We start from the raw sequence: 288,358 nt of genomic DNA, 5'->3' as shown, positions 1-288,358 counted from the left end.
GTAATCCAGTGTTCACTGGCCATCTAGAAAGGGCACTTCTCTGCCCTTGTTTCCTCCTGTCGCCTTGGTTTCCAATCTGAAAATTAGCAGCATTGAACACCTCTCTACTATTCATCCTCAGAGAGGAGGGATAACAAACTCCTTTGCAGGTGAAGAAAAAGGTGCGTGCAATGCAAACTGCAAAGCCTAGGCCCTTAATGTCCTTATTTCTAACAGTTAACTGACCCCTTGGTCAATAGGAGATGATAAAACGCATAGTTCTTATATTGGCCACCTTTGAATTTCTTCTAGTTTAGTGTCCTCATTTGCTAGATAAACAACATTAATGGGTGAGGAGTCTTAGCTAGTGATTTACTAGATAGAAAATCCCAGGTTCTGTAATCCCAGTAATAAACACTTCAAAGCCTTGTGAGTTTGTATGCTCTTGGGGAGTCTATCCTTAGACTACTATGCAGGTATTCTGATTGGTACTCAAACACCCAAACCCGGCTCTTTCAGTTTATCCTAAAGATTAATTACATATCATCTGCAAGTAATAACAAAAATAACCTCAAAAAAACTTGAAAAGGAATTTGTTGTCTTCCCAGTCTGAAAAATTCAGTTAAAGTGGGCTTCAGGTAGGATTTGCTCAAGTCCTAGCTGCATTTCCTCCATCACCATGGTCATTCTGATCTTCATGATCATCATCATCATAGCACATACTTAAATTGTGCTTGTAAGTGCCAATGACTATTCTAAGCACATTCCCATAAAATAAGCACTACTGCTAACCCCATTTTCATACATGACAAAATGGAGGCACTGATAATTAAAATTACTGGTCAGAGATTGTAGAGTCAGGATACAAACTGACTCTGCTGATATCAGAGCCCTTCTTTTAACCTCTGGACACTGATTCTGGTTGAACTGGTTTAGGGCCAATGATTTTAAAACAATTTCCCAGGTAGGTTGAGATGTGTATTCAGGGTTAAAAGCTATGTCACTGTTACCCAGTGAGCTAAAGATGGAATTGAAGGGAAGAATGGGTGTTGAGGATACAGTCTCAGGTTCCACTGGAAGGAATATCATGTTAGAACTTAGACCCAAACTCTGTTCTGCAATGGTTATTTCCCAGTGGCTATTTCCCAATGCATAAGAAGCATATCTGCTAGCTACTGATGGAAGACACTTGCAGATGGAACTTCTGAGTACTGCTGAACACAAAAGACTGGCCCTGCAGGGCCCCTTTGCCAGAAGAACCCATATATTAGAGACACGGTACGTCTGTGGGGTGTCCGTTACCTGAGTATTATAATTGTTGTGTGATGGCAGAGACTGATTGTAATCAGGAGAGAGAGACAAAATTCCTGGGGACACAGTGCTTCACTATAGATCCCCTGCCTTTAACTTTCAGTACAAAAATCTTTGCAAGAATACTTTCATGGATCTCAATGACAACAATTAAGCTTGAAGAGCATGAGAAGACATTTTAATCAGAAGCTAATTAAGAACAATGGGGCACATGTATCATTGATTGTGCCTCAAGTACTATGACTGATCTGGAAGATTATTCCATTAATATATGGATGTAAACAGATACCAACATTTTCTCAGGATGAAGCAACTTCATTTTGAAGGTTCCACCTCCAAATCTGGTTTATATTTATTAGATGACAAATAAAAATGAGCAACATTTACCCGTTTAGGAAAGACATAAGGTGCACACTTCTTATTTTGGAGTTAGACAACATTCAGTGTAAGAAATAAAGCAATGGGATCCAAGAAGTCAAAGCGTTATTCGTATTTAACTATTAATACTTGTTCCATTATAAAATAAGAATGAAAATGTCTGGCACATTTTAAAACCAAAGGGATAGATGATGTATTCTTGATATCTGAGAGAATATCTTGAGCTCTTCCGAATAAACAAACAAAACAAAAACCAATGTACTGAGCACAAAAATATGTATGTTTTCCACAAAATTGGGCATATTGCAAAAACAATGTGGTGTTTTAGGGGCAGAGAAAATTCTGTCTTCTTCACCTAGCCTGCATTTATATCCAGCATTCAGCCCTTTGCTTCCCCTCTTACCAACTAAACTATTTTCTTTCCCTAATTTTGCTTATAATGATTTCAGCCCTTACTCCTTAGTGAACCATGCTTACTGATCAGTAGCAGTTGCTTTGTGGCTTCGGTATCCCTAGCCATACCACTCAAAGAGCACCCATGGGGAATTTCATTCTGAACTTAGCCTGTTGATCAGAATAAAAGATATCCTCATTACTTAGGGAGTGAACTTTCCATATGGAGAACTCTGTGATGTCAGAATGACTCTCCAGCAATTTTTTCCATTCTCTTCCCAAGTGAACACTAAAGTGTGTGTCAGGCAATCTGGGTTGTAATCTCAGCTATGCTAGTATTTACTGCTATGAGCTATTTAAACTCTTCTGAGCTTCAGTTCTCTCTCTCTTCACAAGATGAAATATAGATGAGATGATCTCTTAGCATTTTCCAAAATCAAAGTTGTTTGGATACTATTTATCTTTCCTTCTGGCTTGTCTGTCTCCTCTTTAGTCCGTGACTGTCATACTCATTTGGTTTCCATGTGTTTGCTAGCTTTTTGCTTAGATTTTAACTTCTTATCTCATGTGCAATAGCTTATTAATATTCTGTCTTTAAAATTATCCTCAAATCTCAATTCCTTCAAAGATCTCTCCGTGTGTGTGTGAGTGTGTGTGTGTAAGCGGAGGGTGTGCTTGTTGGGCCATATATCAGGAATATAAAGATGAATGAGAGACTTGGTTGTATGCTTCATGGAGGTTTTAGACTAGTTAAATAACAATAGCTAATATTTTTTGATGTGATAGTATCTTTGCTTTTCAAGTGAGGCAACTGAGATTCAGAGAAGTTAAATAAATTGCTCAACATCATGGAGCTAGCAGGCAACAGAATCCAAGTCTATGATGCTGCAGTCACTTCTCTCAACTGTCATGTCACATAGACAGCACATCATGGGAAAGATGTGGCCATGTGCTGACACTTCTGATTCCTGTCACACGACCAAAGTTGGTCCCTAAGCTGTTTCCTTCTGAGTCAGACAAACTCACATAATTACCGGCAACACAGTTTTCAGGCGTCTACTTCCAGTTGATAGGAAGTGGCACTTGAGATGAAACTTTTAGTATTTGCTATCTTAGCTGGTGTCTTCCAGAACATCAAGAATCATTGATTGAATAATTCATTGGGATTTAATCAGACATTTCATTTCATTTTTATTTAACTATTTCTTTTAGAAGACACAACTTCTTTCGACTCTCTTCCACATGGAAAAGGACTCTTACTTCATTTAAAAGCTCGATTTTTTTTTCAGCATTGTTGACACAAGATGCGAGGGCTCCATGAGCTGTGTGCGGGAGGGCTTGGTAAAGAGGGATAACTGAATGACCCAGTGAGTGAATGCCCTCATGCATCTTTCACAGTGGCAGTAATGCTTAAGTTTTTCTGTATGTTACCCACACAGAGTTGGGAAAATCATGTTTTTTTTTTCAACTTCTCTGAACATTATAAAAATGTGGGAGAATATTTTTGCAGAATTTATTAAGAGAAAGAAAAACTTTGTCTTCTAACTAGTCAGGTGTCAAATGATAAAGCTGATGCCTATTATTAAATAAGTGTGGGGAAGTCTACAATGATATAAGGAGAGAAGTCTTTTGGATATCATCTACTCTCCTACCTCAGACGTGGGTTAGTTCCCTTTATGGATATTTCTATAATCTCCAGTGAATATTGAGCATCCACATTGCTTTATTTATATTTGCACCTCCAACATCCACCAGTAACTGAAAAATGAAACATTTTGATATTTTTTGAATTAATGAGTGTATGTTGCTACAACTTCAGGGGCTTTGGTTGTGAGTAGTAGGTTTCCCATCATCTGATTATTAATACTGTAATATATATAATATATATATAATATAATAATAAAAAGGTGCTTTTCTTTCTACAGTGAGGGATTACAAACTAAAACGAATTTTTCTGGCAGGGGCAATATACTGTGAGCACACAATTAACCAAACATATAGATTAATTGAACTCTTGCTAGAAATAGGACTATACAAAAGAGAAAGAACATAAGAACACTTGAAATGTAGAATGGGGTATTCATTATACCTCATTGGGAATATGTACTGAATTAGAATGGAGGAAACCTTGAAGATATTTTGAATAGCTAATACGTACTCAGCTTCTACTGTGTGTCAGTATTATTCTAACTGAAATTCCATGGATTAACTCTCTATAGTTTAGGAATTACATAATTATATAATCCTTGTTTCATAGATGATAAGCTTGAACCCTAGTATATTGGATAATGTATCCCAAGTCACAAAGCAGGGAAGTCTGTAAATAGGATTGCAAGTCTATGTATCTTGCTTCCAGCCCATGCCCTTGACCACTACGCTTTCTTTCATTAGAAGATGAGCTTTGTCTGCATCAGTGTTCTATAGAGCTAGCGCTGAAATGATTCAATCCAATAAACCTGAGGTCTTTTTTTCTCCTCATATAATATGAAGGCATGTTGTACTTTACAATTGTTCTTTCTTGGTTGTTCCTAATGATTCTGTTTGCATTTACTTGTAATGCCTCAGGGATTCACTAAAGGTATTCCAATACATGCACATGGTTCTGAAGAAATCAATAGATGGAATGAAAATGAAGTGAGATGCAAGCAGGCTTTCTGTATTGAAATCATAATGTTCACTGGAGACTTAGTGCCATTCTACTACTCTGAGTAAACAAGTAGCCTTGTGCTTCTCAGTGTTAAGAAAGCAGAAGTCTTGGTCTAGGGAGCTGTTCTAATCAACTAGTAGCTGCAAGCTATATTACTGAACTTGGTGTTATAAGCGATGGTGGGTACAATGCTGACACACCATACTTTTCATCTGATGATCCCAATCTGCTTAAAAGATAATAGTTTCTCTCAACCTTTACCATTTTAAGCGCTACTAGGAGATTGAGTCATCACAGAGAGGGCAAATGTAATGCATGCAATGGGTTGTATAATGGGATGGTTGTTTTTGTTATATAATGTAACAATCATTCCAAATAAAAAATGCTTGGTGTCGCTCTAAGCATATTTATGCTGGAAAACCCATATGGGCTAAGGTCACTGCAGGATAAGCAAAATAGGCAACTGTCAATGAGATTTTTCTACGGGATATTATTTCAGGACATCTTCCCCTTCCCCAAGAACGCAACTCCCTACATTTATGCATTTATTCTGTGAACAAGTATTCATTGAGAGGAGCTGGTAGGCTCCATACACAAAGAAAAGATAAGAAAATGTAAACACTGGTTTGATCAGTTTATGCTAGCTAGATGTGTTGAAATATGACACTGTACCCCATAAAAATGTACAAATATTACATGCCAAAACTTTCTTTAAAAATAAAATAATTTTAAATGAAAAACAAGCATTCACTGAGTTCCTATTAGGAGCCAGGCATTTGTACTAGATATACAAAGTATACATGAGCTAGTTACATAATCATAATCTTATTATGATGAGAGCTGTAATAGGAGATGGAGTCAGTCTTAGAAGCCCAGTGTGGCACAAAAGGCCTTTACCTTCTTGGTACAATAACCCTTGTTGTCTTCTGCTTCTCCCAATTCAACCTACTTCTAACGACATTGGAATTCTGCAGGTGCTGTTAAAAGGCCAGAGTTTTTACATTACCATGATTCCTCTAAGATATTTCTTCTGCTATAAATGACAGTCCTCATCTTCTCTGCCTGGTGAACTCTTACTTATCGTACAAGATTGAGTTCAAAAGAAGCCTACTTTGGGGCCAGTGCTGTGGTATAGCAGGTAAAGCTGCCACCTGCAATGCTGACATCGCATATGGGTGCTGATTCTGGTCCCACTTGCTTCACTTCCAATCCAGCTCTCTGCTATGGCCCAGGAAAGCAGTGGAAGATGGCCCAAGTCCTTGGACTCTTGTACTCGTGTGGGAAGAAGTTCCAGGCTCCTGGTTTAAGATCTTCCCAGCTCCAACCATTGCAGCTATTTGGAGAGTAAACCAGAGAATGGAAGACCTCTCTCTTTGTCTCTGCCTCTCTGTAACTCTGCCTTTCAAATAAATAAAAATTAAAAAAAGCTATTTTTGGAAAAGTTCCCTTATTTATCCACTTTTAACTACTTTAGCCATCCCTTAATCAGTTTACCTTTCTTTCAAGTTCAGAGCATTGTGCTTTTTTAAAAAAATATTTATTTATTTGAAAGAGCAACAGAGAGAGCCTGGGGAGGGAGAAAAAGATATCTTCCATCTGCTGGTTCACTACCCAGATGGCTACAAAAGCCAGGGTTGGTTAAGGCCAAAGCCAGAAGCCAGGAACTCCATCCTGGTCTCCCATATGGGTGGCACTTGAGCCACCTACCTTTCTAGGCACATTAGCAGGAATTTGAATTGGAAGTGGAGCAGCTGGGACTCAAACTGGCATTCTAATATGGAATGCTGGTGTCACGATTAGCAGCTTACTTTACCTTGTCAATTATTATTATAAACCACATTACAATATACCAACCCAGAGATAATTTTTTAAACTTTTTTTTGACACTGAGCCTTTGTTTGATGGCCCTTATGTGTGTGTGTGTGTTTTTTTTTTAACGATTTATTTTATTTATTTGAAATAGTTAGAGAGGTAGAGCCAGAGAGAGAGGTCTTCCATCTGCTGATTCACTCCCCAAACGACCACAACATCCCAAGCTGAGCTAATCCAAGGCCAGGAGCTTCTTCCAGGTCTCCCATGTGTGTGCAGGGCCCAAGGACTTAGGCCATCTTCTATGGCTTTCCCAGGCCATAGCAGAGAGCTGAATCGGAAGTGGAGCAGCAGGGACTCAAACCGGCACCCATATGGGATGCCAGTGCTGCAGGCCACAGCTTTATCCCGCTGCGCCATTGCGCTGGCCCCTAATTTTTTAATCTTAATGTTTGTAAATTCTTAAGAGTAGAAATCATAGTTTGTCTTCCTCTGTAACACTGACTATAGGAAATTGCATATGGTTCAATATATGCTTTCTGATTAACATAATGAATTAATGAGAAAATAAATGCCATTCTCTTAGAAGCCATTGTGAAATTTACATTTTACACCATTTAATTTGTAGAAAGCTGAAAGATAAATATTATCTTCACCATCCTACCAATGAGGAAACTAGAACTTTGCTGACTCAAATGAGTTGCGAAAGCCATGCAACTTGAACTAGGCAAACTCATGTGGGTTTAGTGTTATTTTCTGTTTTCTATTTCTGCAAAGAGTAAGTAAAAATGGTTGTGTAGTTGCATGAAGTCTTCCTCCATTTATGTCCTTGCATTCAAATTGTGATTGACAGATGAGAAGCATTGCCATATCAAGGAAAATGTAAAATCTCATACCTTACCCTGCATCTATGGGATGAGAATTTTCATTTTAATATGATTCATACATCATTCTTATAGAAATAAATATGAAGAAGCACTTATTCATTTGACAATGTTTCTTAGATTTGTCAAGATATCTAGCCGTTTCAAAACTTGCTTGTCTATACAGCTCTTATGAGAACACACAGAAAAATTGGTGGTCATTATTATATTCAAGCATAAAGCAGAAGTAAACCCATGGATGCCAGTTTGGACAAATCCTAGAAGAACAGTGAGAACTTCTCTTACTTTCTAGCATACTTCCTCTCTCATTCCTGCATTTTCCTTCATCATCGTTTAGGAAAGAGTTGCCTAGTGCAAAAAGTCTTACAACTGTGAAAAGTGCTTCTGATGAGGATTGCTTGATTTCTCTAGCATGCTAGAGAAAAGGGAAGCTTGAGAATACCTATGGAGGGGATAACATTGTGGCACAACATGTTAAGCCACTACCTGTGATGCTGGTATTCCATATCAGACCTCTGGCTGAAGTCCTGGCTGTGCAGCCTCTGAAGCAGCTCCCTGCCAATGTGACTGGGAAGAGAGAGCAGATGGCTCAAATACTTGGGTCTTTACCACCCACACAAGAGACCCAAATAGAGTTCTTTCTCATTTCCTTTCTAAAAGCTCAGAGCCTGATTGGCTAATCTCTTGTACTCAAGGAGGCTGCATAGATCTTAGGTCACTGAGGAGTGTATTAGTATATGGAAAAACTTCCTTTATCAAATGGTGGCCCCAGTTACATATTCATGGCTTGAGTATAGAATCATTTTCTTTATTAGTAGCCCATCAGCTTCTGCAGAGACTTGAGAAGGCCAGTTTCTTTCAGAAAGGGTTTGGGTAAATGTTTCTGCAAAACATGTCGAGGGCAAAGAGGAAAGAAATATTTTCCCCAACTCAGTGTTGAAGACCTAGCTAGCTTACTATACACTTGGTAGATATAACTAATTGCTAATATTATACATTTGTTTCCTGCAAAGTATGGTATTATGTTAAAACATATAGTCCATTATCCCACTGGCTTAATTTTTTAGCAGATACTTATGAAGAACCTACTGCTAGTCATATGTTCTACAATCTGGGATTATGGAGGTAAATGGAACACTCCTCTGATGGCTGCAGAGGAGCTTTGATTTATTGGTCACAACCATGCCAGGAAATGCTTCCAAAATTCAGGTCAATTAAAACTATGTGCTTAACCTATGGGCCAAATAGGTGACTTTTGTTTAATTATGTGCTTTGTTCCTTTTGCTCAATTTCTTTCAGAATTTATTTGTGGAGACTTTAACATGAAATTACTGCTAAGATAAATTACCTTTACTTATTCAAGCAATGTAGAAAGAAACAATAATGAATATATTTAGCTTGTGGGTGATTGCCTTTTCCAAAAATTATTGAAAGACATAATTGCTTGTTCATTATTGTAGGGCCTATCATAAGTGCTGGATCTAGGGCTTTTCCTGATCCTTGGAAGAAGGGTGAATAATATACAAATTACCACACTCTGCTTTATCAAATCTCTTGAAGTGCCCCTTTTAAGCACTTTTTGAAAGTTTGACCTTACTTGCAATGAATATGAGGCCATTTTATTCTGATAGACAAAGTCAGAAGACAGTGTTATCACTCAGCTTGTTGAGGAAGACAAAATAGGGGATCATTGATATGCACCATGGAGCAAAATTTTTACCTTACCCCAAAAGCGAGGTTTCAAGGATGACCACACTCTCATGGTTGTTCCCTAATTCCACGTAGAGTGACATAGAAGGAACTGTTCTCCTTATTCAAAAGCTACTTTCTAGCATGAATATAAGTTGGTGAAGTTTGAGTCATCATGAGTACTAATGATTATGATTATACCATTTTATCAGCTTATTATACCACCTTAAATCTTTTCAGGGAAGGCATTCAGAGCACTTCATGAAAAGAACAAGTAAGCAGAACTGTCACAGGTGAAAATAAAGGTCTTGGAAGACCCTATTTAAGGATCTCCTAGTTGTCCTCTACCTTTGAAGGGAATTGGGCATATATACATATAGCAAGGATTTTTTTTTTTAATTTTTGCTTTCTCTCTTGTCCAGTTGTTTAGGGACAATTACCAACACAGAAAAGCTCTAGAGAGGGGCTGGCACCGTGGCTCAGTTGGTTAATCCTCCGCCGGCATCCCATATAGGCGCCGGGTTCTATTCCCAGTTGCTCCTTTTCTGGTCTGGCTCTCTGCTGTGGCCTAGGAAAAGCAATGGAGGATGGCTCAGGTGCTTGGGCCCCTGCACCTGCATGGAAGACTGGGAAGAAGTACCTGGCTCCTGGTTTTGGATTGGTGCAGCCGCCAGCTGTGGCGCCATTTGGGGAGTGAGTGAACCAATGGAAGGAAGAACTTTCTGTCTGTCTGTAACTCTGTCAAATAAGTTAAAAAAAAAAAAAAAGCTCTAGAGAGTACATAAGGAGTAAAAAACAAGTAAAAGCAGCTCTTGACTATGTTTTCTGAACACTGGAATTGCCATTTATTTTTCTTCTCTCTGGTGGATGGCTTTGTATGGAAGAATTTTGGGGCATCATAGCTCTTCAGCAGTGCTGAGAAATTCATGTACTCAGCTGCTGGTTTTAGTTTGTTCTTTCAATGAAAACTTAAGCAATATTTCTGCTCCTATATCAACAGTAGCTGGCATATTCATGGCAAATTTGCCCAACATGTTTATACTTTCTGATGGGCTCAGACAATGAAAGTTTCTTTAGGAATTAGACTTAATAGAACTCATTTAGATCTCATGGAGAAACTGGAACAAAAGCCACTACTATAAAATAAATGTTTGGCGTGTTTTGTTTTCATTAGACAGGTTAATTTAAATAAACATTCTGTATTAAACCTACCTGGTTTTGTGTTACTCTACATGTTACACATCACAGTGTAGACACAATTAACAAACAACAAACTTCTAAACTGGTCACATACTAGCAGTGAATTTTTTCAGAAGTGCCAAGGGTTAAGGGTAGAGGACTTTTGCAACTCTTTTTACCCTCCTTCAGGCCATCTGTTTTTATCCCTATATAGATACACATTCACACTCCAGTTAAAAACAGAGTCCTCTCAACTCCTCACCTATCTCTCCCAATCAAATTTCTATCCATAGCCCCCTCAAGAATGGAAATTTTGAAAGTGCCACTGTTGATATTTATTCAGCAACATTAGCTTGGAATCTATAAGTATCACATTAACTGTGTTCCCAGTATCCTGCTATCTTCTCAGGACAAAAGAAAAAGATTTCTGACAAGTCCCTATAATTCAGTGATTTGATCAAAGATGTTTCTCTCTTCTTCCCTCCTCTGTTATAGCTCTTTCCAAACATGAGGAAAACAATCATTAGTAGCCAGAAGAGTCTCTAGACTCTATCTTGTTATAATCGGGTCAGTAGAGCCTGCTTTCGGTTCATTCCACATCACAAAACTGTCATAAGACCAATGCTTTCTTTGGAGTAGGTACATTCCAGTGCCACCAGGTTATGAGCCTCGGGCTACAAAAGGCAAGCTAGTGTCAGTGAGTACATCGTGTTGCAAAGGCATCATAATAACTATACACAGCGAAGTGTTGCATTTCACTACCATGTACCATCAAATACATAAAGAAAATGCAAACAAGCTATTGTCACCTACCAGAATTTGGAACCTGAACTGTTCATTTCAAGCTTAAATGAGCCCATTAGACTTACATTAGACTTAAGAGACAAGAGAAAATTGTGCCACTGAACTGTCAGGGATGCAAAATTTCCTAATGCAAGAGAAAGATTGCCACAATCCTAAAGCTGAGTCTATTGTATTATCTATCTTATTTGCAATTTGAAAGAATAATAAGGCCAACTTGAGGATTGGTTTTATAAACTTGTTAAAAGAGATGATAGAAGAAATATCTGAACAACATCATTTCCATACTTGTCCATTTCTTTCCTTGCTAGGAGTACTGTTGAGACAAAATGGGATTTGGAAGAAAATTATTTGTTTCTGGTTTATCTGGTGCTGATCAAAAAGAATCAAACAGAAGTGAAATCCGTGGTAAAATTTTGAGACCTGATTTTCATCAGAAGTTTATTTTGAGTTTATTATGTTTGATGCCAGTAAAGGATAAGACAGACATGAAAGGTTTTGAGTATAGATTTTAGAACTGAGTGATGAGCAAAACTGACAATTCATATTCTTATCAAATCCCTTTGAGTCTTACAAAATAGAAGTTTCCTTGGATTTTCTGACATCTTCACATCTTGTCTTGTCCCAAACTTGGAGACTCTGACAAACAGAAAAGTTGAAAAATACAATCAGAAAAAATGTTCAGTTGTTTAAAAAATCCACAAAAACATCACCACAAGCAACCAACCAAACAAAACAGCCAATCTCATTTAGGCAAGATGAAGGTCTCCTTTAATATGTGGTAGCTGGCTCCACAAGGGTATTTGACCTAAAATCTCACTATAATAAGTAAGAAACTGAAGCAGGCAGTAAATTACAATGCTGAGACTGAATTTTTCTTTGCTAGTTTCAGGTCAAAATGCAAATTTAAATCAGGAGGAAGTGTTTGTGTTGCCTGGGAATTGGTTGTACTTTTATATGTCTAAGTAATCCCAGAAAATCTTCTAAATGATTACTCTCAGTTTATTAAAACATTATAAAATAAAAGAACATCTAAATAATTGTATGTATTCTGCACTTGACCTAATAGCAATACTATAACTGCCTTTGATTTGCTTCAGCAAAATGAAGCATTCTCCATTCACAGATGTTTTCTTGTTTATCATGGTCATCCTGTGGCCATCATTACCTGTATTATGACCACCACAGTTTTATTAAAATTTAATAATTGTACCTTAATGATTGGCATTAGGCAGGAGAAGCATGAAAAACCTCCACTTCATTAGCCAGGATAAATTATCAGACTTAATCAATAACTGATGGCTGTGGTTTTTTTCCCGTTCCTATCACAATAACAACATGGAAATCACAAGACTCAGGAAGATGGCTCTCTAGTGAAAGAAACCTCCAAGGACAGCATTACTTCTTGGTGCAAGGCAGGCGCTGTGGCTTCATGGAACTGTATGTTCCTTCTATGAAGCATTCCATCTGCTCCAGAAGCAATATTGTTAGGTAGAAAGTCAGAAATGAGCTTCTGTGTGTGTCACAAAGGCCTAAGGAGTTGATATCTAGGTCCAGCATCTGCATCTCAAAGTCATCCTGATAACCTTCCAGGCGCAGCCCAGTATCTGCACTTCAAATGCCCTGCCCTGCCCCTTCTGCTGGATAACCATCCTTCCTCTAAGGCTCCTCTAAGGCGGGCGATGCCAGCCAGGCTTCCCCCTGTCTGATAACTTCAGGGGGAAAACTCAGGAATTTATTGTATTTACATCCAAAAAGTCCTTTATCCAGGAGGAGCAGAGGTGGGGAGGCAAGACTGATCCCTTTAAAAATTCCCGGCCTCAACTGGACTGCGCACTCAGCCCTCTGCCTCTCTGCTGAGCTACCCACCTGGCCTGCCCAGGAGTATTCTCTCCACTCAACCATGTAACCTTACTCTCCCCCAGTCTGAGCGACTGAGCACTCTCTCTCAGGTTGTTTGGAGAGGTGCCTTTCGGTTCTTACAGATGTCCCTACCCTAATAAACCTTGCTAGTTTGCTCTCCACACTCTGTCTCACATCTGAATTCTTTCTTGTGTGGAGACAAGAACCCTTGCCTTCTCCAGTAACAATATCAGAAAAGAGCTAAACAGTTCATGAGTCGGACTCATGAGGCAATAGTGGAGGGGAATACATGCAAGTAACCAAAAAGATTTCTCTCTCATACTGTACTGTCTGGCATGGGAATGTAACCTTAGCTATATTCTCAATGCTAGTAACAGTGTTAACACCACTGATGATGTGTTTCTCACCAGCCTTTTTATGCATTGTACTATTTAGATCATTATTTGGACCACCACAAGAAAAATATTAAGAGGAAAGCAGTCTGAAGGAATACTGGTTTTAATTTTAATTTCTTGTGAATTAGCATCCTAAAATCCCAAGTGTACAGATGAGTCTGTGAAGTGGGGACAGTTATGAAAGTGCTGCAGTCACCATTGTGTATGGCCTCACTACTTGCTAGAAGCAGGGCTAGGTGATGGCGCAGAGTGGTGAGAACATTTTGTCCTGCATTAAGCCTGTGTGTCAGACGACTGGTATCCTGGTATTTCAGGCGGGTGAGCCAATTAGCACATTCCCTAGTCTGGAACTGTAGCTGCTGTGTATGTGATCTGCATACTGATTTAGCTGAGATTTGACCTTCTGGGTGCAGAAAAACAAGAATCCCAGGTGAGAACATTGGCCTAGATTTTTCTACCTCTTCTCCTCTGTTTTTTATTTCCAGGCATAACAGCCTAGCTACTTTTTCTAACTCTGAAACTGGAAAACAACTCTTTTTCACTTGAAAATTCAAATCAAGGTGTAGAATAAAAGCAATGAGAATCAGGCTTTTACCTTCCTCTGCTAATGTCAAAAATGCAATGCAGGTAGCTCCTTGCACTAGTGACGCCCTTGGCCCACATGGGGGCAGTACTAGGTAGTCAAAAAGCTCCAGAAGCTTTCAGGACTTGGGAAGAGCCTGAGGGGCAACAAACATTGAATAAAGTAGAAACAAGAGAGTTTGCATAAAGCAAAAGCAGGATAGTCTTCCAGAAGCACACGTTTCCCTAACACTAATCATTATTGTGTTCTCAGTGTTCTTGCTGTTCTCAGGAAATAGGGAAGAAGGATATTTACCATATTTCCAGCTGCTGGTGCTATCACTTGCCAGGAGATGCAAAGGAAATTTTTTGATTGATTACTCCAGCAATCCTTATTGCTTTTAACATATGCAACATGAAATCAACCAAGCAACTTCTTTGCAAAAATTGTAAAATTATTATCTAAGGGTTTTTTTTGGAATAATGGCTATATATCTTAGGTAGAGATTTTCTGTTTCTCATTTTATGATAAGAGCTCTTTTTAAAAATATTAGAGGCAAGGAGACATGGGGGGAGGGAGAGAAAGAAAGAGAAAGAAACTCGCGTGCTAGTTGACGGAGAGCTCCCATCCATTCATTGACTTCTCAGATGCCTTTAACAGCTGTGGCTAGGCTAGGCTGAAGCCAGGAGCCAGGAACGTCACCCAGGTCTCCCATGTGTGAGGAAGGAACTCAATTACTTAGCCATCATTGCTGCCTTCTCGGAGTCTGCGATAGCTGGAAGCTGGAGTCAGGACTGGAAATGCAGATGAAGCCTAGGCATTCTGATGTGGAACACAGGCATCTTAACTAGCGTCCCAACAGCCAGTCTAAACACTGGCACTTGTAAATTTGCAAATAAAGAATTTGCAGGGAAGCTGTGAAAATCAGAGAGCATTCATAGGCAATGGAAGTCTGCAGTATATTGAGTGCCTGGAAGTTATTGGTGGCTTGATAATATTGAATAATCTTCCTCCTCCAGCTAGATCCCTTTTAAGTTATGAGCTACATAAGCAAACAGTGGTGTAATTTATGTACTCATTTGATCTGAAGTGGCTTAACTTGCTACATCATAATGCCCGCCCCTAAGCAAATTTTAGAAACCCAAGGGAAAAGCTATAATGGTATGTTGAGCTACATTGCCACAACCTGTAGTACTGAAAGATAGAAATCACAAAGCCTTTCTTTCCTGAGATGAGACTGCCTCAAGTATACCTTTTATTATTTTTTATTTTTTGACATCAAGTATGTCATTTGATGGCATTGTTCCATTCTAACCCAAGAAAGCAGCTTTGAAATTAGCTGATGAGTTCCTTATCATGTGATATGGTGTGAAAGCAGTGGACAATCACTCTTTAGGGCATTCTGGGCCTAGTGTTATGATACAGGCTAAGCAAGTTCTCATGGAGGAGTCCACAGGCCTTTGTGCTAACAGTTTGCACGAGCCAGGAAGAAGACTGCCCCGACATCATCAGCATGGGCTCTTGGCGTTCCCTCTCCCTGCATTTGCTCTTTCTCTGCTGTTGTCTTTTATGTTTAAAATACGATTAGACACCAAATTCTCTCCATTTTTTTCCTTAACTTCAGCCTCCTTTCTGCTGATACACATGCCAAAACATCCCATTGCACCATGGAAACCGTTCATCCTAAAGGGGATCACTTGGGACTCGAATGCCTATGGATCCTATGCCAGAGCAGCAAGACTATTAGAGGAAATTCAGTGTTCGCTTTTATATTCATTGTTTTTATTTAAAAAAAACAGCATTTATACAAAGGTTATTTCTTCCATTTAATGACTTCTTAGAATAAGGCATATAAAAGGCACATCTTTTTGCTTTCTTTAAATTGGTAGCTGGGACTGGCATGATGGAAACTGTCTTCTGTGTCATGAGTGTGTTAAATATGGAAGAAAGCATCTGCTTTGCCTCCGTCTGGGGTTTGGTAAATGGAATTTCTCGGACTGATTTTTCTATTCTGGCTTAGAACATGATTAAAATGGTTATGGATTTGAACCTTGCCATAATGTCACCTTAGAGTCATCTGGCAAGTTGTGATAAGCAAGTGTTATGCAAAAATTGCTGTGTCCACCCCCAATCCTTCTGGAAGTCAGTACGTAAGCCCCATGGAACACTTGAAGAAAATTATACAATGGCTTTGTCTGTACGGCCATACTATTTTAATGAGCATACAGGAAAGAGAATTGCCGAGATGGTGCAGTGATAAACAACAGATTAATCTTTTTAATAACTTGTAACTTTCACTCGCTGAATTTTAATTTTCCCCTCTAAAATTCTAAGGAGAATCTGTGACATAGTGGTTTCCTCTTGCTTTTAGTGTTGAAGACTCTGGAATTAAGTTTAACCTATCCCTTTCATTTATCAGGTCCCTTAAGGCACCCACATAAAAGCACATTCTTCCTTATACTTTCTGACCTGACAGTGGGAGAGACTCCCACCTCTCCAACTCTTCTTACTTCTTCTTCCTGTTTCCAACTTGATCATTAGCAAGAGAGAGGAATGAATGAGAAAGACAAAAAGTAATTAATTCACTGAAGTACAGCTGCAAATGAATTTTTGAAATAAATTATTAATTTCCTCTTTAATATTTCGGCATTGATACTGGTCTGTATCTGGGGATTGAATGTGAGAGCTGCTTTGCTTCACAGCAGTAACACCCTGGGTAAAGGCAGCAGTACCTCATTGTAACTAGAATATGTTGTGCTAACAGGATGTTTTTCTAGTTCATCAGCAACATGCATTTAGCCAGCAGCATTTTAAATATGCATGGGTTTTACAATTTACATAGGTAGAGTTGGCATGCAGGGTAGAGGTAGTTGCAATGAAAGTAATTGAATACCTTATTTTCTGTATCTTCTGGTGTCAATTTCCTACCATACTGAAACTATGACAAAAGCTAAACGTGCATGACGATTCTTGAGAAAAAAAATGGCATCATAAATCCCAAATTTTTTTGCTTGTGTAGGAGTGAGAAAAAAAGTGCTGAATTGTATAGGGGATGCTAAAACTGGGTAGATTGGATTTCAACAGCATAGAAAAGAAGTATAAATCTTTGTACATTGTGACCAACTCTGGTCAGAGATCAGGGTATGCCATAGGGTGCAGGGCAGGCTACTCGATTACCTCCACTGGACTCCACATCTTCAGTTAGCTCTAAACCCAGATTATGGAATGCACCTTTCATCACTCCCTTTGCTCAAATCAAATGTTATCAGAAAATCTGCTTTTTTTGACCTCTGTGGCATGTGGTTGGAAGGTAAACCTTAGCAGTATATGGAAAACTATTTTTAGCAACAGAAAGCAACGGTATTGCTTCTGTGTTCAAAGATGCGGGCTTCAAATGGCAGAGGAATGATTGTTTCTACTTAAAGTGATTGATATGTCTACACACTCTTGAGAGATAGAATTTCATTATCTATTTGTTCTGCAATACAGGTTCAAAGGAAATAGGGAGCACATTTGTGTAACAGACTACCATTCTCTTTCATGAAATGGAGAATAAAAAATGCCAGGGTATGTGGGGAGAAATCACGGTTGTTAAATAAGTGAAAAAAGGTTTGGAAAGAGTACAGAAACAACTACCGCAGAAAAATGTCCATACATGCAATAATTAAGTGTTTAGTTTTCCATTAATGGAAGTGCAGTATTTCTATTGGTTCACTTGCAGAAATATTTATTTTTAAATTACCTGTAATGATTAAGCACAGGAAAGAAATCAGAATTGTAAAAGTCTGCCTAAAACAATTCAATTCATTCAATAATAATACTTAAGCATGAATGCTTTCAATCAGTATGGCATTTAAAAACTTGGAGACTTATTACCAATAGCTTGCAGATGATTTTAGATGAGAAAATTAAGAAATCCAAACTGTAATATGAGGTCAAACATAAGGGAAAACAGCTTAATGAGCTCTTAAAAATGTAATGTTCTTTTTGTAAAATAAGAAATACTTCTGCAACCTAAAAATCTGTTTTCTGTCAAATGTTTTCCTCTTATGCTGTTTGGTTACCTCCTGAAGCCATTATTTCCTGCAGAGTAACAGAAATCCTCAGCTGTGTGGGCGGTCCCAGTAAATTTAGCAGCTAAGCCACATTTTGACATGTTAAGAATAGGCGTCCATAAATCTTCCCCAGCTTCTCTTGAGAAGATTAAATCTTTCTTTTCAAGAATTTGCTAAATTTCAGGAAATGCCATAATATAACAAATGACTTGAAGACAAGGCTGAAGAACGAGTAGAAGATAATGGAATCTCTTTTTTTCAAGAACCTAAACAGGGACTGAAGAAAACTTCTGGATCTTCTACATTAGCTACTAGAAAAGAGAGGCCTGTGGCCATGAAATCAACCTGTCGGCAGTAATGCTTGGACACATGAGCAGGGAAGTGTCCAAGTCTCCAAAGAATCTCCTATGCTAAAACGGTTTTTAATTTTTGCAACCAGTCTCTTTGGAACAAAGGAGTCACAAACTATGCTTTCAATGAAAATAACCCTCTAAATAGTCAATTCATTTTACTTTTCTTTATTAAACCTGGTTCTGGGAAGGAGTTTCAGGAACTTTCACATTGTCTCCCAAGTCTACTTTTGACTTCAAAATGCATTCTACAGTTTTACTCTAAATAGGAAGGAGTCATTATATTGAGAGGTATATGGACAAGGCTTTAGTTATTTATACCAAAACACTTCACATGTTCATGGAAAGTGGAATTGAAAGATAACTTTCTTTTGATGCAAATTTCTTTAAATCTATAAGTAATTTGTTCATAATTCATACTTTAAATGAACTTTGAAAGATCCCTTGTGTGAATATTTGAAGTTTAGACTGTCTAGAATAAACAGATGAGGAATTTAATAAATATTACCAAGGCAGGAAAGAGAATTGAAGGTAGGATTAAATAGGCTATAGGAAGGTGAGATCCAAAGTCACTCAAAGTTAGCCGAGTGAAGGAGCGTTCTCGTCAGGCTCTGCAGAGGGATTCACTATGCAACAACTGTTTTCCATGCATATGTCACTCTTGTCCTTCTAAGTGCAAAAGAAAGATAACCTAATTGGTTTAACATGTATCATAGGCTTTCCCACTTGCTGATTATAAAGCTGGGAACAGTTATCAAGATTATATGGAATGGTGGGCTAGTGATCCTGAGCATTTTTTCATGTGTAAGCCATTTGCATTTATCCTTTGAAAAATGCCTGTGCATGCATTTTTCCCATTTCTTCACTGGATTATTTGCTGTGCTATTATTGAGTTTCTTGAGGTCCTTATATATTCTAGATGTTAATCTTTTGTCAGATGATAGCTTGCATATACTTTTTACTATTATGGCCATTGCCTCTTAACTTTGCTGAGTGTTCTTTTGCTGTTCAGAAGCTTCTTACTTAATGTAATACCATTTTTATATTCTGCTTTTGTTGCCTGTGCTTCTGGGGTCTTTTCCAAGACGTTTTGGCCTGTGCCAAATGTCTTCCAATGTTTCTGCTGTTTTCCTCTGGAAATTCAATGGTTTGGTGAGAATGTAAACTAGTATAACATTATGGAAGACAGTATAGAGATTCCTCAGAAATCTGAAAATTTAACTATCATATGACCCAGCCATCCCATTCCTGGGAATTTATCTAAAAGAAATAAAATCAGAATATGAGAAAGTTACCAAGTCATCATTTCTCATAGTGTTCATTTCACTTTAACAGGTTTCCTTTTTGGTGCTCAGTTAGTTGTTACCAATCAGGGAGAACATATGGTATTTGTCCCTTTGGGACTGGCTTATTTCACTCAGCATAATGCTTTCCAGATTCCTAACGGGGATCACTTTTCAGTTAAAATTTAAACACCTAAGAATAATTGTGTGTTAATTACAGAGTTCAACCAACAGTACTAGAACAAAAAAAATACTAAAATGGATAAAGTATTACATTGTACATCAACAGTCAGGGCAAGAGCTGATCAGTTCACTGTTTCTCATTGATCAGCCCTTTCCCTGACTGTTGATGAACAACTTAATACATTATCCCTCTTAGTATTTTTTTTTGTTTATTTGTTCTACTTAATATTTTGGTTGAATACTCTAAACAATACACAGTTATTCTTAAGTGTTGAAACTTAACTGAAAAGTGATCGTTGTTAAATATAAGAGTGGGAATGAGAGAGGGAAGAGATGTGCAATTCGGGACATGCTCAAGCTGACTTACCTCAAATGGTAGAGTTAGAAACATACCAGGGGATTCCAATTCAATCCCATCAAGGTGGCATGTACCAATGCCATCTCACTAGTCCAAGTGATCAATTTCTGTTCACAATTGATCATAATGATAGGACTAAGAGCCAAAGGGATCACATAAACAAGACTAGTGTCTGCAAATACTAGCTGATTGTATAAAAAAGGGAGAGAATGATCCAACATGGGAAGTGAGATACACAGCAGACCCATAGAAAGGCAGATGTCCTAAACAGCACTCTGGCCTCAGAATCAGCCCTTAAGGCACATGGATCTGGCTGAAAAGCGCATGAGAGTATTACAGGCATGGAAAGCCAAAACACTCTGGCAAAAATAAATAAATAAATAAAATAAAATAAAATAAACACCCCTAAATGAAAGATCTCCACGAGTGAGATCCCAGTGAAAAGAACAGGTCATCAAAGAAGGAGGTACCTTTCTCTGAAGGGAGAAGAGAACTTCCACTTTGACTACGACCTTGTCTAAATATGATCAGAGTTGGTGAACTCAAAAATGCTTCCATAGCCTTGGCGACTCATGACAAGAGCCTAGGGTGATTACTGAGGCCATAAACAAGAGTGTCAATTTGTTAAGTCAACAACAGGAGTCACTGTGCACTTACTCCTCATGTAGGATCTCTGTCCTTAATGTGCTGTACATTGTGATTTAATGCTATAACTAGTACTCAAACAGTAATTTTCACTTTGTGTTTCTATGTGGGTGCAAACTGTTGAAATCTTTACTTAATATATGCTAAACTGATCTTCTGTATATAAAGAGAATTGAAAATGAATCTTAATGTGAATGGAAGAGGGGAGGGCAAAGGAAAGGGGAGGGTTGTGCATGGGAGGGAAGTTATGGTGGGGGGGAAGCCATTGTAATCCATAAACTGTACTTGGAAATTTATATGCATTAAATAAAAGTTAAAAAAAAAGAAAGTTACCTGTACCCCCATGTTTATATACACTATTTAAGACATGGAATCAACTCAGATGTGTATCAAGTGATGATGTGTTACATATGCACTATGGATTATTACTCAACCATAAAAAATAATGAGATCCCACCTTTTGCAACAAAATGGATGCAACTGGAGACCATTATGCTTAGTGAAACAAGTCAGTTCCAAAAAGATATACATCATATATTTTCCTTGAATTTGTAGCTAATATACAGCATAAAAATATAATGTATATAAAATTGGCATTTTGAAATTTAAATATTTTATAGCCCTTGTCTATACTCCTGTGGAACTGTGGTCTTTCTACTTGTTGAGTTATTTACTTAGTGAAGGACTAAGCCTATTACTATAAAGTAAGTTGAAAATTTGGTATAGTAAAAATTAAAAGGAAGGAATGAAAGGAAGGATGAAGGAAATGAGGGTAGGAAGTATCATTATGGACATAAAATTGTATATATGAAATACATGAAATATCTTCTCTTTATACAAACAAAAGAAAAAATAAACGTCTGTTATCAAAATAAAGAAGGACTCTTCAAAATTTTATTTATTTGAAAAGTATGGGCCGGCACTGCGGCTCAATAGGCTAATCCTCTGCCTGTGGTGCCGGCATACGGGGTTCTAGTACCGGTCTGGGCACCGGATTCTGTCCCAGTTGCCCCTCTTCCAGGCCAGCTCTCTGCTATGGCCAGGGAGAGCAGTGGAGAATGGCCCAAGTCCTTGGGCCCTGTACCCCATGGGAGACCAGGATAAGTACCTGGCTCCTGCCTTCGGATCAGCGCAGTGCGCCGGCTGCAGCGCGCCGGCCGCGGTGGCCATTGGAGGTTGAACCAACGGCAAAGGAAGACCTTTCTCTCTGTCTCTCTCTCTCTTTCTGTCCACTCTACCTGTCAAAAGATTAAAAAAAATAAAAAAAAAAGAAAAAAGAAAAGTAGACACATACACACACACATACACACACACAGATGGAGGGTGGAATTCCATCTGCTGGTTCACTCCTGAATGCCTGATACAGCCAAGGCTAATGCCAAGTTGAGTCTCCCATGTGGTTGCAGAAATTTAATTACTTCATCCAACATCTTCTGCCTCTTAAGATGTTTATCAGAAGGAAGCTAGATGGAAAGCAAAACAGGGACTTGTACCCAGAGACTGTGATATAGGATGTGAAGTGTCCCAAGAAGAATCTTAACTAGTGTGCCAGCACCTGCCTCAGAAAGGGCACATGGAAAAGAAGTGTAGGGGAGGAGGAGGAGGGAAGAGAGGAGAGGAGAAAAAACAGAGTATTCTAAGTTGAAAAGCTGATCTTTTATTTCTTTCACCAGCACTTGCTCATCTCCCCTTACCTTTCCTAAAGCAATTAAAGTTGTTCTTGCAACTCACAGGAGCATAACTTTCTACTTGAATGGGATAGGTAGAGAAGAGTGGGAAACAGTGACAGTAATGTAGTAAATATATCTTAGTCATCTGAAGTAGTCTCTATTAGATTAACCCTCACACAATAAATCTGTATACTTACAAATTCATACTATTTCATATCCACTGAAAGATACCCAGAAACATATGCTTGCCTCTCTCGGATTTTCAGTTACTTATCTCCTAATCTACCTCTAAAAGGGAGAGTCTTGCTACTATAGATCACTCTTTTACCAAGATGTCTCTTTAGCTATGAACCATTGGCACAAATCCTTGCTAAAATCCCCCAAAGTGTGGTTATGTGACCCTCAGCATCTAAAGTTTCAAAATTACTTTCTCAGGATAGCACTTTGGACAATAAATGTTTTTGCTCCTCCATAGTGACCTCCAGATCCATATGCCAAGCCTGGCTCATAAAAAGAAGACCAGCAATGTGAAGAATTAGCTCTTAGGAAAATACATGTTCACCTAATGATATATTTCTTTTTCTTTTTTTTGCCAGGCAGAGTTAGACAGTGAGAGAGTTATAAACACTGAGAGTGAGAGAGAGACAGAAAGAAGGGTCTTCCTTCCGTTGGTTCACTCCCTTAGGCTAATGGCCGCTCCTATGAGCCAGGAGCCGGGTACTTCCTCTCAGTCTCCCATGCAGGTGCAGGGGCCCAAGCACTTGGGCCATCCTCCACTGCCTTCCTGGGCCACAGCAGAGAGCTGGACTGGAAGAGGAACAACCGGGACTAGTACTCAGTGCCCCGAATGGGACTAGAACCCAGGGTGCCAGAGCCACAGGCAGAGGATTAAGCAAGTGAGCCATGGCGCTGGCCCCTAATGATGTATTTCTAAGTTCCACTAGGTACTGAGCTCCTGCAAAAGAGCAGGAAGTCAAAGTGAGATGTTGAGTTTAAGTCCAGTACTGTAGAGGTTATAACACCTCTTAGTTTTGGCAGTGGTCGGAGTAGCTGCTTCTTTCATGTGGAAGAAGACAACCTTTCACTATCCTCCTTTTTCCCCATAATCATCATTTTCAGTGACAAACTGAGGATACCTGTCCCAGGAGAACATTTCCAGAGTCCCTGTGTATTTGTTGACAAGGTCGGGCAAGCTGTGGAACTCCAGAACCATTTTTTAGGGGTGAGGTGGGGTTGATACCACTTTTAGCTTTTACTGTCTCCTTTTCTCAGACCTGCCCCAACTCAGACAAATGTTCTGTTCTCCATGCCTTAGTTGTGAGAATGAATGCATGTTGACCACAGAATGCCACCAACATCAGCCTCTGAAATGTGCTGGATTTCCCATATATTAGGTGCCTACCCCCTGCCCCCAATTAAAATATCTCTTTTGACCCTGTCACATTTAATCTGTTAAAGACTTCAGTTTCAATTATTAAAGTGATGAGTCACAATTACCTATTTTAGGATAGGACCTTATTCATCCTTATATGTTCTAATAGACTTCTCCAATTGGATGTCTTACAGATGTCTCAAATTCAATCTACTCAAAACTTTTAATATCGTGCCCCCAAGTCAGAAATCTGGGCTCCATATGGATTCCTCTCTTCTATAGCATCAACTACATCCAGTTGGTCACTGTATCATTGATTCTATCTCTGAAACACTTACATTTTTCCTGCCCTGCCTTGATCACCTGCAGTTTGCTTCAATATAATGTCCTACTGGTTGCATCCATGGGTCTTGTCTCACCCTCCTTTAGTCACAATCCAAGCCAAAATAAAAGTAATTTTGTCTGTTACAAGTCTGATACAGTCAGTCTCTGGCCCCCACAGCAGTCAGTCATGTCTTTTGGGAAGGCACTTAGGACTTTCCATGCTTTTCTATCCAGTCATTATCTTCCTTCACACCTGCACTCAGAACCCTCCCTGACTCACCCTCCGGCACCATCGTGTGCTACCCCCTCTGGAATAAACTGCATCACATTCCATTTCTGAGGATCCACAATGCTGTTTCATTTCTGACTTTTTATATTACTTCACATTGTTTGGAAAGGCTCCTACACTTTGTCTGGCTTTGTCTTCACTTAACTGTCACTTTGTTAGTCCTGATTCCTCCAGATGTTTTTCTGCTATACATTGCATATTACTTGATTATTTTGCCAGTTATCGTGTATTTTCATTCTTGCTACTGATATTATTCATCTCTTTTTTCCCAATGATGAGTAGAGTGTCTGAGACCTACTAGTGGTTGAATAATAACTTAGGTAATAATGGGTTATTTCAGATTAACTTATTACCTCCCAAAAAATTGGATTGATCTACAAGAAATTCCTGAATAGTGCTCTATAGTTGGAAAATAAGAAGGTGAAACATTTGAAGACTTGAAATATTTTAGGTGCTGTGAAAGCTTTTTAATGCCAGAGATTGTCAAAGAAATCCAGTTTCCCTACTATCTCTTAGCTAGTAACCCTATATCAGAGGCCAAAACTAAATATTTAACACAAGCATTTTGACAACCATGGCTTAAGTACTTGCAGTGTTTCTGCTGCTCTGCCTTGAAGCTGATTGCTTTGAACCCTTTGCCTTGTGCTAGGGCAACAGACCTACTCATTAGCTCTATTCTGTACATTAACTGCAAGGTTCATCACTTGAGATGAACTAGAATCATTTATAGGACAAATAGAGCAAATAGAGTAGCACCTAGGGCTGGGGAAGCTAAAGTGGAGTAAGGCAAACCAGTCTTATCCCCCAAAATTTGTGTGAACAGATTTGGCTGGAGGTATTGATTTCAATAGGCAGGCTTTCTCATCTGACTTCTATTCACAGTGTGGGTGTGAATGATTAAGACAAAGGCTATTCTGAGGCCTGCGCTGCGGCTCAACAGGCTAATCCTCCGCCTTGCAGAGCTGGCACACCAGGTTCTAGTCCCGGTCGGGGTGCCGGATTCTGTCCCGGTTGCCCCTCTTCCAGGCCAGTTCTCTGCTGTGGCCAGGAAGGCAGTGGAGGATGGCCCAAGTGCTTGGGCCCTGCACTCCATGGGAGACCAGGAGAAGCACCTGGCTCCTAACTTCGGATCAGCGCGGTGTGGTGGCCATTGGAGGTGGACCAACGGCAAAGGAAGACCTTTCTCTCTGGCTCTCTCTTTCACTGTCCACTCTGCCTGTAAAAAAAAAAAAAAAAGGCAAAGGCTATTCTGAAAAGAGATTGAGTGCAAAATAACCTTAGCTATGAAAATTTACTCTTACCAGTTACTGACCTTTCTTCCAACTAACTCAAAATAGATTAGATGGATGGTTTTGTTTGTTTGTTTGTTTCTCTTTGAATGAATTTATTATGGACAATGTGGAGGACAATTTTGATCAAATACCTTAAGGAAGGAAAAAAAATGTTTGTTTTCTCTGACCTTTTTTTTCGGGGGGGGGGGGGGGATTGGTGTTATTCATGCTTTATTGGTTTGAGACCACCAGAGTATTCCTAACATCAACAGGCAACATAAGGCTTAATCATCTGAAATGTTACCTAGAAGGATCATTTAAATTCCTAAAGCAACTATTTTGTCTTTACCAAACACTAGGATGATAGAAATCATATCTATTAAACTATTTTATTTGCAGTAATCATAAGGTGATAGGCAAATGGAACATTAAAAATTCATTTTGGAGATTATATCTTGTTTTCTTTAGGAGTAAAAGAGCAAAAAAAATCTCATTTTGAAATACTTAGGTTATCACTGGCTTTATATTTATTAGCTCTAAATAAGAAAAATTACATTTTCATATATCATCAATGAACCTGTAATGTCTTCAGAAAGCAAAGCCATTTGATCTTACCTGCCAATGTAGAGAAAATGATATGGTTAAAAACCTCAAGTGTTAATAATCTTGGGGTTGCCTGGATATTCTTATTCTTATATTCACCTTAGAAAATTAGGGTCTGATAAAAAACAAAGTTTTCTCAAAGAATTTCTATCTAGTCTGCAATTTAGAAAATATTTTCAAGGCAATTTTCAGTACAACATTTTGATACAAAAAACAATTCCAAACCTATTCTGGGCCCATGCAGAGAAAGTATGTCACAGACATTTAAGCCTGAACTGGAGGTATCCGTCTAAATCTAATCCATTCTTTGTCATTGAAATAGTTGTATAAAGTTCTTTTTTTCTTTCTCCTCATCTGCTAAATGAGATCATCTTCACCCACTTAAGACATTTTGAGGAAGTGTTATGGCTTTTAGGGAACCTTAAATATAGAAAATATATTTTTAAGAATGCTTTGAGTATGATTTTGTGTTTTTACCTAAAGATATAAAATGATATTTAGATTTATGTTTCTTCCAAAAAGTACTCATTTCCTAAAATAATATTGGCTGGATAGGGTGGTGAGGTTATGGGCAATTTAGTGAGTTTACATTCTAAACTCTATCATTTTTATATGATTAAAATGAATCTTTAAAATGAAAAGCAGCAAAGTATGTGGTGTGTATTATCTTTTCTAAATCAAGCTCTGTATTAAATAATAAAAATATAGCAAATGACATGAGAAAGAGAGAAGAGATGAATATATAACAAGGTAAGTAAAACAAGAATTAAATGGACAGAAAGATAAACTATCATGGAGGAATGAAAAGGTTTAATGATATTGCAAATTTGTGATGAAGTTTTGTTACTTTGTTCAGGGTTTGCTGCAATTCTACCTTCAACAGCATTATGACTCAAAAGAATTAATTGCTCTCATGAAGGGAAATACCTTGTCCATGGGAGAATCTACCTGATCTCTCATATGGACATAATTCCTAGAGTAAATCTCAAGGAAACATTCTCAATGACGGACATTCCTTCCCCAAATAAACACAGCTGTTCAGTCTATAGTCTTTCAATTTATGCTCATCTTTCCCTAACCCTCTTATATAAAAGGCTCTGTAGCACTGTCACCAGAATATGACTTTCAGCTGTATCTGTGTTCTCATCTACTGTTCTGTTACCAACCTTCAAAGAGAGGTCTAATTTAAGACCTACGGTGTGTTCAAACCTGTAGTTCCAGATAAGGATTCTCCCTCTTATATAATGCATTTTAAAATGAGAGCAAAAAGCCTGCATCAGTGTTGGATTTCCACTGTTTAGCTTTGAGTTCTCTTGAACCTCTAAAGAAAGAGTACAGGGTTTTGAGCTACAGTAATTAGTGCTGGTGGCAGTAAGGCTTGTAGCAGTGTTGATGAAAAGAAACTATTATTTATGTTAAACTCCTCAGGGTCTCCTTTCCGAAAGGAAGACTTGGCTGTGTTTCTTTTTAAAGCTTGGATCAGGTAACTTAAACAGACACTGTGACAATAGCAGAAAGAAAACTATGGTATGACTCACTTACCCACCAAAATGACACTCCATACACCTACTTGTTCCTTGCCTTTAATTTCTGAGTCCTCTGAGTCAGAACATTTGAAAAGCAGTCTGCATGTCAAATTCCCATGTAATTTACTTGCAGGTATCTTTTCTGTTATCCTCGTCCCCTTTACCTTTTCCAGCAAATGTGGAGTAATGAATAATATAGTGATTACTCATTAATAAGGACTACATGAACAGAAAACTCATTTTTGTTTCCAAAGTAATGTAGGTAAGGTGAATAGCTTTGCTGTGCTTCACTGCAGCATTCCCTAAGGGCTGAGAGAACATCTCTTCACCCTCAGAATTTTGTTAATCCTCCAGTTCATCCCAACTCTCTTCCCTGAGGGAATCTATCATTAAAGAGAGAGACTTGAGGCTAGCATCGTGGTGCAGTAGCTTAAGGCCATGACCTGCAGTGCCGACTTCCCATATGGGCACCAGGTGCTGGCTGCTCCAATTCCCATCCAGCTCCCTGCTGGTATGCCTGGGAAAGTAGTAGAGGATGGCCCAGGTCCTTGGGACCCTGTACCCATGTGGGAGACCTGGAAGACCTGGAAGAAGCTCCTGGCTCCTGGCTTTGGATCATCTGAGCTCCAGCAGATGTGGCCACTTGGAGAGTGAACCAGCAGATGCAAGACATCTCTCTCTCTCTGTCTCTACTTCTCCCTGCAATTCTGTCTTCAAAAAAAATTAAATAAATCTTTAAAAAAATAAAGAGAAACTTGCAAACCAAGGTCAGCAAACTGTCCTTGGCTGCTTTTAAAGAGTTAAATTTGGTGCTCCTATCATAACCAAATACAGCTACAAATTAAGTATACTGCCTGCCACATAGTAGGCTTATTGAATTAATGCCCAAATTGTAGAGCTAATGTCTAGGATTTTCTGGTTATACATTCTTTTATTCAAAAAATATTTTTTTCTTGAACATCAATGTGGAAGGCAGAGACACACCTTGCTTCATGATGTGACCTTGAGTCCATCATTTTGCCTCATGACTGAAGAATGGTTTAGGTCATTTTAGGTAGATGGAAATTAATATTACAGACATACCTCATCTTGCAAAATAGATCTGATTCTAAAAAGTATCCAAAAAATGCCCTTTTACTTTTTAATTCTTGATGGATATAATCACAGAAAAACCGACTACTGAATTTTCTTAGAAATAAGCTAATATGTCTATTTGAGGATAAAGAAACTGAGACCCAAAGTAACTTATCTAAGGTGATAAGGTACTTACAGACAAACTGAAGATATAAACTCTTATTCTCTGCCCTCTGTATTAGACTTTCCTGTGAATTCTTTTCTTCTTATTAATAATTTTTGTTTATCATGTGCTATTTTATAAAGTTACCATTGTAGGTCTTCATTGGTTCTGTTGACCCCAGATGCGATATCTATTTTTCATAAATCTCTGTGCATGTTCCCTAGAAAAATATTCTCAATTTTAGGCATTAATGGGAAATTTTTCATTATGTGTTACTTCATGCTGAACACATTTCACTGTGTCTTTCAGCAGAGGTGAAAACGAATAGGAAACCATAATTTATTGAATGAAAACAGTTCATTTATTTGAGGACAATTAACTAACTCCCTTTTAGTATTCTATTTTTTCCAGTTAATTTATCTCAATTACCTTGCTTCTATACAAGATAACTTGTTGATATATTTTTGACCCAGTGTGAATATTTATTAAAATAAGATTAATACATTAGCATTATTTCTCTTTACCAAATATTTTTTAGATATTTTATTCATGAATATCAGCAAGGAACGAGAGAACTAGTATATTCACTGAATGTCTTTTATGTATCAGCCACATTTTAGCTATTCAGCCATATTTAATCCTCATTATATTGTTGGAAAATTGCTTCTAGAATCTTTTGGTTTCAAAGAAAAGAACACCAAGGCCGAGTAAGATTGAAAAACTTTCCCAATGTTACAGAATTAAAGAGAGGTGGGGATGAGTTACAAATCCAAGGCTGCCGATTGCAAACCCTATCTTTCCAGTGTGATGCCCAGACTTACAGACAAATGTGCAAAATAGACCCCTCTAGGGATGAGATTTGGAGTCAGAAAAGGTCACATAATATATTTCAAATGGCCACTTGGAAGCCCTCGGGAGCCAAGTCCCATTTCTGAGTTCTGGTCTACAGATCTGCCTGGAATGTGTCCTTAAAGCCCAACTTTTACCCATCTGTGCATAGAAGCTGGAACACTCAGGAGAGGTTCCAGGCTGACATCTGGCAATTTGAAGTTCCCCTGGAGTTATATAGGATGAAAATCTGGCTTCTCTTTTCTTTTCCCTACATAGCAGCTCATAATGACTCGTCTGTCACTGGCTGTTAAAGTGGTTGGCAGCTCTGGAGCATACAACAAGCCCCGGGTAACTGAGCCAGGAAGTCTCAGTTGGTTAAGGACAAGAGAAGAGGCGCAAGCACAGCCTCTGCTTACAGCTCTTGGTTTGGGCAGTCAGTGAATGTATCTTTGAGAGAAATACCACAGGACCTCTCAGAGAAGTTGCAAGGGAGAACCCATCAATCAGTATTAGCATTTGGGATACAAAATGGGGACTGGAAAAGTTGAAAACCATTTCAGTGTGTTATCATTTGGTACAAATGTGATTAGAATCATTACTATTTGGCAAACTTTCAATATAGCACTGGCTGTTTTATGTGGCCAGTCTTTTAGAGACTGATACAGAAATGACTTCCCTGGAGAAATTTTATAAGAAAATAATATAGCTATGCCAAACAAAAAAATGTGTCATATACTCCTTTCCTCAGCTTGTCAGTGGACTTCTAGGGATTCTATTTCTTCTTCATGTTTCAAATGCCTCATGATACCTACCTCAAAGAGTTGTGTCAAAGGGACCAGCATTTGAGGACCATTAATCATTAGGTTCAAGACCAAGGAAAGCTATAATGAAGGGTCCCTTGGACTTTAATTCTTACAATGGCAAATGGCTTTGATTAGCTTAGTGTTACTTGGATACCTTCTAAGCACCAAATTGTTGTGAGATTTCATATTTTGTTTCTATTTTCTCTGGATTCTCTAAATATGTAGTTACACAGGTGTATGACTTGGGCATACACCCAACAAAGCTTTACTTCACCCTCAAACTCATAGGAAAATAGCCACCCACACTTGTTCATGCCTGAGTGGAGTCCAGTTTTATACCTTTATTTCTCTTATCCATATGAGGATTAAGACTCATTGTTGACAAGATGTGTTTTATACGTATGACTGCCATTGGGACCATCTATTTTTTAAGTAGTTATAGATGTGAAGGAAAAGAGAAAATGAATTCTGTTTGAGAAGCCAATCCAAGGCCCACAAAATATCAGTGGATTATCTTACTACTGTGAGAACAAGGCTGGTGGTGGGAGGTGGGGGGATGGGAGGAGCTCGATTTGGTACCATCTAGAAGCTACAGACGGTCTCATCCACAACTTTAAAAATCAAAATTTTTTTCCAATAAAATCTCCACGTAATAAATGTACACATTGGATAAGAATCACTATTCTAGATTATGTGGCTTTAGGATACTTGGAAAGGTAAATATCACAGTAAAAAGCCAAATGCTCTTAGAGTTAGCAGTGTTATTTAGTACTATCATTAGCATTGGGGCCTGGTCTCATTTGGACAAATTGTCTACTCTCAGTTCAAGAAATTGTAGAATTTTAAAAAAAAAACTAATAAGGCATAAAGACTTATTTTTTCTTCTATTCAGTTATGAAGCATGTAAGTTCCTGTCTCTGCTTTGACTCTTGAGGGTTTCTCCATTTATACTTGATGCCACGTCTCCCCTCCTTCTTAGGTAAATAAGAGGCCAGAGTGTCTCCTTGGCCATCAGTACACCTTTCTGCCTCACTTGCATCAAACTGACAACTCTCTGAAGATCTCAGACTAGTTTTCTTTACAAATAACCTCAGGTTCTTTAGCCTTGTCATAAGAAGAGGGAGAAAGAAAGAGTACAACTCCCTAACTAGCTTACTTTGGCTCCTGGATGCCAAGGCAGATGTTACAAATGACACGGCAACTCTGCTCAGGGCCTCAGTGAGGAAATTACTCAGCACAGCAGACAGGGGCCTTTTCTGTTTTACTGCCAGTTATGAGCTTGTGAACAGCACACAACACTGCCCTGATTAGTGGCTGTTTTCACTCCCTCCTAATACTCACAAGGACTGGAGTGGAATGATAAGAAAGGCTTCCATGATAGAGTTGGTGGTTGGGGCGGCTCTCTCTGCTCCTTTGTTGTGCTTCCCTTAGTACAGACAACCCTTTACAGTGTGACGTTTTTTGTTTCGACCAACTCACCTGAGCCATCAGCAGCTCCACATTTCCAGTATAGTTCCCTTATCACTGTCCTGAGTGAGGCCTGAAAGCACCCGTGGGAGAGCTTCAGTGTTAGTGCACAGCTGTTGGGTTGTACAATTCCCTGCTGCCTACCAGGAAATGTTGATTCTCCTATTGTACTGCAATGAATAATCACCTTAATTTTTATTAGAGGTTTATCTTCAGACCTTGCCTTACTTTTCTGAAATGCCCAAGTGAATTTGGCAGTTGATTAAGAGTCCAGTTAGTATTGCAAAGGGGTTTCTTCCGGGGAACTCATCCAAGACAACAGCTCTGTCCTTTTCTTTTTTTGAGTATGCAGGCAAGGGCTGATGAGTGAGCAAGAGAGGATGTCTGGACTGGAGCTCATAGTCCTCAGGTGTGCATGACTCATTTTCTTTGGATCCCAGTGGTACAGAGCTCTGGCTGTCACCTTTCTTTGACTTGCTGAAGGGCATAGAAGAAACACAAGTGGCGAGTTGCTGCATTCAGGTTCTGGTAAGAGGACACAGATGCTGATTAGTAATGGAAAATTTACCCAATCTGTGCTACTCTTTATTGAGTTACCTTTTAAATCCTGCCAGATTACTTCCTTTATGATAATAAACATCTATGTATTAGTAAACATATATAGAACACAGATGTAAGATTTTGATATGTAAGTCTCTTAAAAGCAAAAATAGTTCTTGAGTTATTGACACAGATGAAGAGTTACTTTAAACCAGAGAAGAAAATTACGTTCATCTTGAATAATTAACTATGATCAATTAATAGTGGCTGTTTATAGTCCTGTGTTGAGAATATTGGAGCACCATCAGGGCTCAATGGAAGAGAAAACTGCTAAATTGCATAGAAGATAGTGGTAGAATTTGTACTTTGTGTTTTATCAGTACTATTCATACATCTTTTAACCAAAATTCATTACTGCTTGGAAGGAAAAGAAGTCTCCAATTGCTGAGAGAGGAGTAGCTCTGATAAAGTTATTAGTGCTTTCTTATTTCAAGATACAGTGTTTACTGAATAAACTGCTTGCCTGGATAAATGCTATCAGTACCTTAAGCCTTCTATATACTCGATACATGTCAGGAACCAACACATGGCCTGAATTCTGTGAAAGGCTTGGCATGGCCTGAATTCTGCTGAAGGCATGGCTTGGCCAGATCGCAAAGGAATTGGTCGAGTTATGTCAATGGCAAAGGATATTTGACATGATGCTGAAGCAGCTAAGGAAATGCCGTGGGCTCTGGTAAACAGCAAGTGGGACATTAGTCCCAGTTAATAATTAGTCCCCTTCAAGACCCTTCCACATTGTGATTGTTCACTTAATCCCAGCTTCTAAGCAAACAAGTCCTCCCTGTAAACACTGAAACTCCTCCATTATTCCCTGTTTCACTATGTTTAAACTTCTTCATCATGAAATCCTGTTTTCATAAAACTGCACATTTTTTGATTAATTGAGCATATCATTGTTGATAATACATACTTCGAGTAAATAGACATCTGGGCCTCTGCTTTTGCCTCCACGTTGGCAATAGACAGAGTGTCCCCTGGTTTTTCCACGTTAAAATCTTTAATCTGAGTCTGCTTCCTTAATCTGTGCAACACCATTCCTCTTTTGGGTTAACTTGACACCCTGCCATGCTGGACACAGCACATTACAGTTGAGGGGCATTCCTAACATTCAGAATACTATGCACTTTTCAGTTCTGTTTTCACATTTTTCTGGAATTTAAATCACAGTAATTGGGCTAACTGGCTGAAATGTGATTTAAAAATCTACATGACCTTGGTCCAGTCTCTCAACTTTTCTGAGCTTTGATTTCTGCTTAAAGTTAATAGAAGGAGCTTATAAAATAAAGAATGTCAATATAGATGCAACAGCAGTTGCTGGACTTGCAAAATAGAAATGGGGGAAAACAAGATGGAGTTAGCATGAATGTAACATAGATTCTTAATCAATGTTATTTAATTCTTAATAGTCTCCCTGTAAAACTGAAACCCTTAAACACAGAAATATATGAATAAGTCAACAATTTTGGGTGTTAGATATTTGAAAAGAATATGGGCATTTTTTTAAGTGTGGTCCAGGCCCTTCCAGTGAAGGCAACGGAAGCTCCTAAGCTGTTTGCTCTGTAGAGTGCTTGGAGTCACATAGAGATTCTGATGTGATATATCTTTTCTTACAGTTCAGAGTGACAAAACCTCTTCTCCAGTTTATATGGAATAGACACATAAATGTGTCTGTCTCTTGCATGGCTGATTGAGTTGGCAGTAACTACTGGCACAATTCATTGTGAAAGGTCGTATGCAAAGCAGACAACTAGGGCTAAAGCCATGGATTTGGTTATGTTTACTTGACCAAACTAAGATAAGATGAAATGAAAATGATGGAAGTACAGAAATTGATGTTTCTAAATCAAACATGAAAAGCATTAAGATAATTAAAATCTATGTATGCTTGGGACATGCCTGTAGTGTTTATTTAGGCAGAAATAACCTCAATAACTTTCCACACGCTACTCCTGCTGGTTGATCCCTTTAGCTGTTCTGGGCTTCAGTTGCTAGATGATGCCTCTTTCCAATGCATGCTTCCCTTACTTCCTGGAGAAGGTCTGAAGGACAGTTATGGCTTTATCATTTACCAACCTTGTAAATTTAAACAAGAATTTTACTCTCTCTGTACTCCGTATCCCCCATTTGTAAGATGATGATGGTAGTAATAGTATGTAACTCATAGAGTTCTGGTGCAGATTCAGTTAAATACATGTAAAATCAAAAACCTCCATGTGGCATGATAATGTTAGCTGCTGTCTCAACTATTAACATTGACATTAACTTCAACCTCATCACCTTCATAGAAGAACACTGGACTGGTGGGGAATATCAGAGGTTCTCAGAATATGGTCTGCAGAACCCTTGAATACTTCAAAGGTTTTTCATGTCTGTGAGATCAAGACTCTGTTCATAGCATTGCTAAGCTGCTATTTGCCTTTTTTCCATTGTTGATCTTGTGCAGGTGATGCAAAAGCAGTGATGGGAAGGACTGGGTCACCTCAATTAGCACAATGCCACCAAAATTCACTAGTAGTTATGTTGTTCACCACCATATGCTCTTGAGTTAAATAGTAAAAAGGATGAATTTTATTAAATCCCAAGACACGCATGCTCATCTGTTAAATATCTGTCTTGAAATGGATAATACTCACAATGTACATTTAGTGCATACTAAAGCATGTATATGTGTGTTTGAGTACGAACAGAACTAGCCACCTTGTTTTATGGGAGCACTTTAAAAAATATGAATATGGTTACCAGACTTAGATATTTGGAAGTCATTTTCTAAAATGAATTGAGTTTCTTACTTCAAGGAAAACAACTTACAGTATTTGTTGTAAGCTATGGAATTCAAGCTTTATGTTATAATTGTGGTAAAATTTTATTGCCATTAAAATCTTGGCAAAATCTCAATGTGTGAAGACTTTCCTAATTATATCAGTGATGAACTTAATATATGTGATACAACTTCTGGATGTTATACAAAAAGAAATCAACATTTGAAAATCTGTAAATCTGTATAACTTTAGAAAATGAGATTTTACAAATATTAAATGCCTGCCATTGGAAAAAAAAAAAACCATGAATGAGTAAAAGATCCTTTTCAAATACCTAACACCCCAAATTGCTTGCCTATTCATATATTTTGGTGTTTAAAGTTTTCAGTTTCACAAGAAGAGTATTAAAAGATCAACACAAAGTGGAGGATAGACCAACACATTTTAAGATAACAGAGAACGAAAAGCTTTATTTATTTATATGATTTCAGATTCCACATCACAACTAACATTTAAGAAACTTCCACTTGTTGAGCTTTGGTGTCTCATCAGAAAGCAGTATCTACAAATACATGAAAATGTTATTGAAATACTCTTCCACTATTCCTTTACATATTTGTTTGAAGCCAGCTTTTCTTCATAAGCTTAAGCAAAAATAACACATTTCATTAAATGGAATGTAGATGCATATGTGAGAATTCAGAGGTCTTCTACAAAGCCAGACACTCTGCAAAATGCACAATAAAAAGTCAGTCTTACTAGTTGTTATGGTTCTGGAAAATATTTTTCAATTTTTTTCAAAAATTGATTTTTTACTAATATGCCTTATAATTTTACATTCTCAGGATTTGATTCTGATGTAGTAGTGACAGATATAATATACATAATGAGAATTCATTGATATCCTCCATGAATTTAAGAATACAAAGGGATTCTGAGACAAAGAAATTTGAGACTATTGAGATATATTTTGGGTGTTTATCCAAATATATTCTTCAGTGATCTTCATCATAAACAGCTGGGTTTCTTTTAAAATATTTAATTTCCCTAATCCAAGATCTACTGGATCAGAACTCCTAGGTGGGGGCAGTAAATCTGAATTTCAAATAAACTCTGCTGGTTGAATCTCATGCATAATAAAACATCACAACTATACCATAAACAAGACAACCTCCATACTTTTCAAGATATATACATTAACAGTAATTACAGCTTGTTTTCAGTACTCTTCCTTCCATATCTCTGGTCTGTAACTTCATTTCTTTCCTATAGCTAAATGATCATTTTCATCCTATTATTTCTTCTTTTAAAAATATTTTATTTATTTGAAAAAGTTACAAGGAGAAGTAGAGACAGAGATAGAGGTGTCTTCCATCCACTGGTTCATTCCCCAAATGGCCACAATGGCCAGAGCTGAGCCAATCTGAACCAGAAGCTAGAAGCGTCTTCAGGGTCTCCCACATGGGTCCAGGGGACAAAGGACTTGGGCCTTCCTATGCTCCTTATTCAGGCACATTAGCAGAGAACTGTATTGTAAGTGGAGCAGTGGGGACTGGCGCTCCTATGACATCCTGGCACTGCAGGTTGGGGCTTTAACCCTCTATGCTACAGCGCCAGCCCCCCTATTATTTCTGAGATCTAAGAAATTACATTTAAGAGCTAGAGTCCAATCCTGTCTTCTTCAGTCAACTACCCACATCTACTATCAATGAACCCTGCATGCACATCCCTGTGACTGTAAATACTCTAAGGAGATAGAGTCTGAGAGAGAACAGAGGAAAGCAAGGAATGTCTGGTTATAAAGCTTTTATGGTGATGATTTTACCTTGGTTATGCTGGCCAAGTTATTGACATTGGTGTAATAGATGAATTCAATCACTCAAAGTAAGTCTGGGAAATGTGCCACTTCAACCATTTTCAACTGTACAGTTCTGTGCATGAAATATATGCATATTATGTACAACCATTATTATCATCTCTATCCAGAAATTTTTAACCTTCCATAGTTGAACCCCTATAGCCATTAAACACTAACTCCTTTTTTTCTCTTTCCCCAAGCTTGTGGAAACCATTTCTGTTTTGCTTTTGTCTACCGTTCAACCTATAGGAAGGTTGTAGCAGGTATTAGCTTGGATAATTGTGCTAAGCCACCTGCATCCAAGGGTATAAGCAGGATGGCTTCCTTTGCATGGTAACTGCAAAGTTACGCCTTATTTAGAAATGAAGAAGAGTTTTATGAAATCTCTTGTCACACACACTGGGCAGATAAACTTAAAGTCCTATATTTTTGGTTCTCCAGATACATTATGAATTATAAATTTTAGTATGTTAACAACTATATATTTTGTTACTTTTTTCCAGGGAGAAAGTTCTAGAACCACAGTTACAAACTCAAGTTTAGAAGGGACCTGAAAAGCTGGATAATTTAATTACCTATCTGATACTTGGATCCAGCAATGTAAAACTCATTAATCACACAAAAAAAGAACATGTACATGGATACTTCAAAAAGTTCCTGCAAAAGTAGAACAAAAACATAAGTTTATTTTGATACAAAACTTTTTGAAATCTGTGTATATTTTTTCATGATATATTCTTTTTATGGACTTTTTGAATATTCTGTCATATTTGGATTCCCTAGATTGTTAAAATAGTATATTGCATTAAAATGTGGTCAATATAACTTTAAACATCAGTCCTAACTTCATATATTAGAAAAGAGTATAGACTAATCATGTTCTCCCTTGGTTATCTTTCTCTAGACTAAATATCACTAACCTCACCAGATGTGCATTATGGATAGGATTAATTCCTCCAGTATTCTGCTTGCTTTTCTTGAAAAAACTCAAGGTTTCAGAGTCTCTTTCTCAGTAGGTGCAGGAGATTTTTAAAATCAAATAGGTGAGCCTTTTAGAGAATGTCTGACCAGCTAGATTACAGCCAAACTAGCAACTTCTTTATTCAACATTCCCTACTGATGAGTGTAGGATATCAGCTAAAGCCTTGCTTGTTATTTTGTCAAATACAACACATAGCACATGCATATTGATACTGCTGTTTTAAAACTCTATAATAGTAATATTCACATCTTTTCCAAGCTATTTCTTCGTGGCCATTTCTAATTCTTTTTTTTCTTAATTAACTTAAAATCAAGTACTTGAGTTCCTATTAAACTTAACTTTGTTAGTTTTCCATTGTTCAAAGATGCTAATACTTTTTGGAACTTGATTCTACTGTACAACATATGTTTTACCTTTTATAGAATATGCCATCCACAAAAAAATTGATAATCTTGATTTTATAGTGTCAAAGGGCCATAGAGAACAGAATAAATTATCAACTTGTAGAAATCTGCTTCAAAACTAATGGGGATTTAAGAATATGTACATCTAACATTTAGTTAGATAGACTTTGTTTCTTCATTTTATCTGTAAGGCATCCTAGACACTGTCAAATGCCTTGAAGGAGCCATTTGATATCTCTGAGTTTTATGTACCTCTAGAAATTTAATAGAAATATGCTTATCACCTTTCAGGAACATGGTAACCAGTGTGAATAAAAGTAAATTAGATACTTTGAGTTCCTTGGGAGAAAAGGGACTATCTTCCTATGATTATTAGAGGAAAACAAAATAGTTCAGTTGGAAGAATCCTAACTCCTTAGTAACCGTTATCAGTGGGTAAATTACTAAATATATTAAGAGGGCTAACCTAATACTGCTGTGAAACTCATGCTGTGGCTAGTAGATTTTAAACTTGAGGATTTTTTCCCTTAACATCTTTGTTATTTTCTCATCTGTCATTTGCTATCCTTTATGCATACATAGATCAATTACTAGTATTTTTTAACAGTTTTATTTATTGAAAGGCAGAGTGACATAGAGAAGGTAGAGGGAAGAGGAGAGAATAGGAAAAGGGAGAAGGAGAGGAGAAGGGATAGAAAGTGATCTACCTGCTGGTTTGCTCCCCAAATGCCTACTAAAATGGAAGGGGGACCAGGCTGAACTCGGAGACAAGGAACTCCATTTGGGTCCTCCATATGGGTGGTAGGGACCCAAGTACTGCTCCACTGATGCAACCCAGTTGTGTTAGCAGGAAGTTGGATCAGAAAGCGGAGGTGGGATTTGATCTCAGTCACAGTGATATCTGTTGCGGGTGTTCCAAGTGGCATCTTAACCTGCTGTATCACAACACTTGACATGTTGTATCTTTATGGATGGTAAAAAAACAAACACTTTTTGCTGAGTGTCTTATTTCCAGGCTCAAATGAATTTCTAATTATATATAAAGACCAGGAAAGGTGGCCTTAAAGCAGAGAGTCTGGAAGACCTTTTAACTACTGGAGTGCACTCTAGATTTAAAGGTTGACATTCTTATGTATTTGCCCACTCCACTTAACTACGTAAACCAACTTGTTAAAAATGGCAGTCATTTTCTTGAAAATATTAGGAAGTGTTGGAAAGCAGCTGAGAATAGTAGGAAGGCAAGCACTTAATGGGATGGACTATCTTGGCTTTTGTTTGGGGTGTGGGGAAGTGGCTTTGCTGAACAGAATCTCAATCAATTACAAACAAACTCCATCCTTCCAGATTCAAGAGCCCAGAAGCCCCTTCACACCAGACTAAGGATGCCAAGAAAAATCAATAAACTATTGAATTGGGTCCTCTGGGAGAGAACACAGTGTATTTTGTAATTTCAAAATAGCTCTTGTATTAGAGAGCTGAAGAGGATATAGCAGACATTACATTTCTATGAAACATAAGTCAGGCAACATTCAGATCTGTTTTAAAATTAATAGAGTTTCAATCTTCTTTATTTTGGCAATAGATTGAGTTGTGATGCCTGCTAACTCTGTCTTCATTCTGATTTAGTAAGCATTTATTAAGAACAGTTTTATATTTCTGTAACTGCATCACTAAAGCCTCTCTCTGTCCCATGGACACTAAATTAAGTATAAAATGAATTGCAGCAAAGCTAAATAAATAGATTCTTAATTTTCCCAAGCAACACACATACATATAAAAAATAAACGTGGCATTGGGAGTAGAGGAAAGATGGTTCGTGTGTAGGTTTAGTTATCAAAATCCACAGCATATAGGCTGACAGCTTTTGAAATACATAAACTGTTTCTCTCTTTCCTGTTTCCATAGCAACAGAGTGCACAAAGCCTTAGTTTTTGCACATAGAGAAAAAAATTGGGAATGGAGTCTGGAATTGTCTGGAACAAAAGAAGAGTGCAGAAAATGGAAAATTAAGCATCTATCATCTTCAAGAGTTTCATACTTAGTCACAGCCCCTTTCTGTTATTATTCAAAATGTGTATTTGAAGGCATGTTGGAGCAGAATTCATGAATTTTGGTCTGGGACTGAGAGGTTAGAGTATCCTTTCCCGTCTTCCTTGAGCTAGAAGTGTCGGCACAAATAATGCATCACCACCTTTTTTCTTCTGAAGTTTCATTATGCCTCTCTCCTTCCAGGCATTCTTGCCGCACTTTCATGATCAGCTATTGTCTCTTCACCACACTTCAAGTTGATTGTTAAGATCTATGCATTTTCTTCTCTGTACCTTGGTTCACTCACTTTGAAGGGCCAATGACAATGCTCTAAATCCAACAAATAATAGGAGGATGTGATATGCTCTTTAAGGAAGATTGTCACAGAGTGAGGCTTAGAGACCAACTAAGTCATCCAACCACAAGAAATCTCTCACCTGTGATTTCTCTGTGAGGGAAGGGTTTAATGAGCTGCAGAACCCTGAGTCCATGTCAGTTCTTGCCGCACAATCTACCTGTACTGTTGAGATATTTCTATGTCTTTCATATGGGTTCATAATCAGTTTGCCTTGAATTTCACCTCCTACTTGGCTAGATGCCTATTGGGAAAAATTTAGCCAATGCAATAAATACCAAACTGTTCTTCCTTCAGATATAAGGAAAAAAAGTACAATTCAGTGAGGAATATAAGCTGTCTTTAAAGCAAAACATGTTTTTAAAAAGAATTGTTTATTTTCTTTTTATTTGTAAGCCAGAGGCACAGGGAGAGAGAGACAGAAGGAGAGAGATCTTTTAATATTTTACCTTAAGATAAAGTAAAATTTAACATACCTCTCATAGGAAGCCAAGTAAACATTACAAAGAAGTGAGCACTGTCAACTCTTAATGTTCTCTCTCCAGCCTTGGGGCTCTGAATGTGGTATACTTTTTCTGTTCTCTATTAATAAGGTGAGAGTTGTTTTAGAAAAGACAAATGTACATCCATATTTTCCCACACCACCCCCTTCATGACAAGGGATGTCTATTTTACCTGCCCAACTGGGGATAAGTTTTGCATGAACAGCAAAGTCATCCAGACCAGGTATTTGAATTGGTCTTGCTTGAGTATTCCTGGAGCAAGAAGTTAATTGCTGGTCTTCCCTAGGGGGAAAATGCATATAATACTGCAATCAGGAAGTTTAACAAATGCTATGGTGGATCTTGGCATCTTGTACAGAATTCTCAGAGGGCATTTTCTAAATGCAGGACATCCCCTAAATATATAAAGACATGATGAACAGGATTAATTCAGATCAAGCCATTACTATAGACCTTTTAAAGAAGTGTATGATTGAAAATATATTTAACCAATAGAACTACAGTGGCTCCTAAGGGGCTTTTTAGTTGGATTGGGAGAATAAATAAAATATGTTTTCTACAATTTCCAAAACATATTGACCTCAAGGAAAATAACAGGGTTAAGAAGAGACCAGGAGAAGCACCTGGCTCCCTGCTTCGGATCAGCGCAGTGCGCCGGCCGCAGTGCGCCAGCCGCAGCGGCCATTGGAGGGTGAACCAACGGTAAAGGAAGACCTTTCTCTCTGTCTCTCTCTCACTGTCCACTCTGCCTGTCAAAAAAAAAAAAAAAAGCTAAAAGTAGAAGGTAACAATGTAAAGTAATACAAATCTTTCTTAAGCAGAAGTTCTTGGGAAAAGGGCATTAGAAGTTTTCACCTCTTATAATACCAAAGATGTGATATCTTTGGCTTCCCATGTGGATTTTTGCTGGGAGTTACCTACAGAGGTCTGTCCTCAGTAGTAGATGTCCTTTTGTGTCCTTTTTTGCTGTTTCTGTCATGATGGTATAAGCTGAGAGATAGCTCATCTTTTTTACTAACTTCTTACTTTTCAATTCTCAAAATTGCATTTTATCTGCACTACACAAATCATAACCAAAGGACTCCATTATGTGAATTGACATTGACCTGAAAGACTAGCTATGCACCTGGCTCTCCTTCTTCAAGACACTTAGAAGAGGTAGAACTCTGAGGCCAGCAGTCGTCGTTTTGTGGGAGTTTCACAGACCAGTAGTGGCCCCAGGACAGTCTCTATTAACCCTATGGCTGGCTGTCATGGATATGTCCCTCTGAGGGGAGAAATCTAAACATCCTCTGACTTCCCTTGTCATGGCTGACTCTGTTGACGCCTTTCTCATTTCTGGCTGTGTGAATATCATCTCTTCCCTTCTACTGAACTGTAATATTTAAGAATCCTCTCCCCTTTTGGCTCTCAGAAAACATCCTCAAAACCTTCTCTTACTTTTCATTGTATTGTTTTTTTAGTGATTCCTGGAAAACTATATTATTCTTTCCTTATCATCATATGCTCCTCAGTTCTTCTCTTTTCCCACATTCTTTGTTATCTATCTCACAATCTCAGGGAAGTGGCTAGAAATTACTTGTGTTGAGAATCCATATGGTGTTACTGCACTGAGTTCCTTTGCTTGCAGGTCAATTAGGAAACTGAAAACTATGTTAATGTTTCTGCCTAATTTCTACCATTGAGTATATTATTCTCTTATAGTCTTTCTTAGTATTTATTTTTCATTTCTGTATTTCAGTAACTTCTCTCAATGCATTTCTAAAACCTCCTGAAGAAGTTGTAACTGCTTTTAAAAATCCCTTGCCCTTCCTTCCTAGAAGGGATAGCAGAATTTATTAATGTAGTCCATTTTCATCCATATCTGTTTCAGGTTTAATTCTTTTATGTAGGTCTCTGTATATTATGACCCTTGCAACACTTTTCCACCCTCTATCCATGATCCCCTAGAAATACCAACTTCTTTTCCAGAAAAAAAAAATCACAGATACCAAGTATTGTTTCCTACACTGTTGAATGTAGGATGGGGGCTGGAATCACACCTACTTGGTTTCTCCACATTCACCATCAGAACTACCACTTGAGCCTGGGTTTTCCAGAATTGTGTTTGAAACGTATTGATGTGAATCATAAAGTAACCATGAATCAGTCCAGTATATTATTAATTAAAATATAAAAAGACACAAAATTGATTCTGTTACCAGTTCCTTCCTAATTCAGGCCTGTTATCAGGCTGCTCTTTGCAACTCTGGTCTTGGCACTGCCACCATCCCGTGAAGAGTGATGTGAATGGACTTATACTATCTGCCTCCAAGTGTTTATACAGGTACAATGGTACAATTCTCTCACTTGCCTTCTGTGGCTCACCAGCCATGCTGTTTTTATATTTTCATTCAACACATGGGTCAAACATTCCACAAATGATGTTTTAGTGACTTGAATACTGAATGTAGCTTTCAAATTGCCACTAGAAATATTTTGTTTTGGGAAAATATGTCTTCTCCAATTTTAAGATAACCATAATTTTACTTCCTTATTTTAGTGCTAGGGATGTCCCTCTTTTGTAAAGTAGAGTGGTAGATCAGGGAGAGAAATACAGTATTGAGATGAAAAATGTACAGTAGAACCAAGGTTATCTATTATTAGATCTACTTTATGGCATCAGATTCTTATCAGTTATTTCTTTTCTTTTTTAATTTTATTTTCTAATCATCTCAGTGAAGTTGACTTTTTGATGTCCAGTCTGTATGAATTCTAGCAGATGTTCAGAGATGTATAACCACCACCACAGTCAGGACACAGAAAAATTCCACCATTCCAGAATACTACTTCATGTATGTGTTTATCTTAAATTCATTCCTCATGAAGATAGGATACTTGTTGATAGTTCTCTGTCAACAATTTCATTTGCCACTTCCTTCTCATGAGAAATCCTTTGTCATTGGACCACTTGATTCTTTACAGACAATCCATCATTCAAGAGTGTTTTCTTTGTTTTCAACAGTTTGATTGTGATATGTTTAGGCATAGATTTCTTTGGCTTTATCCTGATTTGAATTTTATGAACTTTCCAAAGGTATAGATTTGTGTGTTTAACCTACTGTGAAGTATTCAACCATTATTGTTCAAATTTTTTTTAAATACTGTTATCTTCCTTCCCTCTTTATAGACTCTGCAGAAAAAATATTAGACCTTTCACATTGTCCCATAGGCCCTAAGTCTCAGCTCATTTCTTTAAATCTCTTTCATCTCTTTTCTCCGTTTTATTCAGAATGGAGAGTTCCCATTACCTGTTTGTGTTCACTCAAATTGAGTTTCAAGTTCATCTCCAATCTGTTGTTGAGCCCATCCGATGAGAAACTTGTCTCTGATTCATTTTCCATTCTGTAATTTCCACTTGTTTTCTTTTAAAATGTCCTAATTCTTGAATTTTTTTCTATCACTTCAAGAGTGCTTATGATTTCTTTATAAAATCACTGTGTCAAAGTATTTGTCAGATAATCCCAACATGTGCCTCTTCTTGGCATTGGTAGCTACTGTTTGTATTTCCCATGAGGACTGAGGCTTTCCTTTTTTCATTTTTCGTATTCTGAGTAACATTATATGGTGTCCTGGAAATTTTGTATATTGTGAGACTGTGGGCTTCATTTAAATTTTGATAAATATGACTGTTTTATCTTTAGTGAGCAACTTACATGGTTAGGTTCAGTCTATATGTCCCAGCCAGCTTCAGTGGGATGTTGGTTCCTATTTCAGTTCAGTTTTCAAAGCCTTTGTAGTGTGATTCAGATTCAGTCTACCTGTGTAACATGGTGAGCAGTGATCTCTCTATTAGTTTTTAAAGTCTTCAGTATGCTGATCAGATCTGTTCATGCACAGCCTGAGTGAACCCAGGTATTCACAACCAACTTTGTGTGGTTCTCTCTCCCTGCCATCTAGCTTTGATTCTCCAGTTCCTGGGGTTTCCATTTCTAGTCCTCAACCACAAAGCTGTGTCTTCTGTTGCCTCATTCTGCCATGTATTTCTGTTACTGCACTGGGAGTCAAAAATTGGAAGGACACAGATAGCAACAACACCAACAAAGTCTGCCTGCCTTTCAGAATCACAGCCTCACCAATTAGAGAAGAAAGACTCTCTCCTTTTGGTTTCTGTGGCCTCTCCTTGTATTGGGGCCTGTTCTGTTGCCATCACATGATTACTTTGGGGATGGGAAATAGGGGGTAAAAAGAGAAGAAAAAAGGGGATTCTGCACTCTCTAAAGCATTAGGTGTTCTTTTTCTGATTGCTTGTTCCACAACTAGTAAGCATTGCCAGGAGTTCTCTGTTCCTGTTGATGCCCACTTCAAGGTTTGGGACTGTACTGCATTTAATCTAAGATATGCTGGAGGAAGGAAGTGTTATTTCAACACCTGTTTGGTGGTACTTTGAATTTTTGTCTTTTTCCTTAGTAATATTCCTGCTACCAATTTCTTTTCAGAGTTCTCAAAAAGCCGTTGCTTGCCTTCTGCTCAAATTTTATACTTGCGTGTGGTGGGAGAAATGAAGTTGAGTGTGAAATTCTTCCATCTCTGCAGAAACAGGACTCCATAATTTCTGAAACCTGGGAAGTCCTCAAGAAGGTTATCAGGTATGATTATACAGTGGTGCATTGCTTCAACTATGCTGTGAACATAATCCCCGGGATTTAAGTTGTAGGTAATTTATGACAACTATATAAGGGGAATCCTCTTAGTTCAATTCATGTTTTCTTCTTTCTCTTTATATATCTTCCCTCAGGTGCATAACAATTTTATAGCCTTATTACGCATCTGAATCTCAGATCTGTTGGGTTTATCTCAATCCTTACATTGAGTTGTAACCTCATATTTTTGATCACCCAATGATTACTTCTATATGTATACTTCATGGTACCTTCATATACTACACAGAAGAAAAATATTGTCATAGTTCCATAATTTATTTCTGGCCTCACCATTTCTGTCTGAAACAAACATTCTTTTGTTGACCAAAGTGATTATCAGCTTTAGTATAATTTTTCTGCTTTACAAATATAACCAGTCCTCAAGTATCATTCAGTTTTGTTGTTGAATTTTGTATTTATTTTCTCATTTCTATTCTCTTAAGTATTAATCTAAACCCTTAATGCACCAAGCAAAATAATAGTTTATATTACTTACTACTAAAACTGCTACCAACAATACTGTTCACTCTCATTATTGCCACTATCACCATCACTCACTGCACGTGTATTACAATTATCTTCTGTATACACTGGATGAGTGAGTCCTAACCACAGTCCTGGAAAGATCTGATATTCTCAATTCACAAATAAGTGAAACATGATTCTGTTTGTGGTTTTCAAGTGCATGTACTTCATAAATCGGCCAGGCTAAATAGGGAGTGAAGGGTAAAACCACAGCTGGGTTTATGCTCACAATGTCCCACACCCACAATATGTTGCAACATTTACTCAGAATCTGGAGGGAGCTTTTTCTTGGCATACATCTGCTACAGTATACTGTGCTTATAGGTGCTGTCAGCCCAAGGGAGTGATCCACACAAAGGTATGCTTCTGTTGGTGGTAGACTAAAGCTAAGAAAGACAGGAGGAATCTATTCAGGACAAAGTGAATGGTGACATTGTTGACAGTGGTGGGAATTCGGGTCTGTTTCTCCTCTGCAATCTCCATAGATCCAGGTGAGCATAGAACCTTTTGGCACATTCAGATCAGAATAATTTTCTTAAAGTATCACTTAGATCATGTTATTTTTTCACTCAAAGACCTTCAATGACTTTCCATTCCCTATAAGATGAAAGATACTTTGACCCAAAACTTATCATACCTGGCGATTTGATCTCTGCAAAACTTTTTGCACACTTTTCCTAAACTGCCCAAATTTCAATCCAAATAAAAGAATCTAGTATTCCTGGATGTGGCATGACTTTGTTAATTGACATATTTGTTGACTTTGCTCTTGGCATTTTCTGTATCTGGAAATCTTCCCTTTCCATTCTCTGCGCGGCTCGGCTTCGCGCGCACACTCCGCGGTCTCCACGCCCTTCGTGCCTGCACCACGGCCTCGCGCCAGCCCCGCGTTCCCTATCTATTCACGCCCCATGCTCTCTCTGCACGCGGCAGCTTCCGCGAATCACACAGCACAGCTCACGTTTCCGCTACCGGTATTCAGTCCAAGTTCCCCGGGCTAACCTGGCGAATTCAACCCAGCTCACGTCTACGCCCTTCGGCTTGGCTTCCCGTCCTTTACTCCCCTGGCTAATCTGACGGATTCCAACCTGGCGGCCCACATCTCTGCCTCTGGTTCCAGATTTTCGCCTTTTGCTCCCCGGGCTGACTTGAAGAATTCCAAGCTGGCTTACGTCTCCGCTTCAGCCTGCACTTGCAGCTTCATCTTCCCTAACATTTTTCTCTACCCAGTATGTTTCCCTAAGTTTTCTTCCAACAATATTCCTCCCTCATTTCTCCTGGCCTCTCCCCACAGTCCGTATCCAAGTCTAAGTTTCTTATAGGTTTCACTTTCACTTTCAACCTGCAGTCCATATCTGAGTCTAAGTTTCTTCTTGCTTTCACTTTAAATCCTAACTTCTTTCCCACAGTCCGTATCCGAGTCTATGCCTAGGCTTTCGATAGCTTCTTCCAGCACCTTTTCTGTCCGGCTTTTCCCTAGGCTCTTTGCTAGTCTCTCTCTCCGGTATTTTCCACTTCTTCCTGTTTCTTCCCTCCTAAGTTTCCTATCCGAGTCACGGCACCATTATGTCGCTCCCCCTCTTCATGGAGGAACGACACTAAACCCTGCCTAGGCTTCATATCCGAGTCACGGCACCATTATGTCACTCCCTGTCTTCGTGGAGGAGCGACACAGGACCCTGCGCTGTTCTTTTGTCTGCTCGGCCCTCCCCGGGTTTGCTGCTGGTTCTTCCTGGGTTGGCTGCCGTCCCTTCCACCTCCGTGGAAGGGCGGTTCCCCTGGCCACTTTACCCACTTCCACAGGGGAGCGGCACACCGCCGGCCGGCTCTCTCGGGGGCTGCACAGGTGTTCCCTCAGATGTTCCCCTTAGATGTTCCTGGTGCATGTTGTCTCTCTCCTCCTTTATAGTCCTCTTCTGCCAATCCCAACTCGGCTGCCCACACGCCAAGTATGCTGCTCTCCTCCAATCAGGAGCAGGATCAGCTCCTGGAGGTCATCACTCAAGTTGGCAAGAGGCAGCTGCGTAGAAGCTGTTTTCTCCTCTCCCAGCGCCATATTGTGGGAGAGCAGATGCATAGAATAAGTCTTAATTCCAGTAACTCAGTCTAGTCCGGGTTGCTCCCCACACCTGACCTTCTCATTCTGCAAGCTCCCCTCCACTAGCACAGTTCTCTGACTGACAATCTCTAGTCTTCCAAAGGATTCTTTGTTTTTCTATTCTAGTTTATTTCATTGCAGTCATGTTATACTATCTCTGAATAAATTATATTTCCTCCTTCCCAGGAAATCCAACTTAAGTTTCTATTGAATATATTTGATTCCTATTATACCCAGTATAGTGCTAGATATATATAAGAGTTGCCAATAAATATCTTCCAAATAAGGGACTCCACTTCAGAAAGTGGAGGGAGGGGCAGTGAAAACAGCATTTCAAAATATTCCCTTGTGCCCTTCAACCGTGATGGTTCAGACACTTTTCCCCTCAGGTTGCTTTAGACTTAATAGAACCTCAGAACCAGGTATAATTTTATGAAAGCATCTACTTCAGTGGTAATATTGGAAATAGACTCACATGTCCATAATTGAGTGGAAGTAAATTTATAAATACAAAAGAAAATTATCTAAACCTTAGTTTCCATTTCCTCTGCTGGCGATTTTTATAGGTGTGTAGTCTATAGGAATTCTGAAATTGTTTCTTTGATATCAGAACAGTTAGTGAAAGGATGAAAATGCAAACTATCCAAACTATTATTATGTTTACATAATACTAACAGCTTCCTCACTGTTCTTGTTCCCTAAAAGCCTACATGCAGTGTGAATTGACTGCTGAAGTTCATTTAATAAAAATAGTGTATACTAAAAATAAAAAATATATATGGAAGTTATATATGTTCATTATCTCATAGCTCAAAAATTATTTTTAATATGTGGGACACTTTATTCTAACAAGACATATTCAGATTCTATACCTAGATTTGTTTTTTTTTTCCTCTCTGTAAATATTTTGATCAGTTAACCATACAACTAAACATGTACAATATTGTATTAATGTTAGCATTGTATTCTATACTACTTCCTGTAGGTCTGTGCTGCCTTTGCTAACCTTTCAGCATAAATGGCCATTTAGTTGGTTTCTATATTTTTAGTGATAAAATATTTTGGTAAGCATATTTAAACATAAATCTTCTTGAAATTGCCAGTTAAGAGAGATTCCTAGAAGTGCTTCCACCCGAATCTTCTTTTCATGTATAGAAATCACTGGTGGAGGTTTTCCAAAATGTAAAGGCAAGTTTCTTAGGCTTTTATTTTAGGGGCTGCCAATCCCAAACACGTACATGGAATTTGTGAACCTGATGCTATTGGAATTTTCACCACGAGTAATAGACTTCAGTCTATTTAAAAAATAGTCAGAGGATGAGAACATAGCACGTCTTATACATCAAGAAAGGAGGATTTCTATTTAAGAACTTGATTGTCTTTCTTCATTAAAACAAGATTATGAAGACTAAGGGCATCTCCAAGTTTAATATTCTATTATTTTTTTCTTATAAAGAAAGTGAATAACCTAGATGACCAGGCCTAGGGGTGGTGGGCGGGTGGGGAAAAAAAGTAGCCAGAAGAGAAAGGGAACAGAAATGCTAAGGGTGGAGGAAACAAAAGATGAATTTTGTATGAGTTACATTTTTTCCTGGAATCAGATCTCAATTGGGGGCAGTAGATTAGAATTTGTGATCACTCTGGCCTCTATATTTAATCGTGAAGCTTGTCATTTTTATATATGGTCATTTTAAGATTCCTGCTTTAATGCCCACTTGATGTTCCTGCAAATATAGAAATAGGATTCTGTCATTTCATACAGAAATTCTATATTTTCTCCCCTTGAAGGACATTATCTACTTCAATGTGTTCTCTTTAGCATTCAGACAGAAGTGCTTGCTAGTCCTGTGTCTTGTGCATTCGAATCATTTTTAACTATCATGTTAATTTCTTGTCAGCAAAATTGCTCCTGATATGATACCAGTAGATTTATAGCTGTGAAGTCCTGTGGTCAAATTTGGCTTATTATTCTGAATCCATTTTTGTGATAATGATGCTAGTAATGCTGTAATATATTATTTTAATAGGATAATACACTGAACTCTAGTTTCTAGGATATAAATAGATAATTCAGCCCCAGTATCAACCATTGTATTGTACTCAAACAAAGGAAGAAAAAAGTAAAAGATGTCTCATTAAAAATATGTTTAGTTGTCAATTATGTTATTATATATTTTAGTGTTTATATTTAGAAGCTGTCTACTTTGAACTTCTGATTTTTATAGTATTATAGTCACTAGCTTAGGAGTTGACACTTCAGGCAAGCTGAAATAGGAAAGAACAGTAGCAAGTAACATGCAAGATATAAACTTTCTGTGCTGGAAAAAGTGTTTTACAGATAATATGTGCTAAGAATTATTTAGTCATGAGATACACCAATTGTTCTAGCGTCTCCTCTCTAATTTTTTTTCTATTAATCTTGCCTGACATTCCAAACAATCAAATGTGTGTCTTTAACCTGAAACATAGGTCTTAGACTTCATCCATAATATATTATTAGCCTGCAAAGCTAGAATGTAAGGAGTTTGTGTATGTGTGTATGTGAGTTGAGTGTATTTTAATTATGTGAATAGCAAATGTTCTTCTTTCATGCAACTTATCTCCATCAAAAATTACATTTTACCTATTAAAATCCATGAGTACAAAGTTCTGTATTGACATTGTTTTGAAACTTTTAGAAACTGAAATTTCAAAGAACACAAATCCTCTTCTTTACTATTGCCCTCAATCTTTGTATAATTTAGATCTTGAATAACCATAAAAACAAGCTAACATGAAATTAAAATTTATAGAGGGAAATCAGAGTAGCCCCCATTTGCATGTTTCTTAAGACAGGGAAGTTGTAAATTGGTTGTTTACTCTATATAGGCATTTTGCCAGGTACTAGGAAATATACATTTTGTAGGAAGTTATAAAGTTTTTTTTTTTTTTTTTTGACATGCAGAGTTAGACAGTGAGAGAGAGACGGAGAGAAAGGTCTTCCTTCCGTTGGTTCATCCCCCAAATGGCCGCTACAGCCGGCACGCTGTGCCAATCCGAAGGCAGGAGCCAGGTGCTTCTCCTGGTCTCCCATGTGGGTGCAGGGCTTAAGCACTTGGGCCATCCTCCACTGCCCTCCCGGGCCACAGCAGAGAGCTGTACTGGAAGAGGAGCAAATGGGGACAGAACCCGGTGCCCCAACTGGGACACCAGCACCGCAGGCGAAGGATTAACCAAGTGAGCAGCAGCGCCAGCCTAAAGTGTCTTATATTTGTAATTCTTTGAGGAAAAAAAAATTCATCCAAAAAAAAAAAAAAAAGAAAATTATGGTCAACTATTGACAGCTGCATAAATATAAAGGCTTAGATTTCTAACCCTAGCTATACTTCAGAATGGTCTCTCGATCTTCTCTCTTTGCTCTTGCTTCCTTGCCCACTCATTACTCCCATTAGCAATTGCTATGGGCAGTTATTATCTATCAAATATATTTAGAAACTTGGCCACAGACTTCATCAACTCCAGTATTCCAAGGATATTGAGTTTACTGGCAAGAAGTATGGCCTTTGTATAAACAAGCTAGGTCTGCTCCTAAGTACTACATTTTCAGTTTCAACCAACAGCCTTCTTTTTTTTTCTAAGAGTTGGCACCTGATTAGAGCTGTTCTTTTTGCTAATTCAGCTCTCTGGGTAATAAATATTTTATCTTATCAATAAACATGAATTTCTGTGATCCAAAGATATTTAGATTCTTAATTAGATAGTACATCTAAATTGGTTAATCAGAGTGTTTTCTGGCAGTTTCTGAGTCAAAGTTACACTTCATCTCTGGTTAGCCTTTGTAATATTCAAGCTGAACAACTTAAAATTCTTAGTTCAAACTACTTACAATCTGTGTTAATCAAAATGCTGTAATTAAATTGGGCATGGACTTATTCTGTAACCTTATCCACTTTGCATTTAAGTTGTCTCTACATGAATGTTTGACACTAGTACAGTCTTTAAATATTAATGTGTCAGGGAAAAAAAAGATGAAAGGAACAGTTGGAGCCAAGGGAAAGTGAAAGATAGCAAGAAGCAATTGTAATAAAAAATACTTCAAGAAAGTTAGGCTAGTATGCAAAGAAAAATAATCTTGTCAAGGTAGTTAGTTACCAGCACATAGTGAGACAGTTTACCCACATTCTGAAGTTCTAACAAATGAGTAGCCATAACAAACTTTTGTGTGATAAAATTGACAATTATTTTGTCTCGATGACTTGTGTTTTTTTTCTCCTCTGTTTCTGCATTTTACTTTTAAATGGCCACAAAGTTACAAAACAGGTTAAAAATGAAAAAAAAAAAAACAGAACAAATAGGAAAATACGCAATTTTTCCTTTCAAGTAAAAAGAAAACAACACACATTCTGAAAGTCATATTTTGCACCTACATCAATCAGGTTACCTGTGATTTTGGTATGAAATAATGGAGGACCAAAGAGCATCAAAAAATAATGCGCTTGTGCTCGGTGTACAATGGAAGACTTCCTAGCACAATCTGTAAAAGTTTCAAGTGGATATGTTGCCAAATAGCTTAGCTTTCACTATAAAGAAGGAAGAAAAGTGTATGAAACTAAATGTATAGCTAGTGTCTCTCTGCACCAGATAGAGAAATTATATTTGTTGAGACACTGCACTGTTGAGATTCGAGGAGAGAGTATGCCCTCAATTTCACTGCACTATACTAGTGTGCATTCAAGTGATGAAGTTCTCAACTCAAAGGGCAGCATCCACTTTGTTCTAAGTTCCTGCTGGAATGGAAAAGCTGACAAGGGAAACTTACACAAAGGATATTGTGCTGTTAAAGTTTGTTCAAAGCCACACTTGTCAGATCTCTTTGAAATGAAATTGAAAAGGAAAAACCAATTTTCTTTGAGGACAAAGTTCATCTCATTTGGTGTGCTGCACCTGTCTAATTTTCTTCTCTGAGAAAGAAATCTTGACTAGGAAATTTTGAAAAAATAGTTTATACTAGTACAGGTATGTATCACAATGTTTAATTCAGACTAGTGTAACATTCTGAGAAAATAAATATAAGTGAATTACTGTCTGTTTGAAGCCATGCTAACTACCTAAGTTGGCTGAATTTATTAGATACCATTATTCTGTCTCCAAATATTTCTGAAGAGCAATAGGCAGAATTATCCTGAAATGAGAGCTCTCTGATGCTTCCTTTGTCAGTGATGTGTAGATGCACAGTGTGATTCTGAGAACATTGTCAAATTTAAAACTAAGACAAGTTCCCTAAAGGTGTTCCAGGTAAATATCTTGCATGTTTCCAAATTTGTTTTGCAGGAACATCTATTTTTAGGTTAGCATGTTTATGGACATTAAAAATCATAGTTGGATTTTTAAAATAACCATTAACGCTTGTGGATAAGTTGTTTCAACAGCGAACTGAAGAGCGTTGCACATTTGATATTAAGATTTCCTACAAATACAAATGTTGCAAGACTGGAGGTCAGCCCAAAATAAAGTGTTTTTTTTTTTTTTTTTAAAGTGGATATGTGATTTAACCTGCAGAAAAAATATAGTTGTGACCCCAGTTATGGTCTATGTTTCCTAAGATAGGAAAAAAGATGTCATTTTAATCAACAGAATAAAAAGAAAGAAAAACACAGCCAAGGGTAATTCTCTCACTTAATGTATCCTTTTAAAAAACATATTTTAAGGATTTATTTATTTGAAAGGCAGAGTGACAGAGAGAAAGGGTGAGAGAGAAATCTTTGATCCACTGATTTACTCTCCAAATGCCTGCAGCACACAGGTCTGGGCCTGGCCAAAGCCAGGAGATAAGAACTCAATTCTGGTCCCCTCAAATGGATAGTGGGGGCCCAAGGACTTGCACCATTATCTGTTGCCCTCCCAGGAACCTTAACAGGAAAGTGGATTGGAGGAAGGCCAACTTCGACTTGAACTTATGCAGGCATCACACCTTAACCTTCTTTACCACAATGCTAGCACCACATTTAAGGCACTTTGTCTTTCACTTCTCTGTCTCTTTCAGTCTTGCTGTGTTTCTATCCTAACCTTCTTTATTTAATCTTATCTATTTGGTTGCATGTTTATATATCAATCTCATATATTGACAATAAACATATAATTAAAAATTGGAAAGTATTTTGAAAGTGTGAAAGAAAAACAAAATTTATCTGTTAAACTGTGGGAAGGAGATGGTCCTGGCTTGTGCCAGAATCTCCCCCCAAATTTATATTTTCTGGCTTCCTTCATTGTGGATGTTTTCCACATGGAACATTGCCAATCCCTTTTTCTTTGCATTGTGTTCAAATGTGAATCCAGCTTAATTCTTCTGATTTTGTTTTTTGTTGCATTTGTAGCTCTATAGATTGTTACACATATCCATATCCTTTATGTGAACTATAATTCCTTTTAAGTACAGTGTTCACCATGACTTTGAAAACAAAAACTCACTATTGAAACAAACAAGACTAGTGTCTGCGAATATTAACTGATAGAATAAAAAAGGGAGAGAACAATCCAACATGGGAAGTGGGATACACAGCAGACTCGTAGAATGGCAGATGTCCTAAACAGCACTCTGACCTCAGAATCAGCCCTTAAGGCACTCAGATCTGGCTGAAGAGCCCATGAGAGTATTTTAGGCATGGAAAGCCAAGACACTCTGGCCAAAAAAAAAAAAAAAATGACCTAAATGAAAGGTCTCTGCGAGTGAGATCCCAGTAGAAAGAACAGGCCATCAAAGAAGGAGGTACCTTTCTCTGAAGGGAGGAGAGAACTTCCACTTTGACTATGTCCTTGTCTAACTAAGATCGAAGTCAGAGAACTCAAGAGGATTCCATAGCCTTGGAAACTCATGACTGGATCCTAGGGAGATTTCTGATGCCATAAACAAGAGTGTCAAATTGTTAAGTCAACAACAGGAGTCACTGTATATTTACTCCTCATGTGGGAACTCTGTCCTTAATGTGTTGTCCAATGTGAATTAATGCTATAACTAGTACTCAAACAGTATTTTTCACTTTGTGTTTCTGTGTGGGTGCAAACTGATGAAATCTTTACTTAATATATACTAACTCGATCTTCTGTATAAAAAATAATTGAAAATGAATCGTGATGTGAATGGAATAGGAGAGGGAGTGGGAGATGTGAGGGGTGTGGGTGGGAGGGAAGTTATGGGGGGGGGAATCCATTGTAATCCATAAACTGTACTTTGGAAAATTATATTTACTAAATAAAAGGTTTTAAAAAAAGAAACTGGATTCAGGCATGGAAAGCCAAGACACTCAGGCAAAAGATCTCTGCGAGTGAGATCCCAGTGGAAAGAACAGGTCATCAAAGAAGGAGGTACCTTTCTCTGAAGGGAGAAGAGAACTTCCACTTTGACTAGGACCTTGTCTAAACAAGATAAGAGTCGGAGAACTCAGAGGGCTTCCATAGCCTTGGAAACTCATGACTGGAGCATGGGGAGATTGCTGATGCCATAGACAGGAGTGTCAATTGGTAAAGTCAACAACAGGAGTCACTGTGCACTTACTCCTCATGTGGGATCTCTGTCCTTAATGTGCTGTGCATTGAGATTTAATGCTATAACGAGTACTCAAACAATATATTTCACTTTGTGTTTCTATGGGGGTGCAAACTGTTGAAATCCTTACTTAATGCATACTAAACTGATCCTCTGTAAAAAAAAAAAAAAAAAAAAAAAAAGAAATTATCAATTCCCAACTTGACTCTCACTGGGATTAAACATGACAATAGGTCTGATCTGATTTCATCATCATTTAAAAAAAATCATCTATTATTTTTCACTTTATGTTTCTGTGTGGGAGCAAACTGTTGAAATCCATACTTAATGTATACTAAGCTGATCTTCTGTATATTAAGATAATCGAAAATGAATCTTGATGTGAATGGAAGGGGAGAGAGGGAGTGGGAGAGGGGAGGGTTGTGGGTGGGAGGGACGGTATGGGGGGGAAGCCATTGTAATCCATAAGTCGTACTTTGGAAATTTATATTCATTAAATAAAAGTTTAAAAAAAAAAGAAACTGGATATAAATACCTTCCTTTTAGAATCGAAACTCAAAACAGTTAATGTGCTAATAAAGAAGAATCTTGCTGAGGAAGAAATTACTCAACTAAATTAAAAGCCAGTTTGCTGATTTTCATCCTACTTTTGTTTAAATTTTATTTATTTTGTGCTCCATGTGTTATAGAATCAGTGTGTTTCAATTTTTGAAAATATCCTCAGAAATTAGCCATTACTCTGACATCTTAAAAATTGCATTCTATGGCAATCAGTGTTGCATAGTAGATTAGACATCCCACATTTCAGTGCCCAGGGAACAAGACCTGAGCCTGCTTCCAATCCAGCTTTCTGCATATGTGCTTGAGAGACAACAAATGTGCTTTTATTTCTGCATTTATATGGGAGATCTGGATGGAGTTCTGGGATCCTTGCTAATATCTGGCTCATCCTGCTATTGTGAGCACTTGAGAAGTGAAGCATGAACCAATGGAAGGAAGATCTCTTTCTCTCTGTCATTCCCTCTCTGTCATGCTACCTTTAAATAAATAAATAAATAAGTAAATAAATACATTTTTAAGTAGCATGCTATTTGTGTTCTACATATGTAAGGAACTTATTATGTGCTTGTGTGTAAATCAATCTGTCATCAGCTTTCCTTCAAAGTCCATTTGTCTTAGGCAATGTGTTCAGTAGAACAGCATCTTTAACTCACATGGATTGTACATTTCCCTTAGTGACTATTTACATGCTCAATAGATATTTGCTGAATGGTTTATGTGGTTTTCTCTCTTTCTCTTTGTGTGTATTTCTTTTTTCCTCTTTACAATGCCTGGGACACTGAAGTCACATCACAGGAAAGAGTTTTGTTTCCTTCTTCATACTCTGCACACTAATTAGACTCTCCTCTTTCCATCTCATGTTACCCCAAGGGTAGTAAACAAAAGATTTACTCTGTGGATCCAACCCTCTCCTGATTCTGAGATATTATCTATAACCTACATGCTCACTTCACCAATCAAATTTTTGTCTTTACAGTTTTTGCATCTTTATAGTAGTTCTTGAAGATTGCCTAGCAGAATATTAACCAGTAGTATTTGTATTTTATTTCATGTTTCTATAATGTAGTTGATCAAACTATACCTGCTTCCTGTTATCATCTTGCAATAAAACTTATAGGATGCAACAAAAGCAGTGTTAAGAAGGAAGTTTATAGTGATATTAGTGCTTACATCAAGAAATTGGAAAAGCATAAAATAAATGAACTATTGATGCATATTAAAGATAGAAAGATAACAACAAACAAACCCAAAACTAGTAGGAAGAAAGAAATAATTAAAATTAGAGAAGAAATAAATAGAAACAAAGAAATACAAAAGATCAGTGAAATGAAGAGCTAGTTTTCTGAAAAACAAAATTGGTATACCATTGGCCCAACTAACCAGAAAAAAAAAAAGAGGGAGAAGACCCAAATCAATAAAATCATAGATGGAAAATGAAATGTAACAATGGATACCACAGGAATAAAAAAATCATCAGGAATTACTATAAATATATGCCATCAAATTGGAAAATCTGTAAGAAATGGATAGATTCCTGGACACAGACAAACTACCAAAATTGAGGCCCAAATACATTGAAAGACCAAACAGACCAAAAACCAATATGAAGATTGAAACAATAAAGACCCTCCCCTACAAAGAAAAATCCAGGACTGGATGGCTTGACTACTGAATTCTACCATACTTTCAAAGGTGAACCAACTCCAATTCTTTTCAAACTATTAAAAACAGTTAAAAGGGAGAAAATCCGTTCAAATTCCTTCTATGAGACTAGCATCACCTTAATTACAAATCAGAAAAAGATCAAACAAAGAAAACTATAGACCATTATCCCTGATGAACACAGATGTGAAAATCCTTAACAAAATACTAGCTATTCAAATCCAACAGCAATTCATAAAGATCATTTACTTTGACCAGTGGGATTTATCCCAGATATACTGGGGTAGTTCAACATTCACAAATCAGTAACTGTGATATGTCACATTAACAAACTGAAAACAACAACCACACGACTATAGATGCAGAGAAAACATTTGATAAAATACAACATCCTTTCATGATAAAAACCTTAAGCAAATTGGGTATAGAGGAACATTCCTCAACGTAATCAAAGCAATATACAACAAACCCATGACTAGCATCATACTGAGTGGGGGAAAAGTTGGAAGCATTTCTACAAAGACACAAAACCAGAGAAAGATATCCACTTTCACCATTCCTATTCAATATAGTCTTGAAAATTTTAACCAGAGCCATTAGTCAATAAAAAGAAATAAAAGGAATACAAATTGGAAAAGAGGAAATCAAATCATCCGTGTTTGCAGATAACATGTATATATGTATATATTTATATACATAAATATTTATATACATATCATATATAATATGTAAATATATTACATATATAAATATTAAATACAGAAATTAAATACATTAATATTTACATATTTATATATATGCATAGCAGAGCCAAAAGACTCCACTAAGAGACTGTTAGAACTCAGAGTTTGGTAAAATTGCACGATGAAAAATTAACACACAAAAATCAAGACCTTTGTATGCACAGAAAATGCCATGGCTAAAAAAGAACTTAGAAGATCAGACATATTTACAATAGCTACGAAAATTTTAAATGCCTTGAAATAAATTTAACCAAGGAGGTAAAAGATCTCTATGATAAAAATTACAAAATATTAAAGAAAGAAATGGAAGAAGACCCAAAAAGTGGAAAAATCTTCCATGTTCATTGGTTGGAAGAATTAATATCATCAAAATGTCCTTAATACTGAAAGCAATTTACAGATGTAATGCAGTCCCAAAGTACCAATGACATTCTTCTCAGATCTAGAAAAAAAATGATACTAAAATTCATATACAAACACAAGAAACCCCAAATAGCTAAAACAATCTTAAACAACAAAAACGAAGCTGCAGGCATCATAATAGGGCTTATAAGGTGAAATCAATATATGTGTCCACATTTGCTCCATGGAGCCTGGTGTGAAAGCATTGGTACAAGGCCCATTCTTTTATTTTACAGAAATATAGGAAGAAGCAATTAGCTTTAAACCTTGACCTGGTCAAAATTTGGGCAAATGATTTAATTTCTCCAAGTATCCATTTCCTTATCTAGAAAACCATTGTTTGTGTGTGTTTGTGAGAAGATTATATGGTTATAACTACTATATAACTATGCCAATTTCTAGCATATATTAAAACTCAACGAATGGCAACTAGGTTCTCTTTTACAACACAGTTGTGTCTGTATATGTTATATGAAAATTCACATATTGTTTGCTTTCTGTGACGGTTATAACCATGATTGCTATTTTTATTTTTATCTTCATACCCATATGCATACTGATATTTAAAAACTTGATTGACACACCTAGTTCATCATAACAAATTTATGAGAGCAAATTTATTCCATAAGAGTGCAGTGGCAAATCCCCTGGAACCCTTGGTGGCACTCATATGTAATAAGCTAGCTTTTCAGTTCCAGAATAAGAACATCAGCTGGCTTCATTTCTGAATCTTCTCATTATAGTCTTAGAATTTGGTCAGTAGGAATGCTAAGAAAAAAAATAAATTGTGATTAATATACCTCAGGAAGTCAACTATTTAGATAGTTTTGAAGCCCATAAAAATGGAATTGGACTAGAAGATTGTGTACTGTATTTCTCCAGGGCATTACTATCTTGCCTTTATGTCAGTGTAGGCTATGCCAACCAAGGAGAACATGAAGTGGTAAACCAAAAAGGTTGTAAAGTTGACTGCACCCAAAGTAAATTGAACAAGTTCTATCAAAAATATGCCCTTGCTGGAGTGAAAAGAAATGGAATGTCATGAGGACTTATGGAGGAAATTAGATAATGTCATCATAACCCTCTTCTTAAAGGAACTATGGGGACATCTTTAGTAATAATTTTATATCTATAAATTGTATACCTGTACAGCTATTAAAGAATAATGTCATTGTAGATTTCTTCTCAGCTTTAAAACTGATATATGTAACTGAAAAACAAATAATTGGTCTTTTGAAATAAAGTATTTGAGAAAAGAGAACAGACAGTATCTGTCACTGTATTATAAGTAAGGATAAATGTCTTATTTTCTATAATGGGATGAAAATAGGGCATTTAGTCAGACTTATGCCTCTAGAATGTTTTAAAAAACAGCCATTTGGGGAAGAGATTCTGACATTTAAATCCTCTAAAATATTTACAACTTTTCACTCATTCTTTCATCCTTAACTACTTAGGGATACTTGCGGTTGTGGTAAGGATGGATTGGAGGTGTGAATCTAGGGGAAGAAATATTTGTTGGGAACTATTAAGGTGACTCATGTTAAAGATAATGAGGGGCAAAGTTCGAGCAGAGCAGTGACGGGAAAGTATGGTAACTGGGCCTCACAGCTGCACCTCAAGCTCAGTGGATTTTTGAATTTTGGTGGCTGCTTTACTTTAGCCTTCCTTTTCGTCCAGGAGTTCAACATCTCATAAAAATGTGAAACTAATATGGATTTATTTTAGTGACCTTTTTATATTGGAGAAATATGACAGTGATAGGATATATCAAATGGTAAGTTTACTCAAATCCTCTGCGTTGTTTTCCAGGACTTACTGATACTCATAGAAGTCTGAAATTAGAGATAGAAAGAAGCAGAAACTTACAGTATATTCAGGAAAAAAGTCAAAAGGAATTGACACTTGGTTGGAAATGCGCTAGGGAGAGATGAAGGGAAGTCTTAATTTGTTTGCATTTGGAAATTAAAATGAAGAATGATATTGTTTGTTGAAATGAGATTAGAACAGATTTGGAAGCTGATAAAGATTTAAAACTCACTTTTTGGCATATTAAGGTTGAAATAGGACAGTAAAAACATATATCCTGAAGGTAGTTAGACTTGTTTGAGAAGATTTTGCTGGATTAGGAGTCATCAGCATGCAAATGTTGAATGAGATTCCCCATGGGAAAACTATAAAACTCAAGAAGGAGACAGAACCTTCAATAAAATAAACATTTGATCTCTAGGTAGAGGAAATGATGCCTGTAAAAAGAAAAACCAGAAAAGTTGAGAACTAAGTGTTACTGAAGTCAAGAGAAGAAAGTATTTCCAAAAGGAGAGGTCATCATTGATGTTGAATGTCCCTGAGATTTCAACCAAGCGACATTGTATGAGGTTTCCATTTGTTTTGCCATTAGTTAAATCAGATAGTCTTGTTAAATGCGCTCTTTTATGATTAAGAATTTGGCCTGTGGAGGGGAAGATAAAGGACTTGAATCAGAAAGAAGTTGTCAATGTTTTTTTTCCCTCTGTTTCCAATATATTCTATATTATTTTATTTACTGGTTCACTAATACAGGGATTTGCACTGGCAAATGAGAACTTTACATTGTGTGTAGTTCTAATTCTGGAATTTCATGTTAGCTTTACAATGATAAAGAGCAAAATTATTTTGTACATTAACTCTGTGTTGACTTTTTAGGATTAAAAAACAAAACATTTATTTTTCTATTCCTATACTAGTCTTTGCAAATCTAGTCATTACAATTTACTCCCACAAACCTTTAAGCCATAAAGGGATTCTTTAACAGATTTTGTGACTAGTGGTCAAAGATACTTCATGGCCTTCAGACAATAAAAATGTTAACAACAAAAATGGTAGTGATTTAAATTATTATTTTCTCAGTTTTAAGAAATGTATTAAAAAAATGTGTGCCATGTCTCAGCTTCATATAAATTTCATGATATTTGATATGGAGCTGTAAGAAAAATGCTGCTTAATTGAATAGAAATATATTTTTCTTCAGCAATAAAATGGATTCATTTAATCAATCTAAATAAAAACATAAAATTACCAATTCTCATGGTCTATAAGCTACAACAAGTTACATGGAATACTCCAGAAACTTATTGCTCCAAATATTTGGCTTCTCACCTCATTGTGTTAATGCTGAATGAAAAACTACTTTGAGGTGTCAATTATCACAATAATAATATTTAATATTATATAGGGCTTTACAGCTTATGAAGAATTTACATGTCTGATACTTTATGTAAGCCTCAGAATGATCCTGTGAATTAAGGCAAGCATAATTATGGTTTTTGACAGAAAAGGAAATGAAAATTCAATGTTATTGTGTAGCTTGTTCAACTTCACTGAGTTTAGTGAATAATAGACATGGAAGTGTTTAAAATAGTATGACACCAGCATGCCACATGGGCTGGGTTCTTGTCTCAGCTACTCTACTTCCAGTCCAGCTCCCTGGGAAAGCGGCAACAGCAACTCGGGCTCCTGCACCCATGTGGGAGACCTGGAAGAAGCTCCTGGCTTCAGCCTGGCCATTGCAGCCATTTGGGGAGTGAACCAGTGAATCCGATCTCTCTCTCTCTCTCTCTCCCCCTCTTTCTCTCTCTCTCTCTCTCCCCCCCCCTTTCTCCTCCCCCCCCCGCCTCTAACTCTGCCTATCAAATACATAAATAAATCATTTAAAAATGAAAAAATAAACTAAACATACCCTAGAAGGAGTATTGTGGGGTTTAGCTGCCACTTGCTGTGCTGCATTCCATTTGGAATGCTAGTTCAACTCCCGCCTCCTCCACTTCTGATTCAGCTTCCTGCTAATGCACACCTCAGGAAGTAACAGATAATGGTCTAAGTGCGTAAGTCCTACCCACATCAGAGACCATGATGGAGTTCGTGACTCCTGGTTCCAGCCTGGTAGAGCCCTAGCTGTTGTGGACATTTGGGGAGTGAATCAGTAGATGGAAGAGACATGTATCTATAAAATAAATAAATCTTTAAAAAAAAAAAAATCCAGGGTCTGGCTCTGGCGCAGTGGGTTAACGCCCTGGCCTGAAGCACTGGCATCCCATATGGGTGCTGGTTCTAGTCCAGGCTGCTCTACTTCCTTTCCAGCTCTCTGCTATGGCCTGGGATAGCAGTAGAAGATGGCCCAAGCTTTTGGGCCCCTGGACCCATGTGGGAGACCCAGAAGAAGCTCCTGGCTCCTGCCTTTGGGTCAGCACAGCTCCAGCTGTTGCTGCCATCTGAGGAGTGAACCAGTGGATGGAAGACCTCTCTCTCTCTCTACCTCTCTTTGTCTTTCAAAATAAATAAAATAAGTCTTTAAAAAAATCCAGATTAAGGTTTTTATAACTGGTTTGGGAACAAATGCAGTCAAGTGCTAGGTATGCTTTGTCTTTTAAAAATCTAACAGTGAATATCACATTGTGTCAGGTTTCTTCCTCCATCATAATGGAATCAATGTCTTCCAGTGCCTTCCACTAATAGGCATTTCTTTAAAAAAATAAAGATGCAGCCATCATAATCAGGTTATTTGAATCTCATTGTGTCTGAGAACATGTAACATATGCAAGAACAGAAAAATACGAGTCTATGATACTGAATAGTTAATTGAAACAGTACTAATATGTGTATGTGTTTCCAAATCCATAGTGTTGGAAAGCCTTAAAAAATTAAAACTACAACAGTAACCTTGCCAGTTGTCTTATTTTTAATCTACTAATCTACCACATCCAAGGTGCTTCTTCATCCAACCTAGAAGTCTTACCATGTTAAAACACATCCATTGATGGTTTAATCCAAACACTATTAAGAATGAAATGTCTACAGGATAATATCTGAAGTGTAATCGTGCTAGCAATGTTTTATGAAGGTTTATCTCTCTTAATTAACTAGGAGATTATGGATTATGGTGGTAGGTGATTTGCTGTGCCCAGGCAGTAGATTTTGAAATATGGATTAGCAGACAAATCAGTCACAAATAGTAGTAACACCAGTAACAAAACAAAACATGTGACAGTAAAAATCAGCAACATAAGATGTTTGTTTTAAGCTCCCTCTGCCTTTTTGTTCTGAAGGTTTAATTAAATTAATGAAGGGCTGCCATGTGGATTTCTCTCTGTTAAGTATGATACTGCCAGGCTTAGATTCATTGGAAATTATCTGGGGACGTGCTACCTCTGCTCTGTGAGACAAATCCAGTTTTGCTGCCACATACTTTTTTTTTTAGAAACTTTTATAAATAGGTATCCTTATCCTCATCCAGGTTATATATTTTGGCTTCTGTATTCCCCAAACTGTCTTTTGCTTTAGAGAAGGTCTCTTCAGATCACAAAGAGCAGAAACTATTGAGGCAGAGAAATAGAATCACATGGGGTTGGTGAGAATAGAGTTTCTTTCTCTTTGTTTTTTATAATGTCACTTGGACTGACAACTTTACAACAGATAAAAACAGGGTGCCTGAGTAGGAATCAGCAATGAGAAAATTTGAGAAAATAACAATGGTAAAGGCAAATGGAGTTGAAGAGAACAGAGTATAAATATATATAGCAATATATTCAAGAAAAAGCCATTTAATATATGTTCACCATCAGGTGGATAATGGGCTTATGATGACAATGACAAAGGAAATATTTTTTGACTTATTTCTTTTTCTAAAAATTTTTACTTATTTGAAAGGCAAAGGGACAGTGAAGAGGAGGAGGAGAAGAAGATAATGAGCTTCCAACCCTTCTTTCACACCATAATCTGGTTCGCTCTCCAAATGCCTGCAACAGCCAGGACTGGGCCAGGCCAAAGTCAGAAGCCTAGAACTCAATCCAGTTTTCCCACCTGGGTGGCAGGGACTCAAACACTTGGACCATCATCTGTTGCTCTCAAGGTGTGCATTAGCAGGAAGTTGGATCAGAAGTAGAGTGGGACTCTATCCTAGGTGCTCCAACACAGAATGCAGGTATTCCAGTGTTGGTTCAGTCCACTGTGCCACAATGCCTGCCTAATCTTTGGTTTTGTTTTTAAAGATTTTATTTATTTATTTGAGAGGTTAGAGTTACAACAGAGAGAGGGAGAGATAGAGAGAAATGTCTTCCATCCGCTGGTTCACTCCCCAAATGGCTGTAATGACCAGAGCCGGGCTGATCTGAATCCAGGAGCCAAGAGCTTCTTCCAGGTCTCCTAGGTGGGTCTAGGAATCCAAGCACTTGGGCCATCTTTCTTTGCTTTCCCAGGATATAGCAGACAGCTGCATCAGGAGAGGAGCAGCAGGGACATGAACCAGTGCCCATATGGGATGCCGGTGTCACAGGCAGAGGCTTAGCATATTATGCCACAGTGCTGGCCCTGGCTTACATCTAATTAAATATATATTTCAAACAGTATCATTTTACAAAATAAGAGGGTCATAATGATATATCCATGAACTGAACTGTATGCTTTTAAAATTCTTCAAAGACCCTGCTCATGACTTCATCAATGAACAAAGCTGCTCTTTGCCCTATATGCCTAAACATGGAAACAAATGAAAAAAAAATTTTAACCACATATTGTGTGATGTGCTAAGTATTTTAAGGGTTTTTGAGGAAAGTAAGATGAGAGAAGTATATATCATTGTTTCTGTGATCAAGGGAATATAAGATATTCAAGGTTGGCAACTGTAACTGGAGCCTAGAAAAGGAACAAAAAAAATGCAGATTGGCCACTGTGTAATGAAGTGACTAGAAAAGTTTTTGAAGCAAATAGAATGTTACTTGCTCTTAAAAGGTGAGTAGGATTTTCTTAAACACAGGTGAAGAGGGAAAACAAAGGGGTTACATAGAAATAAATGAATTATAAAGTGTGGGATATAGATACTGTGTAGAAGGTCAGCTAATAGAACTTTTAAAAAAAGATTTATTTATTTATTTGAAAGGCAGAGATGCAGAAAGAGGGAGAGAGAAAGGAATGTAGGAGAGAGAGATCAACCATGCACTGGTTCACTCCCCAAATGGCTGCAACCATTGCGGCAGGGCCAGGCTGAAGCCAAAGGTGCTTCTTCCAGGTCTCTCACATGGGTACAGAGGCCCAAATACCTAGGCCATCTTTTGCTGCTTTCCCAGGTGCATTAGCAGGGAGATGGATTAGAAATGGAGCGGCCAGGACTTGAACTGGCACCTACATGGGATGCCAACACTGCAGGCAAAGGCTTAACCTTCTATGCCATGTGCAGAACACATTTTTTTTTTAATTTGAAAATCATAATTACAGAAAAAAGGAGAGATAGAGAGAGGGAGATGGAGAGATAGAGATCTCGAATATGCTAGTTCATTCCCCAGATGGCTGTAATTGCCAGGGCTAGGCCAGGCCAAAGCCAGGAGGCAGGAGTTTCTTCTAGGTATCCCACGTGGGCAGCAGGGCCCCAAATCCTTGGGCTATCTTCCACTGTTCAGACCATTAGTAGGGAGCTGGACTGGAAGTTGAGAAGCTGAGACATAAACCGGCACCCATATAGGATCTCAAGTTACAGGCAGCGGCTTTACCTACTACGCCAGGACCTGGCCCCCAGAACATTTGTAGTATACAAACTCAGTAATGCATATTTAATAGCTATGATTACATTTGCGCACCAATGCCATAACAAAGACTTTCAATACATCTTTGTAGACCTTCACAAAAACTCAGCAGATAGGGATTATTGTCAGTGTTTTGCTTGTATGTTTTTTTTTTCTGTTAAGTATGTAGGTACCCAGTAAGTGATATAATAAGGATTTGAGTACATGCATAGCTGATTCTGCAGCTTAGTTCACTTTTTCTTACTATATCATGCTACCTCCATTTTATACAAAAAAGAGTTTCCTAGGCTATTACAGAGTTTCAGTGATTCTAGCTCCTAAAATTTAGAACTACTAACATAATAATGCAAAAAATAGAATAAAGCTCAATATAAATTCTTTCGTTGCTTTTGTTAAGTGGGACTTTAGAGGAAGGAATAAGTCAAATAATGTAGTTTCTTTTTATAGGTCAACATAAGTGTAATTCCAACAGTACTCTCTGCCACAAGAAAGTGAATTTAGAAAAGTTAAGAATACCCTAATAGTATCACATTGCAAACCTGAATCACCTTACAAACTGCACAGGGCCCTTGATATGGTCACACATTTAAATGTCAAGAGATCAGTCGCCCTAAACCTCATTAACCTTCACAATTTCCTATTTTTACATACTGAAGATGTCTACATTAGTCTTCATTTTTCAAGTTTTCTGTTTCCAGACTTCATAAAAGAAGAATTTGCAAATAAGTTTTTATCATCATTAACAATACTATCGCTAAAGGGCATATGTGAAGTTTTATGATGGTTTAGCACATTAATATTTTACAATCAGGCTTTAACATGCTTTTATCTTTTTTACACAAGATTAATATCCTGCCTGAATTAGTTTTATTACATGCATTTTCAATTTTCACTAAGCTGATTTTCCTGCACTAGAATTTAAGTTTTTTCTTACAACTATTTTCTTGCTCATTTGTAGAACTTAATACATTTTATCCATCTTAATTTTTTTCACAGTAATGCAAGGATTTTCCTGTCACACTGCCATTTGCAATGTCATTTCATTAGTTAATCACACCATTTGGTGTTAAATCTTTCATTCTTTATAGTATTTACAGTTTTGTTCTCTCTGATGCCTACACAATTGCTGCCATGCCCATTGAGACTGAGAAACAATGTGGATTTAGCAAATAGCTGACTAATTTGATAAATTCAGGTGACCACATCAGGTAATTCAGGGCCGTATTTTACTTTAAGGCAGATTAGTCTTTCACCCAACAAGTGCCAATAGTCACATAAAAATTGTATTTAGAATAACCCTATAATATTAAGCTTTTTAAAGATGTCAAAAGTAAATTGAGTCTTGAAATGAGTGCTTTTCATTCTAATAAGTTGTGTTTGGTCAATCTGACATCTCTGCAACATTTATTTTAAAGTGCAGATATAACCTAACATTCTGGTCTATACTTTGCATACAAGAATGTGGAAGAAAAAAATCTACAGTCTCAAATGGGCCCAAAAATCTATTCTTGACTTAAGGTACTCTTAGCCTGGGCAGAAACTAAGGCTAATAGACAAACTAAGAGGGTTTATATATCAAATAACAGTGACACAGAATGACGTGTAGGTAGTAAAGGGGGGGGTATGAATGCAAATCTGATCAAGAAAAAGAAAGCAACAGTTTGCTTATGTCTATCTTCTCCCTAAAAGTTGTTACAACTTTCTCTCACACTGCCCTCTGAAGCACTGTTTCCTAAAATATATGCCTCCACCCACACCCTCTAGTATTACTAGGCTACCTGCTGAATGGCTGAAGAGATAATTAATATTCATAGCTAACATTTTAATGATTGAAAATTATATTCTCTACCATCAAATAATAACTATTGTATGAATGGAATTCTCAGTGCCTTGATCCAAAGACCCAAGTTGTCATTAAAGCTGCCAATGATGAAATTATTTTGACAATGAGGGAGGGTAATTTCAGATGACAATTAAATTATGCCCACATAGACAAAGGGGTAAGTGAGGCTACAGGTCAGTTCCATAGACAGTGTTTTTCTACAATCATCTCTCTTTGCCCTTTTTCCCAAGCAATTAATTTACTAATTGGCTTTAGGTTAAGCCTAATTAATAACTCGCTCCATTTTATTTTTGCCAGAGCTATTCAATGAAAACAGGAATAGAGTGCTGGGCAATAAAATCCATTCTGATTAATCTTAATATAAAAACTAGTCCCTATAACCAATACTGTAACAATCATTGATTATTATTAGACTGCCCCATTCAAATGGAAAGCATGATAATCAGAGACAGAATAATTTGACTGGAAAATCAAAATCAATAATGTTATCTTCTCTATGAAATGAAACAAAGAAGTATTTCTGAAACCATGCTGAAAACCCTAGTAAGAAAAAGTTTATGTCAAAAATCCACTTTCATGTAGGATATCAGCAAGTACTCTGCATGACAGGCAAAAGGTGAGAACTGAAGATACACACAAGAAAAGAAAACTTACTTGTGGAAAGCCAAATACTTTTGGAGATGGAGTTGACAAGAATCAAGCCCCAAGATTTTCTTCTAAATAATAAGGCAGGGCCATCTATCTGAGTTGTATCAAACAGAAGTCTTTGTTCTTTTCGTGGAACAGGAAGAAAAAATCCCCATGGCAGTTGGTATGTGTGTGTTTTTTGCTGCTTGTGCGCTAAAAAAGCAGATGCCATTTTTGTGAGAAATGTAGTAGCTACTTAGCTGAACCTCATTAGGATAGCTGGATGCATCTCCATGCATACCAACGCCTTTGCTCCCCAACAAGATGGTGGAAGAAAAGCATAATTAATGTGATGTGGACTCAGAGAAAACACTGTGGGGAGGTTTGAATTGTGGCACGGCAGATAAGGTAACTCCGGAGTGCCAATTCAATTACTATTAGAATTCATCTGCCACTATCCACTCCACTTCATATTTAATTATTTCAATAAAGAAATGGGAGTGATTTTTATCATCTCCACTCAATTCCCCAGTGCACTTTGTTTCTTCCCTGGACACATTCATTTTACTGTATTCTCAGCTGTCTTACTGCATAGATTTGGAAAATGAACTCTGAAGTAAAGAAAGCTGATAGGTTGAATCAGACATCTCTTCCCTATCGGTTTAAGAAAACAAACAAACAAAAAGTTTTGCTTCTTTTCTCAAAGTGTTACCATTTAACTGAGCAAAGCAGCCCAGGCTTTTGTTTCACAGCTTTGTTTGGAGCCCCTGTATTTGCATTTAGAAAATCAGCCTTTGCTTATCAGTGGTTTCTCCAAACTTCTGTTTTAAACACCATGTATTAGTTCTGGGCACCCCATATATTATTTTTTTGGAAGAGAAAAACAAGACATCAAACACTCAGCAGTGCATTTCCACTAAAAGTCTAAATACCTCTTTGCATAGATTATCTTCTTATTCTCAAACTTCCCATGAAATGACAGAAGCTATTAATTTCATGTTGATAAATCAGGTATCAACAGGAAGAGTCTATAAGGGGCCCCTCATCTAAATCCACTGGTGCCTGGAATGTACAATATAGTCTTATTTCATGTTTTTCCACTACTCTATAATCATCATTGAGTTTTTGATTTTCAAAAATAGCTTCTTTTCTGAATTCTTGATCTATAAAATTTGCTGTTAAATAGTCTGATCCTTGTAGTCCATTTTACAGAGCATCAAGAAAACAGATCCTTTTCTTTCTGCTAGACTCTAGAATCAATAGTAATACAACAAATTTTGCTTCCCTCTTAAATATCAAATGATAAGTCAAATTCAGAACCTTGAGGGATAGGGACCCCACAACACCCCTCTTCTGGAGCTCAAACTACTGCCAATGTGTTATCTATCAGGAATCCTGCTCTGACTCATTCTTTGCCAGAAAGAGAAGAGATGAAAAGTATATTGCTTTCCAGATATATGAATCTGGGAAGAGAGACCACCTAGGTTCAAATATTGGCTCTTTCATTCCTGAGGATGTCAGTGTGAATCAAATGAGCTAGAGAGGAATGCTATTATAATCAAAAACACATAGAAATGTAATTGTCATATACATGTTAAAATAAACATTGACTGCTATTGTTCACAAAAGCTGCCTGTTACTGACTTCTTTTTCCATTTTAGGTTGTTTTGTGTTCCCATTTCATCCTATGAAATCCATAGACACTTAGGGAGTAGTAAACACCATGGATATGTTTTCTGCTTCCACCTAGTCCTCATTCTTGGTTCTGCTTGGGAAATACATACATATGAAATATAGCTATATGTATCTATACCTATCTTCTATATATAAATATGTCCAAGATTTCTACAAAAGAAACACTTTGGGATGATTTTTAAGGGAATAAAGGTAGGTAGAAGAGATGTATTGAAACTTTGCATACAGATAATGTTTTTATCTAGATAGTATGTTTATTTGGGGTGACTGAGGACACAGATGGAAAGGAGATGCAGCTAAAAATTCCTTGAAACCAATCGCCCACCGATGTTGCTGATAGTAGGGAAGAAGATAAATACAAAGAGAGAGTGGAAGAGACATAAAGCAGTGCTTTTATGAATAAATACGGCTACTTCCGTTGAGAGATAGTAAAATACGATGAAATCATCCTGAATCTCTAACTTAATGAATTCTCTTCTGGGTTTGCTTATATTTCTGTATGTATCTTCTTTCATCTCTCCTCTGCCTGGTAGGCCTCATTAGGAATGGAAACCCTGCCATGACAACATTCAACCTTCCCAAGCGAGACATGATCTGCAAAAGGTACCACAGGATCCAGAGTCGTGTTCCTACTGATCAGGATCGTTCACTTAGTCCCAGTATGCACACATAATCATAAAGAGTTCTTTAAGTTGGCCCGTATAAAGGTGACAGAAAGGACTAAACTATCAAAGCGTATAGACCTCAACATACTTATAGAAAACAATTTTAAAAGAAAGATATCATGTCCTTAAGTAAAACTCCAAATTCATTACAGTAAGGAAATGATGATAACCTTTAACCAGCATGACTGGCAAAGTAACAGTACAACCTGAATCCTCTTATCTGTAATATATACATTTTCCCTACATGATCTTGTCTACAATTGCCACTTCATGGTTTAGGATCATCAATATCAAACCATGATCATTACTAAGACATTTACTGATAGTGTTAAGGTGTGAATTATTAGATTTTTATCAGTGTTTTTCTTCCACTCCTTAAACTCAAAAACATTGCATTTAATTTGAATGTTCTAAGATGCAAGCACATTTTTATTTTTCTCTACAACTAAACTATGAAGATCTTAAGAGTGAGGATCATGCATTGTCTTTTCTCTCTCGGTCTCTGACACATAGTGCTAACAATTTGCTAGATGAATGAATCAATGAATGCATAAAAGGACTTGCAGGCTTCCAATCTTTGAATGTATTTTTCCTGGTAGCCTGCTGCAGGGGAATATAGCAGATTCTTCTCCAATTGCAATCTCAGACTTCATTCTCAGGAGGCTTTTTATACTAATTTGGCTTAAGATTTCCCAGCTACTATTAGTTTCTCTCTGTTACCTATCAAAAGCCACTTGACAATATTCCAAAGAAGAAAACACTACATCCTCATTCTGGAAGAGAGAAACTTGATCAAAATCAAAAGATCCATTTCTCTCCAGAGAGGCTATACAATACTGGCAGAGTGATCAAATGGGGGAAGATTTCCTAAAATACTTTCCAGTAACAAGCCACTAAAACTGTCTTGAATGACTGATAAAGGAATGAAAGTTTTAAAATCCTTACCCATGCATCAATCCTGCATTTTAGAGTGTCCCATTTTATTGTACTGATTAATCATATGCTCAGAGGAAGTTGGCAAAAGCTATCAGGAGCCAACCGCTCTAACTTGAATGCCAACTTCACAAAATATTCAGGGTCTGGTGGGATGTGTCATAAAATTTGCCAAGATGGGTCATTCTAATGCACTCTTGAAAGAAATATACATATTCATTCTCCTCGTTTAGCACCTGAATGACAACAAGCAGGTGAAAGCATCAGAACCAATGCATCAAGCCAGACAGTTGCCATTATGAACAAAACATAAAAAGAGAGTGACGGTGCTGAAAAATGGTAAGAGCCTTCTACTCAGACCTTGCAAGCCCTGCTCTCTTTTGATAGGGAAATGAAGCTTGCTGGGAGAGAGAGTGCAACTATGTCTTATTGTCATTGTTGCTTACAGTTGGGTGCAAATTTACATGAAATATACATTTATGACAAGAATTCCCCATAACTTTTTAGTTTGTTTGTTTGAAAGACATTTTGAGAATAGAAAACCATCAATCTAAACTAAATGCTTTCCTTAAATATCTAAGATCATCTCTGAGCAATGGAGGGCTCTATTAATCACTAATGAACTCTTAAATGCTACTTGCAGCTGAAATAATGATAGGTAAAATTATACTGTGACACATTGAGTGACAAAAACACCCTCCCTTACCTAGTTTCATAGTGTGTTATTGGATTGCAAGGCACTGTTTTAAAGGAATAAAACAAATAGCTAATGTGTTTTTAGTTGAATCTGTTCTATTTCACTATATGGGAATGTATTTATATGTGTGTATATTATATGTATGTTTTTAAAAGATTTTGATAAACAGTTTTCTACAACTGAAGTCACGCGAATGCCTGGCTCCAAGCCTGTCATATATCAATGAAGAGAACTCTCTTTACTGTAATTAAGACAAATTCATTTCTAACTGGAACTAGGTAAATCACAGATAGGCAAACCAAAAGTGGTTACTCAAATTGTAGAAACCATTAATGTTTTCAGAAATTTCTAATTATTCTCTTAATTGCTATATGAGCTTTTGGGCATTGAACTTGGACTATCCACCATGATTTTTCTACTATAAAATATACAATGGAAGAACTGGTTGTTTCCTTGAGCATAATTTGCAGAGGTCTTGTAGACCTTCAAAAAGAATGTTAGATGTTCGTGTTGCTGAATTATGGAAATTGTTCTAGTATACTCTTTTGTGGCCTGAGCTTCTGACTGTGGTCAGTCATTGCTTTAGATACGCATTCATCCCAGCCTGCCCAGGAGAATGAGTCTCACGTATGTGATTTCTGTGATTCTGGGGTCTCTTGTAGGATTGACTTCCAGGCCAGTCTCCAGCTTATCTCTTTCCACTGGACTTGGATCTGTTATTCAGCCATGTGCTTTTATTTTCTCTGTTTTAACCTAGCTAGAGTCCAGAATAGATGACCTGCACTGCCTCACAAGGCAACACTAACACTGATTAGAAAATCAAAGCAAGAGAACTATGCAGCAGGCTTCATTGATGAGCCCAACTAAGGATGATCAGTGCGCTTCAACAAAGAAATTTTCAAGGAAAAAATCTTGTGTGTTGCAGAGATTAAGAAAAGCTCTTTGTGGATATTCAGCTTCAGCCTTTTATAATTTCAGCTTTCAGCATTTTTTGGTCTGGCTTCTCTGTAACTAAAGCTAATCCCTTTCTTTCCCTCTTATTGTTGTTAATTTGCAGGTATTTAAAGGAGCTATAACAGAAGGCTCTGAAGTTATAACCACTGCCCATGCTACTTAGTCTCTCCCTGTACTTCTCACCTTTTTATCTGACTTATATTCCAATTATTATGGATCCTTTTAATATAATCTACTTTTGAAAGCACAAATATTACAGAACTGCATTGCTTGCTGTCTGAGGTGAAACCCCTTATCTCTTTGGCAGGGAAAGTGCTTCAAGCAAAACCTCCACCTATGGACCACTGTAAAGCTGTGGAGTATCCAAAGACAGGATTTTCTGCAACCCCTTCCCAAGAGGGGAATTTCAGATAAGAGCTTAATCTGAATGAGGAAAGTTTGATGATGGCACTTACTGGTTCTATTGGTCCCTTTTTGCAGTTTGATCCCCTTTAGTAATTTGATCTTTCTGCTGGACAGTCCATAATTGTGTGACAGGTATATAACTACAGGTGGCCTTCAAACGTTTCTTGCTGAATCCAGCTGGAACTCTCATTATACTGAGAGAACAAGAGGATAGTATAGGAAGAGACACATAAAGTGAAGGCTTGGTCTATGATTCAGTGGCTCCTTCCAACTTTCAGTTTTGCTGCCCTTCTTCCAATAAATGTTTCTGTTATAATTTTTAAAAATTGGCCGGCGCCGCAGCTCAATAGGCTAATCTTCTGCCTAGTGGCGCCGGCACACTGGATTCTAGTCCCAGTCGGGGCGCCGGATTCTGTCCCGGTTGCCCCTCTTCCAGGCCAGCTCTCTGCTGTGGCCCAAGAGTGCAGTGGAGGGTGGCCCAAGTCCTTGGGTCCTGCAGCTGCATGGGAGACCAGGATAAGCACCTGGCTCCTGCCTTAGGATCAGCGCGCTGCACTGGCCACAGCGCGCCGGCCTCGGTGGCCATTGGAAGGTGAACCAACGGCAAAGGAAGACCTTTCTCTCTGTCTCTCTCTCTCTCTCACTGTCCACTCTGCCTGTAAAATAAATAAATAAATAAATTTTTAAAATATTTTATTTTTTTGAGACGTAGGGTTGCAGACGAGAGAGAGAGAGACAGACAGACAGAAAGACAGAGGTGTTCCATTTGTTGGTTCACTCCCTCCAACAACTGTAATGGCTGGTGCTGAGCTGATTTGAAACCAGGAGCCAGGAGCTTCTTCCAGGTCCGCCATGTAGGTGCAGGGGCCCAAGCACTTGGGTCATCGTCCACTGCTTTCCTAGGCCATAAGCAGAGAGCTGGATCAGAAGAGGAGCATCTGGGGCACAAACTGGTGCCCATATAGGATGCCAGCGCTGCAGGTGGAGGCTTAACCTACTATGCCACAGTGCCGGCCTCCAACAAGTGTTTGTACTCCTTGTCTTTTTCTTCCCCCTGCTTACAATTCTTGGCATTAAAAACATATGCCACTTAACTTGCCACTTGGCAATTTGTCATTAATTCATTTATTTTTTTTTAACTTTTATTTAATGAATATAAATTTCCAAAGTACGGCTTATGGATTACAATGGCTTCCCCCCCATATCGTCTCTCCCACCCGCATCCCTCCCCTTTCCCACTCCCTCTCACCTTCCATTCACATCAAGATTCATTTTCGATTCTCTTTATATACAGATCAGTTTAGCATATATTAAGTAAAGATTTCAACAGTTTGCTCCCACACAAACATAAAGTGAAAAATAATAGATGATTTTTTAAATGATGATGAAATCAGATCAGACCTATTGTCATGTTTAATCCCAGTGAGAGTCAAGTTGGGAATTGATAATTTCTTTTCTTTTTTTTTTTTTTTTACAGAAGATCAGTTTAGTGTACATTAAGTAAAGATTTCAACAGTTTGCACCCCCATAGAAACACAAAGCGAAATATACTGTTTGAGTACTCATTATAGCATTAAGTCTCAATGTACAGCACATTAAGGACAGAGATCCTACATGAGGAGTAAGTGCACAGTGACTCCTGTTGTTGACTTTACAAATTGACACTCCTGTTTATGGCATCAGTAATCTCCCTATGCACCAGTCATGAGTTTCCAAGGCTATGGAAGCCTTTTGAGTTCTCCGACCCTTATCTTGTTTAGACAAGGTCATATTCAAAGTGGAGGTTCTCTCCTCCCTTCAGAGAAAGGTACCTCCTTCTTTGAAGACCTGTTCTTTCCACTGGGATCTCACTCACAGAGATCTTTCATTTAGGGTTTTTGTTTGTTTGTTTGTTAGTTTTTTTATTTTTTATTTTGCCAGAGTGTCTTGGCTTTCCATGCCTGAAATACTCTCATGGACTTTTCAGCCAGATCCGAATGCCTTTAGGGCTGATTCTGAGGCCAGAGTGCTGTTTAGGACATCCACCATTCTATGAGTCTGCTGAGTATCTCGCTTCCCATGTTGGATCACTCTCCCCTTTATTTATTCTATCAGTTAGTATTAGCAGGTACTAGACTTGTTTATGTGCTTCCTTTGACTCTTAGTCCTTTCATTATGATCAATTGTGAACTGAAATTGATCACTTGGACTGGTGAGATGGCATTGGTACAAGCCACCTTGATGGGATTGAATTGGAGTCCCCTGGTATGTTTCTAACTCTACCATTTGGGGCAAGGAGAGTGAAGAGACAACCGACAGAATGGGAAAAATATTTGCAAACTATGCAACAGATAAAGGGTTAATAACCAGAATCTACAAAGAGATCAAGAAACTCCACAAAAACAAAACCAACAACCCAATTAAGAGATGGGCCAAGGACCTCAATAGACATTTTTCAAAAGAGGAAATCCAAATGGCCAACAGGCACATGAAAAAATGTTCAAGGTCACTAGCAATCAGGGAAATGCAAATCAAAACCACAATGAGGTTTCACCTCACCCCGGTTAGAATGGCTCACATGCAGAAATCTACCAACAACAGATGCTGGCAAGGATGTGGGGAAAAAGGGACACTAACCCACTGTTGGTGGGAATGCAAACTGGTCAAGCCACTATGGAAGTCAGTCTGGAGATTCCTCAGAAACCTGAAGATAACCCTACCGTTCGACCCAGCCATCCCACTCCTTGGAATTTACCCAAAGGAATTTAAACTGGCAAACAAAAAAGCGGTCTGCACCCTAATGTTTATTGCAGCTCAATTCACAATAGCTAAGACCTGGAACCGACCTAAATGCCCATCAACGGTAGACTGGATAAAGAAATTATGGGATATGTACTCTTTAGAATACTATACTGCAGTAAGAAACAACGAAATCCAGTCATTTGCAACAAAATGGAGGAATCTGGAACACATCATGCTGAGTGAAATAAGCCAGTCCCAAAGGGACAAATACCATATGTTCTCCCTGATCGGTGACAACTGACTGAACACCAAAAAGGAAACCTGTTGAAGTGAAATGGACACTATGGGAAACGGTGACTTGATCAGCATAGCCCTGACTGTTAATGAACAACTTAATACATTATCCCTCTTAGTAGTTTTTTTGTCTGTTCTACTTAATATGACTGGTTTAATTCTGTAATTAATACACAGTTATTCTTAAGTGTTGAAATTTAACTGAAATGTGATCCCTGTGAATCATAAGAGTAGGAATAAGAGAGGGAAGAGATGTACAATTTGGGACATGCTCAAGCTGACTTGCCCCAAATGGTAGAGTTAGAAACATTAATTCATTTATTTAACAATTATTAGTTGAATACCAGCTATTTACCATATACCAGTTTAGATGTTAGAGGAATAACAGAAAAATAGACAAATTCCCTGTTCTGACATAACCTATTCTAATGATTGAAGAGAGAAAAATAAGCAAAGACAGATTTTATGGCCTTTTATATCTGGATTATATCCATTTGTTGAGTTTTTAATTCTATTGAACCATTTTAATTTTAATTATAATTTTAAATATATTCCCCATATTTATCATGATTATTTAAGTTTACATTTAGTAACTGTCAAATATGGATCTCCTATTTACTTTTTTAAACTACTTTTTACTATTTCTTAAATTCATACACTTTTTTATCATTTGGCAATGTCCCTTGGTATATATGATAACTTTTGACTAAATGATAATCATCTTGTGTCAAATGTATAGAGGTATTTTGAGAATCTGAAGCATTTTATTCTCTATCAAGGACTTTGTTTTTGTTTTCTGCCCATGTTTAGGCTAGAAATAAAACAGATTAAGTCAATCTATAATGGAGCTGATTAAAGTTAAGTTTCAGTTTTGTTAAGGTTGATGAATCTCTGACTTGGCCTTGCTCATTAAGTCGTCCCCTGGCTCTTTCTAGTTTACTCTCATAACAGGAACTTTTAGAAACCCTACCTACATGCTCAGGGCATCCCACTTGACAGTCCCAATTCCAAATTTTTTCTCTCAACCTTCACTGTTTTTTAAAGTTTAACTTATTTATTGTCATTTGTGTTTTAAAGACGGAGAAACAGTGAAGGCAATACAAAAATAGATGCAGGGAAATCGTCCATCCATTCTTTCAGTCCTACAACAGCTAGGGCTGAGCCAAGCCAAAAGCAAGAGTGCAGAACTCAATCCAGGTCTCCCACAGGGGCGAAAAGGTGCCATGGATTGAGCATCACCTGCTACCTCCCAGGAGCACATTAGCAGGAAGCTGAAGTTGGAAGACATATGGGACTTGAATAGAAGAGTGTCAATACAGGATGCAGATGTCTCAACTGGTATCTTGTGCTGCATCAAATGTCCTTCCATTAGTCTCAAGCTTTAGGGACCTGAAACACAATGCTACTTAGCTTTTCAACTCTTCAACCACTGTTTACAAAGGGAAAGAGCAGAACTGAATGTTATTCCTTTCTTTTTAGGATTTCTTCAAGTTCCTAGACTCTAGCTCTTGATAACTTCGTATTTTTCCCCAGTGTATTCAAATGGATCCCTTTTTGTTTTGTGTAGTCTCTCTGATTCTTCTGGGAGGAAAGGCTGGTTTTCACAAACTAATCCATCATAGCCAAAAATATAAGTCCCTTACTGTAAGAATGTAATCTTTTAATGCAGCTCAGCCTCATTTTATCATCATAAGGCCTGGTAGCTTTATCCTATTCTCTGGCCAATGACTATAGCTCTCTCTTCACAAACACTCATAAATAAGGGCTATCACCCTAGGGGACAATTAGTGTGATGATGTCGATGGATCATCTATCTTCACCACTAAAATAAAAATGCAGAGTGCTGGCACTATCGAATAGGCATTGAAAACAACTTTATGTAAGGACAACAGTTTATTTTAGCTTCTAGCTTCCTACAAATATTTCCAGACTACCCAAATGGAACATTTTGTTTTCCATACTTCAAATGATTTTATAGCTTTTGAAAAATGACTATAGATAAACAATTCGGTCACTAGAGGGATTCAAAATGCTGAAATATGCTCTTTGTCTTACCTGACAGTAATGCACAAAGGCGGCTGAGGCTGCTTAGTAGACCTTTCATAGTGCTCAGGTATCTGCGTTACTTCACTGGGTTCACCTTGAGACAGAAGTTCACTTATTCTCTCTGACATGATTTATCATTTGAAACACATGCACACACATTTTTTTCTGTTTTTGTTTCCAAATTTCAAATAGTCATTAAATATAGGATCATTTTTAATCTCCTTTAAATATCTGATGGAAAATAGTTTGAGAGACAGAGGATGGTAGGAGTACATTTCTAGAAAAACTCCATTAAATACAAAATTATTATTTTACAACCTAGAATACTCCATTTTGTGTCATTTACTTTTCAGAGGTGAATAATAATCATCAGAGCTCTTCACAGTACCTGGGCATAGGAATTTGATTTGCCTGGCTATAGCAGATACTGTTGAGGGTGTCATGACATGAAACAATTTGATTTGCCAGCCCCTTGAATAAAATAAAATGTAATATGGAAAGGGAAATATTACAGCATTCCTGAGGGGTTGTGTTTCACAATATTTGAGCATGGAAAATAAACTTACTTCATGTACTGAAGAAAAGGCCCAACCTCAAGCTGAAGACCCAGTAATATCTGGTGGATCAAGCTGTAACCTTACAATTTCACTAAGTACCAGGATAGAGTGGTTAGTAAAGTACCAGGTAAGGTGTTGGGTTGGGTGCAAGAAAGAAGAATGAGAACCTGTTATGCTGCGATATGACCATACCAGATAAACTTAAAATAAAAATTTAAGAGTTCAGTATAACCATCTGAATGATCTTGAAAACTGCAGCTCAAGAATGTATTTTTAAAATAGTAAATTTTAAAAGTCACAAAATCATCTGAAAGGAACATATTTTAATTTTTATTTATAGCCCTTGCTTATTTTCCTGCTGAACTATGATTCTTGTACATTTTATTTGTTGAACTCTGTATTTAGTGGAGCATTAAGCTTTTGACTATAATATATATTAAAATATGTTATCTCAAAAATAATAAAATATTAAGTTGAAAAAAGTAGTACTTCAGGAATTGGAAGAGGGATGTATGAAATGAAAATAAATCTCTAAAAAGGGCAGGAAATGCTTCACTAGCAAAGAAGAACTTTATTTAATGTGAAATGTAGAAAGAGATTTGGATATTATTTTAAATTTCTTTATTTGAAAGAGGGAGAGATAGATCTTCCACCTGCTGCCTCATTCCTCAAATGGCCACAACAACTAGAACTGGGCCACACCACGCCAAAGCCAGGAGCCTGGAACTCAGTCCAGGTCTCCTACATGGGTGGCAGGGACCCAAATACTTGAACCATCCTCTTCTGCCTCTCAGACTGTGTATTAGCAGAAAGCTGGATCAGAAGCAGAGCCGGGACTTGAACCAGGCACTCCAATATGTGATGTAGGTGCCCCAAGTAGCTTCTTAACTGCTGTGCCAAAAGTTTGCCCCAAGAAATTATTTTTTTAAAATGGTTCTCAAATGCTGTTTTCTCTTAGGGAGTTCTTAAGAGTTATCTTTCTATCTATCCATCCATCCATCTAGATATAAATGTACTGGTGGCAATACGCCTTGGAATATATCTAGAAACATACTATGTAATATAAATAATATCCTTGTTACATTTTTTAATTTACATTTTATTTGAAAGAGAAATAGAGAGCAAGAGAGATCTTCCATCCATTGATTCACTACAATAGCCAAGACTGGACTAGGCTGAAGCCAGGAGCTTGGAACTCTATCCAGGTCTCTCACATGAGAGCCAGGAACCCAACTACTCGCACCATCATCTGCAGCTTCCCAGGGTGCACATTAACAGAAAGCTGGATCTGAAGCAGAGACAGAATTGAACCAGGCACTATGATAAAGGATGTGGATGTCCCAAGCCAAGTCCTAACTGCTTTACCAATCACCCAGCCCTCCTCCTCTGTGTTGCTGAAGAACGGAAATTTCCGAGCTGAAGCACCTTTCCAAGTTTGTTTAGTTAAAATCCCAATCTAAACCTCTAGTCTCCCTGCAGTCACAGTGAGTAACGTCCACTCCGTCCTAATATAATGTCAGGTCCCTTTACCAGGTTACCCTCTGATGCTCCAAACTCAAAACTCTCTTGTGCCTCCATTCTTTTTGTGAACATTTCCCTGTCTTCTGCTTTAAGAACAAATCTTAAGTCTTCTTTAAGAATAATCCTATCGTATACATATATCTTGATTTCCTGCTTTCTTAGGGCTACATAGAACACTATTGATGATGGGTTCATCGTGTTATGCTGGCCTTATTCCAAGCCCTTTCAATCAGAAAGTGCCTGAGCATCTCTTCTGCTGAATTCATGAAACTTTTCCAGATCCCATATCAGGGGATCGTATTTGAGCATTGTTCCTGATTTCTTGCTGGGTCACTTCATAATAAACTTTCTCTCAGCTGAAAATGTGACTCTAATTTTTGGCTTTCTTATGCACAAAGGTGACTGGACCTATCTTGGCTCAGTAACATATATACCTAGTAAAAAAAAAAAAGGAGAGAGAAAGAAAGGTAGTGAAATCTCTTCTCTGATGTCTACTCCCAGCTTTCATGACTGCATTCTTGTAGTACCCACTACTTCAATGTTTTTACCATTCCCAGAATCATATTAAGAAGGTGTGTATGTTTGTCTGAGACTCAGTATATGAGTATATGGGTACTTCAAAGTTACTGAATTGATACCTGTAATGCAAATATCTACCTTGATGAAATAGTGGCAATTTTCAAGTGATTGAAATATTGAAGCTTATGAGAATAGTAGTTATTCTGGATAGGATTTATAAACATTTTAATAAACCAACTATTTAATATAATTTAAATGCCGAATTGTAAATATATTAAATTTATAATATATATTCAAATAAGCATTCTGCTATAAATTATTTTCCTGTAAAATAATTTACATACTAACCAAACTACAACCTAAATACTGTATAACATGAAGAAATTTAAGTAGTCATTAAAATTGAAAGTAAAATACTGCTTGAGTTTTTTTCAAGTGTGAAATTTAAACCAAACTGGGTCAAGCATGCTGTTCAATCACAAGAATATGTTTGTGCAAATGTTTCTAGTTCCACATAAATCTATTTCTGACTATATTTTCAGCTTTGCAGAGCATACTACTTAATTATGTTATTGTGATTCAAAGGAAAGTCATAGGCAATAAATGGTTGTCACTGTTTCAATAAAACTTTATTTACAGTATGCCCTATGAGCGAGGTTTGTCCCGACCATAATTCCCAACTCCTATTCTCATTCCAAATATTTTCTTTGATGTCATCTTTAATAGTTCTCTCTTGTTTTATGACCCGGATGAGATGTTTTGAAAAGTTTTTTAAACTCATAGCAAACCACATTCACATTTTGTAAAAAAAAAAAAAAAAATCTTCATTTTCCTTAATTTAAACTGAGGTAAGTAGAAATTCTGCAGAATCTCCAATATCAATTTTCACATTTGTTTTGAAAGCCTTCAAATGCTAGAAAATTATACTTCTGGTAGAATTTTTTGTAATACAACTCTTTCAGAACAAATATATCTGAAGTTGTAATCTATGTAAAGATATGTCCTTTCACATAACTCCAGTGAGTCATTAATCTTGATTTTTAGATAAATAATGAAGTTTTTGAATTTCACTTAAACACATCTAAATAGACTTTGATGGCAGAAATAGCCAGCTGAAAACCAATGCTCTATGATCCAAATTTATGGTGTAGAATTATTACTGGATAGTAGCTATCTAGATGGGAACTATATGTCCCAGCTCCCTTGAAATTACATAGGTTTATATGACAAGTTCTCACTGCTTTGTGCCAATTCCAGCTGAGAACATTTGAGAATCAAATGTCTTTTCTTCATGTTCTCTCCTCTAATCAGCAGGCTGAATATCAATATCTAGTTTGGCCTTAGAACATATCCTTATTGTCAAATGGGTTCTACCTGATTAAGAAATAAACTACAGAGTTCAGTCATTAAGACTCAGGTTTTGATAGTTGGAGCAGTTAGCTTTGTGAAAGCAATAAGATTTTTAAGTGCAAACAAATAATGGATATTTTTGGTGGTATTTTCTGATTTTCTAGTATTTGGAAATAGCATAATATATATGCAAAATATTAAAATCCTAGAAATGAACATTATAATCACTGGACTTTACAATGAATGTTGTTTTCTCATATAATTCACCTCATACCAATGATTGATGTAGAATAATGAATAGATTTTTTATAACTAGAAAAATAGGGAAGAAGTTTTACATGAATGAACAAATCATAGACAGGGAAAACTAAGCATGTGTTTCAACTTGCTTAATATTATAAATATGCTTAATATTATAGCTGAACATAATATAATATATAATAGTCATTGCTTATGGATGTGGGATGGTTTAGAATTGGCAGCTTACTGTATATTGAAGAGCTACATAAAGTATGAGTACTTCAGAATAGATAACTCCTCTATAGCAAGAGAATTGAGTAGTTTCTACATGCAGTGAGATTCCCTTTCTTACACAGATTAGCAAGTTACATACTGATCAATGGACTCCTGTGAATCCCTTTCCCAGGGCTGACTACAGGGATAATCAGAAAGGCCTGGTTTGAGTGTTTAATCCATAGACTTAAGCCCATTCAGAAGCTTGACATCTGTGTTCTGAGTGCCTGGAACAGCACATTAACCATGCATTTACTTTAAAATTGGTATTTGTGAAAAGAAAATGCCCTGGCTACATGGCAGAAAACACTGAGGAGATTGTTCAATAAAAAAGCAGGAATATATTTTCCTCAGAATTATAGGTTTTCTCTACATCTGTGATGTCAATTGATGCTGCAAAGGATATTAGTAATCCTGGAATTTTCCCTTGACTACAGCATAAAAAAGTAGCTGGCTTTACCACCTCTCCTTTATTTAAGTTTCTAGGAATTATTTTGCAATATTGCCAAAAACATAAAACTGAAATAAAGAAACTGTTAGGAGTTACTTTTGATTTAGGATGCAAGGCAGCATAAACTAAGTAAGCTTCAATGAACTTGGAAAAAATTTAAATACTCAGAGCTGACATAATGGAGACTTTTTATATACAATGAATGGTCCTGTTGCCTACACTTTATGTACTCTTTGGTCTTGTTAGCATCACTTGGTAACACCACTTATTAAGCCTTTGTAACACCACCACACAAATAGGTCTGTGCCACAATCTCCTTCTATTGCTATGTAAAATGTTTTTTCAACAGTAAAATTCTTCAGATATCCCCATTGGTTAAAACCCACAGAGTTTCTCATAAAATTTTGAAGTCTTGTTTACCAGAGTGTTAAGGAATATTTCTGGTTCTAGAATGGCATAAAATTATGACTATACAAAGAGGGGAGCATCATTGATGGTTTTATAGGACAGGGATGTGCTTAAAATAGTATTTTGGGGAAATCACCGCAGGTCTATTTTGAGTAGGAAAGAATGAAGAAGGGAAAAGTGATTAAGATGGAATGCAGGTATAAAGCAGTGACGATAGAAATGAAAAGGAGATAGTGAATATAAAAAACCATTTCAAAGCAAAGAAATGGCTTAAAACATGATAGGACCATGTGAAAATAGGATACCTGGCTGAAGATTTTCAATAGACAAGTGAAAATGCAGGATCTAATTTTGTCAAAGACATTAGGTCTGAAGACACTAATTTTGAAGACAACCTGGTAAAAGGATCCAAGACAGTTTAATGTTCCCCTGAGCTTGACTAAACTTTAGACAGGTTTCTTCTGGTCTAAATATCCATATGTCCCTTTGGTTTTTTTAAGAGTATATACTTTAGATAGATTTGCAATTGTGAAATCTCTCTCTCTCTCTCTCTCTCTCTCTTTCTCTCTCTCTCTCTCTCTCTCTGTCTCACCAACTCAAATCTTATTTAGACAAGGCCATAGTCAAAGTGGAAGTTCTCTCCTCTCTTTAGAGAAAGGTACCTCCTTCTTTGATGGCCCGTTCTATCCACTGGGATCTCACTTGCAAAGATCTTTCATTTAGGTCATTTTTTTTTTTCCAGAATGTCTTGGCTTTCCATACCTAAAATACTCTCATGGGCTTTTTAGCCAGATCCAAATGTCTTAGGGGCTGATTCTGAGGCCAGAGTGTTGTTTATAGGACATCTGCTATTCTATGAGTCTCCTGTGTATCCTGCTTCCAATGTTGGATTGTCCTCTCATTTTTAATTCTATCAGTTAGTATTAGCAGACACTAGTCTTGTTTATGTGATCCCTTTGACTCTTAATCCTACCTTTATGATCAATTATGAAATGAAATTGATCAGTTTGACTAGTGAGATGACATTGGTACATACCACCTTGATGGGATTGAATTGGAATCCCCTGGCACATTTGTCACTCTACCATTAGGAGTAAGTCCAATTGAGCATGTGCTGAACTGTACATCTCCTCCCTCTCTTGTTCCCACTCTTATATTTAACAGAGATCACTTTTCAGTTAAATTTAAACACCTAAGAATAATTGTGTGTTAATTACAAAGTTCAACCAATGGTATTAAGTAGAACAAAAAAATACTAAAAAGAATAAAGTAGTAAGTTGTACTTTGACAGTCAGGACAGGGGCTGAATAAGTAATTGTTTTCATAGTGTCCATTTCACTTCAACAGATTTCCTTTTAGGTGCACAGTCAGTTGTCACTGATCAGAGAGAACCTATGATATTTGTCCCTTTGGGACTGGCTTATTTCACTCAGCATGATGTTTTCCAGACTCCTCCGTTTTGTTGCAAATGACCAGATTTCAATTTTTTTTACTGCTGTATAGTATTCTATAGAGTACATATCCCATAATTTCTTTATCCAGTCTTCTGTTGATGGGCATTTAGGTTGATTCCAGGTCTTAGCTCTTGTGAATTGAGCTGCAATAAACATTGAGGTGCAGACAGCTTTTTTTGTTTGCCAAATAAATTTCCTTTGGGTAAATTCCAAGGAGTGGATGGCTGGGTTGTATGGTAGGGTTATATTCAGGTTTCTGAGGAATCTCCAAACTGGCTTCCATAGTGGCTTTACCAGTTTGCATTCCCACCAACAGTGAATTAGTGTCCCTTTTTTACCACATCTATTAAGTGGATTGTTTGTTTTATTGTTGTGGAGTTTCTTGATCTCTTTGTAGATTCTGATTATCAACCCTTTATCTGCTGCATAGTTTTCAAATATTGTTTCCCATTCTGTTGGTTGCCCTTCATTTTCCTGAATGTTTCTTTTGTAGTACAGAAACTTCTCAATTTGATGCAATCCCAAATGTTAATTTTGGCTTTGACTGCCTGTGCCTCTGGGTCTTTTCCAAGAAGTCCTTGCCTGTGCCTATAACTTGCAGGGTTTCTTCAATGTTCTCTAATAATTTGATGGTGTTGGGTCGTAGATTTAGATCCATGTTGAGTGGATTTTTGTGTAAGGTTCAAGGTAGCTTTTTTTTTTTGACAGGCAGAGTGGACAGTGAGAGAGAGAGAGACAGAGAGAAAGGTCTTCCTTTTTTTGCCGTTGGTTCACCCTCCAATGGCCGCCGCAGCCGGCACGCTGCGGCTGGCGCACCGCGCTGATCCGATGGCAGGAGCCAGATGCTTATCCTGGTCTCCCATGGGGTGCAGGGCCCAAGCACCTGGGCCATCCTCCACTGCACCCCCTGGCCACAGCAGAGAGCTGGCCTGGAAGAGGGGCAACCGGGACAGAATCCGGCACCCCGACCGGGACTAGAACCCGGTGTGCCGGCGCTGCAAGGTGGAGGATTAGCCTAGTGATCCACAGCGCTGGCCATAAGGTAGGGGTCTTGCTTCATGCTTCTGCACGTGGAAATCCAGTTTTCCCAGCACTATTTTTTGAATAGACTGTCCTTACTCCAGGAATTGGTTTTAGATCCTTGATCAAATATAAGCCGGCTGTAGATGTTTAGATTGTTTCTGGTGTTTCTATTCTGTTCCATTGATCTATCCATCTGTTTCTGTACCAGTAGTGAAGTAGCACCTTGACAGTAGGAACTCCATTTTGGAGCACTTGAGATTGCATTCTGGGAAAGCAACACCCCCCCCCCCCACCATGAGACTCTGGTCTGAAACTATGATCTCAAATGGTCGGACAATAGCAGTGCACTACATCACCCTTGGCAACGCACAAAAACCCCCTAGCATGATTGCTCAAGCTTAAAAGTAGAAAGGTTGCACCTGGGTTACCTGGGCTAATAATGAAGATGTAATTTGTCTATGTCTTAAAATCATAATTGCTGATTGTAAGATTTTAGCAACTGCTTAGCAACCGTGTATTCTCTCCCCCCTCCCGATTTTGCGGTTTTTGCCTTTATAAACCCTATGCTGTAGTTTCTCAGTGCTCCTCTGTCCTTGTATGTTCAGAGGGCCCGAGCATGTTGGATCAATAAATTTAACCCTTTGCTGGTTGCATGAGAGAAAAGTCTCTTGGAGTCGTTCCTTGGGCGGTGGGCTTTTTTGGACCCTAACAGTACCATGCTGTTTTAATTATAACTGCCCTTTAGTATTTCCTGAAGTCTGGTAATGTGATGCCTCCAGCTTTGTTTTTGTTGTACAAGATTGCTTTAGCTATTCGAGGTCTCCTGTGCCTCCATATCAATTTCAGCATCATTTTTTCCAGATCTGAGAAGAAAGTCTTCAGTATTTTGATTGGTATCTCATTGAATCTATAAATTGCTTTTGGGAGAATGGACATTTTGATAATATTGATTCTTCCATTCCATGAGCATGGAAGATTTTTCCATTTCTTGGTATCCTCTTCTATTTCTTTCTTTAAGATTTTGTAAGTCTCATTGTAGAGATCTTTAACATCCTTGGTTAAGTTTATTCCAAGTATTTGATTGTTTTTGTAGCTATTTTGAATGGGATTGATCTTAGCAGTTCTTTCTCAGCTGTGGAATTGCCTGTGTACACAAAGGCTGTTGATTTTTGTGCATTGATTTTATATCCTGCTACTTTGCCAAAATCTTCTATGAGTTCCAATAGTCTCTTAGTAGAGTTCTTTGGATCCCCTAAATAAAGAATCATATCATCTGCAAAGAGGGATAGTTTGACTCCTTCCTTCCCAATTTCTATCCCTTTAATTTCTTTTTCTTGCCTAATGGCTCTGTCTAAAACTTTCAAGTCTATATTCAATAGTGATGGTTAGAGTGTGCATCCCTGTCTGGTACCAGATGTCAGTGAAATGCTTCCAACTTTTCCCTAGTCAATAGGATGCTGGCCATGTGTTTTTCATAAATTGTTTTGATTGTATTGAGGAATGTTCCTTCTATACCCAATTTGCTTAGAGTTTTCATCATGAAAGGATGTGGAATTTTATCAAATTCTTTCTCTGCTTCTATTGAGATAATCATATGGTTTTTCTTCTGCAGTCTGTTAATGTGGTGCATCACATTGATTGTTTTGTGAACATTGAACCATCCCGGCATGCCAGCGATAAATCACACTTGGTCTGTGTGGATGATCTTTCTGATGTGTTGTTGCATTCTATTGGCTGGAATTTTATTGAGGATTTTGCGTCTATGTTCATCAGGGAAATTGGTCTTTAATTCAATGGAACAAATAAAAAAAAAAAAATTTGAGAGCCTTAAAAACAAAATCAGTGTGGCAGAAGAAAGAATATCAGACTTAGAAGACAGAGCACAGGAGAGTATACAATTAAATCAAAGAAAAGAAGTGGAAATTAGAAATGTTAAATATATTGTTGGGAATCTACAGGATACTATTAAAAAAGCCAACACTGGGGTTCTAGGAATTCCTGAAGGCATGGAGAGTGAGAAAGGATTAGAAGGCCTTTTGAGTGAGATACTAACAGAAAACTTCCCAGGTTTGGAGAAGGAAAGAGATATCCAAGTACGGGAAGCACATAGAACCCCCAATAAACATGACCAAAAGAGATCTTCACCATGACACATTGTATTCAAACTCACCACAGTGAAACATAAAGAAAAGATTCTAAAATGTGCAAGAGCGAAGCATCAGATTACTCTCAGAGGATCTCCAATCAGACTTACAGCAGACTTCTCATCAGAGACCCTATAGGCTAGAAGGGAATGGTGAGACATAGCTCAGGTACTAAGAGAGAAAAACTGCCAGCTCAGAATATTATATCCTGCATAGCTCTCATTTGCAAATGAAGGTGAAATAAAGACCTTTCATAGGAAACAGAAATTGAAAGAATTTGTCACCACTCATCCAGCGCTGCAAAAGATGCTTAAAGATGTGTTACACACAGAAACACAAAAATACGGCCAACAATACGAAAGAAAATAAAGGAAGAAAATCTCCCAGTAAAAGATCACAGGAAGTTCAAAGCATATATTAGAAATATCTTTGGGAAAATGGCAGAGCAAAGTCACTACTTATTAATAGGCACATTAAATGTAAATGGCTTCAACTCTCCAATTAAAAGACAGAGACTGGATGAATGGATTAATGAACCCATCTATTTTCTGCTTACAAGAAACACATCTTTCCATCAAAGATGCATGCAGACTGAAAGTGAAAGGTTGGAAAAAGATATTCCATGCCAACAGAAACCAAAAAAGAGCTGGCATAACCATCTTAATATCAGACAAAATGAACTTTAACACAAGAACTGTTAAGAGAGACAAAGAAGGTCACCATATAGTGATTAAGGGGTCAAATCAACAGGAAGATCTAACTATTATAAATGTATATGCACCTAATTACAGGGCACCAGTTTATTTAAAATTATGTTAAGGAACTTAAATGGAGACTTAGACTCCAATACAATAGTACTGGGAGACTTCAATACTCCACTTTCAGCAATAGACAGATCAACCAGACAGAAGATCAACAAGGAAATAGCAGATTTAATCGACACTATAGCCCAAATGGATCTAACAGATATCTACAGAACTTTTCATCCAACACTTGAAGAAAACACATTCTTCTCATCAGTACATGGAACCTTCTCTAGGATTGACCACATACTAGGCTATAAAGCAAGTCTCAGCAAATTCAAAAGAATTAGAATCATACCATGCAGCTTCTCAGACCACAGTGGAATGAAGCTGGAAATTACAAACTCTGGAATCCCTAGGGCATATGCAAGCACATGGAGACTGAACCACATGCCCCTGAATGAACACTGGGTCATAGAAGAAATCAAAAGAGAAATCAAAAAGTTTCTGGAAGTAAATGAGGAGAACAACACAACATATCAAAACATGGGATACAGCAAAAGCAGTGTTAAGAGGAAAGTTTAAGTAGAACAGACAAAAAAACTACTAAGAGGGATAATGTATTAAGTTGTTCATTAACAGTCAGGGTTATGCTGATCAAGTCACCGTTTCCCATAGTGTCCATTTCACTTCAACAGGTTTCCTTTTTGGTGTTCAGTCAGTTGTCACCGATCAGGGAGAACATATGGTATTTGTCCCTTTGGGACTGGCTTATTTCACTCAGCATGATGTGTTCCAGATTCCTCCATTTTGTTGCAAATGACTGGATTTCGTTGTTTCTTACTGCGGTATAGTATTCTAAAGAGTACATATCCCATAATTTCTTTATCCAGTCTACCGTTGATGGGCATTTAGGTCGGTTCCAGGTCTTAGCTATTGTGAATTGAGCTGCAATAAACATTAGGGTGCAGACCTCTTTTTTGTTTGCCAATTTAAATTCCTTTGGGTAAATTCCAAGGAGTGGGATGGCTGGGTCGAACGGTAGGGTTATCTTCAGGTTTCTGAGGAATCTCCAGACTGACTTCCATAGGGCTTGACCAGTTTGCATTCCCACCAACAGTGGGTTAGTGTCCCTTTTTCCCCACATCCTCGCCAGCATCTGTTGTTGGTAGATTTCTGCATGTGAGCCATTCTAACCGGGGTGAGGTGAAACCTCATTGTGCTTTTGATTTGCATTTCCCTGATTGCTAATGACCTTGAATATTTTTTCATGTGCCTGTTGGCCATTTGGATTTCCTCTTTTGAAAAATGTCTATTGTGGTCCTTGGCCCATCTCTTAAGTGGGTTGTTGGTTTTGTTTTTGTGGAGTTTCTTGATCTCTTTGTAGATTCTGGTTATTAACCCTTTATCTGTTGCATAGTTTGCAAATATTTTTTCCCATTCTGTCGGTTGTCTCTTGACTCTCCTGACTGTTTCTTTTGCAGTACAGAAACTTCTCAATTTGATGCAATCCCAATAGTTGATTTTGGCTTTGACTTCCTGTGCCTCCCGGGTCTTTTCCAGAAATTCTTTGCCTGTGCCAATATCTTGCAGGGTTTCTCCAGTGTTCTCCAGTAACTTGATGGTGTCAGGTCGTAGATTTAGGTCTTTAATCCATGTTGAGTGGATTTTTGTGTAAGGTGAAAGGTAGGGGTCTTGCTTCATGATTCTGCACATGGAAATCCAATTTTCCCAGCACCATTTATTGAATAGACTGTCCTTGCTCCAGGAATTAGTTTTAGATCCTTGATCAAATATAAGTTGGCTGTAGATGTTTGGATTGATTTCTGGTGTTTCAATTCTGTTCCATTGGTCTATCCATCTGTTTCTGTACCAGTACCATGCTGTTTTGATTACAACTGCCCTGTAGTATGTCCTGAAATCTGGTATTGTGATGCCTCCGGCTTTGTTTTTGTTGTACAAGATTGCTTTAGCTATTCGAGGTCTCTTGTGCCTCCATATGAATTTCAGCACCATTTTTTCCAGATCTGCGAAGAAGGTCTTCGGTATCTTGATTGGGATTGCATTGAATCTATAAATTGCTTTTGGGAGAATGGACATTTTGATGATATTGATTCTTCCAATCCATGAGCATGGAAGATTTTTCCATTTCTTGGTATCCTCTTCTATTTCTTTCTTTAAGGTTTTGTAATTTTCATCGTAGAGATCTTTAACGTCCTTGGTTAAGTTTATTCCAATGTATTTGATTGTTTTTGTAGCTATTGTGAATGGGATTGATCTTAGAAGTTCTTCCTCGGCCATGGCATTGCTTGTGTATACAAATATGACTGGTTTAATTCTGTAATTAATACACAGTTATTCTTAAGTGTTGAAAATTAACTGAAATGTGATCCCTGTTAAACATAAGAGTGGGAATAAGAGAGGGAAGAAATGTATAATTTGGGACATGCTCAAGCTGACTTGCCCCAAATGGTAGAGTTAGAAACATACCAGGGGATTCCAATTCAATCCCATCAAGGTGGCATGTACCAATGCCATCTCACTAGTCCAAGTGATCAATTTCAGTTCACAATTGATCATAATGAAAGGACTAAGAGTCAAAGGGAGCACACAAACAAGTCTAGTACCTACTAACACTAACCGATAGAATAAATAAAGGGGAGAGTGATCCAACATGGGAAGTGAGATACTCAGCAGACTCATAGAATGGCAGATGTCCTAAATAGCACTCTGGCCTCAGAATCAGCCCTAAAGGCATTCAGATCTGGCTGAAAAGCCCATGAGAGTATTTCAGGCATGGAAAGCCAAGACACTCTGGCAAAAGATCTCTGTGAGTGAGATCCCAGTGGAAAGAACAGGCCATCAAAGAAGGAGGTACCTTTCTCTGAAGGGAGGAGAGAACCTCCACTTTGACTATGACCTTGTCTAAACAAGATAAGAGTCGGAGAACTCAGAGGGCTTCCATAGCCTTGGAAACTCATGACTGGAGCATAGGGAGATTACTGATGCCATAGACAAGAGTGTCAATTGGTAAAGTCAACAACAGGAGTCACTGTGCACTTACTCCTCATGTAGGATCTCTGTCCTTAATGTGCTGTGCATTGAGATTTAATGCTATAACGAGTACTCAAACAATATATTTCACTTTGTGTTTCTATGGGGGTGCAAACTGTTGAAATCTTTACTTAATGCATACTAAACTGATCTTCTGTAAAAAAAAAAAAAAAAGAAATTATCAATTCCCAACTTGACTCTCACTGGGATTAAACATGACAATAGGTCTGCTCTGATTTCATCATCATTTAAAAAAAATCATCTATTATTTTTCACTTTATGTTTCTGTGTGGGAGAGCAAACTGTTGAAATCCTTACTTAATGTATGCTAAGCTGATCTTCTGTATATTAAGATAATCGAAAATGAATCTTGATGTGAATGGAAGGGGAGAGGGAGTGGGAAAGGGGAGGGCTGTGGGTGGGAGGGACGGTATGGGGGGGAAGCCATTGTAATCCATAAGTCGTACTTTGGAAATTTATATTCATTAAATAAAAGTTAAAAAAAAAAAAGAGGAAAGTTTATAGCAATAGGTGCCTGCATCAAGAAATTGGAAAGGCACCAAACAAATGAGCTATCAATGCATCTTAGGGATCTAGAAAAACTGCAGCAAACCAGACCCAAAACTATTAGGATAAGATAAATAATTCATATTAGAGAAGAAATCAACAGAATTGAATCAAAAAAATTACAAAAGATCAGCCAAACGAAGAGCTTTTTTTTTTTTTTTTGAAAAACAAAAAACAAAATTGACACCCCATTGGCCCAGCTAACTAAAAAAAGAAGAGAAAATACTGAAATAAATAAAATCAGGTATGAAAAAGGGAATATAACAACAGACACCACATAAATAAAAAGTTTGGCCATCGCCATTTCTCAATAGGCTAATCCTCCGCCTTGCGGCGCTGGCACACCAGGTTCTAGTCCCGGTCGGGGCGCAGGATTCTGTCCTGGTTGCCCCTCTTCCAGTCCAGCTCTCTGATGTGGACAGGGAGTGCAGTGGAGGATGGCCCAAGTGCTTGGGCCCTGCACCCCATGGGAGACCAGGAGAAACACCTGGCTCCTGCCTTCGGATCAGTGCAGTGCGCCGGCCACTGCAGCCATTGGAGGGTGAACAAATGGCAAAAAGGAAGACCTTTCGCTCTGTCTCTCTCTCTCTCACTGTCTACTCTGCCTGTCAAAAAAATAAATAAATAAATGAATAAATAAAAAGAGCCATCTGAAATTACTACAAAGAGTTGTATGTCAGCAAACAGGGAAAGCAAACACATGCAACCTACCAAAATTGAACCACGATGACATAGAAAACCTAAACAGACCCATAACCGAGTCAGAAATTGAATCAGTAATAAAGTCCCTCCCAACAAAGAAAAGCCCAGGACTGGATGGATTCACTGCTGAATTCTACCAGACCTTTAAAGAACTAACTCCAATTCATCTTAACTATTCAGAACAATCTAAAAAGAGGGAATCCTCCCAAATCCTTCTATGAAGCCAGCATCACCTTAATTCCTAAAGCTGAAAAAGATGCAGCAGAGAAAGAGAATTACAGACCAATTTCCCTGATGAACATAGATGGAAAACTCCTCAATAAAATTCTGGCCAATAGAATGTAGCAACATATCAGAAAGATCATCTACCCAGACCAAGTGGGATTTATCCCTGGTATACAGGAATGGTTCAACGTTCACAAATCAATCAATGCGATGCCCCACATTAACAAACTGCAGAAGAAAAAACATGTAATTATCTCAATAGATGCAGAGAAAACATTTGATGAAATACAACACCCTTTCATGATGAAAACTCTAGTACTTTTGCACTAGCTTACCCTAAGGCTTAAACCTCTCCAGTGTTTTAAATGGAATTGAGTCCAGTCTTTGTGCTCTATTGCAATAGTTTTGAGATCTTTCTTCCCTGTTTAACTTTTCCATTAAAATTTTTCTAAAACATACATTTGAATCCATGAAGGTATTTGAAATATCTAAGATAGGCAGTCAGAAAGATATGAACAATGAACTAACCTGGGGAGCTTAATCTTTTAATTAGAGAACCAGAGAAATGGGGAAGTAGGATGAAAACTCAGTGTATATAATGTAGAATTTAAAGGCCAAGATCATTTCAAGAAGGGAGCATCTCGTCAAAAGCATCAGGTCAGCACAAGGGAAAGCAAAAATGTTTAGAAATAGTAAGAAAATGTATTTGTATACAATGAGTAGGACATAAGTGCTAATTTTTATTCTAACATCTTTATTATATGTTTGCCATATATCATTATTGTATTATTATGTGATTTTCAAAGATTAGGTATCAGAGGTGAGACAACCAAGCAAGGTCTCATCTCTCATGCAACTTCCTTGGAGTTGAAGGAGACCAAAAATAATATACAAATAATAATACTAGTAAACAAAAGGGGTGCTAGAAATGCTAGATGCTATCAAAGAATTCAGAGATTGTTCAAATAAAAAGTGAGTGATTAGGGGCCAGAGTTTTGGCACAACAGGTTACACTTTGCCTGCAATGCCAGCATCTGATATCCTCAAGCCTGTTTGAGTCCAAGTTGTTCTGCTTCTGATCCAGCTCCCTGCATGGGATACCCTGAGGGAGTTTCTGGCCCTTTGCTTAAGTCTGGCCCAGCCCTGGCCATTGTAACCTTTTGGAGAATGAGCCCAACCTGGGGAATGGAGGATCTCTTTCTCTGTTGTTCCCCCTTTCTCTGTCACACTACCTTTCAAATAAATAAAATCTTTTCAAAAAAGGAAGTGGCTGAATGGATATTATAGATTTGAATTAAGCAGAAGAGGCAAGGAAGGCCTCTTTGAGAAATGAACAACTTGGCTGTGACCTGCATAACCAGAAAGAGCCAAAAACAAATGTAGATAAGCCATGGCAAAGGTCCTGCACATTGCGGGAACAAGCTAATGTAGTTCAGAGATACCACGTCTGCTTATAGTGCAGTAAGCAAGGCTGAGAATTATATGAGGTGAGGTTGGCAGAGTCCACGAGATTGGAGGCCAGCATGAGGTGTTTGGATTTTATTTTCAGTGTGACATGAAGCCATTGGAGGAGTTTAAACCCAAGAGTGAACACATCAGCCTTATGTTTCAGAAGCATAGCTGACAGCTTTACAGACAATGAATTTTAGTGCTTCTTGAAGGAGAGGAGTGACCCTGCAACACTCAAGGTGAAAGACTGTAGCGGCTTGCATCTGGGTTCATTAAAAAAGGAGGTTCAACAAAAAAGATGGGCTGGAAGCAAGATCTGCATGGGAAGCAGTGGAAATGGGTGGTGGGGCAACAGAAACCCTGTTTGCTTACATTCTGTGAATGTGAAACCTGGAGGCTGGAAATGAGCATTGAAACTTTAATTACTGGAAAGGAACAATGAGATTTTCAGAAAAGAAGAATGGATATAATGGAGACAGTGAATTCATTGCAGGGAGAAGGGTTTAAAGTTTGAAGAGAAAAAAAGCAAGAATAAAGAACCCAGTGGCATGAATGTAGATAGTACTTGGACTGTAAACCTTTTCATAGTTTACTACATGAACAAATAACTCCTTCTTTTCTTCTTTGGGAAAAGAGCAGACAAGATGATTAAAATAAATAACAATGGAATATAAGGACTAGCAAATGTTAATGTGGGCCACTGGGGCCTGGGTCATTATTTTCAAGCTTACAGATCTATGCCACTGTTTCTTTCACCAGTTGCTACCAGGACTTCTCTGACTCTCAGAAGAGATGAGTAGGAACGTCAGAATGTAAAAAGATTGAAACAAACCCAAAGCAGAGAAAAACTCATAATAATTGTAATAATACACATTTTTTTTCTAAAAACTTCCATTCTGAATAGAGCTAGTTTGTGGTAATAGGACTAAGAATGCTGTACAGGACCAGGGCTATGGTGTAACCACTAAAGCCGCTGCCTGCAGTGCCAGCATCCCATGTGGCCATTAGTTCATGTCCCAGCGGCTCCATTTCCCATTCAGCTCTCTGCTATGTCCTGAGAAAGCAGTAGAAGATGGCCCCAAAGCAGGCCACACAGCAGACTCATAGAATGACAAAAACCCTAAATAGCACTCTAGGCATTCGGATCTGGCTCAAAAGCACAGGAGAGCATTTTAGGCATGGAAAGCCAAGACACTGTGGCAAAAAAAAATGACCTACATGAAAGATCTCTGTGAGTGAGATCTTAGTGGAAATACGGACCATCAAAGAAGGGGAGGTATCTTTCTCTGAAGGGAGGAAAGAACTTCCTCTTTGATTATGGCCCTGTCTAAATAATGTTAGAGTTTGTGGACTCTAAAGGCTTCCATAGCCTTGGAAGCCCATGACAAGAGCCTCAGGTGATCACTGATGCCATAAATTAGAGTGTCAATTGTTAAATCAACAAGAGGAGTCACTGTGCACTTGGTCCCCATGTAGGACTTCTGTCCTTAATGACTTGTACTATGAGAATTAACAGAAAAACTCGTCTTCAAACAGTACTTTATACTTTGTGTGTCTCTGTGGGTGCAAACTGTTGAAATCTGTACTTAGTATAGTGTTGATCTTCTGTATATATACAGATAATGAAAAATGAACCTTAATGAAGAATGAGATGGAAGAGAGAGTAGGGTGTGGGATGGGAGTGGAGGTGTGGTGGGGAGAACCACTATATTCCAAAAAGCTGTACCTATGAAATTTATATTTATTAAATAAAAGATTTAAAAAAAAGAAAAGATGGCCCAAGTCCTTGGGCCCTTGTACCCATGTGGGAGACCCAGAAGAAACTCCTGGCTCCTGGCTTTGGATCAGCTCAGCTGTGGTCATTGAGGCCATTTGGGGAGTGAACTAGTGGCTGGAAGACCTGTCTCTCTCTCTCTCTCTCTCTCTCTCTCTCTCTGTCTCTCTCTCTCTCTCTCTCTCTCTCTTTCTCTCTGCCTTGGCCTCTCTGTAGCTCTGCCTTTCAAATAAATCTTTTTTTTTAAAAAAAATACTGTACACTGGGCAGGAAAGTTGTGAAACTCTGAAGACACTTAAGGAGGTGAGGTTTGTGCTGACGGGTGATATAGAGCACGTTGACACTCAGCTTCTCTAACATCTTTCCAGCTCTTTAACTATGCTGATGTGAATTTAAGATCATGAATGCAGCGATTAGAGGATAAAGGTTCTTTTCATCATCTATTAAAAAAGTTTCCCAAAGCAGAAGGGAGTCTTGCAGCAGCACCACAGGATGCACACAATTTTTGTCTTGGCATCTACAAAAGAAAGTGGTGACTTGATATAATGTGTTTTTCCTAGATACTCTCCCCTCACGTAGAACTCAGTCTTGCATGGCTGTTTCTTACCACCCTAATGGTTACTTTCTGGAAGCTAAACTATGAAGTGAAATATAAATTAATCGGTGCACCAGTTACATCACTATATGAGCATATTATCATTCACCTGTAAAAATGTGTAATGATGATGATTCCTTATTAGATACTCCTTTTTGTTTCAAAATCACCAAGATCTGCCAAATTCCCAGTGGTAGGAATCATTAGTACATTACTGCTAAGAAATGGAGAGACGGTTATAGTGGCTGGGAAGCTGGACCAGAATATCAACAATATTCCTTATGTTTCTAAGATGATATGAGGTCTCCATTTCCCACTAGAAGCAGGGGACACTGTGAACTTCTCATCTTGACTCCTGAGTTAGACCCGCAAGGCTGGACCCTGTGGAAGACAGTGCACCAGGAAGAGAGAGGAATATTGAAATACCTAAAGCACAGGCTGCTGCTTGTGTTTTGAAGCTCCCGAGACTTCTAGATGATTATTTCTCCCCATAATACACATATGAGAGGTGAATTTTTATGGCCAGGGGATTGGTGTGAATTGCATTTATGGTCTGCTTTGCTGCACTACCTTTAAGAGGTGGAAGTGTATATGTCATCTCTAATTGGAACTCCCTGACAGAAATGATACCATCAGGGAACTTGAAATATGTGGCCATAGGAATCACCCTGTAGACCAACCATATTGCTATAATGCAAATAATTTACATTTAAATAACTTATCTGCATCCACCTAATTTAAAAGTAATCTTTATTCTTTCCCAACTAATCCCCAAACTTATGGATGAGTTTGATCATATTTGTGCAATAAAACTGAAATTTTTAGATATGGTAGGTAATCAATTTTAGTCACCTCATCTGCGTTTCCAATCTCATTACAGATTGCAATTTTCAGTGCAGATTACATGATGACCCATCAGTGGCTTTGTTGTTTCTGAATTACCGATTCCTTGCCTACTGCCAGATAAGAACAAAGCCTATGCATCAGCCTGACAGCTTGCAAACAGAAAATGGGCTTGGAGGATTGGATTTAAATCCCAGGTGGAGGGGATAATTACCACATCACTCATGCAGTAACTGAAAAATGGTATTTCAACAAGAAAAATTACATTCCTTTTATAGTGCCAACAGAAATCATTATTTGAGGCTTCACACTGATTCACTGTATCATTACATGTGCACTGTACTCATTAAATGTAATGTTTGTTGCAACATAAAAAAAGTTATTGTTTTAGATACTTTGGTGGAAGAGGTGGCTTAAATTTAAGGTTTGTGGAACCTTGATGGTAGAGAGGTCATTTGGACTCTAATATATACCGTGCAAGAGAAATGACAACCCAGGCATAGAGCTTCCCACCCGGCTCCTATTACAGGAGGCGTGGATGGATAGTATAAAGAAAGTGGAATATAAATCTTTTGTTTCACAAAGCCCAGCCATTTAACCCTACAGTCTGTCCAAAGGAAGAGGACATGTAATGATTTAAATCTCAGCAGAGTGGTGCTACATAGTGCATATTTTACCATCAGCTTTGAAATCATCGAAGCCCAGCGTATACAATCTACTGAACAGAAGGACAGAGACCATCATCGTTTGAAAAATCATTAAAGAAAACAGCAGCAAGCACACTGGAAATACACTCCTCACCCCTGGCATTTGGTCCACAAGGCTGCAGTTGTTTCCCAATCATTGTGGGAACAGCACAATAATGAAAGAGAGATCCTGCAGTCCTATGTAGGTACAGAAGGCTACATGTCAACTGCTGAGAGCAACAACCCACGCTGGATGAATCGGAGCACCAGTTACGTTTATGACCAATTGGCTTTTCCATTAAGCTGATCAGGTAGTGTAAAAGAAAAGGGTGTTCCTAGATTTGTTGTATTCTTGCATGGACTCCAAAAGGAGGCTCTGAATTTTTGATTGCTTGTCTGACAGAATTTTAAAATGTGTTAACTCACAGTGTCTTTGCCTGGAATCCATAAATTAATATATTATTAGGATTTATTTTATTTATTTGAAAGACAGTGTTACAGAGTGGGGGGAAGAGACGAGACAGAGAGATCTTCCATTCATTGGTTCACTCCTCACTGGTACTCCATGTGGGTCTCCCACATGGGTGGCAGGGGTGCAAGTACACAGCAGCTTCCAGGGCTTTCCCAGGTACATCAGCAGGGAGCCGGATTCAAAGTGAAGCAGCCTGGACTCGAAACATCACTCATCGGGGATGCTGGCATCACAGGCAGTGGCTTAATCTGCTGTGCCACCACACCACCCCACACCTACCCCCTTTTAAAGATTTATTTATTGGAAGGGCAGAGTTGAGAGAGAGAGAAATGTTTTTTGAGCTGACTTCTCTTTCCATATTCTGAGAATGTGACCTTTTACGAAGAGATTTAAAGTACATTTGCTAAGAACTGGAATCTGTGCTTCTAATCATCTACCCTTTCTACCTCTGTAGTGTTTTGTCTTAACCATGTCTTAGGGTGGCTGAGGCCTTAGCAGTACTGAAAATAGGACTGAGTGTGTAAAAGGCATGCAAGCTTCCCTAATTTTTCTGTGAGTTCAGAAAGTGCTTGTAGCTACAGGTTCATTTTTATAAACATTAGTTTTAATTCTCTCTCTCTTTTTTTTTTTTTTTTTTTTTTTTGACAGGCAGAGTGGATAGTGAGAGAGAGAGACAGAGAGAAAGGTCTTCCTTTTTTTGCCGTTGGTTCACCCTCCAATGGCCGCCGCGGCTGGCGCGCTGCAGCTGGGGCACAGTGCTGATCTGATGGCAGGAGCCAGGTGCTTATCCTGGTCTCCCATGGGGGGCAGGGCCCAAGCACTTGGGCCATCAACCACTGCCTTCCCGGGCCACAGCAGAGAGCTGGCCTGGAAGAGGGGCAACCTGGACAGAATCCGGCGCTCCGACTAAGACTAGAACCCGGTGTGCCGGCGCCGCTAGCTGGAGGATTAGCCTATTGAGCCACGGCCCCGGCCTTAATTCTCTTTTATGCTTTTTATGAAAAAATTTACCCAATAAACTTTAGACTGGGGTATGTAAATATGCTGTCTGCTCTCAAAGAGCTTATACTCTAGTTGGAAAAGAAGGACACAAAAATAAAAAATAGACAGTGATACACGATGACAAGCATTGGGGTATATCAAAGTAACAGGGTCATAGATCCACAGAGGCAATAATCCTTGGTTAAACAAAGCTGCACGTGGAAGGAGAGGCAATAAAAGTAACATAACCCTTAAACTGACCAACAGGAAGACCATCAGAACTCCAACAGTAAAATCTTTTTTAATGATAAGATCAAAAATAACATGCTGTTTTCCTAGATGGGAGGTTTACAATGGTGGGGCTAGCATGTTGCTAATAGTTGTCAGGTATGCAATCCTATTAATCTGAATCTTAATCATTTAATAAAAGCATTTTATACACTTTTAAGATAAGACACAAAGTAAAGCAATTAATATGACTTGCCTCATTTAATTCTCACACCAATCATATTTGAGGCTATCATCTCCCCCATTTCAAATAGGTAGAAATTGAGGCATGAAAGGGCAAATAAGTCACCCAAGAGATAGAGCCTGGATTTGAACCACAAATGTCTTTCTACAGAGCCTGTGCCCTTAATCCATATACTATTTAATTACAAGATTTTCACAGTAAATAAGAAATCTAAAAAACAAAACATCATTCTTTCTATTCTTATATACAAAGCTAACACTCGTTAACTCTAATCATTTGTCAAGTAAAAGCCATCTCTACCTTGATGGCTATTTTAATACAATGATTTGTGGATCTAATTAATAATCATAACAAGACACATCTCAGGTGTGGGTCAAATCTTCCATTTTCTTTGAAGAGCACACTCTGAGTTCCAGCTATGTCACTGTTTAAATTTTGTGCAGTTACTGGCATTTTATTCTCTTACTTGAAATGCAAAGCAAAACCTATTCCACCCACACAAAAATAAGTCCTTTTGCAAAAATGCCTTATAGGAACCCCCCACCCCCCACACACCACCCCCAGGCTTATCAGGGAGAACAATAAGAGTTTGGTCCTGGATCAGGTGGTCATATTAGAAAACACATTAAAATGCATACTGACAAACAAGATCCAATGCAAAATTACCATTCTGTTCCGCTCCTGACAGCACTGTGGAGAATATGATTTCTCTGTTTTTGCACCATCGAGCCCTTACATGGCATGGTTTAATTGGGGGGTCAACATGTGGATGGACTGGAGATTGTAAGCTGTGTTCCAAAATTAAAGCTGACCGGACATGAGTGTCATTTCTCACCTGCATAATCCATTTGGTCCACAGGTCAGATTTTCCACATGATAATCCTTGTGCCTGCCCAGCAGAGTCTCTGGTCACACTTCCTCTGCAGCTCCTAATTTAGTTAAGACACTGAGCAGCTCCATTCATCTAAGAATCCTTGTGCAGGGAGGCTGATCAAATGTCTCCCCTATGTGAATAAATTGGCTGTGCCCAGAGAAAGAAAATCTGCTATGTATTCTTAAAAGGAATACGATCAGAGCATGTGTGATTTACAAACTCTCCAGTATTTTCATTGAGACATGAAAATAAATGGATTTGGTCCCCACTGCAGCTCAGCTCTTTCTCCTGGGGCTGAAGGGGCTGCTCATTTGGCCCTGTGGCATGCCCTTGTGAGAGCTCTGAGAAAGCAGCTGCTTACATTACCTGGGAGAACTCGCTTTAAAAGCCTCTCTTGCTCTAAAGAGCTTTGCTGCTTAATTTTGTTTTTTTCCTGAACATGTTAGATGTTGCTTGTTGGTGCTGCCTCCTGCTGCCTCATTGTTCGCTGACTTCTCCTTGGTTGGGGAAAGTGCTATACAAATCGCACAGAGGATATCTCGTTGTGTGGGAATCTGGGCTAGGCTGAGAAGATCTCAGAGCATTAGCAACCAGCATGCCTCCAGCCTGGGAGGTGGATGTGGGAGGCTGGGGGGTGGGACATTCCATATGCTGGGCTCAAATCAGTGAAATGACTGGTGTGAAATCACTCAGGAAAGGCGGGGCATGCACAGGGAGAACTGCACAGAGCTAAGCAGACACCTATGTTTGTCTTCCTCATTGTACCACTGTACCTTTTCTTCCTCTGTTAACAGCAAAATGATTTTATGTTCTTGAGTGGAAGAAAGTTTCCTTTCCTATTTCTGACTTTAAGGCTAACAAATGTTTTCACCAAGTTTTAAAATTTGTCCCGTAAGAAACAGTATTGTGGGAAACGAGAAAATGAAGCTTGTCTTCTCTGATCAAGACCAAGTATGGCAATGGAGAAAGATGCATTAACTGTCCTGGGTTTGCAAGGGGCAGACATTGCCATGTGGCATCAAAAACAAGCTTTGAATGTTTTGGTTGTCTGGATGTGAGTGAATTATTTAATTTGGTTAAAGGAAACACAAATCCTGTTGCAGTTTTAAGAATTCTGGGGTAGCTAACAAAGCCATATTGCAAATGTTCATTGCCTAACCCAAGATATGAAATTAAAATTTTTGCTACCTATGAAATACATGGAATCTGTTCTTCTTACATTACTAAAAATTTTTAAAGGCTAAAATAAAACACTTTAAGTTGAATATTTCATAAGACCTGAAACTGGAGATGAGCTATGGCCAGTGGATTATTTCTGAGTTCTACCTGAATGTTATTATACCCAGATGTTCTTAGAATTATTCTAGGGATGGTTCATTCACTTAATTAATGTGTATTAATCACATACCAGCAATAAAACTATGCTGAGTGCTTGGGGAAAGGTGAACAGATTCTGCTTTCAATCATCTTATAACCTAGCAGAGGTTAAAGCCTACCACATGGGATGCAATATCAAAAAGCAAGAATCTGAATTATAGACCCTGGAAGACAGAGGTCATTTTTAGTGAGAATGACTACAGAAATTCCTATAGGAGATACTTTGAGTCAGGTCTTAATAAAAGGGTAGAATTCTGAAGAACAGAGATGAGGAAAAGAATTATAGGTGAATAGAAAAGAAAAGTTATGTGGTGAGGCAAAAACATAGGCTGTTGTTAGGAGGAGTGGGAGAGCTTTGCCGGAGGCCAGCTTGGATTTCATTTGAAAGGCATTGGTGCTGTCTCAGGAGAGTGTCCTCAGCAAAGCAATGTTTCAGGAAGACAGGGGCACCTGTTAGGAGGTGCTGCTGATCGTCTAGGTGAAAATAATTAGTGGCCCAAATAAGAGTGGGAACATTGGAACAGCAAAAAGAAAACAGCAAGGTGAGGGTGGTGGCAAGTTTGCCAGCTCCTGCCAGACTCCAGAAACAGAAGACGGAGTTTTGGGACTGAGTGGATGACCATAATTAACACAAAGCAGGGGCATGAAGCACAGAGGGCGCCAGGAAGGACAGAAGATAGAATTTAAATCCACACTGAGTATTTAACAGGACCAAAGAGAAGAGATTTTTCAAATAGGAGCCGGAGGTCAATAGCATCAAATACTGTAAGGTCAATGATAAGAATGATAAATAGCCCTTGGGATTCAAAATTGGGAAGTCATTGTTCACTGCCAAGAGGAGAGTTTCAGATTACCAATATTCGAGGTTAAGAAATAGTAGGAAAGTAGACTCCTAGCTTTTTCAAGAGATTTTTTTCATATAGTTTGATAAGGATGTGAGGCAAATAAATAACTAACACATAGATGATGGCAATGTAAACAGGCGCACTCTTTACGGGAGGGAGATCATCTTGTGATAAGAACTTGAAAGACTTACCCATTTGGCCATTTAGTTACTTACGTTTCAAGTTCACTTGAAACGAATATTTATTGTTGATTTTTAAAAGATTACAATGGGGTGGGCATTTGTCCTGCCCATTGCAATAATGATGTCCCACCTCAGAGTGCCTGGATTGGATTCCTGACTATGGCTCCTGACTCCAGCTTCCTGCCAATGATGACCCTGAGAGGCAGTGATAATGGCTCAAGAAATTGAGTTCTTGCTGCCCACATGGGAGACCTGGATTAAGCTCTTGGCTTTTGACATTAGCCCAGTCCAGCTCTGGCCATTTTGTGCATTTAAGGAGCAAATCAGCATAAGGGAGTGTGTTCTCTCTCTCTCTCTCTTTTTTCTGTCTCTATGTATGTCTCTAATAAAAATAATTTATAAAAATGTTTATTACAGTGAAAAATTTGAGATAAACTAACTGAATGATTATATATTCACTCTAGAACATAGAGCTATTGAACCCTATAAAATTTATTGTGTTAACAATAACAAAACCTCATGACATAGAAAGAGATTATACTCTGTTATCTGTTTTTACATGAATTAAACAGGTTATAAAACTGTAAGCAAGGTGGGCATTTATTTTAATTACAACTACTGTACATATGTCATACATATACATATGAGCATATACAAATATATAAACACATATACATGTGAACATATATAGACATATATACTACATATGCATGCAAGAATGTGATACATTCAGCTAGATTTTTTTTTGTCTGCCTGTTCAGAACCATTTTACGCACTTCTCTACTTTGCTCCCTGCTACTGCTTTCTGACAAAATTAGACCACTTCCATAGACTCACTTCTGTAGTAGAGTTAGGGCAATAGAGAACTAAGGAGGGAGACTGAAAAAAGAAAGGCAGTGAGGGCCTCTATATGCATAACCTAACTTCATCCCTGTTTGGTTGCCTTGATTTCTTTGTATTTTTCAAAGTACATAGTCACTCTCCAGAGAAGGTTTTTCCCACTGAGTTCTCTTCTTCCTGGTTCAGCTAATGGGTGTCTCTGCTCACTCTTCTAGGCCCAGGGATGCCAATAAGTAACAGATATGAAATCATATACCTTATGAGTCTCCCCACACTTCAAACCTTGTCCACACTTGAAATTTGTCCTTTTATTGAACTTGCCTCCATTGATTCCAATTTGTGTTTGCCCAATTTGAGTAGGACTCTCAGTGATATGTCGCATCTGTCTTTGTACAGCCTGTTTCCTCTTCTTCACAAATTCCATGTGTGCCTGGAAATTTTTAATTCATGTTGTCTGGTTTGTGTTGCCTGAACCTTGTACAATTTTAGAGGACCTTCTTAAGAAAAATAATATAAATTCATAGATAAATTTAGATATAAAAATAATATGTACTTAAAATGCAAAAATAAATTACCTAGTAGTGCATTTTAAGAGCTAGTAAATATAGTTTTACAAATCAGAAAGAAAAACAGCATGATATTGGTATTAATCAGCCTTCATACATAGCCCCATAATATGATTATTTCGCATTTTTTGCCCACATCATCTTTGTTTCTTTAACTGACAACAATTTTGAAATCTTACTTGCAACAGAGAGACTATGAAGATTAAGTTTGTCTTTCCTTTAGTACAAATGAAAAATATTTCAGTTGATTGTTTAGAAAAGTTCATTTAAGGTTTGCATTTCATTACTTATGTTTGTTTTTAGAAATGTGAAGTTTGAGAAAACCTTTCTCTTTTATCATTTATATATATATATATAATTCCTAAAATCTTAAGGCGTGATTCTTGGCAGGAGAATTTTGATCACTCATCAGTAAGTCAAATCTTCCTTTGTTTACAAATTTTATACACCAGATGCATCAAATTACTAGAAAACTTTCTGTAGATGAACTTAGGGTTCTGCATGTTTTTTAGAGATATACTTGTTTAGTCAAAAGGAAGAGAAAGAGGGAGGGAGAGAGAGAGATAGTTTTCATCCACTGATGTATTCTTCAAATGCCTGCAACAGCCAGGGCTGGGTCAATGTATTCTCTGACTACATGTTTTTGTACTATTTACAGAAGTAAGGTATTTAACCACAGCTATTTAAAGACAATTTTCTCTTTTTTTTAAAAAAATATTTTTATTTATTTTTATTTGAAAGGCAGAGTTATAGAGATAGCAGAAAAGACAGAGATTTGCTATCTACTGGTTCATTCCCCAAATAGCCACAACAGCCAGTGTTGGGCCAGACTGAAGCCAGGAGCCAGGAGCCAGTTCCTGTCTCCTAGCCTAGGAGATTCCTAGGCTAGGAGAGAGGAACTCCATCCGTATCTTCCAAGTGTGTGGCAGAAACCCAAGTACTTGGGCCATCACCCTCTGCTTTCCTAGGAGCACTAATAGGAAGCTGAATCAGAAGTGGAATAGCCAGGTCTCAAACCTGCACCCTGATATGGGATGCTTGCATTGCAAACAGCTTAACCCACTGTACCACAACACTGGTTCTATGGTTCTGTGTGTTTTTAATCAGTTTCTTCTTCCTATCCCACCCCACATTTCTGTTTTGTTAAGCACTGCAAGAAACATTCATATAAAGGTGCAACCTCTAGGCCTGTCACTTTGTGTCCCAAGTCCCAATCCTAGGCTCGTTGTCATAGTTGGATGGAATATTCCTGGAACTTACATCTACAGTGCAATATCTAGCTGTAACTTAATTGTTCATGCATGTAACTGCAAGCAACAGATATGTATCCCACTTACCCAAGTGTCTCTAGATCGACTTCCTCTCACAATATTTAAAAAAAAAATCCTGTGATATTCACCCACACACCTGACCCAGGGACAAGGGTATTTTAGGGGAACGTTGGAGTTCCATGAGAAAATTACCAGGGCAGGCACTGTGGTGTAGCAAGCTTAACAGCTATCTGCAATGCCAGCATCCCAGATGGCCACCGGTTTGATTCCTGGCTGCTCCACTTCCAATCCAGCTCTGTGAAATGCACCTGAGAAAGCAGTGGAGACTGGCCCAAGTACTTGGGTTCCTACACCCACATGTGAGATCTGGAAGAAGTCCTGGCTCCTGGCTTCAGTCTGGCCCAGCCCTGGCTGTTGTGGCTATTTGGGGATGAACCAGTAGATAGCAGATCTCTGTCTTTTCTGCTATCTCTATAACTCTACCTTTCAAATAAAAATAAATAAAAATCTTTTTTTTTTAAAAAGAGAAAATTGTCTTTAAATAGCTGTGGTTAAATACCTTGCTTCTGTAAATAGTACAAAAACATGTAGCCAGAGAATACATTGTAAGGGGCCAATGAGAGTGAAGATCCCTAAATTAAAGTTTGAACTGTAAATCTTCTTCCGGGCTTACTCAAAACACCTCATCTAAAATGCTCCCCCGGAGTCTCTTAGTCCCCAGATCCAGCTCCTTGCATCCCACACACTACAGGTGGAATTAATTCTACTTGTCTGCCATATTCTCATATTCCTTGAAGATTCTTTTCTTGTGAGTACTTTCTCATTACAGTATAATGAATGGTTTTAAAACATCTTGTCTATTATCAATAAGATCTTGATTTTTGTCTTAGTCATAAAAATATAGCAGTTGATTAAACTTACACCCACAGGTAGTTCAATGTTTTCTTGTAAATTAATTACTTCATTAATGACTTAATTAACACACGTTAAGGTAAACAGTAGACAAAAAGAAATCAAAGCTGATAGGAAAATGCTCAGCACAGATGTAGAATGAAAGAACGCAGTTAAAAGAGAGTAAAACAAATATTAAAGACATAGAGTAATGATGTTATGAGGTAAACAAGGAAAGCTGAGTAAACTCACAAAATATGCCATCATTTTCCTTAGTCTTAGTAAAAGAAGGAGCATGGTCATCAGTTGGTATGAGGGGATACAATTGACATATAAAGTGCAAGAGATCAACCAGTTAGAGAAAGCCCTGATAGAAGTGTGATATGAAATATAACAAGAAGAAACAATAGATGGTGACAAAGAACCCAAGGTTGTGTTGTAACTAGCTCAAAATCTGTAATATTATTTTATAATTCTGCCTCTTGTAAAAATCCACTTTGACAATCCAGCCACTATTGTTAAAGAGAGATTATCAGAATGTTTCCATGGAGAATTCAATCTTCTGAGCTATTACCAATAGAACCAAAGCTCTCCATCAAAATTTTGACAGCATTATGTGAACGAAACAAAATGTATCTGCAGACTCAATCCTGCCCACAGGCAACCAGTATACAACCTTTACTTCAGAGCCATTCAACACCTATAAAAATTATGAAGAGGACTCTGTTTCTTCCCCATTACCTCTGCAATGAACATCGTTATAAATCTATCGGTGGAGTCAGAGATAGTTAGGGAATTGTACTATTGTTAGAGGTTTATTAAATATGTTAATTTGTTTATATCTGAGTGATATATTCATTATTCTAAAACTAATGTGATTAGCCTTCAGTAATAGTGACACGTGTCAATAGAAGGAAGGGATGCCAAATTAAGAATTGATGAGTTTTAAAAAAGGCAATTAAGGTACAGTCAATTGATTTGATCAATGAAGATGGAAAACCATGGGTATGAATGATAAAGTAGACTCCCTTTGCACAGTTCTTAGCCTAACACAAATACTATAGAGCTCTACCTCATTGCATATAGGGCCCTCTCTTTTATTAAGCATACCTTGACTAACAGGAACTACATTTCTGCTAGAGAACTGACTCATGCCCTAGCCTGTGGAGAAAAGAGATTTGATTTCATTGTTACAGTTAATAGAGAACTAACTTCATTTAACAGTGTTATCAATAGAAACTGAAGTGCTGAGTATATACAGATGACTCCACTAAGCTTTATAAAAGTCAGACTAATAGCTTCAAACAAATGTTTAACCCTGGATTCATAAGAGTTCTGAGGTTCATCGTTGGTGATAGCATTTGTTTTTCAGCCTTGTTCTCTGGAGTCACAAGTCAATGTTTAAGGAGAAGAGAGGGAAGGTTTTATACAGGAAGAACCATGATATGCTTATTTTATATGAGTGCTAAATCTTACACCCAGGAAGTATGGACATCCTCTCTCAACTCTTCCTTAAGGTGGAAGAAAGAAAACTGGATTTCCTACTGTGAGATGGTGACCCTGGCTGAGCTATAGGACAACTATACAAAAAAATCTTACAATGAAAATATTCTTACATTCTCAAGAGAAACTGTTTCTATGTTTAAGTGACCTTTCCTCAACATATTTCTCCTAGTGTTTAACCTGAACCTTCTATTGTTTCAGTTTAGTCCCATTTATACTGGTTCACTCCCTAGTGAGCACACTGACTAAAGGTAATGCCACCTTTGGGAATGAAATTGCATTTCTCGATGGCCGGGTTTATCAATGCTACTAGTACAGGGAAGGAGATAAAAGGAAATGCCTAAGAAGCTCACAAATGGTTTAAATCCAATACAAGTGAAATTACACATTCAGTATTTATGAGAAATGATCTAAATAAATAAAAACACTGAATGTTTCAGTTGGAATAAATAGGGAAATGAAAAAAATGGAAGAAGCTATAGTGGAACATATTAAAATACTACACAATGATTTCTGAACATTTGCTAGAAGTTATTTTCTAAAAGATTTATTTATTTGAAAGAGTAAATATTTATTTATTTGAAAGAGTAACTATTTGAAAGAGTTACAGGGAGGGAAGGAGGGAGGGTTGGAGGGAGAGAGAGAAAGAGAATGATGATGGAAATCTCCCATCCGCTTATCAGATGGCTGCCACACGGGACTAGGCCAGGCTAAAGCCAGGAGCCAGGTCTTCATCCAAGTCTCCCACATGGATGTCAGGGGCCCTAGTAGATGAGACATTTTCCACTGCTTTTCCCAGGTCATTAGCGAGGAGCTGGATTGGAAGTGGAGCATCCGAGATGCAAACCAGTGCCCAAAGGGTTGCTGGCATTGCAGGCAATGGCTTTACCCATTATGCCACAGTTTGGGCCCTAGAATTTATTCTTAAATTGAGAGTTTTTAAAATCCAGACCAGAGTTGATTCACTGAGAATACCTCAAGTGCCATGAACTCATTTCCTATTTCACAAGGTTTTTAGATTGATGGACTAGAGCAATCAAGGTTTATTCCTAGTTGTCTTGGCTTATTTCTGCTTGGAATAATGATAGGATTATGATGAAATATGGCATAGAGGTCAGAAAGAAAAAGAATAAACTAAATTTGGGCACCATGAGATATCTAGGTACAGATATTAGGTAGATAGTAAGACACAAAAAACTGGAAATCAGAAGAAAATTTGAAGTTGAAGAAATACATTTGGAAAAATATGGTGTAAGTGTAAGATAAAAAAGTAAATAGGCTTATGGTTGGGATAATTAGTTTAGGTGATTAATGCCCCTCCCCATATGCTACTCACACCAAAGGCCTGTGTGTGGTGGCACTGTTGAGAACTGGAAACTTTAGAAGGTGTTCCCTAGTGAAAGAGCCTTAGGTCACTGTATACATTCTCTTGGAAACCAGGTCTTCCCAGTGGATTTTTATAAAAGCCTAAATTTGAGCCCACCTATCTCTTTCTGCTTCCTGGCTTACAACATAATCCTTCCTCTGCACACACTCTGCCATTGTTACCCACCGCTTTCACCAGACCCCAAACCAAACCAGTGGGGCCACCCATTACTGGACTCAGTCTTCAGAACTATGAGCTAATTAAATCTCTATCCTTTGTAAGCGACTTGTCTCAGGTATTTTGTTGTGGTAATGAAAAACTAAATAATGTATTAGGGGAAAACTTGGATCATGGGTATCACAGGAATCAGAAGATAAATGTTTCCAGATTAAGTCAGTAAGCGAGTTGCATGCTGCTGAGAAGATGAATAATAATAAGAAGAAAGGCTTTACTAGGTTTGTAAGCTTGGTCTTCCTCTAACAATATGCTGTGAAAAGATGTCTTCAATATAATTTTTCTTTTTTGTGTGTGTAACTTGTTGCCTGCAATAAGTGCAAGTGTAGTTCTGTTAAAACCAATACTCAGCTGTTTTGTTGAACCTTATCACCTACTTGCTCAAGGAAAACCTTATTTACTTGTGGAATCTCCTAAGTTACAGACATTATCTATAAATCAGTATTGGCTAATCCTTGCTATTAGTGGTGGTAGTACAGGAATGGAAATCCACCACAGCTGATGCCAATAAAATATAATTGTGGTGCCCAACCATGGAGACCTGATATCTCTTTAGTGCTTCTGTGAAAGAAAGATAGGTTGATCTCTCTGTTGTATTCAGCTGGGGATATATCACAGTACACTGAAGTACAGAGGACGCTTATACCAAATTACACAGAATGTAATGATGCAACTCTACCCTTTCGCATGCACTAACCTCAAGAAGCACACCTGTCTTCAGGATGGATGGATTAACATGAGCTCTGATGTCCTTTTCATTGCCTAATTGGCAAATTTGGTATCTATCTGCATCGCTACCTAGACTCCTCTTTTCCTTTTGGGAAATTACAGCTCAAGGCTTCAATTTATCCTTCTAGCAACCTGATTACCTTTTCTGTCCTGTCACTCTATAAGATATATTTGAATGTGGCAGAAGCTCAAAAGAGGACAACCCCACTTCCAGCTCCAAAGCTCCTCAATTCCTTTGGACATTGTTATGAATGACTGGGGAGACAGCATGTGATTTCACTAGTCTATGTACTCTGTCCTTTCCCTGTGTGAGATACCTTGCTACATATGTTCTCACCACTTTTTCATAAAGTTGGAGCGATACTAACAGAAGCAATTTAAAATAAAGATAAGAGATCAAATGTTGTATCTGAAAGCATACAGTGCATCAATGGATTAGATGAGACTTAAATTTAGACCTAATTTACTTCAAGCCCATATTCTTTTTTTAGCAGCTTTACTGAGATGATCTTGAGATAAAATACACTGCACATGTATGTATGTATGCATGTATATATATATATGAATGTATATAATGTATAAATTTTTATGAATTTTGATGTATTATACACCCACAAATCTATCACCATGACAAAGACTATGATCATGGGGCAGTGTGCTGAGCCTCTGCCTGCAGTGCTGGCATTCCATACGGACACTTTTTCTTGTCCTGGCTGCTCTTCTTCTGATCCAGCTCTCTGTTGGTGGCCTGGGAAGGCAGCAGAAGATGACTCAAGTGCTTGGGCCCCTGTACTCACGTGGGAGACCTGGAGGAAACTCCTGGCTCCTGGGTTTGGAACTGCCCAGCTCTGGCCATTGTGGCCATTTAGGGAGTGAGCTAGCAGATGGAAGATCTTTCTCTCTGTTTGTGGTTATGCCTCTCAAATAAAAATATAAAATATTTTATTTAAAAAAGAATATAATCATATATATCACCAACAGAAATTTCTCATGTCTTCCCTGTTGCTCTTCTTTATCATTATCATCCCCATTGCAGACAAAAACTCATCTGTTTTCTGTCACTATTAGCTAGTTTTGTATTTTCTAGATTTCCATAAGAATAAATTGCTTATATTATATATCCTTTTTCTCTATTTTTTCACTCAGCACAATTATTTTGAGATTCATGCATGCTGTTTTGTGTACTAATATATCATTGCTATTTGTTGTATTGGAATATCACATTGTATGTGTATGACACTAGTTATGTATTCCTTTAGTAATTGATGGATATTTTGGTTTTTCCATTTGGGGATCACTGCAAATATAGCCATATAAATATTTATGTACAAAATTAGGTCTCTGTATGAACATATGCTTTTATTTTTCTTGGATAAACCAAAAAAAAAAAAAAAAACAAAAAACTGGTTTTCACAGTAGATCTACAAGTTCACATTCACACCAACAATGTTGAGAATTCCAATCCTGTATCTGCATTGGCATTTGTTATGATCAGTCTTTTGTTGTTGTTGTTGTTGTTGTTTTTTAAGATTTATTTTATTTATTTGAAAGACAAAGTTACAGAGAGAGGTAGAGACAGAGAGAAAGGTCTTCCACCCACTGGTTCACTCCCCAGATGGCTGCAATGGCTGGAGCTGTGCCGATCCAAAGCCAGGAGCCAGGAGCTTCTTCCTGGTCTCCTACATGGGTGCAGGGGCCCAAGGACTTGGGCCATCTTATTCTGCTTTCCCAGGCCATAGCAGAGAGCTGGGTTCGGAAGAGGAGTGGCTTGTAGTATAACCCGCACCCACCCATATGGAATGTTGATGCTTCAGGCCAGGGCGTTAACCCCCTGCGCCACAGTGCTGGCCCGGATCTGTCTTTTTAATTTTAACTATTTGATTAGGCTTTTTGAGGTATCTCATTCTGGTTTTTAGTTTGTGTTTCTCCAAAGACAATGACATTGAGCATATTTTTCTGTGTGCTCATTGTATTGGTGTGTCTTCTTGGTGTAGTATCTGATCTTATCTTTGGTCTATCTTATTGTTTGTTTTGTGTCATTGGATTTTAAGACTTCTTGGTGTAATATGAAAATAATTCCTTTATGATATTTGTAAATACTTGCTACCATTCTGTGTCTTACCGTCTCATTGTCTTAATGGTATCTATTGAAGTGTGTAAATTGTTAATTTTTAAAAATCCAACTTACCAATATTTTATTTCATGGATCATGCTTTTGGTGTCAGACCAATGAAATCACCCTAATCTGAGGTCAAAAAGAATTTTTCCTCCAGATATTCTAAAAGTTTTTAAGTTTAGGTTTTATAGTTAGATTATCTGTATAGAACAGTTTTTGCTTACAGGACAGTTTCAAATACATAATTAATTAAAATGACTATCCCTGGGATGGACATTTGGTGTTATGGTTAAGAAAACACTTCAGAAGCCTGTATACCTTTTCAGAGTGCCTGGGTTTGAGCCCTGGTCTGTTGTCAGTGTGCTAATGTGTACCCTGGAGGCAGAACATGATGGTTCAAGTGTTTAGGTCCCCATCATCCAAATGAGAGACCAGGAATATTATATAGGCTCCTTGTTTTGCCCCAGCCCTGGCTCTTGCTAGTATTTTCCCTCCCTCCCTCCTTATCAAACAGCAATAAAAAATTAAAACCCACTATATCTACTCCATTGCATTTTCCTTGTTGTTATCTTTATACACATAAGCCTGTACCTAAATTTCCATAGTGTTCCTTTGATCTACTTGTCTGTATTTAAGCCAATTCCTTACTGTTATTATAACTAGATTTCTAGTCCTTTTTATATAAATATTAAATTGAGGTATTGCTACTCTACCAACTTTTAAAATTTTTCAATCTGTTTGAAATGCTCTAGCTCTTTTACATTTCCATAGGGCTATAAATCAATTTAAAAGCTTCTTAAGTTTTTGATTATGACAGCTTGAATCTGCAGATCAATTTAAGGAAAATTGACAACTTAGTAATATTGAGACTTGCAACCCTTAAACATGGTTATCTTTTTGTTAAGGCTTCCTTTAATTTCTCAAGGCAGTGTTTCATAATATGTAGCTTATAAGTTTTATAAAACTTTTGTCAAATGTATTCCTAAGTTTCTTATATTTTTGAAATGTTATTAGAAACTATACTTAAAAATTCAATTATCTGTTGTTTGCTGCCAGAATATAGGAATACAATGGGTTGTGTATAGTTGATCTTGGATCTTGTGACCTCAATAAGCACATTTATTAGTTCCAGTGTCTTTTGATATACATGTATGTTCAACATGGAAGCTAATATCGGTGATAAAGAGAGTCTTACTTCTTCCTTTGTAGCTGGATATCTTGCTGTCTTTTTCTTGCTTTATTGCAGTGGCTAAATCCTTAATTTTTTCATTTAACAACTAGTTTTGACTGCCTATTACTTGTAAGTCATGAATCACAGTGATATGAGTAAAAGGTGAGTGAAACAAGCAGGGTGCATTCTGCCATGAAGTTAATCAGTTATTTTATTGCTTGAGAAAGTAAATGTATTTGAAGATGACTGCTACTATCTGTTGGGAAAAGCTAGCGAAAATAGAGATATTTACCCAATGAATAACAAACAAAAAATAAAATAATTCTGTCTTCTAATATTTAAGGGGTGTTTTGCAAGAAAGGATTAATTTTTTGTTCTGTATCATTCCAGAGTTAACTAGGTAGGATTAGTGGTAGAGAGTTGAGAAGGGGAGAATTTTAAGAATTTGCTGCCACAACAAAACTACTTGGTATTAAAACAATCTGCTTCTTAAGAATCTTCAATGAAAACTTTGTTAAGAGGCTAGATGATCCTTTTTAGGTATGTCACCAAGAGGCATCATTGTCAGGAAGAAGACATAGCTCAAGGATGACCAGAGTGGTTTTATTATTTAGATAATTTGAGGTTCTGAGGAAACAAAGCTCAGTGGAACCAAGTCCCTGCTCATTGTGTTTATGTAATTGGCTAGAAAAAGAGCTATAGTTCAGATGAAAAATGCAATGAAAATATTGTTCAAGACATCAAATGAAGGTATTTAAAAATAGGGCAAGATTAATGGATATGCAATTGGTATAAACCGTATATTCAACAATGTTTTTCCAGACTTTTCCTATCAAATCAAATGCACTTGTGCAAATATAGTCTCATTGCTTTAGCACCCACTGATTCCTCCCACCTTCCCACTTTCTTTGTCTGGATTTACCTTTTTTCTATTTTATATGAGTTCTTTTTTTTTTTTTTTTTTTTTTTTTTTTGACAGGCAGAGTGGACAGTGAGAGAGAGAGAGACAGAGAGAAAGGTCTTCCTTTGCCGTTGGTTCACCCTCCAATGGCCGCTGCGGCCGGTGCGCTGCGGCCAGGGCACCACGCTGATCCGATGGCAGGAGCCAGGTGCTTCTCCTGGTCTCCCATGGGGTGCAGGGCCCAAGCACTTGGGCCATCCTCCACTGCCTTCCTGGGCCATAGCAGAGAGCTGGCCTGGAAGAGGGGCAACCGGGACAGAATCCGGTGCCCCGACAGGGACTAGAACCCGGTGTGCCGGCGCCACAAGGCAGAGGATTAGCCTAGTGAGCTGCGGTGCCGGCCCTATTTTATATGATTTCTAATGATAAATTTCTCTTTCAATGTTGATTTTAATGCTCAGTGCATCTTTCATGAGGATTTCCTCAAAGCTCCTACGGTCATTAATTTAGCGTTGATTGTTGACAGTTCAGTTCAATGATCAAGAGAGAAAATCTGTCGTACATCTCCAAGTGTATCTGATCCCTAAAGCAATGTTGACAATAGATACTCAATAGACTATATTCATATTAACAATACAATCATGCTGCCAAATATAGAATAAGGAGAAAGACTGTCATAAGTTTTAGCAACATAGTCACAGGTGTTTTATTTACTTGAAAGGCAGGGACATAGAGAAAGAAGGAGAAAGAGATTGAGAGATCTTCCATCTGCTGGTTCACTCCCCAAATGGCTGCAATGGTTGAAGCCAGGAGCCATGAGCTTCCTCCAGTCTCTAACATGGATGGTAGAGGCTTAAGAACTTGGGCCACCTTCTAACTGCTTTCCCAGGTCCATTATCATGGAGCTAGATTGGAAGTGGAGTAGCCGGGACTCAAACCAGCACCCATATGGGATGCAGGCACTGGCTTAACCTTTTATGCCATAGCCCCTATCCCGAGGGGGTTAGATGTTTATTTCCTGCTTTTCTCCTGATTTGCTTATACATTTATTCAGTTAGTAAATAATTTCTGATGACTCAAAAGTCTTATCTTGCCAGAATGAGGACACAAGGAAGCATAATGCACACATGGCCCCTCTGCTCTGATCTTAAATTTTCTTAATAAAAATCAGAAAACAGACAAGTACATAGATAAATAATGGAATCACAAATTACAAAGGAAATAAAATAGGGGCTGACTTTGTATAGAATGGTCAGCAAAAGCCTTTTTGAAGAAGTGACAGGTGGTCTGAAACCTAACAAACAGACATGCTAAGAGTGTTGAGAACAAGTAAATAGGGGATAGATTTTAGGCAGAGGAAAGTAGTGCAAATCTTGCATGAGAGAATGACCCTCATTTGTGGGAAGCAGAATACCATATGGTCAGAGTCTGATGAGCTGGAGGAGGAGCCAGACAAGGTGAGGTTGGAGAGGTGGGTAGACAGGCCCAGCTCGTGCAAGGCTGGGGGCTATGTGGAGGAATTAATATTTCTTTTTAAGAGTAGGGAAAGACATTAAAGGATTTTAAAGAACAATGTGACAAGACATGTCTAATTTACTTTTTTTGAGAATATTTGTTGATCTAGTAGAAAATGGATCAAAAAGAATATTGAATTAGAAGAGAATAAATGAAACTTGGCTGAACAAGAAAGTTGCAGAATTGGAGAGAAGTTGACCACCAGTTTCTAACCTAAAGTTGTTCCTTTAGTCAGCTCTTTGAGTTTTAAGCTTTAGGGGTATCAGAATTTGGCAATCCAGGCCTAAAGGAGTCCTTTGTTTGCCTAGGAAGCACAATGTTCTTTACCTGGATGGTATTTTATGGAGGAAGGCTGCTAATGAACCAAGTTTATGGATATTCCAGGTCTCTACCAGCCACAAGCTGGCGACACCTCAGATAACCATCCCCAGTACAGCTGTCTGCTACTCTGTCATCAGTGGGGCTGTTCTTCTACCACATGAAGCCACTGTAGCTGCTGTAGGGTTTAGTTTGGTAATGCTTGCTTTATTAAGAAGCACAAGCCAGGTACCTTTGTTGTTGCGGCATATCATCTAGCCAAGCTGGGGACTCACCATCTATAACTGGAGGGCAGGTGGGACACATAGGCATACCCAGATATCCTTGGGGAACATTGCTCCCTTCCCTAATACAATGTTCACATTTAAACAGAAGCATTTGTTAAAGGGCAAGAAAGCTGCACACTGTGGGATGGGGCTGCTTCTGGACTTGGAAATACCTTGGCTCACAGGTAAAGAGTTCATTCATTTATAAATCACCTCTCCATTTCTTCAAGCCCAACCCCAGGTCCAAGCATTGGTGGGTTGCCTTACAACCATAATGGCAGCACTGGACCTATTTTGCTCTTCATCTGCTGTCACCTACAGCGTTTGCTGACTAAGTGGCATGCAATCTATTTCACTTGTTATTGGGTTTTGGTTACCCAAGTCTTCTGATGTTAAGAGGGAAACAGATCTCCTCCCTACCCGCCACAATTAATGCCACTGAGCCAGACACCTTGTATTAACCTCCCTCCAACTGCATGCTGATGTTTTCGTGGTGAGAAGTTCATTGCCCCTTTACAACCTTGTGGCAAACATTTGTTCACTCTGCCTTTATCATCTGCTAGTACCTGGTATAGTGCCCAGAGAGAAACTTCCTACTAAGGATTAATGGAAATTATTATAATCATAATGGTTTAGCAAGCTAGGTTTCTTGCCTCCTTTTATTTGTTTATTCAGCTGCATTAGCATGAGACCTTTAGGAGTGACTTGACATACCTGGAGTGTGAGTGGAAACTTTAAAAAAATAAAATAAAAACAGTTCAGGTTGTTCAAAACCCAGACAGACATTGGGATGGGTATTATGGTGCAGTGGGTTTTTGGGATGCCCACATCCCATATCAGAGTGTTGGTTGGCTACTCCATGCTTCAGATCCAGCTTCCTGATAATGTGCCTAGGAGGCAGTAGATGATGGCTCAAAGGCTTGGATCCACGCCACCAATATGGGAGACCTACATGGAATTCCCTGTTCTTGACTGTGGCCTGGCCCAGCCCTGGTTGCTGTGGGCATTTGGAGAGTGTGCCAGCAGATGGAAGATTGAGCTCTCTCTCTCTCTCTCTCTCCCTTCCGCCTCTCTCTTCTCTCCTCTCTCTCTCCCCCTCTACCCTCTTTCTCTACTTCCCCCAACCTCTCTCCCTCTCTCTGCCTTTTAAATAAACAAACAAATCTTTTTAAAAAACACCCTTTGTGAACACAATAAATTATTAGGTGGCTTCTAGGATTAGGAATGATTTTCTTTGTCTTAAAGTCACAGGAAGAGGCAGACCCACCACGTCTGAACTGATGCTTGTGCTCCCAAGAAGGGAGCATTCTGGAGCTAGACAGAACAGGGCCCTGGGCAGCTCTGAGCCTTTCCAGGAGTGACACCGCATTCGGGTGCTGTGTATGTGAGATGATTTTCTTGTTGAAGCCAGTTTAGTCAGTTTTCTGTTACCTTAGCTTTAGGATTTCTACCTGGCGGGATGGGTAAGAATGATTTCATGGGAGTTTTAGAAGGACTGCAGGTCCCTAAGAACTACCAGGGCAGCTCCAGGGTGTTGAAGCGCAGAGGGGCCAGGGCCACTGAGCGCTGCTCCCAGTGCAGAGCGTCTGGGCAGCAGACGGTTTTCCATTCTTTGCCTGAGTTCCAGGACGTCATGGTCTTTTCTTAGGTGAGTTTAGGCACCGCTGCCTCCAAGAACTCTCTGAGTACCTTCTGACCTTGGAGTGCATTTACTATCAGGTCCTCCCTACTTACTGGTGTTTTTGCCTTTTCTGATTGTGCAAGTTCTACCTGTTCATGGGACAAAAAGGCAAAATTGTAAAAAGTGACTTGAAGTCCTAGTCTGCAGGCAATGTCTAACAGCACCTCACTAGTCCATGTATGCCTTTGTGGTTCAGATTTAACCTTTACAATTTTGATAAGCATATTGGATATGTAGTTTTATTTGAACTCATCATTTGAACTCACTGCTATATTATGAGAATGTTACACAAATTGTTAAATATGTTTTGAAAGCTTAAAAAGACACCTTCTATTTGAAATGGCCCCAAGAGATTTCAGTTCCTATTGAGAGCTCTGGGGGTTGGGGTAGGTAACTTTACATTGTAATTAATTTTTTAAAAGTTTATCTCTCAGTAGTAGATTTTCTGGATTTAAGCTAGAAAAATGAAATGATGTTTCTGTAAGCCTGCTTTTGCCATGCCATGTTGTTTCCTCTTGGGAAACTAAAAGTTTTGTATTCAATGGGATGAAGGCATAAAATCGCTGCCCATACAACTCTGTGGAAGGCATACACAGGGCGGTGGTTGTCAGCAGTGCCAGTGGATTACTGGGTTGCCCTTGCTTTGCTGGTTGCTGGTTTGAACTTGGGCTCACTATTGATCATCTCATTCTCCTCCCCATTTGTAAAATAAAAATAAAAATAGAATCTGTATCACAGAGTTCTGGTAAGGGTGAAAAGGGATAACTCAATTTGCAAAGCACTCATGTGTTAGCTATTTTTACTATTATTATTAAGTTTAAGGGGTATATTTATACTTATGTAGTCTACTTTTCAAAAAAAAAGGGGGGGGTGGGGATAGGATTCAGTGGGCATTTTCTTCGTCTTGCCCCGACCTGGTCCGCCCTCATCCAAAATGTCAGCATTGTCCCTGACTCCCACCACATGTAAGCTCTCACCATCCCTAGAAGTCAGCAGACCCGTTCATGAGAAGTTTCATAATCGCTGTAGAATGCCCTCTCCCTCACTTCCTCACCCTGCTGCCAAATGCTTGCTCATCCTTTAATATTGCCTCCTCTGTGAAATCTTTCCCCAAATCTCCGGAGAGTTGTTCTTCTACTCTTTGCAATCGCCCAGCACTGTTTTTTTAAACCAGGATCCCTAACATGGCACTTAGGAGAGGCCATTTGTAATGCATCTGTTTACATGTCTGATTCTTCCACGGGAATGTGTCTGTCATCTCCAGAGAGCACAATCAATGCTTCATGTGTGAGCGAACAACTAGAAGCTATGTGTTTTCCCTGGGAAAATATATGAGCACTTAGGAGTCCAAAGGGTGGATGAGTTTCCCTGTGTTGTTCTCCACATGTTTGGGACTAGAAAAGGCCCCCAGAGGAGTCTGGAGGAAGGGTTCCATTGAGCACACACCTAATTACAGCCCTCACTTGATTCTCTCTTATAAATGACAGCCGTCAGATGCCAAGTTGTGGCAGAATGACATCTGGCTCTTTGGCAGACACCCCCGGCAAAAGTGTTAATGACTTGGGAGATGGCTCTGGATGTGTAATGCAGTTAAGTTTGCTGCCTGGATTAAATTATCTTCTCCAACATCTTTTTACATTGTCCTCCAACTCACTTCCGATTCTGATTCTGTGAAACCTGGACACATTTATCCAAATTTGCCCAATGCCCTTCATGGCCTTGACACTGCAGTCCCCTAATATATTTTCATCAGCTTCTGTGCATTTTTCACAGAGTTGTGAATGTACTTCACAGCCAGTTTGTGTTCTCATAGGCAACTCAAAAGGGAAGGTTTTTGTCATCTGGGAAAAAGTTCTTTAATACTCGACCAAATTACATTTTTTAAGATGACCACATTTGGGGTTCCTTTTGAAATCCTACTATACGAAGAAAAAAATGCCTCAGTGACAACATATGCTTTGAATTTGAAACCAATATGCAACGCTTCATTAGCTCTCAGGATGAACCATAAAAAGACAGGGGTTGTAACCATAACAGTCTTGCCTCTGACTGAGAAAAATATACACGTTTTAATTTTTCCTAGGCATTCAAAACAAAACCTTTATCTGAAATTTCATCCAGTGTTCCAAAATGATGCTTTTGATTTTAGACTTGAGTTCCTTTTGCCTCTCTGCTATGAAGAAATAGGAAGCCAGATTGCGAAAAGAGAATAGTATGTGAAACAAAATCCCCAGTGCTTTCTCTTCTGTACCAGTTCGTTACCATGCATTTGAAAGAGTTAAAATTATTCAAATAAGATACATAGGAAAATACATAAAACATTAAGAGAAATGTCAGGAGCCAAATGGTAAATCATTATAGCAAGTGATGATAATAAACAATCCTTATAATGTAAATAAGCTCCTAGAATCTGCAGGCTCAAATCTTAACTTCATTTTTATGGGTATTTTGACTATTTGTTTGCTTACAAAATAACTGCAATACTCACAATTGAAAAAAATCATATTATCTAGTGTTTTGACTTATTGGGGAAACATTTATGTGTAGAACCAATGCATTTATCATGCTTAATTGGAAATTAATGAAACAATATCTGTATTCCCTGTGTTCCTGCTTTTTTTTTTTTTACTTAGGCATGTCATCTTAAAATGTATTACACCTATTTAAAATGCCGATTGAATTCATAGATAGAGGATTATGAAATGTCAAATGTAAAATTAAAAGGAGGGAGGATAATTTTTAAAACTATATACAATATTTTTCAATGATATCATGGTACCCTATGATTCTTCAAAGTTTTGGAGACATTTGTAGGAAACAAGAATGCCCATGTTACAAGCTTGGGAGTTTCAAATACTTTGTTTTCATAGAAGAGACAAAGCAATAAACATCAGAATAGACTTATAATTGTTCTGGGAATGGCAAAATGGTTTTTATTTATTAACCAGTTTGATGAGCAGTAATGAGATTTTTCCAAAAGTTGTCAAGTCTCTGGCCAAAGTCTCTTGTGTCTTGGTTAACAAAACTTCTGTCCTCATAAATCTATTGATGCCTCCACGAAAGGTGAGAACAGATGCTTTATCTCCACATTGTGTGCATAAATGTAAGTTCTGAGATGTAAATTGATCAAACTGTAGAAACAAATCATTTAAGATTTGTGCAGTGATTAATAACAGAAGCCAGTAATCAAATCTCCCTGCCACCAGCACATCTGTTACATCGAGTTTCTAGTTTGCCCTATTATGCAAATGTGCAATAAAACAAATACATTACTTAATTTAGCAGCTGGTTCAAAAACATTATTTTAGGTGATTTCTTTATGTTTTGTATACTTTTGCCATTGATGATGGCTAATGTGAACTAATTCACTTGTTTATGAGATGAGGGCTCCACATTTAAAAAAAAAGCCCTCAGGAAAGCCAGTTTTAAGGACATTTTTGTTATGCTAGTCTTCGAGAACAAACACTGCAGCAAGTAGAGGATAAATCATGGCTCTCAGGGCTCCATTCAAATAGCCTAAGAGCCTTGACTTGTTTGCAACTGAAATTCATTTGGTTTCCATGTTCTTGAAGATAGAGGAAAATCCCATGATGAATATTAAAACTTTTTAATTTGCACTTTTATTATTGTTTTAAATGAAGTTTATTTTCATATTATAAAAATCTGGACACAACAAAATTTTAATAGGAGCCCTGCACTACAAATTCTGTTTTCCTAGTGAAAGCTAGGATTTCATAGAATCAGAACCACTTGAATATCAGACATAAAAATAGGACATTTGTCTCTTAAAAGCTTGCAGAACACATGAAAACGCATAGACAGATGGACTAGGCACTTCCCGGACAGTCAGAGTGGCATCTTTTAAATGAGTGGGCAGTGACCAAACATAGACGCTAGCTAAGACAAGGGAGAAAGAAGGCCAGTAACATCAAGTGCAGTTGCCCACAGAGTCTTCAGCAACTGAACAGCAGGTGGGAAAAGAATAGCTCTGGTTGTTTAGCTGCAGCTGTAGGATAGGAAGTAATGTGTTGCTGTAGAATGTGAAGCTGGTTGAAGCCTGCTGTCATATATAGGACAGCAGACGGTTTAAAAACAGTACATAACACTGCTCATATTCAGGGTCTCTTAATTAATATGTGAGTTCTCAAATCCCTCCCAATTCAGGCTCATGGGGCAATTGCTAAGAGACCTGTTAATTGGTCACTTATAGATCTGCTTTCATCAATGGCCAAAGACTATAACTTAAAAATGAAGAGCTGAGAGTGCGTTTGGCATAGCACTGGGCTCTGGTTTGATCTGTCTCAGGTTTGGAAGTTTTAGGCATTTGGAAGATGAACCAATGAATGGAAGATCTCCCTGTCTCTGTGTGTGTGTGTGTGTGTGTGTGTATTATATCTTGCTCTGTTTCAAATAAAATGAAAGTATTTTTAATGTGAGAATCACATGCATACTTACATACTTAACAATACAGTACTTATAATAATAAAAATAATCAGCATTCATTGAACATTGTATCTCCCTAGTATTGGAAACACTGATACATACAATGTCACTTTTCATCTTCATATTTTATTATTTATTTTATTAAGGAAGGTATTAGGAAGTGACTGGTTCAAGGTCATATGGCATAAGGATTGGAATGAAGGTCTAATTTCAAAGCTCATTCTCACAATTGCATTATCTTGTTTCTTAAACCAAGAATAATTCCTAAACCAAAAATTAATTTCAATAGGAAACCTGAGGGAAGAGTGCAGCCGTAGAATGTGTTCTTAGCCCCAAAGAAGTAACAAAAATTCTGTGTTTCTAAATAAATACTCAATTGCATCTTATTGCACAGTAAGCAGGTGATACCATAATGAACTGAGAATTCAAACATTAACATTAAGAGAGAAAAACAGCGGGTAGGTATTTGAATCAGCAGTTAAGAAACCACTTGAGATGTCCACATCTCATCTTGGAGTCCTTGGGTTGGAGTCCAGGCTTTGCTTGCCATCTAGCTTGCTGCTAGTAAATACCCAGGGAGACAATAGGTGATGATTTAGTTACTTGGGTTCTTACAGGATGAGTTCCAGTCTCCTTCCTTTGGCCTTCCTCAACCCAGCTGTTGTAGAGATTTAGAGAATGAGCCAGCAGATGAACGATTCTCTGTCTCCCTTTCTCTGTGTGTCTCTCTCCTTTTCAAATAAATGCATCAAGTACATATTCCTTAAAAAAAGAAAAACAAGGACCGGCACCGTGGCTCACTTGGTTAATCCTCCGCCTGCGGCACTGGCATCCCAAATGGGCGCCAGATTCTAGTTCCGGTTGCTCCTCTTCCACTCTAGCTCTCTGCTGTGGCCCGGGAAGGCAGTGGAGGATGGCCCAAGTGCTTGGGCCCCTGCACCCGCGTGGGAGACCAGGGGGAAGTGACTGGCTCCTGGCTTTGGATTGGCGCAGTGCCTGCTATAGCGGCCATTTCGGGGGGTGAACCAACAGAAGGAAGACCTTTCTCTCTGTCTCTCTCTCACTGTCTAACTCTGTCAAATAAAAAAAAATTAAAAAAAGAAAAACAAGGTTTTATTATTATTTAAATTTATTGGACAGAGAGAGAGAGAGAGAGAGAGAGAAAGGTCTTCCTTCTGTTGGTTCACCCCACCAAATGGCCACCATGGCTGGAGCCACATCGATCTGAAGCCAGGAGCCAGGTGCCTCCTCCTGGTCTTCCATGCAGGTGCAGGGGCCCAAACACCCGGGCCGTCCTCCACTGCCCTCCCGGGCCACAGCAGAGAGCTGGACTGGAAGAGGAGCAACCAGGACCAGAACCCAGCACCCATATGGGATGCCGGCACCACAGGTGGAGGATCAACCAAGTGAGCCACGGCACTGGCCACCACAAGGGTGGTTGTTTTAAGACACATATGTCCCTTATCCAAGTGGCTGGGTTCCATTCTCAGCTCTGGTTCCTTACTCCAGTTTCTTGCTGCTAATGCAGTCCCTAGGTGGCAGCAGTAATGGCTCAAGTAATTGGGCCCATGCCACCCACATGGGACATCTGAATTGAGTTCCTAATTCCTGGCTGTTCACCTGGCCTGGTCCTGGCTGTTGTGGGTATTTGAAGATGAAGCAGTACATGAAAGTATTCATATTCATTCTCTCTCTGTCTCTGTATCTGTCTCTGTATCTCTCTCCCTCTCCCCCCCTTCCCTCTCCCTGTCTCCTTGTCTCTCTGTCTCACTCCCCTTTCCTCTTCCTCTCTCTCCTTGTCTCTCTGTCTCACTCCCCTTTCCTCTTCCTCTCTCCCTCTCCCTCTTTCCCCTCTGCTTCTTAAATAAATAAATAGAAATAAAAGCATACATTTGTTGCACTTGACTGAGAGCAGGCTTTTGGAAATGTGGATTACTCAGCAGAGACTGTATTAATCCGGGTTCTCCAAAGAAAGGGAGCAATAGGGTGTGTGTGTGTAGATATGGAGAGCAATCTGCTTTATTCAAGTTGATCAATTTTAATTTTAATCTCATCTAAATATACTAAGTTCACATATCATGCAGATCAAATCTACAATGGTACTTATGAGGCATGTGGAAAAGTGGAATTAAAATGATAAAATACACTTACTGTGAACTTTTTGAAGACCCCCCCTTGTATACTAAAACACTATCAAAATAAGATGCCTAAAAAAGAAAAGAATTTTTGCTATGAATTGAAATATTATATTTCAGAGAAGAAAGCAATCATTGTAGGCTACAGTAGGACTCTGGATCACTTGTCCTTGTTTTGTAGTTTAGCATCGTTTATACATTAAATTAGATACAAAGTAGAGAGGGATAAAAAATTTCCATAATCACCAGAATATTTCAGTGTTTGAGATCTCTAAAGACTCTGCTTCTGGCCATCACTGAAAATTCAGCCATCATTATAAGAGTTTTTCCTATCCAACCCTTTAAAAGTTATAATGAAAGTGAACTGAATGCACTTGGCACATATTAGGCCTGACAATGATATTCTTACTTTCTGTAGAGACTTTAGGGGCAATGTAATATAATGGGCAAGATTGAGGCACTGAATTCAAAAAAGCTCATTTCCTTACCCTGTTCAACACTTTCTATCGGTGCGATTTTTGGCAAGCTGCATAACTCTCTAAGCCACAATTTCCATATCTATAAACTAAAGATAATTGAGCCTATTTTCCTAGGGCTATCGTGAGGATTAAAGGAGTTAAGGCATTTTGGAACTCTGGGCACAGTGTCTGACATGTGATAACTCAATAAACATTATACTTGTAATAGCCATAGGAAAAAGAAAAGGAGTTAAAGGCATTGTAAGGGGAAGAAACCATCCACACTCCCTAGTTGTTACTCTATGAATATTCTTGATAAGGACACCATTGAGTTAATAACAAAGTAATAGAAGAACAGTAGAACCCAGGTCCTCTATTCTAGAGATCATGTACTATATCATAGCAAGCATATTTACAGAGTAGATATCATAGCAAATCCCATATGAAAGAGAAATTTGAAATGTAAACAGTTTTGAAGGTTTTTATAGTTTTGCTTTTGAAATTACTTGGGTTTAAGTGAATTTGCTATTTACTAACTGAATTTTTGAAGTTATACTACATACATGACATTTCCTTCAAACCAAAGAAAACTTAAATTTTTCTGATGAAGTGGAAGATATATGGAATTGAAATTTAATGATTGTCAATATTTTGTATTATAAAGCTTTTAATATGCATTTGAAACTTTTCATTTTTGTTACATATTTTAGGGTCAGTAAAGAGCTTTATAGGTTACAAATATCCTTGAAGATTCTTGAAAAGTTCACATATCCCAGGCATTATTCTTTTTTAAAAAACAATGATCGATCTATCTATCTATTGGGCACAGCAGTAGGGAGGGAGAGAGAAAGAGGGAGAGAGAGAACACTGGGCCAGGCCAAAGACAGGAGCTGGGAACTCCATCTGGGTCACCTACTTGAGTGACAGGGACTCAAGTACTTGACCAAGACTCGAACCTGCACTCTGATACGGGATGCAGGAATCCCTCTGCACCACAGTACCTGACATGCCAGGTATTATCCTTATGGTATATAATGATTATAACTGTCTTGCTTGAGTTTTAGGTCATATAGAAAGGTGTGTGTGTGATGGGAGAATGGAGAGGAAGAGAGATATTTTCTTAATTACAAAAGTATGGATGGTTTTCTAATTTTAATATTTCAAAATTTAGTTTATTTGAGAGGAAGAAAGAGTGAGATCTCCCATCTGCTGCTTCACTCCCCCAAAATGTTCCTAATAGTTAGGGATGGACTAGGCTGAAGCTGGAGTTGGGATCTCAATCTGTGGCATCCACTTGGGGGTTTGAGACCTAACTGCTTGAGCCATTGCCTGCTGCCTCCCAGAGTTTGCATTAGTAGGAACCTAGAATGGAGCCTGGAGCCAGGACCCTCATATGGGATGCAGACATCATCAGCTGTGTCTTATCCATTATGCTAATGGCCACCCCAATTTTTAAATTCATAACCATGAAACACTTCAAGCATACAGAAAAATGTAAAAGATAATGAAATATTTCCCATTGCTTATTACACTACCATTTTATTCTAAATTAATTTTCTTTTTCCAGAATATACTCATTAACTAATTTTAGTTTGAGTTCACAGCTGAATGCTAGGTTTTAGCTGAATATAAATTTCCAGTCAAATGGATAATTTTACTCAGCAGTTTGAAGATACCATTTCATTGTCTTCTGACCTCTCTATTGCAGTTGAAAAGTTTATTGTCAGTTGACAGTGATTTGCCTGTTAGTTTCTCAGATTTGCTCTGTCGTTTTTCTGTTCTTGGTCTATAATATGCATAGGTATACAATGAATGCATGCATACAGTTGTGGGTAACTTCAAAAAGTTCATGAAAAATAAAATTAAAAGATAAGTTTATTCTCATGTAAAACTTTTGAAATCCATGCATAATGAGAAGGGCTTAAAAAGTTCATGTGAATATATATTTTTAAAAAACAGTTTGGGTGGATTTAAAAAAAATTTGCACTAGAATAATAATCTTTTAGTTCCAATTTTCCATCAACTTACTTTACTATTTGAGACACACAGGAATAAGAGCAGAGACAGAGAGATGGAGAGCTCCCATCTCCTGGTTCACATGTCAAATGTTCACAATAGTCAGGGCTGGGCCACGGTAAAACTGGGAGGCAGGAATTCAATCCAGGTGTCCCATGTGTCAGAGACTCAACTACTTCAACAATCACTGTCTTATAGAGTCTACACTAGCATGAAGCTAGAGTGAGGAGCTGGAATCAGGCTTCAAACCAAGTCACTCCAGAAACATAGGCATCTCAACCACCTTCCTAACCACTAAGATAAGTGGCTACCTCATTGTTGAGTGTTTTAAAAATTTCAGTGACAAAATTCTTCATATCTGTATGTTCTGTTTTTATCAATTTGAAATGTGTATATATCATGGTATTATATATTCTCAGACTTTTCAAATTTAAATTTCTTAAACATTTTAGCCCTTCTTAATTATATTTTCTATTTGTAGTCTGTACTATATCAAATGCCTGGTTCCCTCTTTTTGGATTTTGTATGTAGTTATCTTATTCCTGATAGATCATAATCTTTCCTTCCAAAGTGTTCCCCACCCTTCCCACTGTGAAACTCCCATAAAACTTAGGTTGGTAGAGGGTGCCTATGGGGCAGTGTTTTATTGATTACTTTCAGTCCCAGAGATTTAATCACAAGAGATGAAATTTTTTAAAATATTTATTTTATTTATTTGTAAAGCAGAGCAACAGAGAGATACAACAGAGAGAGAGTCCATCTTCTGGTTCACTCCCTAAATGGCCAAAATGTCCAAGGTTGGGCAAAGCCAAAGCCTGGAGCCAGGAACTCCATCTGTGTCTCCCATGTGGGTGACAGGGGCCCAAGTACTCGGGCCACCTTCTACTGCCTTCCAAGATACGTTAGCAGGGAGCTAAATCAGAGGCAGAGCAGACAGGATTTAAACCTGTCATCATATGGGATGCCTTTATGCTATCACAGGCAGCAGTTTAATCTGCTGTGCTACAACACTGATCCACCAGGGAGAGAAGAATTTCCAAACCATGCAAATAGAGGCAATTTGAACCCCAAATTTGCAGGACGTCCATGCTCAGTGTTTCTGGGTCTCAAGCAAAACTGTTTTTCATGCAGATGTTGGAGGAGACAACAAGCTTTGTTATTTCTCTGAGATGGTGGGTTGATATCTTACTTCCAGCATCCCGCCTTATACAGGTACAAAGCATCTTGTTCTTTATCTCCTGGAGAAATGTAACCCAATTGGTTTTGTTAGTTGACCACTAATGTGCTCTGGTCCACCTCAGTGTTGGTTTACTGTCTCCATTTAAATTTTATCTGAAAATTACTTTCTTGTGAATTCAAGGGACATTTAAATACTTTTTATCTATCAAAAATCAGCAGTTTCAAGTGTTTACTGATAGAAGATATCCACATTCTCTAGTGCTATGGTTTGAGCTGTATCCCCTCTTTCCAAGTCAAATGCTGAAAACCCAACCATCAATATGATGATGTTTGGGAGAAGAGGGCTTTGCAAAGTAATTTGGTATAGACAAAGTCCTATTTGTGGAACCCCCAAAAGGATTATGCCCTCTAAGACACCAGAGAACATCCCTGTGTCTCTCTCTGCCTTGTGAGGGCATGGGAGCAATGGGAGCAAGTGGTTTCTGCAAGATAGTATGTGAGCCCTCATCAGAACCCAACCACACTGGCATCCAGACTTCAGAATCCCAGATTCCATAACTATGAGAAATCAGGTTAAGCTGTTTCCGCCACCTGGTTGATGATATACTTTACAGCAGCCCAAGAAGAGTCACACTGTTAGCCATGTTTCTGAAATATTGAGTCTCCAATATCTTATTTAGTCAATTAATATAGCTGAGCTTCAAGGGAGGAAAAGTCTTGCTACTTTTACCATTAAATCAACAACAGGGCCCCCCTAGTATAAATATTGCTTTTGACTCTCTCTGGAATCAGGTAAACCCCAGTATCTGAACAAGTACTAGACAATAAACAGTCTACTAATTCATGTGGAATGAATAATTCAATTCATGTTAATCCCAAATGGACTACAAGGTAAAGAATTAAATTTGGAACAGCAAAAACCGGAATGATTTTACTTTGCTGAGGTTAAAAAAAAAAAACCAACAACAAATAGCTTCTATTTGAATCCAAAAACTGATCAATAGGAGCCTAATAAAATGAAAATTTCTATGTATGTTGAAATGGAAATGTCTTGAGGGGATATATTTAATTAATAAAAAGGGCTATCATTATTGTTGTAGATGTAAATTATTGCCAAGAGTTCTCTACTGGATTCAAAGGGTCTTTGGCTTTTATGTGGTTATATTTAGAATTGAGAGATGCATGACATTAAAATACGTAGGATCTGTTACAATCTTAAAGCTATGAAATCTGTTAGGTGGCAGCAGTGTAACCCTGAAGCATCCTGGTGAACTGTAAATAATTCAAACTCTACTGTGTGTGCAGAAAGAAAGAAACTTAGCTGGGTATTCCACATAGGACCTATTCTAGCCATGTGATCAAAGAGCTTTAAAAGCACCTTGTGTGTGTGTGTGTGTGTGTTTCAGAGGCTAGCATTAATAAAATTACTTGGCAATTTGGCAGTTGTAAATTGTGACTTCCTGTCATTGGCTGAGTCACAGATGTCCCGCTCTTTTTCTTTTTAAACACTGATGGGTTCAGTGGAGTCAGTGCAGACTTCATAAATCAGAGAGTCAGAGCCCTGGGTTCTGGAGACTTCTATAATGGAAAGCAAGCCTAGTAATACAATTGGGGTTGTGTGAATGGAAGGAGAGAGGAGCAGGATCATGGTCAAGCAGATGATGGAATGAATACTCTATTTAACTACACCAGACACACTCATGTGAAATAAGGCTGTGCTCAGCAGAGACTGCTGGAGTGGCATATTGGATTGACTCCATATTTAAGGGAGAAAGAATCAGTCAGCAGCAACTCAGACTCAATGTGTTGCTCTCTCATACATTATAGCTATTCCTCTTCTGATTCTTACTTCAACAGCACTTTGCACTGATGATATGGAATATATTCTCCTTTCAGTATCAAAAATTAGAATGAGATGTATGGCAGATCAGCGAGTCAGCTAATACCTGCTATTGCAGGTTATGGCCATTGCTCTTTCTTGGCAAAGTGAGAAAAGCAGGAATTTTCCATTGGGCAGCCTCAAAACTGCTGATGTAGAAAGTATCCATATACTTTATGGACATCACATGTAAATTTCTTTTTTCTAGTCCTTTTCCAAATTAAAGAATTAGTAATTAAGAAAAAGATTAAATTTTCACTATCACTAACACAATCTCAACAAACAGACATTTGGGTCTAGTGGAAGGATTGCCTGTTTGGTTTTTCTTTCCTTTTAAGTCTTGTTCCTAATAATACCTCTAGATATTTATGCCAAAGACACAGTTTGTTGTCACTATTTTCCTGCTAACAGTGATCTAACTTTTCTAGGGAGAGTATGCCTATGCAATACATTCCTATGCAATGAAACATGATTTACCAATGCTAATTTTTCCAGTTCTTTTCTTCCCTTTCAAAACTGCAAAGATTATCCTTGCAAAAAGTCCTGTCCATTAAGATCTGAAAGAGAGTCTGTTGTGCAGGTTGCTGGGGAAACACTGATTTTCCAGGTAAAAGTAAACAGACACGAAAACTGGTATTACCTTTCCTCTGACCGACATATCCCTTTGTGGGACATACTATGGCAGCTGGAGCTGTGGCAGCCCCTTGTAACCATGAAAGAAAGGAAGGGAGAATTGAAGACACATAGACCCTTACATCACTGAGCTGCTAATCTCTGGTCACTGTAGTGTGCAGGAAAAATAAACTCCTGTTTGTTTAAAGTATAGTTAGTTCAATTTTGCTACTTATAGCTAGATTCATTTTTAAATGATGCAAAATACATGAATATAACACTACCATTTCAAAAGCTACTTACCTAGCCAACCTTAGCAAGCACGTAGTATTTTGTTTTCACAATATCCCAGGGGAAAAACAGTAGATCACTTTTACATCACAGGTTTACAAATGGGGAAATTGGGCTGGCGCCATGGCTCACTTGGCTGATCCTCTGCCGGCAGCGCCAGCATCCCATATGGGTGCTGGGTTCTAGTCCCGGTTGCTCCTCTTCCAGTCCAGCTCTCTGCTGTGGCCCAGGAGGGAAGTGGAGGATGGCCCAAGTGCTTGGGCCTCTGCACCCACATGGGAGACCAGGAGGAAGCACCTGACTCCTGGCTTTGGATTGGCGTGGTGCCGGCCATGGCGGCCATTTGGGGAGTGAACCAACAGAAGGAAGACCTTTCTCTCTGTCTCTCCCTCTCACTGTCTATAACTCTACCTCTCAAAAAAAAAAAAAAAAAATGGGGAAGCTGACACAATGAAATTGTTGACTGACTTTGAGTTACTCAGTAAATGAAGGCCAGAACCAGACTGGAAGCTGTGTATTTTGGGACGTCTTCAAAAGATTCTGGGAGGATGTATATTATGGAAAAAATATATCAAAATACACTTATGTTTTAATTCCATTTCCCACAGACTTTGTGGTGTACCCTCATATATCTGCCTTTCATCATTCATTCATTCACTCATTCATCTGACACATTCTTGAGGCTCTATATAAGAAACATCTGTGTGCCAGTAACATGAACATTAATAATTAGTCTGGGCTCTCGAGGACCTCACAGTCTAGTGAGTTCAAAGACTGAATTCTCAGTTCAGTGGTCTTTTAATTTTATCAGTCTACTCTCTTGCTGATAACCATAGTCCTGTGAGCTTCTCTTAAAACCTCTGAATGTAGGTGATTTCAGGGACACTTTTTAATCAATATATCCTTCATATCTGACTAAGACACTAATGGAAATTTTAGGCATAATTGCCAATCCTCCTTTTTACAAAGGCAAACCTGGTGATTTTTCTTTTCTTTTCTTTTTTTTTTTTTTAAGATTTATTTATTTGCGAGGCAGAGTTACAGAGGGAGGGAGAGACAGAGAGAGGGGTCTTCCATCCACTGGTTCACCACCCAAATGGCTGCATCAGACAGCGCTGGGCCAATCTGAAGCCAGGAGCCAGGAGCTTCTAACCCATCTCCCATGCAAGTGCAGGGGCCCAAGCACTTGGGCCATCCTCCAACTGCTTTCCCAGGCCATAAGCAGAGAAGTGGAACAACAGGAAATACAAACCAGCACTCATATGGGATGCTGGCACTGAAGGCGGAGGCTTAACCTACTACACCATAGTGCTGGTCCGAACCTGTTAATTTTTCTAACTCCTCACTTTAATGACTATTGTAATTGAGATCATGTGATATAGTCACATATCCAGAGCTGACACATCTTGTCCAAAGGCTAAACATGTAGGTGAATGTAGCCTAGAAGGTGCTGCAAAATCTGGAAAGATGCTAGGCTCAAGGCTGATCTAAAGAAAGCATCAAAATATTGTAGCAAATTTGAAGGGACCCTGGAGAGGAATAAAGATAAGCTAAGGAAGTGCCTGTAATACATAAAAAGGAACTCAGAAAATATATCATACAAGAGCCAAAGAAATGATAATGGCAATAAGATATTTTCAGTCGATCAATCATTTACTGTATTGTCCAAGCTGTTGACTAAAAATAGCTTCTAGAAAATTATTTATGTCCTTAGAAATGTGCTAAGTGGGTCTGGCATCATGGCTTAGTGGGTAAAGCCGCTGCCTGCAATACTGGCATCCAAAATGGGTGCCAATTCATGTCCAGGCTTCTTGTCTTTTGATCCAGCTCCCTGCTAATGGCCTAGAAAAAGCAGAGGAAGATGATCCAAGTGCATGGGTCCCTGCTACCCGTATGGGAGACCTGGAAGAAGCTCCTGGTCCTGGCTTCAGCCTGGCCCAGCCTCTTCCCTTGCAGCCATATGGGGAGTGAACCAGCAGATGGAAGAGCTCTCTCTCTGACTCTCCCTCTCTGTCTGTAACTCTGACTTTCAAATAAATAAAACTTTTTTTAAAGGAGAGAAAATGTGCTAAGTGCTATAAGGAAGAGCAGAACATAATCCATAAAATAGCAGCTTTTTGGGTAATGAAGTTAGTGTTCAGCGTGGAAGTGGCTATAATGTGGAAAATCTCTCAAATAAATTCATGTTGCTGCTTGGGCTAAGTTCCTTGAAGTCACATCCCAGACTGACTATATAAAAGATTGGCTAGGAGAGGAAGTTTACTTACTATTTTGTAAGATTTTTATGCATTTATTTGAGAAGAAGAGGGAGGACTCAAATCTGCCAGTTTACTCCCCAAATGCCTGTAATAATGAGGGGGAGAAGAAAGGAACAAGGCTGGGAACCAGGAACTCAATCCAGGTCTTAGACTTGCATGGCAAGAACCCAACTAGATGAGCCATCACTGCTGCCTTCTAAGGTACACATTAGGGAAGCTGGAGTCTGGATCTGGTACTCTTGGTATGGGACACGGGTGTCCTAGCTGGCGCTTAACCCTAGGTGAAATTCCCACCCCAGGAGTTTACTTCTTATCTACATGGATATTCGTTCCAATAAGCCTTTACTGCTACTTCTCAGTATTGCTAACACGGGACTGGGGGAATGTTACAATCCGCCTCAACCTTTGGGTAGATTTGTGGGAAGTTTCTATTAGATGTCCCTTTCCTTCTTGTCACTTCTCATTTTGCCACAATCAGATGATGCTGTTCCTGCCAGCATAGAGTCAGGCATGAGGCAAGTGGGGAGACCATCTTGTTCTTCTATTAAATATAAGCCCCAAGGGTGATGTACACAGTATGCTGTGTTCTTTAGAGTTGTTTCAAATGAAAAAAATAATGTCTCTGTGTGTTGGTTAGTGGTTTTAAGACATTTCATTTCTGAAAACATAGAGATAATAACAAGCAACAAAAGAAAAGTCCCCAAAAGCAAATATGCTCTTTCCTCCCTCCCTCTAATGAAATAGAGCCCGCTCTCCTCCTGAGGGAGCCCTTTCCCGCTTGGCTGTCATTGGGCCCTGGGGGGAGTTTTTCTCCTGGTAATTTCTCACAGCCAAATAAGCCTGTTCCCGGCCCACTGTGTTTTTCTGGGGGCTGATGTTTTCCTCCTGTTCAGGTTTAACCCCCTTCCTATTTGTTCCTCCCAACTCCAGGAGGTAGAAAAACAGATTTGCTGGGAACCCCTGGGGTCCTTGAGACAGCTGACCTGAGGAAAAGGCCGCCTGGGTGATCTCCTCTGTAGACAGAGTCCCAGGCGACGCTGTGTTACTGCACTTGCTGTCTCTGGGATAGAAATCTCCTACCCAGTTTCGCAGCGGCATTCCCTACCGAGTCACCAAATATGACAGCATTTCAATACTCAATTAAAGAATCTGTTATTTCTATACCGCAGTTTCTGATGAGATTCTGGAATTGATATTTCACTTTTACCAATTATTTGAAACAAAGCATTTTAAGACACAAACATCCCCAAGGGCCTAAGCTACAAAATGCCCCTTCCTCGTGCTTGACAACGGACCCCAGCAGCCCCTCCTCGCCCATTGAGGTGTGCAGAAGAGAGGCAGAAATTGCCCATAATCACGCTCTGCCTTTCTCCTGCACATCCAATATGTGCTGTCATTATTGCAGGTTTTGAAGCTCTCATGGCAGCATTGCCAGAGAAGATAATAGGGCCTATTATTTTCAATGAGCTCCATCAGGAGGTTTCAATGGGCCTGCTATCACTCGAACAAAGACACATTGGGAAGCAACACTGCTTTCTTGTCATCAAAATGGCTGTGAGTTTGTGTGAAGCTAAAGAAGACCCCTTTTCCTGTTAGCCCTGCTGGATTTGAAAAGGCCTGGAAAGGCAGTTTAGAAAGAAACAAGCCTGACTTCTCGCCAAGGGCCTTTTGCCCCAGCTAGATGTATAGATGAGCAGCTTTCGTTTTATGGAATCGATAAATTCAGCAAAGTGAAACCTGCTTTGCCATTGATTTCCTATTTATAGCCAGAAATATGTTCCCATGGAAAATATCTTCTGATAGAAACAAACAAAACAAAAACAAAACCAAAACCTGCCAACAACAGCAACAACAAAAAATCATACAGATTTTTTGGAGCTAAGGTCAAGGGAAATTAAGAGATTCTGCTCTGTTTGCTAAGCTTTGAAATCTCTTTTTTATCCTATTCTAGACATTTTTATTCTTCCCTACCTGGATTTTCCCCTTGTTTTTACATCATGGCAGCCAGAACTCACTCCCAAAGCACTCACTAGCTTCACGTGTACAGAACCTTAATGTGAATCTGTCCTGAGCTCATAGGAACAACGTTGGGGCCTGCGCCATGGCGCACTAGGTTAATCCTCTGCCTCCTGCACCGGCATCCATATTGGCGCTGGTTCTAGTCCCTGCTGCTCCTCTTCCAATCCAGCTCTCTGCTGTGGCCTGGGAAGGCAGTGGAGGGTGACCCAAGTACTTGGGCCCCTGCATCCATGTGGGAGACCAGGAGGAAGCACCTGGCTCCTGGCTTTGGATTGGAGTAGCTCTGGCTGTTGCGACCATTTGGCGGGTGAACCAATGGAAGGAAGACCTTTCTCTCTGTCTCTCTCTCTCTCTCACTGTCTGTAACTCTACCTGTCAAATAGATTTAAAAATTTTTTTTTAACTTTTATTTAATAAATATAAATTTCCAAAGTACAGCTTATGGATTAGAATGGCTTTTTCCCCCCCATAATTTCCCTCCCACCCACAGTCCTCCCATTTCCCAATCCCTCTCCCATTCTATTCGCTTAAAAAAAAAAAAAAAAAAGTTACCAGTACAACCCTTATTAATAGTGGACAATGCCAGGAGTGGTATCCGTTTTTGAGAGTTTATAAACATGAGAGTCCAAAAGATAAGTTCACTTGTATAACCACTCTATTAGTGTCTTACTAATAAACATTTCAACAGTTGACTGCATGCATCTAAGTACATGAGACGTCTCTGCTTTGTTCCTCATGGCATGTCACGAGAACGCCACCCCCCTCACAGATGAGGACAGAATCAAGTTCTGTAGAGGTGGAATAACTTGTTGAAAGCTATTCAGCCAGCAAACACTAGAAGAGGAGTAAAACCCCTGCAGTCTCATTCTGGATTCATAGAATGTGAAAGCCTCAGCGGAAAATAGAGCTGTTGTAGAGTTGTTATGGATACTCAGCAATTTTAGTTTTGCTTGCTTATATTTCTCACATCCTCCCTACCTGTCCCCTTTTCCTCCCCAGTAATTCCATTCACACAGTTAATAGATTCCTGGTTCATTTCCCCAAGTTTATCAGGGTAGAAAACAGAGATAGCCTGACAATCTCTGTCTCTAGTCTTTTCAAGGGCCTAATTCCCTTAGATTCATGATGCCCCTGTATCAAAATCATGAAAATGGAGGCTACATTTGAGAGTAGATAAAGAAGAATTTTTTTTTTAAGAAAACATGATAACCCTGCTAGTTTTACCTAGAAATGGGAAATAGCAAAGTACGGGCAGGAAGATTTGGGGCATTCTCTAAAGTTCTGTGAATGTCACCTTATTCTTTGCTGCCATCTGCTCTTCACTCCAGTGAGGTTCGCCCAAAGCCTATAGCCAAGGCTTCAACTAGACTACCTTCCCACCCATTGCAGGGGAGCAATGACCTCCTCAGGGATCCCTACCACACCCAGGGAAGCCTTAATGAATCTGAAATCATTCTGTGCCTGATCCAGTTTGAGCCTAATTTATCTCTACCCTGTAACATTTCAGATCACCATTAGTCCTTTGAGAAGGAGAGATGATGGGTGGTGGGGTGGTGATGAATGGAACCAGCTGAAGTTCCCCTGAGCCTAGACAGTGGCTGGGACTAGCCCTATTATACCAGGTTCTTTTCTGTGTTTAAAATAACTGCAATTAAGATTTGCTCTGGGCAGGAAAGAATGCTATACAACTAGTCTGTTCAGTTTCAGTATAAAGTAACACAAGGAGAATTGACTCAAAATTGTATTGTCAAAGAAAAAAGACAGGGAATGTTTGAAGTGACCATGTTGGCAATGTGAGACACTGATACTATCACAAGGCTACTTGAATTTGTGAGGCACTGGAGGGCACAAATAGGACAGCCTGTTTAATTGATCTGTATGTCATACATGAACAGTTAAATCTAGATCAGGTTATAGGATTTATGTGTGTTTGTTTATGATCTCATTGCAAACAACAGCTTTAAATGACAATGATGGAAAGAAACTAGCTAAAATAACTTCTATTTATTATATTTATACATAAATATACCCCCACTTACATCCCACCTTTAAGTAGACTTATCCCCACTGCTATTCTCATCACCTTGTACCCAATAATTCTCACCTGTTTCTAGAGTTCAGAAAGTGCCTACATTTTAAAAAAATGTTTAGGCAAAAATACATTACAGTTCCCAAACTCTACCCCATGTAACAGTCTTGTTTTTATTTTTTTTTTCGTAAACTTTTTTTCATAACTTCAAAGAGTGGAAGTTGCTGAATTTTTCCATAAGCCAGTGTTATAGCCATGTAGCCTGTGTTATAACTGGTAGTTTAAGCACTTGTTACATGCTGGAAGCAAAGACCATGTCTTACTAGTCTTTTATAGGTACAAGTTAAACAAAATGCCTGGAACTAACCTATGCTTAATAAATATTTATTGATGAGTAATCAGATATTCATAGGCAACTGAGGATAAGCTACAGTCAGAAAGCATGAGTGAGATCCTTACTTGTCTCAACAAAGGACTGGTTGCATTAGATAACTTGCACGTTGGCTGTCCCTTCTCAGTGATGAGAGAGAAAAAGAAGGAGAGAGATAGTAGAGATGGGAGAGGGGGAGAAAGTGGGAGAGATTGCACTCATTTACTAGTTCACTCCCCAGATCAAAGCAATGGGCAGGGCTGGGCTGCTAGATTGTATCTGTGCGTGAAGAATTCAATCCAGATCTCCCACATGGGTGGCAGAAACCCAGCCATCTGAGCAATCACCTTCTGCTTCCCAGAGTGTGCATTATCAGGAAACTGGAATCAGTCGGGGATATGGGACTTGAACCTGCACATTCGATATAGAATATATGTGTCATAAGAGCTAGGCCAAATGCCAACCCCCATGATAAATACAAATGTTAATGAAATATGACTTACCTTTTTTTTTCTATTTGTTTTTATTTACTTGAAAAAACAGAGTCACAAAGAGAGGTAGAGACAGAGAGAGAGGTCTTCCACCCACTGGTTCACTCCCCAGATGGCTGCGCCTCTCCAAAGCCAGGAGCCAGGAGCTTCTTCTTGGTCTCACACGTGGCTGCAGGGGCCCAAGGACTTGGGCCATCTTCTACTGCTTTCCCAGGCCATAGCAGAGAGCTGGATCGAAAGAGGAGCAGCTGAGGCTAGATCCGCTGAGCCACAGCACCGTCCCTGAAACATGACTTAATTTATAAGTCTACATCAACAATTTGGATGTGATTATTCATAAGTCATTTTCATTTGTTAGCAACATATGCTCTTTTAAAATAGAATTTTCTGGGTTCTTTGCAGACATATGTCCACCTCACTCAACATGTCAAAATATCAGATGGCCCTGGTGTTGTGGCATAGCAAATAAAGCCACCACCTGTGATGCTGGCATCCCATGTGGGCATTGGTTCAAGTCCTGGCTGCTCCACTTCTAATATGTCTCTTTGCTAATGTGCCTGCAAACGTGGCGTAGGGTGGCCCATATGCTTGGACCCCTGCACCTCTATGGGACACCCAGAAGACACTCCGCCTCCTGGCTTTGGCCTGGCCCAGTCCTGGTTATTGTGGCCATGTGGGGAATGAACCAGCAGATGGAAGATATCCTCATTCTCCCTCTCTCCCTCTCTCTCTCCCTCTCTTCCTCTCCCCCTTCCTCTCTCTCTGTATCTCTGCCTTTCAAATAAATAAAATAAATCTTAAAAAATCAGAAAATCACATTATCTGGATAAATGGAGATCTTGCAAATCATAAAAAGTGGCATGACAAAGTGGAAAGAAACAATACTGAAGGAATTAATTGATCACAGATTCAAAGATTATCTTTTTAAAAGATAATACCAGTTCATCTGGTTTGAGGGGGGTGGTGTTTGTACATTTGCAATGTGAGATGCAATTTAGTCACCTAATTTTAAACAAGGGAAATGACAGATTTGGATTAGTCATATGTATGCTAAGTAAGACTAGGACATTTCTGAAACAATTTAAGGGGTTGGGAGATGTTTAAGTTGAAAAAAAAAAATGGAAGATCTTAGAAAATTCAAAACAATGTCTTCAAATATTTGAGAGTTTCTGTGTTAGGAGTCAATATTTTCAATTCAGACTCCTGCCTTTCTCTTTCTGAAACACACCTCCATCTCTTCATTACCACTGCCTCTTATTGCCTTCTTATTGCAATAATTTTTTAATTAATATCTTGTGTCTCATCTTGACTTTTTCATACAACCTTCACCACACAACAGAATTATCTTTCACAAACACAAATCTTACTGTGACTTTTTTGACTTAAAAGCCTCTGTGCACACTGAGTGAGCATGAACTCCTCAGCCTTACAAGGTGTCTGAAATAATTCACATTCATATCCTGCTACTCCACTCTTACCCCATTGCCTCAACCATTTCCCTTTCTGTAACTCTAGCTTTTGTTTCTCAGGACTAATCACTAGAAGACGCTGTTCTTTTATACCTATATTCCTGGGAACACATTATTCTTCCCTCTGTCTGCAATTCTCTACCCCATTTCACCCCTGAATAGATAAAATTCTATTCATTAAAAACAGCTACAACTTGTCATCTTTCCTGTGAAGCATACCCCACCCTCTACAGTCAACAAGCAAGGCTTCCTCATCAGCACACCTAAAGCATTTCGTACATAATTACCTGGTGACTGCTAGCAATTCCTATGAAAGTCTTTTCACCTTGCTGGATTTTCCACTCTTCAAATTGGCATCTTCATGACCTATGACAAGTCTGGGCCAAGATAAAGATTCATTAACTGATCTCGAGTCAGTGAATGAGGATAATGCATTTAAAGGCAATAAATGCAGTAGATACTGGTCCAGTATAATAATATCTTTGATACTAATTTTTTACTTTCTTTTTTTATGAATTTCAGGGATGGGGGTTGACAGGGAGTGAGAGATACATAGAGAGAGCCCTCCTTCCCACTTGGTTCACTCCCTAATGCATTTAAGAATCCGAAGTATCCAGTTGATTCTATGGCTTCCTCAGCGGGTTTGTTCCTGATGGGTGAAAGTAAGTGCTTCTTCCTCAGAAATATTTTAGAATGGCAACTCTACACTTTGGTAGATTAGACGCTATTTAGAAATGGCACTGAGATGAGTGTGGCTTAGAAGAGGCAGTAGCCATGCACCCCTTTGCATAACCTCCATCAGTATCCTCCTAAACACTCCAGACATTTGCACTGTTTAAATATAACTACTGTACTTATGAAGAAATGAGTTTTCAGACACAAATCGTCCATTCATCTGCCCTCTGACTGGATAGAACCCCCTAAGCCCTTCCTGGAGAGAAATGTAGGAACCGCTATTGGTTGTTTAGTCTCCAAGGATGCCTTTGCACCTAGCATTCGTTGAAAAAGCAAACCCAATAAGAAGAGCACAGAGATGTAGAGGGCACTAACTGTGTTCATTACATGCTTGCCATATACTGTCCACTTAGCCTCCACAGATAACTTTGTTTTTGGATCAACCATGAACTTACTAAAGTTATTAAGACCATAGGCTCTTCCAGTGTTCTTAGCTATTTAAAAGCCTAAGAAACATCCTGAAGTTGTTCACTAAAATATTGCTTAGCATTTGCTTCTCTCTCTTCTGTGGGATATATGCAAGGAGAAGTTGAATGCATTTATCTTCCCTCTCTGATCACATCTTGCCATCTGTGGTGCATTCAAGTGGACTAGACAGGCCTGCACCTGAAATGAACGTCCTTTAGTATTCTGGATTCTGCTATAGATAGCAATAGATTTGGGAGGAAAAAACAAAGCCCAGGGAAATATATGGGTAATTCAGCTCAGTTACCTTCCTTTAGATGATTTGCCTGAAGTAGAACATCCTAAAGTTTGCAAGTTTGTACGTGACATATTTTAAAATAGCTCAAGATGTTCGGCCAGCTCTGTTCAGAAAATGGAACGTCAAAGGTGACTCAGCCTAGCTGAAGCAAGAAAAGTTTAATTCAGAACATAATTTGCTTTCCTTTATTTGCACACTGCAGTTCTGGGGAATAAAAGCCATTATGGAATCAAAGGACAATTTGCTTTTTTGTTGTTGTTGTTGTTCTGCACTGAATTTTTAAAGGCTTTTTAAAAAAGAACATAAACAGATGAATGATACCAGATTCAGTGCAGCTTAAAACTAAGTACCTTGAGCTCTTTCCCATGATAAACAGAAACCAATCTTGGCTCTCTGCCCCCAAGCACAAGGCTGTGTGTACGCAGTGAGATGAGTACTCTTCCTCAGCTGGGCGAAGGAAGTCCAGACAGGCATGGGCAATGATTCTCAGAGATGAGGGATTTTCAAAGATATTCAATTATAAATGTTTCAATATTCTCCCTCCCCTCTCCCTTGAAAGCTAAATCTTTCATTGCTTTTTACTTTTCTCTGTTCAAACTTTTAAGGGCAATTTCAAGCCTGTCAGAAAAGTCCCTGGGCTTTTCTATGCATCTTGTGGGGGGTGGGGGTGGGGTATCACGGGGGTAAGGAGATCAGAGTAACCTGTATCTACACTGAAAGGAAAATAAAATAGAGGAATTAATGGAATGAGGAAGATGGAAAGGATTCAAGGACCATATGAAATGTGCTTCTGTAAGATTTTTTTTTTTTTTTTTTTTTTTTTTTTTTGCTGACAGTAGATTATCAAGTGTGGCCCAGAGGTTTTGGGGGCAGTGGCAGAGTGTGAGGATATTGATATGAATTGGGCATTAAATCCCTTGGACGTTCTGCAAGCAAAAGATGGGATTGCTTTTGATTACATTTTTATTGTTGAGATATTTCTCTGAATGTGACACTGCACAAAAAATAGACAATGTCAGAAACCAGCTTAAAATAAGAATTAATGAAGAAACTACATCAAAGGCCAAGAGGGAAAAAGTGAGTCCTGTCTCTACAGCCTGTCTCAAATCAGGATGCTGCATGTGTCCTTAAGTTGCCAGTGAATCCTTGGACATGGAATCCCCAGGGAATGTTGATCTGGAATGTTGGTCTGGAATACAGTTAGGACCTTTGATAAAGTCTCTATGCCAAACAGTAATTCTCACAATATCAGCAAGGGCTTTTCTGCTGGTAACTGAATAGAAGTCATCACTACCATTAAGAAATCCTCTGTTGTAGTAAGGAACAAAGGACAAGAACCATTAATGATATGATGGCATGTCAGGGATCTGCATTGGGCCCTCAAAGGAATGAAGATAAGAGTGGCCTAAGGTTCTTAACATCTACAACCACCCAGAAGTCATGCGATCTGGCCTGGGAGTCATAATTACAATGGGGAACAACTGAGGGTCAGAAAGGACTGCATGAGTCATAAAGGTACACTCAATGGAGAGCTTTTGGGTGAAGAGCTCTAGATCAGCCCTAAGCCAAGTATGGAGCATAGCCTAGAGCAGAGGTTGAAATTCTGTGGAGGGCTCCCTTCACCATGGATTGAATTTGCAGAACTGTCAAGAAGGAGATTGATTTCCCTGTTCCTGGTCAGCGTTCCACATTTTCACCCTGTACTGGGCATCACAACTTACCCAGCTGACTTTAAAAATGAGTAATGTGCTTATAACGTAATGGAGACTGAGAAAAGATTTTAAGTAGAGAGAATGTATGGGATTGGCATGGTAAGAGAATTCAGAGGGTGAGCATTTGGTGCAGAGAGTCAGGCAGCACTTGGAACACTCACTTCCCACCTCGGAGGAGTTGGGTTGGAGTCCTGACTCCATCCGTTTTTCTAGCTTTCTGCTAATGCACAACACGAAAAACAGCACATGATAGTTTAAATGGTTGGGTTCTTCCTTCCACATGGGAGATGTGAACTGAGTTCCAGGCACCTTGTTTTGGCCTAACCTACCCCAAGCTCTTGGAGGCATTTGTGCAGCGAATCAGTGGATAGAAGATCTCTCTTTCTCATTCTCTCCCTATCTCTCTGACTTTAAAATAAAATTTAAAAACACCCCCCCTCCCAAATCCAAATAAAAGAAGATAAGGGGCAGGCTTTGTAGGGTAGCAAGAGAAGCCGTGGTTGGGTTCTTCACATCCCACACTGGAATGCTGATTTGAGCCCAGCTACTTTGCTTCTGATTCAGCTTCCTGGTAATGCATCCTGGGCAGACAGAAGAACATGGATCAGTTGTCTACGTCATTGCCACAAATGTGGGAGATTCAGATGGAGTTCCTGGCTTGTGATTTTGCACTGACCCATGCCCCAGCTTTTGTGGGAATTTTGGGAGTGAACCAGTGAAAAGATTCTCCATAATTTCTCCCTCCCTCCCTCCCCCTCTCTCTCTCTCCTTCTCTCTCTCTCTCTCTTTCTTTAAAGATTTATTTATTTATTTGAAAGTCAGAGTTACACAGAGAGAGGAGAGGCAGAGAGAGGTCTTCCATCCAATGGTTCACTCCCCAATTGGCCACAATGGCCGGACCTGCGCAGATCAGGAGCCAAGAGCTTCTTCTGGGTCTCCCATGTGGATGCAGGGTAGGGTGGTGGTGGTGGTGGTGGTGGGAGTGGGCAAGGCATTGGGTCATTTTCTACTACTTTCCCAGGCCATAGCAGAGAGCTGGATCAGAAGTGGAGTAGCCGGGTCTCGAACCAGCATCCATATGGGATGCTGGCGCTTCAGGCCAGCGTGTTAACCCGCTGTGCCACAGTGCTGGCCCCTCTTCCTTCCTTCCTCGCTCTTGCTATCTCACTATCTTGCTATCTCTCCTCCCTCTTCCTCTCCTCTTTCTCTATCTGCCTCTCTCTCTTCCTTTCAAACAAATAAATAATACTTTAAATGAGAAGAGGAGATACTTCACACCATTCTTAGGAAGATTCTTAACTGCAGACAAGGGTTATTGTAAAAACAACTGTGTCTGTATAGTTACACTATTGATTGACTGTTCAGAAACTATTTTTTTAAAATTTCACACTTGTATCATTCTACTATAGACAAAGGGAAGTGAAAATAGTGTATCACCCTTTCTACCTTTCTGCCAGTCATAGGTCATGGCACAATTCTGGCCCATGAGTTGTCAGAAGTCTGAGATTTTTGTTGCCTCTCAATTCGAAAGAAAATCTCAGTGGTAAGGTTTGATCTGTATGCAACTTTTTGCCAATAATGGCAAAATAAAGTGGAAATTTTGTCCTTAAACTCTGAGACAGGAAGCATTTGATGAATGACTGTAAAATAAGGATGGAACAAATGAGATACGGAGAAAGCTTTGGTTCCTGGTGGCATCATTGAGACACCATTGCAGTCCTAAATTTCCTACCTTATAAGCTTTTGTTTTGTGAAACAAATAAAGCTTTGCTTAAGACATGGTAATTGTTATCTGCCATCCAATGAATTCATAACTAATAAGGATGCTATTCTTTTCCTTGCTTGTGTCAATGTGTTATCTTCCCATGGTGAGAAACATAGTTCTTTAGGATCTTATGCCTACTTCTACAACTCTCATTGTCTTCCCCAAATTTAAAACAAAGCTTCAACTTTCAATGGATGAACTATCACACCCAAAGTCCCTTATTGTCAGATGCTTCCAAAAGTATGTCCTGTTGTCTATTAAATTATGAGATCATATTTAGCCCCAAACTAGCTCCAGCATTTTTCAAAAATATTTACCATGTACTTTGTATTTCCATAGTAAACATGTTAACAACCAGTGGAAACATCATCAAATGTTTCAGCTTTTAACTGTATCTCTGATCTTATCAGACGGTTTATAGATAACAAAATTGTTCATATTATTGCTCTAGTAAAATTCAACATGTTTTCTAAGGTTTTTCATCATTTATGTCTGTTAAACCATTTCTTTTTTTTTAACTTTTATTTAGTAAATATAAATTACCAAAGTACAGTTTATGGATTACAATGGCTTCCCCCCCCCCATAACTTCCCTCCCACTCACACTCCTCCCATCTCCTACTCCCTCTCCCATTCCGTTCACATCAAGATTCATTTTCAATTCTCTTTATATACAAAAGATCGATTTAGTATATATTAAGTAAAGATTTCATCAGTTTGCACCCACACAGAAAAAGTGTAAAATACTGTTTCAGTACTAGTTATAGCATTACTTCACATTGGACAACACTTTAAGGACAGATCCCACATGAGAAGTAAGTACACAGTGACTCCTGTTGTTGACTTAACAATTTGACACTCTTGTTTATGGTGTCAGTAATCTCCCTAGGCTCTAGTCATGAGTTGCCAAGGCTATGGAAGCCTTTTGAGTTTGCTGACTTTGAGCTTATTCAGACATGGTCATAGCCAAAGTGGAAGTTCTCTCCTCCCTAGAGAAAGGTACCTCCTTTGATGGTCCCGTTCTTTCCACTGGGATCTCACTTGCAGAGATCTTTCATTTAGGTCTTCTTCTTTTTTTTTCTGCCAGAGTATCTTGGCTTTCCATGCCTAAAACACTCTCATGGGCTCTTCAGCCAGATCCGAATGCCTTAAGGGCTGATTCTGAAGCCAGAGTGCTGTGTTAAACCAATTTCTACTATTAATTTTGACTAATATACAACAAATATGCTGGAGCCAAAACCAGGAGCTAGGAATTCTATTCAGAGCTCCCATGTGGGTGGCAGGGACTCACTTAAACCATCACCTTCTGCCTCTCAGGGCCTGAGTTTGCAGGAAGTTGGGATGGGAACTGATGTGGGGGTCCTCACTAGTATTTTAACTGCTGGGCCAGGTAACTGTCCCTCTTTTATTATGGCAGATAGCATTCACCTTAATCACCAGAAACTCTGAAAGACTTGATATGGTTATGAAAATACAAAACCATACATCAAGACGTATTTTTACCTCTTTGATTCCTCAATAAAATTTTACTAAACAGCTATTATGTACAAAGTTTTATTCTGGGTACTTAACAATTGTCAGGCAAAAAATAGATAAAGAGCCTTGCCATAAAAGTCCTAGTGATGGGGCCAGGCAATCAGTAATAAACATTAACTAGCATTGATCTCCCCTCTGTGGGAGGATCACACTTCCTACATCTCTGTTCTTGGGCTTGGCCATACTGTTTGTTCTAGGACTGACATGTCAATGGGAGTAATGCTACTACTTCAAGCAGAAACTTTAGCTCTTTCTCTTCAGGAGAAATGCAGTTCAGCATAGAATACTCAGAATGAAGAAGACACTGGAGCGGAGCCTTGATCAATGCATGGAAATAAAATGTCTCCTAAATGATTGATTTAAGTCATTTATTACAATAGCATGATAGGCTAAGCTGATTAGTACCACAAACAATATATATAGTACAGAGACGTTAAGTACTGTGGGAAAGAAAGGAAAATAATAGAGCAAAACATGGAGGACTTTATTAAGATAGGGGTATGTTTAGGTAGCAGCATTTAATGGGATGGTCAGTGTAGACTTTACTGATGAGGTAAGATATAAATTTGCATTCTCAAAACTATGAGGGAATTTTGTACACAGGGTATTTGAGAAAAGAATGTTTCAAATAGAAAGACAAGCTCAAGGAAAGGACTTCAAATGAGAAGATGCTTAGAGGATGTGGGCCAATATCTAGATTCTTCAGTGATTTGTGTTAAGAAACGGGAGAGTAGGTGGACATGAGTGTATGGGGTAATGAGACCACATAGGGGCATGTTTGATGTTCAAGATAAGAGTTTTGGCTGTTTCTCTGAGCTAAATGGGGAACCATTGCAGTGTTTCCAGCAGAGGAATGAAGGCTGCTAAATTGAAGTACTCTGTTGAGAATCATTAGCAGGGAGTCCTGTGAGGAGTTCATTGTATGAATCTGAACTAGTTATGATTGGTTACCAGAACCTGCAGGTAGCCAAGAGTCACAAGCTCTGGTAAGATTGGATGGGGAATAAAGAAAAGATGATTCTGTACCCCCTGATGAATGAAATGTGTCCCTTATAAATATTAATGTTCATGCTCTCTGATTGGTAGGAGAAGTGCTAGAAGGCTGCTGACCCCACAGGCTATAAGTTAGTTGTACCTGCTGGCCTGTGCCTGTGAAATATGAAATGCCACCAGATGACTAGTTGGAAGTGTCTAGGGTCAGAACCATTCATAAAATAAAATCATACATTTAAAAATGATGAGGCTTGAATAGGTAGGAACCTGAGCACTCTCACTACAACGGTTTTATTTTGGATTATATGTCATAAATTGTGTGGCATAAATCTAAAATAATTGTTTTATCATTTCATAACGACTCTGTGAAAGCTTATAATAAGCATTTCTGGCTTCACTAAACCAAAAGCTATTAAATTAATGTTTAATACTTTAACAATAGAGTAGCACTAAATTTCCATTCCTCAAGAATGTTGATGATAAACATCAAACTTACAGGATCTCTTGTTATCGTCTTCATTCTCTATGGGGGTCTTGATATCAAGGTTACATGAAAAGAAGAAAACAGAAATGTGATGAAGAAGTATCAGGGTCTATTTGTTATTTTAAAAATATTCTCACCAAAAATTATTTAATATGTTCATTTGCCAAATTAGCCACTAAATGAAGAAACACCTTTCCTTAGCAAAAGTGTTCATTATTCTAAATTACTTTTGTTCGTCTTTCATTTCCAGTTTTCTTGTGGTCCAACAGTTGAGAAACTTTGTGAATAATTAAGTGGTTCTATTCCTTAATGAGAAACTAGGATCACGATATCCTTCGTGTTACAGAAATTTCTTTGAGCTTTCTGGATACTTTAACACTTGTGAATATAGAATTTTTTCTTTTAGAAATATTAGTGTACAGAGAATAATTCATTGAATGTATCAGCCATTCAAAGCTCCTTATTTTGTACTTTTTGTTTGTTCTTCCCATATTTATTCATTTACTAAATTAAAATTTATTTAAGGTAGACAAATTTCATGTATTTCATATGTACAGATTTAGGAACAAAGTGATAGTTCCCACGCTACTCTCCTTCCCACCCATGCTACCATACTTCTTCCTTCTTCTTCTTATTCCCTCTCAATTTTTTACAGTGATCTACTTTTGGTTCACTTTATACTCATAAGACTAACCCTACATTAAGTAAATAGTTCAACAAACAGTAAAAAGAAAAAAAAAAACATTGTTTTTCAATAGTAGAGACAAAGGCTGTAAACAATCAAAAACTCTCAAAATGAGAGTTTCTGGTACTCTTATAGTCACCCCAGATCAGGGAAAACATATGTATTTGTCTTTTTTGGGACTGGTATATTTCACTAAGTATTATGGTTTCTAGTTGCACTGATTTTGTTGCATAAGACAGGATTTTATTCTTTTTTACATTTGAGTACTATTCCATAATTTTTTTAGCCAGTCATCAGCTGATGGAAATCTGGATTGATTCTGTATCCTCGCTGTTGTGAATTGAGCTGCAAAAACATGGGCTATTCAAAATCATCACATCTCAAAATGTCAATTTCACTTCTGTAGATTATCTTTTGGTACTCTGTTAGTTATCACAGATCAGCGAAAACATATGGTATTTGTCTTTTTGGGACTGGCTTATTTCACTATGTATAATGTTTTCCAGTTGCATCTATTTTGTTGCAAATGGCAGGATTTCATTTTTTTTCTACCATTGTGTAGTAGTCCATGGTGTATGTATCTTGTAATTTCTTTATTCAATCTTCAACTGACAGACATCTGGGTTGATTCCATATCTTAGCTATTGTGAATTGAGCTGTGGTAAACATGGTGGTACAGATAACTCTTTTGTATGCTAATTTCATTTCCCTTGGGTAAATTCCCAGGAGTGGGATGGCTGGATCATATGGTAGGTCTATATTCAGATTTTTGTGGTATCTCCATACTGTCTTCCACAGTGACTATACCAGTTTACATTTCCACCAATAGTGGATTAGAATACCTTTTCCCCTATAGCCTCTCCAGCATTTGTTGTTGATTTCTGTGGGAAGGCCATTCTAACCGGGGTGATGGGAAACTTCATTGTGGTTTTGATTTGCATTTCCTGATGGCTACTGATCCTGAGCATTTTTTTTCACATATCTGTTGGCCATTTGGATTTCATCTTTTAAAAAATGCTTGTTCTAGTCCTTTGCCCATTTCTTAACTGGATTATTTGTTTTGTTGTTGTTGAGTTTCTTGAGCTCTTTATAGATTCTGGATACTGAGCCTTCATCAATTGCATAGTTTGCTAATATTTTCTGCCATTCTGTCAGTTGCCTTTTCACTTTGCTGAGTGTTTCCTTTGAAGTACAGAATCTTCTCAGCTTGATGTAATCTCATTTATCTATTTTGGTTTTGATCACCAAAGAAATCTCTGCCTATGCCAATGTCTTACAGACCTTCCTCAGTGTTTTCCTCTAGTAACTTGATAGTGACACTTTGTAGATCTTTGGTTGATTTTGACTTCATTTTTGTATAAGGTGTAAGGTAGGGGTCTTGTTTCACACTTCTGTATGCCAATACCCAATTTTGCCAGTACCATTTGTTGAAGAGCTTGTCCTTGCTGCAGGGATTGATTTAGGTCCTTTGTCAAAGACTAGTTGGTTGTAGATGTTTGGTTCAATGTCTGGAGTTTATATTCTGTTCTTTTGTTATACATGTCTATTTTTGCCAGTACTAGGCTGTTTGGATCATAACAGCCTTTTAGTATTGTTTTGAAATCTGGAATTCTGATGTGTTGGCCTTTGTTTGTGTTGTTTAAGATTGTTTTAACTATTTGAGATCTCTTGTATTTCCATATGAATTTTAGCATCATTTTTTCTAGATCTGAGAAGAATATTATTGGTTATTGATTGGGATTGCTTTGAATCTGTAAATTGCTTTTTAGTATGAACATGATGATATTAATTCTTCCAAATCACAAACATCAAAGATTCATTTTTGTATATTATATTCCTTCTTTAATGTTTCATAATTTTCATGATAAAGATCTTTGACCTCCTTGGTTTATAAATTTATTCCAATGTATTTAATTTTTTGTAGCTATTGTGAATGGGTTTGATCTTACAAGTTACTTTTCAGCCATAGCAATGTCTGTGTATAAAAAAAATATTGATTTTTGTCTTGATTTTATATCCTGCTACTTTACCAAGTCTCTCAGTGGAATCTTTTGGTTCTGCTATCTATAGAATCGTGCCAACTGCAGATAAGAATAATTTGAATTCCTCCTTTCCAATTTGTATTCATTTTATTTCTTTTTCTTGCCTAATGGCTCTGACTGAAACTTCTAGCACTATTTCAAATAGCCATGGTGAGAGTGGGCATCCTTGTCTTAGGGGGAATGTTTTCCACGTTTCCCCATTTAAAAAGATGCTGGCTGTGTGTTTGTCATAAATTGCCTTGATTGTGCCTTCTATACTAATTTGCTTAAGGTTTTCATCATGAAAGGATGTTGTATTTTATCAAATACTCTCTCTGCATCTTTGCATATATTGAGGTAATCACATTTTTAAAAAGACTTATTTATTTATTTGAAATTCAGAGTTACACAGAGAAGGAAAGGCAGAGAGAAAGAGAGAGAGAGACAGAGAGACAGAGAGAGACAGAGAGAGAGAAAGAGGGCAGTCTTTCATTCTGCAGATTCACTCCCTAGATGGCCGCAATGGCCAGAGCTGTACCAATCTGAAGCCAGGAGTTTCATGCAGGTCTCCCACATGGGTGCAGGGGCCCAAGTCCTTGGGCCATCTTCTGCTTTCCCAGATCATAAGCAGATAGCTGGATCAGAAGTGGAGCAGCCAGGTCTTGAACCTGCACCCATATGGGATGCTGGCACCGTGGGTAGTGCTGCACCACAGCACTGGCCCCAATAATAGGGTTTTTGTTCTTCAGTTTGTTAATGTGCTGTATCACATTTATTGACTTGTGTACATTGAACAATCCTTGCATACCAGGTGAATGATTTTTGTCTAGGTGAATGATCTTTCTGATGTGTTATTGCATTCGATTAACTAGTATTTTGTTGAAGATTTTTACATCTATGATCATCAAGGATATTGGTCTATGGTTTTTCTTCTCTGTTGTGTCTTTTTCTGGTTTAGGGATTAAGGTGATGCTAGCCACTGCTTGTGTCAAAATGGTGCATTGTGTGTGTGTGTGTGTGTGTGTGTGTAGGGATATGGGTTTGGACATGGGAACACTGAGGAAGGTATGACCAGAGGTGGTGGCAGACTACAGTAAGCATGCTACAAATTAAAAATTCATACTAAGATTCAGTGTAGTGATAGAAACTTGAATGCAGTAGATTGAGGAATGAGTAGGAGAGAAATAACTGCAAAGTGGCCAACAATTTAAATGTCTCTCTGTCCTTGTGTGAACAAGGGTGATAGAGAAGGTATTGACCAGAGAAAAATGTGTTATCAAGAAGAGGTTGTTTTCAAGTTAGGTAACAGATCAGCATGTTTAGTACTGGTGAGAAGGAAGCCTGAAATACTGGAAGAGTTGAAGATACTGTAGAAGGAATCCTCCTGCATTCACAGAGTGAGAGTGCAAAAGGTGAGAAGGAAAGGGATCATGGGCATAGGCGAAGAGATTGGCATTAGAAAACATATATCCTGAAATAAGAGAGAAAGGAGGATAATGGCAGGTGCAAATGAGCTTCTTTGCTTGCTTGAAGTTGAGGAGTTATATTAGTAGGCTTCTATTTTCTCCTTGAAGTAGGAGGCTAGGACATATGCTGAGGGGTAAGAAGCAAACTGGCAGAAACAAAGACTTAAGGAGATGGGAGAAGATTCAAAATAGTTGTTGCAAAAATTGCAGGCAAGCACTAACTAGGAAATCAATGCATGGTCAGTTGAGGTTGGCTATCATGAAATTGGAAAGGTACCATTCTGCTAAATTGAAAACTTATCTCCATAAGAACTCAGCATCAGGGGTATAAATTCAAAGAAAATAGTTAGATTCTGTCAGAGTTAGACTTTACCAAGATGGATGTCATAGAAAGTCAATGGAGCCATATGAGTGACTTGCTTTCAGTGTAAGATAGATTAGGATGCATGTTGCATGCATAGTTCAGAAATAATGATATATTTAAATTCATAGAGAAGAGGTAGGTCAATATTGACTGCATTTATTTAACAGTGAGAATTTTCTTTTTTTAAACTTTTATTTAATAAATATAAATTTGCAAAGTACAGCTTTTGGATTACAGTGGCTTTTTCCCTCCCATAACCTTCTTCCCACCTGCAACCGTCCCATCTCCCACTCCCTCCCCCATCCCAGTGAGAATTTTCTAAGATAGGAAATGGCAGGGTATTCTACATATGGAAAATTCATCAGTTATAGCTTGAGCATAGAGTGCATAGGGGTCTTAGATATGGGGAATAGCTTTAGAAATGGCAAGAACTTTATGAGATGTGGTGTGAGCTATATTCAACAGGTAGGTGTGCCTAAGTCTAGAAAGCCTTATGGGTGTGTGCAAAAAAATTTAGAGCCATTAGGAGTCAAAGCAAAGCAATGAAAGGAATCATAGGAAATGGTGGTAAATGAAGAAGATATACACACATCATTAATTCTTATCCACAGGTACTTTAAATTGGTTAACAATAGATGCATATCTAGAAATATGAGTAAAACTGTGACACTCCTCACAGCATTGTTAGCCTTACTCTAAAGCACCATCTTTGTTCACAGGAATTACTCTAATGGTCTTGTCTTCACTTCACCAGTTGTACTCTAATCTGCCTAGTCTATCCTCTGTACTTCTGTTACAGTGATTCTCTTAAAATAGAGATCGTGTTCTCCAAACTCTGCTCAGAAGTCACTACTGACCTACTCTCTCAGAGTAAAAGCTGGAGTCCTAAAAATCACCTCCGATTATCCCACAACTATTTCTTGTTGAATACTTCAGCTCTTTTTCAAATGTCAACTTCACAATGAAGCTTTGCTGACCACCTGACTAAAAATTGTAAAACATCCTCCATGCCCTGGTTCTATCCATTTCCTTTCAAGCTTTATTTTTTTCTATAAAGCATACTGTGTCATGGCATATCATATTTTTTTCTATTTATTTTTTATTTTCTGATTTTTCCAATAAAAGTTTAACTCATTGAAGACAAGGCTCTTTTATGTTTTGTGATGATACAAAAAAGTAAGTAGAGAATGACTGATATGATGTCCTTGAGTAAGAAAGGAAGGGTTGGATCTTGAAGATATGTATAGGAGCTCAGCTCAGACAATACTATGGAGATTTCATTCATAATACCAGGAAAATATATATGGATATGGATGCTGGCAAATGGTAAAGGTAGCATTGAGAAATTGTTGAAATTATTTGCTGATTATTTTCATTTTTCAATAAAATACAAAACTATGTATACATTTCAAACAATAATGGCATATTTTATGTAGCAAGATATCTGGAAAGTGCCACAAGCCTCTCTGAAGTTGATGATCATGTATTAAATGGTAGAATAATTAGCAGATTATGTGTTTTTCCTAGACACAATGACTTCTGTGAGTCCAAGAGTAAATTTGGGATGTAGATTTAGGCAGGGTTGAGGTTTCGTTCAGTGGATGTGAGGAAGCCAGAAGGACTCAAGGGAGTTGAAGATACATGTGAAAAAGTGAATAGATTTATGAGAAAGTGAATAAATTTTGCTGGGATAAGAAGTTAAAGACAATGGAATGTACATGAGAGACAGTGAAAAAAGTCAGATTGTGAATTACAAGTCATAATAAGGCAACTGTATTTTAGTATTATATTTAGAATTAGAGTTTTTTCCAGAGCTGTCAACACGTTAACCAATCAAAGATAGTAAATTTTGGGGTCGGCGCCATGGCTTACTTGGGTAATCCTCCGCCTGTGGCGCTGGCATCCCAGCTGCTCCTCTCCCAGTCCAGCTCTCTGCTGTGGCCCAGCAAGGCAGTGGAGGATGGCCCAAGTGCTTGGTCCGCTGCACCCGCATGTGAGACTGTGAAGAAGCACCTGGCTCCTGGCTTTGGATAGGAGCAGCTCCAGCTTTAGTGGCCATTTGGGGGATGGACCAATGGAAGGAAGACATTTCTCTGTGTGTCTCTCTCATTATCTATAACTCTACCTGTCAAATTAAAAAAAAAAAGACAGTAATTTTTGAACTTAAGTGTTACAGCATTATTACAATAGTAAAATATCCTAAATGCAAGAGCATTCTAAATTGAGCAAAACTTTTGGTAAGCCAGAATTCCTTCTTCCTAGAAAAAAAAATCTAGAAAGAATGTCCCAATTTTGTTATATGTGAGGAAATAATATATTACCTCTCAAAGGCAGAAAACACAACATAAATTAAAGATGGCATATTTTCAAATTCAATTTTTACATATTTGTAAACATTGCCTTTTAAATACATTATTGTCACCTTCTTTTATTTGATCTCTTGTCAACGTTTCTAGCTTTCCATTGCATATACACAGTAGACATATATTTTATGTTATCAGGATGCAGGAACCCCATAAATCCTTAGTAAAATAAGAACAAAAACAATGTAAGCTTTTGGCTAATTAATACTAATGAAGGAGGCTAGGAAGTGGCTCAAGGTTGATGATTTTAATTAGCTAATTAATTAATTAATTGAGAGAGGAAGGGAGAGAAAGAGAGATGTTAGGAAAAGAGTTGCAAATTGGTGCCTCCTCACACAGGGCACCACAATGTTAGGAAAAGAGATGCATAATAGAAAGGAGGCTGTGCACAAATTACAGCCAGACCGAATTTATTCAGAAAAAATAAATTTTTAGAGGTGTGTGACCAACTGCCTGCGTGCCCACTGATGGAACACGGGGCAGAAGGCCCCAACCCCCAGGGGCTGGGCCTTTTCATATTTTAGGAGGTCTAGGGGTGGTGGTGGGGCTAGGGGACAGCAGGTAGAGGGGAATTCCTGGAAATGGTCTTTCAAGAATTGGAGTAACTGCTTGGGGTATGAAGACAATAGGGTGTGAGACCCAATTGAGATTCAAGGGCAAGGAATACATTCCAGTGTTTATCTATCCTTTGGGCAATGAGTAAGAATGGCTGGTGCTTATGTCTTTGTTCCATCAAGATAGACAGAGGCATCCCAGTTGCTGATTGGCTACTCAAATGCCTAGAAGCTGGAAACGCAATCTAGGTGTTGCACATGAGTATCAAGGACCCAAATAATTGAGCCATCACCTGCTGCCTCTCAGGGTGCACAACAGGAGAAAACTGGAATCAAGAGCAGAGCAGGAACTCGAACCTCTGTATTTCAATATGGGATGTGGGCGACTCAGATGGTGTCTTAACCTGCCCTTGGGTGCTATTTTTTATTCCTTGCTTACAATGGTGCAAATGCATGTACTCCTGGAGTTGACACACAGAATCAAGCAGTTCTGAAGCACGGTAGTCTTTTTCTTTGGGATGCATATGTGATAGAAATCCTGTAAAGAATCCAGGAATTGAAAAGCTATTTTTTCAGCAATTTTACAGAGTTATAGATATGAAAACCAGAAACATGTTACGTGGTGCTGAACTTCAGCTTTTTCTTGCTGTGATTGACATACCACGATAAAAATCTCCACTGTTCCTTCTGTATCACTTAATTCCTACTTGAGGGCCCATGAATAAAAATAAGAAATAAATATAAATATTTAATCCATAATAGATTGTGAGCCTCCTATCCTAGCGATAAAGTCTCTGTGTTTATGTTTATTGTCAGTGACTCTCAAATAAAAGATATCGGAGAATGCCAAATTGAAGAGCTGCAGGATAAATTATATTATTGTACCTTCGGAACTATCAAACTGAAGTACCTTACACCACCAGACTGGAGTAGAAGTTTGTCGCTCCCCCATTCGTGGAGGAACGACACAGGACCCTGAGCTGTTCTTTTGTCTGCTCGGCCCTTCCCGGGTTTACTGCTGGTCCTTCCCGGGTTGGCTGCCGTCCTTCCACCTCCGTGGAGGGGCAGTTCCCCCTGCCACTTTCCCCACTTCCGCGGGGGAGCGGCACACCTCCGGCCGGCTCTCTCTGGGGCTGCTCAGATGTTATCTGGATGTTCCTGGTGCATGTTGTCTCTCTCCTCCTTTATAGTCCTCTTCCACCAATCCCGACTCTGCTACCCACACGCCGAGCACGCTGCTCTCCTCCAATCAGGAGCAAGATCAGCTCCTGCAGCTTATTGGTTGAACTGGAGGCAACTGTGTAGAAGTTGTTTACTCCTCTCCCAACGCCATAATGTGGGAGAGCAGATGCAAAGAATAAGTCTTAATTCCAGTAACTTAGTCTAGTCCGAGTTGCTCCCCACAAAGTTCCTAGAAGTAAAGCTATGGAAAGTACTTTCATACTTTGTTTTCCTATTCATACCTCTAAATTCTCATTTTTTAAATCCTCAGTTTTTACAGACACATTTGCCTTCTCAATCTTAAATCTTGGATATTACTTCAGAAAGGACCAAGTAAGAAAGATGAAATTCAGATAAGTTTCAAATAAGTTGGAGCCAGATATTGGATACTTTGGATATAGGATACATTTCCAAATGTCAAACAGGAATACTTTATTTTAGGTGATAGAAACTTCCCCATAGAAACTTTATATTCTTTGAAATAACTGAGATGATATTGGTAAAATGTATGAAGAAAATGGTTTTCAGGAATTGGAAAAGAGGCAGGCAACTTCCCTGAGGGCAAAGAAACAAATGAGGCAACCCTATCCCTGATTCAGTTTATTGGACAGAGGCAGTTTTCTGGTCACAGTTCAATGGAGAGACTAGCACACAACTGTGTCATGGCATGGAGGGGATGAAGTTCAGAGTTTAAAGACACCAAAGCTGCTAGAATTCATAAGGCACAAAACCAAAGAGACAGAGATATCTGGAAATCTGATAGCAGAAACTGAACAAGCTGGAGATCTGTGGAGTTTTCCTCTTGAGTCTTTAGCTGAGGACTCATCCACACATGCATGTGATGAAACTAGCAAGGTCGGGGCAAAAATCATCAGGTGGATAACTGGAAGCTGGAATAAACCCCAGGGACCACACAGGATTGGAATGGCAGAGCACGGAAGCGTGATCAGAATGGTAATGTCTTAACAGTAGGCAAAACTAGTCCTAAACCAAGGAATGTTCCGGACCTGCCTAACAAAACATAAAAGCAAACCTTGAAAGCATCAAACTGTTTCCAAATAACTTATGGCCCTCCCATAACTAAACACAAAAGGATTTCAAGGCATTCCAACAAATCTAATCAAATAAAAATTCAAATTGCCTGACATCCAGTCAAAAATTATGAGGCATGCAAAGAGGTAAAGAAATAAGACCCATGATAAGGAAAAATATCAGTTAATAGTTAAAAACGTATAGGACATGAATGATTGAGCATGTAGGGCAGTATGTTAAAATGTTCTGAATGATTTTCTCTATGATTAGGAATAAGACAAGTGTCGCTCCCCCTCTTCATGGAGGAACGACACTAAACCCTGCCTAGGCTTCATATCCGAGTCACGGCACCATTATGTCGCTCCCCCTCTTCGTGGAGGAACGACACAGGACCCTGCGCTGTTCTTTCGTCTGCTCGGCCCTCCCCGGGTTTGCTGCTGGTTCTTCCCGGGTTGGCTACTATCCCTTCCACCTCCGTGGAAGGGCAGTTCCCCCTGGCCGCATTCCCCACTTCCGCAGGGGAGCGGCACACCGCCGGCTGGCTCTTCTCGGGGGCTGCACAGGTGTTCCTTCAGCTAGATGTTCCCCTTAGATGTTCCTGGTGCATGCCGTCTCTCTCCTCCTTTATAGTCCTCCTCCGCCAATCCTAACTCGGCTGCCCACACGCCGAGCACGCCGCTCTCCTCCAATCAGGAGCAAGTCCTACAGTTTATTAGTTGAACTGGAGGCAGCTGTGCGGAAGCTGTTTACTTCTCTCCCAGCGCCATATTGTGGGAGAGCAGATGCATAGAATAAGTCTTAATTCCAGTAACTCAGTCTAGTCCGGTTTGCTCCCCACAGACAAGAAAGTCTATTCTTACCACTTCTACTTAGTATCTTTCTTTCTGGAAATCCTGACCATACATTAAGGCAAGGGGATAAAATAGAAGGTGTACTTATAAATGAAGAAGTAAGCCTGTCTTTATTTACAGACTTCATGATATTTTATGCAGATGATTTTATGGAATCTCCAAAAAATGACTAAACTTGAAATCTGAATTTAGCAAGGTGGCAACACACAGTGTCATTATGAAAAGATAAGTTGTATTTCTATATAGTGGCAATAAACAAAAGCAAATTTAAGCATAAAAGGCAGTGTCATTTATAATATCATATAAATATGAAACACTAGTAGACAAATTTCACAAAATGTGGACAACAACTATAAATTGAAAGAAAAATTTGGAGAGATAAATTAACCAGGTGCCAATTAAATAGGATTATGTAACATTGATAAATTAGAATAAGCAGCGGGTTAAAAATATTAGTATTACCCATAATGGCCTATAGATCCGACATTGACCTACTTAAAATCCTCACAATGCTTTTATAGACATTGACATGGTAATTCTATTGTGATAATTCTAACACTTACATGAAAATGCAAAAACACAGAGTTAAAATAATTTTTAAACATATGGAGCACATAAAGTATCTTATTCCATGACTTTTTATAAAGCGAAAATAGTCAACAGAAAGTGTTATTGGCTTCAAATGGACATGTGGATCAATGGAATGGAATAAGGTGTCCAGAAATAAACTCAACAATATGGAGACATTTGGCTTTCAATAAAGGTACAGGGCAATTAATAGTATTTTTAAAAAAAGTTACAGCAGCAATTGAATGACCCTAATTAAAAAATTCAGTCTATCTTAACTCTTCTTTTATACTATGTATAAAAAAATTAACTCAAACACTAAAATAATTGTAGCTCCTAAAATTATAAAAAATTTTTAGCACAGAATATAGAATACAATATTTGAGACTTTTAGTTTGGTAAACATTTTCTAAGTAGGACATAAAAACAAATTATAAGTACAAAGTTGATAAACTGTATCAAATTTAAAACATTTTCTATTTTAAAAATAAACAGTCAGTAAACCAAAGACTGGAGTAAAATGTTTGCACAACATATATGTGATCAAAGAATTGTACCTTGAATATACAAAGGACTCCTACAACTCAAAAAAAAGAATATGCAATGTAAAATGAGCAAAACATTTGAATGGTGCTTCATCATAGATGGTCAACAACAAAAAAGAAAGAAACAGAAGATGCTCAACATCATTAGTCTTAGAAAAACACAGATTTAAATCACAACATAATAACTCTACATATCCTACAGAATAATATTTTTTAGCCATATTTTCTTGGGCACACTATAAATCCCTTTTGTAGCTCAAAACCAGCCCCAGACAATACTTCAATCAATAATATGGCTATATTGAAGCAAAAGTTTATTTATGAAACTAAAATCTGAGTTTCCTATATTTCTTACATTTTACAAAATACTGTTTTTCCTTTGAATGTTTTCACAACCATGTAAATATATGTATATATATATACATGTATATATATAAAAACTCTCTAAACCTGACATATGCAAACATTAAGCCTAATTGCTCAGTAGAACACAGTTTGCAGAGCTGTGGTTCACTGCTTATGGGAATGTAAAATAGTACAACCACTTTGAAAACAGATTGGCAGCTTCTTAAAATGTTGAATATACATTGACACTGTGGTCAAGCCATTTCACTCAAAGGTATTTATCCAAGAGGAAAGAAAAGTATATGATCATAAAAAATTTGTGCATGATTGTTTATAACAGCTTTATTTGTGGAGCCCCCAAACTGGAAATGATTCAGATATCCGCCCAACAGGTGAGTGGATAAGTAACTTGTAGTATGGTTATGCAATGCAATAGAATCTCAGTTATAACAAGGAATAAGCTATCAATACGGAAAACATGGTAAGCATCTTAAAATAATATGCCTTGGGGCTGGCGCTGTGGCATAGCGGGTAAAGCTGCCTCCTGCAGTGCTGGCATCCCCTATGGGTGCTGGTTTGGGTCCTGGGTGCTCCACTTCTGATCCAGCTCTCTGCTATGGCCCGGGAAAGCAGTGGAAGATGACCCAGGTCCTTGGGTGCCTGCACCCATGTGCCAGGCCTGGAAGAGGCTCCTGGCTTCTGGCTTTGGATCAGCACAGCTCTGGCCATTGCAGCCAATTAGGGAGTGAACCCATGGATGGAAGACTGCTCTCTCTCTCTCTGCCTCTCTTTCTCTGTGTAACTCTGACTTTCAGGTAAATAATTAACTCCTTAAAAAAATAATTATGCTGAATTTAAGGATCTTATTTTAAAAGAGTATATGCAGTGTGATTTCATTTATATTAATGGAAGGAACAGATTTTCAAAGGCCATGGGGAAACTCTGTGAGTGAACACATATACCAAACTCATCAAATTGTACATAATAGATACATAAGTTGTGTTTTATGACAACTTTACTTGATAATGTTGTAAGAAATGTATCTGTCCTCAGAAATTATTTTATTAACCTTAAATTCTACTCTAAGTTAACATTGTTTCTCTGGGACCACTGTTTTTTAAGCTTTGCCTGTATCATAGAGCAGTAGCCTTTAATTCCTTCAGTATGTCTCCAGGCTTACACAAGCTCATGGGGGAAATAACTGGAGAGTCAAGCAAGCAGTAGGCAACCATAATGATATCTGAATGAAGGCAGAGGTATGTAAGAAAAATATGCATCATTTAAAATTTATTTACCATTATATATTATACACAAACATAAAACAATTCACTTATTAAATAAGATTTAATTTATTTAAAAGGCATAGTTGCAGAGAGAGGAGGACAGAGAGCTCTTTCATCTGCTGGTTCATTCCCCAGATGACCATATGGACAGCACTGGTCAGGCCAAAGGCAGGAATCAGGAGCATCATTGAGGTCTCCCACATAGGTGGCAATAGCCCAAACCCTTGGGCCATCTTCTTTACCTTTCCCAGGCCATGAGCAGGGATATGAATCATAAGTGGAGCAGAGGGCTGGCTCTGTGGCGTAGTGGGTAAAGCTACCGCTTGCAGTGCCAGCATCCCATATGCATGCTGGTTTGGGTCCTGGCTGTTTCACTTCCAACCCAGCTCTCTGCTATGACCTGGGAAAGCAGTAGAAGATGGCCTAAGTGCTTGGGCCCCTGCACTCATGTGGGAGACCCAGAAGAAGCTCCTGGCTCCTGGCTTTGGATTGGCTCAGCTCCAGCTGCTGTGGCCACTTGGGAAGTGAACCAGCAGATGGAAGACCCCCGCCCCCTGCCTCTACCTCTGCCTCTCTCTGTCTGTGCCTTTCAAGTAAATAAGTAAATCTTAAAAAAATAATAACTAGAACAGCCGGGACATATACCAGTGCTCATATGCAATGCGGCATTGCAGGCAACGACTGTACGTGCTATACCACAATAGCAGCCCTAAAACCATTCACTTTTTAATCATGTGCAAAACCTATCATTGAGGGAAGTAAGGTAAGGCTTTAGGATGGGCTCTCTTCCTTTTTAATTTGAAGATCAATTTTGATTTTCCCAATTCTTAAGACTACAAATGAGACAAGATAAGTTTCTTATGAATTATGCCAACTGATGGGTTGGGAGTAAGGAATGCAAGTGACACTAATAAAATTTCTTAAGTGCTAAGTAAGAATATAGAGATAATCTGGCCTAATACCTTCATTCTGTAGATAAGAGAACTGGAGTCAGAAAGTAAAGTGACATTTGCAATACCTTTTCATTAGCATTTGTTATATGACAAACAGGTATCAATCATAGCACTATAGGACAGTAATTGCAAACATTTAATTATTTTAACAAGAGAATAATGAAATTGTATCAATGAATGATTGCCCACTTTTATTCTAGCTGTTAATATGTACACATCTGAATTGTTGTGGATAGAGGGAATTTGGGTGCAAAAGATTGATGTAGATTTCCTAACAGGTTCAATTTAAAGTAGCTTCATAGTTAGATATGCTTAAAAGAAAGCTGAGCACATATGAATTAACACCTTGGCCCTCAAAATCAGTAACAATGATTTCAAGTTTAGGTGTAACCTCAAGAGAGTTAAGTTCAGTTTGAGAAGATGGTGCAGTGTTTTCTGTTACAATACAATTTAAATTCAGCACTGATGAAAGGTTGAAATAAGTTCAAATATCTTTGTTTTCATTTTTATTGGTGAATCCCAAATGGAAACTCTGAAGTCCAAATTGATTTAGAAAGCCGTCTTATGCTCATGTATTTTAACTTGTAAAACCTATAACCCAGGACAGTATTACTTCACAAACAAAAGCTTTGCAAGGTTATCTCTTTTGTCTGATTTGCTTGGTAGTTCCCTTGTCTCCTAAGCTTGTATTGCACAGTCTGAATAGGACCCTGTGAACATAATTAAGGGTCACACATATGGTGTAAAGAGTACAGAATGAGGAATTAATTTCTCAGTTTTTCTTCCCTGGGCTACAGATTGGTTTGCAAGTTACTATTCAATTCAGCAACACAGAGCTCAGAGGAAAAGAACAAACTGCTACAGCTGCTCTGCATTATAACAGCAAGAGAAAGAGAGGAAAAAAGATTAGATTTTATTTGCACACAAAATGAACATCCACAGTCTGTACACTCTGGGAATAGCTCTGTATTTTAAGTTAGGTAGGGTTTTTTATGTCCTTTTTTTTTCCCTCAAGTTCTACTCAGTACATGAACATCATTAAAACTCAAACAGAGTACTCTTCTGGGCCTCATTCATGCAAATTGTGGACTATTCAAAAGGAAGAGCATAAAGGTGACACAGAATGGCCAAGAAATTGCACTCTGTGGGTAGTTATTAATGGCCTGAAGGAATTTAGGTATCAAGATCAAACCATGTCTGCATTGAGCCAGAATCATAGACATTTTGACACCAAAATGTGATATTTATTTATTTGCAGAGTACCTATAGCATTCACAAGGAAGATAAAAACTGGAATGTTTTTAAGTACAAGAAATTTTAAAATGGGCAGAGTTACCTACTGACTGTTGCCAAACAACGTACAGAAAGCCAGTCACTGTCATCAGGGTAGGGGAATAAAGTAGGTATTTATTGCAAAGTGGAGAGCAAGGAGCTAGGCAGTTTTTGCTTGGTTCCCCAGCTCCCCAAGGAGTTAGGGGTGAAGGTTTTTATAGATTGAAATTAGGGCTGAGAGTTGTGTGATCAGCTCTTGTCCAAGTTCCTGATTGGTTGTGGTGCTTATGACCTTCTCTGATTGGTGAGTGATGCCATGCTCTTTTAAGGAATTTGTGATGGCCAGGTAGGCTTCACTTGGTGGGTGTACTCACATGTAAGTGGCGGTTACCTTTACCGCAGACATGGAATTTCACTGCCTGGACCTGGAATTCTCCTTAGCAAACCCCTCCCTCACAATACTAGTCATCAAAGTTTTATCTATTGGATAAGTGACTATCAAATGACTTCTTGATTCCATTGAGTAGAACCTTATAGGGCTTGCTGTACAACTTTCTCAATTTGATGAATTCCTTTTGATAAAAGACAGGCAAGGACACCTTGGGCTAAGAGAAATAGACAAGAATCTGGGTCCTGCTTTTACATTACGAGGTTTGGTTTTATAACCAAGAACATAACAACTGTTGATATCAGAAAAATTGATACCTCATTTAAATGTACATCGATTATTTCTTCATAGGATGCGTGGAGGAATCTATCATACTTGCCATTTTGTTCTTCTCCATAACCAATTGGGTAGGCTTCCAAGAAAAACAAATAAAATTAGTCTGGCCTCTATAGCATGACTAAATTCACTGGTTGATGCAAGTATGTTTGCAACAAATCAATAGTAGTAATTTAACTTGTAAAGCTCCATCTTAATGTTCACATCCATCACATGACATAAGTTGAAATTTCACAGGTTCTGTCCCTGGTATGGAATTGCCATTTCTATCATCTTCTCCAGATTGTTAAGCTGGCAGAGTCTGATGTGATAGCCTCTTTCCTACAGTGTACTCTCATTCATTCTCTCATCAACCTGCATCTTGCCCTCATCTCCATCTACATGCTCAGATAACAGACCAAGAAGACACATTTAATTCCTTTCTCCTCAAGAAGGAAATGATGTAATATTTGCGAATAGAGAGAAGTCATGTGGTTCTAGCAAAGGTTGTGGGTGAGGGAAGACTAAAAGCAGGAATACAAATGAATGAAAATGAAGCCCAGTTTGAGGACCTGCAACAATAAGATATATGGGGATTGGGTTAATGAAGACAGTAGAAAAGCCTTTGCAGAAGACAATTGAAGGCCGGCGCTGTGGCTCACTAGGCCAATCCTCCGCCTTGCGGCGCCGGCACACCGGGTTCTAGTCCCGGTTGTGGTGCCAGATTCTGTCCCGGTTGCCCCTCTTCCAGTCCAGCTCTCTGCTGTGGCCAGGGAGTGCAGTGGAGGATGGCCCAAGTGCTTGGGCCCTGCACCCCATGGGAGACCAGGAGAAGTACCTGGCTCCTGCCTTCAGATTGGCGCGGTGCGCCAGCTGCAGCGTGCTGGCCGCGGCGGCCATTGGAGGTTGAACCAACGGCAAAGGAAGACCTTTCTCTCTGTGTCTCTCTCTCTGTCCACTCTGCCTGTCAAAAAAAAAAAAAAAAAAAAAAGACAATTGACATGTATGGTTGGGTGACCATAGTGCCTTTGAAAAGCTTCAAAAACCCAAAGCAATAACCATGTGCTGTGAATGTGTAATTATTATTGAAAATGAAAAATTATAACAACAGGTTTGTTTTTTGAAAATTCAAATTCAATGAGTAGTTAAAATAATTAAATTGTAATGGCAATTAATTGGAAATGAGAAATTTCTAACTCAGCAGATAAAATTGATGACCTTCTCTTTTATAAAAGAGAGTAAGCTAGAAAAAAAGTAAAATTAAGACTCATGAATGATAGATCCAAGGAATTTTGTAGCATTCCATTAGAGATTGTAGAAAGAGGAAAAAATGAGGGGTAGGAAGCCATAATCTTAACACATAACTACAACATAATTTCCCTGATTGAATAAAATTACCAACTATCAAGCAGGACATTTATTTTTTATTTAAAAGACAGACACAAACAGAGATCTCCCATTCAGTAGTCCATCTCAAATACCCACAACTACCAGAGTTGAACCAGGGCAAAGCTGGGAGCCAGGAATCCAATCCAAGTTTCCCATATCGGTGGCAGGGATCCAATTACTTTAACCATCACTACTGCCTCCTAGGACATGCAATACCAAGGAGCTGGAATAAAAAACAGAGTCAGCATCTTAACCATTATGCCAAACACCGACCACAGAAAAAAAATAAATAAAGGCCCACATTTATACAGATCCTGGTGACAGTTCAGAATTATAAGATACAGAGGAGATGCCAAAAACATTTGCAGGTAAGAGGATAGCTTCCCTACCAAAGAAGTAGTATGTCACTATCAGACTCCATGTCCATAATCTGGGATGCTAGAGAGCAAAGGAACAGTGTTTAAAATATTAAGGAAAACATTAAATAAAACTTAGATGTTTTGGTTTTTTATAATTTTGAAAAATTATAATGAGTTGTAAGAGGAAAATTTTCACTCTTTATTTTCATTTTTGATCAGATCATTGAATGCAGTCCTGATTAAATTGAGCCTGCTGCTTGTTTTGTGTGACTTGCAAGTTAAGAATATCTTTTACATTTTGAAATCATTTTAAAATTTTCAATATCATGACACATGACGGCTATATAGAATTCCAACTTCATTGTATACAAATAAAGTTTAACTGGAAGGCAGCTTTGCTCATTTGTTTCCACATTGTCCATGAGGTGCTTTGCACTTCTATAAAAGAGTTGCAGACGGAGACCACATGGCTCACAAAGTCTGATGCATTTACTCTGACTTGTTGCAGTGTCAGTCCCTATTTTGGGCCCTTTCTTCTTTAACCACATTCCAGTTAGTTCCCTACCTCATCATTAAAACCTTTAAAAAGTACACAGTCACATGTTCCATTTTCCCAGGGCCGCCTACATCTTGCTACGCGACAAACACATTAGCAGGAATCCAAGAAACAAGCTAGAAAGTAATAGAATTTTAGGCAAATTGGACTCCGCAGTCAATATGAAGATAAAGACATTTTTGGATATACTTGGACTCAAATTATACAACCTCTCAAGGCAGCATTCCAAAGAAGTAAGAGTAATAGAAGAAAAACAGGTGATGTGATATACAGCAGACAATGGCAAGAGAATATGGTTTGGGATGAAACAGAGAGTAGAGAGGAAAATGGGATCCACTGGATGTGGCATGTAAAGCATTCTCATTTGAAGATGTATGTAATGACAGAATCATATTTCCTCTTTCATCAGTTCAGTCATACTGAGTAGGTAAGAGGGAATAATAATATAATAATAATGAATTGAGAATATTGCTTTTATTGTATTTAATATATTTAACCTATGGACAAAGAAAAGATCAGACTATTTAAATTTATAGGTCAAAAAATAAACTTGGTAAAACTATATAAAGAGACTTTATAATAATATAGTTAATAGAAATCAGATGTAAGAAGTAGGATTATAATGCTAAAATCATCATACCTCTAGGAGGTCAGTACTGTTTGAAGTTGATCCAGAAATAGAAATTGCAAGTGATAGGGACTCCAAGGGCTTCCTGGAAAGGAAAGGAAACAAAAATACATGATGTGATGCTTCAGGAGCCCCGAGGGAGAGGGAGACAAGAAAAACATGCACAATGCAATCTTCAGATGTTGTTGCATCTGCTCAACAAGTCTGATTGAGCACTCGGAGAACTTCTCTGCAAAACAGGATACTCCAGTGTCAGTTCCCTGATTGGTTCATGTAGAGTACCTCATTAGCATCCACTTCAACCAGTCAGAGAGAATTTCCTCCTTCAGAAACACATGAAAATCCTGAGCAAGGAAGGCCTGCAAGGAAATGCTTTTAGGGCTTTCTCAGCCTTCTTCAGTAAATGCCCTTTGCTTTGCTTGCTTCTTTCTTTTCCATGTGGTTCATTCATTGTAGCTGCAAGGCAAAGATTCTGACAAAGAATAGAAGCTGCAACCCAGAAGAATGCAGCAAGGAATAGTTGCTGTAGCACAGAAGACCGCAACACTCAATAAACCTGGCAGAGAGGAGAAGTGGCCAGATGGGAAAGAGAGGCTGCAGCACAGAGAGTTTTAAGATGGGCACCGTGCTCTTCCTAAAGAAGATGGCAAAAAAGGAGAATTTGACACTTGTCTTAGGGACTAGACACAGACCAAAGCTACTGGAACCACAGGCTCCTCCTGCCACCCCTCCTCCAACACTGACACCAGAACTCTGCAACATAAGAAAAGCTGTCCAAAATAATCAGTGATTACCTGTTTATTTTTAGGCATTTTATACTTTTACCTTATACAGTGTATCCAGGGTGACAAATATCCAATCTTACTTCCCATTCTTTTTGGTCTACCTAACACTTTGCTGTGTGATAATGATAGCAACAAACACATAGTCACACATCAGCATAAGTCAAATAAATAAGTTAAAAGGTAACATGACAGTATTTCAAAAAGTTTGTAGAAAATCAAATTAAAAGATAAAGTTTATTTTGGTATAAAAATTTTGTAATCCATGCATAGTTTTTCATGATAATAATTTTTCATTTTCTATTAACTTTTTGAAGAATCCTTGAATGCAGATTTCAAATTTTTTTCATCAAAATAAACTTACCACCTTTTAATTCCATTTTTTTTTCATGAACATTTGGAAGTACTTCCATAAAATTCCAGCAAAAACAGGATAGTCTTTAGAAATCTTTCAGAGGCTGGAGCTGGGAATAGGACTTCATGTTCTATGATAGCCCACTGGGATAAAGAGATCCCTGATCGACATAGCATGTTACTTACACTCCAATGATACCCTGAAGGTGAGGAAACATTTGTTTGGTCCAAGGATATTCTGGGATTAAAGAATTATAAAGGGGCCAGCATGGTGGTGTAGCAGGTAAAGCTGCCGCCCGCAATGCAGGCATCCCATATGGGTGTTAGTTCAAGTCCTGGCTGCTGCAACTCTGATCCATCTCTCTGCTATGTCCTGGGAAAGCAGTAGAAGATGGCCGAAGTCCTTGGGCCCCTGCACCAGCATGGGAAACCTGGAGGAAGCTTCTGGCTCCTGTCTTCTGGTTTTGGATCGACACAGCTCTAGCCATTGTGGCCAACTGGGGAGTGAACCAGCATTCTTTGCCCATCCTTCTCTCTCTGTGTAACTCTGACTTTCAAGTATATAAATAAATATTTACAAAAGAATTATATAAAAAAGATTACTAGGAAGCAGATAACACCCTAGTCAAATGATTGTTATTTCTGAGTTCAGATTAAGTTGAGGTCCAATGGCCCAAGTAGGTAGGTAGATAAACAAACAAACATGGATTCCACTGGGAGGAAGTGAACTGGGTCAGTTGTAGGCTCTAATGTGGATTTTGGCCACTAAGGTAATGACTCCTGGCCCAATTTATCTCAAATGCTCTGTAACCAGCCAATGATATCATAAAATAACTTGTCTCCTCCATATGGCTATTGAAGAGACTCCTGTTATTTGCAGCCAAGATCTCTCCTTAAGGGTGCACATCAGGCTAAAGTCAAACTACTTCCTACTGAGCCCAGGGAAATGGCTCACTCAGCATGAAAAAGTACAACCCAGCAGGCTTCATCCCTTCAAGTGTTTTCTTCTCTGACTAAAGCAACATGAAATGGAAAAAGACTAGCAACAACAAAAAAAGGAAAGAAAAAACAGAACAAATAGTTCAAACAATTGTCTTTTGCAGACAAATTACCTAAAGAGCCAGCCTGGTTTTCATGGCTACTCCTCTCTCTCTTCTTTTTCATCCTCACCCAAGTGCATGGGGTAAGTATCTACCTTGGAGGACTCATGTTTTGCTTATTGTCCATGCCTTTGAACAATTTCATGAGAAAAATCTAAATCCTTAAGGGGAATTTTTTCTTTACTTGTTTTTCTGGACTTTGGCATTGCAGTATTTTATAAGTCATTTTTGTTTCCAATTATCAATGCCACTGACTTACTGAATTCTACTTCCTCCTGATGTTTCCTGCTTCCTCTTCTTCCCTTGAGCAGTTTTTGTGCTTCAGGAATACAGTTCTAACTCTCTCTCTCTCACCTCTTCACTCCAGTAAGCATACCCCTGCTGGTCCCAACTGCTAATCGGACCATTTCTCCACACTAAATTACAGAATGATCCTGAGGCAACATAACTTCAACACGAATGTTTCTTTGCAATTCAAAAGTATTTTAGGCACTAGGTGAATGCCTAGTGAGAGTTCATCCCAAAATGTACACAGCAGTATTCTTTGGGGTTTAATTTAAGCTATGAAAGTGAAACATAAAGAAGCATCACTTCACCAACACATTTCCTCCTCCTTTATTTGCTGTTTATCATTGCTTCAAGGTCATCCTCCAGTAATGGCAGACTGCTCCATCTTCCTCTCTATACAAATGCCTCTGATGCCCCCCACTCTTTCACTTTGCAAGATCCCTTTTTAACCTTCTGTGAGTTGATAAACAACTAGGAAGCCTTACTCTTTTTTTTTTCCTTCTGACTCCTAGATTTGCTCATGAACCTTTGCTGAGTTACATTTGAATAATTCATCCAGTTCAATTTTTACTGAGTGACTAATGTGCTAATTAACAGAGGAGTCATCTTAAGGTTGGAATCAGCGCTCATTACTAACCATCACTATAAAATATTCATATTATATTTGGGAATTTGGGGGGAAATGGGAAAAGGCCAGGCATATGTAAGCATGTTAATACCTTTTCAGGAAACCATGATCAAAGTAGCCTTTTTTCTGATTCTTAGGGTGTTTATGTTATAAATTGGGCTTTGCAACTTCTTGCTAGATGAAAACGCATTTAGGTAACAGATAATACAATTTAAAACAAGAATTTCCAAAAGCTGCATGCACCTATGTCTAAATTGCTCAAGTATCTAAAAGAGCAATTGTATCGCATCAGCTTGGGTGACTTGGTTCCAAGGAAGCCAGAAGTCAAGTTTTGTATTTATCAATGTGTTTCTGCATTTTATTTTACCTTTATATGTATCTACACAAACACACAGTTGTAGAAATAATGCCATTCTATGTGACAAAGAAATGAAATTTTATTGACAATTATTTAAAGATTCTGTGTGATAGTCTGCGGGCAAGTGACATTTTGACCAGAGATAATTCCCTAAAAGTCACAGTCTAAAACCTTTGAAAAGCATATTTTAAGTCTTTGGTAGATGACATAGACTGGTAGATCAGTACTGCACTGATCCGAAGCCAGGAGCCAGGTGCTTCTCCTGGTCTCTCAGGCGGGTGCAGGGCCCAAGCACTTGGGCCATCCTCCACTGCACTCCCGGGCCACAACAGAGAGCTGGACAGGAAGAGGGGCAACCGGGACAGAATCCGCGCCCTGACCGGGACTAGAACCCGGTGTGCCAGCGCTGCAGGTGGAGGATTAGCCTATTGAGCCACGGCGCTGGCCTCAGATAGTCTTGATTACACTTGCTATCCACGTGTATAGTAAATCCTTGATTAACAGAACTGCTTGAAGAATGAAATGTTCTGACCAATTTAATTCAGTAAGAAAACACCGCTTTCTGTTTCAACTTTTCTTATTAAAATCATTTTCAAATACATGGTTTCTTTTCTTAATACCATGAGGATCAAAAATACATTTTCTGTGATAAGTAAAAATTATGAATTCATCTTTGTGACCACCTAGGATTACTCTAGATGTACATAATTAAGAAGATCATATATATATATAAATTTTCACACAGAGAATATTACATATACATATTTTATAATATCTTTATGAGTTTATTAATCTAGAATATCACCATTTTTAATACGTTTCATGGAAACAATTTGATTGCGTTACCTACTTGATCAAGATTTACCATGTAATATTCTCATAACTTAGTAGTGGTCTCATTCTCTGCAGGTAATCTGGTTCTTTTTTTTAAACTTTTATTTAGTAAATATAAATTCCAAGGTACAGTTTATGGATTACAATGATTCCCCCCCCCCCCATAACTTCCCTCCCTAATCTGGTTCTTAGAAGCAAGGAAACACTTACGGAAGAATGCTAGGATGCCATGAACATTGTAGCTATGTGGCATCAAAGAGATATACATGTCAGTGGCAAAAAATGTATTAATATGCAGTGTTACACAGTAGACATTAAATGGATAATAGGTAAATTTCTTATGGCCTAATTTGAAAGTAAGAGGTAAAATGAGTATTGCATCATAATACTACATTACCTCAAAGTTGATAGCAAAATATCTCTGACTTGTGTGCACAGGGATTCTTTTTAAAGATTAATATTAAACCGAAAGCTGCTTTCTCTCTGCCAAAAACCTAAAAAATTCTATAAATCTTCCCATATGCTGAAAATTAGGGCAATATCACAGATAGTGCTGACTTAACTTATATAGAATGAAATCAAGATACACAGGAATGAATGAAGAGGTTTTATAGAGAAGTGAACCTCCTTGGAAATAGAATTTAAAAAGAAGAATTATGAACGTGGAACATAAACAGAGGAATTCTAAACAGGGATAATGACAGCTTTAATATTACTCTTATTAGAATAATATTAAAAGAATTATAGGAAATGAATATTAAATAGATGATTACTAAAATATATACTTCAAGGAAGCAAGAACTCTAAAAAGTGGAATATCAAGAATACACGACAGGATGAGCATTATGGCACAACCTGGAACTGAGTCCCTCTTCTGCTTCTGATCCAGCTTCTTGCCAATGTGCCTGGGAGACAGCAGATGATGGCCCTGGAAACTGGGTTCTGGCCACCCACATGGGAGACCTGGAAGGAGTTTCTCGCTCTTGACTTCAGTCTGGCCCATGTCTGCCTGTTTCAGGGATTTAGGGAGTGAATCAGTACATGAAAGATTCTCTCTCTCTGTCTTTCAAAGAAATAGTAAAATATTTAAAAAAAAAAATAGAACTGGCAAATTCAGCACCATACAACAAAGATAGTGAGAAAAGAATGAAGCAGAGCAAGGCCCCTCAGCCCTAAATGATCAATGGATTTCACCAATTCCCTTATGAAGGTGACTTGGAAGGTATTAAGGTGAAGTGAGAGCATTAAGTGTGAGATCTGGAGACGGTCCAAGCCCAACTTATTTGGCCTTAGTTTCCCACCAAAACCGTAAATTTAATCAAAGCACCCATTTCTTGGTACTGTTCAATGGAGCCACATAGGAAGTGATCCCAACATAGTATCTATGGAATTGCAGCTGCAAATACAACTACGATTAAAAATGCAAAATGACAGGAGTCACTGTGCACTTACTCCTCATGTAGGATCTCTATCCTTAATGTGCTGTACATTGAGATTTAATGCTATAACGAGTACTCAAACAATATATTTCACTTTGTGTTTCTATGGGGGTGCAAACTGTTGAAATCCTTACTTAATGCATACTAAACTGATCCTCTGTAAAAAAAAAAAAAAGAAAAAAAAAGAAATTATCAATTCCCAACTTGACTCTCACTGGGATTAAACATGACAATAGGTCTGCTCTGATTTCATCATCATTTAAAAAAAATCATCTATTATTTTTCACTTTATGTTTCTGTGTTGGAGCAAACTGTTGAAATCCATACTTAATGTATACTAAGCTGATCTTCTGTATATTAAGATAATCGAAAATGAATCTTGATGTGAATGGAAAGGGAGAGGGAGTGGGAAAGGGGAGGGTTGTGGGTGGGAGGGACGGTATGGGCGGGAAGCCATTGTAATCCATAAGTCGTACTTTGGAAATTTATATGTATTAAATAAAAGTTTAAAAAAAAACATAATTGAAAAAAAAATGCAAAATGAACACAGAGGAGAGCATGACTATCCCTGGCTGAGGAAGAGGGAATGCTTCCCAGAGGAGATAGGGTTTTATCTGAGGACTTAGGAATGAGTAGGAGTTCACCAGACTGGGGAAAAAAAAGACAAATGATTTCAAGGAGTAAGAGAAATGTGATGGTGATTTCTTTTAGGCAAGAAAGAAATTTAAAAAGAGTAAGGCCCAGTAGCAGGAGAGCAATTATTTCAGAGACTTGCATATTAGGATGCATATGATCTTTTACAAAGGAACTTCACAGAAATTATTTCATTTGATTTTCATACCAGCTTTGATGAAATGAGTTATCAGTTTTCACAAAGGGCAAAGCTAAAATTCAGAGAAACGTTTTACCAAAGCTAAAATAATTAATAAACAGTTTTACGTTGTATGCTTCCAAGTTGGGGTGCTGGGTGAGGGGCCAGGACTAGTTTGTTTACACCAGTAGGGACTGAATTTAGTTCCATAACTATAGCAGAAACTTCTCCCCCAGATGGCAGGTTATGATGGGAGTCAATGATTTGTCCTACTTCATCTAAGGAAAACACTGAAGCCTGGTGCTACAGAGAGTCCCATACAACATCAACTCTAGGTAGGCTAAAGATCAGCTCAGTGTTTAAACCTCAACATCAGAAGTTAAAATCTAAGTGAAACTGAAAAAAAAAAAAAAAATTAGTCAGGGATTAGGCCAAAAGAAATACTGATCTGTAGTGTCAAACTTTGGGGGCTGGGAAGGACTTGATTTGGGGGATTGGCATGTATGTGGTATACATTTGGAGTTCCAAAAGCAAGACTGAAATATTAAATGGGAGCCTGATAATTGGAATGAATGATTGAATGAATAAATAAATAAACCAACCAACCAACCAACCAACCAACTAAACAACCTCCTAATGAATGACTTCACAGTTTCTGAATTTTAAGAATTGTGCATAACACTTAGAGATAGAAGGAATATTATCATCTGATTCAATGCTCACATTTTAGAAATGAGAAGACTCATTTGCCAAGAAGTCAAATAACAGGAAGCTGGCAATAAAACCCAAGGTCTCCTGTTACTGTTGCATTGTCATTGCAATTCTGGAGCACAATATTTTTTTTTCTGTATTTTGCCAGAGTGCTGTACATGTGTGCATATGACTTTTCCTTTTTCAGCAAAATATGGAAAGATGAGAATGCCACTGGAGAGAGCACTGATTAAAATTATTCAGTAATATTCATGGTCTAGAATATGATCTTCCATATATTTGTCTGTGATATTTATCCTCTATACATTCTTTCCTCAAATATTCACATATTTGGGAACTGGAATTCTGTTCCTTGGCTTTGTTGTTTGGTCTAGCCAAGAACATAATTCAATAACACTCTGTTTTAGCACAACAGATAAAACTATCATGAATACCTTCACTATTTAAGGATTAAATATATTGTATATATTAGTGCACTTTTAAAACATGGAACTATCTCAATTCTCTTTCTGCCAGTGCTTCTTCTATTGATACTTTAAGTAGACTAGAGCAGATTTAAAATGTATTTGAAGAATGAGGTGTGCAAATATGAAGTGTAAACATGAATGTCTTTTAATGCCTTATATTAAAGTCAATGGAGGAAAAATTGCTGTTTGTAATAAAAAGAGAGATGGATCAGTTAAACATAGGAAAGATACCAGTAGTGTGAGAATAACATAATAAAGTTAATAAAAGAGACTCAAGGAAAATAAGGGAATTTTACAAATATTGCAGTGAAAAAAAAGCACCACAGAGAAAATAGGTCCACTAATAAATGAAGAGCATGAAATTAATGATGAGTCTAAAATGGTAGAGATAATGAACTCATTTGTAAAATCGGTCCTTAACAAGAAAAATGAAGATAGGAGGTTTGAACAATTAAGAAGTAATGAAAATCTTGCAAAAATAGCTGTTGACAAAGAAACAGGAAAGAAAAGGCCAACACTATTTTGGGCTACATCAAAAGAATTTCCCTGTGGCAATGAACAGATTTGTTATGTCAGTGGTAATGTACTTAAACTTGTACTTAAGTTTGTGGCCATCTTGATCAGCTTTATTCTCACATCCAGAATTGGGGGTGAAGATTAGGAACTTACAGAGGTGCTATTAGTAGGCTTATATATGTGTAAAATGAGGTAGATAAAACATTTTGTGTGACTTCTACTCTAGGCAGCATTGGTAGTCACGGTGCACTGTGAGTTGCTGAAAATACATTTTGCATATATAAAATGTGTGATGATTTTTCCTTGAATTAAAAAGATGTAAGACAAAGAAATATTGATTGACAACCTTAAACAAGACAACAGAGACAAGGTAGGATGATGTTATGATAGATCACCTTGTCTGCTCCTTTATTACCTGCATTCTACTTGTTGATACAGCATTGAAACTCTATGGCTGTGATATCCCGTCAGTATCAACGCTTCACTACCTTGTGCTAATCTAGCCAGACCAATGAGGTGCCAGTGATGTTTTTAAAAATGGTACTGCCATTATGGCTGTCTTTACCAAACAATAACACCATGTGTGAGGCCAGAGGCTTCCAGTGAAACAGCCGCAGGGGAAGTACAGGACTGAATGCAGCCAGGCAGTGCATACATCCCTGCTGGTCACCCCAGTAGCTGTTCTTCTTCCCATCAGACACTTTTAGACACATTTTCTCAAAAGAAACACACATCAAATAACATCATAATGCAAACAGGAATAGGACATATGCTATTGAACATGTTGACAATTTTTAATTCATTAATTAAACAAGTATTTATTGAGTGTATTATTTGACAAAGACTTCTAAAGGAGTGGCAGAGATGTGATTGACAAGAACTCAATCTTTCTGAAATCTGGGAAATGAATTTCAGATGGAAGAAACAGCAAGTAGGAACGGCAGAGTGCTTATAGCAGGAGGGAACTTGGTGAACCTAAGAACTTTAATGTGATTGGATCATGTTCAGTGAGGGAGGAGAATGCTCCTAAATGACGTGAGACAGATAGGCATGGATTGTATCAAGCGTAACTTTGTAAAGCATCATTCCCCAGATGCTCACAACAGCTAGTGCTGTGCCAGGCAGAAGTCAGGGTTTGGGAATTCATGTCAGGTCTCTCATGTGGATATCAGAGACAAAATACTTGAACCATCATTCGCTGCTTTCGAGGATTTGCTGCACATTGGCAGGAAGCTAGAATCCAAAAAGTACTGGGACTCAAACCTAGGCACTTCATTACGGGATGTAGACTCCTGTTTTAATCACTCTGCCAAGTGCCTGCCCTGGAATATTTGAAAATAAATGATAATGATGTTATTTACAACTTTGAAAATTAATCTCAATTTAATAAGTAAGAATGGTTGCCTTCTAATTTGAGGGGGAAGAAACTAATGTGTTTTAGATTGGAACTAGAAAATACACTAACTATATAACAACATTAGGTGCAAAATTAGGGATTGCTTTATGCTCAGGAATCTCAGTTTCAAGCATGTGGTGGTATTCAATAAGGGATCTTGGGTTTAGGATTAGAACCACGGGATACTTTGGCTTAAAGTTCAAGCAAATACTTCCCTTGGGTGGTAAATATGCAATTACAAGAGTAGATGGATTTCCTGGAAAAGGAGCTAAGCTCAATGTTAGTCTTCCCTCTGGGAAGAACTGATTAAGTTCTTTCTATATTTTCATTTCCAATCCCAGAATTCTTCATCTTTAAAACAAAGTCCAACTGAAAAATAAATGTTTACTCTTCTAACTGTCAGGCAGGGTAAATCTCACATACACTCAGAAAGAAACAGTGTTCCAGGAAAATGAAAGATTGTCTGGAGTGCCAAAGTGACCATTGGCCTTTTTTTGTCTTCTATTGAGGTTAGATATGGGACCATGTTTTTCAGTGACAAGCCACATTTTCAGGATGACCTTACAAGAGATCCTATGAGGGCTCGAGGAATAAAACACAAGTAGACAGAAGAGATGCTGGCAGGCTGAGAATCAAAGTGGCGGAATGCAAAAACAAACAAACAAACAAAAAAAAACCCACATGTGTAAAATATACTTGATGGGTTAAAAAAAGAATCAGGATCCAAGTTAGTAGAAGTAAGAGAATTACAGAGATACTTATAGGTAACAAAGACAGCAATGAGGAGAGAATAGAAAATGAAGGGGACAGAAAAAAAAATGGATTATATGCATTCTTAGTGACAAGATAAAGCACATTTGTTGATGTTCTGTGGTTCTTGAACCCTGCTTTAGGAGAAACACATTCCAAATATAATGCGTGCTTATGCAGACTGAGTTAAAAAGCTGTTGCCACATGTATTTAAAGGGGTCTAACTATGAAGCTATAGCACTCTGAAATAAAAGGAGTATTTAGTGCTCACGTAGATTCTGCTCTTTTAAGAAACAGTAATCAGTCTGTGTATGTAATTTGGAGAGTAATGTGAATTTGGATAGGAGTTGTTTATAATTGGGTACTAATGTGGGAGTATTGTGCTAATGAAAGAGTCAAGAGGGAGGCAGAGTCTGCACTTTAATGGATAGCTTGTAATAGTAGTAATTGTAAGACATAGCAATTTTGCTTAACAGTTAGTCCACTGGTTGGTTTGTGAAGGCCTACAGCATTTTTCTATGACATCTTTTCAATCATGGTGCAAAGAGGTAAATTGTTTCCAGAACGGAATCCAATAGTTATTACATTATATAGGTAGGATATCTTAGGAAACAGGTGCCCCATGTGATGCCAAATATCATGATGTAGTACAGTGACAGCAAAGTGTTAAGGAGGCTGTAAATGAGAGGTAGTGCACTACTAAAGCAGCTTCCGTGCACATGAAAGTCACTGTTTCTTTCTCTATGTCTTGTCCTTAGCCAGGGGTTTGGATGTGATATTTGAAAAAAATTGAATGAGATAGAAGTTGGAATTCACTGAAGACAGGCAATGTAGTATAACAGAAAAAGTACAGATTGTAGTTATAAATACTGGAGCAGCAATCATAGCTCTGCTACTGACAAACCATTACCTATGTGTAAGTACCAAATGCCTTGAACTTCAATAATGGCAGAAGAAGAATAATAAACATTTCTTGATATTGTAAAGCTTAAAGGTATTAATATGTAAAATATTAATTTTATACTTCAGGTCCTAGCCTATAGAATCAGGTTATTGTTTTTATTATCAACATTTAAGAATGTTTTAGGTATTTTCATTTAAAAATCTAGAATGTACTTAACACCATATGTAAATATAAAAACTGTAATGATGAAGGAAAGGAGAAAGCAGCAAATGGCTACATAAGACAAGATAGGATGTGTAGAGAGATTTTAAAAACCAATGTAGTACCATGTGCTAGTTCGAGATTGGAGAAATAAATGAGAATAATCAATCCTAAATTCAGAATAGTTGTTGCCTCTACCACAGGATGAAAGGTATAGGGTGGGAGGGAATGATAAACTATGCATTCCACTCCAATAATAAAACAGAAGTGGTACATGGGTTAGGGTGTGACTTCAACTGTCACTGAAATGTCTCTTCTTAAATAGAGTAGAGGGTGTATGAGCGTACATTATTTATAGTATCTCTTGATAGGTCTGGTTAGTTTTAGATTAATTTAATTTTTCATTTCCTTTTTCTTTGTGGTAGAAGAAAGATAAAGTTATGCAAAACTAGGACAGCTGTCACTGAACTAACTAAATATGTTAGTATTTGATAATTTATGAATACTTTTGTGTATATTACGTCATTGAATTCACAAACATCAACATTTAGGTGAGGTCATATGTTAAAAAAAAACTAGTTTTAAATATTTGCTCAAAGCTCAACTTTGATAAGTCATGATATGTGACCAATGTCTTTGTTCTCAATGATATTGTTTCTTAATCTGTAAAGATGGAATAATAATGCTTCCTTTATGAGGGGACTGTGATAACTGCATAAATTTAAGACATTGGCCCAGCATGTAGAAGGCTCTCAATATATATAACTTCAGTTGGTATGTAGCTTGGAGAAACCTACAGAGACACCATAGAATTTTGTAGTTGTGTCTCTTGGTAAATGTGGATTTCAGGTTATTTTAGTATTATGAGAGACTGTAATGTAGTCTTTTTGAAAATCTCTAGGGCAGAAGTATTATGGAAGTCAAAACTCTGGAGGCAGGGTAGGATGCAGGGATTAGGGAATGAGCCAGAGGAGCGCTACTAATATATTTTAGGAAAAATTCACTTGACTATTACTTTGTTTATGTGATGTTCATGTTCTATCAACAACAGAGTCAGGAGCAGAGAAGTAACACATGTGGTTAAACCCAACAAACAGAAAGTGATCAAGTGCGAAAACATGGCACTCATGCCTGTTCTGAAACAAAATTCATTTCTTTTTCTCTGTGAAATCTTCTACCTCAACAGCATGCTAGTAGCAGAGAAAATCACAAAACAGACCTGTTTCCTTCTCCTAAAGTCATTTCTCAATCTCTCTCTCATTCCAAGAGCTTATAAATACTTACCTGCTTTTAATCCTGGACAAAGAAGCACCATGGGTAAGGACTCATTTGAACTTAAAATATTACAATTATTAGACAATCTCTATGCTAATCAAAGTATAACCTACAAAAAAAGAAAAAAAAAATAGTAAAGGTAAAGCCATGAGTCAGAAACCAGTTCATTAAAATAGGTGACCTTTAGCTATGCCTCATTGGCATTTTCTCTGCACAAAATATGACCACTTATATAAGACACCATGAAATTACATACCTGTTATAGTTTTGCTCTTTGCAAATTGGGCTACTCAAACTAGAAATTAGAATAATGTTCTGTACCCAAGTATGTGCTTTTTAAAGGAATCAAAAGTGGGTTTGAATTTTACTGCTGAGATATGTTGAGAACAGAAAATTTACACATACTCACATATATAGTTTTTTCTCTAAATTTCTGATATGAAGTGTTAACTCGTGCATTGATTTGTCTCTTTGATTTTCATGCTGAACAAAATAAAGTAAGTAAACTATTTCCTGTTGGTATGTGTAGAAACATTGAGAAAGCCTTCTTCAGGAATATTTCACAAAAAATTAATGTTAAAAATATTTGTTATTATGCAAATTTATTAAAAAATGTAGAGAAGCAGGCAATCTCAAATGTTGTAGGTGGATGTAATCCCATTAGAGAGCAACAGTTATGTGTATCAAATGCAAATTACACACTCCCTTTGATATAGCATGCCCACTTATAGGAATGTACTCTACAAATATACTCGTACACGTAAAAGGTGTTTCTGAAGTATATTTCATTAACAAAAATTAGAAACAGTCTATATGTCAATAAATAAGTTACTGGATGGACTCAGACATATCAATAAAACTGAATGTAGTTTTGCCATTGGAAAGAAACAGACCTCAAATGCATTATATTCAATGATTGCCTAGATATGTTTGAGGATACTTAAAATATACATGGAAAAATGGAATTAAATGACAAATGTGTTCAGGTACAAAAATTTGAAATCTAGACATGTTTTTTTCCATGATACTCATTTTCTGTAAACTTTTTGATGATTCTTTATATTTCAGTGAAATAGCAAAGATTTTATACAGATTATGTACACACACACAGTCACACACACACACTCACACACTTGATTAGAATATTTCTAAAAAGACTAGAAGGAGTTTTTGATGCTGGGAAGAAGGATTAGAACTGGGGATAGAAGTGTAATAACTCTTCATTGTATGGCCTTTCAAAATAATTCATTTTTCATCTTACCATGCATCTTTTTTTCTATTAAAGATATTACTGCATGTTTTGGAAAAAACAATATGTAACATTGAATTTACTTCCCTGTCTGGGTCTGATGCAAAATAAGAATAAAAAAATAGATTTCTTCTTGGCCCTTTGGCTAAGATCAAGTGTAAAGAAGAAAATTAAGCTGTAAGGTTATGGCCAAACATGTTTACAAGCTCTCCATCCTTGAAATACTTGAAGATAGACTAAATGTTAAATCAGGAACACTGAAAAGCTGTAGGTGTACACTATAGGAACCAGAGAATCAGAGAAAGTCTTGTTTTATGGACAGACTTAATTTGAATTAGACAATGTCCCCCATGGGGTCTGATTCAGATGTGTCTAGTGCTTTATCCTACCTGCTCATCTGGGAAGTCACTCTTTCTACCTGCAGTACATTTCTTCCCATAACTTCCCTGTAAAATTTCATTCTCTCAATGAAATTTGTGAAGTCAAAAGTATGTTCTCTCTTTTAACAACTGAATATATTAAATGTTAACTTAGATTGTGGAATATGACTCATTCCCAACATTCAACTTCCCTAATTTAATATTTTACCATTAGCAAGAGCTCTTATTAAAAGCTATCTTGGGAAAAACATGGACTGTGGTAACTATAACAGAGTACCAAAAATGTAATATAGATGAGTGAAATTGATGTTTTAAGATTCAATAATTTTTATAGCCCTCGTCTTTACTGTTGAGGAACAGTGTGTTTTTTTTTTCCTTCTTTTTACTATTTGTTGAATTCTTTACTCAATGTAGGGTTAATCTTTGAGTATTAAAATAGATTGAGAGTCGATCATTGTAAAAATTAAAGGTAGGAATGGGAAAGGAAGGAAAGGGATGGTGGAAAGTATTACCATGTTCCTAAATCAGTATATATTTAAATCTTAAAAATAAAAAAGTGAAAAAAAAAACTGTCTTAGGAATATGATTCCCAAAACAATTCAACAACTAAGCTTTTATCAAACTTAGCTATCTTGGAATCAAACCTTGAGACTGTCTACAATGTAGATCAGCTCAAAAGCAGAAATGTGGATATCTATGGAAATTGAATCTTTCTTGTTCTCAGTTATTTCATTTGGTCTTTTTAAAAAAAAATTAATGCAATTCAGTATGCATACTGAGAAATCCACAGACACGTACAGAAGAATGTTGTTCTTTTGTCATCTGATCACACTCACAACCAACACCCAAATTAAGAACAAAGCTTTATTAATACCCCAAGCATCCTCACTATCTGCCCATTACTTTTTTTTAATGTGTGAAATAAGCATATATTGTCATGTACATGAAATGGTTTAGTGCAGCACTATTTATAACTGTATATGAATGATATGGCATCCACACCATATTTATATTCTCTCTCTGTATTAATTACCGCAAATAAGATAAAAATATGGTATTTTTCTTTTTGGGCCTGGCTTGTTTCACTTAGCATAATGGTCTCCAGTTACATCCAGTTTGTTGCAAATGTCAGGATTTCACTCTTCTAATGGCTGAGTATTGTGTATATATACCATATTTTCTTTATCCAGTCATCAGTTGATGGACATTTATTATATTTCTATATCTTAGCTATTGCAAATTGAGCTGCTTTAGCAAAGGAACAGGTAACTCTTTCATATGCTAATTTCATTTCCTTTGGATACATTCCCAGGAGTGGGATAGCTGGCTCATATAGTAGATCTAATTTTAGGTTTCTGAGGAATCTCCATACTGTGTTCCATAATGGTTGTTCCAGTTTGCATACCTAGCAACAGGTACCTTTTTCTCCATAGCCTTGCCAGCATTTCCTGTTTTTTTGATTTTTGAATGATAACTATTCTAACTGGGGTGAGGCGAAAACTCATGGTGATTTTTATTTTTATTTCTCTGATGGCTAGTGATCCTGAGCATTATTTTATATGTCTGTTAGTCATTTTTATTCATTTGTTTGAAAAGTGCCTGTTAATATCCTTTGCCTGTTTCTCAACCAGATTGTTTTGTAGTTGCTGAGTTTCTTGAGCTACTTATATATTTTAGAATTTAATTCTTTATTGAATGCATATTTTGCAAATATTTTGTCCTATTCTGTCAGTTGCCTATTAACTTTGTTAATTGTTTCCTTTGCTGTGAAGAATCTTCTTAGTTTGATATAATCCTATTTGTCTATTTTTGCTTTTATTGCCTGTACTTATGTGGTCTGATCCAAGAAGTATAAGCCAATGTCTTGCAGCATTTCTCTTATGTTTTCCTATAGCAGTTTGATATGTTTTCTCGTCTTAGATTTAGATCCTTGATCCATTGTGAGTTGGTGTAATGTAGGGGTCTTTTTTCAAACTTCTGAATGTGGAAATCCAACTTTTCCAAAGCTATTTTTTGAAGAGACTGTCTGTGGATTAATTTTAGTTCATTTGTCAAAGATTAGTTGGTTGTGAATTCATGTATTCATTTCTTGGTTTTCTGTTCTATCCCTTTGTTCGACCTGTTTTTTGTACCAGTATCAAGCTGTTTTGATTATAACAGCCCTTGAAATCTGGAATTGTGATGCCTCCATCTTTGTTTTTTACCACTTAAGATTGCTTTTGCTATTCAGAGTTCTTTGTGTTTCCTTATGAATTTAGGATCACCATAAGGCAAGAGAGTGATGTTTTACCCAAGAAAACTTAATTTGACTGTTTTTGCTTTGGAGACCTTCTATTTCTGTCCATTTTAATACAGCTGATTATCTTCCAGGTGGATAAAGGGCAGAGATCACTCTTCAATTTTCCCCCTACAACTGAAGTATTCCTGTCTTAGCTACAGACACCCCTGGAGAGCTATGGAGTTTTCATTTGTGAGACTTCAGTGCTGGGACAAAAGGGGGAGTGAATAAGAGTAAAATATATTTTCTTTTTACCTATTCTTCTTCTTTTTTCTTTTTTGACAGGCAGAGTGGACAGTGAGAGAGAGAGACAGAGAGAAAGGTCTTCCTTTGCCGTTGGTTCACCCTCCAATGGCCGCCACAGCCGGTGGGCTGATCTGATGGCAGGAGCCAGGTACTTCTCCTGGTCTCCCATGGGGTGCAGGGCCCAAGCATTTGGGCCATCCTCCACTGCACTCCCTGGCCACAGCAGAGAGCTGGCCTGGAAGAGGGCAACCGGGACAGAATCTGGCGCCCCGACCGGGACTAGAACCCGCTGTGCTGGCGCCACAAGGCGGAGGATTAGCCTAGTGAGCCGCGGCGCCGGCCGTTACCTATTCTTTTAACTGGTTGGATTTCTTACAAAAGATGTTTCAGGGTTTTCTAACTCTCCTTATAATATCTTTAGGATGACACTGCAAATTTTTAGAGGATTTTTAAAGAATAATACTTTTTTTTAAAAGATTTTATTTATTTATTTGACAGGTAGAGTTACAGACAGTGAGAGAGAGAAGCAGAGAGAAAGGTCTTCCTTCCATTGGTTCAAACCCAAATGGCCGCAATGGCTGGAGCTACGCCAATCCGAAGCCAGGAGCCAGGAGCCAGGTGCTTCTTCCCGGTCTCCCATATGGGTGCAGGGCCCAAGCACTTGGGCCATCTTCCACTGCTATCCCAGACCAAAGCAGAGAGCTGGACTGGAAGAGGAGCAACCAGGACTAGAACCTGGTGCCCATAGGGGATGCAGGTGCCGCAAGCAGAGGATTAACCTAGTGTGCCACGTCACTGGCCCCAAGAATAATACTTTAAAAAATAAACATTTTACATTTCAGTTCCTAGTTGGGTATATAAGGAGATTGATAATTACCTGTCTGTTTGACAAGAGTATTTGTTGTATTTCATTGAAAGAAATTATGAATGAATAATTGACCAAAAACCTGTATATGGATGAAATGTACATTTATACATTCAATTAATGTTTATAGCCTTTGTCTATATCCCCACTAAACTAAGATCTTTTTGCTTTTTACTTATTAAACGTCTTATTCTGTGAAGTATTAAGCCTTTTTCTTGTAATGTAAATTTAAAATATGTTATCTCAAGAACTTAAGAAAGAAGAGTAAAAGAAAGAAGAATGGGAGGGAGGGAGAGAGGAAAGGAATATAATTATGTTCTTAGACTTTTATCTATAAACCATATTGGATCTGTTAAAAATTAATTAAAATTAAAAAATAAAAAAATAAATACATGTTTTACTTCCCAGTTCCTGGCTGGGTATGTAAAGGTTTAGAAATTACCTATCTATATGACAAGAGTAAAACCTCAAATGAACTGGAAAATCAACATCTCAGTTCCCTTGGAGAAATAAGAGCACAAGGTACTCTACTGCCCCCAGTATTGGACACACAGACAGACAGACTCAGAGTAGCAACTGATCAGAACAGAAATCTACAGAAACTTCTTCAGGAGCTGTCCTTGCAGTAGGAAAAATGGACTCTCATTAGCAATTTGCTGGAGGCTCAGAGAAACATCTGAGTGTTAAAAAGCTGAGTCTTCAAGAAGCCCCTGCACTTTTTAAGTTTTATCTTCAGGAGCCTGACCAGCTCCTCACAGTGAATATCAAGGAAGAATTCTCTCTTGCTCTCAGGATGGGGAGACAAAGAGGAACTATTTTGACATAGGTTAGTGTGTCCTGTTTTTAAGAGGGACTGCCCTTTGGAGAAATTGTTTTACCAGAGCCTCAATCTGTTGGGGTTTTAGTAGAGGCTAATCTATTTGGGAGCAGGGAAGTACCTATCTTCCCTCCATTTAGCCTTCTGTATGTGTGTGGAGGGGGAGTACCCAACTCCGACTCCATTCAGTGTCCCATCCCTCCTAATGGGAGAGGAACTTGAGAAATGGTGTTGATGTTTACAGGTCAGGAACCCAGGTTCTTCAAATGAGTGAGAGCCAATCATGAGAATGTAGAACACCTCCCTTCTCTCCTCACACCCACCCGTGCCATGGCCAAAGGCCTACTTAACTGATGTGTCTTTACCCAGAACATCATTTTGCCTTTCCACAAAAAAAAAAAAAATACAAGGTATACTAAAAGGCAAAAAAAAGTACAATTTAAAGAGATTAAACAAGTATCAGAACCAGAGTCAGATATGGCAGACCAGAAGTTCAAGTAAAAGCCAAAAAAGAGAAAATTATGATCATAATCCTTTAATGGAACACTTGAAGAACAGATGAAGAACATGAAGAATAGATGAAGAAATTAAGCAGAAAGAAATCCTAGGTATCACAAAGAAATGCTGCAAAGTAAACCTGGAACAGAAATAATACATTTGACAGGATCATTAGGGAATGGAAATAGCTGAGAGAAAGCTTTCTGAGCTTCAGGATGTGACAACAGAAACTTCTGAAACTAAAAAGTTAAGAGATAAAAGCTTAAAAAAACAGAATATTAAAAAGCTGAAGATAGCTACCAGAGGAATACCAAAAAGAGAAGAACAAAAGGAATAAAAACAATATTTGAAACAATAATGGTTGAGGATTTTCACTCATTAGTGTCCAACACCAAAGCACAAATCTAGGAAGCCCAGAGTCTACCAAGCACAATAAATGCCAAAAAAACAACTGAAGAAGAAGAAGGAAAGAAAACCTAGGCAAATCATGTTTCAACCTCAGAAAGTCCAAGCTTAAAAAAAGATGACAAAGGACAAAAACAGCTTATCTATACAGGAGCCAAGATAAAAATTATCTGAGTTCTCAGAAATCAGGTAAGCATGAAGCATGTGGGATGAAATGTTTAAAATGTTAAGAGGGAAAAGAAAAGACCAACCTGGAGTTGTGTAGTATATGAAATTAGCCTTTACAAGTGGACAAGACAAACAAAAATTGAGGACATTTGTTACTTGTGGATGCAGTTAGTGAGACTTGTAGGAAATGTTAAAATTCTTCAGAGAGAAGAAAAATGATAAAGCTCAAAATTTTAAATCTATGTACTAAAGGAAGATCATTAGAGAACCAATAAGTAAAGGTAACATAAAAACTTTTATTTTCCTTATTAGTTGATTTAATACACAATAATGTGTTCAAAATAATAACAGCAATAATATACTCACTTCTGTCTGTGTGTTTGTATGTGGATGCCTATGTATGATGTGTAGACAGACCTTACAGCCTTCACCAAATTAATTCAAAAGGTATCATAGACTTAAATGTAAGATGTAAAACTAAAAACTCCTAGAAGATAGCATAGGGTAGAATCCACAGAGCCTTGGGTATAGCAATGAACTTTTAGATACAACACTAAAAAGTCTGAGCGATGAAGCAAATTATTGATGAACTAGACTTACTAAAATTCAAGTCCCTGCTCTGTGAAAGACCATGTCAAGAGAATGAGTGGTGGGGCCAGCGCTGTGGCTCAGCGGGTTAACACCCTGGCCTGAAGCGCTGGTATCCCATATGGGCGTCAGTTCAAGACCCGGCTGCTCCACTTCCAATCCAGCTCTCTGCTATGGCCTGGGAAAACAGTAGAAGATGGCCCAAGTCCTTAGGCCCCTGCACCCACGTGGGAGACCTGGGAGAAGCTCCTGGCTCCTGGCTTCGGATTGGCTCAGCTCCGGCCGTTGCAGCCAATTGGGGAGTGAACCGTCCGATGGAAGATCTCTCTCTCTCTCTCTCTCTCTCCCCCGCCGCCTCTCCTCTCTCTGTGTAACTCTGACTTTCTAATAAATAAATAAAAATAGATAAATCTTTTAAAAAAAAGAGTGGCAAGACACCAACTATGAGAAAATATTCACAAAAAATTATCTACTTAAAGGACTGTTAACTAAACTATAGAAAGAACTCTGAACTTAACAAGAATAAACCAGGCTGTTTTCAAAAGGGACTAATAGCCTGCACAGACAATGATACCTGAGTTTTGTCAAAACTCAAAAGTTTAATGCAAGAGTGAACCCTAGCGTAAAGTGTGGACTTTGGATGTTAATGATGATTCAATGTGTTCATCTGTTATAACTGGTGTCCTATGCTGATGCAGGATGTTGATGGTGGGGAAGGTCACTCTTGTGTAGGGATGGATAATACACTTTCTACTCAAATTTTCTGTGAACCTAAAACTGCTTAAAATAATAAAGTTATTAATAATAATGGGAAAAACAATGCTCCTTTTATTGTTGTATAACCATTGATATTATTTCACTGAAAAATTATGACAGTAATCCTTTGCCCATTCATATTTACTACTCTTCTATTTTTCTTTGAAATCTAGTATTAATGTGAACTTCTAAGTAACCATTGAATTTCTACCCTGAGAAGAGCAATTTATAGTAGTTCATAAAAGAAAGTATAAAGATTTTTTTTAAGTAGCAGAAGGACTATAGAGTAATAAAGTGAGTCTCATAATTTTTTATCATTGTTCTAATCTCAAAATTGCCTGCTATATGATTAAAATCCTTCATCAGTGAAAAAGCTCCAGATTATTCATTGTTTAGCTGTTGTTGGTACATTAATAGTCATCCTTCCATGGCATCAACTTTCAGCTAATAGGAAAAATTTGCAGTTGTAAAAACAAAAATGATTTACCTGCTGGGTTAATTTTTGAACAAAATGAACATTTTAAAACATCTTGCCATATACTTATAATAAATGCAATTATACTCTGTTTTGGCTAAGGATAGTATATACGTAGCATTGCTTTTATTTTTCTTTGCATTAGATTGGTTTAATTTGACTAATATCAAAAAGAAACATCAGTGTTTTCCCTCTGAAATAGCAGAGAATGCTACTGACTTGGAGATGTCACTGTTTACAACTCATCACACTTGTAACCAGAGGGAGCTACAAGGTCAGAATGACAGGCATATCATGTATTTGCATCGTGTTTAAAATGTTAGTGGCATGTTGCACACATGTCCAGCAAATTCATTTTGCAGTATTTATCTCAGTTCTTCCTGTCAAGCATGGGAAGTATGGACAATATAACCCTCAGATATACATGGGAAAACACCCTTTCTTTCCCAGCTTCTCTGCTCAGGCAACACAAATCTATGCCTGTAGAATGTAGGAGCTCTGAAATCGTCACTGATTTAGATGCAGCTCAACATATATTTTGCCTGAAATAAGTGGCCATGTTCCATAAGGAGCACAAACATAGGTCCACCTGTTACTCTCTTATGTCATAAGATTTCAGAGGTTCATTTCTCCACTTTGTCTACTATCTCTAAAACCTCTTCACTCCTATAATACATTACATTGTTATAATCAATTTCTGAGTTATTTCATTAGGTAGTTTGGATATGTGATTAATAAAATGCTAAGAAAAGCATATACAGGTCAGCCAGTTTTTTGATTGGAGGGAAAGGGAATATTCTGGGGGATTAAATACAGTTCTAAAGGGCTATGTGATATCTCCTCGATTCCAAACCTGCATGTCCTAGCCTTAGGAAAGCAAAGAGAATGTGCTACAAGTGGGTGAAGAATTCTTCAAAACTCTTTTTCTTCCATACAATCTTGCTCATTTTTCCAAGTGTTGCTTAGTATACTGACAATTCAAAAATTATTCAATTATTAATTTTTAAAAGATTTTTAAAATATTGTTTGAAGAGCAGAGTGGCAGAGGGATGGGGAAGGAGGGAAAGGAGGAAAGGGGGGAGGGAGGGAGAGAGAGAAAGAGGGAGGAGACAAGAGAGGGAATCTTTCATTCACTGGTTCACTCCCCAGTGGCCCCAATGCTGTGACTGGGCCAACCAAGTCAGGAGGCAGGAACTTTTTGGGGTCTCCTACATGGGTGGCAGGAGACCAAGCTCATGGGCCATGTTCTGCTGCCTTCTCAGGTGCATTATCAGGGAGCTGGGTCAGAAGTGGAGCAGCAGGACTTGAGCAGGTGCCTATAAGGTACGCCAGCATGCAAATGTCAGCTTACCATTCTGGACCACAATGCCCCTCAATTATTAATTTTCATAATTTTCTGAGATTTGAGTTTTTGGAAGTGAGTGAGTAGAGTATTATATTTCCTCATAGTGGTAACAGTTCATGAAATTTCTTAAAAGACAATGAGAAGTGCTGATACATACTAATATTGGGACTGATGTGTGATACAACAGGTTAAGCCTTGGCTTGCAACAACAGCATCCCATAAATGAGCACCAATCAAGCCCTGGCTGCTCTGTGTCTGATCCAGCTTCCTGCTAATGCACCCAGAAAAGCAGTAGAAGATGGCCCAAGTTCTTTGGCCCTGCCACCCATGTTGGAAAACAGGGTGGATGTGGGGAGCAACTGGGAGCAACTGGGACTAGACTAAGTTACTGGAATTAAGACTTATTTTATGCATCTGCTCTCCCACAATATGGTGCTGGGAGAGGAGGAAACAGCTTCTACACAGCTGCCTCCAGTTCAACCAATAAACTGTAGGACCTGCTCCTGATTGGAGGAGAGCAGCGTACTCGGCGTGTGGGTAGCAGAGTTGGGATTGGCGGAGGAGGACTATAAAGGAGGAGAGAGACGGCATGCACCAGGAACATCTAAGGGGAACATCTATCTGAAGGAACACCTGTGCAGCCCCCGAGAGAGCCGGCCGGCGGTGTGCCGCTCCCCCGCAGAAGTGGGGAAAGTGGCTAGGGGAAACCGCCCTTCCACGGAGGTGGAAGGGTCGGTATCCAACCCGGGAAGAACCAGCAGCAAACCCAGGGAGGGCCGAGCAGACAGAAGAACAGCGCAGGGTCCTGTGTCGTTCCTCCACGAAGACGGGGAGCGACATAATGGTGCCGTGACTCGGATATGAAGCCTAGGCAGGGTTTAGTGTCGTTCCTCCATGAAGAGGGGGAGTGACAGGTGGAGTTCCTGGCTCCTGATTTCTGACTAGCCCAACCTCGGCCATTGTGGCTGTTTGGGGAGTGAACCAGCAAATCGAAGATCTCTGTCTATTTCCCTTCCTCTATCTCTCTGAACAATGCCTTTCAAATACATAAATGAGTCTTAAAAAAAAAAAAAAAAACAAAACAAAGAAAAAACAATGTTTAGCTGCTATTTCTCCTACTGAAAAACACTTCCTTTTTTTTTTTTTAATTTAATGAGCATAAATTTCCAAAGTACAGCTTATGGACCACAATAGCTTCCTCCCCCCCGTAACTTCCCTCCCACCCACAACGCTCCCCTCTCCCACTCCCTCTCCCCTTCCCCTTCACATCACGATTAATTTTCAATTATCTTTATATACAGAAGATTAATTTAGCATATGTTAAGTAAATATTTCCACATTTTGCTCCCACACAGAAACACAAAGTGTAAAATACTATTTGAGTACTAGTTATAGCATTAATTAAACACCTAAGAGTAATTGTGTATTAATTACAGAGTTCAACCAATATTTTAAGTAGAATATAAAATGCATCTTTTGTATTGTTGTGGCTTCCCCCCGACCTCCCTCCCTCCCGTGGCCCTCCCCTCACCCTCTTTCTCTCCCATCCCCCCGCTTCATCACGTTTCATTTTCAATTACCTTCATATACTGAAGGTCAACTTAGTATATACTAAGCAAGGATTTCAACAGGTTGCACTCACACAACCGAACCAGGTATAGGGTATTGTTCGACTAGTAGTGTTGTTTTTGAGTTTCATAGTTAAACATATTAAGGACAGAGATCCTGCGTGGGGAGCATGAACCCAGTGACTCCCGTTGTTGATTTAACAATTGGCACTCTTATTTATGATGTCAGCAATCACCCGAGACTCTTACTATGAGCTGTCTAGGCTATGGAAGCCCCTTGAGTTCAGCAACTCTGAATTTGTTGAAAAACACTTTCAGAGGCTTTATTTTTCCTATGATAATCAGCATGAACTCCTTTCTTGGCCTTCAGATGGTCATAGTCTGGCCCCATATGTTCTCTCTAGCCCCATACCAGGTCTTTGCTCTATGTATACCCCAGTGATCATCTCACTGTGTATGGAATGATCTCCCACCCTATCCCAGAATACTTTTTCTACTCATCCAGAAATTTCAAGAACTAGTTTAAGACATAACCCCATAAAGCCTCTCTTATCTGTTGTTTTGTAAATTCTTCTACTATTTAATCTGATCAAGTAATCAAAGCAGTTAATAGCGTAGGTGCTAGAAATGTGAAAAAAAATGCTACAATTGGTAAGGCTAGATGATGAATATATGGATATTTCTTAAATTGTTTTTAGAGTTCTATAGATTTTAATTTTTTTCAAAAGGTTGGGAAATAAAATTTCTAAGTCAGATGACCTGTTTTTACATGCTACCGCCAAAAGCTGCCAGCTGTTTACCTTTGCATAAGATCTCTCGGTGCCTCAGTTGCTTTTTTAAAAATGACAATGAATAATGATGCCTATCCCAGAGGGGTATTCTGGTAATTGAATGAAATATAGCTGTTGAAACTTAGCTTAATACTTTGAAGATAAGTTTATCACTTCAGTCTCTAGCTGTAATTAGAACTGTATGTGATGCACTGGAACCTCACCATGATGTATCCGTTCTCATCAGGTTACGGAACTCGTGAACTAGCGTCACCACTCAATAGCTGTGTGACTCTGCTCAAATGCTGGCTTCTCTGCGCCTTGATTTCTCTTCTCCAAAAATGTTTGCTATCTTATATATTGTGTATAAATGTGAAGATTAAGTAGTTAACATATAGAGAGAATTTAGAATTGTATCCGCTATTGATCTTTTAATGTTGTTGATGCAATTGTTTAAGCAATTTTTATTATAACAACTCTAAATTTCTTTTTATTAGCTACTTTATTGAGATTTGTATAATTGACATAAAAATACTGTACACATTTAATGTATACAGCTTAAAGAACAATTTAACTTTCTAATGTCAAATATGCTTTTTTATATTTCTAAATAGGCTTTATTACTAAGCAAAGAGCAGAATGTGTAACAGTTACTGGATGTTGCTTGCCTCATGTTCTCTTCAAATTCATCTCTCCCATCTTACACGGGAAAGCTAGAAGCATCAAATTGTCCCACTGGAGTAAGACAGAGTTACATGAAGGGGAAAAAACCTGCTCATATTTTTAAATCAGCATATTGTGTAATTGCTCATAGGTTATGTTCTTAAACATCTATTGCAGTGAATTAAATAGTTTTAAAATTAATAAACATGAAAATTTGGGGAAAATTGATGAGGAAAGAGAGCCAGATCAAAATCCATCTGGATGAAGGAAGTTGCCAACCTTATCCATGTAGCAGGAATGCAAGGAGCTTCCTTCCATGTGCCGTCTATGATGGGGGACAGCTGCCTGGCTCTTTGTGCTGGAAGAGATTTGAGACTTATTAAGAAAGGAGGCTCACACTCATACTCATGAGTATTAATTAAGGTAGTATTAACTTCTTTGAGAGATAAACTTTAAATTTTCAGTTGCCTAACATAATTGAAGTTTGTTTATTGCCATCCTTAGTCTTAAAAGGAATGTTCCTGATTGAGTGCAGGAGACATGTAGGGCACTCGGCGCCATGAAGTAACTGATGGACCCAGGTGGATGGAAGTTGACCCATCTTTGATATGTTTTTCTTGTGCTTTTAGTGCAGGGATTATAATCTAGAAAATCTGGTATCTAAGAACATTCTGGCCTCTGAGGTTTTTGATTGAAGTAGACAGAGTTTCAGAAGATTAGAGCAGAGGAACATTCTCTGGTCCTGTGAAGTAGAGGACCAGGCAACAAAATAAAAATAAATAAATAAATAAATAAAATAAAATACTAAGGATTGACTTCAAGCCCAGGAGATATAGGAAAATAGGTAGGTCAGGGTTCCTTCCAGATTATGAAACTCAATGGAAAGTAAAAAAAATAAAAATAAAGTGGAAAACTAGTCTAGAACTCTATTTTGTTTTTCTCTTAGGTACCTTTATTGTAGTAGCTACTGTGGAAATTTCTACACCCTTATCTGAAGGCTCGTAACTCCAATTCAAATATTATCTTATTTTTTATCAGTTTTCCAAATAAATCAAAAAGCTTAAAAGTCTTAAAATATTTGTAATATCAGAACATTTCTAGTCTTTAAAAAATTCATGTAGCTCCATAAATGCTTATTGTTAAAGGAAATATTTTCATGCTTTTGTGGCCAAGCCAGACCAACGAAGCAGACATTTACTGTTCTTTGAAATAGTTGAATATAGGCCGGCGCCGCGGTTCGCTAGGCTAATCTTCCGCCTGCGGCGCCAGCACCCCGGATTGTAGTCCCTGTTGGGGCGCCGGATTCTGTCCCGGTTGCTCCTCTTCCAGTCCAGCTCTCTGCTGTGGCTCAGGAGTGCAGTGGAGGATGGCCCAAGTCCTTGGGCCCTGCACCCGCATGGAGACCAGGAGGAAGTACCTGGTTCCTGGCTCCGGATCAGCGTGGTGTGCTGCCCGCAGCAGCCATTTGCGGGGTAAACCAACAGAAGGAAGACCTTTCTTTCTGTCTCCTCACTGTCTTAACTCTGCCTGTCAAAAATAAAAAAAAAGAGATAGTTGATGAGTAGTACTCATGCTTCTATCCATGAGCTTTTAATCTACCTTTTCTACTTCCAATCTATCATCGGTAAAGCTAACTTTGATATTTATTTTTCTGACTCTTTTGCATATTTCTCAACCAGTTCTTAAATAAATAGGCAGAAAGTGCCATTTATTGGCCCCTTTTTTAAACTTTTATTTAATAAATATAAATTTCCAAAATACAGCTTATGAATTACAGTGTTTTCCTCCATAACTTCTCTCCCACCTGCAACCCTCCCATCTGCCACTCCCTCTCCCATTCCATTCACATCAAGATTCATTTTCAATTATCTTTATATACAGAAGATCAATTTAGTATATATTAAGTAAAGATTTCAACAGTTTACACCCACACAGAAACACAAAGTGTAAAGTACTTTTGGAGAACTGCTTATAGCATTAATTCACATTGAACAATACATTAAAGGCAGAGATCCTACATGAGGAGTAAGTGCACAGTGACTCCTGTTGTTGACTTAACAAATTGACACTCTTGTTTATGGTGTGGGTAATCACCCTAGGCTCTTGTCATGAGCTGCCAAGGCTATGGAAGCCTTTTGAGTTTGCTGACTCCGATCTTATTTAGTCATAGTCATAGTCATAGTCAAAGTAGAAGTTCTCTCCTCCCTTCAGAGAAAGGCACCTCCTTCTTTCATGGCCCATTCTTTCCACTGGGATCACACTTGCAGAGATCTTTCATTTATTTTTTTTTCTTCCATAGTATCTTGGCTTTCCATGCCTAAAATACTCTCATGGGCTCTTCAGCCAGATCCAAATGCCTTAAGGGCTGATTCTGAGGCCAGAGTGCTGTTTAGGACATCTGCCATTCTATGAGTCTGCTGTGTATCTCGCTTCCCATGTTGAATCGTTCTCTCCTCTTAATTCTATCAGTAAGTATTAGCAGACACTAGTCTTGTTTATGTGATCCCTTTGACCCTTAGACCTATCATTATGATCAATTGTGAACTGAAATTGAACAGTTTGACTAGTGAGATGGCATTGGTACATGCCACCTTGATGGGATTTAATTGGAATCCCTTGGCACATTTCTAACTCAACCATTTGGGGCAAGTTGATTGAGCATGTCCCAAATTGTACATCTCCTCCCTCTCTTATTCCCACTCTTACATTTAACAGAGATCACTTTTCAGTTAAATTTCAACACCTAAGAATAACTGTGTATTAATTAAAGAGTTCAACCAATAGTATTTTTTTTTGACAGGCAGAGTGGACAGTGAGAGAGAGAGAGAGACAGAGAGAAAAGTCTTCCTTTGCCGTTGGTTCACCCCCCAATGGCCGCTGCGGCCGGCACGCTGCAGCTGGCACACCACGCTGATCCGAAGCCAGGAGCCAGATGCTTCTGGTCTCCCAAGCGGGTGCAGGGCCCAAGGACTTGGGCCATCCTCCACTGTACTCCCGGGCCATAGCAGAGAGCTGGCCTGGAAGGGGGGCAACCAGAACAGAATCCAGTGCCCCGACCGGGACTAGAACCCGGGGTCCCGGCACCATAGGCGGAGGATTAGCCTAGTGAGCCGCGGTGCCAGCCTCAACCAATAGTATTAAGTAGAACAAAAAAAATACTAAAAGGGTAAAGTATTAAGTTGTTCATCAACATTCCGGACAAGGGCCGATCAAGTCACTGTTTCTCATAATGTCCATTTCACTTCCACAGGTTTCCTTTTTGATGCTCGGTTAGTTGTCACCGATCAGGGAGAACATATGGTATTTGTCCCTTTGGGACTGACTGAATTCACTCAGCATGATGTTTTCCAGATTCCTCCATTTTGTTGCAAATGACCAGATTTCATTGTTTTTGACTGCTGTATAGTATTCTATAGAGTACATGTCCCATAATTTCTTTATCCAGGCTACTTTTAATGGGCATTTAGGTTGATTCCAGGTCTTAGCTCTTGTGAATTGAGCTGCAATAAACACTAAGGTGCAGACAGCTTTTTTGATTTCCAATTTAATTTCCTTTGGGTAAATTCCAAGGAGTGGGATGGCTGAGTTGAATGGTAGGGTTATATTCAGGTTTCTGAGGAATCTCCAGACTGCCTTCCATAGTGGCTTGACCAGTTTGCATTCCCACCAACAGTGGATTAGTGTCCCTTTTTCCCCACATCCTCTCCAGCATCTATTGTTGGTAGATTTCTGTATGTGAGCCATTCTAACCGGGGTTTGAGAAGTTTCTATACTGCAAAAGAAACCGTCAGGAAAGTGAAGAGGCAACTGACAGAATGGAGAAAAATATTTGCAAACTATGCAACAGATAAATGATTAATAATCAGAATCCACAAAGAGATCAAGAAATTCCACAACAACAAAACAAACAACCCACTTAAGAGATGGGCCAAGGACCTCAATAGACATTTTTCAAAAGAGAGAATCCAAATGGCCAACAGACACATGAAAAATGTTCAGGATCTCTAGGAATCAGGGAAATGCAAATCAAAACCAGAATAAGGTTTCATTTATTGGCCCTTAACACCAACAATTACCAGTATTGCTCTTCTTCCCCCCAAATCATTTCTAGGTTATTCTACTGCTTCTATAGTGCTAAATAATAATAACAATTGTAATATCTGCAGCAATTTTCATATGGTTTTCATAAATTCTCAGGGAAATGCAGAGGGAATATGGGAAAAAGCAGAGTATTGAATATTTCATTTCTGTGAGGTCTAGAAGCTTGATTTCCCTGTAGACCTAATTTCTTTTAAACCTGGAATATGAATGCTGGCAATGTGACAAGGAAATATATTCCAATTCAGAAAGTCTGGTCTCTTCAATGAACATTCCTGGGCAGTTTCACTTCCTGTTTCTTCCTGCATGTGAAATGAAAGAGCATTTAGATGAAAGTACATTTCCAAGTTAAATTTTTAGTCTCTAGAATCCAACTTGACCCTTTGGTTTACTTCATTGCTTCCATCAGTACAGCTGGAATGCAACAAATAGCAGTAATAAGGCTGTAAGCATGAACAAGATGTCTGCTCAAGACAGTCTGACTTATCTATTGGCTAAATATAACTACCATTTTGATTGATAAAATGACGTAGATGTGGGCAGGTGTTTGGCTAGCGGAAAAGCCACCGTTTGGGATGCCACGTTCATATCAGAGTGCCTGGGCTTCAGTCCCAACTCTGCACCCAATTCTGGTTTCCTACTAATGCACACCCTTGGAGGCCGCATATAATTACTCCAATAGTTGGATTCCTGCCATACACATGGGAGGTCACTACTGGTTTCCCAGCTTCCACCTTGAATCTGGCTCAATCCTGGTTGTTGCAGGCACTTGAGGAATGAATGAATGATTGGCAGCACAATCTCTCTCTCTTTCTCTCTCTTTCTCTCTCTCTCCCCCCTTCTCCACCTCCCTTTAAATAATAAAAAAAAAAGCTACTTCCCTTTCTTCTGTTAAGTTTAATTTAAAATTTTAAAACCTTTTTATATTTGACTATCTTAGATGCAAATTTGAAATACCAGGGTTAAAAATAATCTGTGAAGGCAAATAAAATGCTTTTCAAACCTATTGTGTAAACTGACATTTCCATCAACAGAGAACATCTATATCCTTGCTTTGTTTTCTTTGTTCAGTTATAAATTTTCTCATATGCTTCTCCTCATAGACTGAGATGATGGCACAATCTAAGGGTTTTCAGATTATACTAAAAACAAACGGAGTAAGCGTAACAAAATTATAAATTTAAATGCAATTGACTGCAAAATCCAGAGCCTGCCTCTTTTAGCTACAATTTTCATTCTGCATGGTCACTGTTTTCTAGTGTTGGGGAAAAAAAAGAAGTATGGGTGATGGGGTTGGAGCAGGGTAGTAGTTTTCCCCAGGAGTGCCATATCCTACTCTTTGGAGAGGCAAAGCAGAAAAGCTTACTTTTTAAATGTGAATGGCCACGCTGTTCCCCGATTCCATTCTAAAGAAAGCCTCTGCACCTTGTGTCTACTGTTTTCCCAATCCTCCAGGATTTATTTCAATAGTCATCAAAGCTAATTAAAACAATCTGCTTTACTGCCAGTGTGGCCCTTCAGTGCCCCATGCAGGGGCTGCTCAGAGAGGGGTTTGAGAACCGAAGGAAACATGGAGCTCTGTATCTCTTCATATTTGAGAAAATGGAAAGGAAGAAAGGTTAATGTAACCGAAGGAACTTGGGGACTGAGGACAGGTGTTAGGACCCGAGGCAAGAGTTGAGACTGTGGGAGATGATGTGCCCGGAATGAAGGTCTGTGCTGGTCTCAGAAGATCCAGCCAGCGGTGCTGACCGATTTGCTCCACAGGAGTGACCGTGTTATTCCTTGCAGTTTAGTGTGCCAGCCTTCATGCTTACTGAACCCTGGATGCTGAAGGGTAAGGAGTACATGGCAAACTTGGGCTGCTTAGATTGGTGGTTTAATTTTCCTGTGCTCTCTAGAGAGTCTATTTCTATACTGTAGCATATTTATTATGAATATTAAGTGATAAAACTAGCTATATTTGAGAAAAGAGTCATGCACGCTGAAGACTTCATGTTAATTAGCTGCAAATAAAGCCCAAACATCTCTGGAAAACCAAATGCTTTACATTCTAATTCCATCCGCTGTTAGGTTGCTGTTTCTTCATCACCACGGAGCCACAAGGGGAAAAAAGTTTCTCTGTTAATATATGTAGGAATATTTTCAAACCATCTTTGTGCTGCTACTTTCTTCAATTTAACAACATTTAGGAATGTTCTCACTGCAGCTGGGGAACTGGGAATCACAAGGGTAAATGTATCATAAAATTTTATGGAAGTGCCAAATTTTATTGTATCCAGTAATTTGACATTTTACCTCCCAATCAAAATTTTGACTGAATCTCATTAATAAAAAGAAAAATATTTTCTGTGATTCTAGCTCAATTCAAAAGCCCTGAGGATCAAAAGGAAAGCAGCAAAAGACATCGTGTGTATTTGTGTGTGTGTGTGTTTGTGTTGTTGTTGTTGGTTGGAGATTACAGCAGAGGCAACAGGGAGAGAGTATATTGGAAGAAGAAGAAAAGAAGTATATTGGAAAACATACCACCCAGGAAAATTGCTTTTGAAAAATAGTCATAGGCATAAAAGTAGTCAGGAAAGGACTGTACAAGATTTTCTTCTAAGTGCATTTGTCTGTAGAATGTAACATTCTTAAAGAAGATAAAGGTATTATGAAAGAGACTGCACAATTGGGGAGTGAAAACAGAAAAAAAAGTCAAAGCTGTAAAAAATGCTAATTTATGTGTCAGCCCTTTTAGGAATTCCAGAGACACAGTAGAAAATTCTTCACACTCAAGAATTTTCAGCATAAACTGTTCAGTAAGTTGCATTTACGCATCCAGGAATGCTGGCTCTCCCTGGCCATCATGTGCTAAGTTACAAAAGATGACTTTCTTTAGTCAATTACAAGTTTGAGAACTCATTTGCTGCACATGCTATACTAAGAGGAACTGCTAAAAATAAGTAGTCCTTGCTGGAAAGGTAGTGAGAATATGTTAGGCGGAGATATAACCCAATAATTCTCTTCATAGTCTGGCCAATCAACCTCTTTTGTCAGCGAGATTTGTGTCGTTGTTGGGAAGGAGTGCTATAGGTGTCTTTCAATATTTGCTATTAAATATTAAAGATCTGAATGTCTATGAGTTTTCAATTGGTTGTGCACATAAATCAAAGTACACTACTGTAAAAACTGAAATTTTCTTAATACCTACCACCTGTGGTAGACATGGAACCCAAATCCTCTTCATCATTTCTTCTCCAGTCTCCCAACTTTTGGTGTGTTCCACTCTGATCCCTTCTCTGCCTTAATATTGTTGAATGGTTCGATGTCTGTAATCCCATTATCTGCCAGCAAGACCATCCTGTCCGCCCCAGAGATAGCATCCTTTAGATCCAAGCCTTAACAGCACTCAGCCTCGGCTGCATTGCCCCGCCCTCCTCAGGGCTTCGTATCCTAATAACTCCATGGCTCCTGGCTATACCTTCCCCTGCTTCCACACTTGTGCCTGTTCTGCAACTTTAACTCTTCATAAGGCCTGGCCAAAAGACAAAAAAACAAGAAGTAAACACAGAGGCTGACTCAAACCAACTACCAGAGAGGGCTGTCCTTTCTAGGCACCAGTACCGGGACATGTTTCTTTTTTTCTTAAGGTTTATTTATTTATTAAAAGTCATAGTTACAGAGAGAGGGAGAGACAGAGAGAGCCATCTTTCATCTGCTGGTTCACTTTCCAGATGACAGCAATGGCCAGGGTTGGGCCAAGCTGAAGGCAGGAGCCAGGAGCTTCATCGGGATCTCCCATGTGGGTGGCAGAGGCCCAACCACTTGGCCCATTTTCTTCTGCTTTTCCCAGGCCATTAGCAAGGAAATGGATCAGAAGTCGAGCAGCAGGGACACAAACTAGTGCCCATTTCAGATGCCAGCATCACAGACGACAGCTTTTCCTGCTACACCACAATGCCAGCACAGTGAAGTTTCTTGAAGGCTGCCTGTTTGTCTCTCTTGTGAGGAAGACTCATTTTACAACCAAGCATCTTTAAACTTGGCTAGGCTCCTCAGAGACAAGACCTAAGAAAACACATCCTAAGGAAGTGAAGTTATTGCCTGCTCACCTCCAGATTCAGCAGTCAATTCCTGTCTCAAATGTGTTGATGCTGACAAGCTCCAAGCTTGTGTGAACCTTGATTCAATAGACCAATTGCAACTGACCACGAGCATCCTGCTTTAAAAATGATGCCCACTCAACCAGTGGAGATGGTGGGAGACTGCTTCCAAATTACCAAGAAGTGATCACTTCTTCAATTTTTCAAGCTTCACAAATTCTAAGTTTCACTCTTGAGTTTGTCACATGTAGGGCCTTTTAATGGTCCTGTCTCCAGCGTGCATTGCAAGTGCCTGACCACCTTCCAGAAGCCATGCAGTAGACAACACAGGATGAAAACAGAAGATTGTAGGTATCCAAATGCATACTTTAAAAAAAAAACTTCATTTTTTTTCCCAGCAGAAGCAGCTCTCAGAAACAGTATTCTGCTTACTACGTAGATGACCTTTTCCATGATCACTCAGCACAGTTTAGTTCCTTGTAGCTACAGCTTCTAAAACACCCCTTTCTAATTATGACCTGTGATTTAGGTTTGCATAACTGAAAGGCCCAGGCATTTGCTTGTCTTCAGAATATAAAATTAGTCTGCATCAACAGACTAGTTCAATTCCTAACTTATAAAAAAAACCAAAAAAACAAAAAAACAAAACAAAACAAAACAAAAAGCCTGCTTGCAGTTTTGAAAACTCCTAGCAATGTTTCTGATAGCTTGGAACCAAATGTCTCCCAAGGCAAAGTTCAAGGTACCATGTGCTTTTTAACACTGCCTTCAGCAGTCTCTGCAAGAAGGAGGCACAAGAATGGGAACTCAGCCTTGAGGTGATGGCAATTTCATATCTTTCATTAAGAACTGTTACTTTCCCCCAATACTGGATATTTCAGAAAATTTGCAGAGAACGGATTTAAAAGATTATTGGGGTGCAAAATAATTGTTATGCTTATGCATAGTTTTTTTTAATAATATGCATTTTCCATGAACTTTCTGAAGACATCTTCTATGGATAAATTAACAAAAAAATTTGCTCCAAAATGAACTAATCTTTTAATTCCATTTTCCACAACACATGAAGTCTCCTCCCAGTCAGCAAACACCTAACAATCGCCATGTAGCACACCCTATTCCAGGTGCCCCACATGTTTTGACGGAGGCTTCAAAATAACACTGTGGAACTGGTATTGTAGTGTAGCAGTTTAAGCAGTTTAAGCCTCTGCATGTATGCCAGTATCCTATATGGGGACCTATTCAAGTCCAAGGTGCTCCACTTCAGATTCAGCGCCCTGCTAATGCTTCTGGGAAAACAGTGGACAATGGCCCAAATGCCTGGGCTCCTGCGTCCAAGTGGGAGTCCCAGAAGAATCTCCTGGCTTCTGGCTGTGGCTTAGCCCAGCCCCAGCCATTATGGCCATTTGGGGAGTAACCCAGTGGATGGAAGGTCTTCCTGTGTGTGTCTCTCCCTCTCTCTGTAACTCTGCCCCTCAAATAAATAAACCTTTAAAAACAAAAACAGAAACAAAACAACACCATAAAGTATACATAACACCCCTGAGTTACTCAAACCATGGTACAGGCTGGAGAGATTAAATGACCTACATAGATCATGCAGAAAGTACAAGTGGCAGAACAGAAATTCAACAAACAACTTGGTTCCAGAGTCAATCTCTTAATCATTCCACACTAGTACCTTTTGGGACTGGATATGATACTACTTTCCATAGGTTTCCAATGTAAAAAGTGACTGAATTGACTTGAAGTCTTGCTGTCAGGATTCCACTTCATTTACTTTCTGCATATGGGTTCATAGTCACTTTAATATGAGTTTACAACACATTATTTTAGGGGAGTCTTAAATGTGTCGTCTGTGCTCTTAGCTCTTACTGTCATTTGCCTCACAGCAGCTATCATGTGTGAAACTCTTACTGTGTCCTAGGCACTGAACAAGCTGCCTATCATGCCTGGTATCTTTTAATTTTCACAAATTCATGGACTAAGTGCTGTTATTGTCCCCATTTTGCTGAACAGGAAAGTAAGGTTCTGGGAGGTTACATAATTTGCTAAGGATCACATGGCTATTGAGTTTGAGAACCAACCAGAATTTGAACGAGGTACTTAGACTCAGTATTTTTACCCATAATCCTGTATCACCCCCTGGGTATTATTGTTATTACAGGAAGATGGGATTTAAAGTAAATCCTCATATTAGTGAGGTCATTTGAATTAATGAGAGTACCTCAAAAAGATAATGGAAAAGTGGAATTACAAGAGATGTTTATTTTGGTGCAAAAAATTTAATCCATGCATAGTATTTTCATAGAATGTATTTTTTATGAATTTGTCAAGGACTCCTTGTATTTTGAAAATTTGTTTTTTCTTATGCATGAGAGATAGTCTTAGATTTTTCCGGTTTGATTTATTTTTGTGCCATTGAATACATCATGTCTAAAATCAAGAAGCTAGTTTTATGGAGATGAAGGACGAGACCTTGACTTAAGTTATCTGAGGTATGAGAACTCAGTTATTAGTTTTCTATTTTTTGATTCATCACATGAAACCTGAGATTGTATTCATTACCTCCTTGGCGCGAGCCCCAATTTACATGCATGCAAGCAGTCTGGTATGAAAACTGTTGTTCTTTGTTGTATAATTACTTTGCCCTGGGATTCAATAAATAGAAACATGTTTATAAGATTGTGATGCTAATTTACATGACGCTGGAAAACTTCCAGTGTTAAGAAATTAACAAAGGGAGTATGATATCAAGAAAAGTTAGAGCAGTCAAAATAATATCCATGCTGCTATTGTGTTTGTAATACCTTTATTTTTCACATGATTTTTTTATCTAGCAAATTTTACATGGAGAGGACTCTTTTTCATATTACAGTCTGAGAGACTCGAACATAAGGTAATAGATATGTGCAGAGGAAAGCGCTGTGTACAGTGAAATAGCCCAGTAGAGTGAGAAGAGTATCAGCATCAGAGGCAAGACATTTGGGTGACATTTACAGAAAGCAAGCATATCAAAATCTTGTAGTTATTTTTGTCACAACAGGATTGCAGTGCTTGGTTTTTCTTGTCTAAATTGGCTGCAAGCAGGCAGTGAGAACAAACCAACAGTTTCAAAGAACCACTTCTTCCAAATCGTTTATCGACACACATGTTCTCCACACCTGAGGGCTGTTTCCCTGAATGTATAAGGTCAGCACAATTATAGAGCATATTTGAATCACCTAATGACTGCAAGAACATGAAGCTGGGCCTCTCCTCTTTCTCCTTCCCCACTAGCTGAGTGCTTATATAAGAATTTTAAGCATGAGAGATACATACGTACATACGTAAAACACATGATCTGGTTCTCCAACAATAAATCCTGTCTCACACTGTTAGTGGAAGTGTGTATTAATACAACCACTTTCAGAAATATTTGTCAATATCCACTGTAATTGGATGTTTGTGTACCCTATGTCCCACAGTTCCACACCCAGGAACATAGCCCCTCCACATTTGTGCATGCTTGAAAAAATTACACACATAATCATTTCAGAGCAGCACTATTTTAAATAGCCTCAAACTGCAAACCATTCTAATGAACTGCAGCAGTTGAATGAATAATTTGCACAAGATTCATATAAGGAATTACTGTGCACCAATAAGAATGAACAAATAGCTGTGACACAGGAAAGTTGTAGAAATGTAAAGCTGAATAAAGGAAGGCAGATAACACAGAACAAATGCATTCTGTGATTCACTTTATAGAAAGCTGAGTAACAGGCTAAGCTAATATGTCGTGGTTGGAGTCAGAGCATTGGGGTATAGGTGGTATAAAGGTATATGTGGTATAAGGGAGTGACTGGACTGGGTCCTCAGAGGGCTTCTTCTACAGCATTAGTTGTCTTGTATTTCCTGAACTGGCTACTCCTTGTGAAAATATACCGAGACATGTGCTTAAGAGTTCATATATATATATATATATACACACACATATACATATACATATACATACTCATATATACACATATACATATCTACATATATGTATATTTGCACTATTAGAATGTGTGGGGCTGGTAACTCTTTGTGACAGAGGTTGCTCTTGACTGCAGGATGTTTAAGAACGTCCCTGGCCATTGTCCACCAGATGCCAGGAGCATCTCCTCCCCAAATCCTAATGACCAACAATGTCTCCAGACATTGCCAAATGTTGTCTGGGAGATAAAATTGTCCCCCAGTGAGAACTACTGCCTTAAAATAACTGGAACAAAAGGGTCATGATTTACCAAGGTTACTGATCAATTATGCCATCCACATATTCTTCTGACTGTTATTAAATGCCGAGAAGAATTTTAATAACTGTCAAATGGGATCAGCTTGGAAATTAAGAGACAGAGTCATTCACATCCAGGAAATAGAATTATTCATGTTACATGTTGTGCAGATGGGATTAGAACAAAAGAAGACTCTAAAAACCACCTCAACATTCCCTTTTCTGAGACAATTACATGATAATTGGAAAATAATGGACCATGTCTGGACCTAACTCTAACACCATAATTTGGAAAGATGAATATTGGAATGGGAGAATGGCAGTAGATTAGATGAGAATACTCGTCTCATGAAGTCTCTTTGGTCACTTCAATGTGTTGTGAGATACAGAGGCCCAACAGGTAAAATGTTACAGTAAAGTTTCTTCCCAACACCAGTTGAGCACCCCATATAGGTCTCAGCTGCAGAATACAAAACTCACCCCTTTTAATCTGACTTTAAAGTAAATCAATCATGCAAGGACATAGTTACCCACCAGCCCTGCTCTTGACCTCAAATCTGTCATTACCTCTGTAAACTTCTCCACCCCAAACAACTCTTGAACCTAAGATTTTGGATAACAATTTAGAACAGTGTTTTCCAGGTGAAATATAATGCAAATCACATATGTGATTTTGTATATTCTAGTTGCCGCATTCAACAATGAAAAAAGAAACAGGTGCAATTGATTTTGATACTAAATTTTGTTTAACCTAACAAATGCCAAACAATAATCATTTCAATGTGTAGTGAATAGAAAAAGATTATTAATGGTGTATTTTCATTGTTTTCACATTAAGACTTTAAAATACAATGAATATGGGCAGGCTATTGGTGCACTATTTAAAACATCACCTGGAACATCTGTATTCCATGTTGGAGTGACTGGGTTTGACTCTTGGCATTTCTTCCAACTCCAGTTTCCTGCTATCACACATCCTGGGTAGCAGCAGGTGATGGCTCAGTTACTAGAGTCCTAGCCACCCAAATGGGAGACCCAGTTTGACTACTGAGTTCCTTACTTCTGCCTGACCTTGCCCTGACTGTCATGGGACTTTGGAGAGTGAACCACTAGATGGAAAAAAATCTCTGTCTCTCTCCCTCAATATCTATCTCTGTTTGTATTTCAATAAATATAAAATATAAAGTAAATAAAATTCTTTTAAATTTAAAAATGCAATGAATATAACATCATGACTCAATTCAAATTAGCCATATTTCAAGTGCTCAGTAGCCACATTTGGCTGATGGCTTTCATACTAGTCAGCACAGGTTGATAATCAATAATAATGTAGACAGAGTAGATGTCTGGATAAAAATAATCCATTTTTGGAGAACTACAAGGGGCCATAAGCTGTATCTCATAAAATTATCAATAAATATAAAATAAGTTTGAGATACATTCTTACAGTTTTTATTTCAATTCCTTTTATGATTTCCATTAATTGCTTCATCAACCCACACACTATTTAGAAGGGTGTTTTAAACTTTCCAAAGTCATTGGAAAAAGGAATATACAGAGGGAGGATGTTCTACAATTTTTATTGATTTTCAATTTTATTTAATTATAGTTTACATTACACGTCTTTGCTGTTTTTTAATTGGAGCTTCTTGATCTAGGAGATGGTCCTTTTAGTTTTTTGTTTTTTAAGATTTATTTATTTGAAAGAGTCGAGACACAGAGAGAGAGAGAGAGAGAGAGAGAGAAAGAGAGAGAGATCTTACATCTGCTGATTCATTCCCCAGATGGCCACAACAGCCAGGGCTCGACAAGGTTGAAATCAGGAGCTGGGAGCTTCTTCCTGGTCTCCAGTGTGGGTGGAGCCCAAGCCATTAGCAGGGAGCTGGATCAGAAGCAGAGCAGCCAAGACCTGAACTGGAGTACCTAAGAGATTATGGCATTGCAAGTGGTGGCTTAACCCAGTACACTACAACACCAGCTCTTAGGACATGGTCCTTCTAACGGGTTATATGCATGTTTGGGAAGAGAAATCAAGATTGTTAATTATATTGCTCAGCTCTTCAATATATTTCTTAAATTTTGCTTGATTAAAAAAAAGTCAAAATTTCTTCTATATAGGTTCATCCATTTTTGATAACTGTGTTAGTATTTTCTTAATTTTTGGAGAGGCTATCTGTAATTGCTAGTATTTGGTCATTTCTTAACCTAAGAAACAGTGCTTATATACCATTAAACCTAGTAATTTCAGCTGCAGTTACACAGACCAAAGTTTAGAATCTTTATATCTTTGTAGTGTTTTGTTCCTTTTATAATAATACATTGACCTTTAATACTGAAGGGTTTTCTTTTTTATTTTTATTAGATTATTTGTTTTTATTGACACATAATAGTTGTACATATTTGTGGGGTGATATTCCTACATACACATACATTTTATGATCAAATTAGTGTAATTGGCTTCCATCACTTCATATATTCAAGATTTCTTTGTAATGTGAACATTCAGAAGTCTGTCTTCTAGCTATTTAGAAATATACAATATGTTATTGTTAACTATCGTTACCCTATTGTGCAGTAGAACACCAGAAGGATTATTTTTATAATAAGGATAAAAATACTTTTTTTAATTCAAGAAAAGTAAACCTTTCTGAGGTTTAATTAATTATTTTTTTATTTTTAAGCATTTTTTGAGAAACTTAATTAACTTTGAAGAAGAAACCAATGATACATCTTTTGCCAACCCTTAGACATAACTTTAGCTTATGAGACATAAGAATATCCTCCACTTAATACACTAAAATGAAGTAAATCTTTGAGAACAAGTTTTACCATTAACTGTCATAATCCAAATCTTTGAGGACAGAGGTCTGGCATGGGAAGTTAGTGCACAGTGAGTCCTGTTGTTAATTTAACAATGAACATTCTCATGTATGACATCAGTGATCACCCAAGGCTCTTGACAAGAGCTGCCTAGGCTGTGGAAGCATTTGAATCCGCAAATTCTTCAGTATTTAGACAATGCCATGAGCAAAATGGAAGTCCTCTCCCTTCAGAGAAAAGTACATCTTTCTTTGATGACCACTTCTTTCCACTAGGTCTCACCCACAGAGGTCCTTCATGTAGGACACATTTTTGCCACAGTGTCATGCCTTTCCATGCCTCAAATGTTTCTCTGGGCTTTTCAGCTAGACAGGAATGCCTTAAGGACTGATTCTGAGGTCATAGTACTATTTAAAGCGATTGTCATTCTATGAGTCAGCTGTATGGACTGCTTCCCATGTTGGAGCATTCACTCCTTTTAATTCTTTTATTCTTACCAAACACTTAATCCTATTTATAGGATCACTTTAACACTTAATCCTGTCCATATGCTCACTTTAACACTTAAAATGCTATTTTTATGGACTTACTTCTAAGGGTACAGTTTAAAAATTTGCAATGGGAAAGATTTTCTTTTAAAACACTGCACAATGTTTAAAAATAATAGTTGATATAATTATTGGCATCTTGTTTTTTTTTCTTTCTATTGTGTTTTTCTAGTGATCACTTTTTAACTTACTTCATTTCTTGCTTTCTATAGGACTGATTATTCACTTTTGATTGCAAAATTACATTGATGTCTACTTGGGTAGTTATTATTCTGATTTTTTAAAAATATTTATTTATATTTGTTGGGAGAGGGAGTAGGAGATGGGATGGTTTGTGGGTGGGAGGGTGGTTATTGGGGGAAGAACCTCTATAATCCAAAATTTGTACTTTTGGAATTTATATTTATTAAATAAAAGTTTTTAACTAAAAATATTTATTTATTTGAAAGGCAAAGTTACAAACAGAAAAGGGAGAGAGAGAGCGAGCTCTAGAGAGATCGTCCATTTGTTGCTTCATTCCCCAGATGGCCTCAATGGCCAGGGCTAGTTCATCTAGGTCTCCCACATCAGTGGCAGGGGCAATCCTCTGTTGCCTTCTCAGACACATTAGCAGGGAGCTGGATCCTTAATAAGTGGAGCAGCCACGACCTGAACAGTGCTCTGTACTCATAGAGTTACCAATGTCACAGGCAGCGGCTTAACTCACTATGCCACAATGCTGGCCCTGATGTAGTGATTATTTTTAAACCACTGTCATGGAGTCTTGATTTCAAATGTAAAGGAAATTAACAATTCTGGGAGCTGGCACTGTGGTATAGTGAGTAAAGCTGCTGCCTTCATTGCCAGCATCCATATGGGCATCCGTTGGTGCCTCAGCTGTTCCACTTCCAATCCAGCTCCCTGCTAATGTGCCTGGGAAAGTAGGGTAGGATGGCCCAAGTCCTTGGGTACCCTGTACCCACATAGGGGATCTGGAGGAAGCTCCTGGCTTCAGATTGGCCCAGCTATGGCCATTTCTGCCACTTGGGGAGTGAACCAGTAGATGGTAGATGGTTCTCTCTATATCCCCTCCTCTCTGTAACTCTGTCTTTCAAATAAATAAATAAATGTTTGAAAAAATTTTGGTTATATTTGTAATTTAAATATTTCAAAATAGTTTACCTCTAATCACAGCTCTGCTATCTACCTTATTTCTATTATTTTGCTTTTTTACCAAGTTTTTTCTTATACTCCTGAAATTGCTTTTGTGGTGGCTGCAATTGTAAACATTGGATGCTTTGCTAGCTTATGATTTATATGACTTACTCATTCTCTGCTCACCAGAGATGAAATTTGAAATTTCCACTGAGATAAATTTTCCTGTTCCTCAAGATCAGTCTTTTTATTTCTTTCATTGAAATATCACAGTCTTTAATGTCTTTATTTTTACCTTTTCTTTACTGTAATACTTCATTCCTATATAATTCTACACTGGTTGTTATTTTTTGTTAGTACTTTGCAGGCACAATTTTCATTATTTTCTGACCTCTTTTATATATTCTTGTCAATCAAATTCTAGTTTCTTTGTAAAAGATCTATCTTTTCTCTCTAATTGCCTTTAATTTGTGGTTGACTCCCTACATAACCACAAGGGTCAGGGCTGGGTCAAGCCAAATCCAAGAACCAGGAGCTTTTTCCTGGTTTTCAACATGGGTAACAGGGGCGCAGGTCCTTGGGCCATTTTCGGCTCCTTTCCCAGGCATGTTAGCAGGGAGCTGGATCAAAAGTGGAACAGCCAGGACTCGAACTGGTGCCCCTATTGGATGCCAGCACTTCAGGAGGCAGCGTTAACCACTGTACCACAGCACTGGCCCTTTAATTTTTTTAATCTCTAGTTTTAGTGTTCTGCAATTTCACTAGAGTATATCTGGATATTGACTAATTTTTTTTTTATTCTGAGTATTTTTGAAATCTCAATTCTGGTAAATCTATTGCCATATTCCTTTGGAATATTGCCTGGCAATGATTATATTCTCTTGTGATGAACTCTTCTAAATATGCTGAGCCTTGTTTTATCCTATATGTTCACTTACCCTTTCTTTTTCATTCTTATTCAGGTTCTCATGTGAGGATTCATTATTTAGTTGTGCCTAAATAGTTATTTAATGTATTGATTTGTTTTTTAATTTCAATGATTAATAGTTTCATTTTCTAAATCTGTTCCTTATTTCATCATTCCTAGCTCATTTCATTTTTTAATTCTTTATTTAACATCTTAATCATTGTTAATATACTATTTTGTTTTATGCTTAAGACAAATGTGTTATTTTTCAAGTTCTTAGGGCTATAATCATTCTGCTATCTATTACATAAAACTGATAAGTTTTAAGAAGAAATTTGCAGTTTGTATTGGGAGATTATCATTCACTGGTTCAGCTTTTCATTGGAAACCTATATAACCAAGGGTTTTAAGAGTGCCTCTTAAGAAAAACTTCGTGTTTTTAAACTGCTGACCTCAGTAACATTACCAGTCTGGAACAATTTTTTAAAAATCTTTTATTTATTTATTTTCATTTCCTTGAAAGGGAGAATCAGAGCAAAGGAAAGAGCTAGAGTGAGAGTGAGTTCTTCCTTTTGCTGATTTCATTTCCCAAATGTACACACCAGGTCTGAACCAGGCCAAAGCCTGAAACACCATCTGGGTCTCCCATGGGTGGCAGGGGCCCAAGCACTTAAGCCATCATCACTTTCTACTTCTCAAGATCATTAGCAGAAAGCTGTACTGGGAGCCTGGCTCCCAGCCAGTGTGCTACAATAACTCACCAAAGACCAAAATCTGTATTAAATAATTTGATTTCTTGTTTGTGTTCCATGTGGGTAACAGAAATTCAGATCTCAAATCTATTTTTGATTTTGTATCTTTTAGTAAGATTTACATATCTCTTCTCTGTCTCTTTAGAGCAAATCTGTGTCTTCACCCTGCTTCACTGAGTAAAGGCTGAATAAAATGGAGGTGAAGCACTTTACTGAGCCAGCTTCGTGAAGGATTCTACTCTGCAACAAATACCTAGCTTAGAAGGCTCCAGTGCTGTGTGTCTCTTCCTCAAGTGTAGTGAAACCAAGCTACGTTTGCTCTGATGACACAGCTGTTCAAAGGCCTTGGTTTCACGTGGGAATTTTACCACCCTATACCTTCAAAAGCATTTAATAATTTTACCTCTGTCTCTCAAGTGAGGGGACATGAAAGCTAATCTTACCAGCTATAAGCTGATGACATATTAAGTATAAAATATAAATATAATGTATTCAACCTTTCACTCCACAAAAATCACAGGTTCAACATGTGCACACAATTCTTATTTGCAATTTTTACCTTTGTTCATTGCACCTAAAGATTTCTTGAAAATTTAATTATTGAAAGTTCAATTATACATTAACAAAACGATATTGTTGCTGCCTAGTTACCTTGATTTGCCATCCTGTTAGAACCTTGATGCCCTTTAAACTTTGTGTCACCTCCAACATCCGTGAGGTCTAAGACATACTCCTATCCATGATAGTTATTGGTATGCAACAAATTCTGTCCATGTAAGAAGCATATAGTTACCAAGACCCCTGGGGCAGTGCCTCTCAATCTTTAATGGACTTCAGATTCACCTAGGAGATCTCATTAAAATGTAGATTCTGGTTCAGGAAGCAAACCATGTGATGCCAAGGCCATAAAAAGATTCTGATATGCACTCATTAAGGGGTCATCTCCCCATTAAATGCCTGCCTATCTCAAGTCACTGTTTAAAGGAAAATGTTTTGCAAATACACTTAGTGTTGATGATAAGTTCATCAAAATGCTATTGTATTTCCTTAATAATACCATCTAGTTCTCCTAAAATTTCTGATCCTGTTCTCTTGTTGTTTAGGCATTATAATTTCACTTGTAACACTATGAAGAGATGTATGAACATAAGTTATTTCATATATTTTTGTGTGCCTCAGTTTCCAAAAACTCTTAAAGTAAATTTCTTAATGTTATTGATAATCTCTGCACTTTCTGCATTCCCAGTATTGACTATTCAGGAAGAACCACAAAGAAGGCACTCAGTACATGATTTTTGATGACCAAAAATGAGCTAATGTACATTATCCAGAGATGGACTCTGCCCTTGGCTTTGTTCTACAGTTTTATGGAGAGAATTGCTCACTACCAGAAGACTATTGCCTGTCTATTATCTATGCAGGGTGCTTTAAAAATGAGGCACAGTCTGGAGAGAAGACACAATGGGGAGTAAGTCTGCTCCCCTCACGGGTTGTCTGTCTCACATTCCTCAAGGTGAACATCTGGCCTGGAGGGAAGCATAGTAAATCACTTCCCCAGCTGTGATGTTGTCTAAGGACACAGTTTCTGAGTCTACTGGCTTTGTCACTCTCTAACCTGGTTACAGAAGAGACCTCAAAAGAACTTTTATTGGAATTCTCTTTACCTTTCTATATATTCTAGTGTATGTTATACACTGTTTTTACAAGAAGATTAAAAGGTAGAAATAGGTTTGGTTTACAAAGCTGAATCTGAGTATCCAAGAATCAAGATTGTGTCAATCCCCATCTACAGAAGTACAAAGGATATTTCAAACAGTTAATTGAAAATTCTATTAAAAGATAAGTTGTTTTGCTGCAAATGTTTTTGAAAAACACACATCAGAAGGGTCTTCAAAAAGTTCATGGTAATGAGCATGAAGGAAAAATTATGAATGAATTTGAAAGCTTTTGCACTAAAATAAACGTATTTTTAGTACCATTTTCTACAATCTTTTTGAAGTACCTCATGTTTTAATTGTTCCTTTTATGTTTTCATCACTTCATCACTGAGCTCCACGTACACTGATGATATCTTATAAAAATGATGTGTATGCATGCACATGTGGATGATACACACATTTCAAAAGTGCATAGAAAATGAGCTTTATCTTTTAATTCCATTTTCCATGACATTTTCGAAGTCTTTTCTTACAAATACTATATATACACAGTATACACATACACATATGCAGATATATACACACAGGGACTTCAACAATTTTGTGGAAAAATAATAGAATTTTCTTTGATACAAAAAATTTAAAACCCATTTAGTTCTTACAGTAAGCATTTTCTATGAGGAACACTGCTCCCACCCACGTCAGGGGGAAGAGAAAGGGAAACACACACACAATACACAAACACACACACACACAGATTTGAAAGAATTAAAATGGCTGGCTTCCATTCCCTTCCTTCATTCATTTTAAATCTTATATCTCTCTGTAGTTTTAAGAAAGTGCTTTAGATCTCTCTCTCTCTCTTTCTCTTTCTCCCCCTCCCCTACATCCCTCTGATTTAGTTGTATTTAGAACAATGTAGTGCCACATGAAACAGAAGCTTGGAAGAGTATAATTTGTGAAATTAAGAGATATCAAAAAAGCTGGAACTGGGTTCTCATATTCCTAGTCTAATGTATGTTGGATCAACACTGAGCCATCCAGGCTCTCTGTTGTACTCCCCATTCTGTGCTTCCCTTGCTCAGGTCTGATTTCACTGATGTCCTACAGTAACTATGGCAAGAATACCCACGCTTTCTTCCTAGGGAGGCAATCTCAGAGGATTTCGTTCAGCACAGAGGGACACTGGACTATACTGGACTTGCATATCAGTGTCGCACAATGCATGCACAATGGCTGTACTTTACCTAGCCTTGCCAGAACCATGTTGTAGTGAAGAGCTGGCTATACTCTTACTTCAGATACATTTCAACTCATTCTCTGAGTGCTCCATTCTCCCACTGGAGATATATTGATGATGTAACTTGAATGTTCTTTACAAAAGGACTAAAAAGAAAAGAAACTTCAGTCAGTGCACCATTCTTCAAGTAGAGATGAAATTAAGAAAGAATGTTGATTCTTCTAACCTAAGGATTCACCTGTTCACCTTTATAGGTTTATTTGCACTGTCAGAAAGTTCTTGGTGTCTGGAGACAAGACACAGAGCATCACTTTATGGGTCATTTCCAATCCCACTCTCCGTTCTGTCCCACAGCATGGTGGAAGATCTTGAGAGCGTAGAACTTCCCAGAGGTGTCAACTACAAGAATGAGAGAACCAAATGTACACAGAGAACACGTAGCTACCATGTTATCAAAACCAGACAACTCTGTGTTACAGTAAACTCTGGGTTCCTGGCTTCCCTTGGCATGCGAGAGAACCCACTTAGCAGAAAACATTATAGACACAGCCCACCAGACTCTGCTCCAGAGGACAGAGAGGTTTCTGATTTAATTTTATCCCATTATCCAGCAAATGATAGGTACTCACTGTACACTGAACCTAGTTTTACAGTAGGAAAGAATTGGGAGAAGGTAGAACTATTGAGATATGATTATCAGATTATGCATTGGATTTCATTTCTTATTGATGGCGCAGCATGGTGACCTCTGTTTTTAATTTCACAAAGCTGCTGGCATGTGTTGAACATTAGAGTGTACTCTTGACTGATCCTTTATCACCATATGCCCTAGTCACCCATTGAGGTCTGAATTGGCAGTTTACTCAGTGTGCCCCAAGTATAACTTCATGACCACAGGAGCCAGTGTTTTCTGTAATTATGCTCCTGGGCTGTGAAATCTGTTCCCTGTTGAGATTAAGAGAGGAGCATCTGTTGTAGAAATTAGGTTAAAGTAAAGGAGGTAGATGCATTTGTTGACATCTTTAATTTTTACTTTTGTTTTGATTTTCATTGGATTTTGTTTATTTAGTACATCACCACATGATGAAATGGTAATAATTATAACTATAAGCTGTAATTGGCTTTATTTTATAGATAAAAAATGGGGAGACAGAGGTTAATAAGTAACAGAACCAGGATTCAATCTAAACTGTCTAAACTAAGATAAATACATTTCAACTTTATGTATCATTATATTGTGCCTATATCTTCAATGTACAATGTATGTATATTAAAATAGACAACATTACAAGTTAGAACAGTGACTTATGGAAATTGTATTTTGTAGAAATACATGACCAATTATATAGCAACAATCACCTCCATCTTCCAGGCATTATATTGTCTGATTTATGTGCTATATCTTAATACATACAAGTGAATTTCCATCTCACAAACTATGTAATTGACTTTTATGATACTCTCTCAAGGTATCTCCTAATAAATGACCCTGTCATAAATCAAACCCAAACATCCCAAAAACTACGTTCTCAGAAAATACCAATATGTAACAAATTTTAGTCATATAATATTCAAAATATAAGAATGGTTCATTAGGAATATGAATTGAATGTTGGTGAGTTAGGACATATTTGGCAGCATTATAGACCTGGGGTCTAGTCTCAGATTCCTTTGTCTCATTCTACATTTTCATAGCCACAGGCTGAAGTCATCTCCATATATGTGGTTACAATCCTAACATACACACAAGTTGTGGGGGGAGGGAAGGATAGAAATAGGGAGGAGAGAGAGAGGAGAGAGAGAGAGAGAGAGAGAGAGAGAATGAATGAATGAATGAATGTTGTAAAATGACTCCCAAAGAGTGACAGAATATAAGACCTTGAGAGGAATAAGAGATGCGAGTCTTAGGGAAAAGAGCATTGAGAGTGTCATCTGCTGGGAATGCCTACTGAGCATCACCATTTGTCTTTTTTCTTTTTTCTTTAAGATTTATTTTTATTTATATGAAAGAGTTACACAGAGAGAGAGAAGGCGAGGCAGGTGTGGGGGCGGGAGAGGTCTTCCATTCTCTTGTTCACTTCCCAGATGGCTGCAACAGCCAGAGCTATGCTGATCTGAAGTCAGGAGCCAGGAGCTTCTTCTGAATCTCCCATGTGGGTGCAGGGGCCCAAGGACTTGGGCCATCTTCTACTTCTTTCCCAGGCCATAGCAGAGAGCTAGATGGGAAGTGGAGCAGCCGGGACTCAAACTGGCGCCCATATGGAATACCAGCACTTCAGGCGGCAGCTTTACCTGCTATGCCACAGTGCCAGCCCCTGTCTTTTATTTTTTCAAAAATCACATCTTGACTAAAGAAGAAGTAGTGGACAGTGGGAGAAATGGGATTATAAAATGTCATATACTGTGCCTAGATACTGTTCAGAAATATTTAGGCTTTGATGATGTTGAGCTTGTTTCAATAATAAGTAAAAAACAGTTTTTATAAACATTCCTTTAAATGTAGGACAAGGGGTTGTTAGTTCAAGTTCTTCTGGAATGATGGTATAGGAACATGTACAGAGCAACAGTTGATAGAAAGAATCAAGCTTCCACAGCAGGCTTGACGCAGTGTGTACTGCATAGACCATTTCATTGACATGTGGGTGGCCTCAGAGAGAACTCTGGAGACATACAGAAACTACATCTTACCTGGGCCCACTGACTGCCAACTTTATATCCTTGATGATTTATTAGTTAATTCTAAATTTAACATTTCACAGTGTATGTGTGTGTTTAATCCAATACAGACTCCATAAAACAGAGGAAAACAAAGATTTTTGAAGGCCTTTAGGAGTGGAAATATTTGATTAGTTTGAGAAAAGGAAGGAGGTTTAGTGACTGGGATGGGTAAGCACATAACAGTATGGCATTCATGAGACTAAATATGATAAAACTAAATAGGAAAGCACAAAGAACATGCCAAACTAACTTTTCTACCTTCCTGATGCAGAAAGTAGCTCCACGGCTACCCTTTGCCACCAAGAGAAGTCTTAGTTATCTAGCACCACTTGTCACAGGAGGTACACAAAGAAATGCCAGTCTTATTAGTAGGTCATCTGCTTTCTAGTTGGGAACCCACAGAAAGAGCACAAAATGGCTTTTTCACTTGTGCTATTGAAAAGGTCAGAGCTATATCAAGGAAGACATGGGGAAATAATGATTGAAAGAAATCCTGCAGGCCAGATACCAAGTGGGATCCAAGAGATGAATCTCAGATAAGTCTTATTTCCAGGAGCCCCAAGACTTCGGGGAAGAAAGTCGGGGTCCAGAATCCCCATGCCTGAGATGGATATGATGTTAGGGTAGAGTCAGAAGAGGGAGTCAGTGATCAGGGAATAGTCTGATAAGGTTGATAACTTCCCGGTAAAGGTGATATTTGAAATGTATCTTTGTTTTTATTTTCTATTCTGTGTAGTACCTAGAGTAACCAGGGCATGATGACTGGTATAAAATGGAATGGTCTGCACTATGAAAGTTGGAAGGTTTGTGTTTGTTTGCATGTTTGTTTCAAGTGATATACTGAGGTATAATTGACATACGATCAATGAGGTGTCTAATGTATATGATTTTATAAAGTTGGCATAGGTGGACACTCAGAAGACATCACAAAAACAGTATAATGGAAATATTTATGATTCACAAAATCTCATGTCTCAATCTTCTTCTCTCATTCCCCTGTCTCCAATCAACAGTTAGCTCTCTGTCACTGTAGATTAGTTTACACACACACACACATACATACATATAGACTCATACAGTATGTTCCCTTTTTGTGTAATTTTTTTCAGTATAGTTATTTTGAGTCCACCATTTGTAGTATATATCAGTAGTTAATTCCTTTTTAATGTTGTGCAGAATTCCATTGACTGGATACACCACAATTTAGTCACCCATTCATTCACTGATGGACGTTTATGTGATATCAAATTTTTTACTTTTACTCTCATGTGTGCTCTTCTGGCCTGTACTGGTAGATATTGACTGAGTTCTTTAGCAAGCTTAGCACTTCCTTGTCCTTATTATATTGTGATTTTATCCTACTAGTCTGAAGCTGGAAAGGCAGGCTTGATCTATCCTGCTTAGCGGCAATTGACTTGTAAGTTGTATATCACTCCAATCTCCAAGCAAGTAAAGGGTCAGTTACTTTTGCAAGGCCAGAGGTTTAGAGGATCTGGTATTCTATGTTTTTTGAATGAAAATTAATTTTCATGTTTTCATATCAAATTTTAAGATCCAATCCCTTCCAAACCAGGGTTCCTGTATGATGAGAACTTAACCTTTCCTGCAACTTCAGTTTTTATTTCCTTTCAGCTTGTGCCAGCCTGTAATATATCTATATATATAAACATATATAATATATCGATATATATATAAACATATATATATACACAAATCCAAGTGAAATAGTCAACAGGTAAATACTAAGAATAAGGTAAAAAAAAAAAAATACTTATTGCTAATCTCAGCCAGATCAGTGTGCATTTTTTTTAGAAAACTTTTATTTAATAAATATAAACTTTGAAAGTGCAACTTTTGGATTATAGCATTCCCCCCCCCCATAACCAACCTCCCACCCGCAAACCATCCCATCTCCTACTCCCTCTCCCATCCCATTCTTCATTAAGATTTATTTTAATTATATTTATATACAGAAGATCAACTTAGTATATAGGAAGTAGATTTCAACAGATTGCACCCACACAGATACACATAGTATAAAGTACTGTCTGAAGACTAGTTTTACCATTAATTCATGTAGTGCAACACATTAAGGACAGAGATCCTACATGGGGAGTAAGTGCACAGTGACTCCTGTTGTTGATTTAACAGTTGACACTCCTATTTATGACATCAGTAATAAGCCGAGGCTCTTGTCATGAGCTGCCAAGACTATGGAAGCCTCTGGAGTTCACAAACTCCGACCTTTTTTAGACAAGGCCATAATCAAAGTGGAAGTTCTCTCCTCCCTTCAGAGAAAGGTGCCTCATTCTTTGATGGCTCGCTCTTTTCACTGGGATTTCCCTCACAGAGATCTTTCATTTAGGTCATTTTTTTTTGACAGAGTGTCTTGGCTTTCCATGCCTGAAATGCTCTCATGGGCTTTTTAGCCAGATCAGAATGCCTCAAGGGCTGTTTCTGAGCCCAGAGTGCTGTTTAGGACATCTGCCATTCTATGAGTCTGCTGTGTATCCCGCTTCCCATGTTGGATTCTTCTCTCCTTTTTATCAATTATTATTAGCAGATACTGATCTTATTTATGTGTAATACCACCACACTTGTAAGTCAGTAAGGCAGACAAAGATGCTTTTTCCAAATGCATTTCATCTTCAAATGGTAATCACTATTTTTTTCCTTCTAATATATTTTCTTCTGGTCTTTGCTTGAATTCAAATGTTTATCTTTGCAAAATGTGGTCCTTTGATATAAAGTTTTATATCCTACAACTTTATCTGCCCTTTTATCATAACCATTTCCATGTAACATTCCAAACATCAATTTCAGTGAATGCAAAATTTTTCTTTGTGGATTTTGTATAATCAACTCTTAATTTTCTAACCTAATGGAGACAAATTTATATCACAAATGAAATTGCTATATAATACCTGATAGGATAACTTGAATATGTCATTATTACTTGCATTATAGAGAGCTAAAAGGGAAAAAGAAATATTGAATACAAATACACAACTCTTGAGTTAATTTTTTCTTCTCAAAGAATTTATTGGTTAGCATTTCTTTGATATTAAATAGTGATGGAGATTTTAGCAAGTTACCTAAAGGTCTTAAATTAAGGAATGATTGATTAATATTTTTATATAACTTTTCCCCATCTCATTTCATCAATATGGCACTTTAGGCCTTTTCTCTTTTGCATCATTATGCACTGACCTTTCCATTGTTAATGCTTCTATTCTATGCCTGAGTAGAGAGAGTATTTTACCTCTTTACAGAGATTAGCTGCAAAGAAAATTTATGTGACATTCAAAAGAATTATTTGCAACCTACCCTTTCAAATGCCTTTCTGGCATCTAATGATGTAATTGAACTATGTTAATTTTAGGTATTACCCATATTTGCATAATAAAACTGATTTTAATGTACTTCAAAATATGCATTGCTTCAAAATTAATGTGGAATTTTTTTTGCAAAAGATACCAAACAACATTTAGTTTTGTTACTCTGTTACATATATATTTTTTAAGATTTATTTATTTATTTGAAAGTCAGAGTTACACACACACACACACACACACACAGAGGTCTCCCATCTGCTGGTTCACTCCGCAGATGGCCACAATGGCCAGAGCTGCGCTGATAATGAAGCCAGGAGCCAGGAGCTTCTTCTGGGTCTCCCATGTGAGTACAGGGGCCCAAGGACTTGGCTCATCTTCTGCTTTCCCAGGCCACAGCAGAGAGCTGGATGGGAAATGGAGCAGCTGAGACTTGATCCAGCATGCATATGGGATGCTGGCACTATAGGTGGTGACTTTACCCACTATGCCACAACACTGGCCCCTGTTACATATATATTTTACATGTTAAAACTTATAAAATGTGAGTCCATGTCAATACTGTAAGGATTTTTATTCTTACCCATCATCAATATTTTATTTAATTATTACTGAGTCATTTATTGATGTTTAGGGTACCTAATGCTAGCAAAATATTTTTAATACTGGTTACATGCACAGTGACATTTGCTAGGCCCACACTTCTCAATATCTGTTCCTTGTAAGTCCACTTCTTTGGACCAATGAAGGGAAGTATGTGAAATAAAGATTTTGATTATGTAAGTTATGAGAGAACTAGATTAAACATTATATGTTTCTGTCTTACTACTTAATCTTGGAGTCACTGAGAAACAATAGACTAAGAATGAAGAATAGGTAAAAGTCACCCCGGATCACAGAAAAGATGAGATCCTCCATCTTCTCCAGCCATTTACCAGGGAATTCTTTCCTTGCATCATAGCACTGAGTATTCTGGACTGCACTACTGTAAGCAAATCTTGACTATTTCAGGCAACATTTTTATTTTTTAAGTTTTCTGTTTGTATGGACCCTAACCAGTATGGTAAGAATATTATGAGTTGTGGCAGAAAGGATGGTCTGAGGCTAAAAGGTGATAATATAAATGTGTACCAGGGAAGAACTTTTCATTAAGCATCCAAAAATGACTGTGTCATATGCCTCTGTCACACAGGTCATTCCATAATTTCTGTACAAATCTTGTTGGAGACGTTTCCCATTTATAGAAAGTTTAAGATGTTTTTTCTTTTCTTTTTGGGGCATTGGTCTTCAACATATATTCTGACTCAGATTATTTCTTGGGATTTTGAGTCAAGTTCACTACAGTGTTAAAATAAACCATCATCATTTCTATAAGTACTATAACCATGGTCTTTAATAGGTCTCTAGACTTCCATCATGACACCTAGAATCTGTTCTTGATAAGACAGTGAGAGTTCTTCCTTGAAGACGGAAGTCGAGTCTAGACTGATCTTCTAATGGCTTAGAATGAAAAGCAAAGCCTTACCATGACCTAGAAATACATGTCTGATCAGCAGTTGGCCTCCCCTAACCTTAACTCTCCCAAATATTCCTTCTCAGACTGTTCTTGCTATTCCTCAATTACACTAAGCTTGCCCTACCTCTATGTCTTTGACCTTGTAGTTTTCTGCCTGCAATGTTCTTACACAAATATCTGCATGGCTCATTCACTCAGTGATTTAGGGAGTAAATGAATGGATAAATCAGTTAAGTTATTTTTTTTAGTTGCTATTTTCAATTGGGGAAAGCTAACATAGGAGACAGAGTAGACAGCACCTGACTGGCCTTAACACTATGATTATATACGTTTATAAGGAAGTGAGCTAACAAAAAACTAAAGCCAAAACCAAAAGTGATCCTAATGCAAACATGAAAAATACTTAGAGAACAAAATTAAAGAGAGAAAAAGGGCTGGCGCTGTGGCATAACAGGTAAAATCACTGCCTGTAGTGCTGGTTTTTGAGTCCTGGCTGCTCCACTTCTCGCCCAGCTCTCTGCTATGGCTTGGGAAAGTAGTAGCAGATAGCTCAAGTCCTTGGGCCCCTGTACCTGCCTGGGAGACCTGGAAGAAGTTCCTGGCTCCTGGCTGCTGGTTTGGGATCAGTCTAGCTCCCGCTATGTGGCCATGTGGGGAGTGAACCAGAGGATGGCAGACCTCTCTCTCTCTCTGCCTCTGCCTCTCTGTAACTCTGCCTTTCATATAAATAAATAAATCTTTACAAAAGAGAGAAAAAAATCCTGAATATCCAGTTCTCCACTTATGATAACACAGATGATAATAGACTGAGGGACACATGGAAACCTCTTTCTGTTTTCCTTTTCCTTTTGATTGATAGAATCCACTGTGGTAGAGCTGGAAATAATTCTGGCAACAACAAACTCCCCATTTTCAAAGTGAATAGAGATAAAGAAAATTAAATGATTTTCCCCAAATGTCATAGCCACTATTAGAATAATCATTAAGAGGATCCACATTTTCTGTCTTCTAACTCAGCATGCTTTCCTTGACCCTGTGTATTTTATACTTGGTGCAATACAGTAAGATATTAAGGGGGTATAGGCATTGACCTTGGGGCCATCATTGTATCTTAAGGGTAGAAATGAAAGAATAGGGCCATCAAAGAAGGAGGTACCTTTCTCTGAAGGGAGGAGAGAACTTCCACTTTGACTATGACCCTGTCAGAATAAGATCGAAGTCGGCAAACTCAAAAGGCTTCCATAGCCTTGGCAACTCATGACTAGAGCCTAGGGAGATTACTGATGCCATAAACAAGAGTGTCAAATTGTTAAGTCAACAACAGGAGTCACTGTGTGCTTACTCCTCATGTGGGATCTGTCCTTAGTGTGTTGTCCAGTGTGAAGTAATGCTATAACTAGTACTGAAACAGTATTTTTACACTTTGTGTTTCTGTGTGGGTGCAAACTGATGAAATCTTTACTTAATATATACTGAATTGATCTTCTGTATATAAAGATAATTGAAAATGAATCTTGATGTGAATGGAATGGGAGAGGGAGCAGGAGATGGGAGGGGTGTGAGTGGGAGGGAAATTATGGGGGGGAGCCATTGTAATCCATTAACTGTACTTTGAAAATTTATATTTACCAAATAAAAAAGAAAAAAAATGAAAAAAAAGAAATGAAATAAACATTTGGGTGGGTTTTTGTTCAGTGTTGAGAAAAAAATTCTGTTAAAAAGAGTATTTCCTTCTTAGAAATCTCTTCCAAAAATGGCTTCCAGCTTTGCTTTACTTTCAACAAAAAGTTTCAACTTAGTAGAAAAGAACAGAAACCTGCTGAAGAGACTCACAGTCACATCTTTTCCCATATCAACATTCTCTATGAAATTTAAAATGCTTTAGTGAAAGGTCTATCAATCCCTCTGGCAGAGCTTCAAGCCACCTTTCATGAATAACTTCTGAGCATACCGAGGAATATTTTCATGTGTGAGACACTCCTTAAAGAAACAGAAAGTTTAACAAGGAAAAAGAAAACATTTTGTTTCTGAGAAAACATGTGATTATTTTTGTGTCCTTCCTCTCATGCTCTCGCTGATTCTGGTTGATTTGATACTTCAGCTTCTAAGAGGACACTCTGGAGCTTAGTTACGGATGTTTTTGATTTTTAAAAAAGTTATAGTGTACTCAGCCATCCAGTATATAAACCGATTGCAACATTCTTTTCTTCTCTTAGAATGCTTGTAAGTCTCCATTTTCAAAGGACATTAGCTGCCTCTTATGACCCTCAGCTAATGTAGCAGAGAAAAATATCAGAAGTACAAACTTGAAAAATTCTTATCAGAGTCGCTTGTAAATAAAACCAAACTTGAGGGCACAAAATATTCTTATGGAAGAAATTTTAGTGAACTCTAAAAGTAGTGCAAATATAATTTGGTTTCATTTTCAAGAAATCATCACAGGTTTTCTTATTGATGCCTATCTGTTTCCATTCTCATTTTCAATCTATTCTGCAGGACTAGATCACAAAGAGGAATAAAGTTTAAAGTAATTGCACAAGGGCCATGTTCTTACTTCATTGTATTGATCAACTTGCACATGATCAGGTTCATTTCTGTTTTGGGGAACTTACCAATTTTGGCTCCTGTAGAAATTTTTAATAATGGTCATTCAGCATTATCAGCATTTGTTTCCACATGCCAGGTAAACAGAAGCAGTGTTGTGTAATGCGAAGTCCATTACAGTTTGAATGAGGTAGGTATCCATATAACTCATTGTCACATGAAGGTTCAGCATGCCTCTCCAGGACTGCCTGGCAATTTTATCTGCTCACTTCAGGAAATCTGTTATATTGAGCTTCTGTCATAATTTGTTAAATCCCCTAAATTCTGCTACAGGATTACTGCTTTCCAAATATTTATTTGCAGTAACTGTAAGTAAAATAGTTGCTCTTCACCCAAGAAATAACCAGAATTATGACTGGAGGAGCTAAATAAATCAAGATGACTGTTTTTCCATTGTAACTTATGTATGTATATATTTCTATGTACACACATATTTTTACCCACATACACACATGTATAACTAGTCAAATCCCTGAGAATTTCAAAGACAGTGAGAATGATGATGTTCTTACCAGAAACCAGAAGCCAGAAAGAGATATGTCAGCTACCTGAAAGGCTGTTTTATGTGAATAATGATCAATTGTATAGATTTGAATAGTCACAATCTTAATTGGAAAACTACTATAAAGATTATAAAAGGTCAAACCCTTTTTTATTTTCTTGCTCATGATTATTAATTTTCAAAGAGGCACCGCTTAGTAGTAAATTTAAGAAAGAGGTGAGTGTCCTTGTATAGCAAATGAAGCCACCACTTGGAAGAGTGCACTGCATATGGGAGTGTCTGAGATTATGTCCCCTCTCTGCTTCCAATCCTACTTCCTGTTAATGCACACCCTGGGAGGTAGCAGAAGACAGTGTAAGTACTTGGGTCCCTGCCATTCATGAGGGACACTCGGCGGGGGTTGCTGGCTCCAGGGTTCAGATTAGCCCAGCCCCAGCTGTTGGCAGCATTTGGAGGGTGAGCCAGTGTGTGGATGATCTCTCTCCCTGTTTTTTTATCTTTCAAGCAAATGAAAATAATAAATGTTAAAAATAAATTTCATAGAAATAAGAAAGAGGCCTACTATTTGGTAAAGCATCTTGTAAGACAAAGTGGAATTTCTGAGAGTGCTTCAAGAAGAGTTCATGAAACAGAGATTTAATTGTAGACATGGTGTTGGTGGTTTAGGCTCCCTCTCTCACTGCTCTGTTCTTTCCTTCTTCTTCATTTCCTTGTTCTATTGGTAAGAGTATTTCACTTCTTGTGAATAAGAAAAAATGTGCTTGTCTCTTATTTCTCACTTGCAATTGAGCCAGAAAGGTCACAAAGACATTTAAAATAATACTTCTTAGCAATATTTTAGAACTGCTGAAATCTCTTAATTCTCAGAGGTTCGATCAGAATTACTAGAATTTTTATTTTATGACAATCTGCAAGAAGAAAAAGCATTTTCCTTTTTCTTCCCATTTTTATGTAAGGTAAGAAATAAAGTATCAGAAAGAAGAATAGGACCTGATGGTCTAGGTTAGCATTCTGCCCAGACTCCAAACACTGACATGTGAAAATCTGTTTTACTTATCAGATCACATTCAGAAAGGGGTCATATAGTTCAAACATAGCCTTTAAAATTAAATCAGAAGGTTATCCCCATTTCAGCTCTCTCTGAGAAGAGTCATATTGTACCCTAGGTGCATGTTGATCCATCCTGTCTGTGAAAGTAACTTCATCTTACTCTCTGAAGTGGTCTGCATTCTATAGAAATGACTACATATTTCAGCTTCTTCCCTGATCTTTCTTTCTCACCTTTGAAATCCATTCTTTGCCTCTGATCTGTGAATGGGCATACTTAAAATGGTAAGGTTAATTGGAGTGAAGCTTTTGAATGTCTTCCTCAAAGGTCTTTAAATCCTCAAACAGTAGTACAAATAAGTGATTAATTTCTGTCTTCTAGAGCTTACCATCTGACGGCTTACAACTTTTGGCTCAAGGATGAGTTCAAAAAAAAAAAAAAAAAAAGAAAGAAAGAAAGAAAGAAAGAAAGAAAATATCCAGGTGTCATCTTTGTGTTTACTTGATTTTATTTTTGTCTGTTTTCTCAATAAAAATTTCTAATTATCATTATTTCATGCTGTTTTACCTACCCTATCTGCTCCTAGTGACACAATTATAAATAAACTCTCCACAGGGAATGAAATTGGGATTATAGTTGCACTGCCTCCCATTTTTGGACTGAAACTGAAGTTGATCAATGGACCAGTCAGGTTCATACAGACATCCTAGGAGCAAAGAAGTGGAAGCAGTGGACAAAGAGTAGGCATGGTGATCCCTGTTTTAAATGTGGTATCATATTTAGCCTTTACAACTCTTTAGGTTAAATGATCCCCACATTATAGGTGATAAAATTCAAAACCATAATCAGTTATTGTGACACCCAAGACCATAACATAGAGTTTTGTTATGGATTGAAGTTTTGTGTCACCATCACACAATCAACTCCATGTATTGAAGCACTAACACAACAGGGTGATGGTGTTTGGAGTTAGGGCCTGTGGGAGGGCATTAGAGCTCAACAAATTCATCAGCGTGGGAGGCCTCATAATGCGATTAGTGCTTTTATAGAAAAGGACACCAGATCACTCTCTCTTATTTCTCAAAAGACACAGAGATCATGAGAAGATGTGTTGAGAAGGCAGCTGTCCACAACCCAAGAACACAACATTCACCAGAAACATACCGCAAGATAGCCTGATCTTAGAATTCCAGCTTACAGAAACATGAGAATATAAATGTCTGCTGTGTAGGTGCCCCAGACTATGGTATTTCATTAGAGCAATCAAAGCATCTTAGGCAGAGGATTTTCTTGGTGTTCTGTTTAGAAAGAGTTGGAAATAATCTGCGAGACTAGAATGCTATTATAGAAAATATGGAAGACAGTAGATGGTATCTAAAAATATGTAAGGAAAAATTGTACTTTATAAAATGTTTTAAAATCCATTTGCTGTCAAGAAACAAGAGGAATCCTCAGAGACCCAAAATCTGGAGATAGGAACACAAGAAAGTGTGAAAGCACTGGAGCAGGATTTTGTCCTCAGACATCTGATGAATGGAATGGTTGTTAACTGAATGAAAAAGTTAGGGTGTAATCTGGGACCCACCCAAGATAGAAGTCAGAGACCATAGCTAAGACCTGGAACCAACCCAAATGCCCATCAACAGTAGACTGGATAAAGAAATTATGGGACATGTACTCTATAGAATACTATACAGCAATCAAAAACAACGAAACTCGGTCATTTGCAACAAGATGGAGGAATTTGGAAAACATCATGCTGAGTGAATTAAGCCAGTCCCAAAGGGACAAATATCATATGTTCTCCCTGATCGATGACAACTAACTGAGCACCAAAGGGGAAACTTGTTGAAATGAAATGGACACTATGAGAAACAGTGACTTGATCAGCTCTTGTCCTGACGGTTGATGTACAATGTAATACTTTATCCATTTTAGTTTTTTTTTTTTTTTGTTCTAGTACCGTTGGTTGAACTCTGTAATTAACACACAATTATTCTTAGGTGTTTAAATTTTAACTGAAAAGTGATCCTTGTTAGGAATTTGGAAAACATTATGCTGAGTGAAATAAGCCAATCCCAAAGGGACAAATACCACTTGTTCTCCTTGATAGGTGACAACTAACTGAGCACCAAAAAGGAAACCTGTTAAAGTGAATTGAACACTATGAGAATTGGTGACTTGATCAGCCCTCATCCTGACTGCTGATGAGCAACTTGATATGTTACCCCTCTTAGTATTTTTTTGTTTGTTCTACTTAATACTTTTGGTTGAATACTGTAATCAATACATAATTATTCTTAAGTGCTGAAACTTAACTGAAAAGTGATCACTGTTAAATATAAGAGTGGGAATAAGAGAGGGAAGAGATGTGCAATTTGGGACATGCTCAAGCTGACTTACCTCAAACGGTAGAGTTAGAATCATACCAGGGGATTCCAATTCAATCCCATCAAGGTGGCATGTACCAATGCCATCTCACTAGTCCCAGTGATCTATTTCTGTTCACAATTGATCATAATGATAGGACTAAGAACCAAAGGGATCACATAAACAAGACTAGTGTCTGCAAATACTAGCTGATAGAATCAAAAAGGGAGAGAATGATCCAACGTGGGAAGTGAGATACACAGCAGACCCATAGAATGGCAGATGTCCTAAACAGCATTCTGGCCTCAGAATCAGCCCTTAAGGCATGCGGATCCGGCTGAAAAGCCCATGAGAGTGTTTCAGGCATGGAAAGCCAAGACACTCTGGGGAAAAAAAAAAAAAAAAAAAAAAAAAAACCTAAATGAAAGATCTCTGCGAGTGAGATCCCAGTGGAAAGAACGGGTCATCAAAGAAGGAAGTACCTTTCTCTGAAGGGAGGAAAGAACTTCCACTTTGACCATGGCCTTATCTAAATAGGATCAGAGTCAGTGAACTCAGGGGGCTTCCATAGCCTTGGCAGCTCATGACAAGAGCCTAGGGAGATTACTGATGCCATAAACAAGAGTGTCAATTTGTTAAGTCAACAACAGGAGTCACTGTGCACTTACTCCTCATGTAGGATCTCTGTCCTTAGTGTGCTGTACATATAACTAGTACTCAAACAGTATTTTTCACTTTATGTTTCTGTGTGGGAGCAAACTGTTGAAATCTTTACTTAATGTATGCTAAACTGATCTTCTGTATATAAAGAGAAACGAAAATGAATCTTGATGTGAAAGGAAGGGGAGAGGGAGTAGGAAAGGGGAGGGTTGCGGGTGGGAGGGACGTTATGGGGGGAAGCCATTGTAATCCATATTCTGTACTTTGGAAATTTATATTCATTAAATAAATGTTTAAAATAAAAAGAGACTAAAGAAAAAAAAAGCTACATAAGCTAAACACAATTCTCTCTCTCTCTCTCTCTCTCTCTCTCTCTCTCTCTCTCTTTCTCCTGGTCACCTATAGAGAGCAAGGGGATAACTATCTGTCTTTACCTCGCCTCAGAGTGAAAGTTGCCTTCCCTTAAAATTTCTAAACAAAGACCTATCCTTGGGAAGGTGAGGCCAGAATTCTAGTTACTTGTGTAGTTTTTACTTTCCCCTGCCCAATAGAAAAACAAACTGGTTAGTGACTTTACAGTGGTTTTGAGTCAAGCTTTAGGTCAACTTGTATGGTTTTTATCAAAGTTCTGCATGTCAAATCTTGGCAAACCAAGATAAGGGCAGAGAACTATGCTATACAACTATAGAAATGAAAGGGAAGGAAAAGATGGAATGGAATTGAAGATTAGTGATCTTTGAAATGTGCTAGATGTTCTTTGCTAATTACTTAATTCTCACATCCACCTATGAAATAAGCATTGCATTATTCATATTAATATTAGGTCACTGGCTCCCCCCCCATAATTTCCCTCCCGCTCACACCCCTCCCATCTCCCGCTCCCTCTCCCATTCCATTCACATCAAGATTCATTTTCAATTCTCTTTATATACAGATCGATTCAGTATATATTAAGTAAAGATTTCATCAGTTTGCACCCACACAGAAACACAAAGTGTAAAAGACTGTTTCAGTACTAGTTATAGCATTACTTCACACTGGACAACACACTAAGGACAGATCCCACATGAGGAGTAAGCACACAGTGACTCCTGTTGTTGACTTAACAATTTGACACTCTTGTTTATGGCATCAGTAATCTCCCTAGGCTCTAGTCATGAGTTGCCAAGGCTATGGAAGCCTTTTGAGTTCGCCGACTTCGATCTTATTCTGACAGGGTCATAGTCAAAGTGGAACTTCTCTCCTCCCTTCAGAGAAAGGTACCTCCTTCTTTGATGGCCCCGTTCTTTCCACTGGGATCTCACTCACAGAGATCTTTCATTTAGGTTTTTTTTTTTTTTTTCCCCAGAGTGTATTGGCTTTCCATGCCTAAAATACTCTCATGGGCTCTTCAGCCAGATCCGCATGCCTTAAGGGCTGATTCTGAGGCCAGAGTGCTATTTAGGACATCTGCCATTCTATGAAATTATGGGTGGGGGGGAGCCAATGTAATCCATAAACTGTACTTTGGAAATTTATATTTACTAAATAAAAAAAGAAAAAAAAAACAAAAATATTAGGTCACTGGAATTCAGAAAGGTCATGTAACCAGCTAAGGTACTCACAGCTTGGATAAAAAGAAGTCTCAATAGTGACTTGGTTTTGTGATCTCCAAGACCTTTAATTGTCTACAGAAAAAACTGTTTTGTGATAACAGCCATAACATGTATATTAACGCTTGATGAATGAAGAGTATATATTTCACTTAACTGGTCTTTTGTTGTTTCTGTAGTTGTTTTTATTACTATATTATCCTCAGGCAGCACTGCAAAAATCTTTTAAAATTCCAGGTCCTCGGGAGGTCATTTTCGTGGCCCTGGAAATTGTAAAACAAATTGTTGTGAATGGGCTTTTTAAATTGTTTCTTGGCAGGGATTGAATAATCAAGTGCAATGAATTTAATTGATTATAGAAGAATGTTCCCTTGAGCTGATGCCACAACTGTTTTGGATCAGTCTGTGGCTTTAAATGTGAATTGATGCAATGACTACACATTTAGGTTTTGCTATTGGAAAAGTCTTCAATGGGAAGAATTAGGAATGCTTAGAGTTCTTTGAGTTGTTTCTTAAAGGAAATCTTCCAGTATATAGAATTGGTCATCTCCCTACATCCTCCCTACTCAGATCTTACCTTACTTGCATTTTCTCAATCTTGGGATCTGATTCTCACTGTGAAGACATGACTTAGATTATTCAGGTACTTGTTATTCTCACTCTGCACTAGATAGATGTAGGAACTCAGTCCACATGCCCAACTCTCCTGCCTCAGTTCTTTGCTTTCTAAATTGGGAAAATGACAATAAAATTAATAATAGCATTATACATGGATGATGACAGGTGTTCCATAATTACTAATAAATATAATTACTAATAAAAATAACTTCTAGCACCTCTCAGTTGCCATGAGGACATCTGATTTTACTGAAAATTTATAGATATTATCCTTGGAGTGGTTATAGAAAAATTTTTCAAGATTTGTACAAAAGGAAAGAAATATGTAATAATTGAAGATAGTAAAAGGTGACAGGAAATACTATTCTGGAAACCTGGATGGGTATACATGGACACCAGCAGCAGAAGTCACTTCACCTGAATGTCTGCTATGCCATTTGTCTGTCTCATGCTCTCTTCCAGTCAGGCTGGTGCCTGCCTTCCTGTGCTAGTTTGATAGGGCTGCTGTAACAAACTACCACTAACAGTGTGGCTGAACCACAGGACTTGTTAGCGTTACAGATCTTAGGGTTGGAAGTTGGAAATGAAAACATGGGTAGGGTTAGTTCTCTCTGAGGCTACTTCAGGCCTCTCTCCTTATGTCACAGATGGCTGCCTTCATGTTCATAGATGTTTCCTCTTTGTCTTTAAATTATTTTTCCTTTGCATACCTACGTGTCCAAATTTCCCATGTTATAAGGACACCATCAGATTAGATCAGTGACCCACCCTAATGCCCTCATTTTAATCTGATTATCTCTGTGAAGACTATCTCCAAATACAGTCACATTCTGAAGGCCAGTAGGCTAGGACTTCAGTGTACTGATTCCACAGGGACAGAATTCATCCCATACATTCTTCCCTGGGTTCCTGAAAATTTATATCTTCCTCACATGTGACATATATTCATCCTGTTCCAACATCCTCCAAAATCTTAACCCAGAGCCACATCAACTCCAGGTCCAAAGCCTTCTTCATATTATCTAAATCAGCTACAGGTGATACTTCAGGTAGGCTTCCTCTGAGGCAAGATTCCTCTCTAGCTGTGAACCTGTGAGAAAAGAAAACAAATGATCTGGCTTGGGATCACAGAGTACACATACAGATATTTAGAATGTAAGCATTGTCCCATAGGGAAGCCGTGTGGTCTGATGTATATGCAAGATTTTGTTGTCCGGCCTCGGCTCCGAACCCTACAGCCGCCGCGATGTTGATGCCCAAGAAGAATCGCATTGCCATTTACGAACTCCTCTTCAAGGAGGGGGTGATGGTAGCCAAAAAGGATGTGCACATGCCGAAGCACCCGGAGCTGGCGGACAAGAACGTGCCCAACCTCCACGTCATGAAGGCCATGCAGTCACTCAAGTCTCGAGGCTACGTGAAGGAGCAGTTCGCGTGGAGACACTTCTACTGGTACCTCACCAACGAGGGCATCCAGTATCTCCGGGACTACCTCCACCTGCCCCCTGAGATCGTGCCTGCCACCCTGCGCCGCAGCCGACCCGAGACCGGCAGGCCCAGGCCCAAAGGTCTGGAGGGCGAGCGGCCTGCGAGACTCACAAGAGGGGAAGCCGACAGAGACACTTAAAGACGAAGCGCTGTGCCCCCTGGTGCCGACAAGAAAGCCGAGGCTGGGGCTGGGTCAGCAACTGAATTCCAGTTTAGAGGCGGATTTGGTCGTGGACGTGGTCAGCCACCCCAGTAAAGATGGAGGGGATTATTTTGTGTTAAATAAACTTGTAGCCAGAAAAAAAAAAGATTTTGTAGAATAATATAAATATCCTGCTTTCCCCCACTAAATACATTTAATAAAAAATTAAAGATGGGGAAGGTATTACATATGTTGGGAGGAAGAGGGACATTTGAAGCTACATTCTGAAAAGCCTGATGTATGTTTAGAAAAATATTCTTGAATACAATATGGAGACTTAAAGAGAATTGTATCTCCAATCAAAGGCTGTATGACACAGTTCTAAAGGGTTTAGATGCAGGGTATTATATTGATCAAAAAGAATGATCATATACTCACAGAGTACCTAAAATCTTGAAAACAAACTCACTAGTCCCCTTCTTCGTGAACAGTTTCTTACAGAAGGCACCCAAACTACCTAATATACAATTTTGCCCACATAATCACCCTGAAAGCATTTATGTAATCAACAGCAACCTCTGGGAATGGAAACTGGGATCTGGAAGTGAAACTCAAAGATTTCATCACTGCACAAACAATTTCAAATTAAGCACTAATCAGAGGGGAAAATTAGGTTTATTCACAGGGGCCACTCAAAATAACCCTCTTAATAATGTAGAAATTGGTTGCAGCTAAAGCCCCAGAAGTCTAGAAACAAATACATTTAAAATACAGCAAAGTTGATCAATATAAAATGCAGTAAATATAAGAAGTCAATATAAAATAGATTTCCCAGATATGAGGAACATGGTTCCAGGACTGTGAGCACACTGCTCAGGAAAGAAAGGATCTTTCGTTTAGCAGAATTTCAGAGTTGTAAAAAGGTTTTTTTTTTTTTTTTTTTTTTGACAGGCAGAGTTAGTGAGAGAGAGAGAGGGAGAGAGGTCTTCCTTCCATTGTTTAACCCCCCAAATGGCTGCTACAGCCGGCACGCTGCACCGATCCAAAGCCAGGAGCCAGTGCTTCCTCCTGGTCTCCCATGCCGGTGCAGGGCCCAAGCACTTGGGCCATTCTCCACTGCCTTCCCAGGCTACAGCAGAGAGCTGGACTGGAAGAAGAGCAACCGGGACAGAATCCGGCACCCCGACCGGAACTAGAACCCGGGGTGCCGGCGCCACAGGCAGAGGATTAGCCTATTTGCTTTTATTAGTGTCTTAGTCTTGAAATGTCTTTTTATCCTTCCATTTCACTGGTTAGCACAAGTACAAATACAAAGTGATGACTAAACTCTGAGATCTTATCAGTCAAGTGAAAAAGAAAAATAAAGATAGCCTAAAGAAAAGAAAAGGACACAGAACAGAAATCAGTCCTCTTGAGGTGGCTTTAAACTCGCTTGGAGTTGAATTCAGTGCTTAGTGATACATGTAAAAAATGGATTCTCCCACCTGCTCACCACCAGAAACATGACAAATCCTGATACAAACAACTATGAGTGATTAGAGTGTTCTGCTAAGAGTCTGACTTCCTGGGTGTAGGTAAGCAGAGACCCAGCTATGCTAGGGCCACTGTAATATTCTTGCTATTAGCATGGGTGTTCTGAATCTCTCCTTTCCCTTTTCATTTTCCTTCTACTTCCAGAATACCTCTTTGTTCACTTTCTTTCCCTTCTTTTCGTGCCTCCTCTGGCTCAAGAATTTTGTGCCCACAATTTTCGTTCCTGTAGGTGGTTAAAGAGGTAAAATTTTCAAATACACCTCTCCAATGCCTTACAAATGAGCCCTTCCTGATCCTCTGTTTATTTTGGGGTACCTTTATCTTTAGCCAGAGAATATTTGTTCTCTGGACAACTAGCAAAGAGCATTCTGTCTTCGGAGAAGACACTGTGCCCTCTTGCCCTGAAAGTCCTTTAAAGCTGAGGGGAAGAATTTGTGAACGATTTGAATTCAACCTTATAAGCTGGATCAACTTCCTCTGGTGATACATGATTTTAATAACAGAAGAGACTATCCAAACTAGATGTCAACTTACATTCACCAATATCTGATTAATACTTATAATATGCAGAGATAAATAATTGAGCTAAAGTTGCATTGGCCAGTTTAATCCTCATAGGTCATAGGTGGCTGTTTACATTTACGTCAGTGGAGGTTTAATTTAATGAGAAATTCCATTTCTCTAGATACTTTCCACGTTCTCAGTAGACAAATAGTTAGCAGCTGCTGCATTGATTAGTACCAATGTAAGACATTTCCAGCATCAGTGGAAGCTCTATGAGACAGCACTGGAAAAATCTGCGGACACATTGGGAAGGGGTGGGCAGACAGAAATAGACAATGATAAATAAATAAGATGGAAAATAATTAAAATAATAAAACTATAGGTCTGAGATGAAATATATTTCTCTCCAAGCTCAAGTCAGTCTATGATAGTCCTGAGAATCATACTTTCCGAAGAGCACATGTGCCAAAGTACTTGATTTTAAAAGGCTGTCTTGGGTCTGAGCAAAACGAGTATAGGTTCTTACTTATATGAGAGTTTAGAATTCTTGTAGAAATTAGTTGCTTTGAACTGAATCTACTAATTTTCATTTAGGCTTTATTTTTTCAGCCTACCCATGAGCATCCTGGATCACTCTCACACCTGCTCCTTCCTCTGTATCTGAGAATGACTATGGTAATGAGGCTGGAACAGCACACGCATTAGAAGTAAAGAGCATCACTGAGAATGTGGAGACTATGTCTAGTTTGGAAGAACCCAAGGGAACCTCAAGAGAAGTAATCAGAGTGAGTAGGGGAGGATACATAATGCAAAGTGTTCCCTCCAGGAACTTTACTTCAACAAGAACAAGAGAATCCCCCCAGAGGACACGAGTAATGTCAAATGTAACTGTTCACTATGCTTCTCCAAGGCACCAAATGGGCTTTTAAGACACACAGTCCTGGGGGACTTAACAATAGATTCAAAATAGGAACTGTAAATTTGTTCCCTTTCTACATTTGAGAAGCAGGCAACGTTGGAGTTTTTGTGCAGCTTGACTTGTAGGTCTGGTTATGATCTACCTGGGAGTTTGTAAGAAAAATGGATAGGAGACAACTCAGAAGTTTCAGCATTGTTTTATTTATTTGACGGATAGAGTTAGACAGTGAGAGAGTCAGAAAAGTCTTCTTTCCATTGGTTCATCCCCCAAATGGCCACTACAGCTGGCGCTGCGCCTATCCGAAGCCAGGAGCCAGGTGCTCCCTCCTGGTATCCCATGTGGGTGCAGGGCCCAAGCACTTGGGCCATCCTCCACTGCCTTCCCGGGCCACAGCAGTAAAGCTTGACTGGAAGAGGAGCAACCGGGACTAGAACCCGGCGCCCATATGGGATGCCAGTCTACAGGCAAAGGATTAACCAAGTGGGACATGGCGCCGGCCCCTCAGCATTTTTTATTAGTTTGTGTGGTTGAGCAACAGGGCCCAGAGAAGACACTCATAGCCTCTGAAGATATTTACAGAAGGCAATGTGGAAAATAGGCTTCCTTTATGAAAAATAGGAATAATATAGATATAATTTTCATTTATATTTCCTTAGAATAAACTAGCCTATATTTTAACCATTTCTTCAAAGGGAAAATCAGGTTAGATATATACACTAAGAAGACAGAAAAACATAACCACAATTATGCCCAGATACTGCTGTAAAAAGAATTAATCTCAAAGTTCTTCCTCCCTTCTCTGTACCTCTGCTTCCAAAACACCACTTGTAAAATTTTCACTATAACTTTTGAAAAAGGAGTCCACTGAACCCCCAGTTATCAACAAAAACTTCTTGTCACACATATACTGCTTCCTGCTATTCCTAGTCAAGGTGGTTGTCCTGTTCTCCAATAAGCTGAGATTCTGATTTCTTATCACCTTAAACACTGAACATCTGGGCCAGGATAAGCACAGCATAGTGAGATTAGTTAGAGCAAATCAGTAATTCATTAAGGGCTCTGCAGTCACAACTCCTAAGTGTGAAGCCGTTGTTTTCACTTGTCATGTGATTGACCTTGAGCAAGTAATTTAATCTCTCTAAACTTCAGATTCCTCCTCTGTAAAATAAGGTTGTTATGAGGATTGAAAAAGTTAATATCTCTGAAGCACTTACTGCTGAGAGAGAGATGATAGAGAGATAGATGATAAATAGATGATGATAATTATGATGATGATGATATATAGACAGAGAGGCAGCTGGGGCACATTGTCAAAGTCTGACATTTACCCTTCTTCATTCATTTGTTTCCTATGTATGTGGGTACTAAAGAATGCAAGTGTGGCTAAGACATAACCAATGCACTTACTTAATTCAATGCACTTACTTAATTCAATGTTTATCAGGAGACAGACATTTATAATTGAAATTTCTATAACCAATAGTATTGGACTATTCATGCTATTCCATTGGGGCATTTCAGACTAGACAATCAACTACAGTTACCATTGCTGTGTTTCCTGTATGGATTTTTTACTTCATGTGCAGACCCTAAACCTAGTATGAGTTCCTTGCAGACTAACTCTGAAGAAAGGCTTGAATTCCTCTTGTGCCATATAGGATATGATGTTCTAATAGCCAATGTTATTTTCAGAATCTTAGCTGTGTATCTTCTCTCACCTCAAACCACCCACCAAGAACAGTTAGTTTCTGCTGACATTCAATGACTCATGAAACATTCAGTGATGGTGTCAAACATTTGGTTTGGCTCCTGTCTTCTTCTGTTAGCCAAAAGAATGATCTCCATTGTTTTGTTCTCCAATGCTGCATCTTTCCAGGTGCCTCCAATCTGGAGTGGCAAAAGTCATTGCCAGGAAAGTTTGCTAGGGATGCCTCATACCTTAGACAGATATTGTTAGGATATCCATGGAACGGTAATGATGCTTTTGTGCCCACTGGCTCTCTCCAGCCCATACTAGGTGGTGAATGACAGGTAACTCAAACATTTGTCTACTGCTTTCCCTGCAGCATCTAATTTTGTACTCATTAAAATGTAGATCAATGGGGGATTTTGTCTATTTTAGATTAACAATCTTTTTAAAAGATTTATTATTTATTTTTGTTTGAAGGCAGAATGAGAGAGGGCAAAAGAAGTCTTTTATCTGCTGGTTCACTGCCCAGATGGCTAGGACAGGCAGAAGCCATGAGCCAGGAACTGTATCTGGGTCTGCCACATGGGTGGCAGGAGGATTATGCATCTTAGGCTGCCGTCCCAGGTGCATTAGAAGGGAGCTAGAGCAGAAGTATAGCAGCTGGGACTTGAACTGGTCCTTCGAGATGGCATGCTAGTATCAAAATGGCAGCTTAACCCACTGTGCTACAACAGGGACCCTTATAGCAGTAACATTAGCAATGATAGCTGTGATTGCTCTCATTCTTTGAACACCTACTGTGCTCCGTGACTTGCATCAGTTGCTTCTCATGTCATATTGACCAAAACACTGCTCCCCTTTTTCTCAGCTGGGCCAGACTTCAGACAGCCTTCGTGTTGCCCCTAGGCCCCGAATCTTCTTTTCCATAGAGCGCTTACTTTAGGAAATTTATAATTATAGATTCTTTCTCAGCTCTTTTGAAATATAAACATTTTAAGCTTCTTACTGCATTTAGGATTCAGGAATGTCTTTCCCAAGGTCCTGAGAGCCTGCTCTTTGAAATGTAAACCTCAAGGAAGAAAGCTCCCCTCTCTCCCTCCTGTGGGATGTTAACTTACCTATCTCCCAGCTTCTGTGGGATGTTAGACTAACTTTGGTGCTTGCTTTGTGCCAAATGATAAAATTGCTTTCTATCATGAAGGCTAAGGAAAGTTTATTCTTCCTTTGAGTAAAGTCAATTAGCAAACATAATTGCCTATGATAGCACAATCCCAGCATTTAAAACTCTCCAGCCCTTTGCTCAGTGGAATTGAGTTATGTCCCTCTCTCCTCTACTGTAGGAGTCTGTATTTCTTGTCTGCTTAACTTTATCTCATGCAGTTTTTATGGTGGTACTATATTTATTCTTTTTTTAAAGATTTATTTATTTATTTATTTGAAAGGCAGAGTTACAGAGAGGCAGAGAGAGAGAGAGAGAGAGAGAAAGAGAGAGGGAGGATGGTAGGGAGAGGTCTTCCATCAGCTGGTTCACTCCCCAGATGGCCTCAACAGCTGCAGCTGCACCCATCTGAAGCCAGGAGCCACGAGCTTCTTCTGAATCTCCCACACTAATGCATGATCCCAAGGACTTAGGCCATCTTCTACTGATTTCCCAGGCCATAGCAGAGAGCTGGATAGGAAGTGGAGCAGCCAGGACTGGAACTGGCACCCATGTGGATGCCAGCACTATAGGCAGCAGCTTTACCCACTATGTCAAAGAGCTGGTCACAGTACTATATTTAGTCTTTAAAAGTATCATTTTAAAAGCATCATTGGCAGGGGGCTGGCACTGTGGCGTAGTGGGTAAAGATGCTGCCTGTAGTGCCGGCAACCCATATGGGCTCCAGTTCGAAGCCCGGCTGCTCCACTTCCAATCCAGCTCTCTGCTATGGCCTGGGAATGCGGTAGAAGATGGCCCTTGTCCTTGAGCCCCTGCACCTGCATGAGAGACCCGGAGAAAGCTCCTGTCTCTTGGCTTTGGATCAGCAGAGCTCTGGCCATTGCGGCCAACTGTGGAGTGAACCAGAGGATAGAAGAACTCTCTCTCTCTGCCTCTCTTTCTTTCTCTGGGTAATACATAAATAAATCTTTTTTTTAAAAAAAGTATCATTGGCAGATGATTCTACCGGTGAGGAAACTGAGATCGGGAGTTGTTGACTGTCCCAGGATCCTGTGTAATATAGAATGACTTCAGTGCAGCACCCTTCCCACAGACTTCACTGATGGGCCTGGCACTCATTCCCCTATGTCACACTAGAATTGCTGAATCTTTTTTTCTCTGAATGTGGAATGGGGGTTCTCTGGAATAAATGTTGCTGCCAATGTCATGAGAATGCTTCTCTGAGAGTCTGGGTTCATGTTCACAAGAATGTACAGTTTCCTTAATTGTATTACTGATCTTATACTCCACTAACTCTTGTTTCTTTTTATTCTTTTTATTCCTGGGCCATTTTGCTGAAAGTATCAATTTAAAAAAAAAAAAAACGAATGTGTTGAAACTCAACTCTTGATCTTCCTCACCAAACATCATCTGCCTTCATCACTATTGAAGTCCAAGTCATCCATTTGTCCAGACCCAAATTTCTGGCAACATCTATATTTCTTTAAGATCTCTCAGCTCCTACTTCCAATTCAGTAGCAAATCCTGTTGTCTCTCCCTTCAAAATATATCCAGAATGTTGCTGTTTCTCTCCATTGCCACTGCTGTGACCCTTGTCTAAGTCACCAGTATTTTTCACTTGGGTGATTACGGTAATCCTAGCAGATCTCCTTGATCCCATCCTTCTACCTCTTTAGTCTCTTCACAGCAACCAGAGGGATTATATTTTAAAAATGAAGTCAGGTCACATCACTCTAATGTCTTCTCTTCTCACACAAGGCAAAAGCTAAAGTTACCACAGTGGTTACAAGGCCCTGCATGATCTGGCCTTTAAGTGACCTTATTTTCCTGTGCTCTCCTCCCTCACTCTGCCTTGGCTATCCAGGCTTCCTTGCTGTTCCTAAAACAGGCTAATGTGCCCCCTGTGGGTTTCTGCATTGCTCTTTCCTTAGCCTGCCCCACTCTTCCCTGTCCTTGGCAAAGTTTCTTATGTCTTTAAAGAAATCACTCAATGGTCATCTTTTAAACCAAAGCAAGACTTCATGGATTACTTGTCTTCCCATACCCAGTATACTCCAGAACCCATTTATTTCATTCTAACATTTTCCCAGTAGCACTCTTCACCTTCTAACACCATATAATTTTAAAATTATGATTAGTGTTCATGATAGATTTTGTCTCCCTTAGCACATGAACTTTATCAGGATAGGAGTTATGTCTGTGGTGCTCACTGATGTCCAGCATTTAGAACATTACCTTGTTCATGACAGGTGTTATAGACTAAATTATGTTTCCCAAATTTATGTTTTGAAACCCTAACCCTCCAGCAGCTCAGAATGTTGCTGTATTTGGAGATGGCATCTTTAAAGAGGTAGTTAGCATTCAGTGAGGTTATTGGGAGATGCTAGTCCAATAGGACCAGTGCCCTTATGAGAGTATTAAGACCTTCAGACACCAGAAAGATGTGTGCATGAAAGGACAACTATGTCAAAATGCAGCAAGAGGGCAGCCATCTGCAAGACAAGGAGAGAGATCTCAGAGGAAACCACCCCTGCTTGATCCCATACTTCTAGCCTCCAGAGCTAAGCTGTGAGAAAATTAATTTCTATTGTTTAAGCTACCCAGTCTGTGGTATTTTATTATTGTAACTGTAGCAAACTAAGAGAGTGAATAAAAATGAATTAATATTTTCTGAATCACAGATTCTTTAAGCAGCATAATTCTGCATATTCGAAAATTTGACAAATTACCTTCTGACAAATTTTCAAGATACCTTGAAAGTAAGATTGCTGCAATAAATGATTTAAGAACATGGAGTGACTTACCCATCCACCATTTGTATTTGAAATTATTTTCTTCTCTTTCTATAGACACACTACAGCACTAATTCTAAAGATCCTTGTAAGGTGACCAAATCTGTTTGAACGCTTAGACCTACCCAGACACTTCCAAAATGTCTGCATTCTCCTAGATGGAAAAACTGTCCACTTTGTGAGCTACTCTGAATCATCAAGAAATGTATCAAAAAATACAGTGTGCTTTGAAATTCCATAAGAAAAGCTGACACTTGTCCTCTACAAGTATAACTTCTTTTGGTCTCCTCTGGAAAACTTGGTTTTATTCAGGCCATCTGAACTAAAGCAAAAGTGTGACTTGGTTGATATTTCCAAGTGAAATTGCTGCAAATTTCCTTTTGCATCGATGAGTGTCCTCCAGCTGCCTAAACACCTACAGTGAATTCACAATGCACCGGCCAGTGCATCAGGGGGTTATTTATGGACGGGTGGTGTGCTTATCTCCACTTATGTTGTGCCATGTGCATGCCAGAGGATCAGAGATGTGTTATAGGGCCCTTCTTGTGCGTGATTCCCACCCAGGATTGATCACTGTTGTTGATTAGTTGTAAATTGGTTTATCTGCAATTTATTTATTTATTTATTTGGACAGGCAGAGTGGACAGTGAGAGAAAGAGACAGAGAGAAAGGTCTTCCTTTGCTGTTGGTTCACCCTCCAATGGCCGCCGCTGCCAGTGCGCTGCGGCCGGTGCACCGCACTGATCCAATGGCAGGAGCCAGGTACTTCTCCTGGTCTCCCATGGGGTACAGGGCCCAAGCACTTGGACCATCCTCCACTGCACTCCCGGGCCACAGCAGAGAGCTGGCCTGGAAGAGGGGCAACTGGGACAGAATCCGGCGCCCCGACCGGGACTAGAACCCGGTGTGCCGGCGCCACAAGGTGGAGGATTAGCCTAGTGAGCCGCGGCGCCAGCCTATCTGCAATTTATTTTTAACGTAGGAAGCATTCATTTGCTCTTTTACGAATTAAAGTTTCTGCTTATCCATCACCATGTCTTACTATGAATCCAATGGAGCTGCCTCTAGGCCTAAACTGTGGCTTAGTCACCAGGCTTAATGGGTTACCCTTTGCTGTGAACTTAATCAGTCTCTTATCAGGCTCTCCCACTAAAAAACGCAAATTGCTGAAATAAATGGTGCAGTATCTTATTCATAGTGTTATCTGTATGTTTCAAGTGAGGAAGAATGCAAAGGAATCAGCCCTGTTGTGGAATTGTTCTGTGGTGCTAAAAATAGTGAATGTTCTACCTAGCAGTTGTTAAATACCACAGTGCTTGGGTTCAATCCTATCTCCTACTCCAGACTCCAGGTTTCTGCTAATGCACACCCTGGGAGGAACAGTAATTGGCTTCCTGATGCCCTTGTGGGAGACTTGAATTGAATTCATCCTTCCTGGTTTCAGTCTCCACCCATTCCTGACCATTTTGGATATTTGGGGAGTGAATCAGTCATTGATAGTTCTCTCCCTCCTCTGTCTGTCTTGGTCTCTCACATTAGTTAATTATTTTTTTTTAATGGTAGGGCATTATGCCTGTGGAGACAATGTAGTACAAAACCAAGCCTTATAACATCTGATTGCAGTTTACGAAATATGAAATCAATAGTTGAACTCCTGAGTTTTAGCTGTCAACCATTATAGACATTATCACAGACGTGATTTTTAATGAAAGGGAATGGATAGGTAAGTCTAAGAACAGGCAGAAAAAAAACAGGCTGAATTAAATTGAAGATCTGTTCTTTAAAACAATTGAAACAATTTTTTACCCCAAACCAAGACATGCAGCTGAATCATGAGTGCTATGGAATAATCAATAATCAAAGACAGACTAATGCCAAATGTTTCTGAAATAATAACAGAGAAGGAGAGGATGGATTGAAAAAAATAAATGGAAGAATAGAGGGGCCAGATCTATTTTTAAAATGGTTCTTAAATGAAGCCTTTATCTAATGGTGCTTGACTACCATGTCAGAAGAAAAAAAATGGAAGAAAAAGAGTAACAACACCCACAAAAAGTTTCTTTTGATTGTATTTTCTAAAACATACAGCTTTTGCAACTAGCTTTTCTTTGAAACAGCTATGGTAAAGTGTTGGAGTGTGCACAAGAAATCCAGTGCAGGCATTTTATTTTTTCTGTGCCTTTTACTTCTGCTGGACTTGAGGCTATACTGATATCCCTCTAGGTTAATACCTTACTGTCAAGGAGGGTGCCCCATAGGGAAGTTCAGCCACTTCTTTCAGAAGTTCTTTCAGATCCTACCACTCACTGTCAAAAATTCTGGCATCTTCTATTGGTTTTTCATTCCCTTTTATGTATCTTCTTTTTATTGTTTTTTTTTTTCTCCTTCCCTATATGTTTTCCCTTTCTCTCCTCCCTGCTGTTCTTATTATCTCTAGTCCCACAGGTTCTCAGCTGTAGTCTTCTTTGTTTTCTGTATTTGACTGGTAACTTCTTTGACTCCTTCTGAGTATCACTAGGATTTTCTTTCAGCATTTTCTTTCCCTCCAATCAATGCCTTTCGTGTTTAAAGCTATGGTGGTCTTTGGTTTGTCCTGTGGGCTATTTGCCTCATTGTGGTAAAACGATGAATTGTCTTCTGCTTCTTCAGCAGACTCAAACTGTTGCCATTCATCAACCTGTAGATGAGTTAATATATTTGGGATGTCAGAGGCCAGAATGATATTAAATAAATAGGACTTGGCTGAAAACTTCTGATAAAATTGCCCTTTTCATCTGTGGAGTGCAAACCTTTGGTGGTAGTATATGCCAGAAGAAAAAATGTGTTTTAATAAACTTTATTGTTATTAACATAAGCATTCAAGCATTTTTAGAGTATAAATAGGAAATAAATATAAATACATTATATATATAATTTGCTCTTATATAAACTGGCTGATCTTACATATGTACAGCTGTAAGTAACTGATGTCATGAAAATTATCTGCGAACACATGTATAACATGAACTGACTTTATTCTCTAAACTCTGTATACTATTCTGGCTCTTCAACATCATGTTTGTTGACATGAGATATTTTATTTGTTTGGTCAATTCCCAATTAAATACTCATCTAATGCAGTGATTTCTGTGATATAATTTAGTTTTAAATATCTGTCTTCTCAGTAAGTATTCACTAAAATTAAATGATAATCACTTGTCAGTCAATGATTACAGCCTGTGCTCTAATCTCTTTCGCAGTTATTCCTCTGGCCCTAAAAATCCCCAAAGGGTCTTTCTCACTCTGTTTCCTCAGAAGCAAGAGCAGCAGGGAAGGACGATTCTGCCTGTACAACTAAAACTTCATTGGCAGTAAAACAGCTCAGTCTTGGTCTGGTTACTTTCTCATGAGCCATGATGCATACTCGTCTTTGTGTGTACCTCTCATGACAGCCTGTGAGTCAGAAGTGTGACTTCTTACCAACCTCCTCTCAGCAAATTCTGAGAGCTGAGAAGTAGCTGGGACAGTCACTTCCCTACATCTCTTTTTGGACACAGTACCTCAGTACTTCTTCAGGCTCTATTTATTTGGAGCACTCATGAATCTCCAAACTTCAGAGACCACTAGTCTCTAAGCCCAAGAATAGATGCCTCCTGCTCAGATAGCCAGTGAAAATGAAAATACAGCACCTCTTGTTCAAAAGTTATTGAGAACTCCCCAATGGCTACTACAAAGCATAAAGCACACTTCTGAATACACCTGTGACCACACAGGTGCCACATCCATGCTATCAGCTCTCCCGGTACTCCACTTTCTGCATTATAAAGGAGCTCCTCCAAGTGCTTGCTCTAAGAACATCCACTCGCATGCCCTCTACCAACCTGTTTATTACATGTCCTTGGTAGTAAACTGATTCATCTTCTCCTAAAATTGGACTTTATCTGAGAATATCAAATCATCAGTTGAGGTATCTTTGAGCTTGGGTGGTGAGGTTTAATGAAACCTGTTTTCAGAAATGCACAATTCATATTATGGATATATTTGCAATAGTTGATGGTTTTGTTGTTTCTGTAGTTGTTATTATTTGGTAAGCTATTTATCTCCATACTCCATAGCTACCATTACATTTTAGGATGTTGGGGAGAGGCAGATACCATGCGAAAAGCAGTATCTTAGACATAGAACAAAAAGAAAAAGGAGACCAATTACATTTTCTAGTCCAGTAGTTATGGTTAAAAATGTGCATACACAGAGAAAAAGGAATGACCACAGTGTCTTCTGCTCTAATCCTTACAGGTTTATTTTGGAAAGGGGATATTGAACCTTTTTCTTGCTTCCTGTTTGGGGCTTGAAAACATAACTGCTGTGGAGCATAGCTTCTCACATCCCATCACAGAAAAAGAGGGACAAGCACTGAGGTAAGGTAGAGAGCTCACCTGGTTTGGATACCTGCAGAAATGTGACTTCTAGGTATATTAATTTTAAGAATGACTGAACCTGTCTTTGGGCCCAACCTAATGGACCTTTGGGGAAAAGTGGTAATTTGATCCTCTGACAGATGGTAGGAAGTGGACAGGCTAGGCATTTTGGCATACAGGGGCAAAGAGACTGATAAGGGTTTGCAGTGGTCTCAAGAAAGTAGGAATGGTTAAGTCAGCATGGTAGTGCCATTAGGCCCTGAGGAAGTTGAGAAAGACAGTAGGAGTTGCTTATCCTCAGATATCCCTAGTAGGTAACAGCAGAGCCCTGTTTTCTGGATCAGGCAGCTACCTCTCAGTGGGCATGAGTCAGTACCAAATCCAAGGGACAGCACCAACTCCAGGGATCAAATCCTCCTACTTCTACAAGGTCATATGAACCTTGCCCATGAAACACGATGATTTTAGAAAGAGGAGGGAGACAATTCCTCAGATGTTGCTGAACCACTTATATGAAATGAGTTATTAAAAAAAGATACATTAGAGTAGCTCAAATAGATCATTAGATGTCAAATGCTCCAATGTACAGAGACTTGTTTAAATCAACATTTAAAGAAATAGTGCCTCAGAGCAAGGTGCAGTTGAGTAAAGAACTAAGGAATTAGAGGAACTAAGGAATTCTCAGAAGAGAGAAGAGCAAATGCAAAAGGCTTTGATCGTGGGGATGGGGCAGGGGATTTGGAGAGTTGGAGATTAGTAGGATGGTCAAGAAATAGCAAGGAATTTCAGGTGACCACCTGAGGGGCTGAAGGAAGGCATGAGTAATAGGAGAAAAAAAATTTTAATGGAGCATCAATACCAGAATAGCCATGTCAACCACATGAGGACATTGACTTTTAATCTGAGAAAGGAGAACACAGACTCCAATTTAAAAGGTTGGCTCATAGGTGTGACCTGATCTGACCTGAAATGGTAGGAGTTAAATAAAGGTAGGAACAAGGCAATTATTTCAAAAGATATTGCAAGAATCCAAATGAGAGATGGTGGTGACTTGAACTGTGTTGGTTATGATGGAGGAGAAAGAATTTAATTTGGGGGCATTTTAGGCTTGAGGTACTGATCGTGCCTTCAGGTAATGCAACAAATCTGTGACTTAGCAAAGGAATCTGGAAATTTTCAGCTTGCAAATGATATTTGAAGCCATGACTGTATGAGCTCATCAAAAGAGTCAGTGTAAAGAGAGAGATTGAGCCCTGGAGCAATTCTCCATTTGGAGGCCAGGAAGATAAAAAAGAACCAAATGAGGAGACACATGAAAAGTGTTCAAGAAAGTGGAAAGAAAGCTGGGTTAGTGCTGATGCTTTGGAAATGAAGTAAAGAAAAACTGTCAAAGAAGAGAAAGCTGGAATGTTAGGTCTGATAAGATGAGGACTAAGAATTGGTTGCATTCAGCTACATTAAGGCCGTTGGTGAGCATAACATGATCAGTACTCCTTTAGTGATGAGGAGGGGCAACTGGTGGGAGATTTAGGAGGAATTGGAGAAAGAAAGTTGGAAATGGTGAGCGTGTACCACTCAAGGTACTCTGATGTGAAGCGAAATGAGGGAACAGCTTGTTAGATAAAAGTGTTTTCAAGATAAATGATAGCCTTTTTGTATGCTGATGAGAATGATTTATTAGGGAGGAAGATTTTATAATGCAGAAGAAAGAGAGAATTGCTGGAGAGGAAAAGAAGAGATTGCATATAGTATAGAAGTAGAGGAGTTAGCTATAAAAAGCTGCCAGTCAACTCATACATACAACAGAGAGAAGGCAAGCCCTGGCATGCTTACAATTTTCCAGTATCCCTTGAGATGTAACAAGACTACAAATACTGTCATTTTAGTTATCAAGGTGAAGAAACTTACACATCATTATTTTCAAAAGTTAAGGATGCAATTAACATGGTGGTTTTAAGAACATGGATCAAGTCAAATAGTTGAGTTCTGCCTTTCTAAATTCAAGTTTCTTCATCTTCAAAAGAAATTGGAAGAGGACATTTTGTCTAGCAGTTAAGTAACCTACATTCCACATCAGTGCCTGCATTTGATTCCTGGCTCTGGGTCCTGATTGCACATTCCCATCAGTGCAGACCCATGGCAGAAGTGATGTCTCAGTCATTGGGTTGCTACTACCCAGGTGGGAGACCTGGGCTATATTCTCAACACTTGTCTCAGGACCCAGGCCAGCCCAGCCATTTCAGGTATTTAGAGAGTGAATCAGAGAATGGGTTCCCTTGCTGTCTCTTGTAAAATAATTAAAATAAGTCATTTGGAGTATTAAATGAGGTATTGGTAGAATTAAGCACAAAGTGGTAGAGCCTAGTTTCGGTTGCCCAACACTATCTTGTCTACCTTAGCACAGTGTTTTGTTGCATTTCCAATCATAGTTACTGATAGCTGGAGCCATGTGACTGAGTGGTGTCCACCTATGAGCAGAGTGATAAACAGCGGTCCTAGATCTGGACCACACTAATCACTGTTGTGTTCTTCCTCCTTTCTGCTTCTTTCATCATTCTGCAAGTCAAAGGCAGGACATGCACTGAAGGATTTTGAGGCTGTAGAAGTTGGCAGGGGCCCCAGCTGTAAAGAGGATGGACCCCTTCTAACTCGATGTGAACAGGAAATAAACTTAGTTACCTTTATCCAATAAGATTCTTGTATTTTTCATAATACGTGAAAGAATTAATTCCTCCAGCTAAATAAGTTCTTCATGAATGTTAACCATCATTCTTAATGTTGTTACCCAGACCACACATTAATTCATGATGGAGGTCTGCAAATGTCACTCTTGGTTAGTACTCTTCCATACCATATATTAGATGATGTAATTTTGTCCACTGTACATCAGAAGCCATTATCTCTCCGAGAGCATAAACCCGTCTATGTTAGAAAAGCAGGAGATACTTAGATCTTGTCAGAAACTTGATCTGAAGCCATCTTAAAGCAGAAAATATTATTGCTTTGACTCTTCCCTTTTAAGTTGAAATGTATCCTAAAATAAATAATTGAGGCTATGTATCACTGAATAAATCAGATTATGAGGATCTCATCTATTGATCTGAATATGTGGTGCTCTGAGGTTTATACTGCAGCTAGGTCACAGGGGAAAACATTTCCAGATATAATCTCTAAATTGTACACACCCAGACAGTGGTGGACATTTTTCAATTAACAATATGATAATTGCTATCCTAGAATTTGCTTAATTTATCCCATTCAAATGAATTCAGTTTTCTTTCTTATACCTTTCTGCTTATTTAATTGGAACACAACAGTACAAAAAACTCTTTAATATTCAGGAAGCATATCTCAAATAGCATCATGTCATGAATATTCCCCACTGTAAAGTCATATTTCTGCTTTGACCTTGTTGTCATTGTTTTGTTACATAAATTATTCAGCCTGGTATGTCTTATAGATTAAATACTCTGGAAACAAATTAAAAAGCATCCCAGTGGTTTAGAAATGTCAAGTAAGTCTTCTTTTCTCTGAATACCTCTTGTAAAATGGGAGAATAAAAAAAAATAACTGCACAAAATAGGCAAGGTAGATTTGTTGAGGGATCAAAATGCCAAGCGAAATAGGCACCTCCCCCCAACTCCAAGATATCTTCTAGCATTTCTCATTGCTGAACTCACACAGGAATATGCAACTTGCCCACAGGTAGGGAGAGAAGAGAAAGCAGTACTCTTCCTGCCCCCCAAACCATAAGCTTTTTATAATCAGGGCATGCAGGCTGAAAGGAAAAGAAGACTTTTCCTCAGAAAGCAAACTGTTCAAAGCACCTTTTCCCATAGAAGAGGGTTTCTAGAAAGATAATAGAGAGCTGGGCGGGGGGGGGGGGGGGGGGGGGGGAAGCTTTTCAACAATAGAATGGGCTGTGATACTATGAGTCTTGGCCACTGGGGGTTTTCACCTAGAAGCTAGATGACCAATCAAGACCCAAAGTATTAAAAGGAGCCTTAATTGGACCAAAGGCTAATTTACTCATTCCTTCAAAACAAACCTCTGTTAAGCAACTAATTTGAGGATAATCACTGAGAAGTGACAATGACCCTTGAGAAAATACTGATGCTTCCATGATATCATCCCTATGCCAGATACTTTTCTGACTTTGTTAAGTATTAACTCATGTAATTCTCACAATAACCCTATTTAGGTGGTCTTTTTTATCACATCTGTTTCATAAGTGATAAAACTGAGACCCAGAGAGATTAAGTCACATAGACAATATATGAGATGAGGCTTGAATGCAAGCAAGCTGATTCCAGAATTCTTTTTTTAAAAAAAAATTTAAGGATTTATTTGAAAGTCAGAATTACATGCACACACACACACACACCCACAAACACCAGAGAGAAAGTAGGAGAGGGAGAGGAAGGGGAGCAGGGGAGGGAGGGGGAGAGGGAGAGAGAGAGGGAGAGTCTTCCATGCACTGGTTCATTCCTCAAATGGCCTCAATGGCCTGAGCTGAGCTGATCTGAAGAAGCCAGGAGACAGGAGCTTCTTCCAGGTCTCCCATGTGGGATCAGTGGCCCAAGGACATGGGCCAACCTTCGCTGCTTTCCCAGGTGCACTAGCAGGAAGCTGGATTGGGAAGTGGAGCAGCCAGAACTAAAACCAGCACCCATATAGGATGCAGACACTTCAGGCCTGGGCTTTAACTTACTGTGCCACAGCTCCAGCCCCCAGGATTCTTACTCCATACCCTGCCTTCTCTCTCAAAGGCTCTGAAGTCCAGCAGTCTACCAGGGTGACCTATTGAGAAAGCCACAATCACATTTTGATAAAGGCAAGAATAAAGACACATACAAGTACAAGGATACAATTGTCTAGGAAGAATTTCAGAGTTGCCTTAAAGCTGTATGTCTGATTCTAAGACACACATGCTATATCACAAAGAGCACAAAGGTAATTGATTTTTGACTCATGCAGTTTGTTCCAGACTTATAGGATAATTCTGTTCCTGGATAGTGTATTCCACAAATAGAACTGTCCTATTTATGCTGAGGGGTATTCATCCTCCTCCCCTCACGACTTCCTCACCACAGTTTGTAAAATCATGGAAGGCTGTTAAAGTCTACTAGGAACTCTGTCAGATCTCTTTTCCCCAAGGTAAAGAGAAATAGCCTCATTTAACCATGGTCTAGGGTTTAGTTGATGATGATGATGGTGATGATGATGATGATGATGATAATAAAATAATTAATTTAAGCTCTGGAGATCACTTTTACAAGGGAACAAACTGACTTCAACACCATTATGACCAGCCATAGGGAAAAAAAATGACCTATCCAATGTTCTTACACACTGACTCTCTGAGGTGGTTCATAAGCTCAGTAAGCCTTTAAAAGGCAAAACCTGCAAAGCTCATCCAGTAAATATAGCTTCAGTAAATATGCCTATTATATGCATGCTCCACAATTCTCTTTTAGAAGTGCATTTCACACTCTGATAAAGACTGATGTGCATTGTTCAATTCCTCCAAAAGTTGGCTCCTTCATAAAAATGGCTTCAGGTAGTTCTTACTGTGAGACACAGGCAGCGAGTTTGTTGGAATTTTTGCTTCACAAATAAACCTCTCTATTTAAGAATAATAATTACCATGGTAACCCTAACAGCTTAGGAACCGTTCAGGCATGCAGTTTCTAGGGAGGAAAAAAAAAATCTCAGCATTTCTGAAGCGTGTTTAACCCTTCAAGATTCAGTGTCCGTTTAGATGGCAGAGTCACTTTGGTTTAGCATTTTTTGTTTTAATATATAAGACATGTTTTCACTGGAGGCATAAGGAAGAGGCAGAATGCACAGAATGAGAAATGATATATTTAATAGTAATCTAATCTTATTTAAAGAAGTACATGCCATATGTGGCATTTGGAGTAGTATTTGGCTCAGACACAGGCAGCATTTTGTCTTGCACATCCAGCTCTGAGATGAGGTCAAAAGTAAGGAACAGCACTGTGATTACACAGTCATTGCAGATATTGTACTGTGAGCCATCAAGATTCACTTTTTCCTCATGTAGTATAGAACCCAGATCGTGTAGGACATGAACAATCTTGATAACATAATTTGACTATACCTGAACCTCAGGAGAAGCCCAAGGTTGGATCAACTCTTGTGAACTTTCTGTCTGACTTTTCTTCTTATCTCACTTTGCATAAAGGCATTTTTCCAATAGTGCTAAATTTGAGAGTGAAATGAAACACTAAAATGTTTGCTGCATGTGAAAATTAATGAGAAGGAATGCATACCTTCCAGAAAAGCACAGTACTAAACAAACACTGAATGGGATTTGCACAACCATATTAAAATAATGAAGTATTAGAGTATAATGAACTAATAGATTTGCTCACAATCTTAACAAATACTGGGTATTTTTGCTAGCACTGCTTATTAATTGGTTGGAGAAATTCATTCTGATTCTCTTTCCAGTAAAAATGGAATCCTGTTGGTGCATTTAAAAAAATCGGAGTAATATCAGAGGAAGAAATGGAAAATTACACTGTCCATGTACAAAAGCATGCATCTTGCCTGCAACTAAGTGCAAGCTTGATTCATGAGATTCCTTGCTTAATATCTCAGAATATATATGTGTATATAGTTTTTCATTTATTTTATTCCATTGTTTGCTATTTCATTATATAATTTAAATTGTATTGTCTGTGAACTGTATAGCTCATCTGGTGAATTTGTTCTGTCAGTAAGATTATTTCTTTTTTGTGTGTCTATTAAAATTTTAATAAAAAGTTTCATCACTAGGCAAGCCAGCAGTACTTTCAGGGAATTATTTAGTCTACATTTTTCATGTCAATGAAGATGGAGAAAAGGCAGATAAAGGGTGAGAGAAGCAGATCTGTGTTCAGTATTCTAAAGAGGATTTGATGATAATGATGAATGCTATATTATTATTAATATTATTGTTTTTTGAGCATTTCCTTCCTCTAGCTATTCTCTCCAGAAGAAAGCAAAAAGGAAAACGTATTGAGGAGAATAGTTGGCAATTTCCTCCCCCCACACACACCCCTTTATCTTCCCATCAAACTTGATGCACATCCAGGGCAATGAGCCTCTGAAAATAATGGTTTCTGGCCTTGATAACTGAAGGCAATAAGCAGTATAACCACTGCTGGATCTCGTGATGGGAATGAAATAAACTTCTGTCACTACTTTTTATCTTTTTTCCCCAATCCTTTCACACCTTCAAATCATTCATTTTCCAGCCTTTAGCATTACACTTTATTATTTTTTTTTTTTCTTCTAAATGTGTTGCGCCAGGGTCTACAGCCAGAGGAAAGCATTCTGGCAGACTAAACAAGATCGTTTTTCAAAACTCCTTTAGGTGAGCTTCTTGCCTTCCATTGGTTTGGACCTAGGAAGTTTTAATGGAACTGCATGCCAACCAACATGGTTTCCATCTTCCTGGTGAGATGAAGATGGTGTGAAAACAGAACCTTTCCCAAGTGACCCAAAACTGCCTGTGACTGGTATCCAATACTCTCTCACTTCTTTCATACCTTGTTTTTGTATTTTTCAACACTCCTAAATATAGTAAACTGAAGAGATTCCATTATGTCAGGAGAGGTTGGACACCTTGTCTGAAGATTCAGAGATCTTGGTTGAGAAGTATGAAGCAAGGGTGCACCTTCACATCTCCTTTTCTTTTCAATGCCATCTTGTCTGAACTTCCAGTGTTAGAGGTTCTTTCTTGAGCAGGAAAGCATTTTCTGCTACAAGGTTTCCACTCATAAAATGCAAATACCCTGGGGAGGAAAATGCATTAAGCTAGTTATCTCTAAGCATCCACATGAATGGTGGCCTCTGAACTCATTTTCTAACCTTTCCATACAACTTAAACAGAGAATTAGGAGAATGTATTTTATTACTGAAAAAAAAAAAAACAAACTAGGAAGGCTATTGTGATTATTTTAGAATGCTGGATGTTCTCAATGGCAAATATAATTAGGTGAAAAACCTCCATGAGAACTACCGGGGAATTTTGGAGACAAAGTTTGAAAGCAAAAAGAAAAGAGGTCTAAGCCGGCGCCGTGGCTCAATAGGCTAATCCTCCACCTTGCGGCGCCGGCACACCGGGTTCTAGTCCCGGTTGGGGCGCCGGATTCTGTCCCGGTTGACCCTCTTCCAGGCCAGCTCTCTGCTATGGCCAGGGAGTGCAGTGGAGGATGGCCCAGGTGCTTGGGCCCTGCACCCCATGGGAGACCAGGAAAAGCACCTGGCTCCTGCCAGGATCAGCGCGGTGCGCCGGCTGCAGCGGCGGCCATTGGAGGGTGAACCAACGGCAAAGGAAGACCTTTCTCTCTCTGTCTCTCTCTCTCACTGTCCACTCTGCCTGTCAAAAAAAAAAAAAAAAAAAAAAAAAGAAAAGAGGTCTAGAAGGGAGTTGGGAGATGAAACTGAAGATCACAGTTTTATTCTGTTACTTAGGACCTTGGTCATTTTCTAGTACCTAGCATCAGGGGGTACAACAGCTCACTACAGAGTCCAGGGAAGAGAGATTTAAACTGAAACCTCAGTGACTATTATGTAACATAATCATTGCATATTTGACATGATTTCCAAGTTATTAGAACTGCATATCTATTGTTATACCTTGGGCTTGTGAAACATATTATATATATAATAACTGTATCATACTGGAATTTGAGTTTTATGAACTTTTCTCTTTTGCTTCTACCAAAGTAGCTTCCCTAAAATTAATAGACTAGGTCATCATATCAAAGTTTTCTGTAGTCAAAAAGAAAGTAAATAATTATATTCAGCCCCAGGTAATTTAATAATTTTCTATTCTAGAATAAACTTATAATTTTCATCAATTGTGTATTGAAGGGATGATGAAGGTACTGTGAAACTGGGTGATACAACATCATACTAGCTTAAAGCATTGTGGCATAGTGGGTAAAGCTGCCAGTTGCAATGTTCACGTCCCATCTGCCCCACTTCTGATGCAGTTCCTTGCTCATTGCCTGAGAAAAGCATTAGACTATGGCCCAAGAGTCTGGGCCCTTGATGCATGTCTGAGACCTGGATGAAGCTCTTAGCTCCTTGGCTTCCGCCTGGTTTAATCATGACTGTTGTGACTATCTGGAGAGTGAAACAGAGAATGGAAGCTCTCTCTCTCTCTCTCTGTATCTCTTTCTATTTTTTTCTATAACTCTGACATTCAAACAAATAAATCTTTAAAAAGAAAAGTACTTGAGGGTCAAATCAGGTGCTTGGCACAGCTGTGAAGACAATGCTCAGGACGCCCAGCATCCCATAGCAAAGTGCCTAGGTTTGAGTACTGGATCTGCTTCTAATTCCAGAACAGGTGATGGCTTAAGTACTTGGGTCCCTGCCATCCATAATGGAGACCTGGACTGAGTTATAAGCTCCTAACTTCAGCCTGTTCCAGCTTTGGCTATTGCAGTGTTTGAGGAGTACCCAGCTGATGGAAGATTGCTTTCTATCTCTGCCTTTCAAATAAGTAAAAATTAATGAATATAAATTTTAAAAAGGCAGTTGGAGACATGTATTCTAATAAAACAACTGGAGAAAAATACATTTAAAAAGGGAAAAGTGGAAAACTGGATGACAGACGTATTACAGAAGAACGAAAAGAGGAAGACAAGTAAGAGAAGAAAACTTGAGCACAACATTAGTAGTGAAAAGTGAGGAAGGATGAATAATTTTTAATGAGCTTCTACCTCCTGCCAGGCACTGGGTAGGCATCCTACTTTCTTTTGTCACTAATTCTGACACCATTTCTATGATGTAGATGTTATTATTCTCATTTTAAAATGAAACACATTAGTATTCATGGGGACAAAAGTGTATCCAGATCACTCAGACAGGAAGCAGCCAGCTACAATTTGAGTCAATGTGCCTGAGATTTCAAATTCTCTGATGTTTTCCTTTGCACCACTTTCACCTTTTTTTGCTCTCTGCAGACTTCTCTTTTGCCACACAACCATTTGTTACATACATATCCAATCAAATCTTCCTTCTATTCCATTGATTTAATTTTTTTTTGCTTTAGTATAAAATATGCTGTCCTTGCGAAACACCTAGTTCTGTGTTTAACTTTGTAAAGCAATGAGTTCAAGGAAAACCCAGCTGTGGGACCCAACCCTCACTGCTGTGATAGTTGCATTTTATATCAAATAGTCCTCTAATATTCTCTTTGACAAGTAGAATCCACACTCCCTCATGTTAAATTGTTAATGGCTTCCCTTGTGGGTGACTGTTCTGATTTCATCATAATTTAGACTCCTCATTTTATGTCAGTAAAATGGTCTAGAATAACATCACAGCCCCTAGCTGGAGGCACTTGATATGCCCAAGAAACAAAAGTGTGTGCTCCCATAAGGATATCACTTTCTTTCTCATTCTTTCACTCTGTTTCTCTCTTTGGCAATTTTGTATTTTTGCTTTGTCTTTCTCCCACTCTGCTTATAACATTTCTGTTGTTTTTTTAAAATATACTCCAAGGGAATCAGTGACATATCCATATGTAATTGTTTGATATTCCAAAGGGATGTTCCTGATCTCCAAATCTTCAGTTGCAATTGAGTCTACATTTCATTATAAAAATGTGCACCCTTGTTTGGTTAATGTTTGGGATTTCAATTTTTGGAAAGAAGAGGAGAGTATTAACACAGCATTTTTTTTCTTTTTATTGCTTTAGGTGGTTTCATGTGTTTGCTTATTTTAAATACTTGCAGAATTCTGTTTGGATGAGGGCCTTATTTTGAATATACAAATTCACATACTTTTGAGTGACCTTCTATAAAATGCAGCACAGGAATTATTCATTCATCTCAACAGTCTCTCAAAGGCTGAAGTTACTTAAAAGCAAAAGATTTCATTCTTCAGATGTACTGGTAACTACCACAGCTGATGTGGGAAGCAAAAGTTTTTCCCAAAACACATATTGCCAATGTTCTTCTCAGACTCAAGGCATCTCAACACTAAATGCCATTCTAGTACCAAAAACAATCAAGAAAAACATAAAAATTAAAACACATTTTTCCCTTACATCTTTCAACTGGTCTGTTTGTCATGGATAGGTATATTTGTTCCCATGAGACCCCTCATTTCTCTATCTCTGTAGAAATTAATGTTCTGGAGTCCTGTTTAATGGCAAATCTAGAAAGGCATAGGACAAGGCCACCATCAATTAGTCCTTTAAGTAGGATGACCACACAGCTGATCTCTACACCAGGACATTTTGACAGTGACATTGAAAGCTTTATAAACATGGTAGGAAAATAAGCATAAATGGGAAAAACAAGTAAATAACTGGGACAAACACCTAAATAAGCTGAGTTGCATTGTTACATTGTCCTTTGGTGTAATTAACTTTCAAAGTGCCCCCATTTAGGGTAAAACATTATGTTAGTGATTCCCAAACTCTTTGGTCTCAAGACTGCTTTACCCTATTAAAATTAATTGGAATCCAAGCTTTTGTTTATTCTGTTTGTATTTCTCAGTATTCACACGCTATGAATTAAAACTGAGACTTTTTAGAAATGCATATTCATTAATTCATTTACAAATAAAAATGCACTATATGTCTATATTTTGGTCTTTACCAAAGCCAATCAGTGAATGGTGACATTGTTTTGTTTTTGCACATCTCTTAAGTGACTGGCATAATAGAAGACAGCTGGAGTCTCATGTTTACTTCAAGATTCAATCTGTTGTGATATCACATGTTATGCAGCTTCTGGAAAACATTCATAAAACAATGAAAGCGAAAACAAATAACATCTTAGTATCATTACATAGTTTTGACCTTGCAGAGTGCCTAACTACACTTTGAGAATGGCTGGGTTATAATGTCTCTCCCTGTAGGGGAAGAGGTTACCTCTTCATGGAGTTTCCTAAAACTGGAGGGGTGGGGAACATGTGATTTGGGGTGCACGTCGTGGCACAGCAGTGTAAATCACTGTATGGGATACCTGCATCCCAAGCAGAGTGTAAGTTTGTGTCCTGGCTACTCTGCTTCCCATCCAGCTTCCTGCTAATGCACCTGGGAAGGCAGGAGATGATGACCCAAGCACTTGAGTTCTTGCCACCCACATGGGACATCTGGATGAGAGTCTTGGCTCCTGGCTTTATTCTGGGCCAGTCCTGCTATTGCAGGCTTTTGGGAAGTGAACCAGTATATGGAAGATTTGTTTCTATTCTTTCCCTATCTCTCTTTCAAACTTCCTTTATAGGAGAAAGAGGGAAATATAGAGAGAAGGGGGTGGGGAGAGAGGCAGGCCCATATGGGATGCTGGCTCTGCAGGCTGGGGCTTTAACCTGCTGTGCCACAGCACTGTCTGCAGGCTGGGGCTTTAACCTGCTGCGCCACAGCACTGGCCCCCAAACAACTTTTTGATGAGCCAATTAGGCATATGCCTTATATTTATGTACTTAAAGTCAGAGCATCTGTTTGTGACGGGCCAAAGGTGAGGTTACTACTGTAACTGAATGTCTGACAATAAATCTCAAAATTTCAGACTAAATTACGATAAACACTGAGATATAGATCTAATTATAATAAATATAAAGTAAAGGCAGCCTGAATACTGGGAAAGTGATAAGATTTCTAGAACACTTCCAGGAGCTTTTATGAATACAAAACAGCTGGATTGATTATAATAAGTATGCACTACTTGTCTTACATTACACGGTTCTTTGGTATCTTGTCCTCAGTGAACTCTCCCACTTCTGAATTTCTGGACTACTGAGTGTCTTATATCCCCTAGGGTCCTTTGCAGATGGTGACCATATACTATCCTGATTCATCTGCTCTGGCATATCTATTACTAAACAATAAAATCGGAAGTTCTTCTCCATAGCAGCATCCTACACAAAACTTTGAAGGCAAAAAATCTATTCCTGGATCTTTGCCATGTGTCCTGACCAGGACCTTTTGTGACAAGTGTTTAACCTTTAGCAACTTTGATACCCATGGGTATGCACGAAGGAACATAGCTCCAACTCCACAGTACATTCTCAGCCTCAGGGTTTAGCCCACCTCATCCTCTTTGAGTTATGGATCCCTTTTCTTTTACTCAGATTTATGAATTCAGGCAGTGTCACAGGAATCAGGTAGAACACATAAATCAAATAACACAGGCACATAAGACAAGCTGCAAAATGATCACTGTCCCTTTCCACACTTCACAATGTCAGAGTGAGGATGTGTCTAATAGTTTAGAACTTTCAAACACTTAACACTACTAAGTCTCTAGCTTATTAAGTGGGTTTCATTTAAGTACAAGGCACGAGACTGATTTCATGTATTTCTGCATTTCAAGAAAAATTTATGACCTAATTGCATAATCTAAACTATGTGACTCTATTTGTTAGAAAATTGCATTGAATTAGACATTTTCCAAGGTTTATGCTAGTTCTAAAACTCTATGATTCAATGTGATAAAATTGTATTTTTTAAACTGAAAAATAAAATTGTACATATTTATTATGAATGTGATGTTTTGTAGCTTATATTCATTGAAAGATTATTAAATCTAATTAATAGGTGAATTGCCTTAACTATTTATTATTTTTGTGATGAGAGCTCTCTCCACTGTCAATATTTTCTAGGAATACAATACATGTATTGTATACCATGTTGTATAATAGATCTATTTTTTAAAAGATTTATTTATTTATTTGAAAGGCAGAGTTATAGGAAGGCACAGGCAGAGAGACAGGACTTCCATCTGCTGGTTTACTCCCCAAATAGCTGTAATGGCCAGAACTGTGCCGATCTAAAGCCAGGAGTCAAGAGCTTCTTCCGGGTCTCCAACGTGAGTGCAGGGGCTCAAGGACTCAGGCTATCTCTTACTGTTTTCCCAGGTGATAGCAGAGAGCTGGATCAGAAATGGAGCAGCAAGGATTCAAACTGGCACCCATAGGGATGCCGGCACTGCAGGTGGCAGCTTTACCGCTACACTGCAGCACCAACCCCAATAGATCTTTTAAGAGATAATATTTTAACAGTTTAAGATTGCTTGATAATAATGGCATTGATTATATTAATGTCTTAAAGACAGTATAAAAACAATTTTTTCTTATCAAAAATAAAACTTAATTATTCTCAATTGTTCTTCCAAACATCAGCTAATCTTCACTGTTTAGAGACTAAACAGTGATAAATGACAGAAGATAAACCATTATGTTTATAGTAACAGATTTTTAAAAGTATACATCAGAATAATTCCATGTAAGTGTAACACAGATAACTGATTTTCTACTAAGATTTTGTGTACCTGTGTATGGTTTTAAGGCTATTTGTGGAAACTGATTTTCCAGACAATGTTTCCAAGTCCATGTTTCCCTGGCATCTATGTAGGTCAATGAAAGTTAGGCACAAAGAATATATACCTCTTCTAGGATTAGCCCATATAAAATTCCTGTATAATCCTTCATACACTCCATCTTGACTTGAGACATTTCTGTAACTATACACTGAAATTTATACTTCCCACCTTAATAGCAACCTGCTCCATCCTCAATTACTAATAACAACTTTATATGAGCGAGAAGTACATTTGTATTTTATAAGCCACTGACGTTTTGGAGTTAGTCAAACAGCAATTACTACTGGTATAGTCGGTACAAATGAGCTTATGTTATTTCTTTCTAAACAAGCCTAAACCAAAACAGCATTATTTTCTTAATGTTAAAAAACATTTTGTTTTTCTTTCCATGAATCTTGACGTAGATACAAATCTGTGAAAATCTAAAGGATGCGTGTTGGTTAGAAAATGTTAAATGTGAGGGCTGGCATTGTGGCACAGAGGATTAAGCCACCTCCTGGGATACTTGCATTCCTTATGGGAGCCGGTTGGTATCCTGGTTGCTCCCTGCTAATGCACCTGCACCCACATGTGAGACCCAGATGAAGCTCCTGACTTTGGCCTGGCCCAGTCCCAGCAGTTACGGCCCTTTGGGAAGTGAACCAGTGAATGGAAGATCTCTCTCTCTCTCTCTCTCTCTCTCTCTGATTTTCAAATAAATAAATAAATCTTTAAAAAAGTCAAATTTTGTTTAGTATCAATGCTAAACTTACTTTAACAAACTGGAAAGAATTTCATATTGACAGAATGAGGTCATAATAACCATTGAAAGGAAGGCATCCTCTAGTAGGTTAGATACTAAGTAAGTAGGTTTCATAGATTTGTTTTTGTTTTTGTCTTTTTAAAGATTTATTTATTTGAAAAGCAGAGATACAGAGAGAGAGAATGAGCTAGAGAGACAGAGAAAGAGAGAGAGAAAGAGATCTTGCACCTGCTTGTTCACTCCCCAAATGGCCACAACTGTTGAGATTGGGCCAGGCTGAAGCCAGAAGCCAGGAGCTTCTAACAGGTCTCATATATGGATGCAGGGGCCCAAGTGTTTGGGCCATCTTCCACCGTTTTCTCAGGTGTATTATGCTGGTGTTGCAGTCCATGGCTTAACCCATTAGGCCACAATGCTGGCCCAGGTCTCACACACACTGAAGTGATGATATTTTCATCTAGGATCCTTCTGTGATGTCAATTAAACCAACTTATTTTCCCAGGTTGTTAAAATTAAAGCTGGAGTTAACAGTTCGTCTGGTCATTTATTTGCTTATGAAAGGTGATATATAGCTTTTTAAATGAACAATTTTAACCAAACAAGAGTTTTCACATCTGTGCAGTGAGATTAGACCCTCTCAGTGCTGCATCGGTGTGAGCACACCAGCAGCCTCCCCCACTCCCTGCCTTGTCTTTCCTGTCTTTGACCAGGCAGTCCTTAGCACCCTTTTGTGGCTCTATCAGTTTTGTTTCCCTATTTTTGTAATGCGAATCCAGTATTTTCTCAGATATGTTTTACCTTCAGATATGTGCATTTCCTGTAGGAAATCTGAACACAAACCCTTTCTCTGGCTCTCTTCCTAACATACCTTGAATCCTTGGAATTTAGTACCTTTTTTGTTTGAGTTATGTCTGTTAGAGGATGGTGCTAAATCTTGATGTTACCTATATTGTCATATTTGCTTTATTACTTTACAATCTCAATCTCACTTTTTATGTTGGCTATACTTTGGTAATTTATAGATGTAACAGTCACTAAATATTGTTTTCAATCCTCATGCCAATTATTTTCTTTTGTGTGCATTTTCTGCTATCCTATGCTAGTATTGAATTGCAGCATATCCCAGGAATATATGGAATATTTTGTCACATGTGTAAAGAAATCAATTGTTATAAAACATTTTTCCTGAAATCTGAACCTACTAGTTATATTTTGAAGAAAAATCAAGGTTACTTTAACTTCAACAATCAACTTTGAAATTCTGTTATGTTTTCATTACCAACAAACCTCATACATTCGTTTAAAAGCTATTTACTACCCAACAGATATTAAGTATATGTGCCTAAATTTCCATATTTTTATTTTTAGAAGAGTTGTATATTTGTCCATTTTCAGTCCTCTAACACTTACGTGATTTCTCATCTCTCTCTGTGATTAATGTCTATGAAATTATATGCAACTTTAGGCACAAATGTATATATATTTTTTTGGACAGGCAGAGTGGATAGTGAGAGAGAGAGACAGAGAGAAAGGTCTTCCTTTTGCCGTTGGTTCACCCTCCAATGGCCGCCACGGCTGGCGCGCTGCGGCCTGCGCACCGTGCTGATCCGAAGGCAGGAGCAAGGTGCTTCTCCTGGTCTCCCATGGGGTGCAGGGTCCAAGCACCTGGGCCATCCTCCACTGCACTCCCGGGCCACAGCAGAGAGCTGGCCCGGAAGAGGGGCAACAGGGACAGAATCCGGCGCCCTGACCAGAACTAGAACCCGGTGTGCCAGCGCCACTAGGTGGAGGATTAGCCTATTGAGCCGCAGCGCCGGCCACAAATGTATATGAATTCAGTGCTGTCTTTCTGTATCATGACATTATCTGGTCAACAATGTAATGGTCCTCTTCTTAGATGAAAATAAGAGAAAGTTGTCTGAATTATCTGTTATCTTTTAGCATCTTTCCTAACAGCAAGCATACTCTGTCATTATTAACGTTCCTGACTTGAAGGTAACTTTAAAAACAGTACTTTTAGTTGATGTTGATATTAGTTGGTTATAAACAAATCATATGAAGTTCTAACCAAATGGATGTTATTCTGATAGTTTCAGGTTTCTTTCTTTTGTCTCTGCCATGGGATTATGTGTGTTTTTCAATCACATGCCCATGCATTTTAAAGCTTCAGTTCACATCAAAGCTCTTTATTTATCATTATATGGGTTTAATAAAGGAAAATTTGGAAGGCTAAGAAGTGAGAAAAGAATGCAACAAGCAAAGAAATTTGTCTATGAAGCCCAAAGTGAGAGCAATCTTCCAGACCATTCTTATGACCTTTGCCTGGGTTTTCCTAGTGTGCTTTTCTAAGGCAATCTCATGCCTTGCTGTGTGTTCACGTAACAAAAGCATTACATGTGTGTATGCCCAGAGCTATGTATACTTGGGAATTTTAAGAGTAAAGGTCAGTGAGCTTCAATTACAACCATGTCCATTACCTATTTGCCTTTCATTTCCCTTGCCTTGTTCAGTGTCAATGAAATTTCTATCTCAAGAGGCGTACCTGATTTCACATCAAGACTTGGAGAAGGGTTTATGTTGTAAAGCTTCTGAGGAGAGCTTAGGGTCTTTAAATTTGATACCTTTTAATGATTTCCTAGAATCTAGAATTTTCCTTTAATGAGAAAGATATGTTCCATAAACAGAAGCATTTTCAACTTTGTGACTTATAGTTCCATTAGAACTATATTGCGTTCAAAGGCACATTTTGATTTTGGTTTGCATCTTACATGTCCACCAGGCTTATGAGTCTCTGTTAGGCCACATGTTCTGTGCAAACTATTTCAAAGTGGAAAGGAACAAACACATTCATACTTTTCTTTAAAAATTTTAAGACATAAGGGAAAATGAATACTGGAGCCAGTAGATACGATGATTGCAAGAAAAGTTTTTGAGCTGTTGCTCCTGGCCATTAAAAAATATCACTGGCCTTTGTTATCTTAGTGGTCTTGTTTTCTGCCACTCCCTTACTGGTATTTACACAACTATTTTCACTTATGTTGTCATCCTTCTCAAAACCAGAAAATTACATATTTCTTTTCTCATTTTGCTCAATGTGCTAACTGGAAACTCATTTTTCACAATTTGTTTGGAAACAAGAATGACTTTCTACACTCCTTCCCAAGCAAGAGCTTAAAGAAACTGTATGCATGGCAGTAATTTACCCAAGGATTAGATATTAACCATGAAAGCAATATTAACAATGTATTTTCACTTCCCCAAAACACACTGTTTTTAGGCTGGTAATTTATTTTAATTGAATGCTGAGAGAACTACTGGCTGGAAAACAGAGAAACACAGTTTAGTTGGGTCTAAAAAATGGAGGCAAGCCCAAATGCTCAGAGAGGTCATGCTGGAAACATAACGAGTGAAGTGGGTAAGATGGATTTGTCAATGGCCGGCGCCGCGGCTCAATAGGCTAATCCTCTGCTTTGCAGCGCCGGCACACCGGGTTCTAGTCCCGGTCAGGGTGCCGGATTCTGTCCTGGTTGCCCCTCTTCCAGGCCAGCTCTCTGCTGTGGCCAGGGAGTGCAGTGGAGGATGGCCCAAGTGTTTGGGCCCTGCACCCCATGGGAGACCAGGAGAAGCACCTGGCTCCTGGCTTCGGATCAGCACGGTGCGCAGGCCGCAGTGTGCCGGCCGTGGCGGCCATTGGAGGGTGAACCAACGGCAAAAAGGAAGACCTTTCTCTCTGTCTCTCTCTCTCACTGTCCACTCTGCCTGTCAAAAAATTTAAAAAAATAATAAAAAAAAGATGGATTTGTCAGTAAATTGAACAGCTCCAGGCCTCATCTGAGGGACTATCAAGAGCTGGGAGCTTATGGGCACTTTAGGGGACTTTGGGTTTCCAGATCTTCACGTTTTAAAGGAGATGCTAAAAACTTGGAATTTCATGTGAAGCATTTTGCTTTTCCAATGTTGGCAACTAATGTAAATTATTTTGAAGACTTCTGCACAAAAAAAAGGGGAGGAAAGAAATATACTTGAGGACAAGTTAGAACTAAACATTTCCATTTTACAATCTGTTCTAGCAGAGAAAATGAGTTTTCCTCTAGGTCAAAATGAATTTTAGCTTTTTGTTACAACTTCATTTTGCATTTTGCATTTTTCCACTGTATTCCCTGGAGTGTCACTATTTTAAGAGTTAAAGATAATAGGAAAATTTGTTAGTGAAAATAGTAAAACATAAATAAATTAATTAAAAGCACATATACTTTGGAGGCTAGAGAAGAAAACAAATGCACCCTTTCTGAGACATCCTGAAGTATGAAAATTTCTTGTGCCTCTAAAAGGTGGTGACATTCAGGAGACACATGAACTCAAGTTCAGCACACTCCATCATGTTCAAAGAAGGCCATCAAATCTGAGTCTGTGTGGTCTGTGTGTTTATTTATAGCAGTAATCTTACAGCATTGGATATGCTCTGATTAGTTTGCACTGTACCATGGCAATCTATTCCATTGTGGTATTCAGAGGCACTTTCTTCATTTTTTTTCTTCCTTTTAAATCTCCATTTCAGATATTTTCTAATTATGTGATGATGACATTATTCTGTGTAGGTATAAAAATTTTCATACAGCCAAAATAGGATGAATAGATATAAACGGCTCTCTAATTGATTCTCATTATTTTTCTTGCATTAGATAATATATATATGTATGTATTATTTACTACATGCCTTTTATAGGAAAATTAATTAAACTAGTTTACTGAATATTTTATTGCTAAAACTTTTTTTATTTTCTGAAGATCTGAACATAGTAAGACTAAAATAATGGCATAAATTAATTTGATATCTATGTATCCAAGGCTTATATGGGTTTCAGGTTCATTTTTCAGGTTGCAAAGCAACTGGCTAACTTGGTCAACCGATTTCATAGATGTATCTTCAGGGAAAATAATTATCCAAATCAGTTCTACTTGGCACTTATTAATGAACAATTATAGTCCATTTACTCAAATATTTTGGATGGCATAAGCACAACTTTATGAATCAAATGACCAGTTTATTTGTAGAACATACATGTCAATTGATTTCTTTTTAAATTAGCTTAAATAATTTTTAAAAATAAGTTACACTCTTTACATTATTTATATTTAATATTGTCACCTTTAATTTTAAATATTAAAGTTGCTCAAATTTGTACAAATAATTTTCTTCCAATATACATATTTACATTTCTAGGCTTTAATTTTATTTGGACTTCATCTTATTCATTTTTCTTCCCCTTAGCATCATCATACGTGAGTTTTTAATTTTAATTTTAATTATTTTTAACAAATTCAATATGATTTGTGGATACAAGTCTATTAACATAATGATTTTTCCACCTCCTTCACTCCCTCCCACTCTCCTTTCTTTTCTTTTCTTTTCTTTTTTTTTTTAATTTATTTATTTGACAGGTAGAGTTACAGACAGTGAGAGAGAGACAGAGAAAAAGGTCTTCATTCCATTGGTTCACTCCCCAAATGGCCTCCACGGCCGGCGCTGTGCCAATCCAAAGCCAGGAGCAAGGTGCCTCCCCCTGGTCTCCCATGCAGGTGCAGGGGCCCAAGCACTTGGGCCATCCTCCACTGCACTCCCGGGCCACAGCAGAGAGCTGGACTGGAAGAGAAGCAACCGGGACTAGAACCTGGCACCCACATGGAGTGCCAGCGCCTCAGGCGGAGGATTAACCAAGTGAGCCATGGTGCTGGCCCCTACTCTTCTTTCTTCTACCTTTCTCTGGTTTTTTGTTTTGTTTTGTTTTGTTTTTAGTTTTTGAGATGACATATTTTAAATTTAAATCTCAGTAAAAAGGCTTAATACTTCATCAAATAAGTTTAACAGATAAAAGGCATAGGATTTGGGATAAATAAAATGGGAGCCATGGAGGGCCCCTTTGGTGGTAGTATGGAAAACATGGGGCAATTTGGTTCTGGGATAAACGTGGACAGGATAAATGAAATATTAAGTAATGCACTAAAAAGAGGAGAGAGCACTGCAAAGCAGGGAGGAAGTGGAGGCAAAAGCAGCATTTCAGGCATTGATCAAATCATGGGTGCTGACATGGAGAGTACCTAGTTTAGTGGGGATATAGACAATAGCTATAGACAATAATTGAATGTGTAAATGACCATTTCACTCATATGCATTTTTTATCAGTCATTCATAATTTCTTTCAATGAAATATAACCAATAACAATGTAACATCTAGCTATTTCCTGTGTGGTTACAAGATAATAAATAAGCTCATTTAGACTTTCAGCCACTTCCTCTCAACAGCTTAAGCACAGTAATAATTTTTTGCAGACTGCTAAGCATATAATTATACATTGCATTTTTTTGTATTCTATTAGTTACCACAGATCACGGAAAACATATGGTATTTGTCTTTTGCGCACTGGCTTATTTTACCAAGTATAATTGTTTCCAGTTGTATCCATTTTGTTGCAAAAGACAGGATTTCATTCTTTTCTGAGTAGTATTTCATAATATACATATATAAATATGTGTATATATATGTATATACACACCTATCTCTCTCTCTCTCTCTCTCTCTCTCTCTCTCTCCTTTAATTTCTTTATCCAGTTATCAGTGATGGACATTTGGGTTGATTCCATATGTTAGCAATTGTGAATTGAGCTGCAGTAAACATGGGGGTACAGATAACTTACATATGCTAACTTCATTTCATTTGGGTAATCTTAGGAGTGGGATGGCTGGGTCATATGGTAGGTCTATCTTAAGATTTCTCAAGTATCCCCATACTGTCTTTCACAATGGCTACACCACCTTACATTCCCATCAACAATGGATTAGGGTACCTTTTTCTGCACATCCCTGCCAGCTTTAATTGTTTGTTGATTTCTATATGAGAGCGATTCTAACTGGGGTGAGATGAAACCTCATTATGATTTTGATTTGCATTTCCCTGATGGCTAGCAATCCTGAGCATTTTTACATGTGTCTGTGGTCCATTTGAATTTCTGCTTTTGAAAAATGCCTATTTAAGTCATTTGCCCATTTCTTAACTGGAGGATCATCTATTTTGTTGTTGAATTAAAGATTCTGGATTTTTTTAAGAAACTTATATATATTGTCAAAGTCTTATTCAATGTTAACAAGATGTCACAACTACAAAATCAAAATGTGCACATTGCAATCTCAATGCAAATGGTCAAATGAAACACCAGTCATTAAAAAAGTAATTCAAATTATCCCAAAAAGCAACTGAATTTTTAAACCTTTGTATATCCAGCCAACATGTTAAAATAGTTAACAAGAAAAATTACAAATTTAGAGGTCTGGTGTCAATGTTTTAAAAAGGGAAGCGCTTAAGCATTTCTATTGATTCCAACATCAGTCTCTCAGCCGTTCAGCTTCATATCATTCATCATCTGGCAGGCTCGCTCTGCCACCTCTGTCTATTCAAACTTAACCACACCACACCCTTTGGACTTCCCATTCTCCATCTTTGTGTCAGTATACAGCACATGCCACGCTCGTTGAACTTGTCCTTTAGCATCTTCCATGTGAAATTATAAGGGAGATTTCTCACAAAGATCTGGCAGGTTTTCCTAGCCACCCCAGTGCGTGGCCTCCAGTTCAACCAAAGGAACCTGTGAAGCTTCCTCCAGCGTTGCCATATTCCATCTCAATGGCACCACCACTGCCACCCATGAGCTGGATGCCAGTGCCCAAGGCTGGGCCCATAGCAGGCCCCATGTACTGCACACTGTTGGTGTCCATGCACTCCAGGCCAGCAGCCATGCGACACATCACAGGGCCCATCTGCTCCAGGCTGGCCCCTGTTCCTGCCAACACCATGTGCTCCAAGCTCAGGCCTGTGCAATCAATGGTAGGGTCCATGTACTCCAGGAAGAAGCCCATGCCAGCACCCATACACTCCACACCAGAGCCAATGTGTTCCTTGGTCTGATCCATGTGCTCAATGCCAGAGTCCATGCGCTCCACTGAGCCAAATCAGTTCATGGCCAGGCCCATTCACTGGATCTCAGAGCCCACAATTTTTCATGCCATGGCTCAGGCCTGGGCCCGTGCACTCCATGTCAGCACTCCTGATTTGATCAATGCCTGAAATGCTGCTTTTGCCTCCACTTCCTCCCTGCTTTGCAGTGCTCTCTCCTCTTTTTAGTGCATTACTTAGAATTTCATTTATCCTGTCCACATTTATCCCAGATCCAAATTGCCCCATGTTTTCCATACTACCACCAAAGGAGCCCTCCATGGCTCCCATTTTATTTATCCCAAATCCTATGCCTTCCATTTCCATTCCTGCAGGCCCTATGTTTCCCATCTTGATGCCTTCATCCAGGTATTTGGTAGCAGTAGACTGCTCTCCTAGTCCTAACCCTATGTTGATGCTACTAAGTTTATGGAACAGTTGTCATGGATGCTCAGGAGAGAAAAAAGAAAACTCCCTTTGGTAAAGCTCTGTCATCAATTTTGGAATGCATTGGTCTATCAGACAGCAATTGGCATTAAACATAGATAGAGCTTGTACGGCTTCAATGGACCATTCAAAAGTCACAGTGCCTGCTTGACTTTTAGCAGCTTTTTCCTTCAGAATGTCTGCTTGGACCATCATATCAACCATACTAAATATTTCTTTCTGTTTCTTCCTGTCAAGTTTATAATCCAGATTTGCTACAAATACTGTGCTTCCAAGCCTACCAGTCATTTGCCTTGCTCTCCTGGCATGCTCACCATAGGATCTTCTGTTACTTTCAGTGGCCATGCACTCAGACTATGTTTAGAATTTCAGCAGCATTTTTCACGCTGTCTGCCATCTTGAATTCAATGACACATCCCCTTGACTTTCCTTCAGTGTGCATTAAGAGCTCCACGTGTTACCCAACCAACCTTTTCTTTAGGTCTTTAAGTGACTGCCATTTCACATCGAAAAGTATGTTTGTGATGAAGGCTTGGCGTCTCTTTATCGGATTCACATACGGTTCAAATGACTGCCTCCTCTTTTTATGTTTTTCTCCTTCCTCTTCTAATTCTTAGTAGGTCATCATCCTTCACTCTGGCCCTAGAGCCCCTTTGCCACTGAACATGTGGGTGTGGGGTTCTCCTCCTCCATTTTGGGCTCTATTGCTGCCACCTCTACTCCTGTCATTATTTTCTTCATATCTGGGCTTTGTGTAGATTCTGGATATTAATCCTTAATCAGTTGCTTACTTTGCAAATATTCTCTCCCATTCTGTCAGTTGCCTCTTCACTTTGCTGAGTCTTTCCTTTGTAGTGCAGAAGCTGCTTAGCTTGGTATAATACCATTTGTCTATTTTTGCTTTTACTGCCTGTGCTTCTGGAGTCTTTTCCAAGAAGTCTTTGCCTATGCCAATGTCTCGCAGCATTTTCCCAAAGTTCTCTAGTAATTTGATGGTATCAGGTCATAAATTCAGATCCTTGATCCATTTTGATTTGATTTTTGTATAAGGTGTAAGTAGGGGTCTTTTTTTATACTTCTGCATGTAGAGATCTAATTTTTGCCAGCAGAATTTTTGGAAGAGACTACTTTCTCCAGTAATTGATTTTAGCTTCTTTGTCAAAGATTAGTTTGTTGTATATTAGGTGCATTGATTTCTGGAGTTTCTATTCTCTCCCATTGGTCTCATGTCTACTTTTGTTCCAGCACTAGGCTATTTTTTTTCCTACTTTTCTGCTCTACTGTGTCTTCAAATCTGGTATTATGATTCCCCTGGCTTTGTTTTTGTTGTTTAAGATTGCTTTAGCTATTCGGTATCTCTTATCCATTTGCATTTTAGCATCATTTTTTGCTAGATCTGAGAAGAATATTATTGGTGTTTTGAATCTTCAATATCCCAATTTCAGCAGAATTTTTCATCCATTTCATTTATAGATTTCTTTGTTTCATGAACCTGTTTCTCTGTGATTTTGAGTAAGCTTATGATCAATTTTTGAATTCATTTTCAAGCATTTTGTCAATCTCTTCATCTTCACATTATAATATTCAAATATTGTGTTACTTGTGGGGATCTTCCTTGTTCTTATTTCTTCATTTACTTTTAGGTATTTGTGGAAACACTTGTTGGTTTTCTCCTCTCATGGCTTTTTTCTTTGCACCATTCCTCTGTGGCTTAGTGGAGTGTCTGCTCCTTTAGTGGATATCCAGAGGTATGTTCTAGGTGGGGCCAGGGAGCTCTGGTCAGTGCTCAAGTATGAGGTGAAAGTCCAGGATTACACCCAAGTTGTGTGTAATAGATCTCCTCTGTTGCTAGCAGGGGGAGGGTGTAATCATGTGTGCTGGCATACTCACACCCTTATCTCCTCTCTTCCAAGGTGATCAATGTATTAGTCCACAGTGGCTACAACCCCACCCATACCAATTCGTCTATTTTAAAAAATATTTTTTATTTATTATATGAAAGGCAGAGTTACAGAGAGGAGGAGGAGGAAGAATTGATCTTCCATCTGCTGATTCACTTCCCAAAAGGGCACAACAGCCGGAGCTGGACAAGGCTGAAACCAGGAGCCATGAGCTTCTTCTGAGCCTTCCACATGGCTTCAGGGGCCCAAGCACTTGGGCCATCTTCTGTTCCTTTCTAAGGTGCATTAGCAGGGAGGTGAATTCAGAGTTAAGCAGCCAGGTCTCAATCCAGTGCTCATGTGGGATGCCAGTGTCACAGCCTAAGGCTTAACCTGCTGCACCACATTGTTGGCCCCAGATTTGCCCATTTTTATTGGCTGTTTTCTAATGAACTTTGTGAATGCTTCGTATTTCACTTATATAAATTCTTTATTAGATGTTAGTGGTTTTTGAATATATTCTCTCGCTCTAAGATTTGTTTTTTCTTAATGAAAGCAGAAATCCTTAATTGTGATGAAGTCCATTTTGCTACTTATTCTTTTATGTATTATCCTTTTATGTTTTATTTTAAAAGTTTTTCTTCTAGAAATTATATAATTTTAGATGTTACATGTATACCTCTGATGTGATCTGCATTAGTTTTTGTATATGGCTTGAGGTACTTTTTAATCAACGTTCAATTTTGCATATGAATACTCAAATACTCCTACACAACTTGAAGCAAAGTTTCTATTTGTCATCTTACAGTCATGGTCCGTCTTGTCAGTTTTGGTGCTTGACTAGTTTTTTGTGCGTACATTTGGAATCTTTCTGCCTTAGGAACTGGTTAATGTCACAGTCACAAGTTTAATAGTTCAGAACATCTTCTGATTTTATCATCAGAATAAACGTATCCTTTACTTTGGGAGAGTCATTATGGTGCAGTAGGATAAGCAGCTACCTGGGACACCTACATTCCATTTGAGAGTCACAGCTCCTCTGCTTCTCTGCTTTCCTCTCGCTCCCTGCTTATAGGACTGGAAAATAGTGGGTTATGGCTCAACTATTGGACTTCTTGCCATCCATGTGGGAGACCAAGATGGACTTCCTGGCCCTTGATTTCAGCATGGCTCAGTTTCATATGTTAAGGCCATTTGTGGTGTAAACCAGTGGATGGAAGATTCTCATTCTCCCTCTCACTGCCCCCAACAACATTTCAAATAAATAAACTAATACATCTTTTTCTGAAAAAAAGTCTTCTTTACTTAAATGTGGCTCATTAGTTGAGAGTTGTAAAACTTTTCACTGTCCTTTTTGAGCCTTCTTTCCAGGTATGAAATTTGATATCCCTACCCCAGAGCACTAAATATTCTTTGTGGAAAACATGATTGCACATTTTGTTATGAGGATGATATGTGTACCAGGGTGATGCTCATGTGATTATTTAAAGTTTGTGCAGGCAAGGAGACTCTGCTTCAGGACTAAGACAACTACACAAGAATCTTCTGTTATTTTCCTCTCTGTGAATTTAAGGTTGGATACAACCAATAATTTTTCACTCTACTCAGATATTTCCCTGCAAAAACTATTTCTCATTCTGCAATATAGGTGTTTGGTGAACCCTTGAGCTTTTTTATATCTAAGAACTGCACATAGAAAATTAAACAGCTCTGATTCCTACCCACTAAGAGATTATAATCAGTTACTGCTCTAAGAGCAAACATTAAATTTACTCTGCAGAATTGGAATGTCAAGGAATGAGTAAAATAAAGCTCTTTAAAATAGTGGTACATATTGGTGAAATATTGCCAACTAAATAATTGTAAAATGACTTACTGGTTTTTCTTTTATTTTAGGGAAGAGATATTTGAAATTTAAAAATAAAGGTTGAAAGATGATGTAAAAGGAAAAGCATAAAATGAAAAGATTCATACTTAACGAGGTTGAATGATCCTATTCTCAGTAACAGGGAGCTTTTAAGGACAGGATAAAAAGATGTGCTGAATGCAGACATTCTGCATTAAAAAATAACTAAGATAGCAATAAAAGTTTCTGCTAATGTTCACATATGAATGCCCTGCAAAGTTTTTTTGTTATTTTGGAGGAACCATGTCCTGTTGTCAAATGATCTGCATCTAAATAGACAGATGTAATTAAATCATCTTATCCTATTTTAAATAAGAAATATACAGAACTGCAGTTGAAACCACTTGTGAACCATGACTTTTACCAAAGAGTAAATAGATTATGAAAATTTTGCATGTCTGGGGCCAGCGCTGTGATGCAGTAGGTTAATCCTCTGCCCGTGGCGCCGGCATTTATATGGGTGCTGGTTCTAGTCCGGGCTGCTCCTCTTCCCATCTAACTCTCTGCTATGGCCAGGGAAAGCAGTAGAATATAGCCCAAGTCCTTGGGCCCCTGCACCCACAACGGAGACCAGGAAGAGTCTCCTGGCTCCTGGCTTCAGACCAGTGCAGCTCCAGCTGTTGTGGCTATTTGGGGAGTGAACCAGCAGACAAAAGACCTCTCTCTCTCTCTTTCTCTCTCTCTCTCTCTCTCTGCCTCTCCTTTCTCTGTGTAACTCTGATTTCAAATAAATAAAAATCTTTAAAAAAGAAAATTTTGCATGACTATTCTGCATATGTTAAGGAGAATAGTTGTCAAAGTATCTACCTACATTGTTAAATAGATGTGTGGTTCCCAGAGTCAGATTTGACAATAGAATGTGATAGAGCGGAATACCGCACAGACTGCTCTGGTGGACAAACACCTCAGTTTCAAAAACTTGCAGTCAATTACTCTTATCATGATGAAATTTAAGGTTCCACTGAACAGCTAAAAGCAATCTACTTGGCTCCAAATGTGAGAGTCAAAAGACCTACTTGCTGACTCTGAAAAGTGGGAACTCAGTTTTGAAGAGGCAGACTTACAGGATCTTAAACTACTGAGGAGGAGGGAGAGGAAAAACAGCTGGTGAAACATGGAGAAACTTGCCCAACTGAGACAGCTTTCGCTGAGTTTTCATAACCTCTGATTCCTAACTTAGCACTAGGAAGTTTTAGGATTCAAGTGCAATTAATAGAGGGTAGAAAGGGGTTCTCATATTAAGTTGGGAATTAGATTAAATCCCCAAGTTCATCAGGGAGAGGAGACAAAAGTGTAGTTAAAATTTGCTGAACTCTTAGGAAGATAAAACCCTTTTTAAAAATATATGCAGGTAGTTCAGGAAGGTGATGAAAAATGGAATTAAAAGCTAGGTTTATTTTTGGCACAAAAATTTTGAAACTCATGCATAGTATTTTCATAATACACATTTTCCATGAACCTTTTTATACCCCTTAGGAAAGAAATAGGAAGGCTATTTTCCTTTCTTCTAAGAAAAGGGTTAATCTGTTTTATTGCCCTTAATTATTTATGCCCCTGTCCCTTAGTTGATTAGCAACATATTGTTTTATCACTCATGGACTATTCATTGTATATGAAGTGGCACACTGTGTCAGTCTTCAGTAAACTTGATGAACAATACCTACATTTGGATAGTGTGCTATAATTTGAAATTGTTTTTCTTTTTTTTAAAGATTCATTTATTTATTTGAAAGGCAGAGTTATACAGAGACAGGGAGAGACAGAAGCTTTTTGTTTCGTTTGAGACATAAGATCAGGAATTGTCAAGCTACAAGCTACCAACCACAGACTATTGAACAAGCAACTTGTATTGATCAGAATTTATTGGGACATAATCATGCTCATCCTTTTACCTGTTGTCTATGTATTCATTTGTGAAGAGCTGACTGTTTACCACAGAGACTGTACAGCCTTCAAAACTAAACAATTTATTATCTGGCTCTTTATAGGAAAAGTTAACTGAACCCTGCTTTTTGACTCTGTGTTGGTACCTTCTTTAAATCACTTCTCTGGCTAGTACATTTTTATAATGATATTTGTAATTATAACATCATTTTCTAAAGCACAAGTGACTTGGAGGGAAGAGCTGTGATTTGCTAATTTTTATATTCGCTGAAGTGTTTGAAAAAGTAGATAAAAATGTATTGTTATCTTATTTGTTTCTCCTAAAAATTCTGACATTGCAATCCTGATTTTTTTAGGTCTGGAAATGAAGTGAAATAAAGTGGAGTTTTTCTTGTTCTAACATCTAACTGATTTCAAAATTCCATTCAAATACAATGAAACATATTTTTACTTTATTTTCGAACATTGTGGAACATAGCATGTTACTTATGTTTCCAGACAATTTGTTGATGGTGTTGTGCTCTGCATCTGCACCCAGAACTTACAGAGTCAATGCATAATCAATATTTCATTACCAACTATGTGAATGGATACTCTTTCTTTGGTTTATAGCTGCAATAATTGTTCCAGAAGTTTTCTCTAGCTCTGTGTATGTATGTACTAATTAGACTCTTTAGAAGCAGCCTCTTGTTTTTTAAGCTATTACTAATAATTATTTGCTATCAATAGGCTAGAGAGGCACCTTGATGCAAGCTGTGAGTCATCAGCAAAGTTAACATCCTTATTGTGATCCCATTGATGATAACTTGTTCCTACACATGCTTGTCTTTTTTCCCACCCTGCAACCCATCAGCACCTATGGGCTCAGGTCAAAGCATACTAAGCAGGGAAGTAAAAAAAAGAGACCAATTCTCTATAATTCCTCTGTGTATACAAAAGCATCCTGTGAGGTCAGCATTATCTTAATAACAAACTCAAAAAAGATATTACTAGAAAGGAAAAGTATAATCTACTATCTCTCATGGACAAGGATTCAAAAATCCTCAGAAAATATTATATGAAATCTAAGAGTGGGTAAAAATTATGCACCATGACCAATAGGGTTTTAGTTGAAGTATTCAAGGCTGGTTCATCAGATTACAAAATCCTCTAATGCAATTTATCATATCAACTGGGTGAAGAAGGAAAATCATAAGATCATGTGAATAGATGCAGGAAGAGAATTTAACAAAATCCAACACTCATTCATGACAAAACCTCTCAGAAAATGGGAAATCTCAACTTGATAAAGAATATTTATAGCAGCATGGATATTTGATGCAGCAGCTATGATTCTGCTTAGGATGCCTGCACCCCTATCAGAGAACCTGCGTTTGAATACTTCTCCATTTCCAATTTCAACTTCCCGATAATGCGAATCCTGGGAGGCAACAAGCAATGGCCTAAAGCACTTTGGTACCAGGCCCCCGGTAGAGCCCGCTCTTTCAGGCATTGGGGGGGTCTACTAGCAGATGAAAGATTATCTCTCTCTCCCTCTCTCTCCCTCTCTCTCCCTCTCTCCCACACTCCCTCTCTCCCTCTCTCCCTCCCCTCTCTCCCTCCCCCCCATCTGCCTTTCAAATTAATTTTTGAACAATTATTTAATTTCAAAAATTAAATTGTCAAAAGCAAAATCTACAAAAAAAAAAAACCCTGAAGCCAGCATTATATTTCATAGTGAGACACTATATGCTTTTCCCCTAATATTAGAAACAAAACAAGAATCTCACCTCTTACCACTGCTATTTGTCATGATTGGAAGTCCTACTTTGTGCAATAGGAAAATAAAAGTGAATACATTATGAAGGAAGAGAGAGAATTCTCAACATCCATTAATGACATAGCTGTCTGTGTAGAAAATTCAAAGGTCAAATATAATCATGAAATTAATAAACAATAACAGCAAGATTACAGGATATAAGGTCAATTTATAAAACTTGATTTCAGGGCTAGCATTGTGTTGTGGTGGGTTAAGCTGCCACCTGCAATGCCAGCATCCCATAGGGCACCTGTTCATGTCTCAGCTCCTCCACTTCCCATCTAGCTCTCTGCTAATGGACCTGGGAAAGCAGTGAAAAATGACCTGAGTGCTTGGGCTCCTGCACCCAATGGGGACCTGGCCATTGCAGCCATTTGGGGCATGACCAGCAGTTTTTGTTTTCCCCTCTTTCTCTTTAACTCTCCATTCATATAAATAAATAAATATTTTTAAAAAGAAAATTTGATCTCTTTCCTGTATCAATGAACATTTATAATTTTTAAAAAATTAAAATTTATTTATATAAAGGGAATAGATCTCATGTATTCCATATATACAGTTTTAAATACATAATAATTCTTTCTACCCTCTCTATCACTCTCATACCTCCTTCCGTTCTTATTTTTCTTTTAATATTTGCAGTTACATACTTTCAATTTGCTTTATAATCACAAGCTTAATCCTCCATTAAATAAAGAATTAAGTAGTAAATAGAAAATAAACATAATTTTAAGTTAAAAACAAAACATTATTTGCAACAGCATTTCAAAGTCAAGCACTTAGGTTTTTTTTGTTTGTTTGGTTTTTTTTTTTTTTTTTTTTTTTTTTTTTGGACAGGCAAAGTGGACAGTGAGAGAGAGAAACAGAGAGAAAGGTCTTCCTTTGCTGATGGTTCACCTTCCAATGGCCGCCATGGCCGGCGTGCTGCAGCCGGCGCACCACGCTGATCCGATGGCAGGAGCCAGGAGCCAGGTGCTTTTCCTGGTCTCCCATGGGGTGCAGGGCCCAAGCACTTGGGCCATCCTCCACTGCACTCCCTGGCCACAGCAGAGAGCTGGCCTGGAAGAGGAGCAACCGGGACAGAATCCGGCGCCCCGACTGGGACTAGAACCTGGTGTGCTGGCGCCGCAAGGCGGAGGATTAGCCCAGTGAGCTGCGGCGCCGGCCACACTTAGGTTTAAATCTAACAAAACATGTATAATATGTACTTAAGGAAAATTGTAAACTTCAATACAAACATCTAAAGATTCTAATAGATATCCCTTGCTTTTGAATAAGAAGATTTATTAAATTCAATGTAATCCTTATGAAAATTCCAGAATGTTATTTTGTGGATCTCAACATACAGGTACATATTAGAAGGTTTATACAATAGGCCAAAGACAGAATAGTCAACATAATGTTGAGGGAAAGCCGAGTCAGGAGAATGGTGCTACCCAACTTTAATACTTACTACAAAGTCACGATTATCAAGACAATGTGGTGTTGGTGAAATACTTAATAAATGTATCAGTGGAACAGAGTAGACAGCACAGAAATAGGCCTACACATTTATAGTCAACTGATCATCTGATCCTTAAAAAAAGAGCAAAGGCAATCCAATGGAGAAACTAAACATATACACGCATAAAAACAAAAATGAATGTAGATACAGACCTTAAGCCTTTCACAAAAGTAGCTCAAAATTGATCATAGATTTAAAATAAAAATTTCAAATTTCTAGAAGAAAACATAAGGGAAAATTAGATAATTTGAGTTTGTTAATGACATTGATAACAGCAAAAACAAAACTCATGAAAGGTAAAATTGATACATTGGATTCATTAAATTTAAAAACTCCTTAAAATTGTGTATATGAAATATATGAGATTTATTCCCTTTAAATAAATAAAAAACACTCCTTTGAGAAGGAGATTGTTATAATATTGAAAATATAAGCCACAACTTGGGAGAACTATTTTCTACACACTTGCAAGTAATCGAATGAGAGCTGCTATCAAAAGTATTAAAAGAACTCTTAAAAACTCAACAGTAAGAAAACAAACCTAAATAGAATATGGGAAAATGATCTATCTGAATGGACATCTTATCCCCTCTACATATATATATATATATATATATACACACACACATACACATAAAAGCATACAGATAACAAATGTGCATATGAAAGATGCTTGCCATTACATTGTTAGAAAATAATAAATTAAAACAAAAATGTGATACCACTACATACAAATGAGAGTTTCCAAAATCCAAAATATTGACAACATCAAATACTAATGAGGATATATCCTTTTTCATTTCTGGAGGGAATGTAAAATGGTATAGCACTTTAGAAAACAGAATGGCAATTTTGTACAAAATTAAACATAACTTTATCACACGTCCACAGTTATACTCCTTGATATTTGCCCAAACAAGTTGAAAACTATGTCCACACAAAAATATTCACACCAATATTTATAGTAGTTTTGTTCACAATTGCCAGAGTTTGAGGAGAAAAAAACCAAGGTGTTCCTTAATAGATGATGATCCAATCTCTGGTATATCTATATAATTGAATATTACTCAGCAATAAAATGAAATGAGCTGTCAAGCTAGAAAAGACACACAGAAAACTTAAATGCATATGGCTAAGTGAATGAAGCCAGTCTGAAGAAGCTGCATGTTGTATAATTCCAACTGTAGATGATTTTCTACAAAAGGCGAAACTATGAAAACAATGAAAAGATCAGTGATGCCAGGAGTTCAGGTGGAAACAATGATACGTGTGAATAAGTTGGTTTGAGGACAGTGCAACTACTCTATATAACACTGTAATAGTGGACACAGCACATTATGTATTTATCAAAAATCATAGAACTTAACAACACAAAGAGTATACCCTAACATGAACTATATGATCTTTAATTAATGTCAATATTGCTTCACTAATTACACATATATATCTCATTAATCCAAGATACTTATCATGGAAAATAGGGTAGGGAGTAGATATGGGAAATCACCATACTTGCTGCACAATTTTTCTGTAAAGTTAAAAGATGCTGTAAAAATAAAATTTATTAAAATATAGAAAAGATTTTCCCTTAAGATTAAATGTCACTTGCACTAATAAAATCAGCCTCCAGTTCTGATTTCCCAAATCTTGTCCTTGACAATCTTGACCTTTCTTTGTATATGGACTCCTCAAGAAATGGATATTGTGCTTGACAGCCTAGGGAACTTTCAACCTTTCTCACCTAGCCAAATGTCAATCTTAGCTTTGGGCTCTCATGTCCAAACTCGTTTGGATGATGAATAGTCATGACCATCTTGCTATACCTCAAACTGAGAGCAAATAAGTCTGATCTGTGGATCCGCCTTTTAGACTCCCAGTGTACTGCACACCCAGAGATGTCACTGAAAAATTACTATTGAATAGGTCCCTGCCCCAGAAATAGTAACAGCTGATGCTCTCTCCCTTATCAAAGGCTGCACACAGTTCTTTGGGTTCTAGCAAATCTTGAATTGATGCCTAGCCTGTGTGTGCACAGCCCTTCAGGCAGCAATTCACTGGAAGTCATAGGTTATTCAAATCAGTTAGGGGTAAGTAAAATACAGTTATGCTGGTATTCAAGAGAACATTGTCCACTCTGTTCTGTATGTATTTGTTAAAATACTTATTTCAGTTTTCTTGGACAAGCTACATTTCATTATCTTAAGTCTTAATATGCAACATCACTTTGAGCTGCTTTAGTTTTCCTTTCATCTAGCATCACTTAGATTTCAAGTTCAACATTTTATTAAAGCATTTTCTCCTATATACATTAAAGCATTTCTCCTATGTATAATTCCTTATACTAGCTTGCTGGCGTGAGTTTTCTTCTTTTCTAAAGAATTATTTATGGGGCCAATGCTGTGGCATAGTGGGTAGAGCTGTCGCCTGTAGCACTAGCATCACGTATGGGTGCTCATTTGAGTCCCTGTTGCTCCATATCTGATCCAGCTCTCTGCTATGGCTGGGGAAAGCAGGAGAAGATGGCCCAAGTCCTTGGGCCCCTGCACCCATGTGGGAGACCTGGAAGAACCTCCTGGCTTCTGGCTTTAGATTGGCGTAGCTCTGGCCATTGCAGCCCTCTGGAGAGTGAACCAGAGGATGGAAGACCTTTCTTTCTCTCTCTTTCTCATACACACACATACTCTCTCTCTCTCTCTCTCTCTCTCTCGCACACACACACACACACTCTGCCTCTCTGTTACTCTGCCTTTCAAATAAATAAATAAATATTTAAAAAAGGATTATTTACATCTATTTTATTTATACAAAAGGCAGAGTGAAAGAGAAAGAAAGAGAGAAAGAAGGAGGGAGGAGAGGGAGGGGAGAGAAAGAGGTCTTCCACCCATTGATTCACTCCCCAAATGACCACAACAGCCAGGACTGGACCAGAAACCCAGAATTTCATTTGTGTCTCTTATGTGGTTGACAAGTGCCCAAGCATTTTCAATATCAAAATAGATTTTTTTAAAAATATCTTCTTGTCATCAGCCTTTTCACGGGACTATCGAGTGGAATTTTTGCAAAATGAGTATTTTCTTCATGCTACCATGTACCAGAGCAGCCTTCACAAAGAGCTTTTCTGACCACTTAATGCTTCAGTGTGCCTTCTGTTTCAACATATTTGTGTGCCACAATCTGTATGAAGGTGTTTTAAGTCAGCTTGTAAACACAAATTGGCAGAAAATAAATATGGCTGAGAAAAAGAAATATGCACCAATAAAAAAACTCAACATGGTTTCTGAGATTGAGTACTGAAATCAAGAGCCAAGTCAAGGAAGCTCGTGTGCCCAAGAGCAGAAAGCATGCTCTTTCCTTAGAGAAAAAGGTGGTTTTCCTGGTTGCAAACATTGAATAAAAAAAAATCCTGTAGAACAGTCATAGAACAGTGTCTTATGCAGCACCCCTCAAAGCAAGTACAAATTAAATCCTTTTATGCAGCCGTTGTCTGTATCTGCTTTTTAAAGGTAAAGACATAATAATTCATTTAGTGTTATTTGTAGAAACAAAGGACCAATGATTGTGGCTTTCTGATCCTGTCATTTAATGAAGGTTAATTGTTGTAGGAAGCCTAGAAGTAGTAAAAGATGGTGTAGTATTATTTATTTTACAATTATTTGGGGTAGTGACTATAAATATCTGTGAGATAATCCAAGATTACTCTCCTTAGAAAAAATATGGGGTAATGATAACTTGTGATAACTTAGGATAAATCTCAATATTCCAAATCAGAATAGAATAAATGAAAAGTTGGTATTCTAGCATTTATATTGAGCATTTAAAGTCAGATTCTTGCTGATCTGTTATGTCCATTTTTACCTCTGTGTGTGAATGTGGACTACAAGAACATTATCAAGTGAAATCAACTTTTTCCTCAAGAAGTGACTTGACAAATATTTTAGCACTTCTATCAAGTGTTTGGTTTAGACTATTATCTGCAATGCCAACTGAATATTACTGGTATATTTAAGGTCTATTTTGCCTGGATCAATGAGTTAGCATTTAGAATTTCAGAATTGAGAAATCTGTCTTTTCATTGGGGTTTATACCTTAGTTGAGGAAAAAGGTTATACACCTATAACATTAAAAATCCAATGCAAAAATATAAGTTAAATATATGTGGTAAGTATCAAATGAGTGAGCATCACAATTTTATGTCAGTTAAATATCTAGGCTGCCCACTGTATTTGAAGTTTATCTTTAGTAAAAACAGGAGACATAGTTACTATTTGTTACATAAGGATACCTGAGTAAGAGTGGGCAGCTGAATTCTCCTGGTTGGTGCCTGGGGCAGCTCTCTGTGACCCCTTCATTCCATTTTGCGAGGGGGATCATGTGGGGACAGCTTACTGGAGATTATCCCAGTGTTCAGGAGAGCTATATCCCACTGTGCTGCCCGCTTGTAAGGACTCTCTATAAATTCCTATTATAGTCTCTCATTATGACTTAAAATCAATAATCCTTACATTATGCATAATAAGAAATAGCCATAAAGAGAGACACATAAAAACATATTTATGAGATTTATGTGTAATCAGCTCTCTGACTTAGTGCCTTATTAGAAATTAATTTTAAGGCATTTCCTAATTTCCCAAGAGAGTGAAAAAGGCAACAATTTATATAGGAATGAAAAGAAGGGAACAATTCCAGAGGATCAAGAGAGTGAAGCAAACCTTATGAGAGAAAGGGAACTTGAACTAGACTTTGGAGGAAGGAAGGGATTTAGTTAAGCAGGGAGTAGGAGGGGAGGCACCAGGGAGCCATCACTACTGTTAAGTTTGATGAAGCACTTGAATTACAGCTTCCAGGAGAACATTGACTTTCTTAATCCACATTTTAATTTTTATTGAGCTAGCAGAAAACTCATTAGAATTATCTTGTTCACCTCAAGTTCTCCTTTCTCCAATCCATGACAGATCACCGTCTGTATCCCCTTCCTGCCCCTTGCTAAGCCTTGAGAATCACAAAGCAAGTGAGTAACCTGAAAGTTTTATTTTGTTTTGGTTTGGTTTCTTGGTCAAAAATGTGTTTTGATCCACACACTAGAAGCCCATAAACTTCACTGACATGATCTTTTACTCCTGCTGCAAATGCAAATGCCAGGATTTCATGTGAAGAACAGAGGCAGGCTTCCTTGTAAAAATCTGATAACTTTGTCCTAACCCATTCAAGAGATGCAAAGTGCTCAACTTGGCATGAGAATTTCAAATTTCATCTTCCATCATGCTCTTCAAGTTGCTGCAGTCTATCATAATTTGGATATGTATTAGTATATGCCTGTCAAGGGCAGTCAGCAGTACACACGTGTTCCTGCAAATGGATTCAGGGAATCATGAGTAAGCCATATGGTTTCAAAGAACTTTGCAGAATTCTATTCCCTACAGTGAACAATAACCATGTTACACTTGAAGCAAGAATTAAAACTTAAATTTGTTTCAGTGTGCAGCATAAATGTATCTGTATGCTTTATTTTCTATGCTACATTAGAGAACATTAGGCATGGAGGATTTAAAGCAGAGATGACTGTGGAATAGAGAAACATGCTTAGGTCATATAGTTACCAGGCAGGTTTACAGAAGACTACTTTAGTCCAAAGGAAGAGTAGGTGGCGCAAAGAAGTCAAAAGTTAATACGATAATATTTGGAGACCTGTCTTGGGATTCTGTGTCTACCATCTACTAACTGTGTTACCTTAGCCATTTGTGACTGCAGTTAGGCTCAAGAGGGAACAGATTACATTCCAGTATTGGAAAATTCCTGAGTTTCCAAACATCTTGGATGTCTATGTCTAATCTAAATGTGACTGAAGAACTATTATTATTGCTTTTCACAGTTCCTCTAGATCTTTAGGTACTTTTTCTGTGATAGAGCACAAAATGAACAGATTTAAGTTTACAACAATGATAACATGTTACTATTTTAAATTTGTAGACTTTGAGTCTGTGGAATTTCCTACATGAGAAAATTAACAAGTTAGGACAGAAGAGATCTTGCTATCTTTAATATTATACCAAGGCATTATTGTTGCATTAAAAATGAACTTCTAATGCTTAATAGGTATTTACAGATGAAATGATATGATATTGGAATTTACTTTAAAATGACAATTGAAGGAGAAAGAGCATACACATGAAAGAGGACTTGTCAAGTAATAAAGCTTTGTGGGGCATAGAGAGATTACATTTTGCTATTTTATCCATTTTTGTTTATGTTTCAAAAATCAATAATAAAATATTTTTCTAAAAAATTGTACCCTATTTTGGATAGGACTGAAATATAGAGTAAAGTATATCCTATATAAACTACTTCTATATCCCCTTCTTTCTTTATATCCACCTAATCACATTTAAAGATTTAATCAATTATAGGCATGTCAAACTTTAGAATGTAAAATTTGTTGCAAAAGTTTCATGATAGTTTTGGCCCAAAATGTTAAAATTGTGATTCAATCAGCCACAGTACTTGATTGGCTTTTTTGTTTTCATTTTGGCCATAATAGCCAGAAACAATGGGAGTAATGCCCATCCAGAAAACAAAGCTACTGAGTTGGATATCAGCCAATACAAAATTTTCTGCATTAAAACTAATTATAAACAAATCAGGCATATTATTATAATAATAATAGTAGTCATCTCATTATTATTACAATCTTTGTCTTTGTACTCTATGGAGATGAACCTGTTA

At 38.3% G+C, this 288,358-nt stretch overlaps 1 protein-coding gene, 2 long non-coding RNA genes and 1 pseudogene across 3 annotated transcripts; 2 read left to right on the top strand and 2 right to left on the bottom strand.

Moving 5' to 3' along the window:
- Positions 1 to 46,139: 46,139 nt before the first annotated feature.
- Positions 46,140 to 286,646, top strand: LOC149123019 (uncharacterized). Its single transcript, XR_016217435.1, has 3 exons — positions 46,140 to 46,277; positions 249,007 to 249,128; positions 286,591 to 286,646. It is a non-coding gene; the product is annotated as an uncharacterized LOC149123019 (long non-coding RNA).
- Positions 168,635 to 170,445, bottom strand: LOC149123020 (uncharacterized). The gene is made up of 2 exons (XR_016217434.1): positions 170,172 to 170,445; positions 168,635 to 168,839 (listed from the first exon to the last, which is right to left on the bottom strand). It is a non-coding gene; the product is annotated as an uncharacterized LOC149123020 (long non-coding RNA).
- LOC100348511 (small ribosomal subunit protein eS10) lies at positions 235,685 to 236,300 on the top strand. The gene is given in 2 exon segments (XM_002718113.5): positions 235,685 to 236,170; positions 236,173 to 236,300. Coding segments are annotated over 2 exon segments (456 nt in total). The 5' UTR covers positions 235,685 to 235,750; the 3' UTR covers positions 236,209 to 236,300.
- Positions 271,588 to 273,063, bottom strand: LOC100353707 (heterogeneous nuclear ribonucleoprotein M pseudogene; annotated as a pseudogene).
- Positions 286,647 to 288,358: the final 1,712 nt, after the last annotated feature.

This window comes from Oryctolagus cuniculus, chromosome 12 (assembly GCF_051225735.1).
Source record: "Oryctolagus cuniculus isolate XC-2025 breed Fujian yellow rabbit chromosome 12, ASM5122573v1, whole genome shotgun sequence".
In the NCBI taxonomy this organism is placed as follows: domain Eukaryota; kingdom Metazoa; phylum Chordata; class Mammalia; order Lagomorpha; family Leporidae; genus Oryctolagus; species Oryctolagus cuniculus.
This window is presented reverse-complemented; position numbering and strand designations above follow the sequence as displayed.